The sequence below is a fragment of the Artemia franciscana genome, chromosome 17 (genome assembly GCF_032884065.1).
Source record: "Artemia franciscana chromosome 17, ASM3288406v1, whole genome shotgun sequence".
In the NCBI taxonomy this organism is placed as follows: domain Eukaryota; kingdom Metazoa; phylum Arthropoda; class Branchiopoda; order Anostraca; family Artemiidae; genus Artemia; species Artemia franciscana.
The window spans coordinates 4,659,045-4,882,556 of NC_088879.1; the positions used below are offsets into that span (position 1 = coordinate 4,659,045).

A 223,512-nucleotide genomic window follows, 5' to 3' on the forward strand; every position below is an offset into this window, starting at 1 on the left:
AAGAGCGATTGTTTTCTGGAATTATCAAGGTCTAAGAACGGCACATTCTTCTTTATGTGAGATTTTAAGTTAACTAGATAAGAAGCCGTACATTGTAGGCCTATGTGTGACATTTGTTTCTAGCAAGTCACTGCCCTGGGATTTTTCTTTTCCGGGATATGTTTGCGAGCAAAGAGAACGGACAACCATGGAGCGGGGTGGTCTATGTATTTTGATAAATGAAGGTACCCAATATTGGGTTAGGGATGACTCCTCCCTGTGGCTGGAAGGTAGGATCGAAACCCTTTTCATCGAAATAAAAAATGAAGGGAACAAAATTTGATTTTGGGATGAATTTACTAAAATCCGTCATGTGATATTAGTTTTTTTATTGATAATTTGAATTGTTATTAGATAAAATTAACAATGAAAATAAAAATAAATTTATGATGGGAGTTTTTAATATTGATTTACTAAACAGGGCGAGTAACTCAGATTTTGTTAATATGATAGTGTCACATGATAGTTTTCCTCTTGTAACTATTCCAACTCGGATTTCGCATCTTTCGGCGTCCTTAATTCATAATTCCTTCGTTAATGGTGGATTACTTGAAAGATCCCAAGCAGATGTGATTGTGTCCGACGGGTTGGATCACCTTCTTTTAATAAGTAAAATAAAGCTGAATCAGCCAAACGAAAATAAACGGTGTGCAAGGGCTTTGTTTTACCGTGAAATGAAAAGTAAAAACTAAAACAGTTTTGCAAATAAGATGGATGAAACGAATTTTTTGCGTGTAATAGAGGAAAAGTATCCAAATACAGCATATGACCTCTTCAGTGAGATAGTGACTAATGTAATGAATGAAACATGTCCCTTACGAAGAATCGACCCTAATAGAAATTTTCCTAGGAAACCATGGATAACAAAAGCTATTTTAGCTTCAATAAAGCAGAAAAACCAAATTCATGTGAATTATTTAAAGGATCGTTCAAATCGTAATTTTATAAAATTCAAAAAATTTCGGAATATTTTAAATTCAGTAAAACGGAAAGCTCAGAAACTTCATTTCTGAAATGAATTTCATGAAAATCAAGGGAATATGAAAAGTACATGGAAAACAATAAATAAACTTTCGGGTAATTTTCACAGAAGGGAGGAGGCGAGAGCCATGAAGACGACAGAAGGTCGTCTTACTGATTCTCAACACATAGCTGAATTTCTGTGTGATTATTATGCAAATGAAGAAAAAAGACTTTGCGATCAAGCGCGGGCTAATTTACGCACATCTGTGAGTTTTGGATCTGTTTTTGAAAGACGGCCTGCAAGTGAGAATTCCTTTGAATTTGCAAGATATTTGGAACGGGATGTGGCACAATTCCTGGCTATGATGAAGTCGAGTTCTAATGGGATGGATGAGTTTTCGATGAAACTCATAAAAGCCGCAAAAACGAGTGTCTTACCCGTCTTGACGCATCTCATCAACCTTTCTGTGGATCTTGGAGTCTTCCCGCAAGCACTGAAAATTGCAAGAGTGGTTCCTCTTCATAAAGGAGGGAAAAAAGATGACTCATCGAATCGAACACCTATATCTGTTCTCCCATTTTTCTCTAAGTTATATGAGAAAGCTGTACATGACCAGTTAAGTTATTATATTGAAAAGAATAAAATTCTAATGGAAAACCAATTTGGGTTCAGAAAAGGGCTATTTACAGATATGGCAGTTCTGAAATTGGTTGATTGGATTAATGATGCAGTTGAAGCTGGTCTTATACCTGCAGCTGTGTTTTTTGATATGAGAAAAGCGCTCGATACGGTGGACCACTCAGGGCTTATTCAAGCTCTTGCCTTGATTGGGGTGAAGGGTTCAAGCCTTGAGTGGTTTTCATCATATCTACACGTCCGGTATCAGATAGTACAGAATGGATCATTTTTGTCTTCACAAAAAAAATAAGTGTGGGGTCCCACAAGGGTCAATCCTGGGACCCCTCCTTTTCATCATTTTTATTGATCGAATGAAGCATTACCTGTCGGAGGCTGGTGTCATCCTGTTTGCAGATGACACTTTGCTCTTTCTAGCTGCACCTTCGCTTGATGTTTTGTATAATAAAATTCATAATGCTGTCTCTGAATTTCTAACTTTTTCTCAACCAAATTTGTTAAGCCTAAACTTTTCTAAAACTTTTTTCATGATATTCTCTAGACTTTCGTCAAGTGTTGGCAATGATCAAATCATGGTTCGAGGAAATGTGATAAAAAGAGTAGCAACAACGAAATATTTGGGGTTTTTAATTGATGAAAACCTGTTGTGGAAAAACCATTCAAATGCTATAGCTGAAAAATTAAGCAGAGGTCTTGAGGTGATGCGAAGAATTAAAAATCTAGTTCCAAAAAAAAAAATTCTAAAAATGATTTAGTTTTCTATATTTTGTCCATATACTAGCTACAGATGCTCTATATGGGCAAGTAATTTTGTAACATGTTTCAAAAGAGTACAAAAACCTCAGAAGAGAGCTGTAAAATTATTATCGGAATTTTATGATTCTGATGAGGTTCCTGCTCATGAGCATTTTAAAAAGAATAAGTTAATGTATGTATCCCAAATTCGAGATAACCAAGTTGCGATTTTCTCGTATAAATATTTGAATCACCTGCTCACCCCTGCTTTTGAAAATATTTCTACTTTTAATAGAGACCGTCATGATCATAATACAAGAAAAGCTGATAACTTAACTCATGAGTTTAGGAGTACTACTCGCGAATCTTTTGTGATTCGCCATTATGGTCCCCATGTTTGGAATATTTTGCCCGAGGGTGTGAAAAATGTGCCTAGTCTTCTGGCTTTCAAGTCGCGGGTAAAGAATTTTCTTTTATCTCGTGAGTAATTTTGATGTAAGGCCCGTTCCAGGTTGTCATTCTATTCAAGGCATTTCCCTGATTTATTAATCAGGGAAATTTTAATTTATTATGAATTTTTTTTTCTGTCTTCTTCTTGTCTTTTTCCTCTTTCTCTTTTTTTCCTTTCTTCCTTCATCAGTTGAGTTTCTTTTGTAATGAGTAGCGTGATATGAACGTGGTTTTAATTAGCTGAGGGTGATAACCTTGCTTGCCCTTACAAGCTCATTGCCTTTCTTGGCAGGCGAATGGCGAATAGTGTTTGTTTTCTTTTCTTAATAAATGTATATCTCATATTTCAAGGAGGAGCAAGCACTCAGTTTTTAGAAGAAATTAATTTCAAGATGAACCTAATGCCTCGCTTGACTGAGACATTGGAAAATACACTTCCTGAAGTTCTAACTAAAGTTACTTCAGTTGAAAGCCAATTAGCTGCCAAAAATGAGAAATTGGCAGGAAATGCACGAGCTAATGAAGAGATGAAAAAGGAAATCGAGGTATTGAGAAAGTATTTAAGCGCAACTAGTCATCGCTCAGATGCTTTAGAGGAAGAACTTAAAAGCTCAAACATAGTACTCTATAACTGTCCTCCCTTTAATACGGCAGCGACTACTCTGAAAGAAGAAATTCTCAAGACTCTGAATAAGTACATACCCAATTTAGGCCTTTCTCGCTATGACGTGAAGGATGTGTTTAGAATTCGTTCTGGTCAAGTGGTATTAAAACTAAATTCAGTTGAAATTCGTGGTATTATTTTGAGATCTAACCTTCTACTAAAGAGAAGTGGGATATCGACAGCTCCAGATTACACCCAAAGGCAAGCTCGCAAGCATTTGAAATTGGTCATGAATGATGCCCTTTCTAAGCGCCACCAAGCAAAGCTGAGGGGAGAAAAATTGTTTGTAGAAGGCAAAATGTTTATTCTCAACTTCTCATCCACGTGTGTGAAAGAGGTAGTATCCAACAGGGAAAACGTCAAGCCAACTGGCAGAATAGAGAAACATTAGCAAAAACGAATAATCCAGTTGAATCAGTGGCTGAAAGAACGGACTTTTTCGAGGATTGTGAGTCGGTAATAGAAAATTCTGAGAGCGATACCGAAACGGTGGTGAAGCTCAATATAAAAGATCCTTTACAACAACGCTCCAAAAGCGCACCAAGGTCTACAGAAAAAACTACAAAATCTACTAAAGCTATGAATAATGTTGAAAAAGGAGTTAGAAAAGTTAGTGAAATCATTAGTCCAGAAGACAAGAACCGTCTCGTGAAGAGCACGTCTCGCCATAGGTCCTACAAGCACATAATGTTTTATTGCCAAACGAATAGGGACACTCCAGTCATGGACACCCTTTGCGTATAGTTACATGGAATATCCAGGGTGTAAAAAGTAAGGTAGACCATATATTACAAAATTTACATGACGTGGATGTTATTGCTTTAATTGAGACGTGGCACAGTCAAGATTCAATGCCAAATTTCAGAGATTATTCAGTAGAAAAATTACTAGAAAAGCGGCTGGAAATATGAGATATTATGGCAGTATTTAGTGTTAATTAAGCAGGGTTGTTTACAAAATTATTTACGTGTTCCTAGCCATTCAGAAAACATTGTATGGGTTCGAATCCCTATTACAAAGGGCAAAAGATTGATGCTTCGATGATTTTGAAAAAAATGTTTATTATAAGAAGCCTTTAAAGACCGAGTGGAGTGGTGAGGAGCTGGAGTTGTTGGGAAATGAACTTTTAAGACCCGAGGCAATTGAAAGGCTTGAAATTATTTAGAAATCATCAATGGGTGTTGATACGACTCTGAGTGAATTGGGTTCAGTTTTGGGTTCAGTATAATTGTGCTCAAAAGTCTGAAAGGTCAAATAAGAAAATAAATGTAAATTTCTTTGACAATGAGTGTAAAGTTATGAAAAATTATTTAGAAGATTTACTAGAGGCAATTAAAATTACTCTTCATCTGAGGAAAATCATGAATTATTGTTGATATTTAAAGAAAAAAAAAAGAGAATATAAAAGGTTGATAAAAAGAAAAAAGTGGCAGAAGCAGAAGAACAGAAGGAACTTGAGCAAGTTTTTAATCTAGGTAATACAAAAGATTTCTGGTCAAAAATTAAATCAAATGATAATAAAACAAAGACCCTATCAGATATCCCAGCGGCCGATACTTGGTCAAGTTATTTAGAGAGTATAGAAGGGGAATGTGTAGAATTAAGTAATGAAAGTTGGAGCGATTTTGTTTTGTTCCCTATGAGAGAAAAGGATTATGATTTCGTAAGAGAGGTTTCGTCAGAAGAAATTAGAAAAGTAGTCAGGAATATGAAAGGAAGGTCTAGACCAGGAACAGATGGAATACCAGCAATTTTGATAAAGAGGTCACTTATTGTGATATTACCTGTTTAAGTTTAAATATTTAATAGAATTGTTAGAGATGGAATATTGCCTTCTACATGGAGGACATCGATAATGGTACCTATATTTAAAGGGGGGAGTGCCAGGGATAATGAGAGTTACAGGCTAATAGCCTTAGCTCCTATACTTAGCAAAATCTTAGAGAAAATTTTAGATAGCCGGTTAAACGAATGGCTAGAGGGTATTGGAGTTATGAAAGAAGAACAGGAAGGTTTTAGAAAAGGTTATAGTACTACGGATAGAGTGTTTATTTTAAGTGGATTAATTGAAAAGTATGGATAAGAAATAAAAAGTTATATGATGCATTCTTGGACTTAAAAAAAGTGTTTCTGCTTAAAAAAAGCCTACATGATGTGGGGCTACCTTCTTGTTTCATTCGTTTGGTTGTAAATATGTATTTTGAAACTAGTGCAATAGTAAGAGTATGTAGGTTGGGGATTTCGAGGCCTTTTAAAGTTAACAAAGGAGTAAAGCAGGGGAGCTCCTTGTCACCTCGACTTTTCTGGTCTTTTAATTAATGATATTGTTGAATATTTAGCAATAAAATGGGCTCCAACAGTGAGATTAGGCAATATAAACTTCTCAGTGATTGTTGTTTGCGGATGACATTGCTCTGGTGGTGAATTTGGCCAAATAATTTACAGAAGCTCCTGGATTAAACAGATGATTATCTAAAGATGAAGTGCCTGCAGGTAAATGTTCAAAAATCAAAAGTGATTATATTTAACAAGAAGAATGATAAATGTGAAAGTAAATTTTGGTTTGAGGGGGGGGGGAGATACAAGTTGTGGATAAAATTAAGTATCTTGGATATATTTTTCAAAGCAATGGAAGATGGAATTCTCATATAAAGGAAACACTAAGCCGGGGAAGTGCAGCAATGTTTACAATTTCCCGGAATAATGTAATGGGAATAAAAAGTTTGGCAAGGTATCTGGAAATTTTGTTAAATAAAAAAAAATCTCAGTATAAAGTAAATGTAATGTTTTATTTATGTCTTTTTTCGAGTGTTAACCGAAGCAATGTTTCATTTAAGCGTTTTATGATGATCGCTGATCAAACTTTATGTTATTTGTGTTTTTAGTTTATGTTATTGTACTGTGTTCATGGCTGTATATTTGGCTTTAAAATACACATATCTATCTATACTTTGATCAGCTCATTAAGAGCTATCGACTGCTGTCGAAAAAATTTATCTGTCTTAGTTCAAAAGTTGACTTTTTTTGCCGTAGGTCAAGTTTCTAATGTCATCACTTAGAAAGGAGCAAAGGATAAACTCTAATTTCTTTAGCAATGAGATAAATTTTAAAGTTTAAGAGGCACATCTGATACCCTTTCTGTATCGGCCTATTTTTGGTAATCTCTGATTTATTTCTAATTATTAATCTCTAATCCCCTGGAATATTTTTGGAATATGCCAATAATATGTGTGCCTAGAGGGAGGGAGTTAAAGTGTGACGCACTAATTTGGCAGTTTTATTGATATTTTCAATTATGGTAGAAATTTCAAAATTATTCTTTGGCTGTTTGACAACGTATGAGTCAATCCTTCTAGGCAGAGACTGTTGACGTCATTGTCGAAAGGTAAATTGTTTCTAAATGGACAGAAGTTAGAGTAATGATGAATTTTTTCACTTTCATCCTTGTGATTAAACTTTAGTTTCAATTCTTGAATAAAGTTGAAAACTGTTTCGGATTTCTACTTTAACCTTCGGTTTTTATGGTTTTGGATTATTTTAATCCCCGTTTCACCTTCTTTACAGTCCAAAAAATGGGTGTCAACGATTTTACTTCCAATGTATTCGAATATAGTAGTTTCCAGACTATTAATTGCTTCATAAGTTCATGAAGTTAACTGAAAAAGAAACGTGTTCGATTCATGCGTCGACAGGTTAATGTATTTAAATTAAACCAGAAACTTTGGAAGGGTAAATACATACCAGGTAGTTATGACGTTTCTAGACGTCCAGATGAGAATCTGAGATGAACATTCCTGAAACAGCTAGATGTAACATTAGCGAGTTTGAATTTTGGGCGCGCATAAGATTTATGGACTGATTTTAAGAAAATCATTTGTGAAGAAGCATAAGATGGATTAGATAGGAAAGTTAGAAAAGGGAGGAGGAGTATTAGCAAAAAAGCTGGAAGTTTTTATAATATAAGAACATTCAGCAATTGTGCTTGCATTGGATCTTTTGCAAAAATCCTACATACGCACGACATAAAGGCGACAGCACGCATAACAACTGACATCATTCAGAACATCACTTCTAACATCAGTTAGAAGTCTTTGCAAGGAGGAGAAATAATCCCGAACAATAATAGGAAGAATAGGAAAAAGTACTGTTTCCAAAATAAAATTAGAATTCTAACTAAGGAAGAAAACAGATGTCCTTAGACTTCCCTAAATTGAGCACTATTGTTTTCTTCCTCTTTGGGTATGTGGATCTCACCGTCTTGTTCTAGCATACTGATCACATCTTTTACTGTTGTGGCTTGCAGTTTTCTTTTCCAGGCTTCTGGATATTCTTTCACATTGTCACCAAGTTTGATTTTAAAGCGCTTATTCGAAGACTTGAACCAAACATGGATGTGTTAATAGTCGTCAAAACTATCAATAATAAAGGCAAATACATTACATGAGCTATTTTTATCGATGCATTGCTGTGCAAAAATTTTTTTTTATTGAAAGAGTTGGTTTTTGAGTGGGTAGTATTCCTCCCTGCAATTGGAGTAGCCTTAATCGCAAACAGAAATTAAATTAGAAACAAAACAAGTTTTGAAAGTGAGGGTAAATAATAACATTAAAACTTAGGCCAAATAAGAATTATTCCGTATGAGGGGGAAAGAGTGTTTTCATCTTCAATCCCCCACTCTTTGCGCTAAAGTTTAACTGTTCGTCCCAATTCTTTGAGAAAATTAATAAATAGCCTTCATAAATACCAAATATTTTTAAAGTATTATAAATATTTGATACTAGTTGTTGGGGTGGCGCTTCGCGCCACCCCAAGCCCTCCCGCGCGCGTAAGTCGTTACGCGCCATATTAGTTACACGCCATTGTAGTTGTGTCCCTATGTCCCACCTGTGATATATATATATATATATATATATATATATATATATATATATATATATATATATATATATATATATATATATATATATATATATATATATATATATATATATATATCTATATATATAAAAATAAGTTGTCTGTCTGTGGATCAGGTGACGTCATGTTTCTGTGTCGGCTGACGTCATGAAATTAGTTGTCGTCATTTTTGCTATGACGGTGACGTCATTAAAGATATTTAAGACATATATGTTCACGTAGAAATCTATTAATATTAAAGTTTAAAATGACTGATGAACTTACAATGGCAAAAGCCGATGAAGATGCTCAAAGAGTCTATGCCAAAAAACTTGCTGCTGATAGAGAAAGTCAGAAAAGAAAGCATGCCGAGGAATCAAAAGAACAGCAAGGAAACAGGCTTGAGGCTAAAGAACGCAAAACCGCGCAGTTAGATGAAGATCCACCTGGACAGCGAGAGTCAAAACATATCAAAACTGAAAATGATAGCGATGATGATTGGGTTTGGGATTTTGACTTGGATAAGGTCATCAATGCCTACCAGATTTTAGTTAAAAAAAACAAAGGTTCGGCGATATGTATTTCATAGTGAAGCTGAAAAATAAAGAAGAAAAAGAAAACTGAAAAAAGAAAAAATGTAAAAAACTAAAAAATACTAAAAAGAAAAAACACTCAAAGAGAAATTACAGACCGGGACACAAATGACGACCGGGACACAAATGACGACCGGGACAGAGGGAATATAAATAACAACCGGGACACTCAAAGAGAAATTACAGACTTGGATACCGGGACACAAATGACGACCAGGACGCAGCAATCACCATCAACAAAGCACCGGGACACAAATTAAAGGTAAAAAACTAAAACCTAAAAAAAGACCAATTCAAAAACGAATGTATATACAGACCGGGACACGAATGACGACCGGGACACAGGGACACAACTACAACAGGGACTCCGGGGGGCTCAGGGGGATATATAAATGACGATGGCGACACAGGGAATCGTCGATTAGCAATCACCATCAACAAAGCTCAAGGGCAATCATTAGAATCATGAGGTATAGATCTGAATACGGATTGTTTTCCCATGGACCATTATATGTTGCATGTTCAAGAGTCGTTAAACCTGACATTCTATTTATATGCACAGACAATGGGACAGCAAAGAATGTTGTATATTCGCAAGTTTTACGTAGTTAAAAACATATATATATATATATATATATATATATATATATATATATATATATATATATATATATATATATATATAAATATATCTATATTCACAGGTGGGACATAGGGACACAACTACAATGGCACGTAACTAATATGGCGCGTAACGACTTACGCGCGCGGGGGGGCTTGGGGAGGGGCTAAGCGCCCCCACCAACTAGGTGTTGGGGTGGCGCAAAGCGCCACCCCAACAGCTAGTATATATATATATATATATATATATATATATATATATATATATATATATATATATATATATATATATATATATATATGTCTTTAACTAAGTAAAACTTGCGAATATACAACATTCTTTGCTGTCCCATTGTCTGTGCATATAAATAGATTGTCAGGTTTACCGACTCTTGAACATGCAACATATAATGGTCCATGGGAAAACAATCCATATTCAGATCTATACCTCATGATTCTAATGATTGCCCTTGAGCTTTGTTGATGGTGATTGCTAATCGACCATTCCCTGTGTCACCGTCGTCATTTATATATCCCCCTGTGCCCCCCGGCGTCCCCTTTGTAGTTGTGTCCCTGTGTCCCGGTCGTCATTTGTGTCCCGGTGTCCCAGTCTGTGATTTCTCTTTGAGTGTCCCGGGTGTCATTTATATTCCTTGTGTCCCGGTGTCCCGGTCGTCATTTATATCCCCCTGTGCCCCCCGGCGTCCCCGTTGTAGTTGTGTCCCTGTGTCCCGGTCGTCATTTATATTCCCTGTGTCCCCGTCGTCATTTGTATCCCGGTGTCCCGGTCTGTATATATATTCGTTTTTTTAGTTTTGTTTTTCTCCTTTATTTTTCATTTTTTTCCTTTTTTCTTTTTTTCTTTTTTAGTTTTTTAGTTTTTTTTTAGCTTTTTTAGTTTTTTTATTAGTTTTTAGTTTTTTTTCTTTTTAGTTTTTTTTGTAGTTTTTACCTTTTTTTTAGTTTTTTTAATTTTTTTTTTACTTATGTCCTGGTCGTCATTTATACTCCCTGGGTCCCGGTCGTCATTTATGTCCCAGTGCTTTGTTGATGGTGATTGCTAATCAAACATTCCTTTTGTCCCGGTCGCTTTCTCTTTGAGTGTCGTCATTTATATTCCCTATGTGCCGGTGTCCCGGTTGTCATTTGTGTCCCGATGTCCCGGTCTGTAATTTCGTCAGTTGAAAACATGACGTCAGTCAACACACAAACATGACGTCACCCGACAGACAGACCCACACATCCACAGACAGCTTATCTATATATATAAAAATAAGTTGTGGATGGATGTGTGGATGGATGTGTCAGGTGACGTCACCTGAAAAAACTGGATCAGGTGACGTCAAAACTGAAAAAACTAAAAAAGGCAAAAACTACAAAAAAAACTAAAAACTAATAAAAAAAATAAAAAAGCTAAAAAACTAAAAAAACTAAAAAAAGGCAAAAACTACAAAAAAAAACTAAAAAAAAACTGAAAAAACTAAAAAAAGGCAAAAACTACAAAAAAAAACTAAAAACTAATAAAAAAAGTAAAAAAGCTAAAAAACTAAAAAAACTAAAAAAACTAAAAAAAGGTAAAAAACTAAAAAAAATAAAAAATAAAAAAAAACTAAAAAAAAGGAAAAAACTGAAAAATAAGCTAAAATAAAGGTAAAAACCAATAAAAAACTAAAAAAAAAAAGGAAAAAAACTAATAAATGACGACACTCAAAGAGAAAAAAAGGCAAAAACTAATAAATGACGACACTCAAAGAGAAAAAAAGGCAAAAACTACAAAAAAAACTAAAAACTAATAAAAAAAATAAAAAAGCTAAAAAACTAAAAAAAACTAAAAAAAGGCAAAAACTACAAAAAAAACTAAAAACTAATAAAAAAGCTAAAAAACTAAAAAAACTAAAAAAAAGGCAAAAACTACAAAAAAACTAAAAACTAATAAAAAAAATAAAAAAGCTAAAAAACTAAAAAAACTAAAAAAACTAAAAAAAGGTAAAAAACTAAAAAAACTAAAAACTAAAAAAAACTAAAAAAGGTAAAAACTAAAAGAACTAAAAAAGAAAAAAATAAATGACGACACTCAAAGAGAAAGCGACCAGGACAAAAGGAATGTTCGATTAGCAATCAACAAAGCACCGGGACACAGGGAGTATAAAAAAAAGAAAAAAAAAGGAAAAAAATAAAGGAGAAAAACAAAACTAAAAAACGAATGTATATACAGACCGGTACACCGGGATACAAATGACGACCGGGACACAGGGAATATAAATGACGACCGGGACACAGGGACACAACTACAACGGGGACACCGGGGGAAACAGGGGGATATAAATGACGACCGGGACAAAAAAACTAAAAAGAAAAAAAAACTAAAAACTAATAAAAAAACTAAAAAATCTAAAAATCTAAATAAGCTAAAAAAGAAAAAAAAAGGAAAAAAATAAAGGAGAAAAACAAAACTAAAAAACGAATGTATATACAGACCGGGACACCGGGATACAAATGACGACCGGGACCCGGGACACAGGGAATATAAATGACGACCGGGACACAGGGACACAACTACAACGGGGACACCGGGGGAAACAGGGGGATGTAAATGACGACCGGGACACCGGGACAGGGAATGGTCGATTAGCAATCACCATCAACAAAGCTCAAGGGCAATCATTAGAATCATGAGGTATAGATCTGAATACAGATTGTTTTCCCATGGACCATTATATGTTGCATGTTCAAGAGTCGGTAAACCTGACAATCTATTTATATGCAAAGACAATGGGACAGCAAAGAATGTTGTATATTCGCAAGTTTTACGTAGTTAAAACCATATATATATATCTATCTATATTCACAGGTGGGACATAGGGACACAACTACAATGGCGCGTAACTATTATGGCGCGTAACGACTTACGCGCGCGGGGGGGCTTGGGGGGGGCGCGAAGCGCCCCCACCAACTAGGTGTTGGGGTGGCGCGAAGCGCCACCCCAACAGCTAGTTTTTATATATATAGATAGTGAGTGACGGGTTGAGAATTAGGTAGTTCCCCTTAGATACGCACGATTTCTGTTTGCTCTAGTATTTAATGCCACACTTTACTTACACCTACAAAATATTTTTTCCTCAAAATATACTAATAACAGAAATACGAAATAAAACCTATAAAAGTGATGAAAAAGAAACAGTGCAAAGGAGGGACAGAATTTCCCACATAATTTAATTATTGCATATACAGAAGGTAAACATTATTCAAAAGAACAAACAATCGCTTCATAATACAATATCATGTTCAAATAATCAGTTTTCTCTCCGTCCGACCGTGTCACTAGCGTCCGTGTCAACTCTCCGTCCGTGTCACTAGCAACAGATACCTTTCAAATTATTTGGTTACCCAACTAAGTAATTTCCAATCATGTCTTTTATTTTAGTAAGTCGATCAGGATAGGTGGCTTGTTGTCATAGAATATTTTAGGCTGGTTCCAAGTCAATAATTTAAGTATTTCCGTTATGACTAATAAAAGTTAAGCTTAAAATTGTTTCCTCACAGAAAATAATGAGTGATGTTAGAATTTAAAATATCAGAAAGTACCTCAAATAAGAAGTCAAAATGAACAAAAATCACAGTAAGTAAACAAATCAGATTTCTTTTAGGGATCATAGCACTAAAAACCTATTTGCATTTAATTTTTCTGTGACATTTTTTAGTTGTCAGGTTGAATTTCAACTTGATCTTGTTTATTGTTATTGCACATTTATATGTCTAAAGTTTATTGGTACTTAGCAGGGGGATGGGGGTATTTATAAAAAAAACTATAAACACAAAACATTTATAATGTTTTTAAAATTTTGAAAATTTTTGTTAGAAAAATAGTAACTCCTAGAATGCCAAGGAAATCCGTACATAATTGTGTTTATCAGGGGGGTGGGGGTGATGGTGTTTAGCGAAAAAAGCTATAAATACAAAACTTTTCTCATGTTTTTAAAAACTTGAAAATTTTCTCTAGAAAAAAAGCTACTCTTAGGATACCAAGGAAATGCAAGCGATATATCTTCAAGGATAACAATCTTAGAAACTATTTCTTACCATGAAGTTTATTCTTATTACAGAAGAGCGCACACTTACTTGCTTGCTCTGCATGGCGTTAAACTTATAAGATATATTAAACTGTTTAGCCCAACCCAATGTCGGTTCCAGTTTTGATAAAAGCAAGATCAGTCAATCTGAGCTGGAGAAAATCGTTTTTCCATATTCTAGAAGCAAGAGCTAAGAACTCATATTGCACTTGTGACGAGAGTGGAAGAGCCAAGAGCTCATATGGTATGAGCTCTAGCAAAATTCTAAGAATCAGTGGAATTATTTAAAAGAAAAATCAGAGGCTTAATGCTGGTCGGAAATCAAAATAAGAGCTCTGAGACACGAGGTCCTTCTAAATATTAAAATTCATTAAAATCCGATCACCTACTCGTAAGATAAAAATACCTCTTTTTTCTAATTTTTCCACTCCCTTCAGCCCCCAGAAGGTGGAACCGGGGTAAACGACTTTATCAAGTCGATTTGTACAGGTCCCTGACATACCCACCAATTTCCATCGTCCTAGCATGTCCAGAGGCACCAAACTCGCCAAAGCACTGGGCCCCCCTAACACCCCCCAAGAGAGCGGATCCAGTCCGGTTACGTCAATCACGTATCTACGACATTTGCTTATTCAGAATTTGGCATTCGACATCGAATTTTCCCGAATTCTTTCCTAGAAATCTAAAAATATACGGAATTATATTCTCATGTTCTCAGGAATATAATTTAATGTTCTATGAGACTAAGACATTAAATTGTTTTGAAAAGTTTACTTTCGCTGCTATAGTTTTTTCTCTGGGAAATTTCTAAATATTTTACAAATTTCACTGAAAGTTTCCCACCCTGTCACAATATAGATTTCTATTTTCAGTGCCTAAACTCGTATTGTTTTGTAAAGTATGGTTTAGAAACTGCTTTTTACAGACTGAAAGTTTATCGTAACTCAAAATTATCTAAAGTATTCTCTAGCAGTGTCAATCTCCCTTAAATCAGAAACGATAAGAAATTAAATAGAATAAATCAGTTTTCTTCAACTGAAAGTAAGGAGCGACATTAAAATTATAATGTCACTGGTAGACAAATAGAAATTATTTCATATATGACAGAACTGCCCCCCCCCAGAAAAAAATAATGGCAGTGTTGTTTCTACATTAAGTTTGAATTGAAAATGGGCAAAGATTAATTAAAAAACAAGTTTTCTGAGGGAGTTTTCTGAGGGAAGTAAAGAGCGAAGTTGCAATTTAAAACAAACAAAAATTATTGCTTCACAGTTTAAGTAACAAAACTCAATTACACTAGCATAAATAAACCAGCTAGTTATATTTCCCAGCTGAGATTATAGAAAACTAGCGCTTTACTGAAAATACGCGACCCAAGAATAAAATATAGAATATGTATTTAGGAGGCAAAAGCGAGTTCGTTACCTTTCAATAGCAAGCTAATCTATAAGGCCTTTCATAGACTTACGCCATCTGTCATATCAATAACTTTTAGTATACAACGAAAATCATCTCAAAAATATAAGCATATGAATAAACATTTTTAGTTACCGAAAAGTCATTGAACAGCATAGAAAAATAGTTGATTGATTTACCAGGTAAAATTTCGGTTTCACTAGATATAATACCATCAGTAAGTAATATACAATTTAAATTGTAAGAAATACACTTTTGTATTACTCGAAATGGAGATGAAATAGGCCCTAATGTGAATTCTGGAAATCCGGTTATTTCTCTCTATACAACAGAGAATTTATAAGTTATGATGCAAATTCTAAAGCTAGTCTATGGTCCTAATACTGTCAAATGGCTCAAATTCTGACTTGTCTATAAACTAATCATGACATATCCCTTTCAGAACCACAACGAGAGCCAATCATTGGACTGATCTATTGTGCAGAAGTTATTCCAATAAAAAAAAAAAACAATTCTAATATGTTTTATTTTTATCATGTAAAAAGTGTGCTTCATCCGTTTGCTCTTAAAATTAAAAATACCAAAACTCTTAAATTGTCTTTTCTTTTCAGTAAAGCGCAACCTTACTATGATCCTGCAAACACAGGGAAATATAATTAGTTGGTTTATTTGCACTACTTTTATTGATGTATGTTAGACAGACTGTGAAGCAATTATTTTGTTCATTTTAAGTTTCAACTTCGCTCTTTACGTGATCTTTGAAGTGTCTTCCTTACAACCGTTGAAAATTAGCAGTACTTTTTGAAAGCCACGCACTATTTTATTAAACTTTTGTACATGATCCAAGACATCTCTACTTAATCCACGAACACCTCCAGGTAGTTCAATAGCACAGATTTTACTTCTATGTTTTAAGAAAATTTTCAGGTGTTCAATACAATCGTTCAATGCATCATTTTGACAGTTTTTATTGATTTCTTCAACTAAAGTAAATTTTTCAAAATTAGTTCTTTGGTTGTTTGACATCATATGAATGAATCCGTCTTGGCAGTGACTATTGACGTCATTTTCTAAAGGTAAATTACTACCAAACAGACAGAAATAGAAGTAATTATGAATTTTGTCACTTATATCCTTCTGATTTAGCTTTGGTTTCAATTCTGAAATAAATTTGAAAACCATTTCGGATGTCTGCTTCAATCTTTCGTTGTTTTTGTTTTGAATCATCTTGATCCCCGTTTCACCTTCCTTCCCGTCGAAAAAATGGGTGTCAATGATTTTACCTCCAGTGTATTCGAATACAGTAATTTTTCGACTACTGATAGTTTCATAACTCCACGAGTTTAATTGAAAAAATGAGCCGGAAGGATTCATGTTTTGACTATTAGTTAGAAGCCCTTGTGAGGAGGTGAAATAATCCTGAGCAATAATCGGGAGAATAGGGAAAAGTTTTGTTTCTAAAATAGAAACTATAATCCTAATTAAAGAAGAAAACGGATGTCCTTGGACATCCTTAAATTGAGCACTATTGTTTTCTTCCTCTTTGGGTATGTGGATCTCACCGTCTTGTTCTAGCATACTGATCACATCTTTTACTGTTGTGGCTTGCAGTTTTCTTTTCCAGGCTTCTAGATATTCTTTCATATGATCTTCACCAAGTTGGATATCAAAGCGCTTATTCAAAGGCTTGAACCAAACATTGATGTGTTTATAGTCGTCAAAACTGTCAATAATTGTATCTAATAATACAATTATCTGCCCATATATCATCATTTTTATGATCAAATATTTGAAAGAATCTTCTGAATCATTATCAAAGCGAAGTTCTTCCATCAAAGTATTAATGCACTGAAGATCACGACTTACGTCTAAAGAACAAATTTGGTTTGTTGGGAACCTTATCAGGCGATAGCTAAAGTAAAAGTAGTAAAATTCGTAAGCTGCATTTACACTATTGAGTTCATAAATAGTTTCTATATCTAAAGGCTCAGATTTTCTAATAATTTTATCAAACTCATATGTTTTTTTGTAAGTACTAGTTGGACAAATAGCCGGAAAAACTTTCTGAAAACTATTTGCTATATCACTGAGCTGCTGATCTCCGTCAATGTAAAAAATAGTAACTCCTGCTGTAGCCCTGCTTATTGCTTCAATAAGGTCAAGCATTTTATAGTCTTCCCACTGCTTGCATGTTTTTTGGAAAATGGACTTAATTGTGTTTGATGGCGTAAAGGAAAGAGGTCCATACTTAGCCAAACGTGCCACAACATATTTGACTTCATATATTTTTAAATCAGCGGAAAGATTGCTAAAAGAATAGGGCTCTTTGGTAATACATACAATGACATAATTGACTTCAAGTCCTCTTAGTGAAAAAGAACAATGATCATTTCGTCGTTCAAAAGCAAAACTTACTGAATGAACATCTTTAGACGTGAAATCGTCGTCATTATTCAAGTCCTCAGCTGACATGTTATTTAAATAACTTGTAACTCCGTCACTGTAAGCTGGAGCACCGGACCCATCTTTTCCGACCCTAGAATTGAATATTCAGTACACAAAACGACATTGCTTTTCTAACAACTAGGGCTTCCAATTTTCAAAAATCGGGGAATTCTGGTAGAAAACACAAAATAATTTTTTTTTAAAGGAGAAGGAGACCAAATTAGTTGTAGCTTCGTTTTCAGACACCAGCAAAGCTTGGGTCCATGTAGTGGATCAAGTGCTTTTATAAAGTGTGTTTTAGAGCCAAAGCACGGAATTGCTATTCCAAACTGAAAATGCTCATTGCCAATATTGTGGCAAAAACTTGAGTTTTTTTTTCAAAGTTAAAAAATTGCTGAAATATACTCTGTTGCTCTAGCTTTTACATTACATTATCTTTCGTACTTTATTCTTTTAGCCCGAAAATGAGACTTTTATGTCGCTCATTTACAGAAGGATAGCAAAAACAAACCACAGTACACACATTTTTAGCTGTAATTTGGACCCATTGTAATTTGGCTGTAATTTGGACCCAGCCAAATTACATACTAGCTGGGTCCCGGCGGCTCCACCGCCAGGCCCAACCATAGCACGTGACAAGCTTCTATATATGGATTCTCATTGTCCCTTGTGTTCTAACTGCACACAGTTTGCTGTCTTTTCATATTGCAGTTTTTCCATATATCTATATATATAAAAATAAGTTGTTTGTGGGTTATGTCTGTCTGTCTGTCTGTCGAGTGACGTCGTGTTTGTCCGCATATGACGTCTGAATTATTTCACACTAATACAAAAGAAGAAAAAAAACTAAAAAAGGTAAAAACTACAAAAAAACTAAAAAGAAAAAAAACTAAAAAAGCTAAAAAACTAAAAAAAACTAAAAAAGGTAGAAAACTAAAAACTAAAAAAAAAACTGAAAAAACTAAAAAAGGCAAAAACTACAAAAAAAAACTAAAAACTAATAAAAAAACTAAAAAAGCTAAAAAACTAAAAAAACTAAAAAAACTAAAAAAGGTAAAAACTAAAAAAAACTAAAAACTAAAAAAGAAAAAAACTAAAAAAAGGAAAAAACTGAAAAATAAAAGAGAAAAGAAAACTAAAAAAATATAAATAAAAATAAAAAAACTAAAAAAGATTAAAACTACAAAAAAAAACTAAAAAGAAAAAAAGGAAAAAAACTAAAAAAGCTAAAAAAAAGGTAAAAACCAATAAAAAAACTAAAAAGAAAAAAAAAGGAAAAAAACTAAACAATTCAAAAACAAAAGTATTCAAGCCGATGTAGCTGAGTTGGTAACGCGGTATGTTCCAGGGTCTAGGTTCGAGAGGTTCCAGGTTCGAATCTGAATACAAAAGAAGAAAAAAAACTAAAAAAGGTATCAGGTGATGTCATGTTTCTGTGTTGACTGACGTCATGTTTTCGACTGACGAAATTACAGACCGGGACATCGGGACACAAATGACGACCGGGACATAGGGAATATAAATGACGACCGGGACACTCAAAGAGAAAGCGACCGGGACACAAGGACTGTTCGATTAGCAATCACCATCAACAAAGCACCGGGACACAAATGACGACCGTGACACAGGGAATATAAATGACAACGACTGACGTCATGTTTGTCAACTGATGAAATTACATACCGGAACACCGGGACACAAATGACGACCGGGACACAGGAAATTACAGACTGGGACACCCGGACGCAAATCACGACCAGGACACAGGGAATATAAATGACGACCGGGACACAGGGACACAACTACAATGGGGACGCCGGGGGCACAGGCGGGATATATAAATGACGACCGGGACACAGGGATTGTTCGAATAGAAATTACAGACCGGGACACCGGGACACAAATGACGACCGGGACACAGGGAATATAAATGACGACCGGGAACCTCAAAGAGAAATTACAGACTGGGACACCCGGACACAAATCACGACCAGGACACAGGGAATATAAATGACGACCGGGACATACGGACACAGCTACAACGGGGACGCCGGGGGCACAGGCGGGATATATAAATGACGACCGGGACACTGGGACACAAATGACGACCGGGACACAGGGAATATAAATGACGACCGGGACACTCAAAGAGATATTACAAACTGGGCCACCGGGACACAAATGACGACCGGGATACAGGAAATATAAATGACGACCGGGACACAGGGACACATCATTAGAATAATGAGGTATAGATCTGAATACGGATTGTTTTTCCCATGGACAATTATATGTTGCATGTTCAAGAGTCAGTAAACCTGACAATCTTTTTATATGCACAGACAATGGGACAGCGAAGAATGTTGTATGTTCGAACGTTTTACGTAGTTAAAAACATATATATATATATATATATATATATCTATATATATATATATATATATATATATATATATATATATATATATATATATATATATATATATATATATATATATATATATATATATATATATATATATATATATATATATATATATATATATATATATATATATACTAGCTGTTGGGGTGGCGCTTCGCGCCACCCCAACACCTAGTTGGTGGGGCGCTTCGCGCCCCCCCAAGCCCCCCCGCGCGCGTAAGTCGTTACGCGCCATATTAGTTATGCGCCATTGTAGTTGTGTCCCTGTGTCCCACCTGTGAATATAGATAGATTTATATATGTGTTTCAAACTACGCAAAAATTGCGAATAAACAACATTCTTGGCTTTCCCATTGTCTGTGCATATGCAAAGCCGTATGTACTAATAATGACGTCATATACAAACGCTCTTTTTACAAACAAACAAACATGCATCCACATAACTCGTTTTTATATAGATAGATACAATACAAATTAACTGCGTAAAACTTGCGAATAAACAACATTCTTCGCTGTCCAATTGTCGCTGCATATAAATACATTGTCAGGTTTACCGACCCTCGAACATGCAACGTACAATTGTCCATGGGAAAAACAATCAGGATTAAGATCTATACCACATTTTTCTAATGATTGACCTTGAGCTTTGTTAATAGTGATTGCAAATACTAATCGAATTGGGAATTGCAATCTTTTAAATTGAAAAAGCAGATCCGTTGGAATCATGGGAATGCGAGGAATAAGAACAGCCTCACCCTCATAAGGCCCTGTCAAGATTGTGGCCTCTATTAGGTTTTCCATTGTTTTTTTTTTACGGCAAGTCGCGTGCCATTGCAAAGCTTTGGTGGGTTGATATTTCTTAAAAGTATTATTGGTACGCCTATTTTTAGTTGTAGCACGTGTGGTGGAAACCCTGAAGGATCTATGGAATTTAAAAATTCAGATGGATAATTAACCGCTTCATTTGGTTCCAAAACTGTGTCGACTGACTTGTAAAGGACTGCCTGGTCTCGAATCTTGTTCAAAACAATATTGTTGATTTCGTGGACGTCTATATTTTTGGGTGCGAGAATCGCTCTTTCACTTAGCCATTTATTATTTTTATAATTTTTTAGAATATTCGGAAATACTTTTTCAATCAATTCATTTTTGGACGTCACTAAATTACAGAAATCAGCAGGTAGTTGTATACGTCCTGAAATTGAGTCTACTGTTTGACCAGAGTCATCGTTTTGCAATCGGACACGCATATTTGTAGTTAATTTTAATATTTTTACGTGTGCCTATAAATTAGAATTTTTTAGGCAAGCATTCATTTCGTCTGCAGGAGTTAAACTACGTAAAAATTGCGAATATACAACATTCTTGGCTTTCCCATTGTCTCTGCATATACAAAGCCGTATGTACTAATAATGACATCATATGCAAACGCTCTTTTTACAAACAAACAAACATGCATACATACAACTCGTTTTTATATAGATAGATAGATAGATAGATAGATAAAATACAAATTAACTGCGTAAAACTTGCGAATATACAACATTCTTCGCTGTCCAATTGTCGCTGCATATAAATAGATTGTCAGGTTTACCCACCCTCGAACATGCAACGTACAATTGTCAATGGGAAAAACAATCAGTATTAAGATCTATACCACATTTTTCTAATGATTGACCTTGAGCTTTGTTAATGGTGATTGCAAATGCTAATCGAATTGGGAATTGCAATCTTTTAAATTGAAAAGGCAGATCCGTTGGAATCTTGGGAATGCGAGGAATAAGAACAGCCTCACCCTCAAAAGGCCCTGTCAAGATTGTGGCCTCTATTAGGTTTTCCATTGTTTTTTTTACGGCAGGTCGAGTGCCATAGCAAAGCTTTGGTGGGTTTATATTTCTTAAAAGTATTATTGGTAGGCCTATTTTTAGTTGTAGCACGTGTGGTGGAAACCCTGAGAATAATATCTCGAGGTAAAAACTGATAACCGACCATAACGATGGCCACTTCGTCGATAGTTGGAGCATTGTATCTACGCACATGTTGGCCAGGAGGCGTTTTGTCAGCGGAAATAACAATTTTATGCGTATAAGTAGGCATCAAATCGATGGCTGTTTTGAACAGACGCACTAAATTATTATTTTCGTGGAAAAGATGTTGTAATTGGGAAACGATTGTCCTTTCAATGTTGGGAGAAATTTCCCAACGTGCATTCAATTCAGAATTTCTATCACTGATGAAGTACAATTGTAAAAATTTATGATTCTCGCCTGAGAATGGTAGAAGAGACCCTGCTCTATGATAAATTTGCCCTTTTACTTTGAAAGTAGACATAAATTGATCTGGATTTTCAATTTGGGCTCCAAACGACGTCATTTGGAAACATGAGTTGTATTTTCTGATTCATTTATATTCCTTATGTCCCGGTGTCCCGGTCGTCATTTATATCCCCCTGTTTTATATCCCGCTTATTTTTCAGTTTTTTCCTTTTTCTAGTTTTTTTTTTTACTTTTTTAGTTCTTTTAGTTTTTACGTTTTTTAGTTTTTTTTAGTTTTTTAGATGAATTTTTTTTTTAGTTTTTTACCTTTTTTTCTTTTTAGTTTTTATTGGTTTTTACCTTTTTTTAGCTTTTTATCTTTTTTATTTTTTTTTATTTTTATTTTTAATTTTATTAGTATTCTTTTTCTCTTCTATTTTTCATTTTTCCTTTTTTTTAGTTTTTTTTAGTTTTTAGTTTTTTAAGTTTTTTCCTTTTTTTAGTTTCTTTAGTTTTTTTAGTTTTTCGGCTTTTTTATTTTTTTATTAGTTTTTAGTTTTTTTTGTAGTTTTTGCCTTTTTTTAGTTTTTTCAGTTTTTTTTTTAGTTTTTAGTTTTTTACCTTTTTTAGCCTAACCAGGATTTGAACCTGGGACCTTCATTCTCCGTTCTGACGCCCTCTCTCACCGAGTGACTACTCCAGCATGTTCATTTTGGTGTTTTAAATGGTATATTATTAACCAAATTAATGTGTTTTACAATATACTAAGCATCGTCATAACAAAAATGACGGCAACTAATTTCATGACATCAGCCGAAACATGACGTCACCTGATCCACAGATCCACAGACAGACAGACAACTTATTTTTATATATATACTAGCTGTTGGGGTGGCGCTTCGCGCCACCCCAACACCTAGTTGGTGGGGGCGCTTCGCGCCCCCCCCAAGCCCCCCCGCGCGCGTAAGTCGTTACGCGCCATAATAGTTACGCGCCATTGTAGTTGTGTCCCTATGTCCCACCTGTGAATATAGATATATATATATATATATATATATATATATATATATATATATATATATATATATATATATATATATATATATATATATATATATATATATATATATATATGGTTTTAACTACGTAAAACTTGCGAATATACAACATTCTTTGCTGTCCCATTGTCTTTGCATATAAATAGATTGTCAGGTTTACCGACTCTTGAACATGCAACATATAATGGTCCATGGGAAAACAATCTGTATTCAGATCTATACCTCATGATTCTAATGATTGCCCTTGAGCTTTGTTGATGGTGATTGCTAATCGACCATTCCCTGTCCCGGTGTCCCGGTCGTCATTTATATCCCCCTGTTTCCCCCGGTGTCCCCGTTGTAGTTGTGTCCCTGTGTCCCTGTGTCCCAACAGCTAGTATATATATATATATATATATATATATATATATATATATATATATATATATATATATATATATATATATATATATATATATATATATATATATATATATATATATATATATATATATATATATACTAGCTGTTGGGGTGGCGCATCGCGCCACCCCAACACCTAGCTGGTGGGGGTACTTCGCCCCCCAAGCCCCCCCCCCCCCACGCGTAACTCGTTACGCGCCATATTAGTTACGCGCCATTGTAGTTGTGTCCCTGTGTCAAAACTGTGAATATAGATAGATATATATTTGTTTTTAACTATGTAAAACTTGCGAATATACAACATTCTTCGCTGTCCCACTGTCTGTGCATATAAATAGATTGTCGGGTTTACCGACTCTTGAACATGCAATATATAATTGTCCATGGGAAAAATAATCCGTATTCAGATCTATACCTCATTATTCTAATGATTGCCCTTGAGCTTTATATGTATATATATATATATATATATATATATATATATATATATATATATATATATATATATATATATATATATATAAAAATAAGTTGTCTGTCTGTGGATCTGTGGATCAGGTGACGTCATGTTTCTGTGTAGACTGACGTCATGAAATTAGTTGTCGTCATTTTTGTTATGACGATGCTTAGTATATTGTAAAACACATTAATTTGGTTAATAATATACCATTTAAAACACCAAAATGAACATGCTGGAGTAGTCACTCGGTGAGAGAGGGTGTCAGAACGGAGAATGAAGGTCCCAGGTTCAAATCCTGGTTAGGCTAAAAAAGGTAAAAAACTAAAAAAAAAAACTGAAAAAACTAAAAACGCCGGGGGCACAGGGGGATATAAATGACGACCGGGACATCGGGACACAAGGAATATAAATGACGCCCGGGACGCTCAAAGAGAAATCACAGACTGGGACACCGGGACACAAATGACGACCGGAACACAGGGACACAACTACAAAGGGGACGCCGGGGTGCACAGGGGGATATATAAATGACGATGGCGACTCAGGGAATGGTCGATTAGCAATCACCATCAACAAAGCTCAAGGGCAATCATTAGAATCATGAGGTGTAGATCTGAATACGGATTGTTTTCCCATGGACCATTATATGTTGCATGTTCAAGAGTCGGTAAACCTGACAATCTATTTATATGCACAGACAATGGGACAGCAAAGAATGTTGTATATTCACAAGTTTTACGTAGTTAAAAACACACACATATATATATATATATATATATATATATATATATATATATATATATATATATATATATATATATATATATATATATATATATATATATATATCTATCTATATTCACAGGCGGGACATAGGGACACAACTACAATGGCGCGTAACTAATATGGCGCGTAACGACTTACGCGCGCGGGGGGGCTTGGGGGCGCGAAGCGCCCGCACCAACTAGGTGTTGGGATGGCGCGAAGTGCCACCCCAACAGCTAGTAGATATATTTAAATGTTTTTAACTACGTAAAACTTGCGAATATACAACATTCTTGGCTGTCCAATTGTCTATGCATATACAAAGCTTTATATACTTATAATGACGTCATATGCAAACGCTCTTTTTACAAACAAACAAACATGCATACATACAACTTATTTTTATATAGATTGATAGATATACATATACAATACAAATTAACTGCGTAAAACTTGCGAATATACAACATTCTTCGCTGTCCAATTGTCGAAGCATATAAATAGATTGTCAGGTTTACCGACCCTCGAACATGCAACGTACAATTGTCCAGGGGAAAAACAATCGGTATTAAGATCTATACCACATTTTTCTAATGATTGCCCTTGAGCTTTGTTGATGGTGATTGCAAATGCTAATCGAATTGGGAATTGCAATCTTTTAAATTGAAAAGGCAGATCCGTTGAAATCATGGGAATGCGAGGAATAGGAACAGCCTCACCCTCAAAAGACCTGTCAAGATTGTTGCCTCTATTACGTTTTCCATTGTTTTTTTTTACGGCAAGACACGTTCCATTGCAAAGCTTTGATGGGTTGATATTTCGTAGCAATATTATTGGTACGCCTATCTTTAGTTGTAGCACGTGTGGTGGAAACCCTGGGAGATCCAGGGAATTTAAAAATTCAGATGGATAATTAAACGCCTCATTTGGTTCCAGAACTGTGTCGACTGACTTGTAAAGGACAGCCTGCTCTCGAATCTTGGTCAAAACAATATTGGTGATTTCGTGGACGTCTTTATTCTTGGCTGCCAGAATCACTCGTTGACTTAACCATTTATGATTTTTATAATTAGAATATTTGGAAATACTTTTTCAACCAATTCATTTTTGGACGTCACTAAATTACAGAATTCAATATGCAGTTGTATACGTCCTGAAATTGAGTCTACTGGGAGCTTCCCGTTTCCAATTGGCAGCAATTGATCTGAAAATGTTTAACCAGAGTCATCGTTTTGCAATCGGACACGCGTATTTGTAGTTAATTTTAATGTCTTTACGTGTGACCATAAATTAGAGTTTTTCAGGCATGCATTCATTTCGTCTGCAGGGATCTAGGTATTATAGGTAATGTTTGCCTGAAATCTCCCGCAAGCAATATTAATGTGCTGCCAAAGGGTTTCGAATTCCCTCGCAAATCTCTCAAAGCTTGATCCAGAGCCTCGAGCGATTTTTTGTGTGCCATTGTGCACTCGTCCCAAATAATAAGTTTGCATTGCTGCAATAGTTTACCCATCCCAGATGATTTGGAAATATTGCACGTGGGGGTTTCTGTAGAATGAAAATTCAGACGCAATTTCAAAGCGGAATGAGCAGTTCTTCCACCAGACAGCAACGTTGCGGCTATTCCGTACGACGCAATTGCCAACGCTATATCATTTTTTGATCGAATTGATGCCAGAATCAATTTTATCACAAATGTTTTACCAGTACCTTCTGGCGCATCCAAAAAGAAGATTTCTCCAACGTTGTTATCGACACAATGCATTATCTTATCATAAATGTCCTTTTGCTCCGACGTTAACTTAGAAATGTTATTTTGTACATACGACAATAGATCACTCGTGCAGTAACTTTGTTCTTCGATCCAATTCTACACATGTTGAAACAGCAGCGTTACGATTAGGTGAAGGCATTCCCAAACCCTGAAAAGGGTTTGTTTGCCATACATACGCACAAATCTTCAATAATAACTAAAGTGTAGTTATAAATTTCTGATGTAAAATCCAAAGCCATATCTGACGTCTCTAGCCGTTTTCGATGGAGTATATCCTCGGCCATTTTCGATTTATATTTTTCCCATAACTCTGTAGGAGCTGAAGGAGAGCAAGTTGTTAGTATAATTCCAAACAATGCACGAATTTGACTTGGAGTTGACGTTTCGCACGCGTCATTGATGCAGTTATCCCAGTGTTGGTCATCCTCCAATAAATCCAGAGCTTGGCATGCACTACGGTAAGTGTCATGTATATACCGTTTACAGTTCTCAAATACTCAAAGGACGTCGGACCGGGTACATTCACCAAAAGCAGGCAGAGAAAGAAGCATTCATGTTGATTGGGGTGAATAGTGTAGAGTCTTCCTATCGTGGTATCTTTGAAGATGGTAGGTTGGCCGTCGACTGACTTACCCTGTTTTCGACGTTCAAATACTTTATTTTTAGCATTCCACGTGTAATACGAAGGCACTTCAGTATACAGCAGCGTTTTTGCAAAAGAGTCATTTTGACATAACGAAAAGAAAGCAGTTAACGTTGTATCCGGTGGATTCAGGGCTCTTTGTCGCACGTTGGATTCCGAAAAACAAACACGTTGTCCATTCTGTAAATGTACCGCTAAGTGAACAACAGCTGGACTTCGTTCATGTATCGGAAATGAAAGAATTCGCCAAACAGCTTCATTACTGCTAATGTATCTTCCAGCCTGATATTGTACGATTTCATCGATATCACTGATTTCGGACTGCAAGCCAAAAACTGCCATGTCACTGCCTTTGGTGACGTATTTTCATATGTATTTAATTGCCTTTACGGAGTTACAGTATTCAACGTTTATGTGTGCATTAAATGTTTTTGACAATAAAGGTGAATATGGAACAACCCACTGATTATCTACTTCGATGGTGGTACCGTTATGCTTCTTTATTATTGCTGTTTTACCGCCATCTTCAGTAGATCTTCTTCTATATTGTGGGTAACCATCATTGCCAGTAATTGTGTTGGGTACTAAAAGTCGAGGATATTGCTTTGTGCACCTTCCTTTAGCCATGCATGTTGATTTTTCATTCAGTGCACTGCAAGGTCCATGTATCATATTTTTTACAACAATATCATATAAGCCCTTATCGACATTTTCATCAGGTATTTCAGCGGAAATCACATCATCAATTTCATTAGAAGTAATTTTATAATGTAGCCAGATTAGTATATGTGCGTGTGGCAATCCTCGCTTTTGCCATTCCACTGAATACATCCAGCATCGCACTGACCCAAACACTTCAAGTTTTACTATGTAGTTTATCAGTGATTTCAACTTTTGCCGGAAGACACGGGCCGTAATGTCATGTCTATGAACCGCCGATTGTCCTTGAAGTAAAAGCTGCAGTATCTCGTCCTACATCGTATTTACAAGATTGATTACTTGTAAATGTAATAAATAAATCTGGAAGACCATAGAGACGAACATACGCAATAGCATCTTGAGCATATTCATGCATATGACGGGGACTGCCAGCATGTGACGAAGGTAAAATCGTTAATCTTCCAACGTTTGTAGTATTACCGTCATTTACAACTGCATCTCGCAAATGAATGTATTGTTAAGAGCGGAGCTTGGTCTGATTCAGACGGATAAACAGCAAACGTTCTGATTCAATTTTTGCATACATATCAACGATGTATTGGTGAAACAATTGACGGCATTTTAAAATATAATTGTCTTCATCCTGCCGAATCATTAGTTTATAGGAATAATAATGCATTGCGCTGCATTTCTTATCCGTTTGTTTGTTAGTGGATGGATCTTGCAATTTATTATTAAAGTGATAGCCGTCGGCTCCATCCCAAAAAATGATAGGATATCTTAGGCCATCGTAGCATCGATGAGTTTCAGCAATTCTTACCAACTGAGCGTTTCGCTTATGAAGAATAATGTCTCGAGGTAAAAACTGATCACCGACCATAACGATTACCACTTAGTCGATAGTTGGAGCATTGTATCTACGCATATGTTGGCGAGGAGGCGTTTTGTCAGCGGAAATAACAATTTTATGCGTATCAGTAGGCATCAAATCGATGGCTCTTTTGAACAGACGCACTAAATTATTATTTTCGTGGAAAAGATGTTGCAATTGGGAAACGATAGTCCTTTGAACGTTGGGAGAATTTTCGCAACGTGCATTCAATTCAGAATTTCTGTCACTGATGAAGTACAGTTGTAAAAATCTATGATTCTCGCCTGAGAATGGTAGAAGGGACCCAGCTCTATGATAAATTTGCCCTTTTACTTTGAAAGTAGGCATAAATTGATCTGGATTTTCGATTTGGGCACCAAAAGACGTCATTTGGAAACATGAGTTATATTTTCTGATCTTTGATAAAAAAAAACGCTTAGATTCTGACGTAATTCCAGTAAGCAAAGTCTTCAATGGCTCTGGTGGTGCAGCCAGCAGAGTAAGTTTAACTTTTCCTGAGGCGCAACACATTCCCATTGTTTCACCATTAAATTTCAAGGCCTTGCAATAGAGACAAATTTTTGACATAGTCCCGATTTGAACACATCTACTCAAGCTATAATCATCGACTGGGCTGTACCTGAATGCCAGGCGAAAATTTTCAGGTTGCTCTTGTGATTCCTCGGCACGCTTTCTTTTGGTGATTTCTCTTTGAGTCGCAAGCCTGTTTTCACGCTGTTGTTGTGATTCTTCGGCACGCTTACTTTTGGTGATTTCTCTTTGAGACGCAACCCTGTTTTCACGCTGTTGCTGTGGTTCCTCGGCACGCTTTCTTTTCATACTTTCTCTATTAGCCGCAAGCCTGTTTTCACGCTGTTCTTGTGATTCCTCGGAACGCTTTCTTTTCATACTTTCTGGTTCCTCGGCACGCTTTCTTTTCTTACTTTCTCAATCAGCCGTAAGCCTGTTTTCACACTGTTGGTGATTCCTCGGCACGCATTCTTTTCATACTTTCTCTATTAGCCGCAAGTCTTTTGGCATAGACTCTTTGAGCAGCTTCCTCGGCTGTTGCCATTGTAGGTTCTTCTGTCGTTTTACAATTAAAAATTTTTCTTTGAACGATCTTCTTAAATACTTATAATGACGTCATACACTAAGCCTCGTCATAACAAACATGACGACAAACAACTTCGTGACGACATACATCTCAATCCTTATAATGACGTCAGTCGACACACAAACATAACGTCAGTCAACAGACACACACAAACAAACAACTTATTTTTATATATTATAGTTATATATATATACCCACAAGCCTGGTTTCGCGTTGCAAACATGACGTCATTTATAGATTTTTATCCTTTTTTCTGTTTTTTCCTCTATTTAGTTTTTTTAGTTTTTTATTTTTTGACGTTTTTTAGTTATTTTTTCTTTTTAGTTTTTTAAGTTTTTTACCTAATTTAGGTTTTTTTCTTTAGTTTTTGTCTTTTATTTTAGTTGTTCTTTTTTTTCTTTTTTTTAGCTTTTCCTTTTTTTCTTTTTTTTTCTTTTTTAGTTTCTTCTTTTTTAGTTTTTTTCTTTTTTAGTTTTTTCTTTTTTTTAGTTTAACCTGTTTTTTTTTTTTTTTTTTTTTTTTTTAGTTTTTTCTTTTTCGTTTTTTACCTTTTTTTTAATTGTTTACTTTTTTCTTTTTTATTTTTTTCTCTTTCAGTCTTTCTTTTAGTATTTTTTTTCGTTTTTTTCTTTAGTTTTTGTCTGTCTTTTTTTTAGTTTTCTTTTTTTAATTTTTTCTTTTTGTTTTTTTTAGTTTTTCCTTGTTTTTAGTTTTTTTTCTTTTTCTGTTTTTTATTTTTTAGTTTTTTCTTTTCTTTTATTTTTTTTTTTGATTTTTTGATTTTTTTTTATAGAAGATAGTTTTTAATTCTTTCAAGTTTTTTTTTAGTTAGTTCTTTTTATGTATTGACGTCATGCTTAGTGACAGACAGACGGATGGACAACCGGACAGTACATTTTTATATAGATAGATATTAGGGGAGTTTCCCCTCTTTCAACACCTGGCTCTTCACGCTAAAGTTTTTAGTACTTCTAAAAAGGCTTCTTATTATTCTAATTAAACAACCCTTGTGTTTCATGATTCGTTCTTAAGGAATTGGGACAAAATTAAAACTTAAGCATAAAGAGCGAGGTGTTTTTGTTGTTTTTTTGGTGGGGGGCACCCCCCCTCATATATGCAATAACTTTTCTTATGAATGTTACAAAAGAAGAGAAAAAATAACACTACTTTCTGAATTTTTCCAAAGAAGAGAAAAAAAAAGTTCAAGTTCTGTTCTGAATTTTTCCAAAGAGGAGAAAAAAGTTATACTTCTCTCCTGAAATTTTTCAAAGAGAAAAAAAATATCTCCTTTTCAAAGAAGAGAAAAAAAGTTATGAATCTTCCCCAAGAAATGAGAAAAAGTCCAACTTGGATTCAGACTTTTTTCAGACAGAAGGAAAGAAGTTTCACTTCTGTCCTGATTTTTCCCAAAAAAGAAAAAAAGTTACATTTCTATTCTGATTTTCCCGAAGAGAAAAGAAAAGAAATCAACTTCGGTTCTGAGTTTTACCCAAAACAGAGAAAAAATGTTCAAGTTCTGTTCTACATTTTCCCAAAGAAGAGAAAAACCTCAAAATCTCTTCTGAATTTTCCTGAAGAAGAAAAAAATTCGATTTTGTTCTGAATTTTTCCAAAGAATAGAAAAAAAGTTACACCTCTGTCATGAATTTTTTTAAAGAAGAGAAACAAGTCATGCTACAGTTCTGAATTTTCCTGAAGAAGAGAAACAAAGCTCAACTTCTGTTCTGAATTTTTTCTAGAGAAGAAAGAAGCTTAATTTTAATTCAGAATTTTTCCATAGAAGTAAAGAAGTTGCATTTCAGTTCTGAACTTTTCCAAAGAAGAGAAAAAAGCTCGCTTCTGTCGTGCATTGTCTCATAAAGGAGAAGAAAGTTACAATTCAGTGTACTGAAAGCACTTAGTTGAAAAATGATGCGGTTGTAGGTTGGCTGCTTGAGGTACCCGGTCCGCGGAAGTTTTTTTTCTCTTCTTTGAAAAAAAAAAAAAAAAACAGAATAGAAGTGCAAGTTTTTTTTCCTCTTCTCTGGAAAAATGCAAAACAGAAGCTGAAGTTTTTTCTCTTTTTGGGGGGAAAATTCAGAAAAGATGTTTCATTTTTTTCCTCTTCTTTGGAAAAAATTCAGACTCAAGAAACCTATGAACAATACCTTACTCCAAAACTTAGAAATCTGACTCCTGGAATTCCCTGCATGGCTCGATATCACCCTCCCCTCCCGCAAAAATAACTTATTAGCAATATTTAATTCCAAAAATTAAGGCAAGTCACCCCTGACCTTCCATGGCCCGATCCCCCCTCCAAAAAAAACAACTTATTAACAATATTTATTCCAAGACATATGGAAGCGGACCCCTGGTCCTCAATGGTCTGGTACCCAAAAAATTATCAATCATAAATAGTGAAAATTGACCCCTGGCCCTCCCTCAATGGCCCGATTCACCTCCCCCCCTGAAAAAATTACTAACGAAATTTAATTCCACAACGAATGGAAGCTGACACATCGCCTTCCCTCCATGCCCCCACCCCATAAAATACATTAATGATATGCTATTTCAAAAATCATGGAAATTCAGTTTAATTTTATTAGCTCCTTCCAAAACTTCTTTTGTACTTAATACAACATTGAAAATGAAATGAAAATTGCAGTGAAACCAGACCAAGATTTACCAATAGGCGAAAGTAAAACAGTTCAAAATAGGGATGATACCTTTTTATTGACAGTGAATAGATGTAAAATTATTTAGCTGGATATCTTGAACACATATACAGTGTTCATCATCAGCAGTAAAACTTGCTGTTTTACTGCAAGCAGTGTCTTTTAGTTGAATTTAAAAAAGAGGGAATAGTTGTGGGAAAAGTGGAAGTCATGGCCAATTGTAGAAAAAAGCCAAGACAGATTGTTGAATTAAGTGGGCAGCCCAGTCAAGGGTTAATTTTATCCCTTTGATTGCCGTCATCCCTATTTTGAACTGTTTTACTTTCGTAATGGAAAGGCAGTGTGGTCTTCGAAGTTATCTACCAATAGGCCCACTAGACCCTGCAGCTTTCACTATTCCTGAAGCTTGAAGGATTTCCCCCAAAATCTTGCGAAAACTGAGCAGCAAATCACTTGCGGATAGAAGTTTCAAAGCTTTAAATTCGGCCCTAAGTGAAACCTAATCACGAGCTAGTGAACTTTCAGCGATTAATGTAATTATATTTCGAATATTCAGTATAATTTTATTAGTTCTTAACATAACTATTAGTGTCTTCTGGAGTAAAAAGTTGTTTCGAAATAGCGAATTTTGAAAACTTGAAACTCTGGCAATAAAACCAACAGAAATTAATTAAAAAACCTTCAGACAAAGAAGTTTTCTGACAAAAAGTAAAGGCCATATGAAACTTAGGATTAGAAGAAATAGAGGGCTAAAGCCTTGAATATTAAATTAAACCCAAAACGAACAGAAATTAAATAAACAATCATTGCAAAAAATATACAACGGGTAATAATATCAGTGAATAAATAAATCATAAAACGAGTAAAGATTAAGTGTAACATGCAAATCAAGCTTAGAACGAACACAAATATCTTGAAATAGAAGTATAAATGAAACCCTAAATGAAAAGGAATGAAATTAACAATCTTAGCAAACTAACATCCAATAGGTTCTAACATAAATTCGTAAATAAAGCTTAAAACGAGTGAAACTTAAATTAAATGTTCAAATCTAAACTTGAAACGAACGAAAATCTCTACAAACAAGAGTTTGGGTTTTGCCTCATTCTCTCACTATAAAAGTCTAAGACCTACTGCATCATTCGAACTTTATTGAAAACAAACTATATTACAAATATTTCCTTTTATATTTATTACAAAATTGAAAATAAATATAAAATTACAATAAAATTATAGTGTTGAACTGATAAGCTTTCAGCAATTTATATCAATATTCATTTAATCAAATACTCATTTATAATTTTTTAGTTCTTTCCAAGACTGTTAAAGACAATTATAGCCAAACCTTTTCTTTTCCAGTTATTATAGCATTGACAATGAAAAATTACAATAAAATAAAATCGTGAATTAAAAATCTTTCAATAATTAATACTATTATATATATCGAACACTCAGTTTTATTTTATTTGTACTTTTCAAGACTGTTCAAAATACACATAGGTTTTAGTAAAGCACCAACGCAGCAGTAGGTTTTGCGCCTTTACAGTGAGCAAAGGAAGAAAAAACCAGACTCTTATTTGTAGAGATTTTTGTTCATTTCAAGCTTGATTTGCATAATTAATTTAAGCTTCACTTGTTTTAAGATTTGTTTACTTAATTTCTGTTCCTTCTGGGTTTCATTTATGCCTCAATAGCAACATATTTTTATTCGTTTTAAGATCGATTTGCATATTAAACTTAAGCTTTACTGGTTTTAAGATTTATTATTCATTTATTTTAGTACCTGTTGTATATTTTTTGCTACGATTGTTTATTTAATTTCTGTTCATTTTTGGTTTCATTTATTATTCAATAGTAATATCTGGTCTTTTTTAGCTTGAGCTACTGTAGTTTTCTTTATTCTTCTGATCTTAAGTTTAATATGGCCTTTACCTTTCTTTAGGAAACTTCTTTTTTGGAAAGTTTTCTTTTTAATAATTACATTAAAAATCAAGCCTTATTTCCACTCAGTGAAGTAAACTTATGATAGTGGAAGCTGATATATTCACATATATTTGTGCAAGTTTAAGCGTGCTTACTTTATCCAAGCGTTTGTCACAAAAAAAGGGATAGCAGACTAGTCGTTTTTTGATTTATTGAATTCTATTCTTACTATAAAACACATTTAAAATCTAGTCTTATATCCAATCAGTAAAGGTTAAGCTTATGATAAAGACAAGAGCTAAGAGCTCATATGACACTTGCGAGGATGTTGGAAGAGCCAAATGCCAAGAGCTCATATAGTATGAGGTCTAGCAAAATTATAAGAACAAATAGATTGCTTTAAAAGGAAAATCAGAGGCTTAATGCCGGCCAGGATTTAAAATAAGAGCTCTGAGTCACGAGGTCCTTCTAAATATCAAAATTCATTAAAATCTGATCACCCACTCGTAAGTTAAAAATACCATACTTTTTCTAATTTTTCCTCTCCCTTCAGCCCCCCCCCCAGATGGTCGAATCAGGGAAAACGACTTTATCAAGTCAATTTGTTCACACCTACCAATTTTTATCGTCCTAGCACGTCCAGAAGCACCAAACTCACCAAAGCACTGAGTCCCATCCCCATAACTCCCCCAAAGAGAGAGGATCCAGTCCAATTACGTCAATCACGAATCTATGACATTTATAAGCGTTTTGCAAGATTCTCGGCTTCCCCCTCCAACTCCCCCCAATGTCAACAGATCTGGTCGGGATTTGAAATAAGATCTCTGAGACATGAGTTCCTTCTAAATATCAAATTTCATTAAGATATGGTCACCCGTTCTTAAGTCAAAAATGTTTCAATTTTTCTAGTTTTTCCGAACAACAACCCCCAGCTCCCCCCTCCAATAGAATGAATCCGTTACAATTACGTCAATCACGTATCTATAACTTGTACTCATTCTTCCCATCAAGTTTCATCCCGATCTCTCCACTCTAAGCGTTTTCCAAGATTTTCGGTTTCCAAGACTTCCAGTTTTCCCCTCCAACTCCCCCCAGTGTCACAGGATCTGGTCGGGATTTGAAATGAGAGTTCTAAAGCGCCAGATCCTTCTAAATATCCCATTTCATCCCAATCCCATCAGATCTTATCACCCGTTCGTAAGTTACAAATACCTCATTTTTTCTAATTTTCCCAAATTAATACCCCCACCCCTGCTCCACCAAAGAGAGCGGATCCGCTCCGGTTATGTCAGTCACTTCATCTTGGACTTGTGATTATTCTTCCCTCTAAGTTCCATCATGATCTCTCTGCTTTAAGCGTTTTCCGAGATTTCTTCCCCCCCCCCCCAACGACACTGGATCCAGTTGGGATTTAAAATAAAAGATCTGAGTTACGAGGTCCTTCTAAATATGAAATTTCATTAAGATCCAATCACTTCTTCGTAAGTTAAAAATACATCATTTTTTTTTATTTTTAGAAGTAACCCTTCCCTCCCCACTCCCCCTAAGAGAGCAGAATTGTTGCAGTTTTAATACGCTTAGAGGGAAGCTGTGGTAAGACGTAGAGACCCATTACTACTGTTCTTGTCGAAATATTTGCTTGTTTTCGTTTTCATTGCTTGTAACTGGATGACAAAGTCCTTGTTTTTTCTTAGCTATTTGATTTTATTTTTCATTTATTATATCCTTTCTTTTCTTTGTTTGATACATCAAATGTATTATACCGTGCTCTTTATGCTAAAATTTATTTGTAATTTTAAATAAAGCCTCTTACTGTTCTAAATAGACGATCCATGCGTTTCAGGAGTCGTTCTTAAAGAATTGGGACACAATTAAAGCTCTAGCATAAAAAGCAAGGGGTTTAGGAGGGGGCAACCCCTCTAATATACATAAAAATTTCTGTCCGTTATAATTTTTAATGCTGCTCCTTAGTTTCAGCTGAACAAACTTGTTTTTTAAATTTAATTTAAATGTAACCGGAAACAACTAACTTCTCAGAGCAATTTTGGAAAACAATTTTGGAAAAATTGTTACCTTTATAGATATTGCAAATGGTATTGTCATTATCTTTAATTTTTCTGCACCAGTGAGATAAAATATAGAGCTTTTGTGGTGGTGTATTTTCCTATCTACAAGTTGAAGTTTAAGTTCTTTGATTTAATAGACTGCTAAGCTTTTGTAAAACCTTTTGTGCTTGATAGACAACTCTGATTTGAAAACAGTTAAACTACGTCTATCTTAAGAAGTATAATATCTTTGTAGCTGATTTAATTAATCATTCAAAGTGTAGTAAGAAGTACAAAATAATCTACTAAATTGTACAACATTTTCTGCTCAATGAGCTATCGAACATCTAATAAGTTAATCTAAAATGAAGCAGTAAGAAGTACAAAATAATTTACTAAATTGTAGATAATTTCATGTTCATGAGCTATAGAACATCTAAAATGTTCATCTAAAACGTAGCAGAAAGAAGCAAAAAAGAATCTACTAAATTGTACATCATTCCCTATTCAATAAGCTATAGAAAATCTAATGTTTCATCGAACGGCTAAAATAAATTGGCTCACCCTATCTCCTCCAGCAAGTCCTCGTATATCACATCACTTCTAATGACAGCTATTTCACTTCTCTGGATTTCTTCTTCTTCAACCAAATGTTTAAGTAGCTCCTTTACTTTATTTTTCAAATCCTTAGAATCTTTTACAGGAACAAACTGTGGGGTCTTTCCAATAACCCGCGTTCCAGGGCTGAAATTCTTTCTTTCAAATTTTGGAATTCCTAAATGGCTGAAGTCTATGGATTCATTTCTATCAAGGACAACATCTAGGAGAGCATGGATACTTGCCGTGTATCTCAAACTGTCTGTGAGATATAATTGTTTTCCAGAATCTGATATTTTGTTATTTTCAATTTTTAAAAGGGAGAGAGGTCGATAGAAATTATTTAGCTAGGTATGACTGAATATGATGTATACCAGCAAAAATTTGAATATTCAATTGCTTTAGAGAGCTCATATATTCTATTTGTGTCATTAAAGTTGATAATATCTGCTGAAACATCATCACAAAATATCTTGAATTTTGTTCCTATGTCAAAATTCTCAACCTTAAACAAAGTCTTTGAATCAATGTCGATAAGGTTCTTACCACCAATAAACTGTATTAGACTTGTCATTTCCTCCTTCTTCTTAAGTTGTTTTCGTTCAAGCTGTTTTTCAACGGTTTGCCAAAACATTCTTTTAATAAATTGTACGGTAATGTCATTCCGATGGATAACAATAATTATGTCTTTAGCGCTGTTGTAGCTTTTCTGACGAAATTCCCAAAGTTCAAAAAACACCTGAACCATTTTCAGCAAAAGGCAATACGTTTTCCCTGTCCCTGGCAGACCAATGATTTGCAAGTAGGGTTGGTCACTCTCCACAATCACTTTCTGTGCAGGGGTTAAAAATATTCCGGCTACATCTTTGTTCATTCTCATTGCTTTTTGTTTGTATTCTTCGTCTAATTCTCTCTTTACAATAACGTCTTCTTCTAATTTCAAGGTACCAAATTTTATATAGCTTTTAAGATACGTACCATAAAACCTGAAATAAATACAATAAGAAATAAAAACAATAAAAAAGGCTGAAATAACAATTTCAAAAGTTCGGAACTATCAAACAGTTCTTGGTAACGAACTGTAGTAAGGAGCGACCCGGCTCAATAGAAACCAAAACTCTAAAAAATGGAATTTTGATACCAATAGCTACATCAAAAGAATCGCATTTTAATGCTGATTTTAAATATATAAGCTTCATCAAGTTTAGTCTTACGCACCAAAAGTTACGAGCCTGAGAAAATTTGTGTTATTTTAGAAAATAGCAGGAAACACCCCATAAAAGTAATAGAATCTTATCGAAAATTACACCATCAGATCCAGCGTATCAGAGAACCCTATTGTAGAAGTTTCAAGCTCCTATCTACAAAAATGTGGAATTTTGTATTTTTTTTTGCCAGAAGGCAGATCACGGATGCGTGTTTATTTGTTTTTTTTTTCTTTTTCCCAGGGGTGATCGTATCGACCCAGTTGTCCTAGAATGTTGCGAGAGGGCTCATTCTCTCGAGAGGGACCGAAAAAATTGGAGGGCAGCTAGGCCTCCTCCCACGCTAATTATTTTCCCAAAGTCAACGGATCAAAATTCTGAGATAGCCATTTTATTCAACGTAGTCAAAAAACCTTATAACTATGTCTTTGGAAACGACTTACTCCTCCACAGTCCCCATGGGAGGGGCTACAATTTATAAACTTTGACCAGTGCTTACATATAGTAATGGTTATTGGGAAGTGTACAGGTGTTTTCAGGAGGATTTTTTGGTTGGGGGGAGGGGTTGAGAAGAGGGGGATATACTGGGGGAGCTTTCCATCGAGGAATTTGTCATGGGGGAAAAATTTCCATGAAGGGAGCGCAGGATTTACTAGCATTATTAAAAAAAAAAAACAATGAAAAAATAAATATGAAAAAGTTTATTTCAGCTGGAAGTAAGGAGCAGCATTAAAACTTAAAACGAACAGAAATTATTATCCTTATGAGGGGCTCACCTCCTCCTAATACCTCGCTTTTTACGCTAAAGTATTTTTAGTAATGTCAACTATTTATTCTACGGCTTTTGTGATTCAGGGGTCATTCTTAATGAATTGGGACAAAATTTAAGATTTAGTGTAAAGAGAGAGGTACTGACGAGGGGGCGAACCCTCTCATATGTGTAATAAAAACACGAAAATAAAAAATTCTTTACGTAATCTAGTTTATAAGTTACGTATATATTTTTACTAATAAAAAGATTCGTAAAAAATTAAAAGTTCTAGTTGCCTTTTTAATTAACCAAAAAATTGGAGGGCAACTAGGCTTCCTCCCTCGCTCTTTTTTTCTAAAAATCATTTGATCAAAATTATGAGAAAGTGATTTAGCAAAAAAAAAAAAAATATATGCAAATTTCGTTTTAAGTATTTCTCTGCAGAGAGCCAAAATTAAAACATGCATTGATTCAAAAACGTTCAGAAATTAAATAAAAAAACAAGTTTTTTTCAACTGAAAGTAAGGAGCGACATTAAAACTTAAAACGAATAGAAATTACTTCGTATATGAAAGGGGCTGCTTCCTCATCAACGCCCCGCTCTTTACGCTAAAGTTTTTTACTGTTTTAAAAAGAAGAGTTGAGAGAAAGAGTCAAACTTTAGCGTAAAGAGCGGGGCGTTTATGAACTTTCCTACGAGCCTGAGAAAATTTGCCTTATTTAGGAAAGTAGGGGGAAACACCCCCCTAAAACTGGTAGGATCTTAACGAAAATGACACCATCAGTTTCAGCGTATCAGAGAACCCTACTGTAGAAGTTTCAAGCTCCTATCTACAAAAACGTGGAATTTTGTATTTTTTGCCAGAAGACAAATCACGGGTGCGTGTTTATTTGTTTGTTTTTTTTCCCCAGGGGTCATCGTATCGACCAAGTGGTCCTAGAATATCACAAGAGGGCTCATTCTAACGGAAATGGAAAATTCTAGTGCCCTTTTTAAGTGACCAAAAAAATTGGAGGGCATCTAGGCCCCCTCCAACACTCATTTTTTTCCCAAAGTCAACGGATCAAAATTTTGAGATAGCCATTTTGTTCAGCATAGTCAAAAACCATAATAACTATGTCTTTGGGGATGACTTACTCCCCCACAATCACTGGGGGAGGGGCTGCAAGTTACAAACTTTGACCAGTGTTTACATTTAATAATGGTTATTGGGAAGTGTACAGACGTTTTCAGGGGGATTTTATTTTGTTTGGGGGTGGGGCTGAGGAGAAGGGGCTATGTTGGAGGATCTTTCCTTGGAGGAATCTGTCACGGGGGAAGAAAAATTCAATGAAAAGGGCGCAGGATTCTCTTGCATTACTATAAGAAAACAATAAAAAATAAACATGAAAACGGTTTTTCAAATGAAAGGAAGAAGTAGCATTGAAACTTAAAACGAACAGAGATTATAACGCATATGAGAGGTTCTAAAAATACTTTAGCATAAAGAGCGAGGTATTTAGGAGGAGATAAATACCTTGCTCTTTATGCTAAAGTATTTTTAGTAATTTCAACTATTTATTTTACGGCCTTTCTGATTCAGGGGTCATTCTTAAAGAAATGGGACAAAACTTACGATTTAATGTAAAGAGCGAGGTATTAACGAGGGTACAAACCCCCTCGTATACATAATAAAAATATAAGGTTATGAAAGTTTGTTACGTAAGTTAATTCTTAAGTTACGTATATTTTTTACTAATAAAAACGTTCGTTAAAAATTTAAAGTTCTAGTTGCCTTTTTAAGTAACCGAAAAATTGGAGGGCAACTAGGCCTCCTTCTCCACCCCTTATTTCTCAAAATCGTCTGATCAAAACTAAGAGAAAGCCATTTAGCCAAAAAAAAGAATTAATATACAAATTTCATTTTAATAATTTATGTGCGGAGAGCCAAAACCAAACATGCATTAATTCAAAAACATTCAGAAATTAAATAAAAAAAAACTAATTTTTTTAGCTGAAAGTAAGGAGCGACATTAAAACTTAAAACGAACAGATATTACTCCGTATATGAAATGGGTTGTCCCCTCCGCAATTCCTCGCTCTTTACGCTAAAGTTTGACTCTTTGCCACAATTCTACTTTTTAAAACAATTAAAAGCTTTAGCGTAAAGAGCGAGGAATTGCGGAGGGGACAACCCATTTCATATAAGGAGTAATATCTGTTCGTTTTAAGTTTTAATGTCGCTCCTTACTTTCAGCTAAAAAAATTAGTTTTTTTTTATTTAATATCCAAGAAAGAACCAGTCTCTTTTGTATCATCTTTATCATTACTTCCCAAGAACTGGGAGTAGAAATACAGGCATGCAAGAAGAGCGTTTTTTCGGGGGTTTACCTTTTTTCCTAATTGGCTTAATGGTAGCTTGTTTCCAAACCCTTGGGAAGTCCTCTTTATGCAATAGTTCGTTATACAGCAATTGCAAGCTTTGGTGCTTCCTTTGCCCAAGTGTATTCTGTTTCGTCCTCTCCTAGTATAGATTTCGTATTTACTGTATCAGGAATCATCTTTAATTCTTTCACTGAGAAAGGGCTAATCAGTGGCATATTATTCATTAAAGAAAAAATCATCTCCAGAAAACAAGTTTTTCAAAGAAAATAAAGAGCTCCATTAAGCCAAATATGACCAGAAATAAAGTCGAACTGTCTTTCAAGCGTAAAACTACCACAAATCACCACCACTAAATAAATGAAAAATAAAAAAACAACAGAAATTGCAATAAACAACTGAGTCAAACTCAAAACGAGCAAAAATTAACATGAGTAGGGGAAACTACCCTCATGCCTCTCAAGATAAGAACATAATTTGCATTTTACTGAAAAAAAACCGTGGATTGTCAGTTTAATATACATATACTGAAATTTATTGCTTAAATTTTTATAATTTTTTATTTATTAAATTAAAAACGTGAAAACGTTTAAACTGTGTTTTATTTTCAGTAAATTGTAAATTGGGTGCAAATTAAGTTTCTCAACCATACACATGTTATTTTTTGCTCGTTTTGAGTTTGATTCGGTTATTAATTTCAATTTCTGGTTGTTTTGAGTTTTATTTATTTATTGATGGTGATTTGTTGTAGTTTTACACTTTGAAGATTATATCACTTTATTTATGTTCATATTTAGCTTAATGGAGCTCTGTATTTTCTTTGAAAAACTTGTTTTGTGGCAAAGTTTTTAAAATTAATTCCTGTTTGTTTTTTATTTACCTAGTCTTTTTACGAAAATAAATTACTTCTTTATATCTTTTCGCTTGTCAAACAGTTAGTGGCAACGAACTGTAGTGAGGAGCGACCCGGCTCAGTAACCAAAATTCTAAAAAATTGAATTTTGATATCAATAGCTACATCAAAAGAATAAACTTTTAATGCTGATTTTAAATATATAAGTTTAATCAAGTTTCGTCTTACCTATCAAAAGTTACGAACCTGAGAAAATTTGCCTTATTTTAGAAAATAGGGGGAAGCAACCCCTAAAAGTAATAGAATCTTAACGAAAATCACACCATCAGATTAAGCGTATCAGAGAACCCTGTTGTAGAAGTTTCAAGCTCCTATCTACAAAAATGTGGAATTTTGTAGTTTTTGCCAGAGGGCTGATCACGGATGCGTGTTTATTTATTTGTTTTTTGTTTGTTTCTTCCCAGGGGTGATCGCATCGACCCAGTGGTCCAAATCTTGCAAGAGGGCTTATTCTAACGGAAATAGAAAGTTCTAGTGCCCTTTTTAAGTGACTAAAAAATTGGAGGGCATCTAGGCCCCCTCCTACGCTAATTATTTTCCCAAAGTCACGAGATCAAAATTCTGAGATAGCTATTTTATTCAGCGTAGTAAAACAACCCTTATAACTATGTCTTTGGGGACGACTTACTACCCCACAGTCCCCGTGGGAGGGGCCATAAGTTACAAACTTTGACCAGTGCTTACATATAGTAATGGTTATTTGGAAGTGTACAGACGTTTTCAGGGGGATTTTGGGGTTGTGGGGGGGGGGGTTGAGAAGATGGGGATATGTTGGGAGAACTTTCCTTGAAGGAATTTATCATGGGGGAAGAAAATTTTTATGAAGGGATCGCAGGAGTTTCTAGCATTATTAAAAAAAAAACAATGAAAAATAAATATGAAAGTTTTTTTCAACTGAAAGTAAGGAGAAGCATTAAAACTTAAAACGAACAGAAATTGTTACGCATATGATGGGCTCACCTCCTCCTAATACCTCGTTCTTTACACTAAAGTATTTTTAATAATTTCAACTATTTATTCTACGGCTTTTGCGATTCAGGGGTCATTTTTAAGAAATTGGGACAAAATTTAAGCTTTAGTGTAAAGAGGGAGGTACTGACGAGGGGGTGAACCCCTTCATATATGTAATAAAAACATGAGAATACAGAAGTTCGTTACGTAAGCTAATTTGTAAGTTACGTATATCTTTTACTAATAAAAACAGTCGTAAAAAAAATTAAAAGTTCTAGATGCCTTTTTAAGTGACCAAAAAATCGGAGGGCAACTAGGCCTCCTCCTCCGCTCCTTTTTTTCTCAAAATCATTCGATCAAAATTATGAGAGAGCCATTTAGCCAAAAAATAAATATGCAAATTTCGTTTTAATTATTCATCTGTGGAGAGCCAAAATCAAAACATGCATTGATTCAAAAACGTTCAGAAATTAAATTAAAAAAAACAAGTTCTTTTAAGGAAAGTAAGGAGCGACATTAAAACTTAAAACGAACAGAAATTACTTCGTATATGAAAGGGGATGCTTCCTCATCAACGCCCCGCTCTTTACGCTAAAGTTTGACTCTTTCTCTTAAGTTGACTTAAATTTTTTTTTTACAATCTAGTCTGTCTAGTTGAGTCTGTCTATTCTAGTCCGTTTAATGTAGTCTGTCTTGTCTAGTTGGTTTAGTCTGTCTAGTCAAGTCTAGTCAGTCTATTCTAGTCTAAACTTTAAAAAACTTTAGCGTAAAGAGCGGGGCGTTGATGAGGAAGCATCCCCTTTCATATACGAAGTATATTATTTCTTTCTATGAATTTCTGTTCGTTTTAAGTTTTAATGTCGCTCCTTACTTTCCGTTAAAAAAACTTCTTTTTTTTATTTAATTCTATAAGAGTCCACAGGTTGGCTTGACATTTGTATGTCGGAGAACAATGTTCAATAATTTTTAATCCTGACACAAATAATATTATTTAATTTGATTTTATACCTTCTCAAGTTGACCACAAAAATAAAACTTAATATAAGTCCCAAAACATTCCATCTATGGTCTTTGGCCACCTGGATAAACATTATAAGCAGTGATGCCTCACAGCTTTCCACAACACCCATAGCCACTCTCCTTTCTTCCTTTAATGATTTAAGTTGAACGGTAATTCCCTCAAGACCCAGGTGTTATTAAACCTCTTCAAGACGCAGGTGCATATTATCTCATAGAGAATGTTTTCTAAGAGACGTAGGTGCATGTTACGTCATGGGGAATAATTTTTAAGAAACGCAGGTACATGCTACGTAATAGAGAATGTTTTCTAAGGGATGCAGGAGTCTGTTACATAATAGAGAGTGTTTTTTCTTATAAAACCTACGAGGGCCTGGAAATAACCTTCAGGGCCCGCTAGTGGAGAGCCTTCAAGACGCCAGACCTTAGCGAGAAATTCTACCAGGCTCACGAACAACCAATTCCAATGGGGCCCTAGCATCCAATTCTATTGGGGGCCCTCTAGCATCCAATTCCAACAAGCCCCCTAAAAACCAACGGGGCCCTAGCATCCAATTTAACTGGGGGTCAAAGCATCAAATTCCATCGGGGGGCCCGCTTGCAACCAGTTTCACCGACACGACGCTTCAAGATTTCTTTGGTTGTTACATAATAAAGGAATGTTTACTGATGTTAACGAAGACGCATTCACACGTGACTTGTTTCTTTAGGGGTCCCTGGGTAACACCCCCTTATACTTGAGGAGGACATATACGTGGGTGTTTTGTAATAACGAAACACAAGTGAGATGTGACACAATCTTTCATGATTTGATATATTTATGGAGGGGGGGTGAGCTAATCTTACGCGACTTAGTAGATTTATTTGGAATGATGTAATGGCAGGGCACATGTGGGTATCGCGTAGTGACGATGTACACATGGGATGTTACATAATACTGTAAGAGATTTCATTTTCTTTCAAGATGTTTTTCTCAGGGAACCTTTGTATTCCAAAGATTTTATATCAACATCAGCATTCGAAAGAAATTGAAATGGAGATTTGGACAAAGAAATGGAGCGCTAGCCAGCTGGTCTACGAAAGTCTTTCTAATATTTTTATTTGACAAATACATTTTCCTTGATAACCTATTGCACTCAAGAGGAAATTCCCTGCCCAAATTTTAGAACGATTAAATTGCTCAAATGTTTCCTAACCACCGAGCCACGTAAATACACCACAAAGCTATTGAATTTTCTGTCTATTGCAAACATTCGCTTGCTACATTACATTAGTATTCTAGCATGACCTAGACAGGTTAAGTTACAAAGCAGGTGTTATATACCATCGGCTTTAGATATTTCGTTACGTAAATGATTAAGCATCGAAGTTTTATCCTGAAACAAGAAGTCTAAAGAACACATGATTTGTATTGTATATGCAACTTATATTAATTAAAACAAATTTTCAAGCATTATTAAAACATGAAAAAAGCAATTAAAACACAACAAACGAAATAACAAAACGTGAAAAAAGTTTATAAAGGATAAAATATACGTAAAAAGAACCATGAATTAACGAAAGGTGGGAGAACTAGCAAGCAATTTTAGGGGGGAGGGTTATAATTTGATATTAGAAGTAAATGTAAGCCCTACTAAGAGCTTTTACTGAAAATGCCTCATTTCTTTGAGCCAAGGCTATGCATATTCATGCCACCATGCCAATATGTGGCTAGCCCACCCTAGCAAACAATTCCAGAGGGGGTGGTTTGTTACTAGAGGTAAATTGAATCAATATTAAGAGGTATTTCTGAGAGGTCTTAATGGAAATGCCGTATTTCTTTAATTCAAGACTATACATACTCACACGACCATGACAATATATGGCTGCCCCGACCCCCTAACAACCAATTCTAGAGGGAGGGTTTGTTATTAGAGATAAATCTACTATATATCAAGAGTTATTTCTGAGAGGTTTTAATGGAAATTCTACGTTTCTTTGAGCCAAGACTATGCATACTCGCACCATCGTGACATTATCTGGCTAGTCCACCACAGAAAGCAATTCCAGAAGGGGAGGGGTTGTTATTAGAGATGAATTTAAACCATTTCAATAGTTATTTCTGAGAGCTCTTAAAGAAAATGCATCGTTTCTTTGATCGGAAACTAGACTTCAGTCCCCCTCCGCTGAAAAATTCTTTTAACACCTCCCACCTTAACTTTAAGCTGTAGAACATGTTAGTCCAAGCAATTCACACCACCAAGGCAATATGTTGCTTATCCGTGGCATCCCTGTGATACATATTATCAGCCCTAAAAGATTTTTCAGATATTTTCATGTTAAAAATCATTAAATCCATTGATTCATCTTTATCGCAAGCCAACCATCCATGATATACCATGTCAGTTTACACCACCGTGTCACACCATTACTGGCCCTCTGGCACCCTACAGCACCCCTTCATCATACCTAAGACATTTTTCAGTTTTTTCTTGGTGAAAATCATGCATTAAATCTATTGGTTAATGTTTTCACAACTCCACAATCCGTGATCACCACTTCTGCTCCCTTCAAACCCCACAGTTCCAATTCCACCAATCTTCGGGTATGACCTAAATCTTGCAAGTTATTATCAAATCTAGAATGGTCCTTGCAAATTCTTGTCTGATATTATCAAACTTCCAGCAATGTACTATCAAAATCTCTCCTGATATAACAAGAATCTTCTATTACATTATAAAAACCACACATGATACTATCAGAATCACGCAAATTATTACCAAAATCTTAAATGGTATTATCATAATCTCGCAAGTTATTAAAGAACTATCTTCAGTGAAAAATATTTTTGTTAATATCAGAAAGAATTTTCATAATTCAATACAAGATTTTGTCAATAACTGGCAAGATTTGGATAATACCCTGTCAAGTTTTAGTAATATCATAGATGATTCTCATTAAACCACGCGGGGTTTTGATAATGTAGCACAAGATTTTGATAATCTTGACAGTTTAATACATGAGGCTGGTAATATATGGCAAGATTTTGATAATCTTGCCGATGATAGACGCGACTTGATGGCATTATGTTCAATTTGGTAAAAGCAAACAAGATTTAGATTATCATACCAGATATTACGATATCAGATACGTTTTGATGTTACCAGAAAAATATTTTATATCATGTAGAAGCTTCATATCTCCATGCAAATGATTTTCTTAATAACTTTGAATATCTTGATAATACCATATAAAGTTTTGATAATATTATAGAGGATTATATTATACCATGTGGTATAATACAATCTTCATTATACCATGTGGGCTTTTATAGTGTAGCACAAGATATTTTAAAATTTCCGGCCTGATTTTGACAATTTCACAACAGGTTTGGTAATTCTTGTTAATATTTTAATGGTATCACATACGATTTGCAAACATCATTCTGGATTTTGATAATAACTTGCAAAATTTAGGCAATATATCCTAATGTATGGTTAATATATATTGTATGATATATGTTAACAATATATTAAAATTATATATATTATTGTTATATTAACATAATTATGTATATATATATATATATATATATATATATATATATATATATATATATATATATATATATATATATATATATATTAACAATAATTATAATATTACAATTAATATATTGTAATGTATTGTCATAACATCTCACAAGGCTTTGAAAATACAAGACAATATTTTGTAATAATTAGCACATGATTAGATAATATCATACAAGACTTTGATAATATCGTGTAAGGTTTAGACAATATTTGACAATTTAATAGCAGACATCATTTTGATAACACTATGTTAAGCTTTATTAATATGTAGCATAATTTTCATTGTACCATAATAGACTTTGGTAAAGGAGGGCACATTTTGATTGTACCTGCAAGTATTTTGTTAATATCACTTAAGCCATGCAAAATTTTGTTGATAAGTTGCTAATAGGATGTCTGATAACATCAGACTGGATGTTTATAGTACCACACATTATTTCGGTAATACTTGGCAATATTCTGATAATCTTGATAACAGCAGATACGGTTTCATTGTACTAGGTTAAGTTATTGTCAAAATACAAAGTTATTGTCAAAATAAAGTTTTGATCAAACCAAAAGAAGTGTCATTAATATCAGGTAAAGTTTTGATAATACCGCCCAAAACTTTGATAATAACTTGCATGATTTAAATAATTTCAGTTCAGATTTTGATAATGCAACAGAGGAATCTTGTTATATTAGGCAAGATTTTGATAGTGTATTTCAATATATTTGATAATATCAGACACTATTTCGATAATAATAATTTATTTCTTACCCACAACAACACTATAAAAGTATTAAAATGTGGAGTACAAACAATTAAATACACAAAAAAAAAGCAAAACATACAAAAAATGAAAAGTAATGACAATAGAAATTTTTTACGTTAATACAAAAAATTAAATAAACACACAAAATAACGAACTATAGAAAAAAAAAAAAACATTAGATACACACAAAAAATGAAATTCAAAAAACACAAAGAGGAAAACAAATACATACATAAAGTCAACGAAAAAAACGGATAAGACGGTGGTGAGGGGATAGGCGCGCAGAAGCTGTACTGGAGAATTGTCTGTGAAGAATCTCCAACTTTAAAGTTATGTCAGGAACTGAGAATTTTTTAACAAGAGTCCGGTTTCTTTGTCCAAGGTGGAAGATACAGAAGAAATTTGCAAAATTTGAAATAATTTTTCCGAATTCTTTTTAAATTACCATTATTAAGAAGGGGGAAAAGACGAATAGAAGCATAAAGGACAGAATGATCACAGAAAGTAGAATAAAGTTTAGCCAGCGCACGTCTATTATACTTCCCTCTATTTGCAACAATTTTTGCATAACCAATCTGAATCTTTTTACTTATATCACAAACAGTACGCTGACGTAAGCTCGAAAGATTGTTAGTAATAGAGATACCAAGCCAACGAATACAATCAACAAGCGGGATAGTGAAGTTATTACAGTGAAGGGGAGTAGCAGTAATACAGTTATAGGGAAGAAACTCACATTTATCTATATTAATTGAAAGGCCAATATCAGAGAAAGCATCAGAAACTATAGAGACCATTTTGGAAAGACCCTTTTTGGAACGGCTAATCAGAAGCAAGTCGTCAGCATACGCAAGATAAGAAACATCCGCAAGACCAGAAAGGTATGTACCTGAAATCTTAGCCAGCACACTAGAAATACAAATCTTAAAAAGCGTAGGGGACACAACACCACCCTGCCTAACACCTGTTCGCATTCTTACAATAGTGTCTGGTGCAGATCCTAATTGAAGAAATGAATTTGAATACCAAAACCTAAGAAGCATTATAATAGAGAGTTTGACCCCGGAATTATACAAGGAAAAAATAAGCTGACTATGGACCACACTATCAAACGCTTCCGAAAGATCCAAAACACAAATATAAAGACCATTTCCCTTGGAAGAATTATCAGCCAATAGAGAAGACAGAATCTTATGCGCATGCTGACAACCCACAACACTCCGAAAACCAAATTGGTTCTCATCCTCAATAATATTTTTAGTGAAAAATGGTAGAAGGATATACTCAAAAACCTTACTAATATTACAAGATACAGTAATAGGTCGATAGCAAGAACAATCGATCGGTGACTTTCCCCTTTTTAAAATTGACGAAACAGTGCCACACAGAAAACTCTCAGGTACGTATGAAGTACATAGACACATTTGAAAAAGAAGCTGAAAGTGAGATATAAGGGGGGTGCATTCAATCGGCATATGCATCTTAGAAATACCATCCTTATCTATTGAATTAGATTTTAAACTTTAACAGCATTAATTACAGAAGAAAAAGATATGGGCACTATATGGCGTTGCGAAAACGTTGTACTAAAGAGGGGGGTAAGAAGGCGAGTATACACAGAATGCACTGAATAATTAATCATTGAAAAAATCGAAGAATAATGTTTATACCAAGTTTAAGAAAAAGGCAATTACTTGTCATAGTTTCATCATTTATTTTGTCAGAATTGATCACTCTTCGCCAATCCTCCCTACTTACAGGGAAATCCATACCGCGGTAACGTGCCGACCTAAGATAAGGTTTATAATTGGTTTTAGTTTTACGTTTGATATCAGCGACACACCCAGAACTTGGCCGACCACATTCATTCCATATCTGTAGCCATAATTTTGCTTTATTTTTTATCGACTTTAAACAAGGGTTCATTGACCAGATAGGTTTTAGTGTTCTTTTACGAATACGTTGTCGAGGTACGGCGGCTTCTTCTGCCCTTTTCATACACATCACAAGTTGGTTATAATAACAGTCAATATCGGCTTTACCATTCGTAGGTACCTGGCGCTGAAGAAGATGATATGGAACACGTATGGTAGAAAAAAGGGTTGTCAAGGTAGAGATGTAGTGCGGTATATTGGCTTTGCTCCAATTACTTTTTTCAAACCACTTCGATTTTTCTCGCGAGCAATTGGTTTCCGATAGATCAATATCCATCGTAAATGTCGCTGAAATTGGCATGTGGTCGGTATCTTGCTCGTTAACATGAACAAAAGCAGAAGAAGAGATGATACCAGGAGAGCAAATAATATGGTCAATATCACTTGTGCTTCCAGAATGATGAACATATGAAAAATTGTGGGATTTGGGCACAACGCGGTATGAAGGAAGACACTCAAAAAGCAGTTCCCTTCTCACAGATGATCGATTAATATCAGTATTTAGGTCCCCAATTATTATATACTGTAGAGAGTTTAACAGTACCTGATTCACAAGATTCTTAAGCAGACCACACGCCTTTCCGAATTTAGTTAAGGATCTGATCGAGTATCCTTCATATGGGAGATAAGAGTTTATAAATACAATACTGCCGACACGCACAGCCAAAAAAAAATTCGTCGGAGTAGAATAGTACTGGGGAGGGTAGATGAATGTCCCGTTTAAAGACACAGGCCAGTCCACCGGAAGGGCGACCGCCAGTAGCTTTTGCTGGACTCAGGAACGCAGTATGATGCTGATTTCGGCGCAAAAAATTCAAACTTGAAGCAGTGAGAAGATGCTCCTGGAAACATACCAAATCGTAGGAACCGTACAACTCATCAATAACAAAATCCTTATCTTTGGTGCCATTTATATTGAACGAAATAACTGAGATTGATGCACTCATGGTTGAAAGGTGGATTTGCACTTTATTCGATTCTTAATAACGGGGCAGGAAAAGCTATAGGAAGGGTGTTTTTGGCCGCAATTTGCGCAATTGGAATCAGCAATGCATGGCATATCTTTTGTTGATATGTGTGGCCCTCCACAACGAGCACATTTCGGGAGAACGCTGGGACAGGAGTACTGTAGATGGTCTAATGATCGGCATTTAAAACAGCATTTGGATAGGTCCTTAAACTCGTAAACAGGAAAAATTTCATAGCCCACTCTGAGGCCATGCTTGAAAAACGTAGATTGCGCAAAAGAATCAAAAAACTCGATTTTCACAGACTTAGATATGCCCAATCTCTTAGCATCTATGATACCGTGTTGGCTCCCGAGTACCGTAATGTCAACGTCGGTTGGAATATTACGTGATATACCAAAAAACCGCTTAGAAACCACTTTTGTTGTAGTACCGGAGATTATGTTCTGGATTGACGAGCAGAAGTCCTCCGTAGCAGACTTGTCCATATTAATATACCACTTGTCATTGATGGGCTTTACGCTACGTACTAATTCATGTCCAGTAATTTGGTTTATAGCAGCTTTTCGCTTAAGATGGTTAGATAAGGCGTCCGGAACCTTTGAGACGATAACTGTTGCATGCGAATCTAGCACTGAAGGTAATTGGGGGAAGCTCAATTCATAATTGTCAAGTTTTGAGGACATTCCCAAAACAACTTGATGGAGCTCATTAAATTTTGATAATAAAGAGCTGTAGGCAGTGGCAGAGAGGCAGGGTACTTCCGTAGGACGCTTTATGACGAATGTCGGAACAACAGTGTCAGTCTCGTCAAGAGATTTTTATAAAGTAGCTAGCTGTTGGGGTGGCGCTTCGCGCCACCCCAACACCTAGTTGGTGGGGGCGCTTCGCGCCCCCCAAGCCCCCCCGCGCGCGTAAGTCGTTACGCGCCATATTAGTTACGCGCCATTGTAGTTGTGTCCCTATGTCCCGGTGTCCCAGTCTGTGATTTCTCTTTGAGTGTCCCGGTCGTCATTTATATCCCCCTGTGCCCCCCGGCGTCCCCGTTGTAGTTGTGTCATTTATATTCCCTGTGTCCCGGTCGTCATCCCGGTATACATTCGTTTTTGAATTGGTATATGATGAAATAAATTTTTAATTTTTTCCCTTTTTTTCCTTTTAGTTTTTTTTTATTGGTTTTGACCTTTTTTAGGTTTTTTAGTTTTTTTCTTTTTTCTTTTTAGTTTTTTTTGAAGTTTTTATCTTTTTAGTTTTTTTGTTTTTATTTATATTTTTGTAGTTTTCTTTTTCTCCTTTATTTTTCAGTTTTTTTCCTTTTTTTAGGTTTTTTTTTCTTTTTTAGTTCTTTTAGTTTTTCCTTTTTTTAGTTTTTTTTAGTTTTTTAGATTAAATTTTTTTTAGTTTTTTTCCTTTTTTTCTTTTTAGTTTTTCATTGGTTTTTACCTTTTTTTTAGCATTTTTAGTTTTTTTTCGTTTTACTTTTTTTTTAGTTTTTATCTTTTTATTTTTTTTATTTTTATTCTTAATTTTATTAGTTTTCTTTCTCTCTTCTATTTTTCAGTTTTTTCCTTTTTTTTAGTTTTTAGTTTTTTTAGTTTTTTAGCTTTTTTATTTTTTTCATTAGTTTTTAGTTTTATTTGTAGTTTTTGCCTTTTTTTAGTTTTTTCAGTTTTTTTTTAGTTTTTAGTTTTTTACATTTTTTAGCCTAACCAGGATTTGAACCTGGGACCTTCATTCTCCGTTCTGACACCCTCTCTCACCGAGTGACTACTCCAGCATGTTCATTTTGGTGTTTTAAATGGTATATTATTAACCAAATTAATGTGTTTTACAATATACTAAGCATCGTCATAACAAAAATGACGACAACTAATTTCATGACGTCAGCCGACACAGAAACATGACGTCACCTGATCCACAGACAGACAACTTATTTTTATATATATAGATTATGTCGCTGAAATGGCTAACCAATGCATTAGTTCCCCTCCGAATAGGGCAATCTTCATGACCCGGACAAAGCAGCCATAATAACGTCTTTGCCACCTTGACCGAATTAGAGTAAAAAAACTCCACTCCATGCCTTTTAATCACGTCATCCTCTGCTCCAATTAGCAAATTGCTCTGTACAAAATTCAATACCGGCGAATAAACAAGGAAAGGATTATCGTCACTGGCAACAGGCATCACGCTGGTTCAATTTTTTTTTTACAATTCATGCACAAATAGTTCTTTTATAATCCTCTTATGTAGGTCAAGGTTACACGTCACTTTATCCTTAACCAGTTATTGCGAAACCTTGAATTATAATGAACTAATTCCCATTCGATGAGAGCTTATAGCCGAGTGTTGAAATAGTTCACAATTCTTAAGCTAAAAAGGGCTTACTGAATTAATAAGTTCATAAAATATCCAATTTAATCCTGGTGTGTTCACTTTGAACTCAGATTCAATACTGTAATACCACAGAGGATTTTGGTAATACCTGATATTATTTTGATAGTAACAGACATGATTTTGCTAAAAGCATTCTAGATTTTGATAATAACTTGCAAGATTTCGGTAGTGCCTGAAAGGATTCTCTTAATATCTCACGAGACTTTGATAACACTGGACAAGATTTTGCAATATTAAACACGATTTGGTAAGATCGTACAAGACTTTGATAATATCATGTAAGGTTTTGATGATATTTGACAGAGGCTGTCAATCTGGATAATAATTTTGATAGCAGTATGTTCAGTTTCGTTAATAAGTAACATGATTTTGATAGCATCATGTTAAATTTGGGTAATAGCAGTCACGTTTTGATTGTTGCTGAATATATTTGAGACTACGATAATACCATGTAAGATTTCGTTAATAACTTGCATGATTTTGTTAGTATCGTGCGTGGTTTTAATAATGTAGTGCAAGATGTTTCCTAATAGCACACAAAATTTTGCTAATATCATACAAGAGTTTGGTTATACTTGTCAAGACTTTGATAATATCATGTAAGGTTTTGATAATATTTGACAATATTTTTGTAATGTTGATAATTGCAGACACGATTTTGATAGCACTAAGTTAAGTTTCGCTAATAGGTATCATGATTTTGATAGCATCATCTTAGATTTAGGTAATAGCAGTCACGTTTTAATTTTTGCTGAAGATATTTCGTCAATAACTACCAAGATTACGATAATACCATGTAAGATTTTGGTAATAACTTGCATGATTCTGATAGTACCGTGTATGGTTTTGATGATGCAGTAGAATATTCTTGTCATATCAGGAAATATTTTGAAAGTGTAGTACGAGATGTTTAATAATACCAGACAAGGTTTTGCCACAGCCATTCTAGATTTTGATAATAACTTGCAAGATTGAGGTTTTGCCGAAAATTGGTAGAATCGGAACTGTGAAATAGGGGGTGGGGCATAAGTAGTGTAAACGGAACTAGCATTGGAATCAGGACCGGTGGGACTGTAGTTGGAATCGGTGGAAAAGGGACTGGAACTGCAGCAGGGGTGGTAAACAGCAGATTTGGAACTGGAACTACCGTAAGCAGTTGGGGGGCTCGAAGCCGGGGAAGCAGAATTGGTCATTACTTTATTTTAAAAAATCCAAAAATGACTTAGCAGTGATAAAGGGTTCCGTAGTGTGCCATAGGGCCAGTCATAGCTTGGCACGGTGGTTTGAATTGATATGATGTATCATGGAGGGTTGGCTTGCCAAAAATGGATACAATGAATTGAATGCATGATTTTTAACAGGGAAATATCAGAAAAATGTCTTAGGAATGATGAGGGGTGCTAGAAGGTACTGGGGAGCCAGTCATAGTGTGGGAAGGTGGTGTGAATCGAAATGGTGTATTACGGAGGGTTGGCTTGCGAAAACATAAACCATTGGGGTTAATGCATAATTTTGAACAAGAAAATATCTGGAAAATGTATAAAGAATGATGAGGGGGTGCCAGGGGCCCCGGCATGGTGTGAATTGACATACTGTATCATGGAGGAATGGCTTGTGAAAAACATGAATCAAAATGGATTTAATGCATAATTTTTAACAGAAAAACATCTGGAAAGTGTCTTAAGAATGATGAGAATGTGCCTCGGGGCCATTCATAGTGTGACACAAAAGTTTGAATTGACATCACGTTGGGGGTGGCTAGCAAAAAAAACAAACCTTTGTATTTAAATCATATTTTTATCAAGAAAATATCTAAAAATGTCAAAGAATAATGAGGGGTGTTAGAGAGTGCCAGAGGGTTGTTAGATAGTGTCACACTGGCCTCAACTGCCAGGAGTTATGAGAAGAAATGTTATTAGGGTGGTTTATTAAGTTTAAAAGGATCAATTCTAGTGCAAACGAATATTTTTTGTAGAAAAATGCCTTTGGAATGAAGAAGAGTACCAGAGGGTGCCAGGAGGCATTGATACTTAGTCACAGTGGTGTGAATTAATATGGTGTATCATGGAGGGTTGGTTTGCGGAAACATGAACCAATAGATTTATTGGAGGAATTTTAACAAGAAAATGTCTTAAGACCGACGAAGGGGGTGCTAGAGGGTGCCAGAAGGCCAGTGATAGTGTGACACGATGGTGTGAACTGACAGGGTGCGTCACGGAGGATTGAGTTGCAAAAACATGTATCAATGGATTTAATGCATGATTTTTAACAAGAAAATATCTTGATAATGTTTTAGGAATAATGAATAGGAATATTGCTATAGGGTGCCAGAGGGCCCTTACTAGGGTTCCCACCTTTCTTTAATTCATGGTTATTTTTGGTCATATTTTATCCTTAGATTTCCTGCTTCAGGATAAAACTTCGATACTTTATCATTTACGTAATGAAATATCTAAACTCAATGCTATGTAACGTCTACTTTATAACTTAACCTGTCTAGGTCATGTTAGAGCAATAATATAATGTAGCATGCATATTTGTTCAATAGACCAAAAATCAATAGCTTTGCTGGATAGTTACGTGGCGATAATGATTAGGAAACATGCGAGCAATTTAATCGTTCTAAAAGGCGGACAGGGAATTTCCTCGTGCGTGCAATAGGTTATCATAATAAGTTATCATGAATAATGTAACCATCAAATCAAAATATTAGTAAGACTTTTATAGTCCAATTGGTTAGCTTTCCATTCCATTGAACTCCAAAACCCCTGAAGAAAGAAGTCACGTGTGGATATGTCATCCTCAACATAAGCGAACATTCTACTGTTACATAACAACCTAAGAAATCTTTAAACGTTTTGAAAAACGTCTTGTCCGTGAAATTGGTTGCTAGGAAGCCCATGATGGAATAGGATGTTAGGGCCTCCGTCGGAATTGCTTGCTAGGAACCCTACTGGAATTTCTCACTAGGGGGCCTCCTGTTGAATTGGATTCAAGGGCCCCGGTGGTTGGGTTGGATGGCCATTTAAATTGGACGCTAGGGACCCCCGATAAAATTAGATACTTCCCCCCCCCCCCCCATCTTAAGTAGGTTAGAAGTCCGGTGAAATTGGATGGTAGTGCCCCCAGTGAAATTGGATGCTAGGGCCCCGTTGGTTAGGTTAAGGACCCGATAAGATTGGACACTAGGGACCCCCGATTGAATGGGATGCTAGGGCCCACAGTGAAATTGGATGCTAAGCCCCCATTGGAATTGGTTGCTAGGGGTCCCCGTTGGAACTGGATGCTAGGAGGCCTAATAGAAATGTTTGATAAGGTCCAGCGTTCTGAAGGTTCTCCACTAGCGGGCCCCTAAAGTTTTTTTCCAGGCCCTCGTAGGTTTTTTAAGAAAAAACACTCTTCATTATGTAACAGACCCCTGTATCTCAAAGGAAACATTGCTAGCGGTCCCCGTTGGAATTGGATGCTGGGGGCCCTGGTGGAAATCCTTGCTAGGGTCCAGCGTCTTGAAGGTTCCCCACTAACGGGCCTCTTAAGGTTTTTTTTTCGGGCCCTTGTAGGTTTTTTAAGAAAAAACACTCATCAATTGACAAAAAGGTAATATATGTATGTCACTACAAACACTAATACTACTGCTACTTTTCCTTATGCTTCCATTGCTACGAAACTACTCAAACTACTACTCCAATTGCAACAACTTGTAAGGCTTAGAGCATTAAAGTAAAAAAGGCGTCAAAAGTGGGGCAAAGCCCATTTCAAAAATATTTTTAGAACGGCTTAACGTGTCAAGGGGAGACTTCCGGGGCATAAAGAAAGCAATATTCAACAGTAGTAGCCTTCCATGGTTTTAAATGGCCAGTCCCTCCGGAATACAAACGGCCACTACCCCCAAGGCATCCAAACAAATGGCCAGGTATCCCTTCAACCCCCTCAACACGCAGGTGCGAGTCATAGGGAATGTTTTCAGGTGTCTGTTAGGTAAGGGCTGAGAATAATGCATTCTTGCTAGACTTGATGGATTTATTTGGAGTGATGCTGGCACACGTGGAATGTTGCATAATGACAGCACACACATAGGATGTTATGCAATGATGGTACACACATCAATGTTACATAATGCTGTAAGAGATTTTTTCTTCAGAATTTCGTTTTCTTTCAAGGTGTTTTTCACTGGGAACCTTAGTGTTCAAATAATTTGTGTCCCCATTAGGATTGGAAAGGGCCATTTTCATCCAGTGGAATGGTGCCCTGGACATCTGTACTATGAAAACCTTTCTAATATTATGTTTCAGGAAATAGATTCTACGAAATAACCAATTCCACACGCGGAAAATACCCCGTTCACGCATACAAGAACGATTAAGCTATTGATCAAGTGTTCCAATATGTATGCAATTATTGAGATGCAGAGAGAAAAATTGATTACTAGTGTTTGGTTATATTTAAAATACACCTGCTTGCTTAGTAATGCTTTTAGATAGTGCTATCAGATAATATTGCGGGTTGCTGTTAGCGTTTTTTAGTAATAGAATCTATTACACTAATGGAAGCTGAATTGGCTATCAGGGATGAAATAAAGGCGATAGGGGCTACAAGATGCGTAAATTGCGTAAACAATTACCTGTCCAAGTTTTACTCTAAAACAATAAATCTAAATGATACAGACTTTTGTATATACAACTTATATTAATAAAAAAAAATTATAAGCATTATTAAAACACAGAAAAAGCACTTAAAACTCAATAAACGAAAAAACAAAACGTGAAAAAAACGTAACATAGGATAAAACATACGCAAAAAAGAACCATGAATTAAAGAAAGGTAGGGGTCCTAGCAACCAACTTCAGATGGGAAGGTTTATATTAGAGGTAAGTTTAAGCTCTATTAAGAGCTCTTTCTGAGAGCTTTTAATGAAAATATCGTGTTTCTTGGAACTAAGACTTTGCATATTTAAGCCGCCGTGACAATATATGGTTAGCCCACCCTAGCAAGCAATTTCAGAGGGGGAGGGTTGCTATTATAAATAAATTCAAGAAATACTAAGAGGTGTCTCAGAAAGGTCCTAATGAAAGTCCCTCATTTCTTTTAAGTAAGTGTTATATTTCAATCCCCCGGCACCAAAAAAAATTCGTTTAACACCTCTACCTTAATTTTAAGCCGTAGATCATGTTCGTCCAAGTAATTCACGTAACTGTGGCCATATGCAGCTGCCCCAAGACATCCCTAAAATACGCATTATCATTCCTAAGACATTTCTTTATAAGAAGTTACGCTTAGAGTGCATTGATCTGTATTTTCGTAAGCCAACCCTTTCGTGATGCCGCCCAAAACACTTCACACCACCACGGCATTATACAGCTGCCTTCCTTGTGGCATCCACGTAGCATCCGTTATCACCCTTAGGGCATTTTCAACCTTTTCCCAAAAAAGTAAGCTTATAGATCCAAAACTCAACACTGAAATTGAAATCTAGAATTTTATTTGAAGAGCAAGACTTAGAATTTCGTTGCTAAAATGTGATAGTCCAAGGCAATTCACACCAATTGAAATTTAAAACATTTCTTGAAAGAGCCTGCTCCTTATTTTCATTGGTTTCATAAAAATTGCTTGCACAGTAACACCCTACGGCACCCTGCATCATCATTTAAGCGTTTTCTGACAATTGCATATACCAATAGATTTATTTTTTTGTTGCTATTATTTTTCGACCATTTCCAATAAGTTTAACACTATGGATGGCACACGACACACTCCGTCTCTCTCAACTTGATTGCTTCCAAGCCAATTCATGCCAATATGGCAATAATTGGTTACCCCATGAAAATACTATGATGTGCATCATCATTCCCAAGACACCTTGCAGATATTCTCTTAATAAAATTATGCAGAGAGTCCATTGATTCATATATTTGTAAGAAAGCCCTTCCAAAATGCTTACGAAGCACTTCACGCAACCTTGGCATTACGCGGCTCCAACTCCCCGCCCGTAGCATCCTTCATCATCTCTAAGGCATTTTCAACCATTTTCCAACAAAATAAAAATCAGCTCAAAATATAAAATTGAATACTGTTTTATTTGAACAGCGGGACTTAGCATTTCGTTATTATAATGTGATAGTCCAAGGCAATTCACACCACTTAAAATTTAAAGCATTCCTTGAACTAGCTTTTTGAACGAGTAATTTTATAAAAAATTACTTGCATGGTGATACTCTGCAGCACCCATCATCATCATTTAAGCATTTTCTGACGCTTGAATACCCCAATAGATATATTTAATGAAAAGGGAAATCACCAATGCAACAGCACAAACACATAAAAAAAGAGAGAAGGAGAAAAGAAAGTGTTTTCCTACATTAGTAATTAATATAGATCAGTACTTAAATGAAGCCTTAACCCTACTCATCCATACAATCACATAGGCCAAACAGCATAGCCATACACAATCAACCATAAACAATAATCTATGGACCGGCAGTCGTGTCGTAAGTAAGTATAAGTCGTCATTTCCCAAATATTTAAAATAGTTAAAAAAAAATAAAAAATTCAGAGGCAACAACCCAACACAAGGGCTAATCAGGAGAATACACATTTGCCTATAGGGTTTCGGCACTTTAAATTCCCTACCCAGGCAAGTGCCGTGCCTACCATAAATTCCCTACGGTATCCCCGTGCTAGTTATCACCCCCAAAATATATGCCTAATGAAAAAACAAATTTAAAACAACCAAGTAAAACCAAAACAAGCCTACCATATCTTGATTTTGGCCCTAATATATTCGCGTTACGAAATTAGAATATATATTTATACAAAACAATTATTAAAATTTGTTCACTATATAAAATTTTCTCTCTTGATGCAAATGTAATCTAGATAAAAATCAAGGAAAAGAATGCAAAATAAGACCATTTGAAAATACAATATATGCAAAATCCTTCGGAAATACACTGTCAAAAATTAGGGACACGCCAAACTCAGTAACAAAGAAAATTAAAATCAACCAAAGATTTCACTAAGTATTTCAAGATAATTCTTTCGGTATTTATTTAAAAGTTTGTTATAATAAAAACTAAATTTTTTAAATTGCCAAGTTAATTTATTTGCAGAAAAACCTCTTAAAATCAATTTTTGGCTTAAAATTTTACATCTATTTTTAAAATCAATATAATTACTACAAATCCTTACATATCTAAGTAACTGTGATTAAAATGCTGAATATGTGATATTTGAGTGTAGATTACTTTCAGGGAACCGGAAATTAATCACTTCAAAATCGAAATCATCCGTTTTATTATACATTTTAAAACCTAATTTATTACTATCAGAAATATTAATATTCAAATCTAAGACATGATCTTCTAGACCAGTGCCATGACTAGGTTCAAGAATAAGATCTGATGGATATATATTTTTAGAAATATCAATAAATTCCTTACAATCAAAAACCAGAATATCATCTAAATATCTTTTATTATTTGACAAAACACGTTTTAAATTATTTGGATTATTCTTATCCATCATATATTTATATTCGAGTTACGCTACTGTGCCGCACTATGACTAGGCTTTCTAGTACCTACTAGCACCTCTCACTATTCCTAAGACGTTTTTCATATATATTCTTGTTAAAAATATTATTTAAATCCATTGGTTCATGTTTTCACAGGCCAACCTTCCGTGATACATCATCACATTTTACGCCACTGTGCCACATTATAACTAGCCTTTCTGGCACCTTCTATTACCTCTCATCATTCTTAAGACATTTTCCGGATATTTTCTTGTTTAAAATCACGCATTAAATCCAATGGTTCGTGTTTTAGAGCTCCAGCCCCAAGCATGATGCCCCCATGGCAATTCAAGTCACAGCGGCAAACTACGAATGAAACACGACATCATCTGGCACCCATTTTCACACGTGACATTTTTATTGAGCATTTTCCTGCAAATATATTTGTTTACACAGGAATCAATAGTTTTAAATTAATGAAAAAATCCCCATTGGCGTTTCATCTGATGACTCCTAGCATTTGATGCCACCCTGGCTCAATGTACCACACCTGATAACACCTTGCCGGTAAATTTTATCACCTTAAGGGTTTTTTCAACAATTTTTCTCAAAAAAAAATTATAAACTAAAAACTGACCATAATTTTTATTTGAACAACGGAAAATTGCAATTTCATTGCTAGACTGCGGTGTTCCATGATAATTCCAAGCCTATGACACTAAATGACTGACAAAAGACAAACTTTAGCAAGCAGCATTACACAGGTGACATTTTACGTATATTTTCCTGCAAATACATTCGTTTTACAGAAGAATAAAGGGTTTAAACTTAAGCAAATAAATCCCCATTAGCGTTCCTTCTGATAACTCTTAGCATTTAAGGTCAGAAAGACACAAAGTAACACTCTCCGATGACACCCTTCTGACACACTATAACACCTAAAGGTTTTTTCCCAGCTTTTTCCCCTCTAAATTAAAAAATGACCATTGTTTTTATTTGAACTTGTTGCTTTGTGTTCGTGAAACACGTTGCATGTCGATTTTTCTCTTCGTGGAACTTGTACATTGATTTATCTACTCGTGAAACTGATTTTATGGAACTTGTTGCATATTGAATTTTCGTTCATGGAATGTTGCATACTGATTTTTATTCGTGAAACTTGTTACGTGTTGATTTTAGTTCTTTAAACTTCTTACATACTGATTTTTCCTCCTCATGAAACTGATTTAGTTCATGGAACTTGTTGCATACTGATTTCCTCCTCATGAAACTTACTTAGTTCAAGAAACCTGTAGCGTCTTGATTTTTGGTCATGGAACTTGTTGTGTGCTATTTTTTAAACTGAAACTTGTTTCATGTTTTTTTCTTCGTCAAACTTGTACACTGATTTTTCTCATCACGAAATTGATTTTGTTTATTGAACTTGTTGCGTACTGACTTTTCTTTGTCGAACTTATTACGCTTCGATTTTTTTGTTCGGGAAACTCGTTGCATATTGACTTTTCTATTCGTGAAACTCGCTTTGTTCATGGAACTTATTGTATGCTGATTGTTTGTTCATGGAGCTTGTTGCGGGGTGATTCTTGTTTGTGTAACATGTTGCATGTTGATTTTTCTCTTTGTGAAACTTGTACATTAATTTTATCTTCTTACGAAACTGATTTTGTTCATGGAACTTCTTGCATGTTGATTTTTTGGTCCCGGAACTTATTGGGTGCTGGGTTTTTTTTTCGTGGAACTTCTTGCATATTGATTTTTTTCAGGAAAATTGTACATTAATTTTTCTCCTCGTGAAACTGATATTGTTCATGGAACTTTTTGCGTGCTGATTTTTGTTCATGGAGCATGTCATGTGCGGATTTCTGTTCATGAAACTCGCTACATCTTGATTTTCTCTTTGTGAAACTTGTACACTGATTTTTTCACCACGTGAAAATATTTTGCTCATGGAACTTGTTGCTTGCTAGTTTTTCGTTCGTGAAACTTGTTGCATTAGGATTTTTCTTTTCGTATACCTCCTACATGAGTTTTTCTCAAGGTGAAACTGATTTTGTTCATGGAAATAATGTATGTTAATTTTTGTTCTTGGAGCTTCTTGTGGGTTGATTTTTATTCGTGAAACTTGTTGCACGTTGATGTTTTACTTTGTGAAACTAGTATATTGATTTTTTCTCCTCGAGAAACAGATTTTGCTCAAGGAACTCTTTGCGTACCGGTTTATTCTTGTTCGTGGAGCTCGCGGAGTCCTGATTATTGTTCAAGAAACTAGTTGCATGTCGATTTTTCTCTTCGTGAAACTTGTCCATTGATTTTTCTCATCATGAAACTAATCTTGTTCCTGGAACCTGTTGCATTGCTATTTTTCTTTGTTTGACATATTCCGCGCTGTTTTCTCTTTTGTTCATGAAGCTTCTTTCACGTTGATTTTTCACTTTGTGAAACTTGTACATTGATTTTTCTTCTCGTGAAACTGATTTTGTTCATGGAACCCATTGCGTGCTGATTTTTCTTTCGTGGAACTTGTTAGGTGTTGATTATCATTCGTGAAACTTGTTGCATGTTGATTTTTTCTCATCGTGAAACTTATACATTAATTTTTCTCCTCTTGAAACTGATTTTGTTCATTGAACTTGTTGTGTGCTAATGTATGTTCAAGGAATTGCCGTTTTCTCATTTCCTTTCGTGAAACTTGTTGGATGTTGATTTTTCTCTTCGTGGAACTTCTGTATTGATTTTTCTCCTCGTGGCACTAATTTTTGTCAAGGAGCTTGTTGCATGCAGATTATTGTTCACGGCACTTTTTTTGTGCCTACTTTTCGTAAAACTAACTGCATATTTATTTTCTCCTCGTGAAACTTATACTCATGAAACCTCGTGAAACTTATTCTCCTCATAAAACTGATTTTGTTCATGGAACCTATCGCATGCTGATTTTTGTTCGTGGAACTCGCTGTGTGCTGATTTTTGTTCGTGGAACTCGCTGTGTGCTGATTTTTGTTCGTCAAACTTGCTGGATGTTGATTTTTCTCCCCATGAAACTGATTTCGTTCATGGAACTTCTTGCAGGCATTTTTTTGGTCTTACACCTTGTTGCGTGCTGATTTTGGCTCGTGAAAGTTGCTGCATGTTGATTTTTCATCTTGGTGAAACTTGGACATTGATTTTCTCCTCATTAAACTGCTTTTTTCCATTAAACTTGCTGCGTGTTGGTTTTGTTTGTAAAGCTTATCGCATTTTGATTTTTTCTTCTTGAAACTCGTACATTAATTTTTCTCCTCTTGAGACCGATTTTGTTCATGGAACTTGCTGCGTGCAGATTTGTTTCCAGGAACTTGCTGCATGCTGATTTTTGTTTGTTTGTGAAACTTGTTGCATATCGATTTGTTTTCTTTTCGTGAAAGTTGCACCTTGATTCATAAACAGAGTTTCACGAACGAAAACAAGCAAACAGCAAGGTCCACGAACAAAAATCAGTAAGTAACAAGTTTCATGAACAAAACCTGTTTTACGAGGTCATAAAATCAATGTCCTAGCAATCTTTCACGGAAAGAACAAATCGATATGCAAAAAGTTTCACGAACTAAATAAAAATCAGCACCAAACAAGTTCCATGAACAAAATCGGTTTCACGATGAGAAGAATCAATGTAAGAGTTTCAAGAGGAGAAAAATCAATATCAAAATTTTCACAAACAAAAATAAGCACGCAACAGGTTCCATTAACAAAATCAACACACAACAAATTCCATGATCAAAATCAGTTTCATGAGGAGAAAAATCATTTTGTAAGTATCACGAAAAGAAAAAAAAACATGCAACAAGTTCCACGAACAAAAATCAGCACGCAACAAGTACCAGGAACAAAAAATCAGCATGCAACAAGTTCCATCAACTAAATCAGTTTCGTGAGGAGAAAAATCAATGTTTAAGTTCCACAAAGAGAAGAAACAATATGCAGCAAGTTTCACGAACAAAACTCAGCATAAAGCAAGCTCCACGAACAAAAGGAGCATGCAACAGGTTTCATGAACAAAATCAGTTTCACGAGAAGAAAAAATAAATGTACAAGTTCCACGAAGAGAAAAATCAACATACAAAAAGTTTCACGAATAAGAATAAGCAGACAACAAGTTTCGTGAACAACATGCAGCAAGCAACAAGTTTCATGAACAAATATAGTTTCATCAGGAGAAAAATCAATGTACAAGTTTCCCGGAGAAAAAAGTCCAACATGAAAAAAGTTCTACGAACAAAAAATCAGCACACAACCAGTTCCATGAACAAAAATCAACACAAAACAAGTTCCATGAACAAAATCAGTTTCACGAGGAGAAAAAGCAATTTACTAGTTAAACGAAGAGAAAAATCAACTTGCAACAAGTTTCACGAATAAAAATCAGCACTCAACCAGTTCAATGAACAAAAATCAACACAAAACATATTCCATGAAGAAAATCAGTTTCACGAGGAGAATAAGAGCCAAGGGGTCATATGGCACTTGTGACGAGGTCGGAAGAGCCAAGAGCCAAGAGCTCATATGATATAAGCTCCAGCAAAATTTTAAGAATCAATAGATTGATTTAAAAAAAAAAGGCTAGAGGCTTAATGCCGGTCGGGATTTAAAATAAGAGCTCTGAGACACGAGGTACTTCTAAATATTAACTCATTAAGATCTGATTAACCATTCGTAAATTAAAAATACCTCATTTTTTTCTAATTCTTCCTCACCTATCAGCCCCCTAAATAATCGAATCGGGGAAAATGTCTATTATCACGTCAATTTGTGCAGGTCCATGACACGCCTACCAATTTTCATCACCCTAGCACATTCAGAAGCACCGAACTCGCAAAAGCACTGCCCCCCCTCCTTAACTCCCCTAAAGCGAGCAAATCCAGTCCGTGTACGTCAATCAAGTATCTACGACAAGTGCTTATTCTTTCCACCAAATTTCATCCCAATCTATCCACTCTAAGCGTTTTCCAAAATTTCTGGTTTCCCCCTCAAACTCCCCCTAATGTCACCAGATCTGGTCAGGATTTAAAATAAGAGCTCTGAGGCAGCAGATCCTTCTAAATATAAAATTTCATTAAGATCTGGTCACCCGTTAGTAAGTTAAATAACTCATATTTTCTAGTTTTTCCAAATTAACCGTCCCTCCACTCCCCCCGCCAGATGGTCGGATCGGGGAAGAGACTGTCTCTAATTTAATCACTTCTCGTCCCTGATACGCTTACTAGCTTTCATCATCCTAGCTTGTCTAGAAGTGCCCAAACTAGCAACACTGATACCGACAGGAAGACCGACAGACCGACAGAAATAGCGATCACTATAGGTCACTAGCTAAAAATACCAAGTGCCATAAAAACCAATGTATAAGTTTCACTATGAGAAAAATCAACTGGCAAAAAGTTTCACGAACAAAAATCAGCAAGCAATGGATCCAATGAACAAAATCAGTTTCACGAGGAGAAATATAAATATAGAGGATTCACGAAGAGAAAAATCAACATGCAACAGGTTTCACAAACGAAAATTAGGGCGCAGCAAGTTCCACGAACCAAGAAAATCAGCAGCAAACAAGTAACTTGAACAAAATAAATTTCACGAGGAGAAAAATCAATGTACAAGTTTCACGAAGACAACAATTAACAATAAACAAAAAGTCAGCTTTTCACAAGTTTCACAAACAAAAATCAGCATGCAAATAAGCTTCACAAACAAAAATCAAAACGCAACAAATTCCATGAACAAAATCAGTCTCGTGATAAGAAAAATCATTGTACAAACTTCACGAAGAGAGAAATCAACATGCAAAAAGTTTTATGAACAAAAATCAGGACGCAGCAGATTCCACAAACAAAAAAGTCGTGCAAAGATTTCCATGAACAAAATCAGCTCCTCGAGTAAACAAATGTAAAAGTCACGAAGTGAAAAATCAATGTGCAACAAGTTTCACGACTAAAATCAGCAAGCAACAAGTTCCACGAACAAAGTCAGTTTCACGAGGAGAAAAATCAATGTACAAGTTTCACGAACAGAAAAATCAACATGCAACAAGTTTCAGGAACAAAAATCAGCACACAAAAAGTTCCACGAACAAAAATTATCACGCAGCAAGTCCCATGAACAGAAAGAGAACGCAATAAGTTCCATGGGTAAAATCAGTTCCTCGAGGAGAAAAAATCAATGAGAGAGTTTCATGAAGAGAAAAATCACCGTTCAGCAAGTTTCACGAACAAAATGAGCACGCAAAAAGTTCCATGAACAAAATCAGCTTCACCAAGAAAAAAAAATCAATGTACAAGTTTCACGAAGAGGAAAATCAACATGCAATATTGTCGAAAAATTGTCAGAAATGGGAACTGTCGGAAAATAATAGCAACAAAAATAAAAAACTCCTATTGGGGTATTCAAGAGTCAGAAAACTCTTAAATGATGATGACGGAAGCTGCAGGATGCCACCATGCAACTAATTTTTATAAAACAATTGAAAATAAAGAAAAGGCTCGTTCAAGAAATGTTTTTAAGTCTAAGTGGAGTGAATAGCTTTGGACTATCATATTCTAACAACGAAATTATAAGTCCCACTGTTCAAATAAAAACAGTGTTCAAGTTTAGATTTTTAAGCGTATTTTTTTGTGGGAAAAAGGTTGAAATGCATTAGAGATGATGACGGATATCAAGAGGGGCAGCCGTGTAATACCAAGATGGTGTGAAGTGTTTTGGGGGCATCACAAAAGGGTTTGCATACAAAACCATGAATCAGTGGACTCCAAGCAAAATTTTATTAAGAAAATATTTTTAAAATGTCATAGGAATGATAATGCGCATTATGGGGTTTTCACAGGCAGCCATATATTGCCATGGTGAAGTGAATTGGCACAGGGGCCCTGCAACTAAGGGAGAGGGGCAGAGAATGCCATTTGCCATCCATAGTGTGATACGAGTTGAGAATTGTCGGAAAATAATAGCCAAAAAAATGTATTGGGGTATTCAAGCGTAAAAAAAAACGCTTAAATGATGATGAAGAGTGCCGCAGGGTATTACCATGCAAGTAATTTTTATAAAACCAATGGAAATAACGGGAAGGCTCGTTCAAGAAATCTTTTAGATTCTAAGTCGTTTCAATTGCCTTGAACTACATATTCTAACAATGAAATGCTGACAAAGTCATGCTCTTCAAATAAAAACAGTGTTCAATTTTAGATTCTACAAGCTTATTTTTGTGGGAGGTTGAAAATGTCCTAAAGGTGATGATGGTTGCTACGCGGATGCCACGGGGAGCAGCCGCGTAATGCCGCGGTGATGTGAAGTGTTTTGGGGGGGGCATCACCAAAGGCTTTGATTACGAAAAAAACGATCAAGAAATGTCTAGATATGTCTTAGGAATGATAATGAGTATCATAAAAATGTCATGGGGCTGCTGCATGTCGTCACGTTGACCCTAATTGCTTGGACTAACATGTTCTACAGCTTGAGGTTAAGGTGAAGGTGCTAAATGAATTTGTCAGCGGTGGGGGGACTGAAATTAGCACTTACTTAAAAGAAGAAAGGGATTTTCATTAGGACTTCTAGGAAATACCTATTAATATAACTTAAATTTCATTCTATTAGCAACCCCCCCCCCTCTGGAATTGCTTGCTAGGATGGGCTAGCCACGTATTGTCACAATGGCTTGAATATGCATAGTCTTGGTTCAAAGAAACGCACTGATTAAAAGCACTCAGAAATAGCTCTTTATAGGAGTTAAATTTACCTATGATATCAACCCTCCCCTCTGGAATTGGTTGCTAAGATACCCAACTTTCTTTAATTAATGGTACTTTTCCATATATTCTATCCTATGTCAGGTTTCTTTCCCTCTTTTTTCGTCTGTTGAGTTTTTAGTGCTTTTTCTGTGTTGTAATAGTGCTTCGTAAATCTTTTTTATTAATATAAGTTGTACATACAAAAGTCTGTATCATTTAGATTTATTGTTTTAGGATAAAACTTCGATAGGCAATCGTTTACACAATTTAAGCATCTTGTAGCCCCTCTTGCCTTTATTTTACCCCTGATAAAACATTCAGCTTCAGCTTCCATTAGTGGAATAGATTCTATTACTAAAAAAAACGCTAACAGTAACCCCCAATATTACCTGAAAACACTATCTAAAAGCAATACTAAGCAAGCATGTGTATTTTAAAAATAACCAAACAACAGTAATCGATTTTCGCCTCTGCAACTCAATAACTGCAAACATATAGGAGCAGTTGATCAATAGCTTAATCGTTCTAGTATGTGTGAACAGGGGAGTCTCCGCGTGTAGAATTGGTTATTTCATATAATATATTTCCTGAAACATGATCTTAGAAAGGTTTTCATAGTCCAGATGTCCAGGGCACCATTCCACTGGATGGGAATGGCCCTTTCGAATCCGAATGGGGAGAAAAATCATTAGAATATAAAGATTCCCTGCGAAAAACACATTGAAAGAAAAACAAATCTTGAAAGAATAAGAAATCCTGAAAAAAAAATACCTTGAAATAAAACTTTAAAAGAAGAAAAAACACAATGAAAGAAAAAGAAATCTTTAAGAAAAAAATATCTTAAAGTATTCTGTAACATCGATGTGCGTACCATCTTTGCGTAACATCCCACGTGTGCGCTGCCATTACGTTACACGCACGTGTGCCCCCAATTATTACGTAACACCCACGTGCAAGATTGCGTCACATCCCACGTGTCAACTGTCATTACGCAAAACCCCCGTGTGTACCGCCATTACGTAACACCCATCTGTGCGCCATGCTCAGTTACAACCGGGCTGGGTATTCCCCACGGAGAACTGAAGTCTAGCATGTCACGCGATATTGTGTCACTCCCAATAAATCCATCAAGTCACGCAAGATGGCGTTACCCTTAACTCCCATTGCCTAACAGACACCTGATAACATTCCCTATGACGCAAACCTGCGTCTTAAGGGGGTCAAAGAGACACCTGGCGCCTTTATATGGACGCCTTGGTGGGTAGTGACAGTTTGTATTCCGGGGGGACTTGCCGTTTAAAACCATGGAAGGGATGCTACTACTTTCAACTGATCAAAATGCAAGATGTACATGCCAATACCGCTATTATTACAACTGCTACTACTGTTATTACTACTACTAATAAAACACTATGGTTGCACTTTACTGAAAACAAATTAATCTTAAATGTTTTCACTTTTACAACTTAGATAAATTAAAACCTTTTAAGATTTTAAAGAGTAAACATCAGCATATGTACATTAAACTGACAATGCACATTATTTGTATTTTTTTTTTCAGTAAAGTGCAAATTATGTTCTGTCTTTAAGAAGGCAAAGGGGTTGTGAGCCCTACTCATGTTAATTTCTCCGCGTTTTGAGTTTGACTCAGTTATTTATTGTAATTTCTGTTTGTTACGGGTTTCATTTATTAATTGATGCCAATTTTTGATAGTTTCACGCTTGGTCGATTATTTGATTCTATTTTTGCACATTTTTAGTTTAATAAATTTCTTTAATTTTCCATGAAAAACTTATTTTGTGTAAAAAGTGTTTTTTTTATTAATTACAAAAAGAACTAATAGTAGTCGCCTTAGCTTTAATGTTTGGTAGTAGTAGTAGTAGAACAATGGTATTAGTAGTAGAGTATTATGAGTAGAAACAGTAGCATTAGGATGCATGTATTTCCTTTTTGTTAGTGGAACATCCCCTGCAAGAGTTAGTTTCAAATTCACATACTAAACTGTTGCTAAGACCGTTACGCCCTTTCGACGACCTGTATACAGGTGATGTGTAGAGATTAAGTTCACCCCCTCCCCCCAAAAAATGAAAATTTCACCTTTATACATTTAGACGAAATTGTAATTAAATAAAAAAAAATGAGTTTTCAACTGAACGTAAGGAGCAACATTAAAGCTTAAACGAGCAGAAATTGATATGAGAGGGTCAGCTTCTCCTCAATACCTCTCTCTGTCCGATAAAGTTCAATTTTTGTTATATTTATTTAAGATTTACTCCTGATTCACGAAGGTCGTTAAATTAGAATAATAAGCTCTTTTGAAAGTTCGAAAAAAAACTTTAGCACAAAGAGCGAGGTATTGAGAAGGTGACCCACCTCACATACGTGATATTCTCTGTTTGTTTCAAGTTTTGATCCTTACTTTCAGTTGAAAAATTGTTTGTTTAAATTTGATTTCTGATCTTTAAAATGAAAAAATTCTGGATAATCCCCCCCTTCATGAAAAACTCAACCATCACCAAAAATTCATCCATGAAGAGATTTTCCAACGTAATCAACTCCCCCGCCCATCTCCACCAGAAAAATACTCCCCTAAAAATGTATGTATGCTTCTCAATAACCAGTACTATATCGAAAATATAACAGGTCAAAAAAGGGACGAAACCTTTTAATTGACAGTGAAACGAATATAAAAATTTTAGCTGGATATTTCAAACACACATACAGTGTCCATCATCAGCAGTAAAACAAAGTTATCTGCAGTATCATATCAAACAGTTCGTGGTAGCGAACTCTAGTAAGGTACTCTAAAACTCAAGTACTCTAAAAAACAGAATTTGAATATCAATAGTTACATCAAAAAAATCGCATTTTTATGCTGATTTTAAATACACAAGTGTCATCAAGTTTAGTCATACCCATCAAAAGTTACGAGCTTGAGAAAATTTGCCTTATTTTAGAAATAGGGGGAAATACCCCCTAAAAGTCATAGGATCTTAACAAAAATCAACTTCAGCGTATCAGAGAACCCTACTGTAGAAGTTTCAAGCTCATATCTACAAAAATGTGGAACTTGTATTTTTTCACAGATCACGGATGCGTGTTTATTTGTTTTTTGTTGTTGTTGTTTGTCCCCAGGGGTGATCGTATCAACCCAGTGGGCCTACAATGTGGCGAGAGGGCTCATTCTAATGGAAATTAAAAGTTCTAGAGCCCTTTTTAAGCGACCGAAAATTGGAGGCTCATAGACCCCTCCTATGCTCATTTTTTACCCAAAGTCATCGAATCAAAATTCTGAGATACTCATTTTTTGTCAGCATTGTCGAAAAACCTAATAATTATGTCTTTCGGGATGACTTATCCCCCACAGACCCCAGGGGAGGGGCTGAAAGTTGCAAACTTTGACCATTGTTTACATATAGTAAGGGTTATTGGGAAGTGGACAGACGTTTTCAGGGGGACTTTTTCGCGTTGAGGGGGGGGGAGACGTGGGTCGGGGGTTGCATGGGAAGATCTTTCCATGGAGGAATTTATCATGAGAGAAGAGAATTTCCATGAAGGGTCTGCAAGATTTTCAAGCATCATTTAAAAAAAAACAATGAGAAAATAAATAAAAAAAATTCCAGCTGGAAGTAAGGAGCAGCATTAAAACCTAAAAAGAACAAAAATTATTACGTAAATAAGGGGGTTCATCTTCTCCACAATACCTCGTTCTTTACGCTAAAGTATTTTTTGTAATTTCAACTATTTATTCTACGGCCTTTGTGATTCAGGGGTCATTCTTAAACAATTGGGACAAAATTCAAGCTTTAGTGTAAAGATTGAGGTATTGACGAGGGGGCAATCCCCCTCATATACATAATAAAAATATACAAATATAGAAGTTCGTTATGTAAGTTAATTCGTAAGTTACATATATTTATTACTAATAAAAAGGTTCATAAAAAAGTAAAACGTTCTAGTTGCCTTTTTAAGTAACCAAAATTTGGAGGGCACCTAGGCCTCCTCCCCACCCCTTTTTTTTCAAAATCGTCCGATCAAAACTATGAGAAAGCCATTTAGCCGAAAAAAGGTTATTCAGTGCCAAATTTCTACAATGCCAAACGCAATCTCCAAGAAAATAACTCCGAACTTAGGAGAAGAATTGATAAACAAAGGCCTTTAGTTCATCCTTCTCAGACTTTCGAGCGCAGAGAGAGTACAGATTCTTTATGTAACGTAAAAATTATTCGATTCAAACTATGTGTGGATGCCTGAGGAAAAACATTAAAATTATTCGATTCCAACGATGTATGGGTGTCTGAAGGAATAAGTTTTTTCCCGAAAAAGCATTTCATGCCAAAATCTAAGCCAGATCTTACTAAAATTAGCCAAGATTTAAGCCAGCGGATAAATTTAAAAAAAATGTTTCACCATCCACCATCAGCATAAACAAGTCTGGGGATAAATAAGCCAATATGGCAACACTGCGAAGAGAGTCAATACTACACTAGTTCACATAACAGTCAGCATTATTGAATCATTGTCTCACTGAAACTGTGTGGGCGCATTCCAACATTTTTTTTTTTCGTGTGCAGGTTTGTGAGAATAATTTCTCTATTTGGATATTTAACATTAGAATATCTCGCGACCCCAGAATTTTACTTTGCGACCCCGTTTGGGGTTGCTACCCAAAGTTCAAAAAGCCTGGTCTAGGGCATAAACATGGTTTCAGCCTTTAAGATGTTGGGACTCTACAAGACCTTAGACCTTAGACCTTAGATCCTCCAGAGCCAGGGGTGGCTCATAGGGCGTCTACGAAACCTCGCCAGACATCTCGGAGCTGAGCTGCAGCCATGACGTCCTCCCACTGTGGTTGAAGAGACAACTCCGCATTTCTCAGGTCTCGGTCGTACTGTCGTCGTAAGGTGTGTCTTGGTCGACCTTTTTTTCGCCTCCCCTCGGGACGCCAATCATATACTGTATTCGGGAGTCGATCCTCTGGCATACGGAGGACGTGGCCAAGGTATGTCCATCTCCTACGTTTCAGAAGGTCAGTAACTAATGGCTGACCGGTTCGCCGGCGAACTTCTATGTTGGGGACCTTTTCCTGCCACGATATGTTCAGGATTCTCCTAAGGCACATGTTTTCAAAGGCTAGGACACGTTTCTCTAGCTGGGTGTTTAGGTTCCAGCATTCACTAGCATAGAGGAGGATGGACATCACATTGCTATTCAGGAGGCGGAGCTTCAAGCGCATAGAGTATTTACTACTGCGCCAGCCTGGTTTCAACTTGCTAAAAGCCGATGTCGCTTGTCCAATTTTCCTCTTGATTTCGTTGGCTATTTCACCATCGTATTCGATCCAACTCCCAAGATATTTAAATTCCTTGACCTGCTCAATAGTTTTATTTTTGCATTTTAATATGAGTGGGGAGTCAGATGTGGCCATACTCTTTGTTTTACTGACATTTACTGCAAGTCCCATTTTCTCGGCCTTTTCGTCTATGGCGTCGAGTAGCAGCTGCAGTCGTAGTTTCGCTTCTTCAAGAAGAACAACGTCATCTGCGAAGTCCAAATCGGAGATCAGTCGGCTGCTAATCTTCACTCCAATGCCTGAAGACTGCCGTAGAATATAGTCCATTACAATGACAAACAGAAACGGGGATAGGACACACCCTTGTTTGACGCCAGACATTATCTTGAAGAAACGCGTGTCCCCATTTTCTGTGCGTACACAGCATTCACTATCCTCATATAGTGCGATTATCATTTTGACTAGTTTATCAGGTACTCCGTAATATTTCAAAATCTTCCATAAAGTGTCTCGGTCAACAGAATCGAACGCCTTTTCAAAATCAATGAAGAGCAGGTACAGCTTTTTGTTCCATTCTCTGGACTCTTCCACCATCAGTCTAAGAATGAAAATAAGATCAGAGCAAGACCTACCAGGTCGGAACCCATGTTGCTCTTCCCTGAGATGTGAGTCCAGGGCTGCTCTTAGGCGTTGTAGTATTACTGAGGCTAGTATTTTACTAGGCACAGACGTCAAATTGATGCCCCTCCAATTGTCACAAATTTGTGCATCGCCTTTCTTGAAGAGTTTGACCAGTATACCTCTGGTCCAATCTTTTGGGACTTTTTCGTTGTTCCAAATGGCCACTAGAAGAGCAGTCCATACGAACATGCAGGCTCGAAGGGACGCTTTCAGCATCTCTGCCGTGATCCCATCGACTCCAGGTGCACGTCCATTTTTCAGCTTTTTCACAGCTGTCGTCACTTCTACCGTGCTGGGTGGGTCAGCACTTACGTCAATTTGTAAAAATGGCGTATCCGGTATTGTTTCTGGATCATCAGGTCTGGGCCTATTTAAGACTTTCTCGAAATGTGAGGCCCATCTCTCGTCAGCTTTCTGTGGATCCGAAATAATGTCTCCATTTTCATCTTTTACAAGGGATGTACAATTTGTTTTCTTTCCAACTATCTCGTTTGTTAGTCGACAAACCATTTTTGAGTCTCCTTTCTTTGCAGCTTCTTCTGCAAAGGCTGCTTTTCTCTCAATGGCAATTCTTTTGTCTTTCCTGGCACTTCTTTTCACTGCTTTATCCTCTTCTTTGTAGCAGAGTTGTAATTGGGCTTTTTGCTCTGGGCTTGATGTATTCAGGATAAGCGTTCGGGTCTCCTTGCGTTTACTGATGTATTTCCAGGTGTCATCCGATATCTATTCTTCTTTCTTTCTTTTCTTGAAGCCAAGGTTGGCCTTCGCAACGTCATGGTACACACTCTTGACTGAGGTCCATGTATTCTCAACATCAAAGTCATTGGTTTCGTCGAGCAGATTTAACGCTTCAAATCTGTTATGTAGAGATATGCAGAAGTTTTTGCGGATGTCAGGATCTTTCAGCTTATCGGTGTCAAATTGTTTATGTGTTGCAGTGTTAGTTTTCCGCTTCTGAGCTTTCAGTTTGATTCTTACTTCGGCTATCATCAGGATGTGATCTGTATTAACATCCGCTCCTCGAAAACCCCTCACGTCACATAGGCTACTTCTCCAACGTCTTGACATGAGGAAATGGTCGATTTGATTCTTCGTTCGGCCGTCGGGGGACACCCATGTGTACTTGTGAATCGTTTTATGGTCGAACATACTACCACCTATTATCAAATCGTTGCTTAGTGCATAATCGATTAGCAGTGTGCCATTCTCATTTATCTCTCCCATGCCATGTGGGCCCAGAACTTCAGGGCAGTACTGGCGGTCTGCACCAACTTTAGCATTTAGATCGCCAACCACGCAGAGTACATCATGCCTGGGAACGTCTTTGGTGACCGAGTGTAGCATGTTATAGAAAGCATCTTTCTCCTCTTCATCAGCTTCGTTTGTTGGAGCGTAGCATGCGATGATGGTCATTTTTGTGTGATTTGATACGAAGCGAGCTGTCATTATACGTTCGTTAACTGGGTTCCAGTTTGTCATTGCTTTGTGTGCAAGTGGCGACATCAGAAGTCCTACACCAGCGCGGTGGACGGAAGGGTGACCACTATATGCCATGACATATCCATCACTGAACTTCTCTAATCCATTTCCAGTCCACCTTATTTCACTGAGAACGAGTATATCGATGAGGTATTGTCTCATCTCTTTAAGAACTTGCTCTGTCTTGGATAACTGGTTCATCGTTCTCACGTTCCAAAAACCCATCTTTAGATTCTGTTTCGCAGTCAAAAATCGGTTCCGGGGGCATGCAGGGGTCGTTATCTGGGGAGGTTATGTATCCGAGGCTGTTGTAGACGTTTCAGTTGCAGTTGTTTTTCCCCTGAAGGTTGCCCCTCAAGGTCCCGGGTGTGGGTTGCAAGCCCACAGCCCAACCCTCCTCATTTGCGGACTTGGGACCGTCATGCTCCCCCGACCTCTGTGAGGCAAGGATCCTTACAAGAGTCTTTGTAAAATTCAACCATGCCTTTCGCTAGACCAATTGAATAAAAAAAAAAGAAGAAAAATCATCAACAATAAGTCTGCGACAAATTTTTCATGAATGAAAAGTGAACCAATTGGCCCTTCAAGCAATTTTCTTTTCTATGACTTCCATTACTGTTTTTCATTGCTTTTCCTTTTGAAATATTACCTCGTCATTAGAATTTAGCTGATAAACAAACTAAATATTTAGCCGACTTAATATTTCAAAACCAAAATGACACATAAACTAAATTCTGATTGGTTACTTATATACGTGTTACTTATATACGTGAATATCCGCAAATTGGTGAATGTCCGAAATACATTTTTTTCCTCATTGGATTTAGTCGGCGTTGCCAGTCGACTTTTCAATTTAATGCAAGGTTTGATGATGACAGGTTAGATTAGAATAAATAAGATAGGTTGCTGATATATATGTTATCGTGAATGTCCGCAAATCGGTGAATGTCGACATTCACTGCTGAATGTCCGAAATAATTTTTTTCCTCATTGGATTTAGTTAGCGTTGCCAGTCGACTTTTCAATTTAATGCATGGCTTGATGATGACAGGTTAGATTAGAATAAATAAGATTCGGTTAGGTTAGGTTAGGTTGCGTTAGGTTAGGTTTTTAACCCATTTTTAATATTTAATAGGTTTTTAATATTTGGAACCAAATTTAACCAAATCCAAACTAACATAATCTAACATTAACTTTAATGAGGAAAAAGCATATTTCGGACATTCACCCTTTGAAAAGTTAAGTTTTTTTCAAAAAGCATTTCATGCCAAAAAAAATCCAGATCGCAATATAATTAGCCAAGATTTAAACCACCGGATAAACTTAAAAAATATATCACCATTCACGACCAGAATATAACAGTCTGGGGAGAAATAAGCCAATATGGCAACACTGCAAAGAGAGTCAATACTACACTAGTTCACATTACAGTCAGCGTTATGGAATCTTTGTCTCACTGAACCCGCGTGCGCGCATTCCAACCTTTTTTGTGTGTGTGGAGGTTTGTGAGATAACTTTAGATATTTAACATTAAAATCTTTAACAACTCCAGAACTTTGCTACGCAACCCCATTTGGGGTTGGGACCCATAGTTTATGAAGGCCTAGTCTAGGGCATAAATATAGTTTCAGCCTTTGAGATGTTGGGACTATATAAGAGGTCTTCTTATTTAAATTGAACCACGCCTTTCCCTAGACCGATTGAATAAAAAAAGAAAAATCATCAAAAATAAATCTGCCACAAATTTTTCATGGCTCAAAAGTGAACCAATTGGCACGGCAAACTATTTTCTTTTTTATGACTTCCATTACCGTTTTTCATTTTTTTTTTTTTTTTAATATTACCTTATCATTAAAATTTAGCTGATATACAAACTATATATTTAGCAGATTCAATAGTCCAAAACCATAATGACATCTAAACGATATTTTGATTGGGTGTTTATATATATGATACCGTGAATGTCCGCAAATGGTGAATGTCGACATTCACCGGTGAATGTCCGAAATACGCTTTTTCCTCAAAAAAAATTAGTCAGCGTTGCCAGTCAACTTTTCAATTTAATGCAAGGTTTGATGATGATAGGTTGGATTAGAATTGATTAGATTTGGTTAGGTGAGTTTAGGTTGGGTTAGCTTAGGTTAGATTTTTAACCCATTTCTGGTATTTAGAGCCAAATTTAACCTAAATTAACTAGATGGCTGTTTAGAGATTGCATAGTGTTCCGTCTGTTTTTTTTTTTTCTTCTTTGCGTATTTCTTTGATTGTGAATGAATAGTTATCCTTTATTTGTTGTAGTTTTGCTGCTGAACAGAGACATTTTAGGTCCCTAAATTGAGCAGCATATTATTGATTGTAAGTGCAATTTTGGTAATCTGTTTTTAATGAAATAAACGCATACCCGCCTACCTATCAGTTAATGTAAGTCTCAAAGCGTAACCTAACAGTACCTTTTACCATAACAATTTGCATAAGACTAAAAAAGCTGACTCGTAAAGCTAATTGAATACAAGCAGAGAAAACAGAAATCCGAACGCTCACCGGTGAATGTCGACATTAACCAGATTTCTGACATTCATGACAACCAGTGAATATCCGCAAATTGGTTAACGTCGACATTCACCAGTGAATGTCCGAAATGCCTTTTTTCCCATGGATTTAGTCAGTGTTGCCAGTCAGTTTTTTAACTTAATGCAAGGTTTGATGATGACACATTAGGTTACATTAGAATAGGTTTGGTTAGACGAGGTTAGGTTGGTTTAGGTTAGCTTAAGTTAGGTTTTTATCCCAATTCTGATATTTAGAACCAAATTTAACTTAAACTAACCTTACCTAATCTAACCTAACTTTAACTTTTACCACCATAGGTTGCATAAGACTGAAAAAGCTGACTCGCAAAGCTAATTGAATCGAAGCAGAGAAAAAGGAATTTCTAAATTCACCGCTGACTATCGACATTAAGTAGATTTTAGACCGTAATCATATTTTCGTACAATTTAACGCTGTCTCGGAAAGCCGTGCAGAGGTAAACTTGAAATGCATAACATCAAGCACTTCCTTATTTTCGTATTCAACATGAAATCCTTCTGTAGGCCTAGGAATAGGAGAAATAATTAATACTAACCAAGCCAACAGCATCCTAAGTGAATACTGACTGCTTTCAATAGGCGATCTATTTTTCGCGCTTGGTGTACTCAGTCCAATGATTTTTTCTAAATAATTGTCTTGGAATAAGGCATTTTCAAAATTTAATGTCGTATCCGCTGGACGCTTGGTATTCGCAAATAAGGTAAAATAATGAATCGTCAGAGGTTCACAGTCATGCATCTTTAAAAACGTTTCAATTTCCTCAGTAACACGTTCATTTTGAGTTCTTTTGTTCTTTTGTTTCGACAGTATTTTTTGTATAATTTCTTGATCCTGCTCAGATGGATTGGTATACAATTTCAAAGCTTTCACTTCTAGAACAATCACTGATGACTTTGTTACTAGCAAAAAATCACCCAATTCTTCATTTTTATTAACAGGTTTAAGGCTATAAAAGATACGAATTGGGAGGTTTGATTTTATGATTTCCTCATATACTTTATACTCTGCATTAAATCCACGCTCTCCCTGGTCTCCAATTTTTCCAATCACTTTTGGAAATGTATAGAGACTTTCAATATCAAAGGGACTTGTTGTCCCAACATAGTCCAACAAAACTAGTTCAGCTTCACGTAGAAACGGCCTGGGTGTACATTGTCCTGGAAGTAGCACTTTTTCACAGCATAAACACTCTTTTAAAGGAACGTTAGGGTTCATATTTATAGCTTAGACCAAGTATTTCTCGGAATATATAACTCACAGTGAAATGTCCTGTTTTCGCTTCAATTCTTAAACAAGTTGGAAAATCAATCTTGTCTCAGCATATTTGAAATCCTTTTTTTTCTTTTGTGTAAAGTATGTGTAACTGAAAAGAAACATCTTCTTATGATAAGGACTACAAATCAACAATAAGGACTGTACAATAACAATAACAACATAACAATAACAATGTACAATAACAATAACAACAGTCAATAAGGACTGTAAATAAGATAGTGCTCTACAAAACAGTGTAGGCTACGTGAAAAAAAATCACAGAAAAATAGCCCAATAAAAAGTAAATCACAAGTAGCACAACAGAGCTGCCTAAGTAAAGAGCGATGGGAGCAAAATGTATTTATATTATTGTTTATTTTATTTTTTTTACTAAGGTACTTAGTAATAGATTTCCCGCTAAACTTTTACTAAGGTACTTTGTATAAAAGGAGTTGTCTTAGAAACTTCGAAATGAATCTGAATGGAAGTAAAAGGTTCTAATAGGCTTTTTCAGAGTGAAAAGTGATTGGAAGGCAACATGGGCCCCCTCGCACGGCCAGGGTCTCTCCTAACATATCCAGCCTCTGAATTTGCATTCTACAGAAACTCCCATGTGCAATATTTCCAAATCATCTGAGATGGGTAAAGTATTGCAGCAATGCAAACTTATTATTTGGGATGAGTGCACAATGGCACACAAAAAATCGCTCGAGGCTCTGGATCAATGCTTGAAAGATTTGCGAGGGAAGTCGAAACCCTTTGGCAGCACATTAATATTGCTTGTGGGAGATTTCAGGCAAACATTACCTATAATACCTAGATCAACTCCTGCAGACGAAATGAATGCTTGCCTGAAAAATTCTAATTTATGGGCATACGTAAAAACATTAAAATTAACTACAAATATGCGTGTCCGATTGCAAAACGATGACTCTGGTCAAACATTTTCAGATCAATTGCTGGCAATTGGAAGCGGAAAGCTCCCAGTAGACTCAATTTCAGGACGTATACAACTACCTGCTGATTTCTGTAATTTAGTGACGTCCAAAAATGAATTGATTGAAAAAGTATTTCCGAATATTCTAAAAAATTATAAAAATAATAAATGGCTAAGTGAAAGAGCGATTCTCGCACCCAAAAATATAGACGTCCACGAAATCAACAATATTGTTTTGACCAAGATTCGAGACCAGGCAGTCCTTTACAAGTCAGTCGACATAGTTTTGGAACCAAATGAAGCGGTTAATTATCCATCTGAATTTTTAAATTCCGTGGATCTTTCAGGGTTTCCACCACACGTGCTACAACTAAAAATAGGCCTACCAATAATACTTTTAAGAAATATCAACCCACCAAAGCTTTGCAATGGCACGCGACTTGCCGTAAAAAAACAATGGAAAACCTAATAGAGGCCACAATCTTGACAGGGCCTTTTGAGGGTGAGGCTGTTCTTATTCCTCGCATTCCCATGATTCCAACGGATCTGCCTTTTCAATTTAAAAGATTGCAATTCCCAATTCGATTGGCATTTGCAATCACCATTAACAAAGCTCAAGGTCAATCATTAGAAAAATGTGGTATAGATCTTAATACTGATTGTTTTTCCCATGGACAATTGTACGTTGCATGTTCGAGGGTCGGTAAACCTGACAATCTATTTATATGCAGCGACAATTGGACAGCGAAGAATGTTGTATATTCGCAAGTTTTACGCAGTTAATTTGTATTTTATCTATCTATCTATCTATCTATATAAAAACGAGTTGTGTGTATGCATGTTTGTTTGTTTGTAAAAAGAGCGTTTGCATATGACGTCATTATTAGAACATACGGCTTTGTATATGCACAGACAATGGGAAAGCCAAGAATGTTGTATAATCGCAATTTTTACGTAGTTTGAAACACATATATAAATCTATCTATATTCACAGGTGGGACCTGTGACTTAACGACTTACGCGCGCGGGGGGGCTTGGGGGGCGCGAAGCGCCCCACCAGCTAGGTGTTGGGGTGGCACGAAGCGCCACCCCAACAGCTAGTATATATATATATATATATATATATATATATATATATATATATATATATATATATATGCGCCATATTAGTTACGCGCCATTGGAGTTGTGTCCCTGTGTCCCACCTGTGAATATGGATAAATATATATGTTTTTAACTACGTAAAACTTGCGATTATACAACATTCTTCACTGTCCCATTGTCTGTGCATATAAATAGATTGTCAGGTTTACCGACTCTTGAACATGCAACATATAATTGTCCACGGGAAAAACAATCCGTATTCACATCTATACCGCATTTTTCTAATGATTGTCCATGTCGTCAGTTATGTATCCCCCCTGTGCCCCCCCGGCGTCCCCGTTGTAGTTATGTCCCTGTGTCCCAGTCGTCATTTATATTCCCTGTGTCCCGGTCGTCATTTGTGTCCCGGTCTGTAATTTCTCTTTGAGTGTAACAGTCGTCATTTATATTCCGTGTCCCGGTCGTCATTTTCTCTTTGAGACACAAGCCTGTTTTCACGTTGTTTTTTTGATTCCTCGGCACGCTTTCGCTTCTTACTTTCTCTATTAGCCGCAAGCCTTTTGGCATTAACTCTTTGAGCAGCTTTCTCGGCTGTTTCTTCTGCCATTGTAGGATTTATACTAAAATTTCTCTTTGAATTAACTGTTTAAGCAGCTTCCTCGGCTGTTTCTTCCGCCATTGTAGGATTTATGCTGAAATTTCTCTTCCAATCGCCCCCTTATATACTTATAATGACGTCATATACAAAGCCTTATATACTTATAAATAAATAAGTTGTATGTATGTTTGACGACTGACGTCATTATAAGGATTTAGCATTATGACGTCATGTATGTGTTTTGTATGTTTGTATATGATGTTATTATAAGTTGACGTCATTATGACTCTATAAGGCTTTGTATATGAAGTCATTATAAGTATATAAGGGGGCGATTCAAAGAGAATATTTAGTATAAATCCTACAATGGCAGAAGAAACAGCCGAGGCATCAAATCGTGCGAGAAATTTTAGTATAAATCCTACAATAGCAGATGAAACAACCGAGGAAGAGGGTCAAAGAGATAATGCCAAAAGGCTTGCGGTTAAAAGGGAAAGTCGATGTATATATTTTGTATGTGTGTATAAGACGTCATTATAAGTATATAAGGCTTTGTATATGACGTCATTACAAGTATATAAGGGTTGCGATTAAAAGATAATATTTAGTATAAATCCTACAATGGCAGAAGAAACAGTCGAGGACTCAAATCGTGCGAGAAATTTTAGTATAATTCCTACAATGGCAGAAGAAACAGCCGAGGAAGCTGCTCAAAGAGTTAATGCCAAAAGGCTTGCGGCTAAAAGAGAAAGTAACAAAAGAAAGCGTGCCGAGGAATCACAAGAACAACGTGAAAACAGACTTGCGGCTCAAAGAGAAATTACCAAAAAATCGTACCGAGGAATCACAAGAACAACGTGAAAACAGGCTCACGGGTCAGAAGAGATAATGCTAAAAGAAAGCGTGCCGAGGAATCACATAAAAACAACGTGAAAACAGGCTTGAGGTTCAAAGAGATAATGCCAACAGAAAGCGAGCCGAAGAATCACAAGAGCAACGTGAAAATTATCGCCTGGCATTCAGGTACAGCCCAGTCGATGATTATAGTCGATGATTGAGTAGATGTGTTCAAATCGGGACTATGTCTAAAATTTGTCCCAATAGCAAGGCCTTGAAATCTAATGGTGAAACAATGAGAACGTGTTGCATCTCAGGAAAAGTTAAACTTCCTCAACTGGCTGCACCACCAGAGACATTGAAGACTTTCAAACAGTTCGTGGTAACGAACTGTAGTAAGGAGCGACCCGGCTCAATAGTAACCAAAACTCTAAAAAATGGAATTTTGATACCAATAGCTACATCAAAAGAATCGCATTTTAATGCTGGTTTTAAATATACAAGTTTCATCAAGTTTAGTCTTACCCATCAAAAGTTACGAACCTGAGAAAATTTACGTTATTTTAGAAAATAGGGGGTAACGCCCCCTAAAAGTCATAGAATCTTAACGAAAATCACACCACCAGATTCAGCGTATCAGAGAACCCTACTGTAGAAGTTTTGAGCTCCTATCTACAAAAATGTGGAAATTTGCATTTTTTACCAGAAGGCAGATCACGGATGCGTGTTTATTTTTTTTTTTATTTTTTTTTCCCAGGGGTGATCGTATCGACCCATTTGTCCTAGAATGTTGCAAGAGGGCTCATTCTAACGGAAATAAAAAGTTCTAGTGCCCTTTTTAAGTGACCAAAAAAATTGAAGGGCACCTAGGCCCCCTCCCACGCTAATTATTTTTCCAAAGTCAACGGATCAAAATTCTGAGATAGCCATTTTATTCAGCGTAGTCGAAAAACCTTATAACTATGTCTTTGGGGACGACTTACTCCCCCACAGTCCCCGTGGGAGGGGCAACAAGTTACAAACTTTGACCTGTGCTTACATATAGTAATGGTTATTGGGAAGTATACAGGCGTTTTCAGGAGGATTTTTTTGGCTTGGGGGAGGGGTTGAGGTGAGGGGGATATGCTGGGGGAACTTTCCTTCGAGAATTTGTAATGGGAGAAGAAAATTTCCATGAAGGGAGAGCAGGATTTACTAGCATTATTTAAAAAAAAAACAATTAAAAAATAAAAGTGAAAAAGCTTTTTCAGCTGGAAGTAAGGAACAGCAATAAAACTTAAAACAAACAGAAATTATTACCCATATGAGGGGCTCACCTCCTTCTAATACCTTGCTCTTTACGCTAAAGTATTTTCGGTAATTTCAACTACTTATTCTACGGCTTTTGTGATTCAGGGGGTCATTCTTAATGAATTGGGATAAAATTTAAGCTTTAGTGTAAAGAGCGAGGTACTGACGATGGGGCGAATCCCCTCATATATGTAATAAAAACATGAGAATACAAAAGTTCTTTACGTAAGCTAATTTATAAGTTACATAAATCTTTTACCAATAAAAAGATTCGTAAAAAATTAAAAGTTCTAGTTGCCTTTTTAATAAACCAAAAAATTAATCATAAGCATAACGTGAGTCTAAAATAGGTAAACAAATAATTAATAATAAAGGGGGCAACTAGGCTTCGTCCCCCGCTCTTTTTTTCTCAAAATCATTCGATCAAAGGTATGAGAAAGCCATTGAGCCAAAAAAAAAAATATGCAAATTTCGTTTTGATTATTCCTCTGCGGAGAGCCAAAATCAAAACATGCATTGATTCAAAAACGTTCAGAAATTAAATAAAAAAAAACAAGTTTTTTCAACTGAAAGTAAGGAGTGACATCAAAACTTAAAACGCACAGAAATTACTTCGTATATGAAAGAGGCTGCTTCCTCATCAACGCCCCGCTCTTTACGTTAAGTTTTTTACTGTTTTAGAAAGAAGAATTGAGAGAAAGAGTCAAACTCCCTTTGTTATAGCTGATGCGTAATTACAGATCAACCAGAGGTAGCCTAATTTCATTACAAATAAAGCGAATCAACTTGGTCAAAATCATCTACAAAAATGGTAAACGTTAAAAAAAAATATACTGTTACAGAAAAAAGAAAATTGAAATTTAGTTTAGAGATCAGAAAAAGTTTAGGTTAGAAAAAGACCCCATGGTTAAGAAAGCATTTAATAAGGTGCAATGCAGAAAATATTGGTAGCTTGTGAGGAAATCTGTTGGAGGGACTCGGAAAAAGGGTGAAGTCTCTAAAGCGGCAAGGTGGACCGAACATTAGGAATGCTGGAATAGATGAGCCATCAGGGAAGAAATTTTCAGATTTGGATGAATTTCTGGTTCAACCATTGAATGAGGAGGGTTGAAAACTGGTTTAATAAAACCACATAAAAGACGCAAAAATACAAACTGTATAGTTTGGAAAAGTTTTGAAATAACCAGGTAATTTTTCGAAACTACAATTCAGGTAAATAAGACTGAAATATGAAAGGAGATGGCAAATCTGAATGAAGGATTGATACCAGGAACTAAAAGGTATATTTCGAAATTTAGCGGATCTTTGGGGGCAAATGACCCCCCCCCCACTTGTTGGCACCACTAACTGTCTGATCTTGATGCAGGGTATTCTGTGAAATTTGCCACAGAGGTTGGATATATCGAAGCTAATAATGGCTCCCAGAATCATGCCCAGGGGCGAATCACTCTGGAAATATGAAACGTCGAATGCTGCCACGAGTAAAGCTCCCATCAGGAGCAATCTAAGGTGGTAGAAAGAATTTCTCTTGCTAGCACTGGTTTTGAGAGTCAAATGGTACTTATCATTGATCGCTGGCGAGTAATGAGTGACCTTTTACTGTTTCGAAATAACCAATATACAGAGATAAGAGGTTTCCGAAATAACCAGGTAATTTTTTGAAAATACAATTCATGTAAATGAGAACGAAATATAAAAAGGAGAAGGCAGAAATGAGTGAAGGATCGACACCGGGAACTGAAAGGTGCATTTTGAAAGCTAAGGGGGATATTTGTGGGGGGGGGGGCAAACAGCCCCCGACCCCTTAGTTGGCCCCACTAACTGTCTGATCATGAAGCAGGGTATTATGTGGAATTCACCACGGAGGTTGGATGGACCGAAGCTAATAATGGCTCTCAAATGCTACTTGTCACTGATCGTTGGCGAGTAATGGGTGACCCTCTACTGTTTTGAAATAACCAATTTACAGAGATAAGGAGTTTTCGAAACAACCAGGTATTTGTTTGAAAATACAATTCAGGTAAATAAGAACAAAATATGAAAGGAGATGGCAAAAATGAGTGAAGGATCAGCACCAGGAACTAAAAGGTTTATTTCAAAATCTAGGGGAGAATCTTTGGGGGGCCAATACCCCCTCCCCTTAGTTGGCACCACTAACTGTCTGATCATGTGGCAGGGTATTCTATGGAATTCACCAAAGAGGTTGGATGGATCGAAGCTAATAATTGCTTCCGGAATCATCCCCAGGGATGAATCATTCTGGACACATAAGCTCCCTTGTAGATCAGTCTAGGGTAGGCGAAAGAAATTCTCTTGCTAGCGCCGGTTTTGAGAGTCAAATGCTACTTGTCATCGATTGCAGGTGTGTAATGGGTGACCTTCTACTGTCTTTTGAGGGACGAGATTTACCTGAATATTCTGGTACTAAGCTGGAGATTGGTGCTTTTTGGATGGGGTTAGAAACGATGGTAACCACCTTTGACAAAAAAGGTTCTTTTACAAAAGGAAAAAGAGTTAGGAAAGTTTAGTATCAATATAAATCGTGCAATGGAGGGGGCACAAATAAACCAGAGGATATTGAGGTTACATTATGTTCTTAGTTTGGGGAACGAGGTGGAGGCAATGGGGTTTTTGCGTCAAAACCCCCTACTCAGTTTGTTTTTACTCTACCCATACTAACAACAATGTTTATAAGCCAAGACTTAATAAGAAGGAATTGAAACCGATAAATCCGGCAAGAGGAAAATTTTCACACTTATCGATAAGAGAATATATTTGGGTGGAGAATAAGGCCAAAGAGGATCCTTATTTTCACCCAATTTCTGGAGGTGGAGACGAGAATTTAAATGAGCTTTTGTAAAGAACTAGAAGGGTTGAAGGAGGACATGTTTCAGGGGTGATTTGAACAGAAGGAATGGATTAATGGTGCACAAAGTGGTCGAAATTCTATAAGTATGATACAGTTTGGAAAGTTAGATGACAAACATATGGCACAGGAGGATTATTTTCTTTAATTTGTTCATCCAATTGGCGTTCAAGGGTGCGTTTTTGTTTCCCAAATTTTATGTCTTTCTGTATCTGTGAGTTACCCAGGGTTCATAAAGGTTTTAGTGATAACAGACATCATGTTATATTCTCCCTCTGTAAAACATGATCATGGATGTAGTAAGCCCCTTTAAAACTAACCTCTCTCACGAAAAGAGGACAGCCTCCCTAAACAAAAACGTTTTCAAGATGAACTTCAGGCTCAGGTCTTCGGGTAGCAGCTCAGTCTATCGACCCTCGCGAAAGACCAAACCATAACGTGTCACCTCATAAAATCTAACTCCAGGCTGTCCTTTTACAGAATCACTCTTATACATTCAGGAAAGTCAAGGGGGGGAATGCATTTTTCAAAATCTAAGGGGGAACAAATTTGTTCTTTTTTCAACATTTGAATCAGGATACCCAAAAAGGAATTTTTCAAACCCCCCCTCCTCTCCCAAAAAAAGGATTTGTAAAATCTAGTGGGGCCATTGAATTGAGGGAGGACACTTAGCCTAATTGATGCTTCTGCAGGTAATTTAAAGAAAATATTAGATATAGAAGTACATAATGTTATTCTCATTATTACTAGTTTATAAAAGTTCTAAAGTAGGAAATTTCAAGACTCACATCTACTACTGGGTTAACTGTCAAAAAGAAAAGAAGAAATAATCTCATTAATGTGTCCATATTAGCAATCAGAACTCAACTAATTTTCCTTGAGTATTTTCAAATAATTCCCTAAATCTCAAGCCCATAAAGTAGGTGGGTGTCAACAATATCGGGAAGTAAATATCAAACAAAAGTTTCCTTACTCATCCTCATATCTTAAATACATGTTTTTTTTCCGTTTCCGAATGTGTAACAGGAAACAAATTTAAACTAAGCATACATTTGACGAAAGACGTTCTATAGACCAAGGTCCACAGTGGAGGCGTCAAACGTCAACATGATTCAAAGCATGCATTTCCATTTCAGCAGAGCTAGCTACAAGTTAGAGATTAGTGGAATTTATAGACCGGATTTAACTTAATTTACAATGGAAGTAAGATAAGACCTAATCAAAGAGTCCTCTGGTAGAAATCCACCGGAACTTATTCTTTTATGACTATTTTATTTTACTCAAATTTCATGATCATTTTTTTTAATATTGAAGGTTTCCCAGAAAAAAAAGGCAAAATCTGCTCTGAATTAATTTTATTCAACAAAATTTAAAACAAAAACACATTTAAATGCTAAATGCCTGACCCATGAGAGGGTCCACAATCAAAATCCTAAAAAACAGCAAAATTAGGAACTAATTTTTGTTCGCACGAAACCTACCAAAAGAAAAGCTGCATAACAGGAAAAAACACTTTACCAATGGTAATCAACCAAACAGTCTGTGGTAACAAACTATAAGTAAGGAGTGACTCGAGCCAATAGTGACCAAATTCTAATTAAATAGTGCTGATAACAATTAGTACCTCAAAACAATTGGCCTTTTATGCTGACTCCAGATATGTGTAAATTCATAAAGTTTAATATTACCCATCAAAAGCTACGAGCCGGAGAGAATTTACCTGATTTTCGAAAAAAAACCAAGAAGGCAAATAATCTTAATGAAAATTACACCATTAGATTCAGCATATAAAGTACCTATTAAAAAGATTTAAAGCTCCAGACTATAAATAAGTAAAATTATATACTTTTTTCCAGAAGACATTTCACAGATGCGTGTTAATTTGTTTGTTTGATTATTTTTCTAGGGGTGAACGTATTGAACTGATAGTCCTAGAAAATTGGACAGAGGGCTTATTCAAAAGGACATTAAAAGCCATAGTGCCGTTTATAACGTGGTCAAAAAGATTGTGCCGCGGGAGAGTGGCGTTTTCGACCATTTTGTGGAGCCAAACTACGATTTTGTCAAAAAGAGATTAACATAAGATTAAAAACTCTGAAATAGCCAATCGATTTAAAAGTGTAAAAAAAACATATATTGAGCTTCCCAGTTGCTGAGGAAGTAATACCGTACCGTGGCGCATTTGTTGCTTAAAAGTCATGCAGTCTATATAAGATTAAATAAAAAAAACAAGTTTTTTAAATGAAAGTAAGGAGCGACATTAAAACTGAAAACGAACAGAAATTACTCCGTATATGAAAGGGGCTTTTCCTTCTCAACGCCCCGCTCTTTACGCTAAAATTTCTGTTCGTTTTAAGTTTTAATGTCGCTCCTTACTTTCATTTAAAAAACTTGTTTTTTTTTATTTAATACTTACTGGAACTACGTCAGAATCTAAGCGTTTTTGTAATCAAATATCAGAAAATATAACTCTAGTTTCCAAATGGCGTCGTTTGGTGCCCAAATCGAAAATCAAGATTAATTTATGCCTACTTTAAAAGTAAAAGGTCAAATTGATCATCGAGCAGGGTCCCTTCTACCATTCTCAGGTGAGAATCATAAATTTTTACAACTGTACTTCATCAATGATAGCAATTCTGAATTGAATGCACGTTTCAAAATGTCTCCCGACGTTGAAAGGACAATCGTTTCCCAATTGCAGCACCTTTTCCACGAAAATATTGATTTAGTGCGCCTGTTCAGAACCGCAATCGATTTGATGCCTACTGATACGCATAAAATTGTTATTTCCGCTGACAAAACACTTATTGGTGAACATGTGCGTAGACACAATGCTCCAACTATCAACGAAGTGGCAATCGTTACATGAACGAAGTCCAGCTGTTGTTCACTTAGCGGTACATTTACAGAATGGACAACGTGTTTGCCTTTTGGAATCCAACGTGCAACATAGAGCCCTGAATCCACCAGATACAACGTTAACTGCTTTCTTTTCGTTAAGTCAAAATGATTCTTTTGCAAAAAAAAAATGCTGTATACTGAAATACCTTCGTATTACACGTGGAATCCTAAAAAGAAATCACTTGAACGTCAAAAACAGGGTAAGTCAGTCGACGGCCAACCTACCATCTTCAAAGATACAAAGATAGGAAGACTCTACACCATTCATCACTAACAACATGAACGCTTCTTCGTCCACCTGCTTTTGGTGAATGTACCCGGTCCGACATCCTTTTGAGTATTTGAGAACTGTAAACGGTACTATATATGACACTTAAAGTAGTGCATGCCAAGCTCTGAATTTATTGGAGAATGAACAACACTGGGATAACTGCATCAATGACGCGTGCCAAACGTCAACTCCCAAGTCAAATTCGTGCATTGTTTGGAATCATACTAACATCGTGCTCTCCTTATGCTCCTAGAGAGTTATGGGAGAAATATAAATCGAAAATGGCCGAGGATAAACTCCATCGAAAACGGTTAGAGACGTCAGATATGACCTTTAATTTTACATCACAAATTCTGGATCCAAATGAAGCGGTTAATTATCCATCTGAATTTTTAAATTCCCTGGATCTCCCAGGGTTTCCACCACACGTACTACAACTAAAAATAGGAGTACCAATAATACTGTTACGAAATATTAACCCACCAAAGCTTTGCAATGGCACGCAACTTGCCATAAAAAAAATGGAAAACGTAATTGAGGCAATAATCCTGACAGGGCCTTTTGAGGGTGAGGCTGTTCTTATTCCTGGCATTCCCATGATTCCAACGGATCTGCCTTTTCAATTTAAAAGATTACAATTCCCAATTCGATTAGCATTTGCAATCACCATCTTAATAGAGATTGTTTTTCCCATGGACAATTGTATGTTGCATGTTCGAGGGTCGGTAAACCTGACAATCTATTTATATGCACAGACAATGGGACAGCGTTAATTTATAGTGTATATGTATATCTATCTATCTATCTACCAATATAAAAATAAGTTGTATGTATGCATGTTTGTCTGTTTGTAAAAAGACTGTTTCATATGACGTCATTATAAGTATATTAGACTTTGTATATGCACAGACAATGGAACAGCGAAGAATGTTGTATATTCGCAAGTTTTACGTAGTTAAGAACATATATATATCTATCTAGATTCACAGGTGGGACAGGGAATATATATATATATATATATATATATATATATATATATATATATATATATATATATATATATATATATATATATATATATATATATATATATATATATATATATATATATATATATATATATATATATATATATATATATATATATATATATATATATAATATATATATATATATATATATATATATATATATATATATATATATATATATATATATATATATATATATATATATATATATATATATATATATATATATATATATATATATATATATATATATATATATATATATATATATATATATATATATATATATATATATATATATATATTTATATATATATTTATATATATATATATATATATATATATATATATATATATATATATATATATATAGATATATATATATAGATATATATATACATATATATATATATATATATATATATATATATATATATATATATATATATATATATATATATATATATATATATATATATATATATATATATATATATATATATATATATATATATATATATATATATATAGATATATATATACATATATATATATATACATATATATATATATATATATGTATATATATATATATATATATATATATATATATATATATATATATATATATATATATATATATATATATATATATATATATATATATATATATATATATATATATATATATATATATATATATATATATATATATATATATGTATATATATATTAGCTGTTGGGGTGGCGCTTCGCGCCACCCCCACACCTAGTTGGTGGGAGCGCTTCGCGCCCCCCAGGCCCCCCCGAGGGCGTAAGTCGTTACGCGCCATTGTAGTTGTGTCCCTGTGTCACACCTGTGAATATAGATATATATATATATATATATATATATATATATATATATATATATATATGTGTGTGTTTTTAACCACTTAAAACTTGCGAATATGCAACATTCTTCGCTGTCCCATTGTCTGTGCTTACAAATAGATTGTCAAGTTTACCGACTCTTGAACATGCAATATATAATTGTCCATGGGAAAAACAATCCGTATTCAGATCTATACCTCATTATTCTAATGATTGCCCTTGAGCTTGGGAGGGAGTTTGAACAAACATTTTGCTTACACTGGTGATTGCTAATCGAACATTCCCTGTAACCCCGTCGTCATTTATATATCCCCTGTGCCCCCCGGCGTCCCCGTTGTAGTTGTGTCCCTTTGTCCCGGTCGTCATTTATATTCCCTGTGTCCCGGTGTTCTTTTTCTTTTTAGTTTTTTACCTTTTTTATTTTTTTCCTTTTTTTAAGTTTTTTTCTTTTTAGGTTTTTTCTTTTTTTAGCTTTTTTCGCGCCATATTAGTTACGCGCAATTGTAGTTGTTTCCCTGTGTCCCACCTGTGAATATAGATTGATATTCCCAAAATACCCAAAAATATAGACGTCCACGAAATCAACAATATTGTTTTGACCAAGATTCGAGACCAGGCAGTCCTTTACAAGTCAGTCGACACAGTTTTGGAACCAAATGAAGCGGTTAATTATCCATCTGAATTTTTAAATTCCATAGATCTTTCAGGGTTTCCACCACACGTGCTACAACTAAAAATAGGCGTACCAATAATACTTTTAAGAAATATCAACCCACCAAAGCTTTGCAATGGCACGCGACTTGCCGTAAAAAAAACAATGGAAAACCTAATAGAGGCCACAATCTTGACAGGGCCTTTTGAGGGTGAGGCTGTTTAGCATGTTTTTTTAGAGCCAAATATTTTTAGGTTAGGTCAAAAAGTACTTAAATTTGAATTAGCAATAGAAACAATAATTATATTTTTAAAGAGCATAAAAAGGGGATCAAGTGGTATGTTCACTTTATTTATAAGTCAAAAATATGAAGCCTGGGGGATATACCCCTAACCTGTCTAATGTGCAAATACATAGCCCAAATTATATATTTCCAATGTATTATACCACCTGTTACTTGTTTTTTCCAGTTCTTGCTTTGTCACAGTTGCTTCAACAAACAGGTACAAGGGTTGAGGGATAGATTAGAAGAATCAATGGAAAATATGTAATTTTAGCCATATATTTCTATATTAGGAGGGTTGGGGGTACAGTAGAGTATGACTGAATGTAGAATGTATTAGCTATAATTATTATGCAAATTATAAAGAATCCCTTTTTTTAACATGTTTTCTTCTATAGGCCTACAGGTCCTTCTCCTGGCTTACACCACATCAAACATTGTATACCCAGAGAAAAATAAGTAACAAAAAGCTATATATACATAAGCAGATGTTATTTAACAATGACTTCTCTAATGCTTAGCTATGACCCCTCAGTAATATGGATAAAAAATGAGGAACAGACAAAATGAAATTTAAATGACAATCAGGAACTGGATACAGGCTAAAGGGGGCAAAAAAGGGCTGTATAAATGGGGTTCAAAGACAGGTAGTGATTTTTAGTGGAATAAAGACTTCCCTGGCTAGTTTAGGATTTTCAATGGATTATCCTACTGAAATTTTCCTATCCTATGCAATTAAAACATATTTCCTTTTTCAGCAGAGCATTACAACAATCCATCACAAATCCATTAAAAAAACATCCAGGGTAGCTTGAATGGAAAGACTAAAAAGAAAAATGAAAAACTGAATGTACAATCTTACAATTATACTTCTGGCCACACAAATTGAATTAGGCTACTCAATCGCCAAATTTTCCGGATCTGAATCCAAATCCATGTTAGAACTTTTCAAATATTCCACCGTCAAAATATTTTCGGCATTAACTTCGTCCTTATCCTATGCATATAGACGCTTCTTTGCATGTGAAGACTTTTCTTCTTTTCTTTGGAACCTTTTTAACCCCTGGTTCCCACTGCTGCGTCAATCTTGACATGATTTTTTTCTGGCGGAACAGATATACAACAGATTTGGATGGAGGTTCACAAAGAAATGCAGACTTTTGCGTTGCTGCAACAAACTCTAGAAAAACTCAAATCAGGTTCTCAAACTGAAGCAATGAGTGTTAAGCCAAATTCAGGAGAAGGCTATTGCACTGTATCTGCTGAGTAAGCAAAGAAAGCAGGCAAGTTGCTGCTTTTAGGTTTATGTAGGATATATAGCTAAAGTTGGGTCACCAATTTATTGGAGAATCTTGTGTAACAGGGATGAGTGAAGATGGAAAACAGAAATATTTCAGCTCTAGACAGTGGGGCCCACAAGTTTTTCTGAGTAACCACTAATTTTTACAAGCCATTATTCTAGGGATTGATGGCCAATTCTTAAAACCTGGGTGATTCGTCTATGGAGTGATGACCTAGTCTTGAATGTGGGTGAGCAGTCTATAGAGTGATGACCTATTCTCTAAATCTGGGTAGCCTCTCTATGGACTGATGACCCAGACTGGGTTATCATTTCACAGAGAGGTCACATAGACCAGGCCATCAGCTCTTAGAGAGGTCACCCAGATTTGTACAATTGAAGGATGGGCCATCGGTTCCTGGAATTATCACCTATCAAATAAGTGGTCATCCAGAAAAACTTGTGGACCCCACTGGTTCTACAGATCCTAATAAAGTACTAACTTGGGTAAAACTATAGTAAATCGTATAACTGGCTTTCGTATAAAGTGAATATACCACTTGATGCCTTTTTTTATGCTCTTTACAAATATAATAATTGCTTCTACCTTAACTCTAAATTTAAGCACTTTTTAACCTAACCCAACCTAACCTTATTATAAAAAATTTAGGACTGAGAAAATGTAGTATTATTTTGTCAAAAACGGCGTGTTACGGGGGGGGGGGGTTCTTAGGAAGATTAGTTAAGGGGATGTACAAATCTGAACATGGGAGCAGGGTAGCTAAGGGGTATAGACTAAGAGGGTTCTATAAACAAATCCTTATAACCATGGAGACAGAATCATTATCGTGATGTTCAGGTCTCCCGAGTTGTGCAGATTCCCTTGGGAACGATCCAACTGACAATAGGAACTGTACCTGATACCTTGACTCATAGACAAAGACAATTATTGACAATAACTTTATTTTCTTACTTCATATACAACTTCAGATAAAATGACTTCAATATGTATTAGCTGTGTGTTTTGCATCAAAGACAGAACTTTACTGAATTACTCTCCTGGCTTCCAGGTTTGTCTTATATATCCAGAATCAACCCGGATTTCTAAATTGAGCACTGGGTAGATTGACCTCAGAAACGTCGCAATACAACTGTTCTTTTTATTATCCAACATATGGTCTAACCTCCTTGCAAAAGATTTATTTTTACAACGAGGATTTTCACCTCTAGTTCGTTGACCAAACCAGTAATAGAAATCTGGTTTCTAATTGGCTTTATTCAAAAGTTACATTTTTGAATCTAATTTTGATAGTTTAAAAAGTATCATTGTTTGCTTGCTGTAAAACTTGTGCCAAAAGCACGAATCCTATGGGATGATGAATTTAAACTTTAAAATCTTTAGACGTTTAAAAGATTCTTATTTTAAAACTTTCTAAAGTGAACAAATGAGGAATTTTGGTTCTGAGTTTTGTAGGGGGGGAGGGGGGTTGCTGGTCCATATGTCACATATCCCCTTTCCCGCTGTAGATTGACGCCCTCGTCAATCAGATCATCCCCTTTCCTTAAATTATTTACCTTTTTTTAAAATTCTTTATTGTCAAATAAATATTTTAATTTTAATTCTTTCACCTCAAGATGATTATTTAAAGAAAATTTTGATCTGTATATTCCTACACCTTGTATTGACCCTACACCTCATACTTAAATTACATTAATGCATCACTTGACATCAACAAGGTTTACACGTGAATACCTGATTCCAATTGTTTGTTTTTATTTGAATTTTTATCTATTGTATTTAGTTTTCAATTGATCCCAGGTATTCTAACATTAAGGCATACAAATACATTAAAATTATATAATAGAGATTACACTGACACATTTACTTAATTTAAATTTCACTATAATATTGGCATTTTCTTGTGTTGTTCATCACCTATTGTTAGAATGTTATTTTCACACATATTTATAATTTTTATATTTTTGCCCATTTCACTAATTGAACTGATGTCTAAGGATAATGTCATTTTTCAGTCTTTCACCTCAAAGCATATTTACTGCTTGAGACTTTAGCAATTGTTGAAGTTTATTTTAATTTTACGCTTTCTGACAAAATGGGAAGACCCGGGACACCTATCCCCTAGCAATTTAAGTACAATAGTACAGCTGGTACTATGGCTCTTCTGTTCCGTTCCCACTCTCTTCTGCATTTGTATTGTTCTTAAAGCATTTGTTGATTGTTTGATGAGTCAAGAGCTAAAATTCTTAAGACCTTACTTGGCAGTTGTTGCACAAGTTACAAAATTAGGATTAAGTTGTTTTCTTCCAAATCTTCAGCTGTGTTTGTGACGTTGCTAAAGTCAGGTTTCAAGTTGGTGCAGGCTGTACATTGTGATGTCTTTGGGAGCGTATGGTGGGCGTATCTTCTCAGCTGGATATTGTGTCTTCTCAGGTCTCTATGATTCAGTTAGAAGTGTGAAGATGATTGCAGGACAGTAGCTGCAGCTTGTTTGAGGAGTTTTACTTTGGGCGATAGCTGTTTGGTTCAGTCAGATTTGTGAATTGGGCAATTTTTGGCGGTTGATAAAATATGATAGGTGTTTCTTAATTTTGACCATGCTGTATCGTCGGCCAATGCCAGAGTATGCCAATGTCTATAATAAAAATTTCCAGGCAGAATCATATGGCTATTAAACAAAATAGCAATAATAGTACATAATTATAAAAGTATTGTTATAAAATATATGTGAGTCACATGGTCATTGATTAACATTAATTATTGTGATATTTAATTGCACTTGTTTCAAGGATGATTGTTCTGAGTTTTGTAGGGGGGAGGGGGGTTGCTGGTCCATATGTCACAGGCGCAGAGAAAACGTAGTGTTATTTTGTCGAAAACAGCGCAGAGAAAATGTAGTATTATTTTGTCGGAAACAACAGATAACTTGTACTTTAATTGAAAATCTGTCATTTTTAATAGCTTAAAAAGTGCTTGTAGTAAAATTGTTACTTGTACAATAACTTGTAGTAAAAGCGATTATTATATTCGTAAAGAACATAAAAAAAAGGCATCAGTGGTATGTTTGCTTTATTGGTAAGTCAGTTATATGAACTGTCATAATTTTTTGAAAATTTGTCATTTTTAAGAGCTAAAAAAGTGCTTAAATCTCAATTTAAGGTAGAGACAATTATTATATTCGTAAAGAGCATAAAAAAAGGCATCAAGTGATATATCACTTTATACAAAGCCAGTTATACAATTTGATATAATTTTACCCAAAATTCTGCTCAAATAACAGGAATTGCATTTTCAGAACTAAATTCTAAAGTTCAATTCTGATGCAAATGCATGATAAATTTGGATTCAGGATGCAATCCTGACTAGAGGAAGGCTAAGTTTGTTCCTTAGCTACCCGAGTAGCCTAGTCTGTTAATAAAAATATTAGGCTACCCAGACATTTTTTATTATTGTAAATACTTTTTTAACAGCTGGCAAAAAATGTAAATGATTTAAACCAAGCAAGAACAATAAATTGGAACTATAGCCAAGGCCTAGTTATTATTTAAAATGGTTTACAAATGTAGGCTAGATATCAAATGAAGGCATTTCAGCATAATGTCATTAATAGAGACTTCACAGGCTATAGGCTTCACAATGAAATAGGAATTATATAAGGCAAGTTAACAATGCTTCCATTTATGTAGCCTATAGCCTAGTAATTATCTTCCTTTTAATTGCTATCATTACTTAGAGTGGCAGACTGATTTAAAGAAACCCAACTTGTTAAAATAAAGGCCTAACCTATATCTATTCAAGCAGGTTTACCTTATAGGAAATTTTCAGATCCCTGTTGAGGGACCTGAAAGTTCCTTTTAAGAATCCCTTTTACTACTTGAGATGGCCGACAGGGGCAGGATATGAAAGGGTTGAAAATGAAAATAATACACAACATCAGGGTTTCAAGCTTTCTGTTCCGTTAATATGTGCCCTAAGCACCCAAAATTTGCAATCTTCAGCCACATTTTGTCCATAATTTGTCTGTAATTTATCCATAATGTGTATTATTGTAATTATAATATGCCTACAATGTGTCAATTTCGAAATCTCAGAATCTTTTTGTTTTTTAAGACTTGTGCTGTCGACCAAAAGACATTTTGTAAAGCTCTTTCAAAGCGGCCAGTCAACATCAAATATAATCAAAATGAAAGAAAACAATAATAATTCATCCCACAGAACGAATTAGAATGAAAACACAAAATTTATAAAGACACGAGACCAGTAAGAAAATACTTGTCGGAGCTTAAGGCTCATCTTTCAACAAGAATTCTTTGTTTACAAGTATAGTTGGCATGAAGGTCAGTATTTTCACTTTCTCTTGTAGCTTTTTACCAATAAGAGTGCTTCTTGCGTATGTCATGACGTACATTTAATTCATTATCGAATGTAAACTTTCTAAGTCAACTCCTTTATTATGCTTGGCCAGGGGTTTATGTTTTTAACTATTAAGTAATGCATTGTGCCCACATCGCTCATTTTTCAGCACTACTATTTCACTGCCCGTTATTTCTGGTCGTTTTAAGTTTAACATGTTCATTGAAGTATTTCAAACAGCATTGGTGTCTCAAAACTTCGATAAGGTGTTTTTGGAGAAAAGAGGGCTTCAGGAGGGAGCTAGTTCTTCTCGTATTATTTTTGATTCTTAAAAAAGCACTAGAACTTTTAATTTCCAATAAAAAACATTTTCTAAAGGTTAAACGGCCATCCTTTCCATAAAACCTTGTATCCTTTGGGATACAGGGGAGGTTGCATCAACCAAAGGGCCTTGTTACACGACCTTTGGACTTCTTCTTAAACAAAATGACTGTCTCAAAATTTCTATCAGAAGCGCCCTTCGATCATTTATGAGTCTGAAAAACTACACTAAAACTTCTTATTTCCAATTCAATGAACCGTCTTTTAAGTTTATACGGCCACCCCTTCCATAAAAACCTAATATGTTAACAATGGACAACTAATACAACTCATGTGCCTTGCCCTGAGGGCTTTGAGGGAGGGGGGTGTCAACCTGAAAAAATCTGATTACTGGAACTTCAAATTATGACAAAAGGCAATATGAAAATTTTATTAGATGTTTTTGAGGAAATGATGGGGGGGGGTGTAATTTCCACTAAATGTGTTTGATTGATTTCCAATCAATTTTATTCTTAAAATGGGTACTAGAACTCTTAATTTTCACTCGAACGAGCTCCTTTCAAGTCTTCTGTGGCAATTTCTTATGTACGGAAAACCGTCGTCACAAAATAATAAAAAATTTTCCACTTGACAAAATTCATGCTGGGTGCTTGGCTTCTCTTGATTCCACGGCTTTTTAATTTTGTGAACATTTCTTCTTTAGTTGGTAACAACTGATAAATAATCAAATGTTTTTGCTTGACTATCGGATGCTGGAAGCGACTGTTAAGGAAAAAAGTGCCTGCTTGCTTATTATGTTGACTGTAGCGTAAAATCAATGAAGACTAAATTCTTCTAAAGATGAAAAATCCAACCTTTCAAATAGTTTTATGAATACAGTAAAAAAAATGTGAAAAATTAATAGAAGGTAAGTAGTTAAGTAGATTTTGTGCTACATAAATAGTTTTATCAATATATATTAATATTTTTTTTTTTTTTTTACAAAAATATGTATCAAGCCCCAAAAATGGCACGTGACCGGTGCGTATTTAGTTCACAAGTGGTTACATTCGCGATATTATATTAAGGTCAGGTGATCATCTGAAAGGGGGGTCTTGGTGTTATAACTGATTATACAGAGCGTGAAATAAATATCCGTAACTGGCTAAAGCCGTTTCTTGAAGGTGGTAGAGGAGATAATAGAGAGGCAAGACTAAAACGCACAAAGTTATATATTGGTCAACAGTATTTTATGTAGAGCTTTGATAAGGAATGTGTAGTGGAGGTTACGAATGCCTCTAATATGAAGGCATCAGCGAGTACTTTAACACGTTTTAAGAAAAATGTGGGACAAAAGTATATCCGTGAACCCAAATATGTAGCAGTGCCGCAAAAAATTTTATAGCGAGTCTTATTTCTGAAAGTAATCGGTTTAACCCGGAAGAACCTTGCAATTCAAAATCCCGTTCAGGATCTTCATCCCTCAATTTATACTTTCTTTAGTGTAGTGGAGGAGCTTAGTAGTGATAACGAAATAAATGGGGCGAATAGTGAAACTCCGATTATTAAATAGGGCTCCACATTATCTTTTATTGCTCCTGTGGGGGCTCCCAAGCGTAGTAGCCAACAAATTAATAGCCGAGGTGACCATCTAATGGTGGAATTTATGGAGGATTTGCATTATTGATACTTTTTATTTCTATTGTGTGTTTTACGTGTTTTGGCGAAATGTATCATGTTTGAAAAGCTTTTCATGTAGTCTAGTATGGTTGCGCGTATCATTCGGTTTATTTTTTGTTCAGTGTATTTAGCGCCGAAAACTAACACTTTTAATGATGAAGATACCTGGGAGATATTAGAAAATGATATGAATCATTTTTTCAGAAGTTTCCGTCCGATTATTTTATTTTTTTAGGGGATTTTGATGGATACAGAGGGGGGGGGGACGAAGGAGCCCATGAAGAGGAGGCGGATCTCAAACTGGAACAAGTGAATGGAGTTTACTTGATTGAGCCGTTAGAAAAGGAGGAGGATGAGGAAAGATCGTAACCGAAGAAAGAATAATTTGCGTAAAAAATTATTATGATTTTTGTGATAGAAAGAATCTGGTTATTTTGCATGGGAGGACAAGGAATGATAATAAGTCAGATCTTTTACATGTGTTTTGGGTAGACATCCAAGTATTATAGATTATGGGGTTGTTAGCCTGAGGCTTCTTTCTTGCTGTGTGGATTTTGAGTTGATAGCGCTGGCTGAGGTCAGATCACATGCCTATAAGGATTGAATAAAGAGGGGAAGGATGTGCTCATAGTTGGAATAAAAAAAATTGAGGTTAAAGGAAAGATGGGTAATGAGTTTGGACGTAGGGAAGGCTTTAAGTTTGATAATGACAGTGAAGAGAAGTTGAAAAAGGTACTAGTTGAAGATAGAGGGCTGGATTCATTTATTCAGAAGAGCTGAGAAATGGGAAGAGAATATAGTGGGTTCTGTTGAATTTTTTACAGGGATTTTGTATAAGAGAGGAAGCAAGGTGGCATGTAGGATACAAAAGGATAGGAGTACTGGTTCTCTGATTTTTTTTTTTTTTAAAGTCACATCGTCATATTCAGCTTATAAGAGAACCCTACAGTGGAGATTTCAATCTCCTATCTGCAAAAATATGGAATTTTGTATTTTTTCCCGGAAGAAAGATCACAGATGTGTGTTTATTTGTCTTTTTTTTGCTGGCTGCAAAGGAGAGGCAATCCAAAATACTAGTACATTAAAAAAAAAAAAAAAATCAGAATTAATTGAACATAGACAAAATCGGTGAAGCCGCAAATTGCCTCCACGATACCCTGACTTCCCAGCGCGACGAATATGAGCACAATCAGGCAAATACTCGTAAATTAAGAAACAGGCTATATACACGCAAATAATACAACTCGTTCATCATCCCTTTCTTTTCGGTCTGTGACTGCTGAATCAGGCCAGGTTCTTAGGCCACAGGTTCAATCAGGCTGCAGGTCAACAGGAGTCATCCGGTAATATTGTCAGTTTGGCAGTGGAGGCTCATCTTCCACCTGTAGGCCTGGGTAGTAAAATCTTTATACAAACAGGTGAAAGTTGAATCTGTTGTTCAGCTCTTGGGCAAATTTTGGAGCTTCATTTCAATAATTTAAATAGTTGAAGTCACGAGGGTATTTGATGAGAAAGCGCGTGAGTTAGACCAATCGTTATCTCTGCTAAACCTTCCTATCTGTTAAAAGTCCTTGTCTTATTCCAATGTTTTAATATTGTATGTTTTAATTTTCTATAAAAGTCCAGTGTTTTATTATTGAATTGTGTGGCTCTCTTGGGCCAGGTAACAGTTTTACGTTTGTAATATTTTCCTTTTTAGTATTAATAAATGATTGATGATTGCTCAGTAATAATAAAGCCTAAAAGATAAGTACACATATATTTTTCAAAATAAAGTAAAACATTTCCGTCAACATAAATAACAAATAGAGTGGTACCAAGTAAAAAGAGAGACGAGAAACTAAAAGTGCTGCAAATACTACCTTAAAACACGTAAAACACACGATAGAAATAAAAAGCAATTTAGAAAATAATACGAGCTATTTAGCTCGAAGAGTTGCAACTGCATCAAGTAAAGCATCTCGATCTGCTTTGAGAGCTGCCATCTGTCTGTCTTTCTCTACTAAAGCTGCTAGAAGCTTTCTATTCTCTTCCCTGGCACGCTCGAGCAACTGAAATAAAATAAGGTACAGTTAGTTTGAATGTTAACATCGAAGTCTCAAGATGCAAGAAAAACAGGACTAAATTACAACAGTTTTGCTTTCGAATATATGCCATCGTTTTCAGATGACAATCTTACTTAAAGGGGTCGTCAAGATTCACCCTTGGGGTTTATTATACTTGCGGTTCAGAATCTGCAAACCAGGCGTGGACAAGGCTCTGAGCTAAGACTTTGTTTTTGCATGCTATTTGGGCTTAGTTTATTTTTAAATCTTGCCTGGATTATTTCGCACCGAATCAGTAAGCAGCAACGATTTAAGTCAATGATATATAATTGATGTAGCCCTCATTTCTACGCCGACTATCCACAAACCACCTTCTTACTCTCTAGGTATACAAATTGAAAATATTTGCACGATTTCAGTTCAGACAAGGCACAACTTGCCAACCTGTCTTCTAAAAAGCTGGCAGTAGAGAAGGGATGTGTTGGAGGTATTAATTGTACAATTTATATTTCAAATCAGTTTGTTTAAGGAATTAAAGTGATACATAAATAAATACGTCATAAAATGACATTTAACTGCGGTAAACAGTGAATGAAAATTGGACTTTTCGTAATCATCCCAAAAAATATTTTTTTCGAGGAAACCCGAGTGAATTCAGGGATAGTAGAAACACTGGTGATAGGAGCCAAAATATTTTCAACAAGTTTTAATTGAACCACTGAAAAATGATTCTACTATAATATTAAAAAAAAAAACCACAGGTTGGTCACAACACAGAATTTCAAGAAAAATCAATTTATTTGTGATAAGAACATTTTCACAAAATAATAAAATACTAACATATAGTTTCTTTCTTGATACAAATATTAAGCTATGGCTATTATTGTAGCTAACTCCCAATCAAACAAATATTTCCATTAACCTTTATTCAATAAAAAAAGAAGAAAAGAACGGTAGAATTGGATGTGAGCGATCCCTCTTTTGCTGTATTCGTTACTCTTCAGCCTTTTCGTGCTGGGAAAAGAAGGGGAAGAAGCCAAAAAACAAGAGCCAAGAGCTCATATGGTACTTGTGACGAGGTCGGAACCTAAAATTTGACTCGGTACTAGAGTTATTGATTTCATCGTCCTAGAACGTAAAGAAGCACCGAGCTCACCAAAGCAATCCCTCAAATTCCCTCACATCCCTCAAATTCCCTAGAAATCCCTCAAATTCCCCCAAAGAGATCGGAACCGGTTCGCTCGTGTCAATCATGTATCTATAACTTGTACTTATTCCCGAACTCGCTAAAGTACTAGAAATCCTAACTTCCCAAAAGAGAGCGAATCGGGTCCGGTTATGTCAATCACGTATCAAGAACTTGTGCTTATTCTTCCCATCAAGTTTCATCCCGATTTCTAAACTCTAAGAGTTTTCCAAGATGTCCGTTTCCCCCCTGCAACCCCCGAGTTCTGACTTAAAAATAGAGCATCCGAGACATGAGATCTTTCTATATATCAAGTTTCATTAAGATCCGATCACCCATTCGTGAGACAAACATACCTCCATTTTAATGATTTCCGCTCCCTCCAGCCCCCCCCCCCCGGATGGTTGAATCAGGGAAAAGACTGTTATCAAGTCAATTTGTGCAAGTCCCTGACACACCTACCATTTTTCATCGTCCTAGCACGTCCAGAAGCACCGAACTCGCCAAAGAACTGGAAATCTCCCCTCTCCCCCTCCACCAAAGAGGACAGATCCGGTCCGGTTATGTGAATTACGTATCTAGGACTTGTGCTTATTCATCCCACCAAGTTTCATCACGATCTCTCCACTCTAAGCGTTTTGCAAGATTTCCGGTTTCCCCCCTCCAACTCCCCCAATGTCACCGGATCCAGAGGGGGTTTAAAATAAGAGCTCTCAGACAAGACGTATTTCTAAATATCAAATATCATTAAGATCCGATGACCCGTTCGTAAGTTAAAAATACCTCAATTGTTTTTAATTTTTCCAAATTACCAGCCCCCCTCCTTCCAACTCCCCCAAAGAGAGCAGATCCGTTCCGGTATGTCAATAACGTATCTAGGACTTGTGCTTATTTTCCTACCAAGTTTCATCCCGATCTTTCTACTCTAAGCGTTTTCCATGATTTCAGGTTTCCCTCTCCAACTCCCCCCAATGTCACCAGATCCGGTCAGGATTTAAAATAAGAGCTCTGAGACATGATATCCTTCTATGTATCAAATTTCATTAAAATCCGATTACCCGTTCGTAGGTTAAAAATAACTCATTTTTCTGTTTTTTCGAATTAACCGTCCCCCACTCCTTCCCAGATGGTCGAATCGGGGAAACGACCATTTCTAATTTAATCTGGTCTGGTCCCTGATATGTCTGCCAAATTTCACCGTCCTAGCTTATCTGGAAGTGCCCAATCTAGCAAAACCGAGACCAACAGACCGACAGAAGTTGCGATCGCTATATGTCACTTCGTAAATACCAAGTGCCATAAAACCCTGTGTCGATCCAAGGCGAGATGAGAGTTTATATCAGAAGCAGCGGCGGCAGTATTTAATAGCCGTCAAATGGAATGTCTATAAACGAAAATTTTCACCTAAAAAATCTACGCGAATCACGCAATACATTGTAGTAAATGAACTTTCGAACCTAAAATATATTTCACTTCTTGAAAAGTATTATATTTCCTGTTAAATGTTGAATTTGACTAATTTTTGAATTAACATGGTAAATACACGAAGTAAAAATCTTTAGTTCCATTCCTACAAAATCCCAGGGAGATATCTGAGAACGTATTCTTCCCTCTGGTAAATTTGGGACAGCCCGGGAAAATTCAGGGTAACAGGAAGCAATGTCTCCGCCTCCAAGAAATTTTTGGTTTATCTAAATCCTAAGCTACTAGCCAAGCGCTCACACCATGCCAAAGTCTTTGAGTCCGTTCTCTCCGAAATGTCAACGATTCTAGTTGTTCTGGCACTTCCCTTTATGTTAACAAAATTTTTAGGGATATCTCATTTTTAAGGATTTTTCAAATTTAGCCCCAGCCTCAGAAATGCGTCCTTCTCCAATAAACAGCAACGGTTGTGCCCGCTGCTAGACCAATTGGTTCTTTCAAAACCAAAAACCAATGACCATATTAGTGCTAAATAGGCCAAATGTGCTAGGTTATAAATATTTTCTGCAAAGTAACTTAAGACAACCAGCAAAGACACTGTAAATTGGAAAGTTACACACCAAGCGCTCACACCATGCCAAAGTCTTTGAGTCCGTTCTCTCCAAAATGTCAACGATTCTAGTTGTTCTGGCACTTCCCTTTATGTTAACAAAATTTTTAGGGATATCTCATTTTTAAGGATTTTTCAAATTTAGCCCCAGCCTCAGAAATGTGTCCTTCTCCAATAAACAGCAACGGTTGTGCCCGCTGCTAGACCAATTGGTTCTTTCAAAACCAAAAACCAATGACCATATTAGTGCTAAATAGGCCAAATGTGCTAGGTTATAAATATTTTCTGCAAAGTAACTTAAGACAACCAGCAAAGACACTGTAAATTGGAAAGTTAATATCCAATTTAAAGAACAATATCGAAATTAATGTTTGGGCTTTATTTAAAGACAGAGAACGGACTAATATGTTTTATCCCCGTTCAGTGCCCGAGTCAAGAGATTCTAGGGCATTTGCCGAGTCTTGACACTCTTCCCATCCAATCTATGCCCCTCCCTCCTATAAAGGGAGCAAATAGCCCTAAAAAAAACTAACGCAAAATCCACCTGGATATTAAAAATGCCAAAATTTGGCTAATTTCGTAAGCTCCTTTTTTGGAATGATTATGTATTAATTTCAGCCAATTCCCCAATATTTCAATATTCGAACAATTACCCAAGTTTTCTGTTTAATTGCCTTTTTTGCGCTACGGGGAACTTACGCGGTTATGGTTATTAAAAGTTATTGTATTAAGGTTATTAAGCTTAGTTAATATTGACTTAAGATAAGTCGTAGATACAAGTAAGCATCATACATCAAAACCGGGAACTAGCATACGGAATTAATATGGTTAAAATAGTTAATATAGATAAAATATGGTTACAAGTATTAAGATAGTTATATCAAAATTAGTGAAAAACTAGACCTACGTTGCCTGAGCAACGTGAAGTGTTGCGGCAACCTTTTTCCGGCTTCGCCGAATAAAGTGTTGCGAGAGCATCACTTTGGTTTTGTTTCTTTGCTATCGGTTGAACGATGAAGTTGTCAGCCTATCGAAGCTTTTAAAACGTTATGTTCAAAGAAGAACGCGATCAGTAATCACATGATCAAAAGCTATACCTCAGCGTTGAAAAAACAACAATAGCAAAAGAATATCGAAGGAAGGGACTAAATTGACTTTGCAGCCAGTTGAACTTTATCCTTTTCAATCGTAGACATCGTGACGGATCAAGACTTGTATAAGACTTAATATCTTATATAATCTAGTTGGTATTGCAAAGCTATCCGTAGCTTTTCAGGATCAATATACCATAGATGACACTCTATTAATTATTAAGAAACTGCCTCGTTGTTTTACGTTATCGTTTGTACCCGTTGCGTAAACACTTAATTCTAGGTTACAGTGAGTATGGGTAAGCTACACCAACTAGCAAAAGTTACAAACCCCTCTTTACTAAAGATGATTGTAGCCTAATGGACGATTATTTCTTACAAGTCCCCTACATGTCTTACCACTGGAACCAACTCGGTCTTATCATTAAAAATATACTGGAAACAAATAATAGGTACACCAAATAGCAAAATTTACAAACCCCTCACTGCCGAAGATGATTATGAGCTAACAGCCGACCTTTCCTTACAAGTCCCCTACATGTCTCACAATTGGTATCAGCTTATTTTTGGTTTCAGTGTATACCCTACTACTGAAGTTGTCAACCACTTGAAACTTTCAAACTAGTATATCTCATGAAGGAATTTTTGTATCAAAACATGGATGACGTATACTTTGATCAGCTCATCAAGAGCAATCGATTGCAGTCGAAAAAAAAATTCTATCTGTCTTAGTTCAAAAGTTGATTTTTTTGCCGTAGGCCAACTTTCTAACGTCACCACTTAGAAAGGAGCAAAGGATAAGCTCCAATTTCCTTAGCAATGAGAGAACTTTTAAAGTTTAAGAGGTACATCTGATAAATTTTCTCTACCTCAATCCCAAGTCCGAAAAAAACAAATGATAAACCCAGCGAAAATCACGGCAGCACTTTCGGACCCGTGGGAAAATGCCGCTCTTTTGCTTCTGTAAATTTTTCTATTTATCACTCAAAGAAGATATATTGGCTGTGGGGCCGGGTAACTGCCGCATATATTTAACACTTATAGATTTTAGTCCATCTTCAATTTGAAAGTGGTGCCTGCCTGCTAGAACGGAGCTTTCCACTCGAAAGCAGAAACATGGTTTGATGAAACGAAAGCTTGGTTGCACAACTTCAGATACTCCTCTCTGACATAGCCTACATAACTCCACTTCAATTCGCACACCATAGGCTCTGGCTCGTGGACAAGCAAAAACCATCCTTTTTGGCCCCAGGCAAGAGTTCTGCGGAGCTTTCCAAAATGTAATGCCATATTCATCAATCCGGCCTGAGGTCCACACTTTCCGTAAAAACCGCACAGGTTAGACCCCTACCAGTTTCCAGGAATAACCCGACATCGGCGGCATCTCTCGCAACACAATTAAGATAAGTTAAAATAGACTTTAAATAAGTCGTGGATACAAGTCAGTAATCTATATCAAAACCTGAAACTAGCATACAGATATGATATAGTTAAGATGATTAATAAAATAATTAAGATATGAGTATGATTATTAAGATAGTTGTTATATTCAGGTTAACAAGAATAAGCTAGGCTAATATAGACTGAAGGTAAGTCGTAGAGACAAGTCAGCCACCTATATCAAAATCAGGAACTAGCTTAAAGGCAGCAACTTTATAGACTTGGCATATTGACAGGTAAGTCTATTTATCCAACTAAAAGCTCTAATGGTATTGAAAGCGATGCGCATGTTTTTGATGTGAAACTGGTCTCATTTTTAAATTTAATAAATTAATTTTTTTTTTATGAAATTAATTTGGGTCAATTTATTTTAAATTTCTACAGTCTATCTATTGACGGGTACGTTTGTTTATCCAACTGAAAGGTCTAATCGTTTAGAAAGTGAATACTAAAGTATTACCTAATTTTTGTCAATCTTGAAGTAAGTCGTAAAGTGTCATAGTCGTAAGGTAAATCATAGAGACTAGTCAGGTAAAAAAAATGTAAAGGATACAGCACCAAACCCTTAAGTCCTAACCGGATGTGCTGATCTCCTTTCAAGGCCCTTCAGCCAGGAAGTGCAAGTCAGCAACTTTATCAAGACCAGAAACCAGCATACCTCAAGTGTGTTATCCCCAGTTGGAGTATCAATACGACCATCATGCGACAATGCATCTTCAACTTTTTCATCAAAGGGTATTCCCAGACTTTCTTGTGTGAGACAGTGTACACTATCTGACGGATGAAGGCTGTCACAGTCCTGAGTATCTTCGTCATCAGCTTCTAGGTCTGAAGGACTAGAAAGATGAAGAAACATTAGGGAAAATGGTAATAATAATAATAAATCAATTGGCTATTAAAAATAAAATAAAAACATTGGTTCAAGAGTGCTTTTTTTCCGATATTGACCCTCTCCCTTCGCCCTAGGTAGAAACCTTTTCATTTCTAGGTATTAATTATGTTTTGGGAGAATTATATTAACAACTTGTAAAGTTAAGAGTCAATTAGACACAAGGCTGCTGAGATGTAAAAAAAAAGTGAAAAGCGAAAAGCCGATTTAGTTGATTGAGCCTCTGCACCTCTTATAGGCGCAGTAGAGCTTAGTCATACTGGAATGTTAACTCATTACTGTAAAAATGTGAAAGCAACTTATCCAGGCATGTACAGAGGGAGGGGGCAAAAATATCAAAACATATACTTTCTCCCCCGCTTTCTAACCATATCCCTTTATTTCTATATTTGCTTTTTTTTAACTAATTTAAAAAAATCTTTTCCCCAAAAGAAATTTTCAGGTTTTTCAGAAATTTTCAAAGAAAATGAAATCCTAAGACAAGAAGAATTCCTAATCCTAAGACATCCTGATAAACCTATCCTAAGACAAGATTATTTGACCAAAGACTATTTGAAATGAAGTCAAATAGTAATTCAGACCGACTATAAATCACTACCAATCAATAAATGAAACCCAAAACGAACAAGAACAACAATAAATGATCAAGTCAAGCTTGATCATTTATCAAGCACTTGATCATTTAACGAACAGAAATTACCATAAAAAGAATAGGTTTAATGCTCCCTAAGCCCTGTGAAGACCAGAAGGTCATTTGCACTTTATTGAAAAGAAATGTTATTTAGAGCTGTATATTTTTTCCCCCATAACATCAACATAAAAAGAAAAGAAATTACCATAATAACCAAGATTATGGAAAGAACTAATAAAATGTAGATTGACAATTTAATTGATATTAATATTGATTCCTGAAAGTCTAAGCAACTTTCAGTTTTGTTGCCAGTTCTGGTAAGGCTGGTAAGCACTATAAAGGTACAGTTGCGATCATCCATGGAACAGGCGAGGGAAGGCAACGTTATGATTATAAAGTGCAAATTTCTAACACATACAGCATCCTACTGCTTTCACTTAGCCCAAAGTTTCGGGGTTTCAACAGAAAGAAAATTGGGTTCTCTAAAATGTCCCTAAAAATTAATAGCGTTATAAATTCAATAAATGGAATTCATAGATCAAATTTAAAACAAGCATGACAAATTCTCTCCCCGAAAAATAATGTTCATGCACTTACGAATTTTAATTTTCGGTGAATTCCAAGAAACCGTTCAGGGAAACCCAGGAAAATTCAAGGATAGAGTGGGCACCACAGGACCCATACAAAGGGGCGGATCCAGAAGGTTATGGGGCATGCTACCCCTCCCAAAAGATCGAAAATTAACCTGATTAAATAAACTTGGAAATTGACTTCATTCATTGACATTACTTCTACAGATTAATTATGAAAAAGTTGACTTCAATTTAAACATAATACACTTAAATTGCAAATTTTCAATTTGCAAAAAAAGTCACAGTCTTTGTATCCTTGAGAAAAAAATAAAAAGAAGGACTAAAAGCTGAAAAAAGTCTAACAATGGATCAGTCCGAGAATTTTTCAGTACAAGGAAAGGCATGAAAAAACATAGATTTGTGCCATCTCAGTTCAGTACACACTAAATGGCCTTAGAGTACTATACATACACCATATTACACCATATTAACACCATAACACCATTAACACCATATAACACCATATTAAGGGATATCAAAGCATCTTATCTTTTCCAGCAGAATACTACAATTGATTCAGTAAATTTAAACTGTTAACCCTCTATTAGGCACAAGGATTACTTTTGATTTGCTATATACTTTAATTACATTAAAAAACTAGTTTTTTTAACTGAAAGTAAGGAGCGACATTAAAACTTAAAACGAACAGAAATTACTCCGTATATGAAATGGGTTGTCCCCTCCGGAATCCCTTGCTCTTTACGCTAAAGTTTTTAATTGTTTTATAAAGCAGAATTGTGGCAGAGTCAAACTTTAGCGTAAAGAGCGAGGGATTGCGGAGGGGACAACCCATTTCATATACGGAGTAATTTCTGTTCGTTTTATGTTTTAATGTCGCTCCTTACTTTCAGTTAAAAAAACTAGTTTTTTTATTGTATTTCTGAACGTTTTTGAATTAATGCATGTTTGATTTTTGCTCTCCACACGTAAATTATTAAAATAAAATTTGCTTATTAATTCCTTTTTTGGCTAAATGGCTTTCTGTTAATTTTGATCAGACGATTTTGAGAAATAAGGGGTGGGGAAAGCCTAGTTGCCCTGCAATTTTTCGGTTACATAAAAAGGCAACTATAAATTTTAATTTTTAACGAATGTTTTTATTAGTAAAAAATTTAAGTAACTTAAGAATTTGCTTACGTAACAAACTTTTATATTCTAAAATTTTTATTATGTATATGAGGGGGTTTGTACCCTCGTTAATACCTCGCTCTTTACACTAAATCGTAAGTTTTGTCCCAATTCTTTAAGAATGTTCCCTGAATCCGAAAGGCCGTTGAAATTACTAAAAATACTATAGCATAAAGAGCGAGGTATTTATCTCCTCCTAAATACCTCGCTCTTTATGCTAAAGTATTTTTAGAACCCCTTATATGCGTAATAATCTCTGTTCGTTTTAAGTTTCAATGCTACTCATTACTTTCAATTGAAAAAACTTTTCCATGTTTATTTTTTCATTGTTTTTTTTTTTATAGTAAGTTTAGAAAATCCTGCGCCCTTTTCATTGAATTTCTGTTACCCCATGACATATTTCTCCAAGGAAAGATCCTCCCACATAGCTCCCTCCCCTCAACCCCACCCCCAGAACAAAAAAAATCCCCCGAAAACGCTGTACACTTCCCAGTAACCATTATTATACGTAAACACTGGTCGAAGTTTATAACTTGCAGCCCCCCCCAGGGACTGTGGGGGAGTAAGTCATTCCCAAAGACATAGTTATTATGGTTTTTGACCATGCGGAACAAAATGGCTATCTCAAAATTTTGATCCGTTGACTTTGGAGAAAAAATGAGCAAGGGAGGGGGCCTAGGTGCTCTCCAATTTTTTGGTCGCTCAAAAAGGGCACTAGAACTTTTCATTTCCGTTAGAATGAGCCCTCTTGCGACATTCTAGGACCACTTGGTCGATACGATGACCCCTGGAAAAAAAAAAAAAAACTAACAAATAAACACGTACCCGTGATTTTTCTTCTGGCAAAAAATACGAAATTCCACATATTTGTAGATAGGAGCTTGAAACTCCTACAATAGGGTTCTCTAATACGCTGAATCTGATGGTGTGATTTTCGTTAAGATTCTATGACTTTTAGGGGTTGTTTTCCCCTATTTTTTTAAATAAGGCAAATTTTCTCAGGCTCGTGACTTTTGATGGGTAGGACTAAACTTGATTAAACTTATATATTTAAAATCAGCATTCAAATGCGATTCTTTTGATGTAGCTATTGATATCAAAACCCCATTTTTTAGAGTTTTGGTTGCTATTGAGCCGGGTCGCTCCTTACTACAGTTGGTTACCACGAACTGTTTGATATACTTAACATAATTTATATACCTAAGGCTAAAACAGATCTTCTCAAAGCATAAAACAAAATAAGAAGCATAACATAAAAAGTAAAAGCATATTAATAAACCGTAAAAAGTAAAAAAGCAGTAAAAACAAAAAGTAAAAGAATAAACATAAAAAGCATAAGAAACAAATATACATTTTCGTGCGTTGTTGAAGTACATACTATAACACCATATTAAGGGATATCAAAGCATCTTATCATTTGCAGCAGAATACTACAGCTGATTCAGTAAAGTTAAACAGTTAACTCTCTGTCAGGCGCAAGGATTACTTTTGATTTGCTATATACTTTAATATACTTAACATACTTTATATACTTAAGGCTAAAACAGATCTTCTCAAAGCCTAAAACAAAATAAGAAGCATAATATAAAAAGTAAAAGTATATGAATAAACCGTAAAAAGTAAAAAAGCAGTAAAAACAAAAAGTAAAAGAATAAACATAAAAAGCATAAGAAACAAATATACATTTTCGTGCGCCGTTGACTTACATACAATAACACCATATTAAGGGATATCAAAGCATCTTATCTTTTGCAGCAGAATACTACAGTTGATTCAGTAAAGTTAAACTGTTAACTCCCTGTTCAGCACAAAGATTACTTTTAATTTGCAATTTACTTTTACTTAATTTACTTTGCTATAATTGCACTTTTACTATTTTACTTTTCCTCTTTTTAGGCACAAGGATACTATTATCTAATTACGTTTCACATAATTGTTAGCTAACACTTCTGTTTCCTGAGTAAACGGAAATTTGCTAACTATCATTATTAGTTTACAACTGTATAACAAAAAAACCTAACAAATGTACTTAGTCATGATATTAAGAAAAGGCAAACTGACAACAATAATTTCTATTTACTTATTTAAAAACAATGTTTGAAAAAAGACTTAACATAAACACATCTCCTCAAAATACCACAGCATGATATAGAGGAGGGATAACCAAACAAATAAGAAAACACAAAAAGACGAAAAGCAAAAAATATCTTAACATAAACCTCAGAAGGGGTGTTAAAACAGAACACAACTACAACATCATATACCCTGCTACCACTCACTTAATACTCCACACCCAACTCCTTCAACACACCTCAATAAAATAAAACACTACCTTTAAAGATTCAATACCAATTCAATCTATCAACTATGCATCCTATTACATTAATCATTAGAATCATATTTAGAAAACAATTCATTCTTCAACAGCTTTAAATTCACTTAAATTACGACTTTCAACTTTCTCATTTAATGAATTCCAAAGCTTAGCTTAGCCCCTCTAAAAATAAGAGAACACCATAACCAAGACGTAACCAAATTATTAACATAGATTTTGTTCATTGACCTTGTGCAACGGGAATGAACTTCATTAACTTGCACGAACACACTTAGAAAAGAAGCGAACTTGCCACAAAATATATAACCATAAAATTATAACTAGCTGACATGGCAATTTTGAATAATAATTGAAGTTTAACGCTTCGGAATCTTGTTCTCTTAATCTTAAGCTGATTCTTGATCCTAATTATACAAGGACCAGTGGCTTCGATTCACGAATAATTATATGAGAGGGTGTGTGCATTTTTCAAATCTAAGGACAGGGCAAACTTGACTTTTTTCAATAAAATACAAAAATACATTTTCAAAGAAAACCTCTCCCCATTCAAAATACATTATTTTTCAAAACTTAAAGGAGAGGGGTAAATGCCACCTACTCAATTGACAAGGATTAAGAATTACACGAAGTTCCAGGTACCTTATTACTTTAAAATATTATCTAATTACTGATGATAGTGAGAAAATGGTGTCGAATTGGCCTGTTTTCATGGCTCTACCAACAAATTATATATAACAATAATTTTGTTTTCACAACCTAAAATAAGATAATAAAATTACAAGTAAGGTTCTCTAGCGATTTCAAACGTTAATCGAGAAGATTTGTTCATGAATTTTGAGCGCAAAAGTAACAAGTAAAATTCAAAATATTTAAGAAACTAGCAAATTTCTTTACGAAACAAAAAAGTTTGTGGATTAGTTTGCGTTTTATAGTTTTCTGTTACAATTAACTTGCTATTGAAATTGTTATTAAATTAAAATTTCCCTTTTATATATTTATCCACAAATAATTTCCAAATTTTAGCTGTCTAATCTGTTTGACGGAGGTAAAAGAATTTTTTTGTAATAATCAGGAGGGCTCAAACAGATCTTCGCAAAACATACAAAAAAATAAGAAGCATACCATAAAAAGTAAAAGCATATAAATAAACAGTAAAAAGTGAAAAAAAAAGTAAAAACAACAGTAAAAGAATAAGCACAAAAAGCATAAAAAACAGACATACCTTTTCGTGCGCCGTTGAGTAAACTGTCGTGGAATGAATCCACATTTTTCGTCAATGGGTGTATTAGAAAGTTTTTCCATCATTTCATTGATGATAGTATTTCTTTTTGTCTCCGTAATGTCATTATCTCCTTCTTCTTCTTCGCTTGTTCCTCCAGTTGACTATAATTTCAAACAAAATTAGACTGAGCTCAGACAGGCATCATAAGAAGCGTATGGTGGATTACAGATCTTATAAAATCAGGAGGAATTTTCGTGATCGTACACTTGTATTTCCTTCAAATGTTAGAATTTGTTTCCGTAGATATATACCTCCCTTCCCCCTCATCCACAAGGAAAGGATTGTACTAGCCTTTTTCACAGAAAAAAAAACCAATTATTTTTTCCCAAAAAGGGGTGCTTTACTGAAACAAACTCACTTAATTTACCCTCTCTTCTAATGAAGTTGACTCGATCTTTTTTTCTTTTTTTTAAAGGAGATTTGAAAAGGAGACTGATAGTTTTGGAGAGACAGCCGATATGGAGTCGGATTCAGACGACGCTAAACTACTGGAGCCGCTTGGACAGGAAGAAATATGGCATGCCCTAAAAAGCATGAGAGGGAATTAAACACCGGGCATCGACATAGTACCAGCTAGGCTGTAGAAATGATAAAGGGCGTGGATATTGCCATCACTTGCATCGATATTTTCTGCAATTCTAAGTACACCTATTTGGCTGTAAAACTTGCAGATATTGGTTATGATCCCACTATTCAAGAAAGGAGAAAAAAATCAGGAGAAATTTTCTTGATCGAACACTAATATTTTCTTCAAATGAAGTTGGCTCTTAGAATTTGTTTCCGTAGATATATACCCCACTCGCCTCTCATCCACAAGGAAAGGATCGTACTAGCCTGTTCCTCAGAAAAAAACGATTATTTTTCCACAAAAAAGGGGTATTTTACAGAAACAAATTCACTTAATTTACCCTCTCTTCTAATGAAGTTGAATCCATTTTTTTACACAAATTTACCACACACCCCCCCCCCACTAGGGGGCGGAAACACGGCCTATTTTCCCATTAAAAATTGAGCGTTCTAATGAGAAGATAAAAGACAAAAAAAGGAAAACTTCTTGGAGTAAGTTCATTTAATTAAGACAAACATGAGGGGTGATAACAGAGTGTTAAAAGAGAGATTAAGTCATTAGAAAATTAATGCATAATTATTGAGCTAGGTACTACCTCAGGGCCAGTACCTGATCCAAGACTTTAAAAGGGGGAAAGGGATGGATAGAATTTTCAAGGTTTCTTTCTTCATAGATTCGTATTAATGTAAATAGATGCACCTTTTTTCAGAATACTACTTAACAGCGACGTACACAAAAGGGAACACCAAAATTCTATATGTTTTTTGTATGTCTAACGATTCTTAATAAAATTATCAAAGTTTTATTATTGCCCCTCCCCCCGAAAAAAATTAGTATACGTCTGCTCCTAGGAATATTCGGATATGTTATGTTAATGTTAAGAAGTTATGTTATGTTACTTCATAGTAAGAAGTTATATAAATTATATTATAACTTATATTACTTATATAATACTTATAATATATATTTATTATATAAATATATTATTATATTATATATAAATATATTATAAATATATAATTATAAAATATATAAAAATATATTTATAAAATATATAAAATGTTTATAAATATATATTATAAATATATTATTATTATATATATTATTATATATACTTATAATAAGAAGTTATATTATGTTATGTTAAGTTATGTTAATGTTATGTTAAGAAATGTTATGGCAACTCCTGGAAATAAAACTTGGTTTTTTTTAAAGTTTGATACAGTAGATAGGAATAGTCAAAGGTTGGAATAATTTTCCAGACATCAGATAAATTACTGGATATTAGCCTCTTAACCTCTGGACATTCGGTTATCTGAATTTCCTGGTAGTAAAACACAAATTTTAACAGCCATTCTTAGAAAAATTGTCGGTTCTATCCATCGCTAATTGAAGCTACGGTGAGATAAAAAGAATGCTCTAATAAATTGGTCTTTTTGTGTCCATATATACAAGACAGCCCCCCTCCTCCAAACGCTATGTCTATTAAAAATGTAAAAACTAAGTATCTGAAAGGGATTTTATCAAAATGACATAAATGATTGGTGGCCATTAAAAAAAAAAATAACATCAAAACTTGGGGTCAATCCTCGGGACATCGGGTGCATTGTCAAACTCAAAGTCAATTTAAAAATACTGACTTAAAAAGAGCGATGTGTCAGCTAATTATTATTTTTATTTTTCCCGGGCCATCATATGACAAGGATAATCGAAGAAAGCCGGAAGAGGGCTCATTCAATCTTAAACTCTAAGTCCTTGTTCCTTTTTAATGACCATAAATGATAGAAATTGAACCGAGACTCCCTTCTGGGCCATTTTATGCCCTAGAGGACTCTTTTGACATTAGATGATAATTGTATTGCATTCATTTCACTAGGAATGACGAAAAGCCTCGGAGAATGTGCCCCTCTAAGAGGCATAGCCTAGGCAGTCCCGGTAGGAAGGACCCAAAATTATACAATTGACCCTTATTCACAGATACGTTTTAGTAGAAAAGGTAGGAATCTTGAACCTTTTTGAAAACTCAGTCATGTAAAGAATTCAAATTTGTATAGGAGGCATAATAACTTGAACACTTGAATATGAAAAAAAGTCAGTTTTCGCCGTCCTAGTTGCTGCTAACACTTTTCTGTCACGCAGTCGAAAGTGTTGTTAGCTCAAAAAATTTCTTACTAAATATTACACAAGAACACATTAATTGGGTAGGAAACTCAAGACGGGACTTTTATGCGTAAATAAAGATTTTTGAATATTTCAATTTTCAAAACATGCAACAAAAAAATTAGAAAACTATGAAACACAAAAATTGGCAATTATTATTTCTTAAATGAAGAAACTTGCACGAATAACTTTTCTCCTTTTTTTTCAATATCAGGCCACAATCCATCAATACTTTCTTCTAACGGCGTCCCGAATTGTTAAAAAATTTCACTAGTAACTTAGTAAAAACTTAATTTTTGCTTGCAGAAACACAGTTGTCAGTTAAATTATCAAACAGTTCGTGGTAACGAACTATAAGTAAGGAGCAACCCGGCTCAATAGTAGCCAAAATTCTAAAAAAAAGAATTTTGATAACAATAGTTATATCAAAAGAGTTGCTTATTATGTTGATTCCAAATATGTAAGTTTCATTAAGATTAGTCTTACCCATTACAAGCTACGAGTCTGCGAAAATTTGGCTGATTTTCGAAAAAGTAAAGAATCTTAATGAGAATCATAACATCAGATTCAGCGTATCAAAGAGCCATACTGTAGAGTTTTCAAGCTCCTATCTTCAAAAATGTGAAATTTTATTGTTTTTCTTGCCAGAAGAAAGATCACGGATGTGTGCTTTTTTTCCAGGGGTTATCGACCCAGTGGTCGTAGATTATCGGGAGAGGGCTCATTCAAACGGAAATTAAAAGTTCTAGTGCCCTTTCTAATAACCAAAAAGATTGGAGGGCAACTAGGCCTCCTACGTCATTTTTCTCAAAATAGTCCGATTAAAATTTTGAGGTATACATTTTGTTCAGCATAGTTGAAAGACCAAACAATCATGCCTTTGGAGATAACATGACCCCCCATAGCCCCTGGGGAAACATCTTTAAGTTATAATATTTGCCCATTGTTTACGTATAGCCTTTGTTATCGGGAAGTATGCACACATTTTTCAGTAGGGGGAGGGAACAACTTATCTGGTGGGGAATTTTCCACACGGAGAATTTACAATGGGGGGGGTTGAGAGGGACAATTTTTCAGGGGAAATGTTACATAGAGGGTATTCGTCAGGATTCCTATATGAAATTCTTCTTATGTCTTGCTTTCGCTTTGCCTACTCAATTTTAGGCGTGGGGATGTTAAGGTCAATTTTCACAAGGATTGAATAGACTAGAGGATACATCCGTGGGAAGGAGGAATTTTTTCATGGAGATGGAGCCAGATATCCTGACATTATTTAAGAAAATATCAGAAACTAAATAAAAAAAACAACTTTTTTCAACTGAAAGTAAGGAGCAACATTAAAATTTAAAATGAACAGAAATTATTACGTATATGAGAGGGGTTTTGCCCTCCTAAGTAACTCATTCTTTACGCTAATGTTGTAGCCTTTGGTTGCTTCTCTTCCCCCGTTATATCAAACAGAACTAATGTATATGCATGATATGCTTTATACAGCAGTGTCACTTACATAGGTTCCCTGGCACTTTGAAGATCACATGTCTCAAGTCGTTATTATAATTATAAACCTTTTTGAAACTTAAGTCATTTTCCGGTATGCCCTAGAATAGGATTTCTCAACTGAGGTTCCTTGGGCCCTCGGATTCCAATTAGAATTTCTTTTGAACAGGAAAGAGACACAGTTATACAGAACGTCCCAAACACAGTGTTACACGCCAATATGTAAAAAAAAACAACAAAAGAGAAAGATATAATCTCTACCCCCCCCCCCAAAAAAAAAATTTTTTTCTTGTAAAAATCCCACCTCTAGTTCTTTATTTTGTTTTGCTTTGTTTCTTTTTCAAGATAAAAAACTTGAATAATAAAAATAATTTTTATTTATCGGAATTTATTTTTAATAATTTAAAAATATATTTTTATTAAAAATAATTTCATTAATTAATAAAAAAGGTAAAAGGACTCACCTCGGTTGACTGCAAATGGACAACTCCAGTACTTCTTCGCTTTTCTCGAAGCTTCCGCTTATCTCTAGGGGCTCTTCCTTTGCTCATATGTGCACCTCTTTGAAAACAAAAATAGAATATTAAACTTTCTTTTTACCGGAAATATCTCTGTATCGGGTCAAAACTTCAGTCCTTGAAATGGCCTTCTCCTATTGTAACGTTGCATTTCTTGTGTTTCTGTTTTTTTATTGATTTTATAGCTACTTTATTTTTTCATGGTAGTTTTGAAAAAGTTTTGGGGAAATGAGATACGTCTAGCCAACGGTTTTTCATCGGTTAACCAACACTAGACGACACCACCCTTACTTACGGCAATTTACTTTCATTTTAAGTTTGCTTTCATTCACTATTTTTATTTTTCTTCATTTCAAGTTTCCTTCTTTTATGGATTTCTGCTTCATTTATCAAAATTTATTTTACTCAAAAATATGCATTTATGCAAAATCTTTTAGATTTTTCTTTTTGGTTCTCCTTTGGTTTGAACTTTTTACTTTTCATGCAAAACTTCCTGTTTCCAATAATATTATCTAAGAGGTCATTAACCACTTTCACCTAAAGGGCATCTTTAATATATGATTTTTAATAAAAAAAATTAGCTTATGTAATTCAAAATGCATTATGATACATAAAAAATATTAATGGAGAACAAAATTTTTTTGAGTTTTCCAACTTTTATCACGGACCACATTTTTGGAGAAGCAGGGTTTTATCATATGCAAGGTGCAATACATTAAAAGGAATTGGACTAATAGAAAGTGTTTTCAGATTGACATTATTTTGAGATAAAGAATTCTCTGTACTTTTTTGCTGACACTAACGAACGTCCTTAGAAATGAAGACCCAGTCTAGGCTTCCCGGTACCAACAGGTATATCTACTGGAGACTGAAAAGTAATTTGTTGCCAAAAGGGTCAATATTTGAAAATCAGACAAAGAGAAAACACGGAAAAATCAGTCATTCAGTGGAAGATCCTCCGTAAGCACCCTGGTTTCATCTTTGGCGGTAAAGTTACAAAGAATGTTGATTAATCTCATCTCCTTAGAAAATATTTCTCACCATCCATTCATGGGGTAGACATTCTCGAATGGGTCTGGTCCTTCTGAGCAAGAAAGCATAGTGAAATTATACCCTTTACGAACACATTGCCATCCATCTCAATTATACTTCTCTGCAAATCTTACACAAAGCTTGTTGCCGAAAATGAATGTCTGTTTTCTGGAGGGGCTCATAGAAAGCTCTTTGTACTCCTCCAAAGCATTAATAATAGGGCTTCTAGAGATCTAACAGGATGTCAATGGGTATTTTTCTGTGTATCTACCACTCTTACTAGCTATAGACTAGTATCACCGTTGCGCTAGGTAAAGAAATACCTCACAAGCGGCAGGTCAACCCCTATGTTTGAACAGCCTGATTGCACGAAAGATATTATTAGAAAATACTATTGATGCCAACAATCTATGATTAAGGGAATGAGTCTTAAATTTCGAATCGGCGAAAATAATTGTTATAAAGGGTATTAACAATAACAACGGCAGAAACTATTTGTTGTTTCCCCCGGATCATTGTGACTCTTTCCACATATGGTAAGCATGTGTTTTTTCAGCATTGTCAATAGGTTTTGGTTTATCCGTAATGGAATTCTTGTGATTTTTCTGCTAATTAGATTCGAGCATAAGCTAAAAAAAAAAGTAAGTAGGTCTCATATACTAGGCCTGCACGGTGGAAATTTGGCATTGGTTCCACGACTTTCACTAGTTTTAAGTCTTATTATTGAATTACTAAGTAAACATAGAGCATTCACTAACTGCGCATGTACCAATAAGTCGGAAAAAAATGGATTTCTTTCGGCATATCAATACATATCGAAGCTTTAATGGGTCGTTCTTAAGATTTACTAGAACTTCAGTATGGAGTGAGTGACATACAAAATATATCACTCAAAATCACTATAGATAGTTCGTACCCTGAAATGAGCGTAAGTCATGTCAGCAACACCAAACTTTTTCACGTTACAAGCAACGTTTTGGAGATGGCTCCGGCTCTTTATCATTACTCCCCACAAGGCACTTACGACACTGAGCCAGCTCTTTAAAAGCTGAAGATGTTATGATCGGAAGAGCAGTTGCAAGCATGTCTTTAGCAGATAGAAAAAACATTACAAGTAGCTTAATCAAACAAAATCTTAAGTCGGTCAAATTACCTTCTTCAATAATAGATTTATTCACTAAACCTTTGAGAAATTACTGACACGCGCGACTTAGTTGGCTTTTTTTTCAAGGTAGAGCCAATTTTTCCCGGATCAAACAAAGTTGACGTCACTGACATTATGACACCCAACAGGGAAAACCGATAAGATAAATTATAGGCTAGTTTAACAAATTTTGTAACATTAAAAAAGAGCAAAATAATCAATTCAAAGCTAATAATATAGGTAATTCTTATTATATAGATTTGATATCCCTACATTATTAAGATTTTCTTAGCGTGGGAGGAGGGAAGGAAAACCAGGAAACTTTTAATTTTGCTGGATTTTCAGGTGTTTTGTTGTTTTATATATCTAGATGAATCTTTCCATCTGAAGGAGGAAACTAGGTTCGATACAGCCCCCCCGTAAACAGACTTCCTAAAAAGACACAAGAGCTAAGAGCTCATATGGCACTTGTGACGAGGTCGGAAGAGCCAAGAGCTCACAGGAATTGCTTTTTCGTATGTTTAGTTTTAGCTTTTTTGTTATTTTTTTAATAAGAGCTAATAGCTCATATGGCACTTGACCGACAGACCGACAGAGTTTGCGATCGCTACATGTCACTTGGTAGATTACAAGTGCCATAATTAACACATAAAAAAAAACTACAACTAAACACACGAAAAGAAAAACGTGAGCCTATAATAGTCTATTATAATGTGCATTGTTCTTATTACTATTTTTTTCTTCGTTTGTTTAGTTTTAGCTTTTTGTTATTTCTTAACAAGAGCTTAGAGCTCATATGGCACTTGTGACGAGGTCGGAAGAGCCAAGAGTTCATATGGTATGAGCTCTGGCAAAATTCTAAAAATCAATAGATTGCTTTAAAAGGAAAATCAGAGGCTTAATGTCGATCGGGATTTAAAATAAGAGCTCTGAGTCACGATGTCCTTCTAATTCATTAAGATCCGATCACCCACTCGTAACTTAACCATAATTTTTTTTTAATTTCCTCTCTCCCTTCAGCCCTCCCCAGATGGTTGAATCAGAGAAAACGACTTTATCAAGTCAATTTGTGCAGCTCCCTAACAAGCGTTTCCCAAGATTTCCAGTTTCCTCCTCCGACTCCCCCCAATCTCAAAAGATCTGGTAGGGATTTGAAATAAGAGCTCTGAGATATGAGTTCCTTCTAAATATCAAATTTCATTAAGATCCGGTCACCCGTTCTTAAGTTAAAAATACCTCAATTTTTCAAATTTTTCCAAATTAACAACCCGCAGCTCCCCCAAAGAGAACGGATCCGTTCCAATTATGTCAATCACGTATCTATAACTTGTGCTGATTCTTCCCATCAAGTTTCATCCCCGTCTCTCCACTCTAAGCGTTTTCCAAGATTTACAGTTTCTTCCTCCAAATCCCCCCAATGTCACTGGATCTGGTCGGGATTTAAAATGAGAGTTCTAAAGCACAAGATCCTTCTAAATATCAAATTTCATTAAGATCTGATCACCCGTTGGAAAGTTACAAATACCTCATTTTTTCTATTTTTTTCCGAATTACTCCCCCCCCCCCCCAAATCCACCAAATGGAGCAGATACGGTCCGGTTATGTCAGTCACTTATCTTGGACTTGTGCTTATTCTTCCCACCAAGTTTCATCCTGATCTCTCCGCTTTAAGCGTTTTCCAAGATTTCCGGTCCCCCCCCCAAATAACACTGGATCCGGTCGGGATTTAAAATAAGAGATCTGAGTTACGAGGTCCTTCTAAATATGAAATTTCATAAAGATCCGATCATTTCTTCGTAAGTTGAAAATAACTCTTTTTTAATGTTTTAGAATTTACCCTCCCCCCCAACTCCCCCAAAGAGAGCGGATCCGTTCCGGTTATGTCAATCAAGTATCTAGGACTTGTGCTTATTTTTACCACCAAGTTTCATCCCAATCCCTCCACTCTAAGCGTTTTTGAAATTTTAGGTTGCTCCCCCAACTCCCCCCAATATCATCGAACCCGGTCGGGGTTTAAAATAAGATCTCTGAGACACGATTTCCTTCCAAACATCAAATTTCATTAAGATCTGATTACTCCTTCGTATGTTAAAAATACCTCATTTTTTTCTAATTTTTCAGAATTAACCCTCCCCCCAACTCCCCCAAAGAGAGCGAATCCGTACCGGTTATTTCATTCACGTATCTAGGACTTGTGGATATTTTTCCCACCAAGTTTCATCCTGGTCCCTCCACTCTAAGCGTTTTCCAAGATTTTAGGTTTCCCCACCCCAACTTCCCCCAATGTCACCGAATACGGTCGTAATTTAAAATAAGAGCTCTGAGACACGATATCCTTCCCAACATCAAATTTCATTAAGATCCGATCACTGGTTAGTAAGTTAAAAATACCTCCTTTTTTCTAATTTTTCCAATTTAACCGTCCCCCCACTCCCCCTCCCCAGATGGTCAAATCGGGGATACGACAATTTATAATTTAATCTGGTCTGGTTAATCTGGTCCTGATACGCCTGCAAAATTTCATTGTCCTAACTTACCTGGAAGTGCCTAAAGTAGCAAAACCGGGACAGACCAGCAGAATCTGCGATCGCTACATGTCACTTGGTTAACACCAAGTGCCATAAAAAAAAATTATTTAAATCTTTAAATTATTTAACTTATGAAAGAACGAAGAAACAAAAAAAGTTGTTTTTAAACAACCTGTCCCCCTCCAATGACACTGGATCCAGTCGGGATTTAAAATGAGAGATCTGAGTTACGAGCTCCTTTTAAATATGAAATTTTATTAAGATCCGATCACTCCTTGGTAAGTTAAAAATACCTCATTTTTTCTAATTTTTTAGAATCAACCGTCCCCCCAACTCCCCCAAAGAGAGCGGATCCGTTCCGGTTATGTCAATCACGTATCTAGGACTTGTGCTTATTTTTCCCACCAAGTCTAATCCCGATCCCTCCACTCTAAGCGTTTTCCAAGATTTTAGGCTCGCCCCCAACTCCCCCCAATGTCACCGGATCCGATCAGGATGTAGAAAAGAGCTCTGAGACACGATGTCCTTCCAAACAGCAAATTTCATTAAGATCTGATCACCCGTTTGTAAAAGTACCTCAATTTTTCTAATTTTTCCGATTTAACCGTCCCCCCACTCCCCCTAAGATGGTCGAATAGGGGAAACGACAATTTCAAATTTAACCTGGTCTGGTTCCTGATACGCCTGCCAAATTTCATCGTCCTAGCCTACCTGGAAGTGCCTAAAGTAGCAAAACCGGGACAGACAGACCGACAGAATTTGCGATCGCTATATGTCACTTGGTAGATACGAAGTGCCATAATTAACACACCCAAAAAAACTACAACTAAACACACGAAAAGAAAAACGTGAGCCTATAATAGTCTATTATAATCTGCATTGTTCTTATTACTATTTTTTTTCGTGTGTTTAGTTTTAGCTTTTTTTTTTATTTTTGAAAAGAGCCAAGAGCTCATATGGTATGAGCTCTAGCAAAATTCTAAGAATCAATAGATTGCTTTAAAAGGAAAAACAGAGGCTTAATGCCGGTCGGGATTTAAAATAAGAGCTCTGAGTCACGAGGTCCTTCTAAATATCAAAATTCATTAAGATCCGATCACCCACTCATAAGTTAAAAATACCTCAATTTTATTAATTTTTCCTCTCCCTTCAGCCCCTCAGATGGTCTAATCGGGAAAAGCGCTTTTATCAAGTGAATTTTTACCGCTCCCTGACACGCCTACCAATTTTCATCGTCCTAGCACGTCCAGAAGGACAAAACTCGCCAAAGCACTGAACCCCACCCCCTAAATCCTTCAAAGAGAGCGGATCCAGTCCAGTTATATCAATCACGTATCTACCACATTTATAAGCGTTTTCCAAGATTTTCGATTTCCCCCTCCAACCCTCCCCAGTGTCAACAGATCTGGTCGGGATTTGAAATAAGAGCTCTGAGACATGAGTTCCTTCTAAATATCAAATTTCATTAAGATTCGGTCACCTGTTCTAAAGTTAAAAATACCTCTATTTTTCTAATTTTACCAAATTAACAACCCCCAGTATTGAAAAGATTGGGAACACAACAATACTTTTGTCAGGTCGTAACGATGGAATTCATCGCCAAGGAGTAGGATTTATTCTTTCGAAGAAAGCCAAGAAATCAGTTATCTCCAAAACTCCAATCCCGAAAGTATCATTGCTTTCCGACTAAAAGGTTCGACTGCGAACCTTAGAATGAGCCAGGTTTATGCGCCGGACTCTTCTCGTAGTGATGAAGACTCCGGGGAATTTTACAGCCAACTCTAAAGCCTCACAGACTCCGTTCCAAAAAAAGACAATTCTCGTCATTGGAGACTTTAATGCAGCAGTGGGTTCGAATTCCGTCGGTAATGAAAACGTCATGGGAAAATTTGGATATGGCACCAGAAACATAAGAGGCGAGCGCCTTCTGGAATACTGCCGGGACAAGAAGCCAGTAGTGGCCGACACTCTTTTCAAACACAGAGAGCGACGAAAAGTCACATGGAGATCACCTGATGGTACCACTAAAAACTGCATCCACTAAAAATGCTGTTACCACTAAAAAACTGGTACCACTAAAAAATACATTTTTTTTCTTGCCTTCCCCACAAAACAAAAATCCTGGTCATCTCCTTGGTTTCTTTGTTGTTTGTTTTATAGATTGAAACAACTCCACTTCATGGCATACCTCCCTAAAAATGTGTTCATTTACCTAATTGTCTTAACTTCATTTATTTTCTGCATCCAGGAAACCATAATTATTACTGTGAAATTGCATAACATCAAGCGAATTAAATAAACTACCTACAAATATTTCTTACTTTTTTAAAAAGTAGTCAACGTGTTGCTGTATCTTTGGCTTTTTTATTCTTAATATATCAGCTCTTCTTCTAAGAACCAAGTGACCTTGAATTGGGGTATACCCTATATAATAAAAAAATAAGATTTCGTTCCCAAAAAATGGCTATCATGGGTCCATATGGGTCAAATTTGCACTTAAATTTCAAAACAAACATAGAAAAAACAATATGGTAAAATTGGTCAGTAAAAAAAGATAGATAAGAAACGATGTGGTATATACAATATGACAGGGCCACAGACGGTAGTAGCAGCTTTTTTTATATTGAACAGGACAGGAAGTCGTATTTTAAATAAGTACATACGATATGGCAGGGACATAGACGGTAATAGTAGCTCTTTTTATATTGAACAGGACAGGAAGTCGTATTTTAAACAAGTACATACGATATGGCAGGGCTACAGACGGTAGTAGTAGCTTTTTTGTATATGGAACAGGACAGAAAGGCGTATTTTTAATAGGCATATACGATATGGCTGGGCCACAGACGGTAGCAGTAGCTTTTTTTTTATTGAACAGGAGAGGTTGAGTTCATATTTTAGTATTTCAAGCCGTTCTTGCAAAAGAACAGTTTAATTTGATCCAACCTTTGAATTTTGACACCAAAATCAGCTTGGTTTTTGACTTCTGAGCAGTTCATTCAGCAGCCTCTAAATAGTTCTATGCAACTTAAAGGCTGAAACATTTAAATTTTTTGCAGTTTTTTTTTGCTTAAATATATATAAAAAAAAATACTCAATGATTCGAAACTTATATCTCTCCCCTTTAGAAACCAAAATATGAATCACACTTATTCTATTTCAATTTATCTTTTTTTCCCCTACATTTTTTAGTACTCTGTTTTCCTGTATAGGCTATACACTTGCCTCAGGGTTCTTTTTTACCTTTTACATATAGTTTTTTCCATTTTACTTGTTTTTTACATTCTTACTCAAAAAGTGAAGTTCATAAATTTTTAGTAATTTTTTCCCACTAAAAATGTATCTGCTTATTTACTTCAAAAATATATAAATTCCCTAAAGCCTTGGATACAAAGTAAAGGAGCAGCACAAATTTTTGTTTTTTACCGTTGATTCCTTTTATCCTTAACTCTGATAATGGGTTTTGGACTAGCTTCGTGATCCATTGTCGAAACAGATTCTGTTCCACCTTGTAAACAAATCTGTTCATCTTCAACTGTAGGCTGCAGTCCAGTATTATCTGAAATACGATTAAGGCTCTATAAACACTATTCTCCAGTCCTCAATATTTTACCTGGGTCATGAATTGGACTCTTATTGGCCCTAAGCAATGTAAAATTTATGGCGCCCTACATTTACAAAGCACACAAATATGAACAACAACAAATTACAGATTTATTTTTATCATCCTGATCCTAAGGGAGGGGGAGGTTAGTCTTCTTGGCTAAGGGTCTGCCATTGGCCACCATTCTTCTTCTTTTTCAGAGGAGGGTTCTTAAAATCAAGCTTAGGTTGCCCCCCTCCTAAGATTTGGAAAATACCCTTTCTGTCGTTTCTGCTGACAAAATCTTAGCATTTAATAATAATAATAATAAAAAAAAACACATCAAAATCGATTCCCCTAGACACATCTCCCCAGCTTTTTAAAAATAATCACCCTTACCCATCTTCCCCACATTTTCGTGAATTAACACCCTTGGTAGGGGTTAAAAGAATTTAAAAATCTTGGGAAAAAAAAGAAACTGTACAAATAGAGTGTTCAAAATTGGTAAAATAGACTATACACAGTGAGTGTTAAAAGGGGAGTTGGGAGGAAAGAGTAGAGAATTGATGAATATTATCACCAGAAGTTGACTTAAACACAAGGAGTTACTTTGAAGAAGCATGTATTATTACTGAAATTATTCTAAAAAGTACTCTTTCTTAAACAGAGCATTCAAGTCCCAAAAGATATTGAAAGTAAAATCTGATTGTTTTAATTGGTTAAGTGGGAAATTTCAGAACCGTATACAATAAAAAAATAATAAGAAGAAAGACTGAAAATTAAGTTTTCGACAATTAAATACCTTCATTTGCAGTTATGCAGTTTTAAGAAATGTAAGAAGACAATCAGCCAAAAAAGAGCTAAAAACAAATGGCACCAAACAGCTTAACAAAGTTTAGCTTTCCTTTGAAGGTGTAGCTGTCTTTGGGTAGCAGAAGATTATCAATGTTTGTATTTTAATGAACAAAAAGCATTGTCAAATTTCACAAACTAGTCATGTCTATTTATTTTCACATTTTAATGTGGCAATGCTGACTAAACTTTAGTTGTGCCCTAAAAACCTGAAAACTTTGAAACAAACCACGAAAAATGTTTAAAATTGTGGTTTTCAGGCAGAAAAAAAAACTAAAATAAGTACTGGAGGGGGAGGGGCAAAATATTTTTAATGGCCTTGTAACTTTAACCATACTTTTCTTGTTACAATAGTCATAACAAAGGAAGAAATCTTGAGAAAAGAATAGGTTTATAGCCAGTATAAAGAAATAGAAAAGAAGCAATCACACAAATATTTTACCTGCATCCGACTAGGCACTTTATTGCCGAGGGGAAAAAAGTCTAAATATAACACTTAAAATAGAAAGGTAAAAATCTAATATTAAAGAATAGTATAAATAAAATTACCTGACCAGAACAAATAAAATGAATTGAAAATAAACTTAATTATTCTGTTGAGGTCCTGGGGTGGTGCAGTGAGTTTGATCTGAGCTTGGTAAAACAGGACCCAAGGTTGGAACCCAGCCGTAGCAACACACTCCAGGGCCCCGACAAAGACCTTAGCAGTCAAGAAGCATTATTAATATGACGCAGTACAATAAAAATATTCTGTAGAGAAACAATTCTTTTATTGGCATCCTTTTGTGGTTTTTGCACATTATCTAGTTTGAACTTGTTGGATTTGACTCCAGTTTCCTTGTGAAAAACACAAGTCTTAATGCCTTAAACCTTACTGACACTATAACAAAAGAAAACTTAAGATGGGCAGATCATACTTCATGATGAACAATTATAGGTTATAATATGGTTCTTTTTGAGAATCCACTTAGGGCCAAACAAAATCAGGATGTTGCCGAATGGAGTCAGACAAAATCCCAAGAGACAATTTAAAAATAAGACTGTACCTTTATGGGAGGAGTAAAGGGTGGAGCTTTGAATAGATTAGTATAAAGGAAGAATGTGCAGTTGTGTTGGCCTCAGGCAGCTTAGTGCTACAGTGAAATGCTACTGTTAGCAGTAGTATCATCTAAAAACATGCTACACAGAACCCAAACACTGAAAGTATACATATTACATGGTAGCCCTATCCATGAAAACTTACTATTCCAACAAGCAATTTGAAGTCCAAGGGCAATCTAATTACTATGATTTAAAAATACTGCCATATCAGTGGACTTTTGCTACAAATTTTTCTTTGAGATCAAGTAAAAAAAAAAAAAATCAGCTTTCATACTGGTTTTCATAAGTTCTTTTGAATCCATACCACACTAAAACTAAAAATTGACTGCAAAGATGCTGCACAACTTGTGTGTAATAGGTATTGGATTTGGTGAAGAAAGGTTCTTCACAAGCAAAACCCTTCATCTGGAATGTTCCTGTGTTTCCAAACTCATATTTCTATGCCTATTCCTAGGATCCAATAAACTTCCCTTCTTAAAAAAAAAGCATAAATTTGGTGGAAAGAAGAATGTAAAAAAGCTGTAAAAACAAAAAAGAAGGCCAGGAACCAATTTCAAGAAATGCTTTTGTTATTAAGCAAGGCTGAAGCATTGGTGAAGAAAACAGTACTGAGAGCAAAGCAATTGACATGGAAGAACTTTTCCTCAGAAATTGACTCAAATGTTCCCTCAAGCAAGATACACAGTTTCATAAACAAAATGGCAAAAAGTAATAGGAAAAGCAGTAAGACGATCCCAGGTTTATCTGTTAATGGAATTAATGTTCTAACAGACAAGAATAAAGTATATACATTTGCCGTTAGTTTTAAGAAAGACGTGATAATTAACAATCTCACAAACCCAAGTATTTATAAACAGCATAACAAAGCTACATATAAGGAAGACCTAATTCTCCCATTCACCCTATCAGAATTAAGATGATGTCCTAAGTGAAGCAAATATACTCGGAGCTCCAGAAGATGAAGTCTGTTACAAATGGGTGGCAGAGAGTGGTAATGTTTTTCAAATGATGTTTCTTCAGGTTCAGACCTTCTCTTGAGTGTGAATATCAAGCTTGGTATCCGGGTTTGACAAATTATCAATCAGATAGACTTGAGATGATACAAAAAAGAGCTGTAAAACTATACTTAGACAGAACTACTCAACATATGATGATGCATTAAAATAACTCCACTGGAATTCACTTGATAGTTGTAGACATGAGTTGACATATCAATTTGGACTAAATTGTTTGAATTCCCTAGCTCATTGTGGTCTACTACCTAACCTTGAGAGACACCCTACTGAAGGACCAGTCAATAGACTCTGACAAATAAAAAATAATTGTCCACAGTTAATGACTTACCCAGTCTCTAGTACCAAGAGATATTGCAAATCATTTGTCTCTTACTTACTCGGTATTTTAATAAAATTAAATACATTTCATATTCCATATATATTTTTACATATTTATTTATATATATATATTTACATATTATATTTTCATGTGACAAATATTTAATGTTTGATGCAGTTTATCTCAGGTATTTGAATGTGAGTGTTTTTGAATATACCAACCATTTATATATTTAATTATTCTGAAATATTCTATATAAATGGTCCCTATTTTTATTGTGAAATTAGATTAACTTGACCTATATTAATTTTTTTATGACTCATTTTAATTTATTGACCTAGAAGCAGCACTTTCTGCCATTAATTTTTTTTCTTGTTGTGGTTTTATTTGTTTTCAGTCTTTTTTTGTGTCATGGCATGCTCATGGTAGCTCCAGCTAAAGCATTGAATAAAATATATTCTGTTCTACTAAACATGGTAATAAAGTTGGCAATGGGTCTCCCAAATCATACACCAAATTATAAACTTCGAGTTCTTTCTGGAATGCCTAACTTACAAGACAGGAGAAATATGTTGACTGTAAAATACTTCACATAGATCCAAGCAATAGGCTATAATCATCCAGTTTTTGAAAAAAAAAACTTTTGCCTCTAGTCCTTTGGAAAAAGCAGATACCCATAGTAGGTCTTGGGTGCTCTTTAATGATCAAGTTTTGACATGGAGAGATGAGGTCATCCAATTTAACCATATTCAATAGCCCCCCAAATGGAAGTTTGCACCAGTTAAAACTTGCTTGGAGCTTATTCCAGACAAAAAGTCAAGTTATCTTCGTAGTCAAGTGCAAGCTACTTTCAAGCAAAAAATCACAACCTGCTTCAGGAATTTCACCCAAATATTTACAGATGGGTCACTGAAAGGTGGCAGGGCAGCAGCAGATGCTGTGATTCCTGAATATTGCTTAAATATATCCACCAGGCTCCCAAATGAAATATCCATAATTATGGCTGAGCCAAAAACTATATTTGAAGCTCTAAATGCCATTAATAAAAAGCCTCCTGAATCTAAGAAAGTGACATTGTTCTCAGACTCTAAGTCTGCCTTACAGCTCATGAGCCAAGTCCATAGGTCAGTAATAGACTCTGATGTAGCAAGTTTCAGGAAATCAATATGGAGTATTCAAAAAAGAAATATCAAGCTTTATTTACAGCATGTGCCAAGTCACCAAGGTATTAAACATAACAAGGTCGGCGATTTACTTACAAATAAAACAACAGACATCCACATTGACCAAACATTAAAATGAAAAACTCTACATGACACAATTCAGAGAAGAATTCCCAAGAAGAATCTACCACAGCTAGTACTCAGTTTTTCATCATGTGAAGAAAATTCTCTATACTTCCGAATTCAAAGTGATACATTGATCCTGAGGAAAGAAGAACACGACTAGAAAAAAAAGAGGGGACCCAAATTGTAGATTTTGTTCTTTAGTTCCTGAGACTAAATATTGTCTCAAGATTGAAAATAAAGCCTGACACAAGTGAACTGCTTAACATCAAGCTGCCAGGAAATGAGGAAAGAATATGGGAGGTAATTCGTTTTCTGAAGTGGAATGACATAATTTAGCATGGTTGACATGACCCTGAAACCTGCTTCAGTTTGGCTAAGTGCAAGTATAATTGGAAAGAGGAATACGAACATTTGTATGAATATGAACATTTATATTGAGACAAATGATTTGACATGACCATGAAACCTGCTTCAGTTTGGCTAAGTGGAAGTATAATTGGAAAGAGGAATATGAACATTTGAAGGAAATAAACTAGCAGAAAATTTTTGAAGTCAAAAGGAGACTGTTTTTAGACTCAAAGTGCTGTTTTTTTCGAAGAGGAAGAAGAAGTAAAACTGCACCAAAATATCTTATTAGGAAGATTACATTCCTCTATCTTGAGCAACAAAAATAATCACTTTTTCATATGGGATGCAATGATGTGTCTCTTTTTTTCCTTTTCCTTTTTTAATAGTCACTACAGGGGTGCTGAAACATCACAGAGAAATGTTTGAGTATTCACTTGAAAGAAAACTCCAACATCACTTTGTAAGTAATTACTATTTAATTCATTATTTAATAGGTAATGTGTAATTAATAATAAATTAATAATAATTAATAAGCAATGCTCACTTTGTAAGTAATTAAATTTTAAAAAACAAGTTTTTTCAACTGAGAGCAAGGAGCTCATTAAAACTTAAAACAAATAGAAATTATTACATATATGATGGGGGTTGCCCCCTCCTCAACACTTCACTCTTTGCACAGAATTTTATTTTTAGTACTTTTTAAAAGCTTCCTATTATTCTAATACAACCCTCATGTTTTGGAGGTCATTCTTAAAAAACTGAGACAAAATTCGTACTTTGGCATAAAGAGCAAGGTGTTGAAGAGGAAGTAATCCACCCCATATACGCAATAATTCCTGTTTGTTTTAAGTTTCAATATTGTTCCTTACTTTCAGTTGAAAAAACTTGTTTTTCTTAATTTAATCTCTGATTGTTTTTTAAATGATGCCAGGAAATTCAGCTCCACCTCCATGAAGAAATCCCCCTCCCTATGAAAAGATCCAATAGACGATTTGACCCTGGAAAAAATTTACCCTAGACAACCATTAACACTTCCATGCATAAAATTGAGTCAGCAAAGAGAACTTTGTATAGGAATTCTGGCAAATTCCTCCAGTGTAAAATTTCTTCTGAAAAGTTCACCCCCCCCAGAAATTTCCCTTCCCATGGACAATCCCTTTAGCAGAAAATTTACCCCCCTCCCCCACCCAAGAAATGTATGCATACTTCCCAATAACAGGTACAATATGTAAACAATAAACAAATTTTACAACTTTAAAAACCTTTCCCCAGAGGTTGTGGGATGTCAAATAATATCCAAAGGCATATTTATTGGGTCATTCAACTATAGTGTGTTGGACAAAATGAACAAATAAACAGGCATCCATGATCTTTCTTCTGTCAGAAAATACAAAATTTAACATTTTTTGGAATCCATGATGTTTCTTCTGGAAGAAAATAAAATATTCTACATTGTGTCCAAGTTTTTCAAGAATGACTCCTGAAACACAAGGTTTTTTTTCTCCTTGTTTACAAAGAAAACCATGTGCACAGTGAAAAAATTCAGATTGGAAAATTGCCTAAATTTTTGGGATATAGACATTATTCCTATATTCTGTGATTTTTCCCATTTTGCATAGACCTAGAGTGATCATTAAATTGTGATTTACCTTAATACATAACTCTTAACTAGCCACTGGAAGCACTATTACCCTCCAGTCAGCAAACAATGAGTGCATACCATTATATACATTAATACATTATCATTGATTATGGAAGTGCAGGTACCTGAGCTACCTGTCCTCAGCAGTTTAAGTCCACTAGGCCAACCAGAACCAAAATGGCTCTTCCTACTCACTCCCACTCTCTTCTGCACAATCAAATTCTATAAGTAAATAATCTCATTTTCAGGTGACTTCTTCATACTTTAATAATGACTAAACAATTTGTCTCTCTTTAAGATATCAGTAGATGCCTTAAATATCTTAAATCAATGTGCCAAAGCAGGTTAGAATTCAGGATAGCTGTATAAGTATTTGGAATCTTAGCCAAGGAGTAGAAACGCTTTAGAGAAATTGTCTCCTCATCAGGGCCTGGCAATCAAACAATACATGTGGATTGTTTCATCTGTTGAGAAGCAGACACAGCAGAAAGAGAAATGATGTAGCTTCCAATTAAATAACAAGCTATTTAGAAGAAGGGCACTGGATTTCAGCCAGTGATATAGCACAGTAATTAGTATAGAATAAAACAGGGATAAAATGAATTTACTGTGATTAAAATTAGATCTTTTCCTGATAATATCTCAGGAATTGAGGCCAGAGGAAGGACTAGGGATTAACATGGAAGCCTTTGATGCTAGAGAATCAGCCAATCATTATATTTGATGTCTTTATGACTTGGAACATGTTTGAAATAAATCTGATTGCCTTTAGTCTTAAGATTAAGAAGCTGTCTTCTAATATTATATAAATCCTTGTCATTGGCAATTCTGTTAATATTTTGGAGCAATAGCAATGCTGATTTGGAGTCAGAGATAAAGAGTATATTCTTTTCAATTCCCCAAGGAATTATATTCATTGCCAATTATCATATAAGTGTTGCCATACCACAACTTCAGAAAACAATGTCAGGTAGAACCAAGAAGCATTTCTTGGGCAGTCCAAAAGTGAAAAAGAACATAATTACATAGATCCCCTCCCTAGTCATCAACTTCTGTGAAGCACGCTAGTATCCATAAAAACCAAACAGCTAAGAACAAAAAAACAACAAGCAAAGCTACTAAGAACAAAAAATTTAGATCATATCTTGCCCTACACCACAAAGAAAAACATCAAGATTTTCATCAAACACACAGCCAAATATTGAAGAAAACATAACAAGAAATAGATCCTATCTCAATTTTGATCAGGAAAACTAATAGACAGCCATTTAAAAAGAAGAGATCCTAAATTTAAGAAAATTAATATTTTGGCTAACATGTTATCTTTTGCAGGTACTCCAGTTGGAAGTAGAATCATAATAAAAAAAAAGGCCCTCCACAAATATGTGCTATATGGACTTGACCTGAATCTTTCTAAAGAAGAAATTCACTTTGAGCTACTAGATGCATCAGGACGGCTAGTAGAATCAGCAACTGTAACTAGACTTCAACAAAAGAAGGATGGTGATCTAGTGGACAGTAAATCTATTCTGATAAGCAGCACAAATGGAATAAAAGTTGCTATGTATCTGTACAGCCAAAAAGTTTGGTACAAACAATCCAAAAAAAAAAACCATTCCAGTGCCCTATTTCCTGATGCATGAACATGCCAAAAATCACTACAAGCAAACGATTCCTGTATGTCCACAATGTGGAAAAACAGGTCACAGTTAACATGCTTGCTGTTAAATAAAAAGCTGATCAGTGTGGCAAAATCAGATTCTTCAAATTATACTTCTCATCCCGCCAGTATCTAAACCACGCCATCAAAAACCCTCCTAAAATTGACTTGGAGCAGCACCCCATCGAGGAATTTATCTTTCTCCCAAAGCGCCGTTTTAACTGCCAGAATTTTGGTCATATTTCTGCTACTTGCTCTAGCCCCGACCAGTTCTGTTGAAACCCTATAGAATGCGCCCTCTACAAATCAAAACGCCACACTTGCCATTCCTTCAAGTGCCCCACAATAATAAAAATCGTCAGTGAGCCAGCCTGTGTCAAAATTACGTCATGGAACATGAATGGAGGAGTCCCCAACAAACTCGCCATAATTCAAAAATATTCTGCAGACTGTTACATTATGTTTATACAAGAACGTATGCACTCTCCTCACAATATTTCTCTCCCAAAGTTCTCGCATGAACTTACTTTTTACTTTGAGCTGACAAAAATTTGGTCTTTCAGACGCCCCTCCGGTGGCTTGGCAATTATTTGCCACCCGTATATTGAAAGTAAGGTGTTATTTACACATGATCACTTCTTGGCTGTATCTTCTGGCAGTATCGCATTCTTCAACGTATATCTTCCTACAAACTACCATGATGACAAACCATAGTGAAAGTTTATGAATGCAGTTTGCAAACTAGTGAAGTGCCTGAAGTCTGTGACCCAGAGAGATTTGCATCACATAGTCATGGGGGACTTCAACTGCAACCTTCTTGACAGCAAGTGTGCCCGTAGTCAGCTTCTAAACGGCATCTTTGATGACAAACTTATCATCCTCCCAAAAGACAGTGATTACTCCTTCATTCATAATTCTGGGTCTGTTTCAAACATTGACCATACAACCTGCTCTAAGAATATTAACAGAAGTGTAACTGTTCTAAAAGATGCTGTCTTTGCTGATCACTTACCCCTACTAGCATCTCTAAGCATAAAACTAAGTAGTTGTTTTTCCTCAACAGCCTTTTTACAATCATCAATCCACCATACTTCATTGGTCTTTTTAGATTGGCATAGTGTCGGCTGATTGAAAGATCTTGGAATGGAAAGATCTTGGAATAGAATTAATTTTGAATACACTTTCCTGCAGTGTTTGACTGATTTATATCTTCCCACAGGGGACTATGGGCAATAAAATCACCATACAAAATAGTTTTTCACCCAGTTAGCTGTTTACATAAAACATCAAAAATCAGATTTCTTCTATTAGGATTGTAATTTGAACATATTTTAAGGTGTTCACCCTTTTTTAGTTGAAGAGTGACCCACCACATCTACATCATGATTATATGGTTTAATTGGCACTGCATAGTGATATAGATTATTTTTAACTAGTAAAGCAAAACCTCCACTCTTGAGGTCAGAAGACCTATTATTTTAAAACCAGGAGTGATAATCTTTTTTAGCTTATGTAGGTTTGTTCCATGTAAGCATACAACATTGTCATTATTTTTGCTTAGCCAATTTGTTAAATCTAGAAGCTTAATTGAGTTTAAGGCAATCATTTTCCATTGGAGAATTTTTAATGATTTAAGGTCCAATATTTTCTTCTAGATTTGCCATATCAATTATATCACTGTCACTTACAAAGGAGATTGTCTTCCTTTTCTCTATGTGCTTACTGCTTGCAACTAGTTTGGGTACAAGATGATTTTTTCCCTTTGCCAGCTTTCTTTAGGTTTACCAAATCTTTTCCATCTGCCTCTTCGTTTTCACTTTTTTTGGACAAAACAGGAATGGCTATTGCATTTTTCAGGAGCTGAAATTCAGCAGTTGTAGCAGCCTAAATAGTTAGGCCAAGAAGTTTTGTGATAGCTTTCCTAGTCATAATTGCCTTCACTTGCTGTGTTTCTCCACTGATTGAATCAGATGGCTAACTGTTAAATATGTTGCATTTTTTCTGACTCACTTAATTCTGAGGCTGCCTGTGGTCTGTGCTGAGAAGATTGTGTGTCTTTTTTGTGTTTATTGTGTTGATGGTAGAGGAGTAATGCCATGTATTTACTGTTTTTGGCAAGGGCCTCTGCTGCTTTTCAAATATCTATTGTCAGGTTGACTTGCACTATCTTTTAGGGAGCTTGGTTTGGAGTGACCTGGTGTTGTTGTCAGTCTTTGAAATAATCCTGACTTGGGAATTCTTGCTGCTACCACAGAGTGCAGAAGTCCCATTCGGTCTGACAGCCTTACTATAACAGCTCTTTTCTTATACAAAGGACAAATTTCTTTTGCAGGGAAGAGTGCCCATATGTTTTACAATTCTTGCAGAATGGTTCTCTTGCTGTAAGTAAGTAAAATATTTATTACCTGTATTTTTCACATGGAACAAAACGGAGTACAATGAAAAAAAAAGAGAAGAAAAACTGAGAGAAATTTAAAACACAACATGAAAAAATACATAATCAAGAACTGTAGAAATGTTTAAGCCAGGGGTGGTTCCATTTTCCCTGGAAATTAGAAATCAACCAGTTTACTGTGATACTGGGGTCTGCAATCCTGTGTTGGGATTACTGTGATACTGGGGTCTGCAATCCACAGGATTGCAGACCCCAGTATCACAGTAAACTGGTTGATTTCTAATTTCCAGGCAAAATGGAACCACCCCTGGCTTAAACATTTCTACAGTTCTTGATTATGTATTTTTCCATGTTGTGTTTTAAATTTCTCTCCATTTTTCTTCTCTTTTTTTTTCTTTTCTTTTTTTTTCATTGTACTCCGTTTTGTTCCATGTGAAAAATACAGGTAATAAATATTTTACTTACTTACAGCAAGAGAACCATTCTGCAAGAATTGTAAAACATATGGGCACTCTTCCCTGCAAAAGAAATTTGTCCTTTGTATAAGAAAAGAGCTGTTATAGTAAGGCTGTCAGACCGAATGGGACTTCTGCACTCTGTGGTAGCAGCAAGAATTCCCAAGTCAGGATTATTTCAAAGACTGACAACAACACCAGGTCACTCCAAACCAAGCTCCCTAAAAGATAGTGCAAGTCAACCTGACAATAGATATTTGAAAAGCAGCAGAGGCCCTTGCCAAAAACAGTAAATACATGGCATTACTCCTCTACCATCAACACAATAAACACAAGAAAGACACAAAATCTTCTCAGCACAGACCACAGGCAGCCTCAGAATTAAGTGAGTCAAAAAAAAATGCAACATATTTAACAGTTAGCCATCTGATTCAATCAGTGGAGAAACACAGCAAGTGAAGGCAATTATGACTAGGAAAGCTATCACAAAACTTCTTGGCCTAACTATTTAGGCTGCTACAACTGCTGAATTTCAGCTCCTGAAAAATGCAATAGCCATTCCTGTTTTGTCCAAAAAAAGTGAAAACGAAGAGGCAGATGGAAAAGATTTGGTAAACCTAAAGAAAGCTGGCAAAGGGAAAAAATCATCTTGTACCCAAACTAGTTGCAAGCAGTAAGCACATAGAGAAAAGGAAGACAATCTCCTTTGTAAGTGACAGTGATATAATTGATATGGCAAATCTAGAAGAAAATATTGGACCTTAAATCATTAAAAATTCTCCAATGGAAAATGATTGCCTTAAACTCAATTAAGCTTCTAGATTTAACAAATTGGCTAAGCAAAAATAATGACAATGTTGTATGCTTACATGGAACAAACCTACATAAGCTAAAAAAGATTATCATTCCTGGTTTTAAAATAATAGGTCTTCTGACCTCAAGAGTGGAGGTTTTGCTTTACTAGTTAAAAATAATCTATATCACTATGCAGTGCCAATTAAACCATGTAATCATGATATAGATGTGGTGGGTCACTCTTCAACTAAAAAAGGGTGAACACCTTAAAATATGTTCAAATTACAATCCCAATAGAAGAAATCTAATTTTTGATGTTTTATGTAAACAGCTAACTGGGTGAAAAACTATTTTGTATGGTGATTTTATTGCCCATAGTCCCCTGTGGGAAGATATAAATCAGTCAAACACTGCAGGAAAGTGTATTCAAAATTAATTCTATTCCAAGATCTTTCAATCAGCTGACACTATGAAAATCTAAAAAGACCAATGAAGGATGGTGGATTGATGATTGTAAAAAGGCTGTTGAGGGAAAACAACTACTTAGAAAGAGGTTTCAGAAGTATCCTAGCACAGAAAATCTTATACATCTCCATAGAGCAGAAACTAAAGTGAAAAAAGTAATCCTAAATGGAAAGAGATAAACATGGCCAAATTTTTCAAATAAACTAGATAATAATAGCCCAATGTGAAATGTCCATAGCTTCCTCAATCAAATGGCTGGAAAAAATCCAAAAGATGGTACTATACCAACATTACAGCATAACAATATTCTCCTTACCAGTAACCAACAAAAATGGAGGCCAACAACAAACATTATTTTCAACAAAATTGTTTTCAGCTTCACAACTTTACTCAATCCTAAGTTATAAGGTTTAAAAGATATGCAAATAGCCTATATTTCCTAAATTTTGAAAAAACAAACATTGATATGGCTCAGAATTCTACTCAAATAACAGGAATTGCATTTTTCAGGACTAAAGGCAGAGAAAAAGCACCTGGCAACTGAAAATTAAGGTAAAATGTTCATTTGTTCAAAATTTCAATAGGTATAGACCTATCATGTAGGCAAATTTCAGGGCCCTCTAGAGGGAAAAAGAATGGAGATGGGTACTTTAAAATACCTTCCTGGGATATACTTTGGCCTGTAGACCTATCCACAAAAGTTTCGTTTTCCTAACCTTACCCCTTTCCAAGATAGCAAGAAGTCACTAAACTAGAATTTTACCATCATTTTCCATAGTCTTATTAGTAAAAGAATATTTTGAAAACAAAAAGCAGGGATTTTTAAAAGAGCCTGAAACCCCTCAAAAATGACATCATGGCAAAATTGATGTTATTTCTGAGGGATTTCATGCTCTATTAAAAATTTGCAAATTTTTTTTGCCCAGCCCAATATCATTTTACTAGTAAGACTACAGACATTAACAGCCTAATTACCCTTTGTGAATCAGCTAGGCTATAAATGGCAGCAATCCCTTTTAGCCTATTAAGGACTTGAAATGCAATTTAACCCAAAAACATTTATTGAATTGCAAAAGAGCATAAAAAAGGCAACAGGTAGCCTAGGCAATCCTCATGTTTTAACTAGGCTATCATCCTTGCTTATTTATGTTTTGCTAACTTCAAATTTACCATTTTATTGTCCTCTGGATGGAGAAAGAGTGGAGGTCAGTGCATTGAAATATCTTCCTGAGAGATAATTGAGGGTGTGGGTATATTCCTGGATGTTCTATTCATCCAACTCAGGCACTCTCCAAGATAGCAAAAAGCCCCTAAATTAGAATTTTACCAAAATTCATTTACCTGGAGAGTGAATATTTGCCTAGTATGTTAGAAAAACTACAAATAGATTCTTACTAGCCTAGAGAAGCGCTACTTGGCGAGACAGACTTACCTGTCCTAGAACTAAAAGCATTTCTGATTCTAGTAACTCTAGCCCTGCTCCTTCTTGAACTGAGCTCATATTCAGTTTCTAAATCTTCCTGACTCACGGAGCTTGACTCCATGTTCAATAGGCAGCTTCAGATTACAAATGGCAAGCTTTTTATTCTTCTGTTTCTTCTTATAGAGTTTATAGTTTATAATCTTTCTTTCTAGGATTTGTTTACATGTTATAGCACAGGTGAGGCTTCTTTGGCGTTTTTGTCGGCAACTTTATTCCCTCCACTACCCTTAACTGTGACTAGGTATTCCCTCCACTGTGACTAGGTGTGTGTTGAAACTTTACTCAAACATTCTTTGCTTGTATATGTTTAAATGATCCCGGCTCATCTTGACATCCATGTTGAAAATCGTTTTTTAATTGCCTTCCAATCTTTGCCACATAAAACTTTTTTATGCAGAATCAGCTAAAATAAGATATAGCAGGCTTATCTTGGTTATCTTAGTTCTGGCTTATCTTGGAGCTGCAAGACACTGAAAATATTAACGGATGTCCATAGCAGTCCTCGAAGCTGGGCTGAAGTAAATCAACTCGGCTCGCTAGTAAACCAGAACCCTAACAAATGAGAATCTAATATCAATAGAAACATCAGAAGAATTTACTTTTTACGCTGATTCCAAATACATAAGATACTCATCAAAAGCTAAGGTGTTACTCATCGAAAGTCAAAGAATTTGCTTTTTGCGCCTTTTTTAGTATACAAGGTGCTCATCAAAAGCTATTAGTGTTTATTCGTCAAAAGCTACGAGCCTGAGAAAATTCGCCTGATTTTCAAAATAGAGAGGAAACGCCCCCAAAGAGTGAAGGAAACTTAATGAAAATTGTACCATTAAATTTAAAGTATCAGAGAACCTCACTATAGTGGTTCCAAACTTTGATCTTCAATACCGTGAAATTTTGTATTTTTGCCAGAACAAATATCACGTATGCGTGTTTGTTTGTTTTTTCTCCAGGTGTGATTGTCTCCAATGATGATGGAATGTCGGGAGAGGGCTCGTGATAACCAAAATCAAAAGTTTTATTGTCCTTTTTAAGTGCCCAAAAAGATTGGAAGGCAATTAAACCTTCTCTCACGCACTTTTTTTCTCCAGAATTGTGTAATCAAAATAGTACTCTTGCTAATTTGCCAGAATTTTAATACGAATTTCTTTTTATTTGTGTCACTTTCTCTTTGACAACCAATTTTGCATGTGGAGATGCTCCATAAGAAATTAACTTGGGTGAGCTTTTAGAGGGGTTGGAACAGTCTGGAGGATTTTTTCATGGGGGGACTCCATTCACGCCTGAACTCCATTCAACTTTATTCACGTTTATGACCCTCTGCAGCCTTTTTTCCATATAGATACTGGTTGATTAGTACATATTGTCTTTTGTTAGTTTGAATTTTGTTTTTCTTCGCTGTTTATCGTATTTGTTTTTGTTTATTTATTTATATTTATTTATAATACTCCGTACTTTGTGTTTTTTATACTTTACGGGTAATAAAGTTCATTCATTCATTCATTCATTATCGAGAACTACACTATTACGGAACTCGTTAGTTATTAGCCTCAACTTAAAAAGCAACAATACTAACAATGCTCTTGAGCTTATAAAAAACTAGATGCATTATATTTTGTGGGTATCATTCAAATGAGATTTTTTTTTAAATCAAATTCAAGCTTTAAAATAAAGCGGCTTTTTCCACGAACAAACTGAATTGTAAAACCGGGATCTCTAATACAAATTTACCATTCTGCCAATTATCCGGAGCATGAAAAAACTTTTCCATTGACTGTTGGGACTGGGAGCTCATAATAATGGACAATAAGACGGATATATCAAGAAAATTTTGCTGACCTATATTATCTTCACTCTCGTCCCCCTTTTGAAAATCATATACGTATGCCCCTGCCATAGAAAAAACTTGCCTCATTTCTGACTTAAGATAATAGGCTATCATAAAGAAGTGAAAATAATCATTTTTATTGAATTCTGAAAAGGTTACCAGCTTTGCCCCTCAGAGAGATTAACTGTCTTGGCTTTACTTTAATTAGGCTCTCAGGTCTTTCATCGTTGTTGTTGTCGATTATTAACGTCTCCTCTAAAAACCAGCTTCTGTCTAGACGACCTTCCTCGTTCCACACTATTCTCTTTTTTTTCTTGGTGGGGTAATCTGTAGGAAATTATTTTTTTCAATTCTTCTGATAATTTGAAACAGTATTGTCGTATTAATTCATATAAATTACCGGCATTTTTTTCCTTTTTTAAATTCTTCAAATAATTCGATACAACATTATCAAGTCAATTCATATAACATTCTTAACATTTTTTAAATATATAAAACAAATAATATGGAAAGAATACACACAACATGTATTATACATCTATTAAGTCTTTCATCACTTTGACCAGGTTTTTCACTTTTAAAAAGTTAATACAACATTAAAGTCAGTTTTCGAAATTTCCAAATTTTTTTGGTCGAATGTAATAAAAAAATTTCAGAATGGTAGCGCACAAGGTAAGGCAAATATTTCAAGCTCTTAAAGCAAGACTAGATCTGTTGATGTTACTGTTTTTAGATTGAGGACAGGTCATGTCAAAACCCGTTCAGTTTTACAAAAGGGGGGAGAGTTAGCTCGCCCTTCTTTGATATTTGTAATGAGTATGGTGATGTCAGGCATATTCTCATGAAGTGCACAAAATGTGAAGTAGCCTACAAAGAAGTTTGTTTAGAAACCAAATTAAAAAGTATTTTGGTGCTTTCACAATGAGTGCAATCCTAGATCAGGCTAAGTCCCCGAAGTGGGTCCATAGAAAGACTATGTTGTTGTTGACTAAGTAGGCCTATATAAAGAGTTATAATCTACATAACATACTCTGATTTTTTTTTATATTTTTTTATATGTATTGACTTCTATATTCATTGTATTGACCTTTCTTTTTTGTATTAATGTTTCCGTTTATAAATTTTTTAATTGTAATAACTGTATTAACTTATATTTTTATTGTATTGACCTTTTTATCTATCTATTTATTCTCGTATTTTAGATTTATTTAAATCTGAATATGTTTCTTTTCACAGATATTTTAAGCAATATTAGCAGAATAGAGGTATGATATTCATACTAGTGCCAGTGATTTAAGCAAGAACACTATACAACATCCTAGTATTCTCCCAAAATATCTCAAGTATTGATGTGGCCTGTGCCAAAATTTTATTTGTGTGTTTTTTGAAGTGACATGGCTTCATAAGCCCAAATTTCAAAAGAGGATCACACATATACAAGTGGTTGATTTACTCAAACGTCAACTAAACAACAACAACAAGCAAGACTAGTGGAACTTGGGTTTTCTTCTAATCTATAAAAGCTTTAGCCAAAAGAGCTAGGTAAACATGAATCAACCCTTCAGGATTAATACCTTTAGCCCATAAAAAAAACTCTATAAGGAAGGAGGGGAAACAGTCTCTTTATGGAATTAGTCTTCTCGTTTATTAATAGCTAGCCTAGTTTCAGGGGCAGATATGCTACATGTTTTGATTATCTAAAGTTTCATTCAGCTTGATCTATTAAGCCTGTTTCATTAGTGCTAATAAATGGTTAAAGTTACTAGGTTAGGGCAATAGCCTAGGACCGAATCCATGCAAGAGAAAGAGAAATAGGCCTTGGCATATATCTACTTTAGACCAGGAAATAACACTCTAAAGCTCTAGAGCTACAACTAGGGCAAAAGACCTCTTTTCAGGAGGGGCCACTTTTCTTCACCATTCCAGAGAAATTAGGTTTTGTTGCCATCATAAATTCAAAATATGGTCTTTGTTTTGACAATCAATTGAAAGGATTAGGCTTGAAACCCATTGAAACAATAGGTTTTTGGACTGTTCTTATTTTACTACAGTAAGACAAAATATGAGTGCATTAACTTCCCTGTCTTTTATATGCATTCTTGGTTAAACTTTTACCAATAACTTGCCATCATAAATTCAAAATGTGGTCTTTGTTTTGACAAGCAACTGAAAGGAAAAATTACAAGTAAATATATAACAGTTCTTATTATTGACTTACCAATAAAGTGAACATATCACTTGATGCCTTTTTTTATGCTCTTTACAAATATGCTAATTGCTTCTACTGCAAGTGCAAATATAAGCACTTGTTTACTCTTAAAAGTGACAGATTTTCAATTAAAGTATGAGTTATTGATCATTTTCTTACAAAATAATATCATGTTTTCTTGGTCATTTTTGACAAAATAATACTACATTTTCTCAGTGCCAAAATTATTTATAATAAGATTAGGTTAAATAGCAACAAAGACCAAACTGCCTTTCCATCACAAACACCAAAAACAAGAAGAACAATAGGGAATTGGAATATTCATTCTAATTTGTTTCCCACTGTCTTTAGAAATTCCCTATTGTTCTTCTTGTTTAAGGTTAGGTTAGATCAAAAAGTGTTTAAATTTGAATTTGCAATAGAAGTGATTATTATATTCATAAAGAGTATAAAGAAAGGCACCAAGTGGTATGTTCACTTTATTGGTAAGTCAATAATATGAACTATAATATATTTACCAAATTATGTTTAATATTATAGAATCATTATGTTTAATCATTTATAGAATAAGTATGCTATCAAGCATACATTTTTAAATCAGAAGACAATCAGCTTTCTGTCAATATTTGAATTAAACTAAAACACTGAAAGGATATATAAATAAGGTAATTAGTATTTCTGAAAAGAGGTCTTTCAGTAAATATTTTGCAGCTCATATTACTGACCTACAAACAAAGTGAATGTAGCATTTAATGCTTTTTTATGCTCTTTCTGAATACAATAATTGTTTTTCTTACAAATTCAGTTTAAAGCCTTTTTTGGACCCTCAACAATGATAATTTCTTTTTATGTTTTTTGGTATAAAAAGGGTTTGAACATCAGTTTTGAAACTTAGTATCTCACTGTAAAATCTGTTTTGTTAAAAGTTATATAATCTGCAAGTATTAATTTGTCACATCTGAGTAAGATTAAAAATCTAATGCAATTTTTCCACTTTTTCTTCTGTCATGCTTCTTCTGTTGGCTTTGATATTTTTTTTATGTATAGGCAAAACAAATATTGTAAGATACCTAACAGAATAAGAAGAAAACATGGCAGATTTTTTTCAATCTTTTCTTTTTATTCAACTTAATATTGACAAGTCACTGTCTATGAAATATACAACTTTTTGAAGATAGATTTGTTATGAAATAGTAAATTTGAAACAGATATTATAACCTTTTTTTCTATCAAAACAATATAGAATCAAATTTTTTTTCAAGGGTCCTAAAAGGGCCTAAAGTTGAATTTCTAAGAAAATCACTTATTATATTTGTAAAGAGCATAAAAAAGTTGTACTTTGGTGCCCTAAAATAACAAGAAAACAAGACTTTCCCCTGACAAAATCTGTATGGTCACTAAAAAATAGCTTTAAATTTACATTGGAATAAGCTCCCTCCCAATTACCTTGGACCTTTGGTTTGATACAATCACCCCTGGAAAAAGACAAAACAATAAACATGCATTGACAATGTTTCTTCTGAAAAAACAAATGCAAAGTTCCACATTTTGAAAATTGGAGCTTGAAAACTTTATGTTATGGTTCTCTGATATGATGTATCTAATAAAGGGATTCTCAATAAGACCACTTGCTCTTTTGGGGTGGTTTCCCCTTTCTTCAAAAATAAAGCAGATCTTCTCAGGCTTTTGGTTCTGAGTGGAAAACAATAAACTGAAAGAACTTTATATATTTACAATCAGCATAAAAAGCCAACACTGCCAGTATAGCAATTGTCATGAGAATCTATTCTTAGTTTTGGTGAATATTAGTCCAGGTCACTTTTTACTTCAAGTTTTTTAAACATTTTATTTAGTTGATTAGGATAATAAATAAAAGAGGGTTAATTTGAGAGCTAGATAGTAAGTTTAAGTTTTGCTTTTCTTTTGCTATCCTATTTTTTTAATGTTTTTTTTTGTAGATTCTTTAAAAAGTACATTTTAATGGACAAACTGCTTACTCTTCATGAGGCTTCAGATAAATGTTGAAAGAGGTAGGTTGGGGTTAGGAATTAATTAAATTGTTCCTCTATGCAGCTAACATGTTACATTTCCATATCTACCAGCACAGAGGTGGAAAAGGCAAGGCAGGTCATCATCAGCCCTGCCAGGACACTTCTTTGGGATTGCAAACACTGCAAGGAACTTAGTTTTCTGCAATTTTAAATGGTATTATTTTCTTTTTCTATTTATATGAAGTACTTTATTGTATTTCAAATAATGTATGTAATGCATTTATTGATAAGAAAATCCTGTTGTAGGGGTTCTGATAACTTCAGATATGTAGAAGATGAAAAGTCTCACAGAATTTCCTTCAATACAAGCAATAATACTCCTTTTCATCCAACCAAAATTCTTTAGTAGTAATATTAACAAGGACTTTTTACCAAAATTACTATTCACCTCTAATTTTGTAATATCTTAAATTGATATTACAAATTTAAACGTAGTACAGTACTAATGACTGTACAATTATTGATTTACACATTTTAAAAGCAATTAACCAGGGATTTAAGAGACCAGTACCTCAAATTATATCTTAGTTAGGCCTGGGTATTATTTGGAAAACAATCATAAATTAAATTAAAAAAAAGAGCTTATCAAATGAAAGCAAGGGACAGATTTGAAAGCTTCTTGAATATATTATTCTTTATATGAAGGGGGGGTGTCTCCTCCTTACCTCATTACTCTTTACTGTGAAGTTTGGCTCTTACAATTTTAAAAAAATTGCAATTGAAATGACACAATTTTTGAAGCACTAAAAAACTTTTTTTTTAACAAGCAAGGTGTTGAAAAGGGGGCAGTCCCCCTTATATACAGATTAATTTATATTTGTTTTAAGGTTTAAACTTGCTCCTTACTTTAGTTGAAAAACCATTTCTATTTGTCTAATTACATTTCATGAAACTGTAGAAGTTTTATGAATACAATACTTTTGGTAACATAGAAAAAATGATCATTATTTCAATGATCTCTGTTTGGATTTTGATGGGTAATAAAACAGTTCATGGTAATGAACTGTAAGGAGCAAACCGGCTCAATAGTAATCAAAACTTTAAAAAAACAGAATTTTGATGCCAATAGACATATCAAAAGAGTTTGCTTATTATGCTGATTCCAAATATATAAGTTTCATTAAGTCTAGTCTTAGCCATCAAAAGCAAAGAGCCTGAGAAAAGTTTTCTGGTTTTCAAAAATATGGGGAATACCCCTCCAAGTCATAGAATTTTAACGAAAATTACATTATCGGATTCAGCATATCAAAGAACCCTTCTTCAGAGGGTTCAAGCTCATATCTGCAAAAATGTTGAATTTTGTAATTTTTGCCAGAAGAAAGATCATTGATATGTGTTTATTTGTTTCTTTGTTGTTGTTTTTTCCAGGAGTGATTGTACCAACCCAGTGGAACTAAAATGCTGAGAGAGGGCTTTTTAAGTGACAAAAAGTATTGGAGGTCAACTAGACCCCATCCCATGCCACTTTGTTTCCAAAATCATCTGATCAAAATTTTGAGATAGCTTTTTTCTTCAGCATGGTTGGACCCAATAACTACGTCCTTAGAGATAAAATGACCCCCTCTAAAGCTCCAGGGGAAAGGGTTTTAAGTTATAAAGTTTACCCATTGTTTTATTTTCTATTGGGAAGTATGCATACATTTTTTGGGTCGAGAGGGGAGGATGAATTTTCAACTGGGAGGATTTTCGTTAGAGAGAGAAGTTTCCAGGGGGTGAACTTTTTAGGGAAAGTTTTACACCGGGTAAATTTTCCAGAATTCCTATACGAAATTTCTTTATATGTCTTGCTTTCTCTTTACCGATTCAATTTTAGGTATGGAGAAATTAAGGGTAATTGTCTGGTGTAAATTATCGCCAGGATTGGACCACCCAGAAGTTATTTCTGTGGAAAGGGTGATTTTTCCATGGCAGTAGAGCCAGGTATCCTGGTGTTAGTTAAAACACGATCAGAAATCAAATTTAAAAAATGTATTTTGAACTGAAAGTAATCTAGAAAAAAATGAAAAAAACAAACAAAAAAACATATCCATTCAGGGGGAAAATACAAAAATTCCAAGTATTCCGTTCATGGGAAATATTTCTGATTATATTGGCTTCATACATCAGCTTATGGGTAATCTTGCAATGCAAGCCAAAGTCGATGGTATATTTTTTACCGAAGTTGCCCCTTATTATGTTGTTTTCCTTGTGTTTTTCATAATTATACAAACTTTCTGGTGTGTTTCCAAAACCAACAGAAATTAAATGAATAATAATTGAAGACAAACATAGAACATGTACTAATGTAAATGACTAAATAAATTAAAAAAAAACAAAATTTAAATTGAATATTTAAATCACACTTAAAATGAACAAAAATCTCTACAGTACAGATAACATTTTGGTCACTGCCCCCTTCCCTAACTGTCTAAAGCCTAAAGTCGACTGTGTTGTTAGTGCTTTACTGAAAACAAATTATATTACACATATTTTACTTACATCATTGTAAAAAAAATTACAGTGAATTAAAATCTTGAACTGTTAAGCTTTCAGCAATTAATATTGCTATATATCAAATATTCAATTTACTTTTATTAGTTTTTTCAAGGACAGTTCAAGACGTGTATAGTTTTCAGTAAAACCCAAATAAATCAGCAGGCGTTAGACTTTTACAGTTGAGAAAGGGAGCAGTAGTCAAACTCTTGTTTCTGTTTCAAGTTTAAGATTCCATTCGAATTTTACTCATTTTAAGATGTATTTGTTCATTTGTATTAGTACCTGTTGTGTGTTTGTTTGCTGTTATTTTTTATTTAATTTCTGTTCACTTTGGGTTTCTTCTATTCTCTAGTAGTAATTTTGGATCATTTTGAGTTTGATCTAGGCTGCTATAGGATGTTTTTTCTGATGGTCTTAAACTTAAAATGGTTCTTTACTTTTCTTTGAAAAACTTCTTTTTGGGATTTTGTTTAATTAACATTTGAATACAGCATTGAACCGGGAATCAAATGGTATTACTTAACTACTTATTGAATTCCCATCATCCGTGAAGGCTGTTTTTGGTTCTCCATCCACCCAAGTCCCATCCATTCATAGAAGCTGTTTTTGGACCTTTTCTTTCAGCAGTCGATTGATTGCCTCTCACTCAATTGGACTATCTGGCTTGGCTTTTTTTTACAATTATCCGTGGCTTGATGCCCACTACTTATGTTTGGTTTAGGCTATTAAACGAAGTTATTTCTGCTGGTCTTAAACTTAATATGGCTCTTTACTTTTCTTTGAAAAACTTATTTTTGGGATTTAACATTTGAGTAGGGTGTTGAATGGGAATCATATGGTATTACTTAACTACTTACTAAACTCCCATCCATCCATGAAGGCTGTTTTTGGACCTCTTCTTTCACCAGTTAGTTGATTGCCTCTCTCTCATTTGGACTAGCTGACTTGGCTTTTTCTACTATTAGCCATGGCTTGATTCCCACAGTTTGAACTTGATTCCGGCTACTATAAGAAGTTATTTCTGGTGGTCTTAAAAGTTAGTTTGGCTCTTTACTTTTCTTTGGAAAAATTCTTTATGGGAATTTTTTTTATGTAACATTTGAATAGGTGTTGCATGGGGAATCAAATGGTATTATTTACCTACTTACTAAAGTCCCATCCATCCATGAAGGCTGTTTTCGGTTCTCCAACCATCCAAGTCCCATCCATCCATGAAAGCTGTTTTTGGACCTCTTCTTTCACCAGTCGGTTGATTGCCTCTCTCTCATTTGGACGAAATAACTTGGCTTTTTCTACTATTAGCCATGGCTTGATGCCCACTACTTGAGTTTGATTTGGGCTTCTATAAGAAGTTATTTCTGATGGTCTTAAACTTAGTTTGGCTCTTTACTTTTCTTTGGAAAAATTCCTTTTGGGAATTTCTTTTAATTAACATTTGAATAGGTGTTGAAATGGGGAATCAAATGGTATTACTTACCTACTTACTAAAGTCCCATCCATCCATGAAGGCTGTTTTTGGACCTGTATCCACCCAAGTCCCATCCATCCATGAAAGCTGTTTTTGGACCTCTTCTTTCGCCAGTCGATTGATTGCCTCTCACTCAATTGAACTATCTGTCTCTGCTTTCTCTACAATAAGCCCTGGCTTGATGCCCACAACTTGAGTTTGATTTAGGCTACTCTAGGAAGTTATTTCTGCTAGTGTTAAACTTAGTATGGCTCTTTACTTTTCTTTGAAAAAATTCTTTTTGGGATTTGTTTTAATTAACATTTGAATAGAGCGTTGAATGGGGAATCAAATGGTATTGCTTACCTACTTACTAAAATCCCATCCATCCATGAAAGCTGTTTTTGGACCTCTTCTTTCACCAGTCGATTGATTGTATTTCTTGTCAATGTACCGGATCTTCACATGCTATTTCTAGGAAACATTTTTTTTCCCTATATTTATGTGTATGTCGATTTGGTGATGGTTTTATAAATATTTTTAATTTAATCAAAACTTTGCACCTTCGCTGAAAGAAAATAACAAATGTTATATTTTAAAACATCTTTCCAGACATTTGTCTGAGATTTAGACCAATATCTGAAAGTATTTAAGGTGTTGAACCCTAAATCGGTATGCTGCCGTTTTACCAGCTACTATTTATTGGTGTTCTACCCAGCACTGTTAAGGCAGAATATCCATATTTTTTAAGAAGGGTTTAATTAAATTCTGGAACTAAAAACAATTTTATAAAATAAGAAAGTTCTTTGTTAATTTTTGAATTTCTTTAATTTCTTTTTGAAAATTGCAGTTAACATTAATAAACTATCTTTAGTGAATGCCGAAGTTTTTTTTTTTTTTTATGTAGAATCGGGAATTTCTCTTATTCTCCTAGCATAAAACGTGTCTAGTTTACAAACAGTCAGTGTCTTGGAGGTAGTAGTGGTTTTGGTTTGGCTCATGAAAAAAAAAGTCTTGGATACTAATTTGGACTGTAGAAAATATTATTCAAGAAGCTCAGCAATATTCTGGCTCAGAAACAAGTCATCATAGTTCAAATTTAGCTTCTTTAACCAATTAAACTTTTGAACTAAAAGAACCACCATTTACCTAATGCTGACTAAAATTCTTTAATGGGGTACTAATCAAAATATCAGACACCATTTTATCTAAAAAATTTGCTTTTAAGAACTTTTTTTAATTTCAAGGATCTTGCAACTTGGCTACTGCAGTAAATACGATTATTATAATTAAAAAAAAAGAAAAAAAAAAATCAGTCGACAATTGTACACAAAAACAGACTTTGTCCTTATTTGGTATGAAAACTGAGGTGGAGTCCCATGTTTTGCCTAATCTACTCACTTCTTCTCATAGCAAATTTGTTCGTAATTCTTAGCACTGGCGGATCCAGGGGGGAGGGAATGCATGGGAGAAACTGCCTCATCCCCTATGATTTTTTCTGGCATCCTCATTCCGTGTTTTTTTTTCTGTTTTTCACTCTTTTCTTAAACACAAAATTGTCATTTGGTCAATTACTGGCGCCCTTGTCACATTGCCCTTCCCCTCAAGATTTTGCTCTAGATCCACTTTTGATTTTTAGCGTGTATGTTTGGGTAGGCGCAAAGCTCTGAAAAGACTCAAACACCCCCATGAGCTTATAATACTATTTAGAATAGAATAGAATAGAAGTACTTTATTATCAAGCCAACTCTCAGAATATAAAACTGCCGAACTTGTTGCCTTCAGTCAGCTAGTCTACATAAGCACACAAGTGAAACATTAAAACATTGCCTACAGCGATGACCTGTCAATCAAACTGGCTTGTCAAATACAGTAAGTACAATGAATAAATTGAAAAAAAAAATGGGTGCATAAGTTAAAACATAAGTTCATTATTAAAACATGCATCAATGAATCCAACTGGCCTGTCAGATAAAAATGAAACAACAAAACTAACACATTAACAGTATAAATGACACATTAACGTGATACATTACAAATTTCATTTATTCATGATTTCGACAAACGCTTCCACAAAACTCTTTCTGTAGCGCTCAGTTCTTGCGGTGATAGGATTTAAAACTGAGATTCTTCGTGCTTTTGATCGGTGTAAACGGGGCTTTGGAGGACAATAATGGGCTGGGAGTATACATTGGAAGCGTGGGTTACAACGCAGATTATTTCCAAAATTGGTACAAAGAGTAAAACGTTGGGCTGCCAAGGTAGGGAGGCGGAATTCCTCGAGGAGGAGAATGTTAGGCACTTTGACCTGACCGCAAATAAATTTGGATTAATTTGGACTGTTTTGATTAATTGAATGTATTGTAGAATATATTAATTGCAACTTTTATTTATAGGTGTTATAATTTATCATTGTGTCCTGCCATCATAATTCAGCTGCTGAGCATGGTAACCCTACAAGACAAACTGTCTTTGTAAGAACATTTCTTTACTAAACATTATTTCTGGAAAGGAAAGTTGACAAGCCATACAGAATTGTATAGAATTATAGACTTTAGTATAGAAACATCAAACTTTAAGTGTCTTAGAGAGCAAGCTAAAATGCTTACTACATCTTACAATGTCCTATTCGGCAAAAATCGATTATTTCTTAATTCTGTATTGCCAAAGCTAAAGTTTACTCTCAGGTGTTGTTCAACAAATCAGACAGAACCCCGGAAAAAGACTAATCTGCCAGAGAAAATTGTTTCATCATTTCCAGTAGAACTACAACCTTATTTGAAGCTAATGAGAGCTGATAAACCTGTAGGTCAGTGGGTATGCGGAATTTCTTTTTTTCTGCATTTGAAAAACATTTACTAGAGAATTGATTTAATCAGTATGTAAACTAATTACCAGGTTAATTGCATGCTCTAATCCAGTTTGGTTTGCTTTTGTGTCCCATTTTATTTAAGCAAGATAATGCTTCAAAGTTAGTACAGTAACTAATATTTAAATAAACATCATAAAAAAATAAGTTAAGTAGTGCATCTCTTACCTAGCAATAAAAGAACTCTTACGTAGTAGCAACGAAGAAACTCAAAAATTGTGTTGGCAAAAAAAAAGGAAAGAAGACATAATCGGACACAACCAGGAGTGGACACAGAATTAATGTTTATGGAGGGGATACTCATAAAAATTGTCTCCCATAATATACTTTTACCTAGCAGCAAAAAAAAACTAAAAAATTTTGTTGGCAAAAAGGAAAGACGGCATAATAGAATACAACTAGGGGTGGACACGGAAATAATGTTTCGGGAAGGGATACTCATAAAAATTCATCTCCCCTAATATGTATTTTTTGCCCCTCCAACCCTATAGTTAGTGTAACTTTTGATCTTCTGAGGGAACAAGTGTCTCTAAAACCACCGCCTCAAACATGTTAACAAAACGTGACATGTTGAACATAACATGTCAGTTGAAAGTCTCGAAATCTATCAGATATATCTCACAATAAAAACCTATTTGTAGGACATCAGAAGAATCAGATAAAGTAAACCAGAACTCAAACCATAGTAAGAACATAAATAATAGTATAACAAACATAGCTTATAATTACAGTCATCTTTTTAATCAGTCATTTAATAAAGATCAAGAAAAGTAATCTTACTACTTTGTGTCAAGAAAGGAAGGGAAAAACTAACAATGTCTTTACAAAAAAATAAAGACACTAAAAATTTTTTTTTAAGGTTTCAAAAAAATCAAAATAACTATTTTGGAAAAATAAGGCTAATGGTGATGAACATTATCCATAGAATATAGATCAAGTCAATACAGCGTGTAGAGATGAAGAATGAACTGTATGTCAAACATTATTGGGATAGTAAGTCATTTAGTTAAACTTGTATTTATTTTAATAAATTTTCAGCTCTTTGACCCCTCTAAAACCTGGTAATTTTAACATAAATTTTCTTTATTTTAACCTAACTAATAAGTAAAATTCATAGCTAGTAAAGAACAATGCTGGCTTGAAAATTAAATGCCCAACAAAGTGGAAGTATAAATTCTACTTAAATTTAAATTACTTTTATTGTTATTTAATTCTTTTTGTCACCTTTTTTCTCTATATCTTGAATTTGGTTTAGAATATTAAAAAGATTAGATCTGGTTTGGATTCGTGTAAAATCTCCCCATTTGTGTCATCTAAAAGAGGGGTATTGGTATGTGCTGGAGCCCATTCACATTGGAGGATTCTTGTGTTGCGAAAGTGTCATAAACCCATCAATAAAACTAGTATTTTTTTCTAGTGGGACAAATTTTGAGGATTGTACCCCTTTTTTGCGAAACATCAATGAAACCTCGCATTATAATTTTTCTGCATCAGCAGCACCAAAATGGCAGTTTAATTTTTTTTGTTAAGTTCATGTCAACATTGTTGCACTAAGTTAGTAAATGGTAACTTAGTAATTAAGGTAAATAAACATTGTTGCACTAAGTAAAGTGGACTCACTTTAAAAGTTTTATTTTTTTTTTGTCAAAGTGTAGAATAGTCGGAATTCGCTACTTTAGAATGCTTATTTGCAAAATAACAGTATTTATTATGTGAACAATAAGCTTGCTTTTACTCAAAATTGGCATCGCATTTTCGATAAATATTTTAAAATTGTGAAATATGGAAACTTGATTAATAGAGTTTATAGGACCAAGCTATGAATTAACCTATTCAATGGCATCACGCTGAAACCATAGTGAAAATATTCAAATTATTAAGACATTCCAGCAAAATTCAGCTCAAAAATGCCTAATATTGAACTTGAATAAAATTCTAGCTCAAAAACCGATGTAAAATTAAAAAGGACGGCTGTTTCTAGTTTGTGAAGCGCAATATCTGCAAGATTATCACCCGGTAAAAAAAAGTCACTAGAGTTCAGTGATTTTTAGTTGATTTAGATTTTTATTCAACAGTCTTGTGTTTATGAACTGATGTAGTGGTTTTTTTGGGGAATATAAAAAATCACCAGAAATAATGATAAATAGTTTGGAGGGGTAAGCTTGTATATCTGCCCAGACCATAAATATTGCACAAATTTTAGTGGAAGTCCTCCTAGTCTTAGTCAGCAACCCCATAGAAGACATCCTTATCTATGTATTATCACGAAATAAGCTTTTTACCCTGCCCTCTGTAACTTAAGGGCAGTTTCTACCCATTTGCCTCGGGGTAGCAATGCCGATTTTGGATATACTAATAAGATTGCTTTCTTTATCAGGCAGTATAAAAATCATTTCTGTTACAAATTGTTCAAGATCTAACCGTATTTTGACAGTGCTGTACACCCTTCTTAAAGGGTGTACAACACAGTCAAAGTGCTGTACACCCTTCCCCATTGCACTTCCTGGCTGAAGGGCCAAGAAACAGAGATCAGCACTGCCGGTACGGACTGTAAAGTCTAATGCCGTATCCTTTACCTTTTTTTTTTACCTTCTTAAAGCTAGAATGAAGGTTACAAGCAAGGCTACGACATAATGTCAAAGTACATATATACTTTAGATTTTTAAATTATACAAACAAAAATTTATTTTGTTTTGTTTCTACTTAAAATCTTGGCATTCTTGCTTTAGGTTCTTTTCTCTGTGAATCTAGTACCTTTTCTTTTAAGGTACATGGTTACTATTTTGGCCATGTGGTTGGAGTCTAGCTTTGGCTACCCCCGGTTCAAACATTCCCGACCTTGGTCTACTTTCTTTATTTTTGGTTGGAGCATTTGTGATGCGAGGAGCTGGCTGTACTATAAATGACATATGGGACAAGGATTTTGATAGAAAGGTAAATCATCTCACTTTTTATAATTGATAATGATCTGTACCTATAGAGATATCTTATTTAATTGAAATTCGTTTATTTGTATATATTAACACACCATTGGTGTAAAACCAGCATAAAAGCTCAGATGATTGAGAGCATCAAATTGGGACCAAGGAATATAGGATAGGTAAATTTATGAGAGTGGTAACTGGCGCTAGTGTCGACGTATGAAAACAAAGAGTGGAAATAATAAATGAAAAGAGAAAAATCAAATAGGTGAAAAACGAGGTTTTTATCAGCCAGTTGCAAAATATGAAAAACAAGGAAATATTTCGACAAGGACCTCCGCCAAGTCGTCCTCAGTGCTCAAAAGAATAAGAAAGAGGAAAAAGAAGATAAAAAAAATAAAGGAGAAACAACAACAAAATCTAACCTTCTTAAGTGAATTGTATGAGAGGAAAAAAGATCAACGTCATCTAGCAGTGGCGACTCTTGGCATTTTTTTCAGTGTAATAATAAGAATAACTAATTTAAGTGTAATTGGTAAGATTATGGTAGTAATAAGTGTCATTAAGTTAGAAAGTCATTTTATTATGTTCCTAAATATGTATATATTAAATATAAATATTTAATATATTATTATATATTAATATATTAATCTAAATATTATATATTATATAATTATAATATATTATATTATATAATATTATATAATTATATTATATAATATCTATTATCAGAGATAAGCTAGCTTGACTGAATTTTTAGTCTAGAGATTACCTTTCAGCCTTTTGATATTTATTTGCCACCGGCTTTTGTTAATTAAGACTTCAGTTTGCAAAAAGCTGACATAAAGTAATTAGCAATCATTGTGAGTTGGCAAACGGATAGCGAAGTCCAAAAAACGCTACTTTTCGTGAACTTACCACTCTTGTCTCCACGCTTTAATGGTGAATTAAAAATTTCAGATGCATTATATTTTACCAGGTCTTGCAGCCCCTCCTAGAAATGCATTACATATATTTTAAATTATACTATAGAAATATATTATATATATTATATTATAGAAATATATTCCAGCATTGCTTTTTGAGGCTTAGACTGACAAATATATGTTCTAATTTTAATTTGTTGAGAGAATTGCTCAAGTTTAGTTCAGACAATATTGATCTTTTCACACAAATTAAGCTCAGTGCCGAGCTATAAATAAAGATAAAAATTTGACATAAATAATAAAAAAAAATACTCTTAAGTGACTCTTATATGCTCAACCCTCCTTAAATATTTTGCCTCTAATGATGTTTGTTGCCCTTACATTTACTTAGACAATGCCATTAATTTGGGGAGGGGGTGAAGGAGGAGGGGTGTTAATACCCCCTCGAAGATTTCCCCCCCCCCGCGCCTTAGATTTTGAAAAATACCCTTTTCTGGTATTTTCACTGAAAAAATTGAAGAAAGCAATAAAGGTACCCACCTCTTGATTTTGAAAAAATATATATTGTATATAAATACGAAAACTAAAATTTAAATAAATAAAGACAGAAATTTGACATAAATAATAAAAAAAAATACTCTTAAGTGACTTTTATATGCTCAACCCCCCTTAAATATTTTGCCTCTAATGATGTTTGTCGCCCTTACATTTACTTAGACAATGTCATCGGTTTGGGGAGGAGGGGTGTTAATACCCCTCGAAGATTTTTGCCCCCCTCCCGCGCCTTAGATTTTGAAGAATACCCTTTTCTGGTATTTTCACTGAAAATTGAAGAAAGCAATAAAGGTACCCACCTCTTGATTTTGAAAAAATATATATTGTATATAAATACGAAAACTAAAATTTAAATAAATAAAGACAGAAATTTGACATAAATAATAAAAAAAAATACTCTTAAGTGACTTTTATATGCTCAACCCCCTTAAATATTTTGCCTCTAATGATGTTTGTCGCCCTTACATTTACTTAGACAATGTCATCGGTTTGGGGAGGAGGTGAAGGAGGGGGGTGTTAATACACCTCGAAGATTTTTGCCCCCCCTTCCGCGCCTTAGATCTTTAAGAATGCCCTTTTATGGTATTTTCACTAAAACAATTGAAGAAATCAATAAAGGTACCCACCTCTTGATTTTGAAAAAATGTATTTTGTACCCTTTCCTAAATTTTTCCCTTTCTCTGAACCAGAGACTCGAGTTTTATCGGAAAAATTGACTCTTTGAAGCATTTGACATCTGACCTTTTAACTTTCCGTACAACTCATTGTTCATATAATTTAAAGTATTTGGGTATTTTATACATTTATTCTGTACATTTTAACAGAAATAAAAGAATAAAATATTTATTTGGACCCAATTCATTTTCCCCGACTCTACTCATTTGGAATTCTTGGCTGAGCCTGTGCCTAAAGCACTTTATTTTAATTGAGAAATACGTCTATAAGATGTAAGATAGAAGTATAAGACGTCTTATACAAAGTAGTTATGGCATACAAGACGCCTGAAGAAATAGTTCTTCTTTAGAAGTATAAGACCTATCTTGCTGGTTATTTGAAGATGTATCCTACGTCTAAAAGATGTAAGATAGAATTATAAGGCGTTTTATACGAAGAAGTATAAGACATACAAGATGTCTGAAGAAGTAGTTCTTTAGAAGTATAAGACGTATCTTACTGATTATTTGAAGACGTATCTTACGTCTATAAGACGTAAAGTCTATAAGAAGATGTCTTATACGAAACAGTATTAGACATACAAGACTTCTGAAGAAGTAGTTCTTCTTTAGAAGTACAAGTCGTATCTTACTGATTATTTAAAGACGTATCTTACGTCTATAAGACTTAAGATAGAAGTATAAGACCTATCTCACTGATTCTGATGAAGTTTCAGAAATAATCCAACTTCAATCAGGTGAACTTGCCATTATCGGTGACTTCGACCTTAATTTGTGTGACAGAAGGTCATCCTCGTTCATGGGTTTTTCAACAATGCTTGCTTATCGAATATTACCTCCTGCATGTATGCCAACTCGTATAACTAACACTACCACTTCTTTGCTTGACAATATTTTTTCATCGTTGACCTTGGTGGAAAATTCTGTATCGACGAGTGATATCTCAGACCATTTTCCTGTTTTTTCCATGTATGATTTTTCTGATTCGTTGCCTAGAAGGAGCCAAGGAGCTGGTTTTTCCTCTTTGAAATTTAATGATCAGGGTTTGCATCTTCTTAGGTCACGGTTGATGGGTCGTTCGGGGAATATTTCTTAAAACGAATCTGATGTAGATTCTTTGTTGAATTCGTTTTATTATTCTTTGAAAGAAGTTACCTCGGATACATGTGATGCGCCCCAGTCAAATCTGGCATCGAAAAGAACAGCCCCTTTGAATCCTTGGATGACTCCTGGACTTCTTAGAAGTTGGAGGAAGAAAAATAATGGTTGGAAGGCTTACAGGTCCTCTAAGCCATTTTTACGTGATTCTTGGCTTCAACTTTTCAAAGCCTATAGAGGAATTTACAATTCGCTTTGCCGAAAGGCTAAATCGTTATTTTATTATAGAAAATTCTCTGGCGTGGTAAAGGCATTAGGAAGACATAGCAAGTAATCAATTCTGTTATCAGGCCATCTTTTCTGCCTCCTTCTGTCCCTTCAAGTGTTGTTATTGACGGTGAAAATGTATAGGGTGAGCTAAAAGTTCAAGATGTGTTTACTTCCTATTTTGCTAATATCGGCAAAACTACAGCCTCTTCTGTAAATCCTTCTTCTTCACTACCTGATTTTAGGTCTTTCTTTGGACTGCCTTGTCCTAAATCAGTGACATTGGAACCTGTCTCTGAAGCTTAAATAGCCAGAATTGTCAATGGTTTGAGGAATTCGTCATCTTCTGGCCCAGACCGTATTCCGACTAAGGTTGTCAAGTTCATTCTTCCTGTCATGCTTTCTGCCATCACGAGACTTGTCAATCTTTTCAAGTGCTTTATAATGGTGTCTTCCCAAGTGCTCTAAAGTGTGCTCGTGTTACTATCCTTTTTAATGGTGGATCAAGGAATGATTCTGCAAATTATCATCCCATATCTTTTTTATCAGTGTTCAGTAAATTTTTGAAAAGGTATTCTTTCTCGACTTCTTGATTTTCTTAATTCTAAGCACTTTTTTCATGATTTTTAGTTTGGTTTTGGGTAGAAGCACTCAACTGAGCATGCAAGTGCAACTCTTTTGAATTATTTACATTCAGCACTTGAGTATGGTCTGATACCTGCTGCTCTTTTTCTCGATGTTCGAAAAGCATTCGACTCATTAAGACACAAGATTCATCTTTAGAAACTGTTCCGTATTGGTATAAGAGGAAATGCTTATCCTTGGCTTCTAAAATATTTATCTTGTCAAGTCATCTCGTTTAATCCGCACTTTTCTAACCTTTCTGGAGTAGAGTTTGGCGTTCCACAAGGAACGGTCATCGGGTCGATACTCTTTTTAATCTACGTCAATGAGCTTATTAATGCAGTTAAAAATTAAAAACCTAACATTTGCTGTCGTCTTTGTCAACCAGCACCTGTCACTAATTGTGACAGGAGTTCGTCCTTACCGGATGCACCTATTGTTTTTGCTGATGATAGTACTCTTGGCACAAGCTGTTAGAATCGAGTCTGATTTCTTCGTTCGAAGATGGTAGCCCTTTTTGAAAGAGTTATCCAGTGATTTCATATAAATCAACTTGCCATAAATGTTGGAGTCATTTATTTATTAATACCAAATACGGTAAGCTTTCAAGCTTGTCGTACTCATTTTTCTGTTTTTCTTTTCTGTCATGTTTTCTCATTTTCTCCAGAGTCTCAATGGCTTGCCCTGACTTAAATGAAATACATGTATCAAGAGGCTCTCTAAGCAGACCTAAGGATCGTTACGTTCGATTCCTAGGCACCTTGCTTGACGAAAATCTTTCCTTCACGCTTCATATTAACCTGATTAAAATAAAAGTCTCCAGGAGTCTCCAGGAATCCTTAGAAAGCTCAAACACATATTTCCAGGGTCGAGTCTTTAAATTTTGCTCTGCAGCCTAGTTCAGTCTTATGTTTCATACTGTTCTGTTATTTGGATGTCAACTTTTCCCTCGTCTCTGAAGCCTCTTTCAAAACTTCGTGATAAAGCAAGGACTCTTATCCAAGAAACTAACCAATCTTCACTTAAACCCTTGCTTGATGTGAAATCTCTCTATTTTCTTTCTTGTTCTTCTTTTGTTTTTCTACTGTTGCACAGCCATCTTCCTGCTGCCCTATGTAATAATATATCTTTTGTTCTGATCAATTGACTTATCATCTCCGCACTTGCAACAATTTACAGATTCTTCATACTCCATCAATGAGGTCTGACTTCAACCCTCTGACAGCTTACAACAAGATCTGGAACGAGCTCCTGGAACTACACGAAGCTGCCTCTCGTTTGGTATGCTAAAAAATTGTGTTAGAGAATTTCTAGCTAGTAAATAGAGAATTTCTAGCTAGTAAATAGAGAATTTCTAGCTTGTAAATAAGTTTTCGACTTTTAAGTTTCCTAATTAGGCCATACAACACAGTGTTCTGTAATACACATCACAAAAACACATTGACAATGACGCTACAATATTTACAGCAACATATTGGATTGACACATCTGACAAGAATATCTAGTCTATAGTTCATGCAAACTTTGTAACCGTTAGGTCAGTCCAATGGCTGACTAATTGGGGGCTAACTGCTAATTTTTGAGATTTTATAGCTGTTTCTTGACCTTCGGCGAGTTCTTTGCTGTACAAAACACTTTCATCTATGTTTAGCCGTCCCACGAAAGCCTATTTTGCTAATAACCAGTGAGATGTTCTAAGGTCCTCGGAGTTGATGTCTTTGGATTGAGTTGGATATTTAATTGAGTTGCTGAAATCATGCGCTACATTTTGCTTGTCATTTTGGGGATTATTAAGGTGGGCGACTGGATTTTTTGGAATTTTGTTTATATTTTTTTTTCTCCCCTGTTCTTTCCCGGCCATGGAGCCTTATGGGGGAGATTGTGTTGAAGTAGTTTTCTGTTTATGAAATTTATTGTTAAATAAAGAACTCAGAATTCCGAACTTATATGATGAACTATAAGACATACAAGACGTCTGAAGAAATAGTTCTTCTCTAGAAGTATAAGACGTTTGTTTCTGATCATTTGGAAACGTATCCTTAAGTCTATAAGACACAAGGTAGAAGTATAAGATATCTTATACAAAGAAGTATAAGACATTCAAGATGTCTGAAGAAGTAGTTCTTCTTTAGAAGTATAAAACATATCCTATTGATTATTTGAAGATGTATCTTACGTCCGTAAGATGTAAGATAGAAGTGTAAGACGCCTTATACGAAGAGGTATAAGACTTACAAGACGTTTGAAGAAGTAGTTCTTCTTTAGAAGTATAAGACGTATCTTACTCGTCATTTAAAGATATTTCTTACATCTATAAGACATAAGATAGAAGTGTAAGACGTCTTATACGAAGAAGTATAAGTCTTACAAAACGCCAGAAGAAGTAGTTCTCCTTCCGAAGCATAAGACGTATCTTACTCATTATTTGAAGACGTATCTTACGTCTATATGACGTAAGACAGAAGTATAAGACGTCTTATACGACGAACTATAAGGCATACAAGACGTCTGAAAAGGTAGTTCTTCTTTAAAAGTATAAGACGTCTTATATAAAGAAATATAAGACATACAAGATGTCTGGAGAAGTGGTTGTTCTTTAGTAGTATAAGACGTTTGTTACTGATTATTTATAGGTTGTTCGAACAAAAGATCGACCCATTGCTAGTGGTGAGATATCTCGATTCCATGCACTCGTGTTCTTAGCTGGCCAACTTGGTATAGGGCTGAGCATTCTCCTTCAGTTTAATTGGAATTCTATTCTCATTGGAGCTTCGTCGCTAGGTATGTAGCTGTCTAGTGTTGTATTTCTAGTGTGTGTATAAGATCAAAATACATTTTTGAAAAATATCAGTTGTGATAAATTCAAATAAGAGCTGTTTTTAAGAATCACAGTGAAGAAGTCCAGTAGTTACATTGTTTAAATCTTTAAAGGAGCAAGTATATCCAAATAAAAACATTATTCCCCCTCCCTTGATCCAGGTGCGGTTCTGGCCTCTCTTGCGCCCGGTACAAAATCTTGATTAGTGCACCCTCTCCCCCCCCCCCCGTCTTCGATAAAATATTATGGCCAAATTTTCTTTTATCGACAAAATTACTTTCAGATTGTTAACTGATTAATAATTTATTTTTAAATCATTTTTAATTTATTGTTTAGTTATTATTGATTATTTTAACATAATTATTATTATTAATTATTTTCGTTTATTAGCAGCACCCTCTTCTTTATTTCAATAGAAATAAGTTTTCTGAAATTGCAAAAATGGTTATAACCGTTATGTTATTTATTTAAAATTTTGCGCTCCTAAAATTTCTGCGCCCGAGACGATTGTCCCCTCTATACCCATCTCCCTCCCTGGACCCATTCTACGTCTATTCATACTTGAAATTGAGATTTCCTCGGATTTTATTTTGGTTGTTACGAAATTATGAAGGTATAGGGCAATATCACGTTCTCCTCATTGTTGCCATGCTAAGCAGTGAAGATAAATAGGTAAAACTAATTAATTGTATTTGGAAATGCTGTCCGCGCTCAAAAATCCAAGCATTGACGATTGCTGAATCCCAAAGACAACAACACCTTCAAATGACAGCCACACTTGACAGCACATGACAGCAAAACTTCCTTAACTTTTCGGAAATGTATTATATAAACGACCGTTTTCACTTTTGGAACTCAAGCAAATAGATTTATATTTTAGGTGCTTGGTACTTTAAAGTAAGCCAAATGGAAAAAAATTCGTTAGATACTGGAAACTTCGATCAAATTTGGGGAAATAAATTGTAGTAGTTTACATAGGTCTTAATCAAGCTATTGTAATCTCTAATTAATGTTTTTCTGGTTGCCTCTGCATTCTTCATAAAAAGGTAATACGAGTCCTTCGGAGGTCTTATTTTCGCTTATTAGACCTACTTTTTTTTCTTTTTTTTTTAGCTCCAGTATGTAAAAATAGAATTATTATGACAAATGTAAACGGTACGGCTCTAATGTGTTTCTTCAACTTATTTTTTGTTAATCTGAACAGTCAGGGCTGTTATTGATTTCACTTTTCATAATACTGTTCATTATTTCGGGAAATGATAAGTTGGGCGTTAATGTTAACAACATGGTAAAAATATTTCTATTTTCTTTTATTTTTTGTACTCTTTCTACTCTTCTATCGAAAATAAAACTATGTATCATAAGCAAGGGTGTACTTGAGGGCGATATAAGGCTGAAGCCAGTTGACAACACAGCTTAGATACCAATGCAGTTATGAAAACTCCTATCTTGCCCATGAGAAGCTTTTGGTGCAGAGCTCTGAACTTGGCGTCTCCTCCAAGCCTGCGCTCTGACGCGTAGATTGTACTACAACACCATAGGCGGGAACGCAATTTTGTTTTGTTGCATACACAGCTTAGATACCAATACCAGTTTCCTGTTACCAATTAGATACCAATACCAGTTTCCTGTCTCCAGCCGCTAGCATCGCTACCGCGCACTGTGTCCCAAAAATAGATCGTGTTTTTATAACTGTATATTGGTATCTAAGCTGTGCCAGTCAACCAGAGCTGGCAGCAAAACGCTAATGATAGCTTGAAAAGAAATTTTAAAATGCAAATTGTTATTTGACAGCCAAAGTAACTGGCACTACTAACCAAATTCAGCTCTCTAACCAACAGAATTAGCTCTACTAGCCAATTTGCTGCCTCTGATTAAAAGAACTAGCTCTACTAGCCAAATTAATCTCTCTACTAGTCTTATGCTCTCTAATCAAAGGAAAAAGCTCTAGTAGCCAAGTTAAGCTTATAATCAAAAGAACTAACTCTACGAGCCATATTGAGCTTTCTAATCAAAATAATTGCTTTATTAGCCAAATTAAGCTTTATAATACAAAGAAATGGCTCCACTAGCCAAATTAAGTCCTCTAATGCAAAGAATTAGCTCTACTAGCCAAATTCAGCTCTCAACTGTTTAGCAACTCATCGCAGCACCAAGCCGCCTAAGCCCAACACAGCTGCGCGCGCTTCTCCTCCATCCCAGTTTATTCAAAGCCTCCCTTTTACACTCTCCTTAGAATCTTTCTTTATGACATCCTCCTACCCCAACCGTAGACAACCAAGCTTCTTAATCAAAAGAACCAGCTCTACCAGCCAAATTAAGTTCTAAAAAAAAAAAAAATATCTCTTCTAGCCAAATTAATCCCTCTAATTAAAAGAAACTTCAACTCTCTTTCTTCAGTTCTCTTCAACCAAACTTCAACTCTCTAATCACCCAATTAAGCTGTGTAATCAAAATAACTCGCTCCACTATCCACATCAACTACGAATCAAATTTAGCTATAAGTCGAATTAACAAGATGAAATAAATAAAGCGGTAATGCGGATTAAGATGCAGGTTTTGATCATCTGGTTGGAACATTTTTCTTGCTCACTTAGCCGATTTTAAATAAGTCTCGAGGTCAAAACTTGCCCAAAAACTAGCTCGAACTGAATCATTGTTTGTTCAATTGCAACGCTCTGTGGGTGCTAACATGTGCAACTATGTGCCTAAAACATGCAGTTAAGCTGGAGATCGCTTTTCATTTGACTTTTATTTCGACTTTTATTAAGAAGTCAAAAAATTTAAAATGTTGCGGACTCAGTAAAATTCTTACATTGATATTTCAAAACTAGGAAAGCTGGTTGTGCAGATTATTTTATGGCGGTGGAAGTTGAAAAATCAACACATAACTTATGCGAACTAATCGAATTTCTTTCGAACTAATCGAACTTGACACAATGTTTCGCTTTTATACAAATTATTGGCCTGATAAAGGCTCAATGTTTTTTGAATGTTATACTGAATTTAGCTTTAAAGCTCGATTCGTAAACCCACTGAAGTATTAGAGCTTAAATTAACAGCTTTTTCTAATATTATATTGTGCTATTATAAGCTAAAAAGTTTTGTCTAAAACAATTGGGTTTCACCTCCTTTTTTATGGATTATTATCTCTTTGCATCAATAACATTATAATATTTCGACCTTTCTTAAATTAAAATTTTGTCCCTGTAAGCTCTGTTCAACCTCATGGATTATTTTCTTTGATATAATCACCTTTGTGTTTTAACTTAATTAGCAGCGAATACTAATGACAGCCCTAGGATTGAAAAAAAGAATCATCGACGCCATCTAACATTTGGCGTCTCTTGGCAGAGTTTCACGCTTCGCAAAATTTTTTTTAAAAACTGAGATGAAACACTTATTACTGCACTAATATTGCCTTATTATTACACTGAAAAAATATCAAGAAATATCAAACTAGATGATGCTTCTTTTTTTTTTTTTTTTTTTTTTTTTTTTTTTTTTTTTTTTTTTTTTTTTTTTTTTTTTTTTTTAACTAGTGCCCGTTCCCATTTTTGTAAGTTGCGTGTACTTATTGGCATATACTTTTTTTTAGAACCATAAAAAAATAAGTTACCGCCTTCCCGCCCAGATAATTTGAATCACTTTTTGCCCCCCTTGACCACTCAACCACGTGGCAATATAGGGTAAACTTATCAAACTACGTTTAAAATTCATCATCTTTTTAACTAAAAGTACTGACTATGCGTGATGAGAAGTAATCGCTTTGCTTCAGGTACCCACTGTATAACATCACTCGCTTTTTTAGAGGCCAGTAGGCCTATATTAGTAATTGGACCCTCACCCGTTGATTAATAGGTCAATAATTTCCCTTATTTTAGGTTTTGTTGCACTGTATCCTGCCATGAAACGGATCACATACTGGCCTCAACTTGTGCTAGGTTTAACATTAAATTGGGGTGCACTAATGGGCTGGTCAGCTTTACACGGGACAACAGATTGGTATTCCGTTTTGCCTCTCTATGCTGCAGGTGTCTGTTGGACGATGATATATGATACGATCTATGCCCATCAAGTATGTTTTTTCTCTCCAATTGCAACCAAAATTTTGAGATAGCCATTTTGTTTAACGTAATTGAAGGAAAAATCATGTCTTTCAGGATGCCCCCCCCACAGGCCTCAGGGGAGGTAAGTTAAGCCCTTTCCAGTGCCTTTTTAAGATTCAGAGCGATCGGAGGATGGATACCCCCCCCCCAAGCTTCGTATTTTCTCGTAATGCATCTGATAGAAATTTTGAGATGGCTATTTGTTGTCGTAGAAACTTCGAAAAAGGCCCATTCGAATGGCTTTCTCAAGATTTTGACTGAAAACAAAATGCGTTTGAATTTTTTCATCTTTCTTACTTTCATAAATGAAAAATTATCAAAACCTTATAGAAGAGATTTCATGTCAATTTAACTGACAATCTACAGTCATTTGTTGGGTTTTTTTTCGGTACAGCGCAAATTGTATCCTAGTCTTGAGAAGGCATATGATTTATCAGCCCTATTTATGTTAATTTTTGCTCGTTTTGAGTTTGACTCGGCTATTTATTATAATTTCTGTCCGTTTTTAGTTTCGTTTATTTATTGATAGTGATTTGTGGCAGTTTCACACTTGGAAGATTATTTGACTTTATTTTTGTTTATTCTTGGCTTAATGGAGCTCTTTACTTTTCTCTGAAAAACTTATCTTGTGGAAAAAAGTTTTTTTTTTAAATTAATCTATAAAGAAGAGAAATTTTGTTGCCGTGAAATATTTCAAGTGAATTATTAAAGCGTGCTGCAGAAAAATGAGGTGCTTTGTGCAAGCAAGAGATTAAGCCAGTTTTATTTGGAGAATTTTGTGGGATAAGTTGGGACGGGCTCTTACTATTTAGGGGGGGGGGGGCTTACTCTAGAACCTTTGGAAGAAGGCTTAAGTAGCTGTGACACAGAAAAAAGAAAAGGAAATTATAAAAAAAATTGGCAGAATATTTTTAATACCTACTGTTATTGATATTAGTGGGAGGGGGTCGCTGCGTTGAATTTATATAGCCATTATGGAATAAGTTATATCCTTATGGATCATGGGTCAAGTTGAGCGAAGTTGGTTCTGTATTATTATATTTTTTTTTCATCGAGCCACTTCGTATGGAAGTTGATGTAGAAACTTCGGAGGGGCTCATTTTGATTTGCAATTGAAAATTCTAGTGACCCTGTTAAGATTCAAAAGTAATTGGAGGACAGCCACTCCTCCACGTCCACCTTTATGTTGCCCTTCCCCCAAAGACATGAGGTATCCATTTGATCAGCATATATGAAAGGTCCTATAACTATACCTTAGGGATGACATAAACCTCATGGTGGCCGGCGTTTACCTCCCCGGAAAATCCCCTCGCAGAAAATCCCCCCGTGGAGTGTATAGAAAAATACAAAAAGATGTAAAAAAAAATCCATGAAAAGGAACATATCAATAAAAAACGAACAGAAATTAATTTAAAAAACATTTTCCACTAAGCAAGTTTCTCAAAGAAATGTAAAGAGCACCATTAAGCCGAAAATGAGTATAAATAAATTTAAACAATTTCCCAAACTAAAATCGCTTTTCGATAGGTGTACGCTGATTGGCTCTCTCAGAATTATTTTGCCCATATTTGGGGCAATTGCTGCTTTTTCCAGCAAATGGCATAATTTTTTTTCTGTTACTTTCTTTCTGTTTATTAGAAACGGCACTAACAGTTTTGTTTGAAATTGCTTATCCACAGTTTTTCGCTGCGGTACGGAATGCTTGAATGTTGAAGGAACGAACCTGCTATCACCTGGAGATATGGGCTTTCAAATTGAGAACCTACTTATATGTCCATTCGATAGTTTTAAGCTACCGGCTACCTCAGTATCTTTGTTTGATAGCCTTTTGGTCCTTGTCGGGCCAAAATGTTTACCTTACCGTAAAAAGTGTAAAAGTCACATTTTTGTGGCACAGTTTCTTTAGTTCCTTAAAAAGAATGATCACCTAATCTAATTCTACAAAATCTATGAACCTGAATTGTTAATAAAGGTTATTGGGCTTAGGTTAGTAAAGCTATATGGCACTATGGCACATGTACATGAAAGTGCCATGCACATGAAAGTACATGGCACTAATCTTCATATTCCAAACCGGCGGTGCAAGTCGTTGTTTCATGACCCTTCTGATCTTTGATTAAAGCGAATAAAACGAGTAAAGTCCCTTTCAAAAAGACATCTAAACTGACCCAACGCTTACCTCCATTTGTTTTTACAGGACAAATATGACGATGCAGTAGTTGGTGTGAAGTCAACCGCGCTGCGATTCGGCGCCGATACAAAGAAATGGTTGAGTGTCTTCGGTGTGGGTATGATTACAAACTTATTTATTGCTGGTCATATGAGCTCCCAATCATGGCCTTTTTATGCCTCAGTTATGTTGACAGCCATTCATATTGGAAGACAGGTATTATTATACGTTGTTACCTTACGTTGTTACGTTGTATACGTTGATTACCTAGTAACCAACCAGATTTTGTGCTCTCTCGGTGAAACTGCTTTCTAAACACAAGCCCCTACAGGGCTAAATAAGTTGTTGGAGGTGCTGATGACTTACTACGCTAAAATCTACTTTTCTTAAGTATTATGTAAGATATCATTTTTCGCACCCCCACCCCAAAGTGCCTGAGAAAAACAATTAGTCATCAGTGAAAAATTATACTTCTTAAAGACTTCTTGGGAGGTGGGAGTCTCGGGAATGTGAGGATTGATTTTATGGTTGTTATTTCCACCTATTTGAGGACAAGTTCTTAGGATATCTTTTTAGTTTTTATTGAGTACGAACCTTTCTTGGTAAGAACTTTCTATATAATAGCTTTTTATTGTATATGGAGTGTATATAGTCTTAGGTACGACTTTAGCTTGTCAATAACTCTATACCAATTGGCCATATCAGAGTTTTGGCTCGATAGTTTTTGTCCATATACAATGAAAGGCTATTATATAATCTTAGGTACGACTTTAGCTTGTCAATAACTCTATACCAATTGGCCATATCAGAGTTTTTGCTCGATAGTATTTTGGCCCCGTTTGGGCCAAAAAAAGATTTTATTTACAGGATAAATTGGTAGAAATTGGCAACTTCACACGGCACACTTTTTCTTTAGAAAGGAAATTACAATTTTCGTTATAAAGATTTAAAGGAAATGGGAACTTCCTGGGAGGGTGTAAAGAGGGAGGCTTTAAATAGATTAGGTTGGAGGAGGAGCGTGCGTAGCTGTGTTGGCCTCAGGCGGCTTGGTACTGCAGTGAGTTATTAGTAGTAGTATTCAAATAAACCATCTACTAATATTCTAGGGTCACTGGCTCGATACAATAACCCTGAAAAAATAATAAGTAAATATGCATTTGTTCCCAAGTTTCTAGGTAAAAGCAAAATATTTCGTTTTCTTGCATATAAGATGTGAAACCACTGGAATGAGGGTCTTGGACATTCTGAATAGGAGGGGGGAGGGAGTGAAATTTCATCAGTTACGTCCGATTTTAGTATTTTCTAAATTTATCTGATTTTTCCTAAGAGCTGTTATTTGAAAGCTAATGCTTATATCACCGTGTTTTCTTAAATTGGTCTTGATAGCACTAAAATAAACACAATTTTTCACACAAAATTGAATTTTTTTTATGGACATTACCCTACTAAAGAGCGATAGCTAAACAAATGTGGTTCGCTCTTTGCTTGGTTCCAGCTAAGAAAAAGCTTCCTTTCTGAGTTTTTTTTTACAATTAGGCTCATAGATTTTTATGCAGTTGTTGTAGTTTATATTCTGGAGTAGGATGCTTAGAAGCCCGATTTAGCATGGCAACAAAAAACCATAGTATTTTTAATTTTTAGGTTTTTTAAAACTTCTTTTCTGACCGTCCCAAAACTCGATTTCTATCTAGGTAAAAGCACAATATTTCGTTTTCTTGTATATAAGATGTGAAACCACTGGAATAAGGGTGTTGGGCATTCTGAATAGGATGGGGAGGGGGGGGGGTAAAATTTCTTGCACCCGATTTTAGTATTTTCTAAATTCATCTGATTTTTCATTAGAGCTGTTTAGGGGTTCATTTGAAAGTTAATGCTTATATCACCGTGTTTTCTTAAATTGGTCTTGATAGCACTAAAATATACACAATTTTTCACACAAAATTGAATTTTTTTATGGCATTTCCGTATTATGTTACGATTTCTTTCTAGATGGGTTCCATTTGACGTTATCCTACTAAAGAGCGATAGCTAAACAAATGTGGTTTGCTCTTTTTGAGAGAGAGAAAGATAGGTTTATTAATATAAATAACAAAACAACCAAATGGCCCGAAGCAAAGCTTGTTTGGGCTTACAACCCCAATACACATACAAATAAAAACAATACGAAAAAGAAGAAAAAAATAAAAAAGAAAAGGAAAAAGAAACTAAGAAAAAAAAAAGAAATCAATTACCCTGCATTTCAACCGAAACGGAATTACACTTCAAAAGGGACAAAAAAAAAAAAAAACTAAAACCACTTGACCAGTATCGCCAAAAACAAAACCAACATCTTGGCTCCACTTGAGGTCCACTCAACTATCAAAACCATAAATATTAAGGCAAAATAGCTTTTATTCCCGCCGAAATTCAAGAAAACTATCCATGTTTCTCAAAGTCGTAGGTAAACAATTCCATGCATGGGGTCCTAGATGCCGAATAGAAAATTGAGATCTACGGGTAATAGCAAGCGGACGACGAATTATATCGGACTGTCGCGTAGAATGTGTATGAATATCACTTCCTAATTCAGACATACTTTTAAAACATATTGGTAAACAATTTTGAAAATATTTATATATAAACAGGCTTCGATAAAAAGTAATAAGTCCTGCTAAAGGCAAGATTTTGCATTCTATATACCTCTTTTGTACCAACTTTTAGTACCGATTTTTACAATTAGGCTCATAGATTTTTAAGCAGTTAAAGTAGTTTGTATTCTGGAGTAGGATGCTTAGAAACCCGATCTTGCGTGGCAACAAAAAACCTTAGGATTTTTAATTTTTAGGTTTTTTAAAACTTCTTTTCTGACCGTCCCAAAACTAATTTCTATCTACTTTGAATTTTTGTTGGCTTCGAAATGGGTTCCTTATTAATTATGAACATTCTAGAATTAGCATTAATTTCAGTCATCATTAGACATTAACTTGGTTTATTCTTTACTCTTTGACTTATCTAAATGGCTTAATAATGGCCCTCTTATAATAAGCCAACGGTACTATTATTGTTTCCTAACCGCAACCATATTTTTTCAGGTTAGTTCAGTCAAGTTAGATGATTCCAACGACTGTGCTGAAAAGTTTCAGAGCAACAAATATGTTGGGTTGCTGTTATTTCTCGGTATAACAGCTGGTTCTTTTTTAAAATAAATTTCTGTTTGAACAACAAATACTTAGTTATTTCTTCCTCAATATGTTTGAACATATTTGAGGAATGTGAGCAACAAATATGTTGGCTTGCAGTTAGATCTCGATATAGCAGCTAGTTCTTTTTTTTAAATAAAGCTATTATTTTTCTACTAGATATTAAAAACTATTCCAGGTCTATTCAAAACATTCATTCTAATTTAAGTGAACTGATCCCTTCTGACTTGGAGGATACCGAGCAACTAAAGGAAAAAAAAATCGTGTTTTGTCTCGGAGATATAATACTTTTAATTAGAACTTCTGAAGTTTGACGATCACGACTCTTCGCATCACATTTACCACCCTCCGGTTAACGTTCATAAAGATAATTATCATTAATAGTAATTGACTGTTTTTTTTTACGTTCCAGATCATCAGACTAATATAAAAATTAAAATAACATTATTAATATAAAATAATTTTAACATATATTTTTACTTTCCAGAACATCAGATTAATATAAAAATTCACATTAAACAATATAAAATGGTAGATTTTTTTTATTACAAATGCAGAACGGAATAAAATGTTTGTCTCTTTTGCTTATTATAAGCATGAAATTGTTGTTTTGGTTGTTTAAATTGGAGCCGTGGAACGTTGAAATTGTATTTGTGTCATTTATGATAAAGATAATAACAACTGATTAATTATAATTGAAAATAACCGGATTCTCGAACGCACACATACTTATTCTAATTATTATCCGTGTTTTATACCAATAGATTTTGACTTTCTAACCAATATACAATATATTTTTTTTTTTGAATAAAAATTGGATTTCAAAATCGCTTGATTCAGCAAAGCATCGTAGTTTGGGCACGAATCTGTCCAGATTATTTGAAATTTTGTATGAAATTATGTATATTAATTATAAATTTATAAATTATACTGATTATGTATATGAAATTATCATATGATATACATCGATAATCTGACTACACGTGACCTAAAAGGAAAAGTGGACTTGGAAGTCGTTTATTCACTGAGAGTAAGTACCAATTAGGCCTTTGTTCGTCAACAGCTTTTAACTTTACTGATCCAAAGGTACTTCCCCGCATGTTTTCAATGTCAAAATATATCAAACAGTTCGTGGTAACGAACTGTAGTAAGGAGCGACCCGGCTCAATAGTAACCGAAACCCTAAGTCATACAATCTTAACGAAAATCACACCATCGAATTCAGCGTATCAGAGAACCATACAGTACAAGTTCCAAGTCGCGAGAGGGCTCATTCTAACGGAAATTAAAAGTTCTAGTGCCCTTTTTAAGTGACCAAAAAATATGAGGACACCTAGGTCCCCTCCCACGCTTATTTTTTCCCAAAAGTCACCGGATCAAAATTCTGAGATAGCCATTTTATTCACCATAGTCGAAAAACCTAATAACTATGTCTTTAGGGACGACTCACTCCCCCACAGTCCCCGTGGGAGGGGCTGCAAGTTACAAACTTTGACCTGTGTTTACATATAGTAATGGCTACTGGGAAGTGTACAGACGTTTTCAGGGAAAAGTTGGGGGGGGGGGGTTACGTGGAAGGATATTTCCATGGAGGAACTTCTCATGGGGGAAGAGAATTTCAATGAAGGGGGCGCAGGATTTTCTAGCATTTTTTTTTTTTAAAAAATCAATGAAAAAATCAATATGAAAAGTTTTTTTCTACTGAAAGTAAGGAGCAGCATTAAAACTTAAAACGAACAAAAATTAATTACGCATGTGAGGGGTTTACCTCCTCGTTATACCTCATTCTTTTATGCTTAAGTATTTTTATAATTTCAACTAGTTATTCTACGGCCTTTGTGATTCAGAGGTCATTCTTTAGGAATTGGGACAAAATTTAAGCTTTAGTGTAAAGAGCAAGGTATCGGCGAGGGTTGAACCCCCTCATATACGCAATAAAAATACACGAATATAGAAGTACGCTACGTAAGTTAATGATTTAGTTACATATATTTTTTTTATCAATGAAAACGTTTGTAAAAAATTAAAAGTTTTAGTTGCCGTCTTAAGTAATCAAAAAATTGGAGGTCAACCAGGCCTCCTCCCTCACTCCTTTTTTCTCAAAATCTTCCGATTAATTGCAATTAATTAATATGCAAGTTTCTTTTTAATTATTTATGCGCGGAGAGCCAAGATCAAAACATGCATTAATTCGAAAACGTCCAGAAATTAAATAAAAAAACAAGTTTTTTTAAATGAAACTAAGGAGCAACATTAAAACGAACAGAAATTACTCTGTATACGAAAGGGGCTTTTCCTCGTCAACGCCCCGCTCTTTACGCTAAAGTTTCTTTCTCTTTTAAAAGGTAGAGTTAAGAGAAAGAGTCAAACTTTAGCGTAAAGAGCGAGGCGTTGAGGAGGAAAAGCCTCTTTCATATACGGAGTAATTTCTGTTCGTTTTAAGTTTTAATGTTGCTCCTTACTTTCATTTAAAAAAACTTGTTTTTTTATTTAATATGGAAGAAAGGGCTATTCATTTTTTCTTGAATTAACATTTACCTGCTTTCTTATTATTTTTTGTGAAAAATACATTTTACTTTAGTCCAATCACTTTCGACTCTTAAAAATAAACTTGACTAAATTTTCAATTGATTGAGGCCTCTCCCATGTTTTCGATCTTCTGTAATTGTCTCCAGCTGGGGTACTTGACTATTTATTAATCCTTATTGCGCAATAAAAACAAACCATAAAGCAGGCAAAATCACCATTAAACAGGCATCGTAAAGAGACATGTGATTTGTATTTCATCCTGAAGTGATGAAACTGAAAATTTAAAAAAATATAAGTTTAAAAGTACCAAATTTGATACTTGGTTAGAAAATTTGGCATTTTAGATTCGCACCAACCGTATCTGTTGACGTCAGAAAAGTATTGCTCACTCGACCGTTAAGTTGAGATAGGACGGTTTGGCAAAAATGACTGGATTTAATATTAGACTGCCCTCTACCACTCTGTTGAAATAGTATATTTCCCGCTTTAAATGATGATGCCGTAACTCCTAAGTAAAAACGCCCCAAGTATTCAAGGGTAAGTCATTCAACTTTAACTGAATATCTGTTCGAAAATGGAGCTGGCCGGGTGAAAATGCCCTAACTTTTCAAGGGCAAGTCAAATAGCTGAAACTGAGTATCTGTTAGAAAATGGAGCTGACCAAAATGTGAAAAAATAAAAACGGGGAAACAGCTTTAAATCGTTCTAATCAGACTGGATATTCGGTGGTTACTAGTTTCCAATGGTTACAATCTTAGTGTCATTGGTCTATTCACATAAGAGTGAAGAGCGACATCAAAACTTAATCGAACATAAATTAATTCGTGTTTAAGAGAGGCTACCCCCTCCTCTACCTCGCGCTCTTTATAGAAAAGTTTGGCTCATTGCTCAGATTTTGTAAGAACGACTGCTCAAACAGAAAGGCCGTTAAATTGGAATAAGAAGGGCTTTCAAAATATTAAAGAACTTTAGACGAAAGAGCAGGAACGGGGTGAGAGCTAAAGAGGGGAAAGGTCCCCCTTATATTCACAATAATTTATGTTTGTTTTAATTTTGCTCTTTACGTTAAAATAAAAACTACTGTTCTTTGTTTAATTAAAACTAAGACGAACAGAAATAAATTTAAATGGTAATTCAAGCTTAAACGAATAGAAATCACTACAAAAAAAATGATGAGACCCAGAACGAACAGAAATTGTATGATCAAGTCCAACTTAAAACGAACAGAAATTACCACAAACAGGAGTAGGGCCAGCGCCTAAGCCATCTAAAGGTTAGAACGTCATTTGTGCCTTACTGAAAACAAAAATATTTCTTAAACCTTTTCTCTTTTAGTGCTAATAAATCCAGAATTCTTGAGACCAGAACACAATTTTCGCTTTACTGAAAAAAACAAACTAAACAAGTGACCGTGGATTGTCAGTTAAATTGACATTTCTTCGTTAAGGTTTTAATAATTTTTCATTTATGAAAGTAATTAATGTGAAAACATTTCAAGTGTATTTTGTTTTCAGTAAAATGCAAATTGTGTTTTGGTCTTAAAAAGGCATGCATTTCGGAAAAATATGAGGTGTGTGTGCGTGTGTGGGTATCCCCTCTTTAAATCTCAAAAAGGGCAATAGAATTTCTGATTACCAATCCAACGAGCCCCCTCCGAAGTCTATACGATCATCCTGTCTTCAAATGCCTTATGCGCCCCTAGGGCATAACTTAAAACCCTTGCCCTAGGGGGTTGTCGTACTCGAAGAAATAATTTCCAGACCTTTCAATTGCGTTGCAAAAATGGTTATCTACTAATTTGGATTAGATGGGTCTGGGGAAACGATGTTCGTGGGAAGTGGGTTAGTTGTCCACCATTCACTTTCGAATACTAAAAATGGAACAGGTGGACTAACTTCAAAGCTCTTAGGTGAACTGGGATTTACTTTAATTGATCATAAATTGAATTCAATCCAAATTCACCTATATCTCTGTTGATGGAATTATTCTTGAATAGAAATTTTTTTTATTTCGATTGTTATCCAGATAAAAAATCTTATATTTATTTCACTGTCAATTAAAAGGTTTCATCCCTATTTTGAAATGTTATATTTTCTGTTTTCGAAGTTTCTACAACCAATGACCATCTCAGAATTAAAATCAGATCCATTCCGGTGAAATACGAGGTATAGGGAGGGTATCCACACCCTCTCGTCACTCTGAATCTTAAAAAGAGCACCATGATTTCTAATCCAATGAGCCCAATCCGAAGTTTCTACGACCACCCTTTCTATACAGACTTTACATGCCCCAAGGACAACCTTGCCCCGAGGGCTGTCATCCTCAAAGACATTATTTGCGGACTACACTCTACGAAATTGCTATCTTGAAATTTTGATTGCATGTGTTTGGGGAAGCTTGTGGGCTGAAGAGGGGACTAGCTACCCTCTAATCATTATCGACCATTAAAGGCGGCACCATCACTTCAATTTTTAATTTAATTGCCCTCCAATCTTTCGACTATTAAAAAGGGCTCTAGTCCTTTCCAATCGAATGAGCCCTTTCGAAGTTTCAACGACAACTCCTTCGATACGAAGGGCCCTGGTCTAAATAAATAAATTAATATTTATATAAAAAAAATTATACCCACATCGCCCTTTTACTTAAGATGCACTGCCTATGATTACTTAAAAAAGGTTTTAATCTCAGAGGTTTAACTCTGAGGCATTTCAAGTGCACGTAAGATTTCTTTTAATATGGTTCTCATTCTAGTTCAAACTTAATATACTAAGCACATCCTAAGATGTTGCAGATACGCCCTATGTCTTTTAATTTTGTTCAACATTAATTGTTGAATTAATTCCATCCCCCTCAACATTCCATGAAATTTCCAGCTTAATAACCCTGTCTCTCCCGAGCCTTATTCCGACAATAGGAGTAGTAGCAGTAGTGGTCGGAGTCCCATTCGCGGGCAGGTACAGACGCTATTAATCCAGACAAGAGTTGTCACAGTCGCAAGAAGCCGGAGTCACGATTAGTCGTGATCACAAGTAGTTAGAGTGACAGATTTTCGTTGCATAAATTGTGTATTGAGAAGAAACCTCCTAGAAGCGGGAAGGAGTCTATTATAGATTCCAGGTGCTGTTTTTGGTAAGAAGATATATAACATAAATAATGGCACTTGCAAATAGTCACAGTCACATGCAGTCGTAATAACAAGTAGCTGGAGGTAGGGGTCAGTGGTGTTATATACCTTTCGTACAAAATTTGCTTTTTGTCTATTAATTTTCTGGTGTAACATTAGAACAAAAACTAAATCATTTGAAACCATCCATGTATTGTTTAACATTGGTGGTTAACAAAAGAATAATGTCTAGCTCTGTTGTTTTTGAGCCATTTCCTTGGCCTTGGCTTTTTCAATTTTGGCAATCCTGGCGTTAGATTTAGAGCCAAGGGTTCCACCTCCCCAGTGTTTCTTGATCTCTTCAAACCTGTCGTTGTAATTGGTCTTCACGGTCTCAATCAGTTTGGCCAGCGCATTGCGGTCTCCAGCTTCAACCTATGAAATAGTAAATATTAGCAGCCACTTCACAATTTCTTATTTTGCTATATATTCATTTAGTATCATGTCAGGAAAAAGGAGTCATATCATGGTATATCATGGGATTGGCTCTAAATTTATATTCATCATTCAAAATCAGCATCAAAATAAAGACAGGGAATCATAGAGAAAATTCTGCGATATTTCCGATTAGCCCTAAGCCACTATTTACTTTGAGGTGGAATAAATGACGAAAGCCAACAATAATCTGACAGCTATTGATTCAATCTCTGTTTAAGTAAAGGGGTGGACAAAACTCGCATTTCAAAAGCCAAAAAACGCCCATATTTTTTAAATATGAGTGTTTTTGTACCAGCTTTCAGCCGAAACATATCCTAGATTAACATTCATTTTACCATTTTTTTTTTACATTCATTAACTTAAATTTTCCCCCAGTAGAAAAAAAAACATTTCCATTCCGAATGTTTGAAAATCAAAGATTTATTTACTCAATCTCATTTAGTACACTTTTTGCTAGTTAGACAACCAGCAAGTCTTACAAATTTGCAACGTTTGCCAAGAATATCTGCCTTCATGTCCATTCTTCATACGAGTTGCATACTCCTAATACAACCAACATCATTTTTTTGAATTCATTACTACAGACCTATGTTTACCATATATTCGTCAGTGTTGCCTCGATGAAACTTACCCCTCAAAACTCTCCAAATAAAACTGGCTTAATCTCTTGCTTGCCCTAAACACCTCATTTTCGGCAGCATGCTTTAATAAAGATGCGAAACTACTTTGTTCAATTCGACAACACTTTTCATCCATAAAAACATTTGTAATCTGTTGTTTAGTAAAGTCAACTACACTTAATATATCTGCAGTGAAAAGGTGCACCTTTCTAAACTGTTAGACGCCATTAGTTTTTGATTAGTCATCCATGTTCCTCTTAATTTTTAAATTTGGCACCCATTACGACCAAAAAGAGTATAACTAGATATAAAGGACACTTTCATTATCCTTGGTACTTTAGCACCTGTTCACGAAGCCAAGCAGTCTTCTATCCACATTCTTTGGTAGACTCCATGACTCATGTTCACACACAAAGGAAAGTATATTACTTTACTTACATAGACAGTTCAGTGGCGGTTCGGGCCTCTCTTGCGCCTGGGACAAGATCTTAATTGTCTCCCACAAAATTTTCAGGACAAATTTTACCAAAATTATTTTCAATTTATTATTTGAACTATTTACTTATTACTAAATTAATTTATAAGTAATTATTTATTGGTTATTTTCATTAATTAACTGCACCATCTACTTTATTAATAAAAATAAAATGTCACAACTTAGAGAACGATTAGAGTTGTTGAATTTTTCCATCGTTTAATTTTATGCCCCAAAAGTTTCTGCACCCGGGCCAAGTCCCCCTTCTGTCTCTCCCCTAAAACCGCCTCTGCTAGTTCATTACAATTCTTTTAACAGCGCCGGGTCAAATCAGGCGAAATATTTGCTCCTGTAATAGTGTTGTCAAGTTCCCAATCACTAAGTGGCACATGGTTTTAATAATAATGTAAAATTATCGCCAAAAAACATGGGGTAGAGGAAATGGGGTAAACTTTTTTGGGGTGGAGGGGATCTTTATTCACGCGAATACAAAAACAAATAACAGTAAAAAAAGAGTACAATAATAAAGTTTATAAATTTCGTGAACAAGTTTTCGTAAGTTATTTTTCAACAGTCACGCAGCAACTGAGATTCAGATTTAGGTTGTTAGAGGCTTCGTGATCAAGAAGAACCTAGAGTCCATAAATTTAACTATCAGTTTTCGGCTTTTGCTGAAAAACCGACGATCTCTACATAAAAAGTATTCGCATTTCGACTGCATTATGTTTCACAAAAATAGAAACATAATTTTTATGCGTCAGGTTAATACTCTCACTAGAAGGCACTTAAGGTATTTTTTTATTTGAAACAAGCAAACTCTGCCATAGCCAAGCAGCTGTAACTAGAAAAACAACAAGATAACCGAATCTACGAATTCATTGTCTCAGACCTATCTATTTACCTAGCCAGAACTATAATATTACTCCAAATTTATCTGGAGTATGTAAACATGGCTAAAATATAGAAAGGCCATCCTTTCTGTAACGATTTTCAACATATTTAAAGGTGAAAACGTAATTCAGTAGATGGATACAACTAAATCAGCAGCTATAGATGATAGCAAAATTGTCGTCTTTTGATGACAAATTAAAACCACAGGACAAAACAGGATTTAAAAAGATATGAAGTATTTATTAGAGCAAGTTCTTTACCTGTGTAAGAGCAACAGCGGAACATGTCTTCCTGCGGACGAGCCTGCCAAGCCGAGACTTATCCTTAACAATACAATAGGGGACGCCCATCTTTCGGCAGAGTGATGGAAGGAAGATAACAAGCTGAAAGGGAATAAAAAGTTTAATCAAAATGGTTTTTGCTCATTTCCTAGGATCGTTCAAAAACTAGAATAACTCAGGGTTAAAAAGCTCGTTTTTAAACTGTCAGTGGATGTCCAGAGTAATAATGGTTTCATCATGTCATTTGGCAATGTCGATCTAGCTCAGCCATTCCAATACTACAACTACAAATTGAGGATGCAACTCAAAATGTGGCCATCACCCTGGTACAAGAAATATAATTTAATTGTAAGTATATTTACAACTGAAAAAGCTTTAGTTCATTTTGTTTCCAACAGAAATACCTACCGGGTTTTAAAAATATCATCATAAATTTAAATTTCCTTTGTCACAGTTGGTAAAAGAAAGAAAAAGAAGCAATTTCCCAAAACAAAGGAAAGGCTTTATTACCCCCCCCCCCTCCCCTCGGAAAAAAATCGTTGCCATGTACCAGATTTCAAACTGAATCAAAACTTGTACAAAGAAAATAGAAGATACAATAAGTTCTAAAAAATAAATTACCCAAGAATGCACAATAACAAAAAATCAGGTCCACAAAAGCACAGTACGTAATGATAAGATATCGAACTTTTTCCACAGTATTATTTCTCCAGAAGAAAAAAAGGCTCAAATTTATTGCTTAATAGTAAAAAAATTTGAGTCTAAAAGCTAATCTGCAGGATAAGTCTTTTTAAATAATAATAAAATAATAATAAATGAATAGTAACAGTAATCAAGATAATGTGATACGTCCCAATTTAAAATAGAATAGCCTAAGTTAATTCGCTCTATGGACAGGTGAATGGGACATTTGGGAAACATATCAAATGTCGAACCCTGAAAATTTCTGAAGATACCATTGATCCAGGTCAACTATTTTTCGTTAAAATATTAAAGAAAACTTGCTCAGAATCATTATTTACCCTTTAGTTAATCTTCATTTTGGGTTTTTATGCACTTGTTTTACAGGTTTGGCTTTTAAAAAGATACTGATTTCAACCTTTGAACAGCAATTACTATTCACTAATATAATAATATAAATTATCTTTTTCTTCCAAGATACTGCTTTATAAAATGTATTAAAGATTGGATTTCAAAGATTTCCAAGTACTATTTTTTCAGAAGAAAAAAGGGGTCAAATTGATAGCTTAGTAATACAAAAATTAGCAAGTGTAAAAGCTAATCTACAGGCTAAGCCTTTTTAAATAAAAAAAAACGAAAGAGAGAAGTGTAACAGTAATCAAGGGAATGTGGTGCATCCCAATTTAAAGTAAAATATCCTAAGTTAAAATCTACTGATTATACACAATTAAAAGATAACAGAAAGGAACTGTGAAACAGTTATATCTGTAGCTATATTATTATTAACAGTACAAGGAAACCCTGGCTTCAATAGTACAAGACAAGATGTAACAGAGCGCTGATAAGCACCAAACATGACAATAGCCTATACCACACACCCCAGTCAGTTGCAGATCCTAAGGATGGGGGGAAGTACATTAGTCCTCCCCTAGCACCGTCCAATTTATTCAAAGATAAAATCAAGTCACCTATTAAAGATGTTTCGAAAAAACCAACAAGCATGTTTATAACTACTGGCACACAAAGGGAATGCATGAGCATTAAAAGCCCATTTTAAAACTAAATTTCGTCAAAATTTTATTACATATTACTAAAATCCTGAAACAGCCACTGATTCCGAAAACCAAATATGAATGAAATCGCAATCCACATTTTAATTTTGAACATAGCTCTTTCTTATATATATAAAAAAACATTTTGAATAAAATAAACAATTACGTGTACAATTACTTCCAATTAAGGAAGATAAGCGAACTTGAAGACCATTTAAAGTTCAACCAGAATAGAGGCCAACAACACGTCACGATTGGTAATTCCTTTTAAGGTGAAGCAAGTCCTACCATCAACCCTCAACGAGCTGTGGTATTTGGCTCAGGATCGTCTCACACGGACTTCGACCCATTACTGTCCAATACCCCACTATGCATCAGAGGAGCTACCCAGGTTTAAATACAGATTGTTATTTACTTGAATTTCAGAAGACAATCACTAGCTATTTCCTTCATGGTAAAACACTGTGTTCGTAAGGACAGAGGTTCGAGTCCTGGTGTCACTAGTTATTTGGTTTGGTATGGGGGTCAGCCACATGCAACTCACCAAGAGTCGTCCTAGGTCTAACCGAGTAACTGGATAAAATTAAAGAAGATGAACAGGCAGGAAGTACAGAAGCACAGGATAGCTAAACCCCCACTATTGCACTTCTTTGCTGAAGGGGAATAAAACTAATATCAGCACTGTCGCTTTGAACTACAAAGTCTAGTCCCATATTCTTTCCTTTTTTATCCTTTATTCTTTCCTTTTTTTCAAGCTAAAATCGCTCATATCTGCATATTCAACCATCTATGTGCTCAAAATAAGCAAAAGCAGGGTTGGTGCGCTAGATTTGAATTTTTTTGTCCAAAGGGTGGAGGTTCGATTCCTGGTGTGGCTGGTTATTTGGGTTAGGACAGGGGTTAGTGGCAGGACTGTAAGCTCAGCCACAGTCCATCAAGCTCTAAATTGGTATCTGGAGAAATCTGGGGAAGGCAAGCAGGAAGGGTTTGCGAAAGCAGAGGACGGCAGATCCCCAACCCCATTGCACTTCCTGACGGAGATAAGCACCGCCAGTTTTGACTTTAAAAGGGTCCAATTCTGTATCCTTTACTTTTTTTTTAATAAGCAAGAAGTCAAAAAATTTCCCTACATTTATAATCCAAAAATTAACAAGTTTTGATTATTATCTGGTATTTTGGGATACGAAAATTGTAAATAATTCAACCTGTATCTTTAACACACCACAAATCTTGCAAAAAAAATAATGTTAAAATAAACTGACAATACAGCCAATGAAGATGACCTTATTAGTGTATTTGAAATCCACTTCACCCACCAGACTCACTAAAAGTTTCAACTAGATCCCTCTAAAAATTACCATAAACGATTTGGAAACTCAAGTGCTCATCGCACCTTTTAAGCCAAGCTTATTCTCATTAATAAGCTCATAAAACAACTTATTTTTGATTTATTATAAAATGTCCATTTCAATAAATCATTTTCAATGCCAAAAGTGAAAAACTCACTTCAACTGGGTTAACATCATGAGCAATAACAACCAACTGCGCCTTTTTCTGTTCAACTAAGCGAGTGACATCGTTAATTCCCTGACGAACAACAGCAGGTCGTTTGGTTACCGGCACTTCCTTACCAGCAGCCTTGGCTTCAGCCTGGGCCCTCAAGCGTTGCCTTTTAGCTTGTTTTGACTCTGGCTTGTATTTGTCCAAAAGTTTGAACATTTGTACAGCTGAAAACAAACAATACACATTGACTACTTTACAAAACAGACAACATGTATGGATTATGGTCATATTTAGTCTAAAGGGCACAAATTTTAGATCATGGTGGCTAATATTTATTAACAGTTAGCAATACAATAGTAAAAAATAGAATTATGTAACAAGCTAATAATAATTCAATTTTCTTGTCTCCCACTCATCTCTAAATGAGCCTAGGATATTTTTATTTTAACCCTGTGGTAGGACAGAGTTAGCAATAGAGGGCTTGGGGTGTAACACAACCTGCTTCAAGGTTGAGTTACACGCTACTTGTCCTTGCAAAAAGGACCCAGCGACTGGAACGTCAAGTTGACAGCCTATAGACCACCATTGGCTCAGGAGGATCTTTTTCCTTTCTATATACATTTTGTTTAATATGCAACTTATTACAACCGAACAGTTATACAACTCATAATAAAATAACTGACCAGTAACAAAATTAAATAATATAGGCTGAAAGTACACTAGCCATGTAATATGTAGCAAAAATAGGTAAATAGTGATATTAGAGTGAAATAATAGTTCTAAAAATAATATATTTCACTGCCTAACACTCTTGTGCCTCCTAATAAACCCTAGGATAGTTTCATTTTACAACAATTCTGAAGATAGGACTAACAACCCAGGGTAAGGTCAGAAGCGAAAAAACTTCCTCTCATCATCTACTGGGCCATCTTCCAAACCAAATCTAACCGGGAGCATAGATTACTATGCGACAGGTAGGCAGTTATTATAAAAGGCCCCGTTATTCCTATTTTTTTCTTTTAATCTCTCCCTAAGTTTCAAATATAAAAAGCTTAATACGATTCTATTTTGTAGCATGACCATATCATTTTAGATGTTATTACTTTAAAAATAATCTCCAAAAAAAGAAGTTTTAACAGAAAATGAAAGCATCATACTAGCATCTAGGACAAGCAGAAATTTAAGTCATTACAAAAATTCATACAAAACTCGCAACAAACATAAAATAACATCTACTGCTGAAAACCAAATAAAATTTTAACATTTTTCTTTGATAATGATAACACTGAAAAATTGGTTCAGCTTCTAGCAATTCATTTAATTATCATGAAAAGAGAAATCACCAATGCTACAGCACAAACACAAAAAAAAAAAAAAAAAAAAAAAAAAAAAAAAAAAAAAAAAAAAAAAAAAGACAGAAGGAGAAAAGGAAGACTGTTTTCCTAAATTAGTGATTAATATAGACCAGCACTTGAATGAGGCCTTAACCCTACTCATCCATACAATCACATAGGTCAAACAGCATAGCCACACACAATCAAACATAAAGAATAATCCATGGACAGGCAGTCATGTCGTCAATAAGTATTTTATATTTTTTTTTCCGTTCATATGCACATTGTTATAAACAAAACATGAATGATAATTAAGTCGTTTATAGGGTTTGAGAGAGGTAACAACACTAGTATTTGTACATTTAATATAAGTTGTTTTTGGAAAAATAAAAAATTACGTTCTGACCTCTAGACCGTTTAGCAGGCGACAGGGCCTTGCTCATGTTGAGATATTTTCAATCCATTACAAGTTCAACGTAATTACATTCATTTATAGCAGTATCATACTATCTTTGTTTAATGTGATTCTCCTCTCTAATAGTCACTATCGAGAAACAGTAATGACGTTTGCCATGGATCTTTACAATTATTATGTTCATAATAAAGCAGAGCATTATCTTATTTTCAGTGCAATTGGGATGCTGTATTTTGGAATCTGTACATTGCAACCCTGTTCATAAAGACAGTTATTGCTGATCCTTATCAGTGTGGTCACTTCATTTGGTTTTTGGACGGGGTCAATTTGGATATATACTTATCATCATACTAAGTGTATTTTGGCAACCCCCTCGGACAAAGTTTTTGATAAACCAAATCATCAGTATTACCATTTTATTAAAACAAACGTTTTTAATTCTCCCCATGAATTTTTTATGATATTTTCAGGAAAGTAGGAATAACTGCCGTTTTAGAATGAAAATACCGAAAAAGTTTATCAAAGTCTAGAGGGGGAGGGGAATCTTAGGTGCCCCCAATCCAGCAATGTGTTAATTCATGATTTAAATAGTTAGTGTTCTGCTCTAGATAGTCACTTTGGCTTTACAGCAGCCATAAGTAGAGAGCATGTACATCGTCTCTGCACGTCTGTTGGTTGGTTGTGATAAGAAGGATGAAAAGTTTATACTAGCTGCTCAGCTATACTTTAAGCTTAAGTCCTATTACAACTAACTGAAATATTGAGAATATAAACCCTTTCATATCAGCCAAAAAAGTTTTATTTTGAAATACCTATTTATATTTAATATCAATAATAATTTACTTTTAAATACAAATAATCGAAAAATCTAATAAGCGATAAAACATGTAACATAAAATAATAATAACATCAAGAGAAAATTAAAATCTAAAGATGGGGAGGTTCTCCCATATTCCACAGGGTTTTCTATAACTTCCTCACAATTTTCGAAAGATATGGCTACCTTGGAAGATATACATAATGAGCAATTTGCCTAATTATTATAATTTTCAGTACATTGAAAAAAGCTCTATAACCATTACATACCTCCTGAATGCACAAACAATCCCCATCATTGCACCACTCTCAAATGAGAGATAGCTTAGGGGTAAATAAGTACATCATTATCCCAAAAGGACTTAGTACTGAAATTTGTGCAGCAGTATAACAGCAGCACATGTGCCGCAGTGCAAGTTATACATTAAATACCTGTTTGACGATCAAGGGTGCTCTTGAATTGGTGAATAGGAGGTGGGACCTTCAAACGCTTTTGAAGGATAGACTCTTGCCTCTGAAGACGAATATACTTGGGCCATCTGACAAAACGGCTCAAATCCCGCTTTGGCTGGATATCCTGACCTAAAAATTGAACTCATTTAAAATTGTATTCCATGAATAATGATACATCTAGCAACCCAAAAAAGGATCAGATGTCAATTTAACAGCATGGTTAACCACTCAGGTGAAGAAATTCAAACAAATTACATCATTTTAATAGATCTTGAAAAGCAACAGGAAATAAGATTTCAATAGGCATTCTTTCTTAGGCAATGTTTGTACCATCAGAACCCAGCCCTTGTACTGTAAAAGGCAGAAATGCAGCTATACTAACTCGCAAGAATGGCATAAGACTTATTTTAAGAAAAATTTAATATGGCAACAGCAATAATTCGAAGTTCCTTTAAGATGCATAACAGATCCTTTAATAATTGTTTAAACGTTGTCTAGCATTTTTTTGTACCAGAAAGCTTAAGTTCCCACATATTCTAAAATAGAACCTTTCCATTGATTGTTTTTTGTATCAAGGTTGGAAAGGACAATGGATAGGCATCTAGAACATATTCGACTCGCCCTTCCTTACTCTTTACATTACTAGAATACTATTACTACTACTAATAACTCACTGCAAGACCAAGCCGCCCGAGGTCAACACAGCTACGCGAGCTCCTCCAACCTAATCTATTCAAGACCTCTCTCTTTACACCCTCCCAGGAAGTTCCCACTTCCTTTAAATTTTTATTTATGACATCCTAATTGATTGGAATAATCTTTCCAATCAATTAGTTTCTCAGATAAGGAGTACAGAATTCATTTTAAATAGAAGGAACTGATGTAGCTAAAACAGTATATTTAATTGCAGAACTTTGATGTATCAAAGAGAATAATATAACTTATCATACATCTTTTTGCAAACTCGTTCCTTTCAAAGTGATATTTTAATATTATCGTCAATTTTTTCACAAGAAAAACATACAGATGATGCAAAGTCACTGCCAAGACAAAAAACTGGCCTTCCAGTACTAATTGAAATGAAAACAAGTAATGTTCTCTGTATGCATTACTTGCTCCACAGAGCAAGTGAGATCTAATATGAGAAAATTTGTTGTGAAGTGAAGATAATTTTGAAGACAAATTTGGATTGATATGCAATAAAAATAAACTTGATAAAATTAGCCTGTGATGCTTCTTTAAGCGAATATTTCCAGAATATGTCTCTAATTCAATCTGGGCTGGATATTGATAGTAAATATATTTTGTCAAATAAAACTTAATTGATGCTGTCTGCAGTCTTCTTGATACAAAACAGGATTTTCTGTATTAGCTAAAATGAAACCGAAACATCATACTCGTTTGGTTGTAGTAAAAAAGGTTTGAGCTAATTATAGATAAGCAAATTCATCTCTTTAAAGACAACATAAATTTTTATTTGCTTTCTTCTGTTTTTAAGTTATTGTCTAAATAAATTTCGTAGTACCAAAAAATCATGCAGTCTGTATTATTTTACAAACTGGAAGGGAGGTACAATATGATCTAACATTTTTAGGGAGCTATGGTAAAACAAAGCTTGGACACCACTGATCTAGATTGTCAGTGAAGTAGCCTATTCACAATCCAGATTACAAACTTACTATACAGTTTGAAGGTTTTGGCAAGTTTTGTAGCCAGTGATGATAATGAAGAAATGGGGCTTATCAGAATCAATCCACATGATAGTTCCTGATCAGAAAATGGTTTATACAGCCATTACAAGTATCTAACTGAAAACAGGGCTAAGTTAAAACATTTTGGGGACTTACAGGACAAACAGCATTTTGAATTTCAGCAAATCTATAAATCTTAGGTAGTACATATATTTTATAAATATTAGAAAGTGTATATTGCAAAAAAATGTCAGTGATTATACCCATCATCAAGGTACAAATTTCCCGAGCTTACTTACTTGCAACAAGGACTGTAATAAAGAACAGTAGATCTATTAATAAATTATCATTTTTATAAATAAAACCAGAGAGTAGATTTATAAAATAAAATAATTATTATACTAGAAATCTAAATCAAAAAGCCAATAATACAGCATAGAAAAATTATATTTTTAGTTTGAGTTTAAAAATAAGTGATTATCTCATAACTATTTTTTTTTACCTGTTGCACTTGGTTTAAAATAATTTAACTGTCATGCAAGGGCGTATCCAGGGTAACAATTTGGAGGGGGAGAGGCGCAAAAACTTTTAAATCCATCAATAAATTTGAATGTATTTTTGTTGTTTTTATGCCAAATTGATCAAACACTTGGAAACATTTAAGTTCTATTGCTTCTACCTTGGTTCTACTGCCCTAGCAATGATTCCTGAACAGATAATAGATGAGACATATCTATTAACAAATGAACTAACCTCCTTTTTATACAATCTTAATAAGGGAGGAATTAATGCCAAGTTTGCTTCTCACTCAATTGGACTATCTGTTTTGAATTTTTCTTCAATTAGCCATGGTTTGATACCCACAACTATTCCATTTTAATTCAAAAAAGAAATTCAAGGAAAGAAATCTTGAGGAGAGGGTCAAACCCTAACCCCACCCCCTGGATAAAACCTACTGTCATGATGAATTTATCACTGCCACAAAACAAATCTCTAAAGAAACAATAGGCTATGTCTAGGAAAGGTTTCTACCTGTTATATCAGTGGAACAGGAAAATACTTTATCAAGAAATAATTTTTCAATTCCAATTACTACTTCTCACTACCATATCCTGAGATCTAACACCTAAAACTTAGGAATGCATAGAAATAGTAGGCCAAAGCCCATAACACAAAACTGACAATATTATTAGTAACAAAAAGAAAAACATACCAATGCCAAAGTTCTTTGGTCTCTTTTCAAAGAGAGGGTTTTCAACTTTCTTTGTGACTTCCTTCCTGGTAGCCAAGGGAGGAGGGGCTACCTTCTTTCCTACCTTCTTCTTTCCCTGAAAAACAGAATAATTTAAGTAAAAGGAACTTAAGTACAGTAAGAATTGCACAGATTGATAAAAAAGACAATCATCCCTTGAAGTTATTACTGGTGTCAAGTTAATGTTTCAGATGTTGGATTCCTTTTTAATGGGACAAATAGTAAGCTTGTTGCTCAAACTTACTGCAGTAAAACTGACCCCAGGATCCTGCATTCCCAAATAGGCATCAATCCACTGTGAAGCCAAAGGATAATATTGATCAAGCACCTCATTAAACATAATCTCCTAAACCCCCTAGAAGTAGATCCTAAATACCCCCCTTCCAGTTATAACATTTTAGGGTACTTCTGTATTATTCAGAGCACACTCAATAAGTGAATTTAGGTTCTTTTGTGAAACAAGCTACAATGCAGGTACATTTTATGAGAAAGTCTGGTTTCATAGCCACAAAGACAAAGGTTAAGTTAGAGTTCCAAGTTGTAATTTTACAATTTTCCTAATAAAGTGTTATATTTTCATCATATTTTGTTCTATTTCATTAGCTTTATCAAAAGTTTGGCTATATATTTGCACAATAGGGGGAGTGTGGTGCATTATATCAAATACCTAACATAACCTAACCACCCTCTATGTAAAATATTTATTTAAAATGCACCTGCATTGTAGTTTTTTTTCATGAAAGAACCTAACTTCACTTATTAAGTGTGTTCTGAATAATACACAAGTACCCATTTTAGCCTAAAATTTGTTTTTACTTGAACTCCTTTTTGTCTAGAATAACTGTTCTGCTTTCAAGACTATGGCCTGTGTCAACCTTTGCTTATTGACCCCCTTAGCCAATTGGTTCTTATTGAAAGAATAAACTTCACTGTTGTTTCTATTGCTATTGATACCCCATAGCCATGTAATCAAACACTTTGTTTGTTTTGATATGTTGTACCTTCTTTGCTTGAGTAAATGTCTGTACAATTGCCCTTAGCACTATTTTTGCCTTTTAGTATATGAGCCAAATTTTAAAATTGTCTTGCATATTTTTGAAGAAGCATTGAATTCTCATATTGAAATTTTCCTAGCCCAAGGCACAAAAATTAGATCTAATCTTCATTTGAAGTTTTGGATGGATAATAAGAATAATAATAAAAAAAAAGTATTTAAACTGAATTTTCATTTTTTTGGTACTTCAATTTAAAGAGAATTATCATAAAAAAGGGAGTACAACATGGACTCTTAGTCTTCTGGGACAAAAGTGTATCTTATAGTTTTTGAGATGTAGTTCTTATGATTCAAGTGATTTTTTCTTTAACACCTGGTCAAATTGAGGGCTTAGCAGTTTATACATAAATCCATTTTTTCCATGCCTTAAGAGTAGAGAAGAAGTACAGGTTGAAAGGACTTAGTGCTATAATCTAGGCTTCTGATCTATTCTTGACCAATATTTTAGATAATTTCCAGTACATTAGTCCTCTTGGCCCAAGGACATGTGACTGTAGTTTTTGAATTGATCAGGGAAAAATGTTTTTGTGGCTTATTTCTGGGCTCCTAGCCCCTCCTCTTTTCCAGAGCAAAATGCTGATGATCTATTTTTACCAAGAAAACAATCTCTAAGTTCCATGCCACTAAACTCCTAAGATCAAAAACACCTACCCTCTTTTCTACTATATGATCTATGAGTAATTGACAGTTTGCATAATTTACAGCCCTTATCCCAATGAATGTGGATTGTACCATCCTTAGATACAAATTTGGTGATATTCTTTACTATACTGAACAAAAAGGGTACCTTGAAATGTTCATTAGATGTCCTAAAGAATTACAGAAGAAACATATGGAAAAGGGTTCTAGAATGTGAACTGTTACCAGGCCCCTGGAAACAGTTTAGGAGAGCAGGCCTTCTGCAGGAAAAATACTACATCCCTATCCACTATGTATAGCCCTATATTCAGCAAAATTATACCATCTCATATGACTGGCTTACCACTAAAGTGAACATACCCTTGATGCCTTTTTTATGCTCTTTACAAATATAATAATTTCTTCTACATTAAATTACAATTTAAGCACTTTTTAACCTGACCTTACCTTATTATAAATAATTTTAGCACTGATAAAACACTATTATTTTGTTGGAAACAATGGATAACTTGTACTTAATTGAAAATTTGTCATTTTTAAGAGCTTAAAAAATACTTCAATTTGAATTATAGTAGAAGCAATTATTATATTCATACAGAACATAAAAAAAGGCGTCAAGTGGTATGTTTGCTGTATTGGTAAGTCAGTTACATGAACTGTCATAATTTTCTGAAAATTCATCATTTTAAAAGAGCTAATTGCCCTTTTCTTGTTTATTTTATTTAATTTTATTGGTTCATTTCCCTATTAAAGTACTTAAATCTCAATTTAAGATAGAAGTAATTGTTATATTCATAAAGAGCCTAAAAAAGGGCATCAAGTGGTATATTCATTTTATAGGAAAGCCAGTAATACAAAGTGCTATAATTTTACCCTTTATTCTATACATATCTAAGAGAAAACAATGAAATTATTACTTTTCAATATGCAGCATCTTTTAATTGATCACCTTTCTATGTTTCCTTCCATTGTCATCTACATTTCTAAATGAAAAAGCCAGTTTTCTAGTATATTTAAGGTTAATAGAAGGCTTAATAGAATTTTATTTAAAAATGTGAATGAAAATAGAAAGTTAGTCTTAGATGAAGTTAAATCTTTTGTGGTAAATATTCAGTGGTTCTACTCTACAAAAGGAAACATGGCTTACTGAAACAAAAATTGTGGCTATATGGTAAATGGTAAAAATTGGTAAATGATGGTAAATATTCAGTGGTTCTACACTACAAAAGGAAACACAGCTTACTGAAACAAAAATTGTGGCTATATGGTAAATGGTGGTAAATATTCAGTGATTCTACACTACAAAAGGAAACAGCTTACTGAAACAAAAATTGTGGCTATATGGTAAATGGTAAAAATTGGTAAATGATGGTAAATATTCAGAGGTTCTACACTACAAAAGGAAACACAGCTTACTGAAACAAAAATTGTAGTACTAAATTGCTTGTTTTTCCTCTTTTTCAAATATAGTGGTTGCTTTTCTGAGAACAGCTAGGCTGGTAATTATATCACTGTTCATATTATTGATTAACAAATAAAGTGAACATACCACTTGATGCCTTTATTAGATTATTTAAAAATATAATAATTGATTCTATCACAAATTCAAATTTAAGCAATTTCTGAGCTCTTAAAAACAACAAATTGCCAATTAAAGTATGAGTTGTTAATTGGTTGTTTTTGACAAAATAATCTTGCATTTTCTCAGTGCCAAAATTATTTTTGGTTGGTTAGGTCAAAAAGTGCTTAAATTTGAATTTGTGATAGAAGCAATTATTTTATTTGCAAAGAGCATGAAAAAGGCATTGAGTGGTATGTTCACTTTACTGGGAAGTCAATAATATGTAGTGATATATTTGCCAGCTAGACCTATTTAGCCTATTAGGTTTTGCTTCCTTCTAGGCTACTGGTATTTCATATTGACAAAACTAGTAGCCTAATGATAATTTAACATCAAATAGCCTAGATTTTATATTCTTTTGTAATCAGATAGGCTTAATGTAAATGCATTGGATGAAACAAGAAAACCATCAACACAAATATAGAGCAAGAGATACGTCAGATAAGTAGGCTAGCCTGTATTATTTAGGGCTACATGTGGTAGCCATGAGGAGGGATTGTCAGAATGTTAACTATGGTATGTGAAAATGGCATTATGCAAAGAATCTAATGGTACCACTTAAATTGTATTTGCATTATTATTTTGAGCAGTTGATATTCTGGTAAAATTCTAGTTAATTGACTTCTTGCTATCTTGGAAAGGGTTTAGGTTAGGAAAATGAAACTTTCAGGGATGGGTCTACAGGCTAAAGTATGTCCCGGGAAGGTATTTTAAAGTTACCACCTCCACTCCTTCTCCCTCTAGAGGGCCCTGAAAATTACCTACGTGACAGGTCTATACCTATTTATGAATAAAACCTAGTCTTGGCATACCTATTTGGATTGGAACAGCTTTGTTCATTTCTTAAAATCTAGTATATTTCTATTTCTTATCCCTTAACAGCAATGTCTAATTTGACTCATTTACCCTCAATTTGGTATAACAAAGCCCAATTTGTCAAAACCCTTCTGCTAAAGTACGATTATGAACTTCAAATCCATACAGTAGGCATAATTTTCAATTGACAAAAGCAAATTCTAGCTAATAAATTAATCACCAAAAGAAAATTTTATCACTTAAAAGACTATGATTGATGGGTGAGCCATTTCTTTTAGTTAATGCTGAAAATGCCCTTTCTAATGAATATAAAATCTCAGATATGAGTAAAAAAGACTGGTTAGTATGAAATCTAAGAAATAGTTTGAAAGTCTTTACCTTTTTAATTACCATCTTGACGATTAATTATGATAAATGTCCTCTCTTCAACCTTGCTCCGATAAGAATGGAAGAAATTTCACTTAATCTTTTGTTGTATATTCGTTTTCATGGCTCGATAATTCTGCCATCTAAACATAACCATTATAGGGGCCGCTAAAAAGGCTATAAGTATATCCACAAAACCGCGTCTACATTCGTTGTTTTCTGGAAAACTCGTAATCTGGATTTGTGTGGACTGCTACTGCCGTCCCAGTTTCCCGTTTCTGACTAAGACACAAAAAGATACCAATAGATGAAATGAAAGGGAAGTCATAGGGCTTACCAAGAAATATAAAGAAGCTTTTAAAAACTCTCAGAAAAGGCTAAATGCAGAGAAATCTAGAAGGTCAAATTTGATTACCTGCGGCTTTCTGGAAATGTTTTCTGGAAAACTCGTAGTCTGGACTTGTGTGGACTGCTACTGCCGTCCCAGTTTCCCGTTTAGATGAAATGAAAAGGAAGTCATAGGGCTTACCAAGAAAGATAAAGAAGCTTTTAAAAACTATCAGAAAAGTTTAAATGAAGAGGCTTTCACTAATTGAAATGTAGAAGGAAAAATTTGATGACCTGCGGTTAATAAGACCCTAGAAAACAAGGAGACATGTAGTAGACTAAATTAGCTGAAATGGTTAAATTAGACTTATTAAATATACCCCATTTTTCTGTCGTAACTTCTTAGAATATGTAAAACGTTGACATACTTAAAAGTCTGTTGTATAAAGAAAGTGTCATTTCGTTTCACTTGTCACTTTCTGTGTTTTGTTAAAGAATAATATTAATTAAATATAGTTAACGGAAAAGAAATAGGCAGACTCATCCTGTTTTTCTAGGAAATGAATTTTTCCCTGTCTAGTGAAATTTTGGAATACTAAGATCTTGTTACTATAGCAAGATCTTATCATTCCTTAGCTTGTTCGAACAGAAAAGAAAATATTTCTGATAATTCGTTTATAAAACAAGAAAAGTTTTTTCTGCTCTTCATTAGCTACTTTAATTTCATAGCATTCCTCAATAAAACTTTGAAGATAAGGGTTGAGGCTTTCGTAATAAAACAGGCATATAGAGTCAATAAAAATTTCCATATTATTCATAATGGTTTTACATATATATTCTGTGACATAAAATACTTAACGAAAGAATTTAAAGCGATATGTGATGGCTCATATACAGAAGATATCCCAATTTAAAACAAAATTTTACGGACTTTAAGTGAACCATTGTGGTAGGCCTAATTTACAGATGTGAAACTACTAATCTGCTTCAACTAGACATGTATAAATTTTAAAGATATCAGTTACCTTACTTAGTTGCTTTTAAAATGACCATTTAATTAATGTGATGCAAATAAGTTTTCCGAAACTATCCAAACCTGTATATCCTTTTCACACTGAAATAATTGAAAAAAAAACAATAGCAATAATTATACAAATAGTAATAGTTTATTGTTACCCTTTGTATATAACAAAGATGCACTCACAGGAGTATGAAAAAAAGAGAAGGAAAAACGGATAGGACACTACAAAAACAAAATTTACGCATAAATATTGACAAATTGTAGTAGAAAATGTTGATTTTCATGCAAAATAAATTTAAACTTTCTTTTTGACAATTTAAATATTGCATGGTTAAACTAAAAGTAAAAACATATGTTTTTTTTGTTTATTTAATTGAGTTTACTTTAAAAAAGAATATTTTTTACACAATTCAAAATAGTGTGACGAAAATTATGTTTTCAAGGATTTTTAGAGTTTAAACGAATTCGAATATTGAAAGAATATAAAAAACTAGCAAAGCTTAAACCACTCAGTAATAAAAAATGAAAGATAAAACAATATAGATGAATAAGTATTAAAATTATTGACTGCACACTCGGAGAGCTTTTAAAGAGGAAGAAAAACAAAAAGCTATGGCCAAATTTTAAGTGAAAGTAAACGCAATAAAGAGTAAATGAAAAAGGTCAAAAACTACCATCAAAATAAAGATTTCACAATTGAGAAAAAACAGCAAGTGAAAGAAGAATTATTTATAGAAAACGTGCCAAAGGTATAGCAATTGGATGTGCCAAAAAAGTAATTGGAAACGAATCCTCTTAGAGCTATTATTTTTTTATTTTCACGGTTAATTTGGTTTATAATAAGAAATTCCAACCTATTTTTTTATGACTTTCAAGTGTTGGTCTCGCAGCAATAATTACATCCCTATTAGCTTGAATCGGGTAATTGGAGGTACCAATAATTGACGATTATTAATTGCTGTGTACGGTACATGCAGTTTTCAAATTATTATTCTTAATGTGAGTTAACATACTAAAAAATTGATACTTATTTTTTTTTCTTAATCAATTGCAATACTAATATATATCTTAAAATTTTTAAGCACTGTGAGAGGCCTTTGTTATTAATCTTCACAAACTCATAATCACTGACACATCATCATTCTGCCTGATGTTACTAGGTATCTATGCAGTGTTGCCAATACTTCAAAATAAAATGTACCGGTTTTCCTATAATTTTTTTCGCAATAGTACGCAATTTCGGTAACATGGGACTTGGGAAAGATATCAGAGTAAAAAAAGAAGCAAGTACATTCAAAATCCTCCTGAAAATTTGACTGTTGGGATTTTTTTTTGAATTTACCGCACTGTACCAGGAATTCTAAACTGTACCAGAAACGGTATAAATATTCTGCATTAGAAACGCTGTATCTAGGTGGTTATGGCAATACCCTTTAGGCCAATTTTTGCTTGTGGGCTAGCAAAGTGATTCCGTTTTCAATTGACTTTCTGTTGGGTATAAAGCTCCTCGGCTAATATTCACGCTTTGGTTAGAATTATCTAGACTTCTTAGACTTATTTACACAAAAATTATTTAGAAAATTTGATAAGGTTGCTAGTAAGACGTACTGTATACAGTTCTTTTGTTTAATTGCCCGTCTGAGCTGGCTTCGACTTCAGCGAACCTTGGTGGATCACTCGTTGCCTCGTCTCAAGAGCGTATTTACCTAGGTCTACCTATTGGAGATTCAATATCTTCAACAAGAAAGTTATTGGTGGCTAGAACTGAAAAGAAAATCCGGGCTGCTTATGCTTCTTTAGTGCTGTCGCAAACAAATATGACAAAAAAGCTCCTCAGGAAAATGTATAATGCTGTTGTTCTCCTCCATGTTTTGTACTTAGCTCCGTTCACAGTTATTCTGAATGAAAGTGATAAGAAGCAGATTAAAAAGCTATTCTTTCGTTATGCGAAGTTTCTTCTGAGTGTTCCAATATGGTCTCACAACACCATACTGAAACAAATTACGGAGTTCTCGACCCGATCATACAGCTGGATAATTTGTATGTAAAATTGTCGTCAAAAGAGGTTTGCCACCCTTGGAGTGGTTTACTTTTTCGAAAAGTCTAATTTATTCATGTTTTTATTTTGTATATATTTGTTCCTATTTTTGAATGTGTCTTTCTTTTTTTCTCTTTTTTTTGATACTCCATCGCCATGCCTTTGTGCTATTGATGGGTTATAAAATACATTCATTCATTCATTTATAGCTAGTGTTAGTATCAAATTGGAACTGTTGCCGTAATGGCTTTTATAAAATCTTTGAATCAGACTACTTTTCTTTTTTTTGTAAATTCTTGTCATCATGATAAAATAATTTAAAGCCAAATCCTAGCAGCATACTAATATCCAGGCATATTTACTTTTACCCATTTGGTGAGTTTCCAGTTTCTGTTGGTAATAGTTTTCTTACTTGATGGTAAGGCTAGTTTTGGCTGACGAAACTGGAAGCAAGCATTTACTTGGCCATTGAAACTACTTCCCTAGAAAAGCTAGAAAATTTCCCTAAAAAAACAAGAATTTTTAGCGATCAATTTTGATAAAAATCAATTGTTTCCTTGAGCTAACGAAAAAAAAATGCTAGCTAACATTGTTAGACAATTTCTATTACAAATCGAACAATTGTTATAAAGAAAAAATTGTCAGGTTGAAGCGCAAGAGCCATATACGGATAATTCTACACTACAGACATTAAACGAGAAACCATGAATGCTATTATTCAATAAAGTTGGAAAATACTTGTGTGGTTTTCCAAAAACATCTCTAAAGATAGAATATTCTAATCGTTATACATAACTCTCTGGAAGCCAGCTTTATTTTCCATCAATACTTGTGACTTGAATTTGGTTTTCCATTGAAACCAATTTTCTGTCATCTAAAAAATACTGTTAAAGAATTTTTCTTACACATCAAATCGTTATCCCAGAAAAGTTGACATGACTTTTACCGAAATCTTAATCTTAATCAAATAAATGCAGCGGTTTTACGGACTCTTGCAGTGATTTTACGTATCGTATTCAAAAAAGGCATCATGCTAATTTTTGATAAGAAAAAGTCGGTAAAAACGACCAGCCCTTCGGTAAAATTCTTCCCCTCCAAAAATAATTGGCAAGTGACGACGCTGGTCGGACAACAAGCATGAAAAAATATAGGGATAGGCTGTTCTAATCGCTACACATAATTCTTTGGGAGCTGGAAGCCAGATTTATTCTCTATCAAAGCTTGTGACTGGAATTCGGTTTTCCACTGAAGCCAATTTTCTGTCATCTAAAAAATACAGTTAAAGGATTTTTATTTACATGTCAAATCGTTATTGCAGAAAAGCTGTCCAAGAATTTGAAACGTAATAATCAAACGCTGATAATTCTGCATGTCAGTACTGCTAATTTTTACGCTATAAGCAACAACAGAGAATAAATGAATGCTATAATATATTCAAGATAGATTACCATTTTGTTATATTCCTAAAAGTATTTTCAGTGATAAGCTAGCCTGTTTCAACTTTCATCCAACAGTTTACCTTTTAGCCTGTTGAGAATTATTTCCCATCAGTTTTTACTAGCTAATCTTTCTCTCAACTCTTCTTTTTAAAACAGTAAAAAACTTTAGCATAAAGAACAGGGCGTTGATGAGGAAGCAGCCCCTTTCATACACGAAGTAATTTCTGTTCGTTTTAAGTTTTAATGTCGCTCCTTACTTTCAGTTAAAAAAACTTGTTTTTTTATTTAATTACTGAACGTTTTTGAATCAATGCATGTTTTGATTTTGGCTCTCCGCAGAGGAATAATTAAAACGAAATTTGCATATTTTTTTTGGCTAAATGGCTTTCTCATAGTTTTGATTGAATGATTTTGAGAAAAAAAAGAGCGGGGAAGGAAGCCTAGTTGCCCTCTGATTTTTTGGTTACTTAAAAAGGCAACTAGAACTTTTAATTTTTGACGAATGTTTTATTAGAAAAAACTATAAGTAACTTATAAATTAGCTTACGTAACGAACTTTTGTATTCTCATGTTTTTATTACATATATGAGGGGGTTCACCCCTCGTCAGTACCTCGCTCTTTACACTAAAGCTTAATTTTGTCCCAATTCATTAAGAATGACCCCTGAATCACAAAAGCCGTATAATAAATAGTTGAAATTACTAAAAATACTTTAGCGTAAAGAACGAGGCATTAGGAGGAGGTGAGTCCGTCATAGGCGTAATAATTTCTGTTCGTTTTAAGTTTAAAGCTGCTCCTTACTTCCAGTTGAAAAAACTTTTTCATATTTATTTTGTTATTTTTTTTTTTCTAAGTCGTTGACTTACCAAGTAAGAAATGATATTGATGTTTGGATAGAGGGTAAATTCGAAAGTTTTAGTCTGGACTTAGATATGGGAAGTAGTAAAATTTTTGATTAGTGTTGTGTATAAACCACCAAGTACTAGCTGGGAAGAATTTGAACGTGGGTTTGATCAACTTGCGTGTGCGGTGTCTCGGACAGGTTTAGATTTTATTTGTATGGGTGATTTCAACTTTGATCTGCTTACATTGAATGGAGCGAATTTTGATTTTTTTAATTTGATGGTTGCTCATGATCTTTTCTCCATAGTAAATATTCCAACACGTGTTACGAGTCATTCAGCCACTCTCATTGATAATATTTTTGTTGGTTCTAAGTATCTCGACCGTAGTTATGTCGATGTGGTTCTACCCCTTGTTCAGTCCATTTCCCAGTTGTTGGAGCGGTACCTTGTGGTCGAATAAAAAGAAATAAAATCAAAAAAGTAAAGACTAGGTCGTCGAAAAAGGTGAATTTACAGAGGTTTGGCGAAGAGTTGAGTACCATTGATTTTAGTGAGATTATGGATATGAAAGATGACGCTTCTGGTGCATTTGACCGTATGATGGGGGTCGTACAGCCAATTTATGATAAGACTTGCCCAGTGAAATTCTTGAAACCATGTAAGCGTGAACCCAGGAAGCCCTAGATAACTATTGAAATTCCGAAAGTGTCAGATTCAAGAAATCAAGCGTATGTGGAATATTTAAATAGTGAATGTGCCAAGAAACTGGAAGAATTCAAAATAATACGCAATAAAGTAAACTCGATGAGAAGAAAAGCTAAAAAAGAATACTTTGCCAAACAATTGAGTTTAAATAAGGATAATACTAAAGGAATTTGGAAAGTTATTAAAGACCTATTGGGAAAGAAGAAAGAAGCACCACCTAATTCGCTACTGATTCAAGGAGAGCTTGTTAATGATGAGATAAGTATCACGACTGAATTTGCTGAGTTTTCTTCAAGTGTTGGGTAAAATGTACAGGCGCAAGGGTTGGTGAACTTTAATAACGATTTAATGAAAGATGAATTTGTGGATGATAGAGGAATTGGAAATGAAATTAAATTTCAGCCTTGTACTGGAGATGAAATTCTGAAGGTTATGAAAACAATCAAGTCGAATTCAGCAGGGACAGATGGCATCAATCTGAAAACTTTTAAGTCAGTGATGTGTTATTTAATGCCATGTCTAGTCCATATAATCAATATTTCCCTCCAAACCGGTATATTCCCTGATGCGCTTAAAAGGGCAAAAGTAATCCCCTTCACAAAGGTGGCTCCAAGCTAGAAATTGAAAATTATAGAGCCATATCAGTCCAACCCTTGTTTTCGAAAATATTTGAAAAAATTGTGCATAAAAGGCCTTGTGATCACCTTATGAAAACGGGGATGTTAAGTGAAAACCAATTTGGCTTTAGAAAAGGTCACTCGACGTCGGATGCCGTGCATTCCCTTTGTGATACTGTAAATAAATGCTTTTAACGCGGTGAAATCCCTTTGACTGTTTTTATCGATTTTAGAAAAGCATTCGATACAGTGGATTTTAATATTCTACTCAAACGTCTACAATCCCTTAGAGATCGTGGTAACTATTTAAAGTGGTTTCATAGTTTTCTAAGTGGTAGATGATTTATTCAAGTTGTATTAAATGATGGGTTTTCTTCTCCTTTTCAAGTGAGGTGGGGTGTACCTCAGGGGTCTGTTTTGGGACCACTTCTGTACCTTGTGTATGTTGATTCAATGCGTTTCTACTTACCTGAGTGTTGTATTCGACTTTTGCGGAGGATACTGCTTTAACTGTGTCTAGTAGATCTGTTGATGATTTGTTGTTGAAAGTAAATAGGGTATTAAAGGCATTTTTTGTATTTACAAGTTTGAGCCTTTTGTCAGTGAACATTAATAAAACTAATTTTATGATTTATAGGAGAGTTGGTAGGCCTCTATGTATTGATAAAAAGATATTTTTAACGGTAGGCCTTTGTCAAAGGTGCATGAAGTGCGTTATTTGGGATTCCAGCTTGATTGTAATCTATCTTGGAAGAACCATAGTGATCTTGTTGCAGCTAAAGTTGCTAGAGGTTTGGGAAATTTGCGTCGATTAAAGCATGTCTTACCATTATCAGTTCTTTTATTATTATATCACACCATTGTTGCGTCTTATATTTCTTACGGTTGTGTCCTTTGGTCTAGTAATTTCTATGCAAATTTTAAAAGAGTGCAGATCCTACAAAATAAAACAGTACGTCTTCTTGGTAATTATGTAGAAAATGTGAATGTGTCGATGAGAGTGTGTCGGACGCGGACCGTCACGCATGGGAGGAGGGGGGCAACCCACCCCTCAATGTTTTTGGGCTTTTGGTAAAAAAATGAGTTGGTAATATCGTGGTGCGAAGCACCACGATTTTTCTGATTCCGCTAAAATATTTTACTCGGTTAAATAAAGATCATGAAAAAACTGAAATGTCGTCTACGGAAATTACAAATCTGGTCTGTAAACTCAGCAGTTTTACCGACTCCTGCCCTGATTTTACAGATGGTCCCATAATTTCCCACTTGTTTTAACAAAGAGCATGGGCATAGTGACATGACATTTACCGAAATCTTAATCGTGATTGGAAAATGCAGCGATTTTACAGACTCGTGCGGTGATTTTATGTATCGTATTCAAAACAGACATTATGCTAATTAATGGTAACAAATAGTCAGTAAAAATAACCAGCCAGTCACTAAAATGCCACCCCCCCAACCAGTTTGGCTATTGACGACGCTGGTCAGACGGCAAGCATGACCAAAACATAGGAATAGGCTGTTCTAATCGCTACACGTAATTCTTTGGGAGCTGGAAGCCTGAACTCCATCAATGCTTGTGACTGGAATTTGGTTTTCCATTGAAGTCAATTTTCTGTCATCTGAAAGACACTGTTAAAAAAATTTTCTTACACGTCAAATCGTTGTTGAAGAAAAGTTGTCAGATAATTAGAAGTGTAATAATCAAAAGCTGATAATTCTGCATGTCAGGATTGCCAGTTTCTATACTATAAGCAAAAACAGATAATAAATGGATGCTATTATATATTCAAAATAGAAAATCATTTTGTTAGATTGCTAAAAGTATTTTCAGAGATAAGCTAGCCTGTTTCAACCTATAGCCAACAGTTTACCTTTTAGCCTGTTGAGAATTATTTCCCACCGGTTTTTGCTAGCCAACACTTCAGTTCGCACAAGCTAGCATAAAGTTATTAGCAAATTTGTCAGTAAGCAAATAGGGAGCGAAAGAAGTCTATAGACGCGGCTTTTCGATAGTATGGCGCTCATGTGCCCTCGCTTTAATGGTAAGTTAAAAATTTCAGCTGCGTTATCTTTCACCGGATCTCCCCCCTAGAAATGAGAGAGGCAACTTAAATGGCTTGTTGAAAACCAAACACTTGAAAATATTCTGAAAGAATATCTAACAGTCAATATTTTGTTTCTAGGAATTTAATCCACACATTTTTTAAATCGAATGCTGCCTCGATATGAAAACGTTACATAAAAGAAAACTGAAACGCAGAAGATAATTTCTTAAGCCAAATAGGCCTGCCGTAATATAAAGTAGAAACGATCATTTTTTTTTAAATAGCGGTTTGACTCTCCACGTTTGTTTTTGCTTCTTTTTTCTTTGCCACATTTTAGCATTATCCTTAAATAATTTTGTATTCGCGCTGAAGAAGAGGTTGTCCTTTCGAAATATCAACCTCTTGACAAGAAGTTGTCTTAGACAACCTCTGTTGTCTAAGACAACCTCTGTTGTCTAAGACAGAGGTTGTCTTATTTCGAAAAATTGTCCTTTCGAAATATTGGTCTTGTGTTTTTTCCGTATTTTCGTTTTGCCTTAGAAACCATTTTTATTCGTTTCTTCTTTACATTACTCAAATTCAGGTTCTATAAAACTAACAGGAGCAAATCTTTTATCAGATGCACACTTGAGGATAGTTTAAAAAATAGCGTCAGAAAAAATATGGTAAAACTTTATTTTAGAAACCTCTCCAAGGATTAGATGCTCCACTTACTGATCTATCCAGGACTTTCAAGTTTAGTCACACCTTTGGTGTACTTGTGTTTCAGAATTAAGTAGTTTTATATTATTTGGTCATCTCTAGAGTTACAAATACCTACCAATTATATCTACCGAAATGATGTTGCATTAGTTACCTACACCCTGTTATTTAGAAAAAAATAATCCTGGGTTAAATCTTCGAAACACATGCTGTTCCTGTGAATATATTTAAACTATAGTATAGTATAGTATAACTATAGTATACTATAGTAACTATAACGTCCTGAAAATACCAACTATACCCTTGTTATTGAGTTTAATACAGCAAGTACTAACAGACGAAAGATGAGCATTTTTTATAGATGTTCTGAGAGTCTGTAGGATAGAAAATGAGGGACGATGTTGCTTTTAAGAAGGAATATGAAACACAAGCAGTAGAGCATGTCAGACGCAGGGCCGTCACGCTTGGAGGGAGAGGGATACCCCATGACCTCGTTAATGGAATCTCAAACTTAGTCTGTAAACGCAGTAGTTTTACTGACTCCTGTCCTAATTTTACAGATGATGCCACAATTTTCAATTTGGTTAAAAGAAGAGCATGGAAATAGTGATATGACATTTACGTAAATCTCAATATCGATAGGAAAATGCAGTGGTCTTACGGACACGTGCAGTGATTCTACATGTCATATTCAAAACAGACATTATTGATAATAAATAGTTGGCCAGTCGGTGAAATTCCTCGTCCATCTCCAAGCATTTTGGCAAGTAACAACGCCAGTTAGGTGACAAGCATGAAAAAAAAGTAGACTACACTCTGTCATGAGGACTGGAAACCTACTGGCTGTGTATTGGGAGACTCGCTTCGTAAGATTGCTTCAGGTACCAGTTGTGCAAAGTCACATGATGGAAGTATAACAGTTCAAAATAGTTGCGTAAAGTCAGATTCATGTGATGTAGAAGTTATATACGTCAAATGATGGTTTCCCAAGCTGGGATTAGAGATGTTTCTCAAAAGTAGAGACATGTTTTATTTAAAAAAACGTTTTCGCCAATATTTAGGGTTCATCTTTTTTAAACGTTTCTCATTTTTGTTGTTGTTTCTCATAAATGTTGTCAGAAGATTTTAATTGGAACAGATTTTTGAATTCAGGATCAATATTGAGGCTACAAATACAGAGTTGAAATGAAACAGATTATGAAAAATGTACATAAAATATAAGATTAAATGTTAAAAAGCTCCAGCAACTAAAACTAATACCACAAGATTAATGTTTAATGTACATTATTGAAGAGAATTGTCCTGATTTGATAAATACGAGCCTTTTTCATTTCCGTATTTCTTCAAAAACTAATAAGTAAAAACAAAGAAAAAGTATTTGGACAATTTTTTTTTGAATTTTCTTGTGCAATTACCCAAAAGTTTGATCGAAAGTCTAGATAAAATAAAATTTTCTACTGAACTTTTATACAGATCACTGTGTCAAGTCAGTGGGGTGTTTGATTGCGTTTTTTTGTCTCTTACTGTCTGTCTGTTTGTCTGTCTGTCTTTCTCTCTCCCTTCCTCCCTCTCTCTCTCTCTCTCTCTCTGCCTCTCTCCTCTCTCTCTCTCTCTCTCTCTCTCTCTCTCTCTCTCTCTCTCTCTCTCTCTCTCTCTCTCTCTCTCTCTCTCTGTCTGGCTCCGTGTCTAATGGTCTGTTTGTTTGTCTTTGAGTCTATCTTTGTTTGTATGTGTGTCTGACACTGTGTGTTTGTGTGTTTTTCTTTATTGTCTCTTTGTCTGTTTTTGTGTGCAAGTGTGTCTTACTCTTTGTGTTTGTGTGTATTTTGTCTCTTTCTCATCCTACTTGTTTTTTGAGCGTCTGTCTGCCTGTCCCTGTGTCTGTCTTTGTGTGTTTACGTGTCTGACTATGTGTGTTTGTATATAATTTCGGATCTCTCCCCCTCTCTGTGCCTGTATGTCTTAGTGTCTGTATGTCTTTGTGTGTTGGTGTGTCTTACTGTGTGTTTTTTGCATGTATTTTGTCGCTCTCTCACTGTGCCCGTGTGTCTGAGTGTCTGTTTGCGTTTCTCTGTGTCTGACTTTGTTTGCTTGTGTATCTGACGCTGTTTGTTTGTATGAATTTTGTCTCTCTCTCTCTCTCTCTCTCTCTCTCTCTCTCTCTCTCTCTCTATGCCTTTGCGTATAAGCGTCTGTTTGCCTGTCTTTGTGTCTGTCTTTGTGTGTCTGACTATGTGTGTATGTGTGAGTTGTTTGTCTCCCACTCTTTTTCCCCGTGAGTCTGAAGTTCCGTTTGCCTGTCTTTGTTCCTGTTTATATATATATATATATATACATATATATATATATATATATATATATATATATATATATATATATATATATATATATATATATATATATATATATATATATATATATATATATATATATATATATATATATATATATATATATATATATATATATATATATATATTCTGTACCTTTGTGTCTGACCGTTGGTTTTCCTTTGTCTGCTGTTTGAAAAAAAAATCCTGCCCATCTTTCTCAAACTTCGGTAAAAAGCCATGTTAACCTATCTCAGACCCTAATAGATCCCCTGTGAGCCCGGTTGTAGTACCTTTGTCTCTGGAAATTCCTTTTCTTGGATCTCCGACTTTTTATAATCATTAAAAACGTGGGAGTTGTTAGCGTGACTTAAAAATTATGGAAACGTGACAAAGTACTGTATGAAATATTTCATTGAAGTAATGACATGTAGAATATCATCATAAAAAAGAAATTTTTTTATGGTACTTATTCCATTTTGGGGTCATAAACAACTTTTAACAACCTCATCATACGTTTTATCATAGACATTATTTGGTTTGTTGACTGTATCTGTTGGTAAGCTAACGAAGATAATATTGAGATTTGTCGGTGCTTTGTTTTTCTTTAATTCATTTTTAAAATCCTTCGTTAAATTGTTTGTCAAAGCCTTTTTTATTTTACTTGCAGTTTCATCGTCTATTACGACATTCTTTTTACACTGACTGCAGTTCCAGCACGTATATAAGCTATGGCACATGACATTGGTAATATAGTAGTCATGTCTTCGTTTTGGTTCCTTTTGAATGTTAATAGCAGAAAGATAATCAGCGACTAATTTGTTACCGCGAGCACTAGCAAGGATCTTGCCTTCATAATCAACTAATATTTTTTGGCTTGCATTCTCTTTGCGTGTTACCATTTCTGAATATCTTTTCCTCGCATATCCACCATCACCTATGATGAATTTTTGTCGGTATTCGAAAAGAATTTAACACCACACTGTCAAAACAACACATGCATACACTTCCAATAAGATCCCCATTAATGCTTGTTTCATAGTTCAAATGTTTATCTTCGTCTATATTCGATGCTAAGATAATTTTATCATATACTCACAACTTCTTGAAATATATTTTCTTCACTTTTTAAAGTAAGATATAGGTGTTTATCATTCCAATGTACAGGTCATGCTGTTCGAAAAAGTACAATGAACTATCTAGTGTCGACGACCGGCCATACACTACCACGGGGGCACCTACACAAAAAATCCTGGAATCGGTGGAACTTGGAGTGGAATTGGTGAATCAGAGCTGTGGAATCGAGAGGGAGAAGTGGGGGAACAAGATTAAACGAAACCAGAGCCAGAAATGAAACCGGGACCAAAGTGAACATGGCTGGAACCGGTAGAATCGGGCACGGCCAGCCAGATAATACCTCGGTGAGGCGTGAAGTGTGTTGATGCTTGAAAATCAAAGATAATATTCAATACAATGCTTCCACCAACCAATAGAACTAAATCATATTTTTTATCAAGAAAATGTCTGAAAATGCTTTAGGAATAATGATTGGTGTCAGAGGGTGCCAACGGGCAGTCATAGAGTGCAATGCTGGAGTTAAATGCCATGGGGCATCACAATTTAATAACTAAATGGTATATTCCCACTTTTCCAATAAAAGTATCTATCAGGGTATTCAAATGTGAGAAAATATTTAAGTGAGGAAGACGGATGTCGCAGGGCACCACCACGCAGCCAATTTTTACAAAATCACTGAAAATAAAGAGAAGGCTCCTTCAAGAAAATGTGGGTGCAACCACACAGCCAATTTTTACATAATCACTAAAAATAAGTAGAAGGCTCATTCAAGAAAATGTTTTCATTTCCATGTCCATTTTAAAAATAAGGAATTATAAAATCTAAGAAGAAAAGATATTGAAAAAGATCAATGTTTTGCTAAAAGTAAGGGGCAATAATAAAATTCAGAGCCATACCTAAAATGCAATGAGAGGGTTGCTCTGTTCTTAGAAGGTAGTTTCTGTATGTTTTAAAAGTTTTCAATTTTACAGAGGAAAATGTATAAAACCACTGGCTGAAGAGAATAAAGAAAAGGTTTACTCAAGGAAATGTTGAATACATTATTTTGTTTTTAATCAATCTTGTGGGATTACAAAGGTTCTTAGATCAAATTGGAAAGCGATTACAAAATTTATCGATTAAAAACTATGTTTTTCATGCATTATTATATTTTTGATGTCGTGGGTATACTTACGGCGAATTTCTCAGCATTTATGTAGACAATCATCGATTGAGTGAGACTTTATAGTGGCGAACAAACCTTTCCTAGTTGTATAATATTAATGTCAGCGCCCCAAGAATAATGCGTTTCAATAATTTTTATAAATTTGTTTGTTAATAAAACGCATATGTACAATAAAAAGTCTTCCTCTTTTAGATTTCTTGTTCCAGGATGAATCTTGAATATATAATACTATAGGTGTGTTTTTCTTATCTTTCATTCCTGTATTTTCCTGTTTTCCTTCTCCTGTTTTCGTTTGTTTATTTAAGTAGTTTCTCATTTTTGCTATTAGAGGTAGAGCTTGCTTTTTTTCCGGCCGAAGTACACCCCCACCCTTCAAAAATGCCAGGACCACATCGCCAAGAAGTGTTAAATTGCCTTGCCCCGGTTTTGTTCAGAGTTCATTAACCCTCAGAAATGCCTTTGCTAAAATTCTTTTTGCTATTACATCTACGTGATAATTCATTTGTGTTGTTTGTGTAGCCCTGGTAACACGGAAAAGCAAAAGTGAGGTTATCGATCCAAGAATTTACATAACTATGATGTAACATCCATGTGTGTTTGTCAGATGTATAACAATAATATCCTGTAAACTTTTTTCCACATATTGATTCTTTCTGTTCCAGGTGAAATATTTCTGGAGATAGAAAACACGCTATCCATAGCTTTATTGATCTAGGAACTGTGCAGAGATTTCCCCGAGCGGGAAACAGCTGATCACGAGGAACCTATTTTCTCAGAACATATCATTAACAATAATTAACTGGTCCAGGTGGATAACACATAGTTCTATTGAGGAAACATCTGCTCTTATGTTCGATTCCTGCAACGGACAGAAACCTTTGTTGTCATGGGGTTATAAAAGTTCCCTGACGAAAAATCTTGAAAAAAGAACATCTCGAAAAAAATTCCTTGAGGAAAAAACGTCTTAAAAGAAAAAACGTATTGAAGAAAAAATACATGTTGAAGAAGAAACTTCTCCTAAGCTATTACGTAACACCCAGGTGCATGCATTCCTCAGTTACAACTAGGGTTCCACTTTTGACTATTGGGTCCTGAGCTCTAGCAAAACAGGTCATGCGAGACTACGCATCATCAATAAATTTAACATGACAAGCAAGATTATGTCATCCTCAGTTACAACCAGGGGTACCCCACTTGACTAGCGGGTTCCGAGCTCTAACAAAACAAGTCACGTGAGATTATATTATCTTCAACATAAATAAAAAATCTTCTATTGCGTAACAAGTACTCGCTTCTTGAAGAAAATCAATAACACCTGCATCTTGCCCTGAGTGAATCGCCGTTAAAGTTCTTCATGATCTTAAACCACTAATAAAGAACAGTGTAGTGGCTATGGTTCCCTTAAAGCAATTATAGCGTAACTACTCAAAAATTTGCCCGTATATGAGGGAATGTCCCTCTCTTTGATGCCCTAGTCTTCACGCTAAAGTTTTTCTTAGCAATTTTAAAAAGCTTCTTATTGTAGTTGAACAGCTCTTGTCTTAATTGTTCTTCGAAAATTGGGACAAACAGTCAAACTTTAGCGTAAAGAGCAAGGTATGGAGGAGGGGGGAACCCTTCATATGTGGAATAATTTTTGTTCGTTTCGATTCGAATGTTGCTCCCTACTCAGTTGAAAAACTTTTAAAAAAAATTTAATCACTTTTAAAAAAAATTTAATCACACCGTTTAAAACGAACCATTCTTATGAGAAAAAATACGATAGCTAAGAAAATAACTATTTAAACTTTTTTCTGTTTTTACAAAGAATCTTACCTAAATTTTAATATATGAAAGCAAATAAAGTTTGTCTCCTCTGGGCAACTTCGCCCTAACAGTAAGTATTTCAGATTTCTAACAAGTCTTGATGATTCCAAATGAATATCAGGAGTAATTATGCAAATCCTTTCTTCATAAATTGATTGTCCCTCATTGTACCCATCGTATTGCCTAGCACCAAAGGTAATTATTCAAAATTATAAATTCCTAAGTAGAATTACCTGGACAGTATCTTCGTAATATCTCTAAACGGTCATATAGATATCATGATTAGATTGGAAAGCGGTAGCATTCTTTCTGGAATATCTTTACTGGTATTTTAATTAGAGGCGGTTAGGCAACAAGCATCCAACCACATAGAATATAACTTTGGGCCTGGAAATAATCCGTAGCTACGATATGAAGAAAAACACCAAGCCTACATTTACCAATAGGCCCACTAGGTCCGGGCCGAGGGTGATCAATACCAGGGGGCACAATAAGTTATCTTTGAGTGATTTTTACTTAACAAAAACTGGACTTTTGGCCAACCGTTTGGGGCTACACGCAAAGCAGGTCGTCCTTGTCTGGGCTGGGTGGAAACCCAGTAAAACCAGTAGTTATATAGATACCGCTGTTTTCTTTGTTGAAGAATGTTTTAAGAAATATGTTGAACATTCCAGATATGTCTAACAAAATTATTAGTCTACTAAATTCATGAGACCTTTTCTCGGCTATTGCCTTTTATCAGATTTTTTAGTCCCTTCCAGTTTAACTGTTTACCACACCCGCCCTTAACTTAATGCTTGAATATAATCTAAGGTCATAAGCAAAAATTTTTTATTTTTATTTGGCATTGTGAACTGCTGCTAAAAATAAATATTCTAGCTACAAAAATGGCGGAAATTCTCAAAATGAGTTAATTTTCGTTTATAGAAAAGGCTTTATCCAGGTATAAATGACGTAAATTAGAGAACAGGCTATTCCCTTTCGAATTTATCACCCACTTATATTTTGAAAGAAAACACTTGACGGATGGTTTTATTGAAAAATCCCTTTCTGTATGATCAGTGAAAAATTGGAATGGGAATCCCCGCCTATAACTTGAAAGGTACATTTTGTATCCCCTTCTATAATTTGTAATTTAATACCTCTTCCAGATATAGTTTGGGGGGGGGTGCTGTTGAGCCGGAAGTGACTTTGAAAACCAGTAGATAGCAGTTGTATAAAATACCTTTTAATAAATAAAATATATATAGCTTTTAGTGTGGCTCCAACAAAAAAAGGTAAATTGTCTAAATGAAGCATGCTTAAAAATTATTTTTTTGCTGTTTTGGCTTAGAAAAAAACAGCCTTGACAAGGAAAGCTAATAAATTTGTCATTTTAAAAAAAAAACTGCACATCTCGACTGTTTTTCTGCTTCCAGTTTTCCTCCTCGTTTTTCTAGAAAATGTATAGTTTGAACGTGGTATTACCACACTAGGCAATCATTGGCCGTTGAAAGTGAACATCCAGAGATAAGACATCAATGCTTGCACTTCCATCCCATATAAGTTGCCCTTTTTGTCATATCAGTAGTCAGGCGAGAAGAATCAGCTATATAAAAATAAAAAACTGACTCTGGCTTATAGGATAAGCCAAAGAGAAACTATGATGCTAAAATAAGAGGTGCTCCTTAGGATGTGAACACGGGGCAAATTTTTCGGGAGGTAGTACTTTCGATGCCGTATTATCATTTTTTTAGAGACCCTGAGTAGTACCATTAGTTTCGTTGGAGCGGCAACCCTAATTATAGTGAGAGAACCGGGTATTTTCAACTACGAAACAGTATGAAACGAGCTGTTTCGTTACAACTGCGCCTGTACGGAATGGATGTGGTTTACACTGTGGCGTCATTTCACATAATTTACAGGGGGTTGGAGATAAATATTTTTTTAAGTCTAGGAGAGTAGGGCAATTTTGTTTTCAATTTCTTCACCGAAAAAGCGAATTTTTCAATGAAAATACTAACAAAAGATATTTTTCAAAATCTAGGGAGCTGGGCAATTATGTTATTTTCTTTCAATTTTTCCAATGGAAACACCGAATTTTTTTTTATTTTTTCGATGAAAATATCAAGACAAGGTACTTTTCAAAATCTAGAGGGGAGGGAGGCTTAATTTTTTTTTGGTTTTTCAGTGAAAATATTTTTTAATGAAGATACCAAAAAAGGTGCCTCGCTAGTCTAGGAAAGCGACAATTTTTTTCTATTTTTAAAATAAAAGATAGAAAAGCTGGATTTCAACAGAAATATCAAAATATATGTTCTTCAAAATCATTGGATACGGGGGGGGGAGTCTGTTGTCTTTTCAATTTTTCAAAGAATATATATATATATATATATATATATATATATATATATTATATATATATATATATATATATATATATATATATATATATATATATATATATATATATATATACCGAAAGATTCGAATTTTTTTTTTAAGTTTACAAGAACATATTGTTTTAAAACGATTTACTTATGATCTTTTAAGCCAAGTGATGGTACTGGGCCTGACTCTCCGTTTCTTAAATGGTTTTCTTACAAAACGGAACAGTTTATTGAATTAGGGAAATTCGTCAGCCATTTCTGGTGTCCATCCACTAGTACGTAATACAGACCAAGTCTGTCTAAAATACAATTTTCCCTGAAAAGGATTCCTCTCTGTTCATAGGCTCAGTCTTTGGTCCCTCACATGGATGGCTTTCATCTAATCCATTAATAAACTCAAATATAGTATCACGCACGGCTTTCAGCGAATCATCAGTTAACAAATGACGGGGTTGCCAAGTCTAGCCAAAAGAAAACTTTTCAAACAGTTCGTGGTAACGAACTGTAGTAAGGAGCGACCCGGCTCCTTACTTCAGTAAGGCAACTCTAAAAGGCAATATACAAACAAGCTAGAAGGCAACGCTTGAGGGCCCAGGCTGAAGCTCAGGCTGCTGGTAAGGAAGTACCGGTAACCAAGCGACCTGCTGTTGTTCGTCAGGGAATTAACGATGTCACTCGCTTAGTTGAACAGAAAAAGGCGCGTGAGTTTTTTATTTTTGGCATTGAAAATGATTTATTGAAATGGACATTTTATAATAAATCAAAAATAAGTTGTTTTATGAGCTTATTAATGAGAATAAGCTTGCCTTAAAAGGTACAATGAGCACTTGAGTTTTCAAATCGTTTATGATATTTTTTAGAAGGATCTAGTTGAAACTTTTAGGGAGTCTGGTGGGGGAAGTGGATTTCAAATCAAACAGTTCGTGGTAACGAACTGTAGTAAGGAGCGACCGAGCTCAATAGTAGCCAAAACTCTAAAAAATTGAATTTTGATATCAATAGCTACATCAAAAGAATTGCATTTTAATGTTAATTTTAAATATATAAGTTTCATCAAGTTTAGTCTTACCTATCAAAAGTTACGAGCCTGAGAAAATTTGCCTTATTTTAGAAAATAGGGGAAACACCCCCTAAAAGTCGTAGAATCTTAACTAAAATGACACCATCAGATTCAGCGTATCAGAGAACCCTACTGTAGAGGTTTCAAGCTCCTATGTATAAAGTGTGGAATTTTGTATTTTTTGCCAGAAGACAAATCACGGGTGCGTGTTTATTTGTTTGTTTTTTCTTTTCCCCAGGGGTCATCGTATCGACCAAGTGGTCCTAGAATTTCGCAAGAGGGCTCATTCTAACGGAAATGAAAAGTTCTAGTGCCCTTTTTAAGTGACCGAAAAAATTGGAGGGCAACTAGGCCCCCTCCCACGCTCATTTTTTCCCAAAGTCAACGGATCAAAATTTTGAGATAGCCTGTTTGTTCAACATAGTCGAAAACCATAATAACCTCTTTGGGGATGACTTACTCCCCCACAATCCCTGGGGGAGGGGCTGCAAGTTACAAACTTTGACCAGTGTTTACATATAGTAATGGTTATTGGGAAGTGTACAGACGTTTTCAAGGGGATTTTATTTTGTTTGGGGGTGGGGCTGAGGGGAGGGGGCTATGTTGGAGGATCTTTCCTTGGAGGAATCTGTCATGGGGGAACAGAAATTCAATGAAAAGGGCGCTGGATTTTCTAGCATTACTATAAGAAAACAATGAAAAATAAACATGAAAACGTTTTTTTTCAAATGAAAGGAAGGAGTAGCATTGAAATTTAAAACGAACAGAGATTATTACGCATATGAGGGGTTCTAAAAATACTTTAGCATAAAGTGCGAGGTATTTAGGAGGAGATATATACCTCGCTCTGTATGCTAAAGTATTTTTAGTAATTTCAACTATTTATTCTACGGCCTTTCTGATTCAGGGGTCATTCTCAAAGAATTGGGACAAAACTTAAGATTTAGTGTAAAGAGCGAGGTATTAACGAGGGTACAAACCCACTCGTATACATAATAAAAATGTAAGATTATGAAAGTTTGTTATGCAAGTTAATTCTTAAGTTACATATATTTTTTACTAATAAAAACGCTCGTTAAAAATTAAAAGTTCTAGTGGCCTTTTTAAGTAACCAAAAAATTGGAGGGCAACTAGGCCTCCTTCTCCACCCCTTATTTCTCAAAATCGTCTGATCTAAACTAAGAGAAAGCCATTTAGCCAAAAAAGGAATTAATATACAAATTTCATTTTAATAGTTTATGTGAGGAGAGCCAAAACCAAACATGCATTAATTCAAAAACGATCAGAAATTAAATAAAAAAAAACTAATTTTTATAGCTGAAAGTAGGGAGCGACATTAAAACTTAAAACGAACAGAAATTACTCCGTATATAAAACGGGTTGTCCCCTCCGCAATCCTTCGCTCTTTACGCTAAAGTTTGACTCTTTGCCACAATTCTACTTTTTAAAACAATTAAAAGCTTTAGCATAAAGAGCGAGGGATTGCGGAGGGGACAACCCGTTTTATATACGGAGTAATTTCTGTTCGTTTTAAGTTTTAATGTCGCTCCTTACTTTCAGCTAAAAAAATTAGTTTTTTTTATTTAATCCCGAAAAGGAGTCCTCTCTTTTCAGAGGCCCACTCTTTGGTTCTTCACATGGATGGCTTTCAGCTAAGCCATCCTCTCAGTTCAGTCCTCTCAGTTCAAAAGTTCACTCTTTGGTCCCTCACATGGATGGCTTTCAGCTAAGCCATCAACAAACTCAAATATATTATCACGCACAGCTTTCAGCGAAGCATCAGTTAGCCAATGACGGGGTTGCCAAGTCTGGCCACAATTCCTCTCTGTTCAGCGGTTCCCTCTTTGGTCCTTCCCATGGATGGCTTTCAGCTTGGCCATCAATAAACCCAAACATATTATGAAGTCCGGCTTTCAGTGAAGCATTAGTAAACCAATGACGGGGCTGCCAATTTCACGGGTTTCTCCTTGAAAGTTGCAAATTTTAATGTGGGCAATGATTCATAGATTTTTACCATGAAACACTGAAACGCCGCAAATTTTTGAACCAAAAAACTACTTCTTTTAGTGGTATGAACGGATTTTAACGTATCACATGAATCCACATGGCTCAGTTTTGAGTAAAATCAAGAATAAGCTGTGAACGGAATTCAAGGGGCCTCTTACGTGATTTCCAATTATTTCATAACAATAAAGGGTTAACATTAGTAAATTTGGTCGTGGAGGTTGGAGGAAGGAGGGCATTGGTTACCCACCTAAACTCTGAAAATACCTTTTTTGTATATATATATATATATATATATATGTATAATAGTATCTAAGGTAGAAATATGATTTTTTTTTACTAGGATATTTTAACGTCCAGGTTGGTAGAAATAAGAATAGATGGTATCCTAGACAAGGTAAATTTGGTGTAGGAAAAGAAAACAGTGATGGCTACAGACTTTCGCAATTTTATAGGTATAACAACCTAGTTATAACCAATACAGTGTTTGGTCACAAAATGGCCCATAAGGTAACATGGTATTCACGTGATGGTAAGACGGCAAACCTTATTGTTTATGTTATGGTAAAGCGAAGACTTACAGGGTCAATACAAGATACTAGGGCATATAGGAGTACTGTTATTGATGTTAAAAGTAAAGATCACCAAAGGGTAGTGTCTAGGGTTAATTTAAAACTGAACCTTGGAAGGGTAACTCCCTTGCGGGAAGTTATGAAGTTGGTAAACTCCAGGATTCGAACGTGAGAGAAACTTTCCAGGAAGAGTTGAATACTAAACCTGAGGATTTAATATTTGACATTGTGGAAGATGGTTGGAATAACTTTAGAAAAACAATTTTTGAAGTTGCTGAGGGTATCTTAGGGAAGAAAGTTAGGACTGCAGCCAGGAATAATAGTGAAAAAGCTTTAAGTTTAATAGAGAGGAGAAGGGGATTGTACAAGAATTATCTGAGGATAAGGTCATATAAAAACAAAATAAGATAAAGAAAGTGGAGAAAGCCTTAAAGTATGAATTAAGGAGGTGTGAAGTGAGGGTCATGAATAAAATTACCGAGGATCTGGAAGATCCAACTAGACCGCATTATAGTAAAATATTGTACAGGCATGTTAATAAATTGAGAGGCAGTAGTCAATCCGGACTTGCCACAGTTAAAAATAGGAATGGGGCCACAATTAGTGATAAATAAAGGGTTAAAGAGGGATGGGTAGAACATTTCGAGAATTTGCTAAACCGAGATATATTTGCAGGAAAAGATATAGAGTAAAATGAATAAATTTGTTATACCTTGCATGTGAAGGAAGATTCGTTTTGCGAGGAAGAATTAGCGACAGTACTAAAAGGATTAAGAAATAATAAGGCTCCAGATACTGGTGGTGTGGTAAATGAGTTTCTTAAATGTGGTTGCTCTGAGGTAAGAAATAAGCTACTGAAGATTGTGAATATGATTTTCGAAAAAGGGGAAGTACCTAATGGTCTTAGGAAAACCTTAATTAAACCACTGTATAAGAAAGGTGATAAGAGTGAGTGTGGTAATTGTAGAGGCATTAGTCTGGTCACTTTAGGTAACAAATTACTTAGTAATATGATACTTTTTACACTGAGAGATGCTGTAGACAAAGTTTTAAGAGAAGAACAGCATGGTTTTAGAAAAGGTAGAGGATCGGTTGACCAAATTTTCACTCTTAGATTAATAATTGAGAAGTGCCTGAGTTGTCAAACACCTTTTGTCCTTAGTTTTATAGAATATTAAATAAAAAAACAAGTTTCTTAACTGAAAGTAAGGAGCGACATTAAAACTTAAAACGAACAGAAATTAAACCGTATATGTAAGGGGATTTTCCTCCTCAACGCCCCGCTCTTTACGATAAAGTTTGACTCTTTCTCTTAATTCTACTTTTTAAAACAGTAAAAAACTTTAGCGTAAAGAGCAGGGCGTTGAGTAGGAAAATCCCCTTACCTATACGGAGTAATTTCTGTTAAAAAAAGGCAACTAGAACTTATAATTTTTTACGAACGTTTTCATTAGTAAAAAATATACGTAGCTTACGAATAAACTTACGTAACGAACTTCTATATCCGTATGTTTTTATTACGTATATGAGGGGTTCACCCCCTCGTCAATGCCTCGCTCTTTACACTAAAGCTTAAATTTTGTCCCAATTCCTTAAGAATGACCCCTGAATCACAGAGGTCGTAGAATAAATAATTGAAATTATTAAAAAAACTTTAGCGTAAAGAGCAAGGTATTACGAGGAGGTGAGCCCCTCATATGCGTAATAGTTTCTGTTGATTTTAAGTTCTAATTATGCTCCTTACTTTCAGTTGAAAAAACTTTTCATATTTATTTTTTCATTGTTTTTTTAAATAATGCTAGAAGATCCTGCACCCCTACATTGAAATTCTCTTCCCCCATGGCAAATCCCTCCATAGAAAGATTGTCTTTCTTAACCCCCCCCCTCAACTTCTTCCCCCTCCCAAACCAAAAAAATCACCTGAAAACGTCTGTACACTTCCCAATAACCCTTCCTATATGTAAACACTGGTCAAAGTTTGTAACTTGTAGCCCTTACCACGGGGACTGTGGAGGATTAAGTAGTCCCCAAAGACATAGTTATTAGGGTTTTTGACAATGGTGAATAAAATGGGTATCTTAGAATTTCGATCCAGTGACACTGGGGAAAAAATGAGCGTGGGAGGGGGCCTAGCTGCCCTCCAATTTTTTGGTCACTTAAAAGGGACACTAGAACTTTTAATTCCCGTTAGAATGGGCCCTCTTGCAACATTCTAGGACCACTGGATCGATACGATCACCCCTGGGAAAAAAAACAACAAAAAAAAACAAAAAAAAACAACAATAAACAAACAAACAAATACGCACCCGTGGTAGGTCTTCTAGCAAAAAATACCAATATCTACATTTTTGTAGATAGGAGCTTGAAACTTCTACAGTGTGTTTCTCTAATACGCTGAATGTGATGGTGTGATTTTTGACTTCTAGGGGGTGTTTCCCCCTATATTCTAAAATAAGGCAAATTTCCTCAGGCAAATTTTTAAGGCAAATTAAAATAAGGCAAAATTTCTCGTAACTTTTGATGGGTTTGACGGGATTTAAAATAAGAGATCGTAGATACGAGGTCCTTCTAAATATGAAATTTCATTAAGATCCGATCATTCCTTCGTAAGTTAAAAATACCTCATTTGTTCTAATTTTTCAGAGTTAACCCTCCCCCAACTCCTCCAAAGAGATCGAATCCGTTCCGGTTACGTCAATCACGCATCTAGGATTGTGCTTATTTTTCCCATCAAGTTTCATCCCGATCCCTCCACTCTAAGCGTTTTCCAAGATTTTAGATTCCCCCCTCCAACTCCCCCCAATGTCACCGGATCCGGTCGGGATTTAAAACGAGAGCTCTGAGGCGCGATATCCTTTTAAATATTAAATTTCATTAATTTATATATTTAAAATCAGTATTACGATTCTTCTGATGTAACTATTGATATCAAAATTCCATTTTTTAGAGTTTCAGTTATTATTGAGCCGGGTCCCTCCTTACTACAGTTCGTTACCACGAACTGTTTGATGAGCAAACGTTAAATTCTGTTGATAGAAGAGCTTTAGCAAAGGTGTAACAGACAAACACATTAAAGTGATTAGTGGTGTGTACGAGAATAATACTTCTGCGGTTAAGGTATAAGAAATGAGGTTAGTAGCTGGTTTTGTATTAAATCAGGAGTTAAGTAAGATTATGTTCTATAGCCCTTTATATGGATCATTTTGATGGACTTTGTCCTAAAGAGCACAGGAAAGACAATGGAAGAAAAGGGGATCAAATGGGAAGGAAAAACTTTCTTGGACTTAACTTACGGCTGATGATTTAAGCATTCTAAATGAAAGTTTTAGCAAAACAAATGAACTTTTAGAGGTTTTGAAAGTTCAGGGTGCCAGAATAGGTTTGAAAATTAATGTTAAGAAGACTGAGTTGCTAAGGCTAGGAATAAGTGAACATGAAAAGGTGACGTTGAGTTGCGAAAAGATTGATCAGGTGGATAGCTTCATTTACCTTGGTACTATCATTAGTGAAGACGATGGGAGCAGTGAAGATGTTAAAAGTAGAATAGCCAAGGCTTAGGATGTTTTTTGCACTTAAAAAAAGTTTGGAAGAATAGGAAAGGAATAGAAATAAGTAGAAAGTTTGGAAGATAAGTCTGCAAACCAAGATTAGAATATTTGAAGCTACGCTGATGACAGTGGTCAAATATGGTTCTGAAGCATGGGCG

General features: G+C 34.9%; 4 protein-coding genes and 1 non-coding gene across 14 annotated transcripts; 1 reads left to right on the forward strand and 4 right to left on the reverse strand.

Annotated features, from left to right (window-relative positions):
• Positions 1–14,881: 14,881 nt before the first annotated feature.
• On the reverse strand, positions 14,882–103,453 carry LOC136037715 (uncharacterized). 6 transcript variants are annotated; one of them, XM_065720478.1, is made up of 5 exons: positions 95,064–95,178; positions 79,840–80,667; positions 41,506–41,638; positions 37,146–38,164; positions 14,882–17,620 (listed from the first exon to the last, which is right to left on the reverse strand). In XM_065720478.1, the coding sequence occupies exon 5, from the start codon at positions 17,554–17,556 to the stop codon at positions 15,832–15,834; it is 1,725 nt and encodes a 574-aa protein (XP_065576550.1). In that variant the 5' UTR covers positions 17,557–17,620; positions 37,146–38,164; positions 41,506–41,638; positions 79,840–80,667; positions 95,064–95,178; the 3' UTR covers positions 14,882–15,831. The 6 variants fall into 6 exon arrangements, with proteins under 6 accessions (XP_065576550.1, XP_065576551.1, XP_065576548.1 ...); XM_065720479.1 differs by lacking the exons at positions 41,506–41,638; positions 95,064–95,178 and adding an exon at positions 99,307–103,453; XM_065720476.1 differs by lacking the exon at positions 41,506–41,638.
• Positions 103,454–103,575: 122 nt separating this feature from the next.
• On the reverse strand, positions 103,576–143,689 carry LOC136037717 (PRKC apoptosis WT1 regulator protein-like). Its single transcript, XM_065720488.1, has 6 exons — positions 143,323–143,689; positions 129,397–129,529; positions 121,213–121,309; positions 116,464–116,624; positions 110,285–110,462; positions 103,576–103,883 (listed from the first exon to the last, which is right to left on the reverse strand). Exons 1-6 carry the CDS (start codon positions 143,432–143,434, stop codon positions 103,752–103,754), a joined length of 813 nt encoding a protein of 270 aa, XP_065576560.1. The 5' UTR covers positions 143,435–143,689; the 3' UTR covers positions 103,576–103,751.
• A 2,090-nt stretch (positions 143,690–145,779) lies between these two features.
• LOC136037716 (4-hydroxybenzoate polyprenyltransferase, mitochondrial-like) lies at positions 145,780–175,616 on the forward strand. Of its 5 annotated transcripts, none has more exons than XM_065720483.1 (7): positions 145,780–145,870; positions 155,777–156,189; positions 159,017–159,183; positions 165,948–166,095; positions 170,017–170,210; positions 172,439–172,627; positions 175,483–175,616. In XM_065720483.1, the coding sequence occupies exons 2-7, from the start codon at positions 155,982–155,984 to the stop codon at positions 175,594–175,596; spliced, it is 1,020 nt and encodes a 339-aa protein (XP_065576555.1). In that variant the 5' UTR covers positions 145,780–145,870; positions 155,777–155,981; the 3' UTR covers positions 175,597–175,616. The 5 variants fall into 5 exon arrangements, with proteins under 5 accessions (XP_065576555.1, XP_065576554.1, XP_065576557.1 ...); XM_065720482.1 differs by having other exon boundaries at positions 145,870–145,942; XM_065720485.1 differs by lacking the exon at positions 145,780–145,870 and adding an exon at positions 149,383–149,437.
• A 5,799-nt stretch (positions 175,617–181,415) lies between these two features.
• On the reverse strand, positions 181,416–197,825 carry LOC136037719 (large ribosomal subunit protein eL8-like). Its single transcript, XM_065720490.1, has 6 exons — positions 197,693–197,825; positions 193,146–193,260; positions 190,221–190,370; positions 187,227–187,447; positions 183,967–184,089; positions 181,416–181,657 (listed from the first exon to the last, which is right to left on the reverse strand). Exons 1-6 carry the CDS (start codon positions 197,705–197,707, stop codon positions 181,472–181,474), a joined length of 810 nt encoding a protein of 269 aa, XP_065576562.1. The 5' UTR covers positions 197,708–197,825; the 3' UTR covers positions 181,416–181,471.
• LOC136038329 (small nucleolar RNA SNORD36) lies at positions 184,157–184,231 on the reverse strand. Its single transcript, XR_010620197.1, has one exon. It is a non-coding gene; the product is annotated as a small nucleolar RNA SNORD36 (small nucleolar RNA).
• Positions 197,826–223,512: the final 25,687 nt, after the last annotated feature.

Coding starts and splice junctions, on each gene's coding strand:
- LOC136037715 (XM_065720479.1), bottom strand. CDS start 17,556: ATGTCAGCTGAGGACTTGAATAATGACGACGATTTCACGTCTAAAGAT.
- LOC136037717 (XM_065720488.1), bottom strand. CDS start 143,434: ATGGAGTCAAGCTCCGTGAGTCAGGAAGATTTAGAAACTGAATATGAG. Junction 129,530..143,322: donor TGCTTTTAGTTCTAGGACAG/GTAAGTCTGTCT, acceptor ATCGTATTTCAG/ATAATACTGGACTGCAGCCT. Junction 110,463..116,463: donor ACTCAACGGCGCACGAAAAG/GTATGTCTGTTT, acceptor TCATCTTTCTAG/TCCTTCAGACCTAGAAGCTG.
- LOC136037716 (XM_065720483.1), top strand. CDS start 155,982: ATGCTTACTACATCTTACAATGTCCTATTCGGCAAAAATCGATTATTT. Junction 166,096..170,016: donor CATTGGAGCTTCGTCGCTAG/GTATGTAGCTGT, acceptor CCCTTATTTTAG/GTTTTGTTGCACTGTATCCT. Junction 172,628..175,482: donor CCATTCATATTGGAAGACAG/GTATTATTATAC, acceptor ATATTTTTTCAG/GTTAGTTCAGTCAAGTTAGA.
- LOC136037719 (XM_065720490.1), bottom strand. Junction 187,448..190,220: donor CACCCTTGATCGTCAAACAG/GTATTTAATGTA, acceptor GTTTGTTTTCAG/CTGTACAAATGTTCAAACTT. Junction 184,090..187,226: donor ATGATGTTAACCCAGTTGAA/GTGAGTTTTTCA, acceptor ATTCCCTTTCAG/CTTGTTATCTTCCTTCCATC.